The sequence below is a fragment of the Biomphalaria glabrata genome, chromosome 6 (assembly GCF_947242115.1).
Source record: "Biomphalaria glabrata chromosome 6, xgBioGlab47.1, whole genome shotgun sequence".
NCBI lineage: Eukaryota > Metazoa > Mollusca > Gastropoda > Planorbidae > Biomphalaria > Biomphalaria glabrata.
This window is the reverse complement of record NC_074716.1, coordinates 49,090,569-49,328,068: the sequence shown is the minus strand read 5'-3', so window position 1 is coordinate 49,328,068 and position 237,500 is coordinate 49,090,569. Positions and strand designations below refer to the sequence as shown.

At 38.0% G+C, this 237,500-nt stretch overlaps 3 protein-coding genes across 9 annotated transcripts; 1 reads left to right on the top strand and 2 right to left on the bottom strand.

The window, feature by feature from the left end:
• Window positions 1–3,357: 3,357 nt before the first annotated feature.
• On the bottom strand, window positions 3,358–20,786 carry LOC106056591 (C-type lectin domain family 4 member F-like). 6 transcript variants are annotated; one of them, XR_008778267.1, is made up of 6 exons: window positions 20,594–20,784; window positions 19,079–19,228; window positions 18,329–18,502; window positions 11,484–11,583; window positions 9,980–10,079; window positions 3,358–3,777 (listed from the first exon to the last, which is right to left on the bottom strand). XR_008778267.1 is itself a non-coding variant. In XM_056031421.1 (6 exons), the coding sequence occupies exons 1-5, from the start codon at window positions 20,640–20,642 to the stop codon at window positions 4,296–4,298; spliced, it is 558 nt and encodes a 185-aa protein (XP_055887396.1). In that variant the 5' UTR covers window positions 20,643–20,786; the 3' UTR covers window positions 3,358–3,777; window positions 4,286–4,295. The 6 variants fall into 6 exon arrangements, 4 of the variants coding, with proteins under 4 accessions (XP_055887396.1, XP_055887400.1, XP_055887399.1 ...); XM_056031421.1 differs by lacking the exon at window positions 11,484–11,583 and adding an exon at window positions 4,286–4,380 and having other exon boundaries at window positions 20,594–20,786; XR_008778268.1 differs by lacking the exon at window positions 3,358–3,777 and adding an exon at window positions 4,095–4,113.
• Window positions 20,787–63,015: 42,229 nt separating this feature from the next.
• Window positions 63,016–185,467, top strand: LOC106056580 (neuropeptide CCHamide-1 receptor-like). Of its 2 annotated transcripts, none has more exons than XM_056033077.1 (4): window positions 63,016–63,133; window positions 161,734–161,828; window positions 177,121–180,787; window positions 182,089–185,467. In XM_056033077.1, exon 3 carries the CDS (start codon window positions 177,128–177,130, stop codon window positions 178,721–178,723), a length of 1,596 nt encoding a protein of 531 aa, XP_055889052.1. In that variant the 5' UTR covers window positions 63,016–63,133; window positions 161,734–161,828; window positions 177,121–177,127; the 3' UTR covers window positions 178,724–180,787; window positions 182,089–185,467. The 2 variants fall into 2 exon arrangements, with proteins under 2 accessions (XP_055889052.1, XP_055889051.1); XM_056033076.1 differs by lacking the exon at window positions 63,016–63,133 and adding an exon at window positions 97,003–97,104.
• Window positions 185,468–186,398: 931 nt separating this feature from the next.
• On the bottom strand, window positions 186,399–188,264 carry LOC129926887 (piggyBac transposable element-derived protein 4-like). The gene has a single exon (XM_056033362.1). The coding sequence runs from the start codon at window positions 188,262–188,264 to the stop codon at window positions 186,399–186,401; it is 1,866 nt and encodes a 621-aa protein (XP_055889337.1).
• Between the last annotated feature and the right edge of the window lie 49,236 nt (window positions 188,265–237,500).

The following is a 237,500-nucleotide window of genomic DNA, read 5'->3' as shown; positions in this document are numbered from 1 at the left end:
GGGGTGCATCTTATCTCCCTTATCTTCCTTTTCCTCCTAGCCATCGACTACATAATGAGGAGAGCAATGAACCAGACTGCCTTTGGTATTCCATGGCATGAACAACTCCGATTGACGGACTTGGACTTTGCTGATGATGTTGCACTACTCGGGGCTACAAATAAATGCATTCAAGAAATGACGGAGAACCTAGACAGAGAGGCACCCAAAATTGGCCTCCGCATAAACTTGGATAAGACTAAAATTATGCGAGTGGAATATAAGGCAAAGGGTGTCCCCATCAGACTTGGCGAGTCAAAGCTTGAAGAGCTGGACAAGTTCACGTACCTTGGCAGCATCATAACAAATGATGGGGATGCTTACCATGATGTAGCATGTCGAATAGGAAAGGCAGGGAGCATTTTCCAAAGGCTGCAGCCTATTAGGACTAGTCAAGCCATTGGACTCGAGACAAAATACACCTTCTCAACACAATCGTCATTCCAACTGCTACATATGCATGTTAGACGTGGAAGTCATCTGTCAAAATTGAGAAAAGACTAAATGTGGCTCAACAGAGATGGCTGAGACGCATTTTGGGAGTCAGTTACACAGACCGGATCTCAAACAAGGAAATCCTATGCCGAACTGGGAGTCGAACACTTAGTGAGGTTGTGACTGAGCGTCGCATGAGGTTTGCGGGACATGTTCTACGTCAAAATGAATTACGCACACCAAGAGTTGCGATAACATGGAAGCCAAAACGAGGAAAGCGCAAACAGGGACGTCCTCGTATTGCCTGGCGACACACCTTCATGGAGGACCTCAGAACAGTGGACACCAGATTGGAGGAGGCTTCAGACATTGCCAGTGACAGATCATTATGGAGACAGCTTGCCGCCCAATGCACCGAACGGCGCGGGAGGACCTAAGTCTAAGTCTAAGTCTAATGTATGTATGTATGTATGTATGTATGTATGTATGTATGTATGTATGTATGTATGTATGTATGTATGTATGTATGTATGTATGTATGTAAGTATGTATGTATGTATGTATGTATGTATGTATGTATGTATGTATGTATGTTTAATTTTATATATGGTTGCAGGTTTGTATGTATGAATGTATGTTATGTATGTATGTTTGTTATGTATGTTATGTATGTATTTGTGTATGTATGTATGGTTTTCTACACTGAAACATTTGTACAGTCAGTCTTACGTGTTGCCAGCCAATTGTAAAGAATTGTCTGTGATTTATTGTACTTTAAAGAGTTACGTTAACTGTAGCCCTGAGTTGTCAAGCTCTTCGCTTGGTGGTTTCGTGTGGTGCAGTGGTTGCAGAGAGCCTGGATAGAGAGACTCGTTACAGGCATAGGCATAAAGCTGCCGCCTAGGGCTTTCGATTAATGAGGGGGGGGGAGGGTCTCGCATAGCATTAAAAAATATTTAGAGACAAAAATTTTAAAACTAGGATGAAATCTCAAACTAGCAGGCTCTATGCCTAGTAATCTAGCTGAACTTCTCATTTCAATCTCAAACAGAGCTCTATGGCCCTAAGTCAACAAGCTGTAATCTCCAGATCATGTATGTGTCTATCTATCTATCTCTCTATCCATCTATCTATATATCTCTCTATCACTCTATCTATCTATCCATCTATCTATATCTCTCTCTATCTCTCTATCTATCTATCTATCTATCTATCTATCTATCTATCTATATATATATATATATATATATCCTCCTTCGTGGTCGAAGATGAGCATTTGATCGGTTGCAGATAAGCCTGTTTCCTATCTCAGCTTTTCGTTGATGCGGCGCACTTTCATGCTGACCACCGTCCTTGCCTCGTATCTCGTGACCCAGACACACACACAGCTTCACGCCATGAAGAGCCATAGAGAGCTAGTGCCTCCCAGCCGAGAAGGTCAATATCACACTCCTTGAAGGAGCTATTAAGGGTGTTTTTATAGGCTTGTATTGACCTCCACTGGGAGCGCCTTCATGCACACGGCTCCACCGCACAGAAGTCGTTTAGGTAGGCGATTGTCTGGCATGCAGATTACGGCATTGGGACTTTTTTTTTTTTTTTTTTTTAACTGTGGCATGGATACTGCATAAATTGCGTAATTTTTGTGCTTCAGTCTTAATTTTAATGTTCGGTTTGCATCGATATTTCATCTGGGGGGTCACCTAATTCACTTCGCCTACGGCCTCCATTTTAGCTGACCTTTTTACAGTATTAAAACCCTAACTCGCTTCCTGTAAAGTTTTACCTATGGGTGGACCAATCTGAGGTCGCCTCTGAGCTATTAGTTTTCTTTTATTTAGTTTCATGGAAGCGGTGACATATGCACTGACATGTTCATCGAATTTGTAAATGACGTTTTTAATCGAAAAACGAATCATTCATATTTTTACTTGTTAACCTTTATTTAGTGTTACTGAGTGCAAATAGTTTTCCAATTATCGTAAAATGTTGTACATGTTTCGGATGTTCCTTCAGAGTTGAAGATAGTTTACTTCCTAGTCCAAACCTCCCGCAGGACGACGGGGGATGGGAGCGGGCAGGGTTTGAACCCTCGACCGTCGATAAATCCGAACGACAGTCCGGCGCGCAAACCGCACGACCAGGCAGCCATCCCGACCAGGCAGCCATCATAGAAACATCCATGAGCTCATTAAAAAAAATCAATCATCTGATGAGAGCATTGGACATATCAAATGAAAAAGCCTATCAACATGTGTACCTACTGTAGTGTTTAGTCATGACTCTTAGGAAATTAGTTTAAGACGATCCATTTACTGGAGTGCACTTTCCGATTTCTATCATTAGAATGTAAGGATGTTTGAAATGTTCCCCCTTCAGACCTTGAGATTTATAGGGCAGATGATGTGAAGGTCATCAGTTTCTGTGGCCCATAGTTAACGAGAATGGCCAACACAAGGACCAACCGCCTCAAAGATCCCGAAATTAAAGAGTTTTCGCCAGGATTGGAACCTGAAGTTCAGAAACCAAGGACTCTACCACTCAACCACCAGCAGACATGTTAAGAGAGAGAGAGAGAGAGATACATAGAAAGATCGACAGAGACATAGAGAGAGACAAGACAGACAGAGAGAGAGACATAGAAAGACCGACATAGAGAGACATAGAGAGAGACAGACAGACACAGAGAGAGACATAGAAAGACCGACAGAGAGAGACATCGAGACAGACAGACAGACAGAGACATAGATAGAGAGAGAGAGAGAGAGAGACATATAATAGAAAAAGTAAAAAAAGGCATGATTACTACATTAAATCTACAGCCACTCTTAGAGATATTAAGTGGTTTTAACAAAACCATATTAACAAAAATAACTGTAAAAATATTTCTTTCTTTATTTTTTTTTACAAAGCTTTTATCAGCTCATTCTGTCTGTCTAGTACAAATTTAGAACACGTTATTTCGTTTCCGAAAAAGGGAAATAATTCTACACTATTCCGAGATATATTTGTAAACGTGGAGCTCTGCCCCTTTCATAACCTTTTTTTTTTCTTTCAAGTATTTTTTTAAAATTTGGTTTGTTGATTTTAATTTAAATCTTGCATTATTGAGATATGTAGTTTTTCCTACTATTTTGCTCGTTCAGAGTATCGAGGTATTTTTTTTCCCTCTAGAACTTTAAATTACTTTCTCACATAGATATCTATAAGTATCCCCGCAAGGTGAGTCAAACAATTTTGGGTACTCCTTAAAACAATTATTGCAAACACAGTCCTCCAATTCAAAAGCAGCATTCGGTTCTCCTGTTGAAACAAATGTATAGACAATTACAAAAGCAGCATTCGGTTCTCCTGTTGAAACGAATGTATAGACTATTACAAAAGCAGCATTCGGTTCTCCTGTTGAAACAAATGTATAGACTATTACAAAAGCAGCATTCGGTTCTCCTGTTGAAACAAATGTATAGACAATTACAAAAGCAGCATTCGGTTCTCCTGTTGAAACAAATGTATAGACTATTACAAAAGCAGCATTCGGTTCTCCTGTTGAAACAAATGTATAGACTATTACAAAAGCAGCATTCGGTTCTCCTGTTGAAACAAATGTATAGACTATTACAAAAGCAGCATTCGGTTCTCCTGTTGAAACAAATGTATAGACTATTACAAAAGCAATGAAAGATTAACTGAGATCTCTTCATCCCATGGAAATATAGGTGGAAATAAAAATATTACAAGTTCCCATGACTAGACCATAAGTGCTCGCACTTAATAATACTTAAGGAAAGTTCTTCTCAAAATGTCTACTTACATTTTTACTATTAAATTTTAGCGGCCCCCGAAAGGGGAATAGACGCTATTAGTTTTTGTGTGGTCTGTCTGTCCATCCCGCTTAGATCTTGTAAACTAGAAAAGATATTGAAAATCCGACATAATAAAATTTTAGACCTTTCAAAGTTCTGATGCAATAGCTACCTTTTTATGTTCCGAAAGTGAACCATTTAATTTTTAAAATTACATATGCAAGCAGATTTTTCTAATGAAAAACATCAGGAAAGGTAAATTTTTTAAAAAAGGTCACAGATTTCTACATTAATAACTCAAGCTTCTTTCATAGATTTGCGCATTGGTAGGCTACAAAATAAATTGCAACTAAGGTCTCAATAGAAAATTTTTTGACGGATCATTATAAAATATACTTTCCATTTATTAACTTACTCTTGAGTGGAATATTGATTGAAATGTTGTTTTTTAAAAATAATTTTGATACGAACTTCGTTTTAATTATAAGTATAAAAAAAACTAACTACTTTTATAGCGCGCAGTTTTGACAAATCCTCCTTATGCCTTATGCACTTGACAAAAATCTAAATTAGACTAAAAAGAGGCCAGACTAGATCAAGATTTAAATTTAATTTGAACAAAATGTACACGTATAATCTATTAAGAAAATAGCTTATCTTCTTATAGCTTAGACATGCAGATGTATTTATTTTGTAAGCAGTAGTATCACATTAAGAAGTGAATCTGATGCGAACAGCATAAATGTAGGCCTACCAATCCTGATCATAATATTGGTCTAGCTCTAGGTCTAGTAATTTAAGATTAAAAGTGTAAAGTCATACGAGTTCTAGTATAGTTCTAGATTCTATTTCTAGATTCTAGATCTAAATCTAATCTATTTTCTACATTTAGTTCTAGATCTTGATCTCGAGAACTAGTTTAGATCTAGACATGCTAGAATCTAGATTCAGATCTAGACTAGAACTAGACTAGAAATCTACGTCTAGTCTAGATTCCAATTCTATATCTAGTCTACATTCTAGTTCTAATCTAGATTCTAGATACTATTTCTGGATGTAGTCTAGATTTAGGTCAAGAACTAGTCTAGAAATCTAGATCTAGTCTAGATTCTAGTTCTTGATCTAGTCTAGATGTAGATTTAGATCTAGACTACAGCTAGAAATAGTCTAGAAATCTAGATCTTGTCTAGATCTAGATTCTAGATATATTCTATATTCTGGAACTAGTTTAGACATATAAAGTAAATAGATCGATTATGATCATGATTATCTTATATAATACAGACGTTACTTCAAAAAAGAAGATGATTATGTCCTACGCGTCATGCATTTAGTCATGCATATTAACCAATGACTTAAATTCTGCCAAGTCACTGGTTTTCCTGGCTAGCTCAGGCACTAGGGAAGAAGGAGTATTTGTACAAATTTGTCCTAGCATATGGGACGAGGAATGTGCCTTTATCTTTGTGTCTTTCTGAGTATTTTATTAAATTTTGTTTTTGTATTTGAAGATTATGGTTCAGTGTTTTATTTATAATTGCTACATTACTTTTGAGTCTTCTGTCCTGAAGGCTTCCTAAATTTAGTGATTTTACTAGAGGTGTTACATGATTAGTTGGCCTACTAGTGGGTAATAGTGTAATAGGCCTATGCTGTTCGCATGGTGAACCTGTTTAGTTGTGCTCATATTTTGCTATTACCTAGCCCGTCTACTTCAATATATTAATCGTAATTGTTGGGTAGAGGTAGGTATCTTGGAGCAGTGGCGTCACTGAGGGGGGGATGAGGGGTGCGGTCCGCACCTGTCAGCACCATTTTTTTGGGTGACAACCAAGTTGGAAAAAATATAACTTGGCAAAAGCAGACACATCGAAAAAGATAATAATTAAATCTTTAGATATATGCCCAAGTATGCCTAGACAAATGTAGATGGTAGTTTAAGTGTAAATGACACAACACATAACGTTATACCATTTCTGTCTTAAAGTATAATACAGGAAACCTGATCTTATGATGATAAGTCTGTTTATAATTTTAATTAAATATCATTGTAAAATTTGCAATAACATTTGAATGAATGTCATAAACAGTTGGATTTTACATTTGAGTAAAAATCAATAAAAGTAGGTAATCAGCTCACTGTATTGGTTCATCAAAAAGAACTAGCTAGCAATAGTGTTTATTGGAACATATTTCAAGAAAGTTGATGGAGGAGGGGTGACACCCTGAACTACTGCACCAACTGCCTCCGACACTGTATCGGGAGGTTCCCATGCTGATCTAGTGTGATCAGTTAACGCTACTTTACTTTTTCCAAAAGAATTTGAAGAGCCTTATCAAAGACGGCGTGTTGCACTGTTGGCTTTTAAGCGAAAACTATTGCCAAATGATTTTTAAAATTGTATTACTTTAAATCAGGGGTTCTCAACCTGTGGGTCGCGACCCCCTTGGGGGTCGATTGACCATTTGCCAGGGGTCGCCTAAGACCATCGAAAATATGGATTGCTATTGCCTACTCTTCTATTGCTGTATGTGTGTAACGGGGGGGGGGTCGCGGCAGAGTGGGGGGTTGTAAAAAGGGGTCGCCGAGTTAAAAAGGTTGAGAACCGCTGCTTTAAACGATCAAAACAAGACTATGGCTTGAATATCTTACTGATCCATTGGTGAATTCGATGGGGTCCGCATCTGAGTTTGTGTGATAACACAAACTCTCTTTGTAATCTTGTAAAAATTGTATTACTAAGTTAAGTAATCTTATGCCAACAATTTACCTATATTTACAAAAAAAGTGTTTACTTTTATTTTCAAAGAGCAAAAAAATCTATTTAATATGCATATACGCAGAACATAATTTAGAACACCAATTAATAAGTAATGATTTCTATTATACACATGACCTGTAGTCTTTTGCAGTCTACAGATACACTTCACTAGAGAAAAAAAAGGATTTATTTGATGCGGTTTTGATTTAGAGATGCCCCCTTTACAAAACAATTAGATATATTAGATAATCATTCAATAAAATCAATTAGGCCAGGTTCACATTTAGCTTCACCATCACCTATCCCCTAGTCTAATGGACCATTGGGGGCTTGGGGCACCACACAAGATCTGTCTAACGTATTTCTCCTTTTCTCTCTGTCCTTTGCCTTTGATAAAATTTCATTCTTGGTCTTCCCATCGCTTTCTCTGTCTTTTTCTTCATCTTCTTCTTCCTGGTACTGTTCCCTGAAGAAAGGTCTTTGCGAGCCCAGAGGACCTTGTGATGTGGCCATAGAGTGTGAATTAACGTTTTTTCACAGTGGTTAGCATGTCATCTTGGGTCCAATTGCTGTATTCATCCTGTTTCTAATCTTTTCATTCATGATACGGTCTTTGTCAGTGACACCTAGGATTTAACCTTCAGTGACGTCCAGTAGGGCGTCGGCGCCGTAGGCGCCATTATCCCGTTGATGGTTAGAAAGGCTTTTATCCAACCACCAGACCTGGACATGGGGCTCTTCACCCCTGTCCTGTCTGAGGGCTCCCAACGGTAGACGGCCATATCGGTTGAATGGGCCAGACCGGGCCGTGCCGTGTACATAGCGCACCGTCCCCGGTCCTGGCCCACTCGCTATAAGTGGCCGAGAACAGTGCTAACTGCGGGGAGCTTGTCTCATATTCCTATACTGTAACCGCCACGATTCCGTGTAAGGACCGCCACTCCAGCCACGGGTCTGATGACGGCCCCCATGTGGAACGGCGTGGCGGACTTTTGGACTGGGTTCCGGGCGTTCTTTCCATCCCAACCCCGAATGAGAGAAAAAAAACAACAAAAGCTCACCCAGGGAAGCCCGGCCGGGCCTGGTTCGCTAACTCGTACTTAGCCTATCTAGTCTCCACCCACTAGACGTTTCCACCGGAGGGGCAGGCTGAGGCGACGGGTAGCTGGAATTCCTCCGGCCTAGGATTTAACCATACCTTATAACTATCAGTTCATCGAACACATATAAATATTAACAATGTAATAATAATAACGTTAATAAATCTCAGTATCCTGTGGTATCAAGTCGTTTGTCGAACTTGAAATAGAACATAACGTCTCTTCTTTTTGTATCGACGGAGATAGAATTGTAGTTATTTATAAGTAGATCATACTTCCTGACATTCTTTCTGAAAATATTGAAACCTGTGTTTTATTCTACCTGAGGGACCACTTCAAGGGGCCGATTTTGAGTTTGTGTGTCGACACAAACTTTAATTGTAACCCTTGTTATTTTTAATTACATGTTTTGATAGGAAAATATGTTACAGGCTTTCTGGGATAGTTCAAATTATTTAAAAAAACAAACAAAAAATTACTCCCGATAGGACAATCATCTCCTACCTGTTTATTAAGCAATGCAGGTGTAAATAGGTAAGTAGTCTAGAATGGTGCGTCTCTATATAACTAAAGATACAAACTAAGTGTCTAACAGTGTATTTGCTCCAATGCGTTAGATTGCTATTAGATTTTATAGTGTAAAAAATATGTTGTTTTTATGTTAAATCACGATGCTCAAAGTGCTGCTATTCAAGAGAATATTATAAATGTTAAAACAATTTACTTTCGGTGGGCCTACCAGCCCAATTGGGGACCAGCCCACCGGGCATTTGCCCGAATGCCCATGTAGCCAGTCCGCCACTGACATTACATCATCTGCCATGTAGACCACAAGGCCTGAATGGGGAACTTTTTTTTTTTACGTCGGTGGTAACCAAAAGTGAGTTTCGGGCATCTGGCTGCATAGCTACAAATGTGTAAAACTTTCAACGATACTAGCTTGTCATCGCAGTCGGTGGCTGAGCGGTAAAGCGCTTGGCTTCCGAACCGAGGACCGGGGTTCGAATCCTGGTGAAGACTGGGAATTTTTAATTTCGGGATCCTCAGGCGCCTTTGAGTCCACCCAGCTCTAATGGGTACCTGACATTAGTTAGGGAAAAGTAAAGGCGGTTGGTCGTTGTGCTGGCCACATGACACCCTTGTTAACCGTAGGCCACACAAACAGATCATCTGCCCTATAGACCACAAGGTCTGAAAGGGGAACTTTTACTTTTAGTCATCGCAATCAGAGTTTCAATAGTTTGTAAATTAAAAAATATTTTATTTTTCTTGTCGTATATTAAAAGAAAAAAAAAGAGTAAATAAAGTATTTTTTGAGGGAAGAGTGGTCGAGGGGCTAAGTACGCTTGAATTTGTCTTGGATACCTATGAAGGTAGCTCGAGGTTCTACACCCGACTCGATCAGAGTTGTGTTTACTGAGCGCCTAAAGGCAGCACGGAAAGCCTTCTACCAGATAACCACGCAAATGAGATTGGGCCATTGCGTTCTGAGCATGCTATATGTGATTGTATCTAGGAGTAATGCACATGTTCTCGAGGTATTGTCCGTTTTAAAATATAATTTTTAATGTTTTTTTCTGGGTATAGTCGTTCGGAATAAACGTCTAGCCTTAACTCTTTCTCTCCGTAATTATTTACCACGTTCTAGTGGAATCAACGTCGGTATCGTCAGTAAGGAGAGAAAGAGTTAACATTAAGACATTGCCGATATAGGGGCAGAGTAATCTTAACGAAAAGATAACTCGTCAGCCAAAATCACTTTTATATTGTTTTATTTATTCTTCATAGTATTGTTGGCATTGATAAATAAGAGTGTCAAATCACTTTCTCACAAAGGTACCTTAATTTCCAGTTGCAGGGCGCGTCAACTAATTTTTCCGAACTTGACCAACATCTCTGGCAAACACAATTCTCAACAACGTAATAAGCATTTGGTTCTCCTGATGAAAAAATGTATGTATTGTTTTACAGTTGATCAGTGCTGTAGTGCTAACAAATTGCTATCCAGTGTCACTAGATAGATCCACATTGAGAGAGAGAGAGAGCATAAAGGAATGGTCTCAAATTGCAGATGCCATACACAACAGCAGCAGTAAGAAGGGGGAAAAAGCAACGGCGCCTAACCTGTGACCACAGCTGTGTATCGAGGAATGGCGTCTTTAGTTAAACAAGAAGTTGCAATAATTATGTATATATATATCTATATATATGTGTGTGTGAGAGAGAGAGAGACTAACGTAGCTATGAACTAGGTCGTCAATAAGCCTAACAGCCACTGTAAGAATACGATTTATTAGATTATTCAGTTTCAGTATTGTTGAGGGAAGTGAGGTATGCCTAACATAAATAGCAAATTCTCAAAGAGCCCCAGTTTTCTTTTTTTATGTCAAGAGATTACTTTCTAGTCTATTCAATTTAAACCTTTGGATCTCATCAGCAAGGTTGATAGAGGGACCATGTCTGCTAACCTAGAGTCTATTAATAATTCTAAATGTTGTGGCCGGAGAGTCCAGTACGTTAGTGTTCTTACGCACCAGCAAATCTAGTGCGTGTGTGAAAGTATTTAATTAAGAAGACAAAGAACATTATAGTAATACCAGAAGAGGTATCTACAACACACGTAGGCAGACCAATTCAAGACCGTCCAGACCTATGACAAGAACCAGGCCGTGACAAGGGCCCAGGAATGCGCCAACGAGTGGAAACTCTGGTGTTGCTTTCTTCCCATCGCTTTCTTTGTCTTCCTCTTCATCTTTTTCCTGGTACTGTCCCCTGAAGGAAAGATCTTTGAGATCTGAGGACCTTGTGATGTGACCATAGAGTTTACTTTTTAAGTTTTTTTTGACAAAGGTCAGCGGGTCATCGTGGGGTCCAATGGCTGTATTACTCCTGTTCTTAATCTCTTCATTAGTGATGTATTTGTAAGTGACACCCATGATTTAACTATATATCTTTATAACTATCAGCTCATCGAATACATAGAAGTATTAACAATGTAATAATAATAACATTAATAAATCTCCGTATCCTGTGGTATCAAGTCGTTAGTCGAACTTGAAATAGAACATAACGTCTCTTCTTTTTGTATCGACGGAGATAGAATTGTAGTTGTTTATAAGTAGCTCATACTTCCTGACATTCTTTCTGACAATATTGGAATATTCGAAATGTTCGGAATAAATGTCTAGCCTTAACATTAAGACATTGCCGTTACAGGGGCAGAAGAAATGTTAACAAAAAGATAACTCGTCAGCCCAAATCACTTTAATATTTTTTTTTTCATTCTTAATAGTATTGTTGGCATTGATAAATTAGAGTGTCAAATCACTTTCTCACAAAGGTACCTTAATTTCCAGTAGGAAACGGTGTCAACTAATTTTTCAGAACTTGACCAGCATCTCTGGCAAACACAGTCCGAATCAACATAATAAGCGTCTGGTTCTCCTGATGAAAAATGTATGTATTGTTTTACAGTGGATCAGTGCTGTAGTGAGAACAAATTGCTATCCATTGGCACTAGATAGATCCACATGGAGACAGAGAAAGCATTAAGTAAGGGTCTCGGATTGCAGATGCCATACACAACAGCAGCAGAAAGAAGGGTGAAAATGCAACTATACACAACAGCAACAGAAAGAAGGGTGAAAAGGCAACTATACACAACAGCAGCAGAAAGAAGGGTGAAAAGGCAACGGATGCCTTTCGAGGACTGTCCTCTTTAGTCACACAAGAATTTGCAATAATCTCTCTCTCTCTCTCTCTCTCTCTCTCTCTCTCTCTCTGTATATATATATATATATATATATATATATATATATATATATATATATATATATATATATATATATATATATCTGTGTGTGTGTGTGTGACTAACATGGCTATGAACTAGGCCGTCAATAAGCCTAACAGCCACTGTAAGAATGAAGCGATACGATTGATTAAATGATTCGCTTTCAGTATTGTTGAGGGAAGTGACGTAGGCCTAACATAATAGCAAATTCTCAAAGAGCCCCAATTTTCCTTTTGTATGTCAAGAATTTACTCTCTAATCTATTCAATTTAAACGTTTCTAAGCATTGCAATAAACAAGGTTACAAAGACAGTTTGTGTGGAAACACAAACTCAACATCGGCCCCCGAAGTGGTCCACCCAGGCAGGTAAAAAGGCAGGTTTCAATATTTTCAGAAAGAACATCAGAATTAAATTCGATCAAAGACAAATTATAGAGAAGTTTGACAGATCTTGTGTGGTGCCCCATAGGTCCAGCAAACCAAAGGATAGGTAAAAGTGAATGTCAAGTTAAATATGAACCTGACACTGACCTTACTTATGTCTTATAATGAATATCTAAATATCTAATTTCCTTTATTTAAGTCTTGTATTCAGTGTTGTGACCAGTTGAAGTTCAGACAATAATATGAAAAATTACGTATTAATTGTTGTCTTAAATTATGTCCAACTTATATGCATACTAAATAGATTTTTTCTCTTTGAAAAAATAATTTAAATTTATTTTTCGTGTAAATGTAGTAATCAGTATGACGAAAATGACTTAATTTAGCAATACAAATGTAAAAAAAATTTTTTTTACAAAAAAAATCAAAAACCGTTTGCATTAATGTGTTAAAAATATGCCAAATAGTAATCTCCCCTACTAAAAAGCCTCCAGTGTTTGTTACTGTTGTAACCCTATTGGCGACGCGATAGGGTTAACTGTGCGTGATCAGCTGACTTATGTGACACATGCCAGAAAGACAGTTTAGTGTGCTATGTCGAATCGCAATTGACAGTACTGGTATAAACGTTGCACGTGAATATAACCCGTGTTATGGTCATCATAAGCCTGCGTGGACCAGATACATACTGTGTGTAAGGCAGGGCAGTTCAAGACAGGACAGCGAGTAGACCGGGACTGTTAGTCTGCCATGAAGTCGGTCCTGGTGGAGTCCTGAAGTGAATGTACGAGTCCAAGAAGAGATAGAGACAGTAGAGTTTATTGGTTTAGTACGGTGATGTACTGTATAGCATTTTTAGTGTTTACAGTATGCCTGATGAGAAGAGAGAAGAAAGTAACATTTCTATAAATAGTGAATAGTTGTAAAAGTGTATTTTTATGGAAAAAAATGTTTGCATAAATGATTTAAAAAATGAGATTTTTCACTTTTAGAAAAGAAAAATGTACCCGTTGCAACAGAAATTTTAATTAAATAAAATATTATGATGTCGGATTTTCAATACCTTTTTTAGTTTACGAGATCTAAACGAGACGGACGGACAGACGGACAGACATTTCACACAAAACTAATAGAGTATTTTCCCCTTTTCGGGGGCCTCTAAAAATGATAAAATGTTTACTATTACAACTTTTTAAGCAGAATTTAAATATTTGAATAACTCAAATAAAAAAAAAAACAGTGCATAATAATCGACATAACCTTGAAAGATTTCATAGCATTATAATAAAATATTTAGATAGATACAAAGATAAAAGCACATTCATCGTACAAATACTCCTTCTTCCCTAGTGCTATTAGAGCATGGATTGGCTTGCCTGAGCCACCCAGGAAAATCAGTGACTTGGAAGAATTTAAATCATTGGTTAACATGCATGACTAGATGCATAAGGCGTAAGACATATTCATCTTTTTTTTTTAAAGTAAAAATGTTTGTAAAATGTTTTACATGTTTCGGATGTTCCTTCAGAGTTGAAGATAATTACTTCCTAGTCCAAACCTCCCGCAGGAAGACTGGGGATGGGAGCGGGTAGGGTTTGAATCCGGGACCATCGATAAATCTGAACGACAGTCCAGCGTGCAAACCGCACGACCAGGCAGCCATCCCGAACAGGCAGCCATCCATTTTATAAGATAAGATACAAGACACTAAAATCTAAAACCAACACAAGACAAACAAGAACCTTAATAATTGTAAACGACGATGGAACTTTTCTGACTAAAGAAGCAGACAAGCTGGCATATGGAGTGCTATAATAGTATTTCCTTCGGTGAATAATAACTCAAACGAAACATGCATGACTTGATATGATACGAGTAGGACACAATTATCATCTCTCTTGACGAAACTTCTATAATTTATAAGACATGTTAAGAAACAGACTATGTTCTGTGTGACTAAAAGCACTTATATCAATAACAACAAAAGAACTTCTACCAACGTATTTATAAGACATAGCAAGAAACAGACTATGTTCTGTGTGACTACAGCAGTGAAATCAACAACAACAAAAGAACTTCTACCAACGTAGACTAGAGTCTGTGTGACTACAGCAGTGAAATCAACAACAACAAAAGAACTTCTACCAACGTATTTACAAGACATAGCAAAAAAGAAAACATACTAGAGTCTGTGTGACTACAGCAGTGAAATCAACAACAACAAAAGAACTTCTACCAACGTATTTACAAGACATAGCAAAAAAGAAAACATACTAGAGTCTGTGTGACTACAGCAGTGAAATCAACAACAACAAAAGAACTTCTACCAACGTATTTACAAGACATAGCAAAAAAGAAAACATACTAGAGTCTGTGTGACTACAGCAGTGAAATCGACAACAACAAAAGAACTTCTACCAACGTATTTACAAGACATAGCAAAAAAGAAAACATACTAGCGTCTGTGTGACTACAGCAGTGAAATCAACAACAACAAAAGAACTTCTACCAACGTAATTAACTATTTATAAGACATAGCAAGAAACAGACTATAGTCTGTGTCTGTGTGACTACCAGCAGTGTTGTTGGGAGATATAGAAGTACAAGAAAAGGAGATCCAAAAACTATTAGCAAATATTAAAGCCAACAAAACATCTGGACCTGATGGTATTTCAGCTAGCCCCAGTGTTCAAAATACTTTTTCAGGCATCTCTTAACCAGGGCAGAGTACCAAGGGACTGGAAAGAAGCTAATGTCATCCCACCCCCCTGTTTAAAAAAGGAGAAATATCTGACCCAGGAAATTACAAACCAGTACCACTAACCAGCATCACATGTAAAATTCTAGAACACATAATACATAGCAACAACATAAACCACTTAGAAAAACATAATGTCCTTACTCCATACCAACACGGCTTTAGGAAATATAGATCATGTGAAACACAACTAATATATATATATATATATATATATATATATATATATATATATATATATATATATATATATATATATATATATATATATATATATATATATATATATATATATATCCATCATTAATTGTTTCAGTCCTTAGCTTTAAATTTGGATTCACTTTTAATATGTCTAAATAAAGGTAACGGCCAAGTCAGGGATTTTGAATCTCAGGATTCTTAGGACGCCTCTGAGTCCACCCATCTCTATTAATTTACCTGTCCTTAGTTGGGGAGAAAAAAAAAAGGCGGTGCTGGCCACCTGAAAACTCATTTTAACCGTCGGCCATTGAAACTGATGACATTTACATCATCTGCCCTATAGATCATATAGTCTGAAAGAGGGACTCCACTGTTTCAAAAAATTGTATTACAAAACCACGGACTGTTTTGTCAAGAACTACAGCTGGAAAGCATACAAATATTTGTGTTTGTAAAAATATTGTACTTGTTTTGGATGTTCCTTCACAGTTTGAATAATCTACTTCCTAGTCCAAAACTTCCAACAGGACGACGGGGGATGGTAGTGGGCGGGGTATGAACCCAGGACCATCGAATCGACCGAACGACAGTCAAGCGCGCAGACCGGGCAGCCATGCTTACGAAAGCTAGGCTATTATTTCATTCTCAATATCCTAAGTATTCAATCAACTAATTGTTTGGAGGATAAGGCTTAGGGTTAGTCTGGTCTAAAAAAAAATGTGGTCAATCTAATGAATCGTTGGCCTTCGAACAAAAGGGGATGGGGTTGTTCAAGGCCGCCGCGAGGGTTGTGGCCGCCTGCGTGCGAAATTTTAAAATGCAATCCCCCCCCTTTTTTTAGAAAGGGAATTAATTACGACTGAGCTGGACAAAACTCCCTTTGACTTAAATTCTTTTATTTTTAGATCATTTGTGTCATATTCGCCCCATTGTCGTTTCCCACATGCCCTCTTAGATGTTTTATTTCCAATTATAATTTAGATTTTTATTTTCTATGACAGGGGTACTCAACCTGTGGGTCGCGACCCCTTTTTGGGGGTCGATTGACGATTTGCCAGGGGTCGCCTAAGACCATCGAAAATATGGATTGTTATTGTCTACTCTTCTATTACTGTGTGTGTGTGAGGAGGGGGGGTCGCGGCAAAATGAGGAATTGTAAAAAGGGGTCGCCGAGCTTAAAAGGTTGCGAACCGCTGTTCTATGATGTTACGAAGTCCTTCTCCAGTTGCCTCAGTGATTGGCCGAAACCCCAGAACATTTTTATTAATTTTTATGAATTTTTATGAATTTCAACATGAGGTTATAAAAAAAAAAGTAAAGTTTCCCTTTCAGACCTTGCGATCTATGGGGCAGATGATGTTAAGGTCATCTGTTTCTATGGCGAACGGTTAACGAGCGGGTGTCATGAGGCCAGCACAACGACCAACCGCCTTTACTTTCCCCAACTTAAGTCAGGTACCCATTAGAGTTGGGTGGACTCAGGGACGCCGTATAAATCCTGATATTCGAAATACCAGGCTTCACCGAGATTAGAACCCAGGACCTCAGGTTCAGAAGCCGAGCGCTTAACCACTCAGCCACCGCGCCCACAACATGAGGTTACAAGGACGATAAAACGCAGAATAAATTCCTCGTAATACAAAAGAAATTGACGGTGAATCTTTTTTTAACGTTCCGTAATTTTTGATAATGGTAAACACGATTCTATTTTGGAGAGATGTGCATTGGCCTCACAAATATCTGACATACGCGGCTTCAGAGGTGCCTAAAAATTTATCCAACACACCACCAGGACAAAAATGAGACCGTGAGATCTTGTACTGCATCTCCTCTTACCGTTAGATCATGTACTGTAGCTCCTCTTACCGTGAGATCTTGTACTTTAGCTCCTCTCACCACGAGATCTTGTACTGTAGCTCCTCTCACCACGAGATCTTGTACTGTAGCTCCTCTTACCTTGAGATCTTGTACTGTAGCTCCTCTCACCACGAGATCTTGTACTGTAGCTCCTCTTACCGCGAGACCTTGTACTGTAGCTCCTCTTACCGCAACATCTTGTATCTTGTACTGTAGCTCCTCTTACCGCCAGATCATGTACTTTAGCTCCACTTTCCACGAAACCATGTACTGTAACTCCTCTAGCCACGAGATCTTGTACTGTAACTCCTCTTACCGCGAGATCTTCTACTGTAGCTCCTCTTACCGCGAGATCTTGGACTGTAGCTCCACTTTCCACGAAACCATATTCTGTAGCTCCTCTTACCGCGAGATCATGTACTGTAGCTCCTCTTACCTCGAGATCTTGTACTGTAGCTCCTCTTACCGCGAGATCTTGTACTGTAGCTCCTCTTACCGCGAGATCTTGTACTGTAGTTCCTCTTACCGTCAGATCATGTACTGTAGCTCCACTTACCGTCAGATCATATAATGTAGCTCCACTTACCGCGAGATCTTGTACTGTAGTTCCTCTTACCGTGAGATCTTGTACTGTAGCTCCTCTTACCGCGAGATCTGGTACTGTAGCTCCTCTTAACATGAGATTATGTACTGTAGCTCTTCTTACCGTCAGATCATGTACTGTAGCTCCACTTACCATGAGATTATGTACTGTAGCTCTTCTTACCGTCAGATCATGTACTGTAGCTCCACTTACCGTCAGATCATATAATGTAGCTCCACTTACCGTCAGATCATATAATGTAGCTCCACTTACCGTCAGATCATATAATGTAGCTCCACTTACCGCGAGATCTTGATGACAATACACGAATCAATAAAAAAAACAATAACCAATTAGTTAAACAATTAGTGGTATTTTTAAAATTAGTTTGTTTTAAATAGAAAAAAGGAAGACTATTCCTGCAATATTGAGATATATGGCAGTGAATTTTGTGATTCTTCCCCTTCCCTTTGGATAAGCTTTGTTTTATATTTAAACATTGTATTACGTATTATTTGTTTTACATGACAGGGGTGAATAGAAGATTATTGCAAAAGCAACAGTGGCTCTTCCTCAGAAAAATCGTGGGAAAAAAAAGGTCCACAAACTAACCTGGGTAAAAGATTTTTTTTTTCAGTTCACTTTGAAGATCTAGTATTGACCCATCTGCCCAGCGATAGGTTCCTTCGGTTGCAATGTCATCTAAACCAATCCACACATTGGGCATTGGCTCTACAATTTGGAACTTCTCCAACGTGTTAAAGATAGCAAGTCTAGAGTTTCTACCTTTTTCAAAACAGAAAAACAAAATATATAAAGCAAAATATTTTTTTTAAAGAAGCTCAAAACACGCATAGTCCGGATCAATCATGTAGTTAAATTTGTGATAGAACAGCAAAAACAACACAAGACACAGATATTTTACAAAGAGAATTAGATGAATTACAGAAATGGGAATCAAATTTGAGCACGTCTTTCCACCCAGAAAAATGTCAGTTGTTAAAAGTAACAAATAAACTAAAACAAATAAATTCCACTTATCTTATTCATGGTAAACCAGTAACACAGACTAAAAAACGCAAAAAACCTAGGTGTTATAATAAATGAAAAAACTGTCATGGAATCCCCATACTGATAAAACTATCAAAAAATCCAACAAAACATTAGGATTTATTAAAAGAAATTTCTATAAATCAAATAAGAACATAAAACTAAATTATTTAACCTTGCTTAGGCCAATAATAGAATATGCATCCTCTGTTTGGGACCCCTCAACTCAAGAATTAGGGTTTATTAGCGTAAGACTCAAACGGGACCCCAGGCAAAGATAAGACGAAACTCGGCTTGAAATACTTAACTTACTTGTGCAATCTGCTTGAGCCTCGACATAAGTCTTATTTTCTTGTCCCAGGTACAGACACATTTTTGTTGTGCCTTGTCCATAAATGCTAAATCCTGCTGATTGTTTGCATTTCAAGAGTAAAGACAATCTTTGCGTCCCTTGACTGATCGCTAAAAAAAAAAAGAATAGATCTAGTATAAGAATTGTTTGCATTTCAAGAGTAAAGACAATCTTTGCGTCCCTTGACTGATCGCTAAAAAAAAAAAAAGAATAGATCTAGTATAAGAATTATGATCTATTTTTGTTCTCCTAATTGAATTTATAAAAGAAGGCCATTTGAAAAATGCAAATGAGAATTTATTCTAAAAGATATTAACTCTTTCTCTCCGTAATTATTTACCAAATTCTTGTGGAATCAACGCTGGTATCGTCAGTTAGGAGAGAAAGAGTTAATAGATCTAGCGCAAGCATAGAAAAGAAAAGTTCTGTTTAGAATTAGGAATAATTTTTTCTCCTATGAAAAATTCTCTGCGTTTCGCTTGGGGAATATAATGAATGACAGGAACACAGGTCAGAACTAAAAAGAATCTCATGGATAGCATTGAAGAAACACCTGCTAATTAATTCAACGACTTTTACTGTCAATTTGACACAAATAATTTTAACAACTGACAACTCAAGGCCTTCCAAGACATAACTGTAGAAACCTGTGTCTCGAATTAGTAATAACTAAACAGAAAATATGTAACATTTTTAACTCTTTCTCTGAGTAATTATTTTCCCTGTTCAGATAGAATGATTCATTTTGCTCATTTGTATTTCACTGTCCTGTTATGATTAAACTTCAATAAACTTTTTTGTCTGTTATCAGAAAATGTTTGTTTTGGTATCGAATTATAGCAGAATGCATGCTCATTTTTCACAACCCAAATTAAAGTTTAAAAAATCCAAAATTCAATTTAATAAGGTCAAATCAACGCTGGCATCGTCAATTAGGAGAGAAAGAGTTTAAAACGTCAACCCAATAAAAGCTTGTAGGTCTGATGGAAAAAAAAAGGCGAGTTTTAAAACAATGAGCAAAACAAAGTGCTGGATGTTTTCTAGACATTTAATAATACAAATATTTGTGTAATATGATTTTAGAAAAAAACAAAACCGCTGGGATGTGAACATCCCTTTGTGTAGATGTTATTTTTTTTTTTTTTTTTTTTTTTTACTATTAATAGTGAATATTTGTAAAAATGTTGTATTTTTATGAAAAAAAAACAAGACTTGCTTATTTATTTTGAAAATTAAACGGTTCGCTTTCAGAAAACAAAAAGTAGCCGTTGCATCAGACATTTGCAAAATCTAAAATTTTATATTGAATTTTTAATACCTTTTCTATTTTTTGCAAACTAAACGGGACAAACAGACAGACAGAAGGACTTACAGACTACACAAAACTAATAGCTGCTTTCCCTTTACGGGGGCCTCTAAGAAAAAAACAATTTACAAAATTTGAAAAGGAAAATAGTTTATTTGTTTCAACTTACTGACTCTAAAGCTGCAAAGAACTAGAATTAAAACAATTAGGTTTCTCATATTGTAGCTGTGTTGTAATCTAGCTGTAAGGTAACTGTCTATAGCTGTGTTGTAATCTAGCTGTAAGGTAACTGTCTATAGCTGTGTTGAGTTTCAACTACACGAATGTGTGGTGTCAGAACCTGAGCCACCTTTAATAACCCCTTTTCCTGACACATCTATTCATGACAAGAGCATCGAATCAAAAAATAATCTCTTGATTTATTGACGACTCTAACACTAATCTCAGAAGGGTGTGTGTGTGTGTGTGTGTGTGCATACACCTAGAGATTTTCTACACTTCATTACTAAACCACGAGATACCATCTGTGTGGGTGGAAGTTGTCCATAATTGTACCTGTGCCAAAGGTTTCCAAACCGAAGGAAATGAATGACTATAGACCTGTTTCACTTACTTCCATTGTGTCTAAATGTTTAGAAAAACTAGTTAAAATGTTTCTTCTGAATGATCTTTATAGTAAGTTGGACCCTCTACAATTTGCTTACCAAAAGGGTAAAGGTGTAGACGATGCCATCCTAAATATTTTAAATTGTGTCTACAAACATCTGGACTTACCGAACACTTATGTAAGATTGTTCTTTATTGATTTCTCATCAGCTTTTAACACTATACAACTTCATTTACTTATTGAAAAAATGAAAGCGTTGAAGATTAGTCCATATATAATACTATGGGCTAATGAATTTTTGACCCAGAGATCTCAGAGGGTTAAGGTAAACAATGTAATATCAAATGCACGCAAAGTTAACACAGGGGCGCCCCAGGGGGGCTGTGACATCGCCATTGTGGTTCAGTTTGTACACCAATGATTTTCAATCCGATAGTCCTTTTTGCTCCTTCAAAAAATTCGCTGATGATGCGGCTCTTCTCGTCCTGCTCTCAGAGAGCTCAGACATAACTGAGTATTTCAGAGAAATAGAACACATTGAAAAATACTGTAAAGATATTTTTTATTATTACATGTCAAAAAAAAAAAAAGCAACAACAAAGAAATGATAATCGATTTTTGTAGGGAAAAGAAGGAAAGTGATATTGTTTCTATAGCTGGAGAGACTATTGAAATAGTGCAAACTTTTAAATACCTTGGTACTATCCTAGACAATAAACTAAACTTTACAACAAATACTGATTATATCAACAAAAAAGGGCAGCAAAGATTACGATTACTGAGACTACTGTCCACGTTTAATGTTAGCGAAAAGGCCTTGGCTATGTTTTATCACTCTCACATCTGCAATATTTTAAGTTTTAATATCACTGCCTGGTATGGCGATCTGAGCATTAAAGATAAAAATAAACTCCATAGAATCCTAAATGCTGCTGGCAAAATCACTGGCAAAAAAACAAACAAACCCCATTTGGGCAGCTGTTTGAGACAAACATCCATAAAAAAGCTAAAAAGATCCCAGAAATAAAAAATCACAATCTGGGTCAGGATTGTGTGATTTTACCATCACAAAAGAGATACAAGACACCGATAGCAAAGACAAACAGACACAAACACTCTTTTGTTCCCCTGGCAATCAAATCATTAAATAGAAACAATCTGGTATAAACTTTGTCACATGTAAATTATGAGTGAGTCTGGTGTGAATGTACACTTTGGTTTCTTATAGTTATAATGTTTTTTTTTTGGTGTAAGGCACAAATGTAAGACAAATTTCCTTACGGATAATAAAGATTATTATTATTATGTTAGAAATGAACGAGTAGTCATTCTCTGGCGCTGCCAGGGTCGAGTTTCGCAAAAGAGAAACAAAATTCATCGTAGTCCCTTTAACAGTTTCCACTGAGGAATTTTCTGGTGATGTGGCAGGTCTGCAGCAGTACCGCCCTCTGACAGGCAACGAGGATGTTCCCAGGAATGTTAAGGGTCTTGAAGGTGTCTGTGAGGTCAGTTGTTATTATCCCCTTGGTTGATATAACAATGGGGTATATTGTTATCTTAGACAATTTCCATAGACGCTTAATCTCCAAGCCTAGATTCCCATATTTTCTTTGTTTTTCTATCTCAGTTTTTCTTAAATTATGAGACAGTGGTACGGCGATATCGATAATGGTAGCGGTTTTTTCTTTTTTATCGATGAACAGCAGATCCGGGCGATTGAAATCTACCGTTTTGTCGGTCAGAATAGGCCTATCCCAGTACAGCAGATGTTCAGTAGACTCGAGAACCTCTTGTGGAGAGTATTTTAATAAGGAGGAGTGTCCTTACCGATCAAATTGTACGTCAAAGCCAGGTGTTGGTGTATTAACTTTGCAACTTGGTTATGGCGACCTAGGTAGGCTGATTCTGATAGGGCTGGACATCCTGCCATAATGTGTTCAATCGACTCGCTCACATTTCCACGTTTTCGGCATTATTATTATTATTATTATTATTACATTAGTTGGAGAAAATCGAAGGCGGTTGGTCGTTGTGCTGGGCATATGACACCCTCGTTAACCGTGGGCCACAGAAACAAATTTGCCCCATAGATCAAAAGGGCTGAAATGGGATTTTTAGTTTACAGTTGTTTTCTTGTGGTGTAGAAGAGAAGGTTGTTTGGAGTTTGTTTTTAGTTGAAGAGAATTACTTTGTCGAGGGTCTTATTGAACAAGCTTTTTTTTTCTAATATTAATAATTATTGTTAGAACTGAAACTGTTGTGAAGTATATTTTCATAGTTACTATTTAATAGTAATAAAGATAAGTATCAGGGTGTATGGGGTATCTAGGAGGGGTAGCACCTCTAGTGGACAGGCAGTCCACCTCTTTATGAGGGTAGCTTGGCTCACTCTTGGTCCCCACCCTGTACCCAACTCTAACCTGTGGCTCACAGAAGCTGTAGTATGCGCAGCGGCCACACCCCGGGAATGGCTTGGACTGGCCGGCTAAACCAGGTAGAGGGTATCTGACGTGTCCGTGGCACTCAGTACACTGAGGTTCTGTCAAACCTAGCATGTGAAGTCTGGACTTGGCGGCCTGTGCGAAACGTCACAAAAGTAGACAAATCGAACAGAAAGGCAACTACCAGCACAGTGCTGTGGAGTACTCTAGAGCAGGACAAGACACACAGAAAGTCTCTGGTCATCCACTGCACCCAAACTTGTCCCCGGACGTCTTGACCAAATCTTGCTTCCGGAAAAGAATGGGCTTTAGGGCGAGAGAGTGAGGTCGACGTGTTGCGCGAATCCTCCTCACTTAAATCAAAATTCCAGCGCAAGTCATTAGTCATCCCCCCCCCCCCCCAAATAAATAAATTCCGAGCTCACATAGGTCTCACCAGCCACATGAGGAGGCACAAAACCCCAGTGCAAAGCCCTCAGCCCCCTGGATGACAAAAGTGGTCATCATCGAACCACGATGATATATATATATATATTATTTACAAGTACACAAGTTATTGATCTGCTTATGTCGATTTAAATGACATTAATACTTTGATCATACCCCTAGTTACGCCAGAGAAAAGCCTGGCATACGAATTAATAAATAAAATTATGATGAAGCATTTGTAGTAGTTTACTAATATGAAAATAATTAATTGATATGTCTTTTTCGTTAGTATCTAGACCCTTCTTCAGGAAACATTACCAGGAAAATGAAGAAGAGGCAGACAGAGAAAGCGATGGGAAGACAACATAACAGAATGGAAATCCAAGAGGAAAGACAGAGGGATAGGAAGAGGGAGAAATAACGTGCACAAAATTTATACCAGACAGACAGACCAGCGAGGCGCGGTGGCTGAGCGGTAAAGCGCTTGGCTACCGACCCGGGGTTCGAATCCTGGTGAAGACTGGGATTTTTAACTTCAGGATCTTCGGGCGCCTCTGAGTCCACCAAGCTCTAATTGGGTACCTGACGTTAGTTGGGGAAAAGTAAAGGCGGTTGGTCGTTGTGCTGGTCACCTGACACCCTCGTTAACCGTAGGCCACAGAAACAGGTGACCTTTACATCATCTGCCCTATAGACCACAAGATCTGAAAGGGGAACTTTACTTTTTTTTTTTAGACGGACAAGCAGAGCTTATATAAGCAAGAACAAACTTCGCTGGGCAGGTCAACTTAAAAGAATGTCAGAGGATCGAAATAAAAAAGCGACGACTCCAAGGCAGACCGCGGATACGATGGATTGACTAAGTAGAGGCAGATGGACAGCAGGTTAATTAAAAGGTGGGGCATGGAAACAAAAATCTCAAGAGAGATGTCAATGGAGGGGTGCGCTGAAGCAGAGGAGAGCCTCCATGGGCTATAACGCCACTGCATGGATTTCAATATTTAACAAGCGAAATATAAAAAATATAAAAATCCTTAAAAAAACAAAAACAAAGCTTATCTAAAGGTGAAGAACTCCGCCTTTAAAACTATATCTCTCAATAATGTACAAGTTATTTTTCATATTCTACATCAAACAAAATAATTAATTACCAATAATTAATTGACGAATTGATTCTTTTTTTGTTTATTGATTTATGTTTTGTTAGGTACAATAAATAGTTGTTTAAAGCATTAGCTTGATCAGAGAATGTGTGAGGGAGAAATAGCGTTAACAATTATATAAGGGGACTAAACCCAAACAAATGTAGCCACATCTGTGAATACTGAAGTATTAGTTTCCCTTGTTGGTATCAAACAAAATAATTAATTACCAGAATTTAATTGTCTAATTTGTTACTTTTTTTTATTCATACAAGTCTTGTTTATGGCAAAGAATAATTGTGCGAAGTTTCAACTAGATCCAAGAATGGATGTGGGAGAAATAACGTGTAAACACTTTTTAACCAGACAGACAGACGGACAGACATAATTTTCTATCGTTTGGGGGCCCGAGGAAGGCTCTACCTTCTCTAGGGACCCCTGCATTTTGCGTAATATTTAATTTTTTATGTGAAAAAAAAAATTTGGTAGCCCCCCCCCCCCCTCAAGTGGGGACCAGGGGAGATTTTCTACTTCTCCCCTTCCTACCCCCACCCTAGCTACGCCACTGAAAAGATTTTTCTTCAAAGGCAAACTAAATCATGGAAGGCTTTCGCGCAGCTGACAACACATAGGGTATAGGATAGAGTGAAGGCTATCGTCAACATAGATACACACACTCTCTGTCTCTCTCTGTCTATCTCTCTCTCTCTCTCTCTCTCTGTCCGTCTGTCTGTCTGTCTCTCTGTCCGTCTGTCTGTCTGTCTCTCTGTCCGTCTGTCTGTCTCTCTCTCTCTCTCTGTCCGTCTCTCTCTCTCTCTCTGTCCGTCTGTCTCTCTCTCTCTCTCTCTGTCCGTCTGTCTCTCTCTCTCTCTGTCCGTCTGTCTCTCTCTCTCTCTCTCTCTGTCCGTCTGTCTCTCTCTCTCTCTCTGTCCGTCTCTCTCTCTCTCTGTCCGTCTGTCTCTCTCTCTCTCTCTCTCTCTCTGTCCGTCTCTCTCTCTCTCTCTCTCTCTCTCTGTCCGTCTCTCTCTCTCTCTCTCTCTCTGTCCGTCTGTCTCTCTCTCTCTCTCTGTCCGTCTCTCTCTCTCTCTCTCTGTCCGTCTGTCTGTCTCTCTCTCTCTCTGTCCGTCTCTCTCTCTCTCTCTGTCCGTCTCTCTCTCTCTCTCTCTGTCCGTCTCTCTCTCTGTCTCTCTCTCTGTCCGTCTGTCTCTCTCTCTCTCTCTGTCCGTCTCTCTCTCTCTCTCTCTCTGTCCGTCTCTCTCTCTCTCTCTCTCTGTCCGTCTGTCTGTCTGTCTGTCTCTCTCTCCTTAACAAGTTGGATCAAAAGCGTCCTTAAAAAGTCGAAATGTCAAATCATAGCCGAGATTCAAATCCGAGACCCTCAGGTAGGAATGCCAGGCGCCTTGCCCCTCAGCAACCACCCACTAAATTAAACAATATTAATTGGTTTTAATCGATGCTCTGCCAGTCTTGGAACCTTGCCCACCACGTGTTGCCGTCCCATGACATCTTATCTTCAATCAAAATCATCTCTCATTTTAAAATATTGAACATCGGTTTCATTATAAAAATTTTTCCAATCATCAGCCTTACAAAACACTTATTATTTATAATCTGACAACGGATGAGTATAGTTTACAGATGATCAACTTAAAAGGATTATTCGATAAAGATAAGGTCACCAATACATAGGTCTTCCCAGAATTTTCTAATCATCCTAGATGTATTTCGATGTCATTTCTTCTTCTTCTTCGTTCTCATTTGACATGTCGGAGGTCAGTAATCCTATATCTGAGATGAACCGAGCAGTGAATTCCAGATCAGGCAGTTCTCCGTATAGTTTTTGTTCTATAGGAGGGTTTTGGGGCCAGAGTCTTGTTCGGGCCTCTGGTTTCGCTCGTCCCGACTTTAAGCTTCCGGAACATATGTTGTCTCATTCTGTTGTGTCCGGTTCTGAGTCGATAAATTATAATTGTTTACAAAACACTCTCAGTGACTATATCGACAGTGAAACGCCGCAGGTAACATATGGCTAGTATATATATATATATATATATACATACACACACACTCACACACACACACATATATCCATATTTTTCTATGAATTCGAAGAGGGATCTCCAGTCCAATTCAAGCTTTAGAATGCTGGACACGCGTTGAACTTCGCCACTGACCGTAAGTTGGTCATTGAAGTTGGGAGTTATTGTAGCAATAGTAGCCCATTCTTTAGGTAATCACTAGCCCATGACTTCCTGCTGACCTCAAATCCGAAACTGCAAACTTAAACTGTACGGCCATATCACGGGGTCCTCAGGTCAAGCAAAGACTTGTGGATCGGCCATTACGAAGGATGGGAAGAATAGGCAGCAAAGGAAGAGACGGGAAGTATAGGCAGGCAAAGGAAGAGACGGGAAGTATAGGCAGGCAAAGGAAGAGACGGGAAGTATAGGCAGGCAAAGGAAGAGACGGGAAGTATAGGCAGGCAAAGGAAGAGACGGGAAGTATAGGCAGGCAAATGAAGAGACGGGAAGCATAGGCAGGCAAAGGAAGAGACGGGAACGTCTACCTCATATAATGGACGGGCCTACCATTGAAAGAAATTATTGTCAAGTCGCAGAAAAAAGGAGGAATGGGGAAAGACGGTAGCCAGATTATGTGTGGTGCCCCAAAATCCAACACACTAAGGATAAAATTAAAAGTAGTAAAGTTCCCCTTTCAGACCTTTTGGTCTATAGGGCGGATGATGTAAAGGTCATCTGTTGATGTGGCCTACGGTTAACGAGGGTGTCATGTGGCCAGCACAACGACCAACCGCCTTTGCTTTTCTCCAACTAATAACAGGTACACATTAGAGCAGGGTGGACTCATAGGCGCACGTTGATCCCGAAATTAAAAAGTCTTCACCAGGATTCGAACTCCGGACCCCAAGCGCTTTACCGCTCAGCCACCGCACCTCCAAACTAAGGATAGGTTACAGGTAAGGGTGTAGGTAAACTCAGGTACAACTAATTGAAAGCATACAAATACCTTCGCACAAATATGCTCTTTTTTTAAAAAATTAAACTGAAACGTTATTCTTAAATTCTTAAATTAACTTAAATGTTATTTAACCTTGGTAAGGCTAATAATAGAATATGTTTTTTTTTCTGTTTGAGACTCCTCAACCAGCGGCAGACTGGCTATATGGACGTTCTGGCCAATGCCCGATGGGCCGGCACCCAATTGGGCCGGCAGAACCACCGAAGGGGCTACATGAATGCCAGTAATTTTTTTTTTAAAGATTTTATAATATTCTCTTTAAAAGTAATAATGTTAGTGTCGAGACTTAAAAGAAAATCTTTAACACTTTAAAGTCTAATAATAATATAAAGCACTGTCGTAAATACCTTTTGTCCGTATATAATTCTCCTGGTAGATGTCAATTCCTTATAAACACTAAACTATAAACAGGAAATTTAAGGTCATTATTTCTTAAAGAGTTGACGTTAGTGTGAATATATTCGGATGGATCTATTGCAGTGGTTCCCAAACTTTTTTTGTCTCGTAGACCCCTTGCCATGTTTTCTGGTTTACGGTAGACCCCCTGCTTAACTCATTTTGCATTTTTTTTTGCAAATTCACCCAAACTCCATTTTTTAGAACTTATTTCTAACTGAAGTGAGTCGAGGAATGAACAAGTAACTTAAAGCCACATTAAAGATCAATCTTGTTTATGGATAAAGTACTAATATATGCACACTTTGTCATCAGTGTATATATAACAATGAGATGCCCTTGTACCTTAGCGAACTGATTACTCCATATGTCTCCCAGAGAGCCCTGCGTTCAATGGACTCAACGCTTTTAGTAGTGCCACGTTTCTCCCTCAAAAGCTACGGTCTGCGTGCTTTTTCAGTTCACGGACCAAAGGTTTGGAACTCACTCCCCATTGATCTCAGACAGACAACATGCTACACCACTTTTAAGAAGAACATTAAGACCTATCTGTTTAAAACTTTTTTAGATTAACTGTCATTTTAGCTCTCGTGTTTTTGTTTGTAATGTTGTTACAGCGCCTTGAGCCTACATTTTGTTTGTTAACAGCGCTTTATAAATAAAATTATTATTATTATTATTAATAAAAAAAAAAGTAGTATTGTTTATGGATAAAGTACTAATATATGCAAATTTAAAAAAAAAGGTAATATATATTACTGGAATCACCAAACACACTGGAAATGTGTGTGTTTTTTTGCAGGCTCATCAGACGTGGCTACGGATATTATGTTTCATAAGGAAATTTGTTGTTCTATGAAGCAATCCTTCAAAAATTAAATATTAATTAATTTATAAATTTGCCTTAAGTATCATTGTAAAAGTTTTCGCAAGGAGCAGTTTCTCGTGTATTTCTTGATCTCTCACGCCTGGCTCAAATAATGGGTCCGCGGAACTGTTTTCATTAACAGGAGTAGAAGCGAAGGGAGAAGCTGGCGCCTAAACGCCCAAGCTTTGGGGCAGGATGGACTCATTACCCTTCGCTTGCAACCCACTTAGCAAAAGGAAAATTGAATTCAAACCTTTGCTGCCTTGCAGCTATGCCCACACACGGAGACCCTTAGACAGTTTGAAGAACACAGTGCTACACCCTGTCAGAATCTGTGACCACGGTGATCCCAAACTGTATATGTCGTTTGCAAAGAATTACATAGGCAGGCATAACAAGCTTTTAATCTTAAAACTCATACCCCTGATAAGAAAAGATAACTTTTACTGATCCAATGATATGGAAATTCGTTTTGACTACTATTGACAACCTCAGTGTAACTACTGTATAATAACAATATAGATGCACGATATAGATGCACATACGAACGACATTCACTCATGAAAAACACATACACACTCATAACCAGCGCTTTATAAATAGACTTCTGTGTACTTCTCGATGACGACAGAATGTTAATTTTTAATGTTGGTCATCCAGGGTCTATTATTATTGAATGTTTTAATTTTCTTCTTTGATATAATCATGTTTTCACAGAACCTGTATGTACGAATTAACAGTTGTGGTAAGTTCATCTGTCTGGGCAGTTGTTTACAAACATGTCCCAATCTGTTTGCTCCAGACAACTTTGTGCCTGTAAAACAGCGTCGTCAGACCATGACTGGATGGACTGTACTTCGGGTTTTGTTGTTTTTAAACCCGGTTTGTGCGTGGGTGTTAGACGGATCAATGTGTGGTCCGACTCTCCGAGGGGAAATAACGATCGAGATGTGTAGGCCATTTTTATGTTGCTATAACACATGTCCAAGATTTTATCGTGATGTGCCCCTAAACTGCATTGCTGCTTAAAGAAATTCCTTTAATAATATCAGAATATATATTCGCTTTTAAAACTACTTAAACGGCTGTTAAAATCAATGCTTAATCTATGGTGTTATCTATAGTGTTTTCCGTATTTGGCTATAATTAAAGAGATCTTGTAAGACGCTCACAAATCACCATCTTTTCTATTTGATGTTGACGAGAGATTTTGTGGGTCTAGTCTGAACTTTGTCTTCGAGAGTTCGAAAGTTGTTCAAACCTTTATCTTTTTATCAGGGTGACATCATCTCAAATGATCCTCCTACGTAATTAATTTTATATCATCATAAAAAGTCACTTAGGCAACCTCTTGTGTGACAAGGAAGGAATGAATCCCAATTTTAAATAAATTTTAAATAATATTTTTGATAAAAATTAATTAAATGTGAACAAAATTAAGCTTTGTACATCAGTATTGAAATAAATACAACAATTTTTCGTTTGAATAGCAGGATAAATATTTAAAGAATTAACTAAGGTACAAATCATATATTCGTGTATGAAATGATTACCTGCATAAATGAAATCCATTATCGTAGACCCCCGAGGACATCTCATAGACCCCCAATTTATTTTTACATTTTCGTAGACCCCTTGGAAGTCTCCGTAGACCCCTGGGGGTCTATATGGACCTCTTTGGGAATCACTGATCTATGGGGTCACCAACAACAGGGTTCCGGGTCCTATAAATAGGGTGTCCAGTCACATGCTAATTCTTATTGTAATTCAACAATAGTATAAGGTATGATTAAGTTATAGTGGATTATGGTAACTTGAAGATTGGACTAACTTAATCATGATCCGTCTTATGAAGATTGATCTTCACCTTTTATCGTTTGGTGATTTACGTTAGTTCTTGGTGTTGAAATCCAATGTAAATAAAAGTTTATTATTCTTTTAGTGAAGCACGGGAATCTGATAGAGTTATACGGAGTGGACTATGTGAACAGTTCAATGTCTGCGTCCATAGTTTTATTTTTTTAATCTTTTAAGGTAACATATTGTTGACATTTGTATTGACTTTTAAAATATACATTTTAAATGCATCACATGTCCATCAAATAGTTTGTATAGTTAAATATATTAACATAAATTGCTATGCTAGGCTTTGCAAACAATGCAGGTATACGTATGTTCCCGACCACCAGAAGTCACTTATTTTCTCCATTTATATAAAAAAAAATATTTAAAGTAAAATTGGTTTACATAGAAATGTAGCACATCCTCACAAATTAAATTTTGTTACAAGAAATACAAGAACATGTTTTCTCTTTTAAAATTTCTATACTAATTAATTTAAAGAAACATTTTCGTATAATTATGTCACTTCGACAATTCACTCACACTGTAAAAAAAAGATTTACTATCAAATAAAATGCAAATTTTTCTTATTAAAACGCTCATAGAGTACTCTATATCATTGTACTACGAAAATAAAAAAAACAGAAAGGTCATTCCATCAAAGGTAGATGACTGTCGGAAAAGATTTAATCTATTATTCATATAAATATAAATATTACAAATTTAGAATCTTTAAGGTCAAATATAGTGTTAGCATTAAACGTTTTCTTTCTATTTACTAATAATATTTTAAAACACATAAATGTTTTCATTGATATTAAGTTCAACATTTTGAAACATTATTTACAAAATAGTGAATTTAAAAACTGTAGATTTATCTATCAGATGGAAATTTAATTCAAAGTACATATAAATAACCTCGAATTTCTTTAATAAGATAGCATGCCGCGTGGCACTAGCGTAGGACATCGGCTGTCCATTCCAAAGGTGCAGAGTTCTAATACCTGTAACGGATTTTTTATTTTTTAAAGTTTTTATATTTATTTTTTAATACATAACTAAATTATTGCAATATATTGTGATTACTTATTTCACCTTTTTTTTCTATTTTTAGGCAGATACATTGATACATTGTTTGACGTCTATCATCTAGCTTTTTTTTTTTTACTTTTGTATCTTTATTATAGATGATTTGGAGAGCGAGTCCTGTCAAACAATATGACCGAACCCGCTTTGAATGCCTTCAATGTGTATGTCAAGTACATGTATACGTGCCAGGCTGTAGCACGGTGTGCCACAATCTGCCTAAGGGTCACCAGCTCATGATTTTTCCTCAGGGTTGTCTCCCGAAGCCTTTCCCGCGTTTGGGTAAAGCCGCAGGGCAGCGGAGGTTTGAATTCAGAGTTTTCCTTCTCCTAGATGGGTAGCCAACCAAGGCTAACGAGCCCCTCCTGTCCGAAGCTTACTGGTTTAGGCGCCAGTTGCTCGCCTTTGCCCCTTCTCCTGTCTGTGGTAACGGTTCCGCCAGGCTCAGTAACTGAGCCACACGTGAAGGCCAGGAGTTGGACTGGTTGTCAGAGGCTATTTGAGACGCGTGCCATTAGAAGCACTTTATAGGTAATGATGGGCTTAAGACCATTACCACTTCCGGCGTTAACAACCTTGCGAAACCACGTTAATGTATATGGTAGCAGAAAGTTTATCGTAATAATAGATTCACCATTCCAAGTGTTATACTTTATTCATTTAGTAATATTAATTATCCGTTTGTTTCAAAATCATCTAATAAATTATTCATATAGCAAAACACTTCCGATACGTTATTAAACATCACACAATGCTTTTGAGGACAGATATGATTGGAATCCAGTCATATGGCACACAATTTGTGGGCCGCATTGTATAGAAAATGCTCGGGCCGATTTTAACACCCAGTCCGCCACTTTCTTGAATGCAAGAAAACAGAAAGAAACTAGAAAATACGCAAAAAAGAGCCACTAGATTAACACAAAAAAACACACACAAAAACGAATACGATTACATTAACTCTTTATCTCCCAAGCGACGATAATAGCGTCGGCCTTTTTTGTAAAAGCCGATTAAGCGACGATATTGTCGTCGGTGCTGTTAAACATCTTTGTTTCGTTCCTATTCTTGGTTAATAATTTTAAATGCTTATATTCTAAATCTACGTGATCTCCGCTTGCAGAAGAGTTCACTGTTTACTTCCTTCAACATGGTTTTAATATTACAGAGCGTTTTGAAAGTCGATCAACTAAAACTTGTAGATCTAAATTATATTCGGATCAACATGTAGAAGACCTTATTGATTCAGATAATAGTGATTTTGATTTATCTGTTCATAATTCATAGTGATAGTAATAGTTCTAGTGTCAGTGTTAGATCTAGATTTTAGATCTGAATCATAAGCTGATGAACCTGCCACGCCCCCTCCTAAAAACTACACCTATTTGCACAAAAAATTGCATCTAGAACTAGGCCTTGTTTCAACAAATTTGAAAAATGCAGAGATAGGTACTAAAACAGAAAGCAATTTTAGATTTATTCCTTCCAATAAGTCTAGATCTACTTCAGGCACTTCAGCCAATGTGGTATATAGATCTAGAGGTGTCAACATGAGCTTACTCAATCCTGAGCTTTACTCGACTAGATTCCGCAATTGTTGATAATCTTGTAGATGCAATAAGGAGTTATGCATTCTACATAATAAAAATAAACACTCCAGCACGCAGGGCATCCATTTTTACAAAATGGAAACCAGTTTCTAACTAGGAAATTAATAAATTTCTGGCCACGACTACAATGATAGTATTAGACTCGTTGTTACGTACCGCACATCCATATGGATTAATTTTAATACTACAGTTAAAATATGGAAGTTGTTTTTTGTTCAGGCAAACATTATATAAATAGCAATGAATTACTTTTGTTTGAAATATACTATGTGCAGTGTTATTATTTTCTTATTGGAACTCAATGTTGCAAGTTGTTTGTTTTTCTCTTATAAATTTTCTATGGTGGTGACCTTGGATAATGTGCTCCAGTTTTGTACTCCATGAGTTATTGATTGTTTTAGTGCCAGTTCTAGTTCATGAAAATATGAATAAGGATTATAAAACAATAGCATTTAATTCAGTTTGGAATAGAAATGATCTTCTTATGTGACTTGGATTACATTTTTTGTCGTCCATTGGTAAGTATTCAGATTTTTATTCCTACTTTTAAATACCAAAAAAAAACAAAACACTTCAATTTATACACTTAATTTTGTAATATCCAAAAAGAACATGCATATTCCTTTAATTCAATATCTGAAACATTATTCTATGATTGTAAAAAAAAAAAGTTATGCCATTCTAATTAGAACATGTTAGTGCACTACAATCGGATTAAATGAATAATTCCGTCAGAACGTGGAAAATAATTACGGAGATAAAGAGTACCTTTAGTAAAATCTCTATTTATATATTTGGAACGGGAGAGAACTATTCAAAAGTTATAGGTGGCAGGTAATTTCTGGGTTATCTACCTTACTTTTAATAGCTCGCTTATCTTATCTTACGTGATACAGACGTTACTTCAAAAAAGAAGATGATTAGGCTCTACGCGTCATGCATTTAGTCATGCATATGAAATAATGACCTAAATCTTGCAAAGTCACTGGTTTTCCTGGCTGGCTCAGGCAACCCATTGCATGCTCTAATAGCGCTAGTGAAGAAGGAGTATTTGTACAAATTAGTCCTAGCATATGGAACAGGTGCTACGCCTGTATCTTTGTGTCTTTCAGAGTATTTTATTAAATTTTGTTTTTGTATTTGAAGATTATGGTTCAGTGTTTTATTTATAATTGCTACTTTACTTTTAAGTCTTCTATTTTCTATCCTGAAAGCTTTCTATATTTAGTGATTTTACTAAAGGTGTTACTCTAGTCCAGTGATTCCCAAAATACGGCCCGCGGGCCATATCCGGCCCGCGATGTGGTTTCATCCGGCCCGCAGAAACGTCGGTACAAATTGTAGAAAATCCCCCCCCCCTTTTTTTTTTAAATTTGAAAAATGTATCTTTACCTACGTTAGGGCTCTATTTTTTTTTTCTGATGGATTGGTACCAAGACATTTATAATTTGTAGATTTTTGCAACGGGATAGCCGTAGAAAGTAAAAGTGGACTCTGAATATAGAATCTACCAGGAAAAATGGATGGATTTTACCGTTTTTTTTTGGGGGGGGGGGGAACATTATAATAAACTAACATAGTTGTTTTGTAAAGTGTGGCTGTTTTAAAGCAAAACAACTTATACGCGGATTATAAAACATTCTTAGTTTGACTTCGAATTAAAGATTATTCAACTACGCCTTAAGTATCGATAGGGATATTTACCAACAAGAGACAAGAATTTTGAGTGTTGTTAAAGCTAGCTAGCTCATATTTTAAGTAGAGAAGTGAAGCCAGTTTCCGACGCTTAAAAAATGACACGCCTCCAAATATCTAATTAATTAATGTAAGTACCAGACGCAAAAGTTTCTAATAAACTTGTCCAGAGAAAATTAAGTGAAAAAAACATTTACGTTATTTAAACTAGTTGTACGTTGAACTAGTTGTACGTTGAACTAGTTGTACGTTAAACTAGTTGTACGTTGAACTAGTTGTACGTTAAACTAGTTGTACGTTAAACTAGTTGTACGTTGAACTAGTTGTACGTTAAACTAGTTGTACGTTGAACTAGTTGTACGTTGAACTAGTTGTACGTTAAACTAGTTGTACGTTGAACTAGTTGTACGTTGAACTAGTTGTACGTTAAACTAGTTGTACGTTGAACTAGTTGTACGTTAAACTAGTTGTACGTTAAACTAGTTGTACGTTAAACTAGTTGTACGCATTAACCAGGTACGTCCTACGTCATTGGACTTACTGGCTGATTCAGGCAAGCCTGTCCATGTTCCAACGGGGCGAGAACGAACTCATTTAAGACATTTTTACTGAAACCCGTTTTATGTTGGAATCACACGAGCAAAGAAAAATTCTTGTATGACTTTGTCCTAGCATATTGGTGTAATGAATTTGTATTGAAGAAACTAGCACATATAACTGGAAATGAATCTTTTTGAGGCATTGCATTGTCTTTGAGTCAGAAGATGAAGACAGACATATAGGGATGTGTATACTGTCTAATTAAAGCAGACATACAGTGGTGTGTATACTGTCTGATTAAAGCAGACAAACAGTGGTGTGTATACTGTCTGATTTTATTAACCCGTATGCTAAGCTATTCATGACCGACGTACTATCCGTGCTAATATACTGTATAAAGGACGGTTTATTAAATCCTGATTGTTTATATTTCAATAAGTAATGTGATGGAATACGTAGACCCAGTATCTATATAAACGAGAGTCATTTATGAATTTGTGAAAACAACAATAGTCCAGTAACAGTTGCTTTTCTTTATACGTCACCTAGATGATATTTCTACATCAGTGTAGTCGGTGGTTGAGGCCAGCTAGAGTTGTTCCCACTTTACTAGAACCTACTTCATCAGTAATTAAATTTAAACAAAAAAATGGCCTAGCAAGGTGACTATTGTATAAAGATTATCAGAATGAGAATTAGGAATTGAGAGGTCGATACATTGACATTTAATCTAGCCTGAATCCTAGTCACATTATAACAAAACGTATGCTGGAGGTATAATTAATGTATTTGTATGCATAACGGTTTTCACTCTTGAAAAATCAATATTTTAATATCGTAAAACAGAAATAGTACAATAACAAAGAAGCAAACGTGGCTTGAGCCAATATAAAATAGTGTTGAATTGAAAATAACAATCATAAAATAAAATAAAGGAGCTTTACTTTGACCCTGCTAACTCAAAATGTTTTTTTTTTGTTTGTTTTTGTTTTAGAAATACCTGAATTCTTGTTTTTATGAAGTTTATTTTTATGATTATCTACCTTGTGAAGTTTCGCTTCAATAACCTCTGTTATCGGTGACCTATAAACGTTTTAGTACTTGACTAAGGGAATGTAACTCTTTCAGGTTCAATAACTCTATTTTTGTTTTCAAGTAATTTCCCTTCTTACTGCTGTATCTTTACCCTCAGGGACTCAGAGGTAGGCGTACCTCAGATTGAGAAACGCTGGTATTTCCCTTCATTCTGCCACTAGCACACAGGGTCTGTCGTGTCGTACGCTGGCTAGATAAACAGCATCCCAGGAAAGCGTGGCCCCATCGATGTACAGAAACTAATTGACATCGATTTCCATTGATGAAGCAGTACGAAAGCCATCCCTGACAACGGGCGCAACTTGATTGATGGCAAAAGTTAGGTCAAAATATCTCCGGTAATTTCCGGATCCTTGAGTCCTGGCTTCATTGATAATGATTACAATGACTAGGAAAAAAAGGAGCAGAGATTCTCCTAGAAACACTTTTTTCATTTTGTGAGTGTGTGTTGGTGTTTGTTTTGACACACTTTGATTAGGCTGATTATGTGTGACTACACGTGTGTGTGTGTGACTCTTTATAAAAGTGAACGTGTGTATGTGACGGTTGCAGTTGTGGTAGAAGCAAGCACGGATTTACGGTAGTGTTATGTTGAAATAGTCGTGGTTGTAGATCTATATTGAAATAGTCGTAGTTGTAGATCTATGTTGAAATAGTCGTGGTTGTAGATATATGTTGAAACTGTCGTAGTTGTAGATCTATGTTGAAACTGTCGTAGTTGTAGATCTATGTTGAAACTGTCGTAGTTGTAGATCTATGTTGAAACTGTCGTAGTTGTAGATCTATGTTGAAACTGTCGTAGTTGTAGATCTATGTTGAAATAGTCGTAGTTGTAGATCTATGTTGAAAATGTCGTAGTTGTAGATCAATATTGAAACTGTCGTAGTTGTAGATCTATGTTGAAACTGTCGTAGTTGTAGATCTATGTTGAAACTGTCGTAGTTGTAGATCTATGTTGAAATAGTCGTGGTTGTAGATATATGTTGAAACTGTCGTAGTTGTAGATCTATGTTGAAACTGTCGTAGTTGTAGATCTATGTTGAAACTGTCGTAGTTGTAGATCTATGTTGAAACTGTCGTAGTTGTAGATCTATGTTGAAACTGTCGTAGTTGTAGATCTATGTTGAAATAGTCGTAGTTGTAGATCTATGTTGAAAATGTCGTAGTTGTAGATCAATATTGAAACTGTCGTAGTTGTAGATCTATGTTGAAACTGTCGTAGTTGTAGATCTATGTTGAAACTGTCGTAGTTGTAGATCTATATTGAAACTGTCGTAGTTGTAGATTTATATTGAAACTGTCGTAGTTGTAGATCTATGTTGAAACTGTCGTAGTTGTAGATCTATGTTGAAACTGTCGTAGTTGTAGATCTATATTGAAACTGTCGTAGTTGTAGATCTATATTGAAACTGTCGTAGTTGTAGATCTATGTTGAAACTGTCGTAGTTGTAGATCTATGTTGAAACTGTCGTAGTTGTAGATCTATGTTGAAACTGTCGTAGTTGTAGATCTATGTTGAAATAGTCGTAGTTGTAGATCTATATTGAAACTGTCGTAGTTGTAGATTTATATTGAAACTGTCGTAGTTGTAGATTTATATTGAAACTGTCGTAGTTGTAGATCTATGTTGAAACTGTCGTAGTTGTAGATCTATGTTGAAACTGTCGTAGTTGTAGATCTATGTTGAAACTGTCGTAGTTGTAGATCTATGTTGAAACTGTCGTAGTTGTAGATCTATGTTGAAAGTGTCGTAGTTGTAGATCTATGTTGAAACTGTCGTAGTTGTAGATTTATATTGAAACTGTCGTAGTTGTAGATCTATATTGAAACTGTCGTAGTTGTAGATCTATGTTGAAACTGTCGTAGTTGTAGATCTATGTTGAAACTATCGTAGTTGTAGATCTATGTTGAAACTGTCGTAATTGTAAGATCTATGTTGAAACTGTCGTAGTTGTAGATCTATATTGAAACTGTCGTAATTGTAAGATCTATGTTGAAACTGTCGTAGTTGTAGATCTATATTGAAACTGTCGTAGTTGTAGATCTATATTGAAACTGTCGTAATTGTAAGATCTATGTTGAAACTGTCGTAATTGTAAGATCTATGTTGAAACTGTTGTAGTTGTAGATCTATGTTGAAACTGTCGTAGTTGTAGATCTATGTTGAAACTGTCGTAGTTGTAGATCTATGTTGAAACTGTCGTAGTTGTAGATCTATGTTGAAACTGTCGTAATTGTAGATCTATGTTGAAACTGTCGTAATTGTAAGATCTATGTTGAAACTGTTGTAGTTGTAGATCAATATTGAAACTGTCGTAGTTGTAGATCTATGTTGAAACTGTCGTAATTGTAAGATCTATGTTGAAACTGTCGTAATTGTAAGATCTATGTTGAAACTGTTGTAGTTGTAGATCAATATTGAAACTGTCGTAGTTGTAGATCAATATTGAAATTGTCGTAGTTGTAGATCTATGTTGAAACTGTCGTAGTTGTAGATCTATGTTGAAATTGTCGTAATTGTAAGATCTATGTTGAAACTGTCGTAATTGTAAGATCTATGTTGAAACTGTCGTAGTTGTAGATCTATGTTGAAACTGTCGTAGTTGTAGATCTATGTTGAAACTCTCGTAGTTGTAGATCTATGTTGAAATAGTCGTAGTTGTAGATCTATATTGAAACTGTCGTAGTTGTAGATTTATATTGAAACTGTCGTAGTTGTAGATCTATATTGAAACTGTCGTAGTTGTAGATCTATGTTGAAATAATCGTAGTTGTAGATCTATGTTGAAACTGTCGTAGTTGTAGATCTATGTTGAAACTGTCGTAGTTGTAGATTTATATTGAAACTGTCGTAGTTGTAGATTTATGTTGAAACTGTCGTAGTTGTAGATCTATGTTGAAACTGTCGTAGTTGTAGATCAATGTTGAAACTGTCGTAGTTGTAGATCAATGTTGAAACTGTCGTAGTTGTAGATCTATGTTGAAACTGTCGTAGTTGTAGATCTATGTTGAAACTGTCGTAGTTGTAGATCTATGTTGAAACTGTCGTAGTTGTAGATCAATGTTGAAACTGTCGTAGTTGTAGATTTATGTTGAAACTGTCGTAGTTGTAGATCAATGTTGAAACTGTCGTAGTTGTAGATCTATGTTGAAACTGTCGTAGTTGTAGATCTATGTTGAAACTGTCGTAGTTGTAGATCTATGTTGAAACTGTCGTAGTTGTAGATCTATGTTGAAACTGTCGTAGTTGTAGATCTATGTTGAAACTGTCGTAGTTGTAGATTTATGTTGAAACTGTCGTAGTTGTAGATCTATGTTGAAACTGTCGTAGTTGTAGATCTATGTTGAAACTGTCGTAGTTGTAGATCTATGTTGAAACTGTCGTAGTTGTAGATCTATGTTGAAACTGTCGTAGTTGTAGATCAATGTTGAAGTGTCGTAGTTGTAGATTTATGTTGAAACTGTCGTAGTTGTAGATCTATGTTGAAACTGTCGTAGTTGTAGATCTATATTGAAACTGTCGTAGTTGTAGATCTATGTTGAAATAATCGTAGTTGTAGATCTATGTTGAAACTGTCGTAGTTGTAGATCTATGTTGAAACTGTCGTAGTTGTAGATTTATATTGAAACTGTCGTAGTTGTAGATTTATGTTGAAACTGTCGTAGTTGTAGATCTATGTTGAAACTGTCGTAGTTGTAGATCTATGTTGAAACTGTCGTAGTTGTAGATCAATGTTGAAACTGTCGTAGTTGTAGATCTATGTTGAAACTGTCGTAGTTGTAGATCTATGTTGAAACTGTCGTAGTTGTAGATCTATTTTGAAACTGTCGTAGTTGTAGATCTATGTTGAAACTGTCGTAGTTGTAGATCTATATTGAAACTGTCGTAGTTGTAGATCTATGTTGAAACTGTCGTAGTTGTAGATCTATGTTGAAACTGTCGTAGTTGTAGATCTATGTTGAAACTGTCGTAGTTGTAGATTTATGTTGAAACTGTCGTAGTTGTAGATCTATGTTGAAACTGTCGTAGTTGAAGATCTATATTGAAACTGTCGTAGTTGTAGATTTATGTTGAAACTGTCGTAGTTGTAGATCTATGTTGAAACTGTCGTAGTTGTAGATTTATGTTGAAACTGTCGTAGTTGTAGATCTATGTTGAAACTGTCGTAGTTGTAGATTTATATTGAAACTGTCGTAGTTGTAGATCTATGTTGAAACTGTCGTAGTTGTAGATCTATGTTGAAACTGTCGTAGTTGTAGATCTATGTTGAAATAGTCGTAGTTGTAGATCTATGTTGAATAGAACCATGGGTGACTTATTACGATGACGGTTTACAGCTCCGACTAATAATAATAAATTATTTATGAACATGTCTCGTTCTTACGTTCTCATATCTGGGTTTATGTTTATGAAGCCAACATTTTAGATTGAAAGGAGTTCATTATTTTCCTCGCTGAATCAATCTAGAGAGAAAAGCAAAATATAAAACAAGGTTATAAAGACAGTTTGTGTGGAAACGCAAACTCAAAATCGGCCCCCGAAGTGGTTCACCCAGGCAGGTAAAAAGGCAGGTTGCAATATTTTCAGAAAGAACATCAGAGTGAAATTATATCAAAGGCAAATGACAGAGAAGAATGAGAAAAAAGTTTGATAGATCTTGTGTGGTGCCCCAACGGTCTAGCAGACCAAAGGATAGGTGAAAGTGAAGGTGAAGTTAGATGTGAACCTGGCCTAACTGATTTCATATTATGATTATCTTATTGATCTAATTGTTTTGCATAGGTTCAATCTCTTATTCAAAGCCTCATAAAAAAAGTTTCCTAAAAAAAAAATCCTTAGTTAAGTGTCCTATAGGTGTCTTTGGCCTCTGCAGTTCACGTGATAATATGAAAAAGCTACTAATTAATTGTTATTTTAAATTATGTTTCACGTATATGCATTTTAAATAGATTTTTTCATTTTGAAAATATAGTAACCATTTTTTTTTGTAAATGTAATAGTTAGTATGACATAATATACATAATTTAACAATACATTAAGGAAAAAAATAAAACTGTCTGCATAAATGTGTATAGTATAATCTTCACTCTTCTTTGTGTTGTGCCTACTAAATAGCCTCCTGAGTTTGTTGCTATTAATATTGAATAGTTGTAAAATTGGTGTATTTTTTATGAAAAAACTGCATGCATAGTTGATTTTAAAAATTAAATTTTTCACTTTCAGAAAAGAGAAAAGTAGCCGTTGCATCAGAACTTTGAAAGGTCTGAAATATTATGATGTCGGATTTTCAATATCTTTTCTAGTTTACGAGATCTAAACAGGACGAACGGACGGGCGGACAGAAATTCCACTTAAAACTAAGAGCGTCTTTTCTTCTTTCGGGGGTCGCTAAATATACTTTTAAATAAATAATCCTACCCCCCCCCCAAGCTTATATATAAGGGAAAGAACCGCTCAATTACTGCCATTTAGCTGAATTACTGCTAGATATTTTCATTTTCTAAAAAAAAAAAAAATACAAAAATAAATTAATTGTCTTTATATATAGATCGTCAGAGTAAAGGGCAATTTCGAAAAAAAAAAAAAGATTATTTGATAGAAAAGAATAAAAGAAAATGGGAAAAAGAAGAAAGTCTTATAGAAATTCTGTGGAGTGAGTGCAATGTCTGTTGACATAGAGAAAAATAAGACAAAAAGAAAAAGAGACAAAAAAGATAATAAGAAACGAAAGAGTAAAAGCGAGAGAGAGCGAGAGAGAGAGAGAGAGCGAGAGAGAGAGAGCGAGAGAGAGAGAGAGAGCGAGAGAGAGAGAGAGTTTGGGAGAGAGGCAAAGGATAACAGAGGGAGAAATACGAACGAAGAGAGAGAGAAAGAGAAAAAAAAAGGGGATAAATATTATGAGAGAGAGAGACATTTGGAGAGAGGGAGAGAGTGGGATAGAGAGAGAAAGAGAGTGGGAGAGAGAGAGAAAGAGAGTTGGTGAGTTGAGAAACAGAGAGAGAGAGAGAGAGAAAGTGAGAGAAATTTGCAAAAAAGTAGAGCCAGATAAGAAAGAGAGAGAGAGAGAAAGAAAGAGTAAATACGTAATATAAACGAGAAACAAAAATTTTGAAATATAACAATGGCTCCTATATAGAGATGGGCAAATTCTTATAACTCTAAACTTATCTGATATTGTTCCGTTATAAGTTAAAATATCTATGTTCTTGTTCCTGTATCCAGGGCTTTTTCCTATCTCTACATTTCAATCACGTTGTCCTCGACATCCTTTTGGAGAATAGAATGTGTCGAGACGTTTTTCTCTCCCCTCTTTTTTTTCTTAAATATATATTTAGTGCAAGAGCAGTGCACTCATACTTCGTGAGATTTTTCCATCTTTGTTAACGCCCTTGCCAAGTAGCAAGCAGATAAATATCTTCTGAACGGTTTTGTCTGTGAGTTCCAGAGTGTCTTATGCAAGACAGAGAGAAGACAGTTCTCGATGTTATGTGTGTCTGATAGTTTACTAGAGAGAGAAAGAGAAACAGAGCAATGAGAAAAAAAACGAAATGATGTATTAATATTTCACTACATACGAAAATGATAGCTGTACAATAAAAGAGGTTACCGCAATTCCTATAAGTTAGTTTATAGCCGAGGAGTGAATAGAGAGATCATAAGAGACAGTAAGAGAAAGAGAGGCTGAGATAAATAAGATAAGATAATAATAATAATAATCTTTATTATCCATAAGAAAAATGGTCTCACAATTTGTGCATTACACCAAACAAAACATGATACGTATAGAAAACCAAAATATACATTCACGCCAGACTCAATCATAATTTACATGTGAAAAGTTTATATCAGATCGTTGAATTGTATTTAATGATTTGATTGCCAGGGGAACAAAAGAGTGTTTGTGTCTGTTTGTCTTTGCTATCGGTGTCTTGTATCTCTTTTGTGATGGTAAAATCACAAATTCCTGACCTAAAGGGTCATTTTTTTTATTTCTCAAACCTTTTTAGCTTTCTTATGAAGGTTTCTGTCAAGCAGCTGACCAAATAGAAATTCAGTTTGACTGCAATTGACCACCTTAGCGTTAGTACTATACCAATAACATTATTGATGCAAATACGAACAACATTCACTGACGAGAGTCATAGACACTCACAACTAGCGCTTTATGAATTTGACTTCTGTGCACTTCTCGATGACGACAGATGACCTTGTAACACTCTGACTGAAGGTGGGATGTTGGGATAAAGATGTTTTTGAATCTTTCGTCCAGATCTGATGTTAGGAAAGAGAGAAAGGGCGGAAATGGGGTAGGGAGAGAGAAATATGGAAAAAAATAGAGAGAAAAGGTAAGCGTAGAGAGAGGGGACTGAGGAGGGAAGATAAAGAGAGAGACTGGGAGAGAGGGGGAGACTGAGGAAGGAAGATAAAGAGAGAGACTGGGAGAGAGAGAGACTGAGGAAGGAAGGAAGAAAGAGAGAGACTGGGAGAGAGAGAGAGACTGGGAGAGAGAGAGACTGAGGAAGGAAGATACAGAGAGAGACTGGGAGAGAGAGAGAGACTGGGAGAGAGAGAGAGACTGAGGAAGGAAGATACAGAGAGAGACTGGGAGAGAGAGAGACTGAGGAAGGAAGATAAAGAGAGAGACTGGAACCTACCTTTTTACCTGCCTGGGTGGACCACTTAGGGGACAGATTGTGATTGTCTGTCTCCTCACGAACTGTCTTTGTAACCTTGTTGTTTTTTTTTTTTGTATTTGAAGATTATAGTTTAGTGCTTTATGCATAATTGCTACTTTACTTTTGAGTCTTCTATCCTGAAGGCTTTCTAAATTTAGTGATTTTACTAATGGTGTTACTCTAAAAATTAGAATTCATTAGAATTGACAGTACTTTATAAAAAAAAATATATCTTAATTGTGTAGATTTAAATTTAATTTTAACATCTCTTTTACAAATAAAGTACCTCTGAAACACAAAAAAAGGGGTGATCAATCTACGGTCTGCGAATCCGGTCTCTCAAAGCTATAGAAGTTTTACTGTATTGCTGCCCGTCATATGAATTTAGTTTATCTATATGGTTACCGGGTAGGTGGGTGCTGCATGCAACGAAATGAATTCTTCGTCCTTTAGTACTACAATAATTCGGAAATAATTTTGGTGAACTCTTTCGTGCATTTAATATATGATTTTTTGAAACCTTTTCACAAATGTTATATAAACACACTCTGTTTGTCTGTCCGTTAAAAGTTGTTTTTTTCACGCTATTTCTCCCACACCCATTCTCGGATCAAGTTGAAACTTTCAACAATTATTAATTGGCGTAGGCAAGACGCGAATCAATTAAAAAAACATTAACCAATTATTCAATTGATTACTGGTATTTAATTATTCTGTTTGATAGGAAAATGAATCCTTAGTCATTCCTAGATAGGACTGACTACGTTTATTATTTAGTTAACTTCGATAAGTGGGTTATATGGTGTACCCTTGTATTCTAGGTTGCGGGTACAATTTTTTAAAAATTACTTACTGTAACTTCTCCCTTGTAGAAAGATTTATTTGTAAGTGAGAAGTTCTTTCCCTTAAATAATCTTTCTCTTCAAATGAGTTTTTTAAATTTTAATTATAATAAATTATCTTGATTTTAAAAAAAATTACAGATTTGGATAACTCTGCACTATCCCGTTCTAGTGCCGCATTTAAGGAATTAAATAATATCTTAGCGGAATGCAATAATAGAGCATACATTTATCTCCCTTGTGGTTGACATTGCTCTCAAAATAATGTCCATTCAACGACCAAACATGGACATATTTTAAAAGGACATCACCTAAATTCTGATTAATTCCTGTTCCAGTTTCTGATATAAAAGCGAAAGAAATAAAATGATTTTCCTTACGCCATAATTTTGTTAAATATCTTATCTCCCTTTTTTATCACGTTGTACCTAAAAAATAATGTTTACAATAATTTTTTGAAATAACACGCCCAAGGATTTAACCTGAATTCTGGCATGCACTTTTAACATGAAATATCCCTGTATTGAAACTGATGTGTTATAGGATAATGAATAGTGTCCTGATCTGTTCTTTTTCGAAAAAATGAAAATGATTAAAGGATTTGTTCGAGTCCTAGTTTCTCAAAGTTCTCTGCAATACTTTAATAATTTTTTTTGATTACGTAAACGAATGACCAGGTAACGAATCGACATTTGTAAAGAGTTCATCGTATGTCCTTACCTCTATAGGGGATTTTCATATATGGCGGAAAACGTATGAATAGCCAGCATTTTGGTGTATTCGGTGTGCAGAATGTAGAAAGCGTAATACAGTTTTTTTTTTTTTAAAGTATAGTGATAATACTTGAGCACTCTTTAGCATTGTACAATTATATATGGCTCCTTTTGTCTCGAAAGGCAATGGATGCGCCCAAATGAGTCACTGGTTTTGGCTTAATCTTGAGACGGGGCAGAATCTGGTGTGGCTAATCAAGCCAATTCTAGAGCGGCAGACTTTGCCACAATTCGTACATGTGTATGCCTCTGATTTAGGGCTAGCAGACAGGGCAGCTTTCTTTTTATCCCTCTTGATTAAAGCCGCTTCAATTCTTTTGTTCTCAGCAAGGGTTGTCCCAGCACGCACAGTCTGTCTCCATGCACTCCGGTCTTTGGCTATGTTTTCCCACATACTTTCGCTGATGCCTGAGGCTCTCATGTCTCGCTTGCAGACATCTCTATATGTTAGTCTTGGGCGGCCCTTGGGTCTGACTCCTTCCACAAGCTCAGCATATAAGATATCTTTCGGGATTCTGCCATCTGGCATGCGGGTGACATGTCCAAGCCAGCGTAATCTTCTTTGTGTCAGGAGAGCATACATGCTGTTCATATTGTACAATTACATTTATTTAAAACTCTTCTATTTGTAGATTCTATTAATTAATTTCGAAGCTCAATTTTGAGGCTTTGACATTGTTTCGATTATCATGATAATTTCCAATTGCACACCCGTAGAATTGTCTATCTGCCACTTCCGTCTAACAAATCGTTATTCACTTTGGGTATATGGGGTATCTGGGGTGTATGGTGTATCTAGGAGGGGTAGCACCTCTAGTGGACAGGCAGTCGCAACCTCAGTTTGAAGGTAGCTTGGCTCACTCTTCGTCTGCACTCGGTACCCAACTCTCACCTGTGGCTCATGTTGTAGCTTCATACTGCGCCATATTATGCAAAATCTGTAGATCACATGGGATTTTAAAATGCTGCACCTTTTAACCCCTTCGCCGTTGTAAATGAGCATATTTCTCATTTCCTATGAACTTGAAGATGTTAACCCTTTAAAAAGCCAGCCTATCACATGGCACGGGCTAGATGGATCTACTGCAGACAAGCCTGCTTCTTCTCTCATCTTTTTGCTGGCATCTCTCCTTGCTTCGTATCTTGAGACTCCAACATTCACGGCTTCACGCCATGAGGAGCGATCTAGAGCTAGTCTTTCTCAGCCGTAAATGTCAATATCACACAATTTGAGGGAGCTGCCCTATTCTCCATTCGGCTCCAAAACATTTGCCTTTCATTTTTACCTTTATCCCACTTTCGGTCAGAGTGTTACAAGATCACCTGTCGTCATCGAGAAGTACATAGAGGTCTAATTCATAAAGCGATGGTTGTGAGTGTGTATGTGTTTCGTGTGTGAATGTTGTTCGTATTTTTCATCTATAATGCTACTGTACAGGTCATAAAACACTATACCATAATCTTCAAATACAAAAACAAAATTTAATAAAATATATTTGTTATTTAACATTGGTTAGGCCAATAATAGAATATGCATCCTCTGTTTGGGACCACTCGACTCAACAGAACATTAGGAGACTGGAACAGACAAAGATTAGATTAGTGAGATTGATAACAAACGAATATTTACATTTGACTAGAGTAATACCTTGAGTAAAATCACTAAATTTAGAAAGCCTTCAGGATAGAAGACTCAAAAGTAAACTAGTAATTATACATAACACAATATAAAAACAAAACAGAAACAAAATCTAATAAAATACTCTGAAAGACACAAATATAAAGGCAATTTCCTCGTTCCATATGCTAGGACAAATTTGTACTAATGCTTCTTCTTCCCTAGTGCAACCTGTAGGACCGGTCCTGTTGACCTGTAACACGAACCGCTGGTAGATAACTAAACCGATGTAGGCGTTTTATAACTCTATTCGAAAAACTTATAATAACTTTCATAACTTCTTTTGTTAACAAAACTAAATATAACTTTTACTACAGACAAATTCAAGAGGCGCGGTGGCTGAGCGGTAAAGCGCTTGACTTCCGAACCGGGGTCCGGGGTTCGAATCCTGGTGAGGACTGGGATTTTTAATTTCGGGATCTTCGGGCGCCTCTGAGTCTAACGGTTACCTGACATTACTTGGGGAAAATTAAAGGCGGTTGGTCGTTGTGCTGGCCAGATGACACCCTCGTTAACCGTAAGCCACATCAGTCTCGCGTTCTGAAGTCGTCTCCCTTTTCTAAGACCGCTGACGACAGCGCCGTTTATCTTGCATCATTCACAACAAATCGTTAACTCTGCCCATCGTCACCATAGAAACACCCCCCCCCCACACACACACACCATGTCTTAACTATCACAAATGGGCTACGCACTTTCCCATTAGCAGTCCATCCAAGTGGAAAGCCGGTTATTAGTCTGTTGAAGTTGTCTGTCTCCTAGACAAAAGGTACGGGTTTCTTCTAGAATCTAGAGCTACTGTATTAGTGAATTACTATTTGCCAAACCATTTGTCGCAAAGAAACACATCCAGTGGTGTAGCTAGTGTATATCATGCCCAGTGAGGCAGCAGCTCATCGTGATCCCCCCCCCCCCCAAAAAAAAAAAACGAAAACTGTTGTTTTGTGAACTAATGTGTATCTTTCTAATAAAAAAATCGATTGAAAAAAAAAAAAAAAAGATTACAAATAAATATTTTTATCGACAATATTTTGAATTGAATCAGGTCCTTGTTTCAGAAGTTCAAGGGCTTCTGAAGAAACAGCGACAGACCGTTGAGGCCTCTTTCACTCAAGGAGAAACTCGTTTTTTTTTGCCAAAAGTCGCTATGATCACTATCGAGGTGATTTGGTTTGTTTGTTTGTAAAATGTTTGACATGTTTCAGAAGTTCAATGGCTTCTGAAGAAACAGCGACAGACCGTTGAGGCCTCTTTCACTCAAGGAGAAACTCGTTTTTTGCCAAAAGTCGCTATGATCACTATCGAGGTGAGTTCGATTCCGATGACTCAATAGTTGGGATGGCGACTAAAAAAACTCAGATTTACCTACCACACCATGATATTGGTCATATCGGATGATTGTTTCTTGAACTATCCCCGTTCAATGAAAATAAATTTCCCGACAATACCCGCGACAACGTAATCTTAACATTTAGGAAAATTGAACCCGTTTTGAGATATCAGATGTTCAGTCAAAATAATGGATAAATAATTGGCTCGAACTCACCCAGACATTGTTCGTTGTTTTTACTGAGAAAGGTTGTCCTTAGTCTAATGCCCCTCACCACTAGATGCTCCGTGCGGCCCGCACCACTGGCACATGGTTAGCTACGCTTCTGAACACTTCAAAACTATTCAATCGTTTAATTGCATCTTAAGTTACTGTATACTTGCTAGAAGTCCAATGGAGCTGTTGAGTGATCGCATGCAATGAAGCTTATAATTTAGTTTGAGATCAAAAAATGGGAAATAAATTTTACAGTGTTAAGATATTAGGTTCATGATATATACACACCTTTACATAAGCTCTGTTTTTTTAATTTCTAAATGTGGTAACTCATTCAAGCTTTACTGTTAATTCCTGCTGTCTCTTTGACTTCGTGAAAATGTCAAGGAAAAAAAACAACAATTACAATAATTGCTTGTGAAGTTGACATTTGTTGAGACATTCACTTCTTTGGAGATCTGTAATCTAATACCCCCATTGTACTTGTGTCCAGATCATGTTTCTTGCTAATCAGGACCATGCTCGTCCGTCTGAGTTTAATAACATCAGTACAGGCAAATAAATAGAGTGTTCAGAAGATAAACCCAGGGATCCAGGGATCTAACGTGGTTCGTGTTTCTGAGAGTTTAAAAAAAATTGGCCTTCTAGAGTTGAATGTCTAAAAATTTTGCTCCACTCATAGCGGTGGGCTTTATTAAATCTCTTAGCATGCAGGGGGAGGTAGCGGCATCAAGGCTGGTTGGGAATGTCTACAAATCAGCCGACTCTTCCTTTCTGGCTTCCACCATTTACTGTAAGCCCCTTTTCCCCCATCTGCATCCCCTCCCTGAGTTAATGTTATGTCAAAAAAGATTCCGTTAAGAGTTCATGAAATATTTAGAAAAAAAAAACTGAAATTAAAACGAAAGGGGTAGAGACAGAAAGGAAATGACGTGTTTACTCTTTTGATTTTGAAGGTGTTTTATGTGTTAGCATCGTGTGAGGTAGAAATCTGAAATCTAGAAAAGATTACATCTTGTAATCAACCAGTGTTGTTTTATTCTTCCTCACATCGCTTCTTACTTTCTAAATATAACCAAGAGATCACAAGGGGGAGTAATCATCATGGCGTTTGAAAGAGATAGGAGTGATTTTTATTTTTTATTGATACATGTTTGTTTTTATGCTTTCTCTTGAACAGTTATATACTTTACTTGAATTACTTCTATTTGATTTTCAAATAAATGTAAATGAATGGAGAGGGGGACCAGTACGTAAGTTCATCATTGTTCCTGGAAATATGTTCATTGTTCCATAAAACATTTTTTTAAAAATTGTTCTATGGCGTCCTCCGAAATGTGAAATAGCCGTAATCTGCATTATGTGAACAGAATCGTTCCGTTAAGGGAAAAGTTTGGGAAACACTGATCTAGATCAATGCTGTCTAGTATATTTGACACCACTGACATTAGAGCCATGATGCTAAGTCTTTCTGCGTCCTTGGGCACGGAAAGAGTTAATCTGTAAGGAATAGATGCAACAGAGTCTATCACTTTTATAACAATGTGAATATCAAAATTACATAGCAGTGGCGTAATATTTAACCCTTTAGACGCGTGTGGTCGTTTAGCCTCTACAGTGACTCTACACACTAGAATTGTAATTCCATTTTGTATGCACTCTTTGTAAAAAAGCTCAGCACTTTAAGGGTTAATATTTAATGCAAAAAAAAAATAAAAAAAAAAAAAATTCAGACAACCATTTGGATTTTGAAATGAGGTAGGACTCCTCGTCCTTCACCCTAGTTACACCACTGGTGACCTTATATAGCCCAGACATTTATTCTAATCGCATTCGGCAGTGGTTCCCAAACTTTTTTGTCTCGTAGATCCCTTGCCATGTTTTCTGGTTTTCCGTAGACCCCCTGCTTAAGTTATATTGAATTTGTGAAATTCATCAATTTCAAATTACACATAATTTAAAACTACATTTTAAGTTGAACTATTTTTTTTAAATAAATCTATTAACAGGCACAAATTAAAACCCATTATAGAACAGTCAATACGCGTATAGCATACAATCACTAAACACATTGGAAAATTTTGTTTTTAAAGGTTTGCAAGCTCACCATCCGTTCCTTCGGAGATAATTTTTCATATAGGGATTTGCTGTTTTATGAAGTAGTTCTTTAAAACATTAAATATTAATGTGCCTTAAGTATCACAGTAAAGTTTTCACAAAGAGCAGTTTTCGTGGATTTCTTGAGCCACATTAATTTGAAAAAAAAAATACATCATTACCAGACAAGGTTGACTCAGCCAGCTGTAAAGAGAAATATGTTGTTTGCAGAAATATGTCGTTTGCAAAGACTTACATAAGAAGAAAGAAATATTTGACTATATTCCAACAGAGCTCAAGAATTTAGTGAACTCTTCTATAAATCCATTGCCCTAACAACCAATAAGTCAGAGTTTGTATGGATGGTTCTCAGAAATCCACCACAAACGGAGGAGCTGGAATACTCATTGAATGGCCCAATGGAGAAAAAATAATTTAATAAAATTAAGTTCATTATAACTAATGAGCTCTATGATAAACACAGAGAAGAAATAGGAGCACTGGATCTAACAGCTACCATGCTAGCGAATCAGCCTAGTTCATCAAGCAGTTTTGGGTTTTTTCATGGCCGATATAAAAATAGTCCTTCAAAGCTTGACAAACTCTGATTCCTCCTGAATAAAACAACTCATGATGCCAGAAATGACGTTCGGTAGTCACCTTGCCTGCTCGCATCTCCCGTCGGGAGGTTCGGGCTAGGATGTAATTATCCACATAATCTGAAGGAACATCCAAAAGATTTTGTACAAAACATATTGTGTGACTTTGTAAAGCTCAACAACAACAGCAAGAATGCTGTTCTCCAATTTTGAAATAGAAGGAAATAGAAGGCTGACACACTTGCCAAATGTGAAAAAACAAATACACACTTCAACATCGCACTCTATCTGGAAGAAATGAAGAAACTAATAGTCAATTGTACAAACGAGAAATGGACAAGCTCTCATTCGATGACACCTTTTATAAACTATTCCGGTAGGACCACCTATAATTTTTCACATCAGAACCGTTCACATCATAATGAGGAAACATATGTTCCAGAAGCTCAAAATTGGGACCATTGACTTTTGCCCTTTTGGAGTGTCCCCAGAGAATGCCAACCATGTCTTCAAAATTGCACTCTTCATCAAGAGGCCCAAAACAAGACACCGACCACAAAACCCAAACATGAAATTCTTTTAATGATATAAGTTTGTCTAACAGTTTTTACAATTTCTTCAACGGATGGTAATATCAATAATTTGCCTATCGTGTGAGGTTTTCAGTATTTTACTAAAAGTAAAGAGATATAGTAAAACGCTCACTAATCATCTTCTTCTCAATGTGAGGTCAAAGAGAGATTTGTGGGTGTTTTATGAACTTTATCTTTGAGTGTTTGAAAGTTTTGCAAACCTTTATCTTTTCATCAGGGTGGCTTCATCTCAAATGATCCGCCAGCTTAATTGGTTTCATAGCATCATAAAAAAATGGCACATTAACACTCGCTTGTTTGACTAGGAAGTAATGAAGTTCAATTTCAAATACTTGAAATACGCTGTACAGTCTACATTTTTTTTTTGTTAAAGTTATAACTAGACAAAACATCACTATTTAAATCTAGTTATTAAATTAAATAAAACAATTTTTCATTCAATCAGCATGATAAAAATTGTAAGGATTTCCTAAGGTACAAATCATAAATGTGTGTATGAAAAGATTCCAATTGTCAAAATTGAAGTCACGACATGCTGAATTGAGATTCTTTATCGTAGACCCCCGTGCACATCTCATAGACCCCCAATTCCCTTTTAAACTTTCGTAGACCCCTTGGAAGTCTTCGTAGACCCCTGGGGGTCTATATAGACCCCTTTGGGAATCACTGCTCTACACACTAGAATTGTAATTCCATTTTGTATGCACTCTTTGTAAAAAAGCTCAGCACTTTAAGGTTAATATTTAATGAAAAAAAAAAAAAAATTCAGACAATCATTTGGATTTTGAAATGAGGTAGGACTCCTCGTCCTTCACCCTAGTTACACCACTGGTGACCTTATATAGCCCAGACATTTATTCTAATCGCATTCTCAAATTTCAATGCTTGAAGCGGTAAACTGGATTTTTTAAAATTAAAAAGTAAGTAGATACCGTTGTTAAAATGTTATTGCGCAAATGTCCACTAGTGAAGAGGTCAAGGTTATGAAACATTGGAAGAGATACTAACAATGAACTCTGGGAAGACTGTCCGTCGCTGCTGCACTCGATAGAAAGAGTTCACATTGTTTCCCAAAAAAGAAGAGCGCGCCATCAGAGTAATTGCCCCTCAATTTTCTCAATGGCCTCTTGTCATGGCCTATGTTTGTCAATATATCACAGGGGGCCTCCACTCTGGCCAGCCCAAAAGCAATTGATGACATCGTGTGACGGTCATTGAAAAGAGAGAGAGGGGGGGGAGGAGGCATGAAGTCGGTGATATGACCTTTAAGATCCATGACCTTGTGAGATGTAATCGTGTTGATAGATGACCTTTGTGATTAGTGACCTTGTGAGATGTAATCGTGTTGATAGATGACCTTTGTGATTGGTGACCTTGTGAGATGTAATCGTAATGATAGATGACTTTTGCGATTGGTGACCTTGTGAGATGTAATCGTGTTGATAGATGACCTTTGTGATTGGTGACCTTGTGAGATGTATTCATGTTGATAGACGACCTTTGTGATTAGTGACCTTGTGAGATGCGATCTTCGTGACCTTTTAAGATGGGAAATTTGCGTCACATGATCTTGAAAATATTTGACCTTGTGATAAGAGACGTTCTCAGAAATCATCTTTGGGAATTAGGACCTGATATATTGATTTTGTACTTTACATTATCTTTGGGAAACGTGACCTTTTTTCATGTGTAATCTTTCGATAGTGACATTAACTCGTAAAATGGAATTTTCAGATCTGTAATATTTGTGACACAGAACCTTAGTAAAACGAAAAAAAAAAAGACCTGATACCTGATATGTGAGCTTCGCAAAATGGATGAAAGGATGTAATAGATTATAGAAGCTTTATAGAAGAAAGAAGTTTAAAGAAGTTTATAAAAAGTATATTAAAATTAAACACCTAACCCGAAAAGTATGCAGACAGCTTCAGAGTGAATACATAAACAATGTAATACCTAAGGATAACAACAAAACTTATGGTTATACATTAACTCTTTATCTCCAAACTGACGATACCAACGTTGATTCCACCAGAATGTGGTAAATAATTACGGAGAGAAAGTGTTAAGTCCAAGAAAATGAAAACCACTGGAGTAGCGCCATTAAAAGTAGAAGATGACACATAATGATAATGAAACTAAAGCTAACATCCTAAATAAATACTTTGCATCAGCATTCTCAGCCCTAGGAGGCAAAGACATAGTACTTCATTTGAACCAAGTGGACAACATAGGAGATATAGAAGTACAAGAAAATGGAATCCAAAAAACTATTAGCCAACACCAAACCAAATAAAGCGTCTGGACCTGATGGCATTCCAGCTAGATTACTCAAAAAACTAAGCCACGAGCTAGCATGTGTTCAAAATACATTTACAGGCATCTCTTAATCAACGCAGAGTACCAAGGGACATTGTGACAAAATACGTCCTCTCAATACAGAACTGACCTGTGCGGAACTACCCCCCCCCTTTTTTTTTTAACACTAGTTAGCATTGTATAGCCCCTTTTAAACACTAAACCGACCAGTGTAGAACACAAACATCCTATTACACCAAGGTTAGATCCAACCCCCAAATTATAGTCCATAAACACACCTCCCAAGTTACGCCCTAAACGCCAAAACAAACGTACGCAGCCATTAAGTCCAGGAACATTAAAATTGAAAGTTACGCCCCAAACACCAGAACAAACACACACAGTCGTAAAGTCCAGGGGCATTAAAATTTGGTGTCCACGTACATTCCTTTGAGTCGACACTCCTAACGTCCATGGCTATTCAAATCGCTCCCGTCCGCTGTGCCATCGAGCTATGGTCCAGCCTGATAATTGGTGCATGGTTCCGCTTTCATCCTCCTTCGTCCCCCCCCCCCCCAGGTCGCGGGTTAAAGAAGTCAGGTGAGCATCAAATGAAAAGATTGGCCCAATTTAACTATTCTAAAATCGAAAGACTCGCTGGCCACTGGGTCGTCACTACTCTAACGTACCGCTCGGGAACCTATAAAAGCCGGAGACGAAAGTTTCAGGTTAATGCCATTCTAGATCAGAATCACTTAGAAGTCAGAAGACTCTCAAGTCAACGATTCATTTGGGGACTTGTGTAAGGCAAAGCGGGTGAGTTGGAAAAACTTTATCATTATTATTAAGTATGTCTTCGCCTGTAACATTTATGTTCATGTATCATTGCCACGTTAACACTTGTTTGCTTCCAAATATTACATTTGTAAATCTCTATGAATATGTATCTCACGTCTAGATCATTTCCTTACCTGTGCATATATATATATATATATAAATAATTATGCTTGTTTTTGCTATGCACATACCGTGCTGTTACCATGCATCCTTAGGCCCGAGAATCAGTCTCGCGTGCCTACCCCACTATTTTCGGCTTGTTGGCCTGCATAGTTATGTGCCCTTTTCTACCCCCCCCCCTTTTTTTTTTCTTGTCACGTCCTCTGGTCACGAGTGACCGCTGACTTGTTTACCTGTGGGTCAATGAGGTCACAGGGGCTACAACCCTGTAATACGGTCCCCCGGATTCCCTCCTCATTTATGCCCCTGCCTTGTACATTTATATGTGTATTCGTAATATTGTTATTATATCATTTGTACAGCAATTATTATCAGACCTAGTGTAATGTCGTTAACATGTATCTTAGTCTGAGGGAGACGCTCCTACCAAGGATGCGCCCCTCGCCAACCAGCCTGTACGGTTTAATAATTCAGGCTCCTCTCATGTCTCATTTCATAGCCTACTACACCAGGGCTGGCGTGTTTTGTTGCCTGAAGGCAGTCCTCTGCAGCTCTCCACACATTCCCGTTGAGGTGAGTCACTCATCACCCTCGACCAAAACTGACGGCATTCCAGGCTGAAGTCCCAGTACCGGTCTGCAATTTACGCAGGAGTAAGCCCACCGCGTGGCATCCTCATCCTCATCACACTAGTGCCTGCCTACCTGCAGGGCACCAGCAACTGGCTGCCAGCACAACGGAGCCTCAACTTACCCCACCCCGAAGGAGAATAACAGATAAGTGAGAGACAGCCGAATAAGCTAACCATATTCGAGTTTTATGAGCAACATCCCAGTGATGATATTATCTTAAAAGTTATCATAAAATCTTAAATGATTCTGTACATCCCCCCTCACTCACTGATTGTATTTCTTCTTAATTAATCTTTATTAAATACTTGTTCTTCCACAAAACCATTAAGCTTTGGTTCTTGCTTGTGCCTGTCTATGTGCCTATATAATACCAACAAAATATTTACCACGTTGTGGCTCTAAGACTTTACCCCTAGGAGTCGCAGGCCATCGTCCCCATCCGGAAGTGCAAACGGACCGGTCGGCGGACTTATTCCACCAGACTGGAAAGAAGCTAATGTCACCCCCCCCCCCTTCCCAATTTAAAAAAAAAGGAAAAAAAAATCTGACCCAGGAAATTACAGACCAGTAGCACTAACAAGCGTCACATGTAAAACCCTACAACATTATATGTAGCAACATCGTAAACCACTTAGACAAACATAATGTCCTCACACCATACCAACATGGCTTTAGGAAATATAGATCATGTGAAACACAACTAATAGGACTAATTGATGATTTTTCAAAAGGCTTAGATAATAGTGAGCAAATTGATGCTATCGTATTAGATTTTTCCAAGACTTTTGACAAAGTCCACCACCATAGTTATATATTTTGGCATTGATGGTCCATTGCATCAGTGGATTGAGGGTTTTCTGATAGGTAGAGAACAAACAGTATGCTGTAAATCAACACCAATAACAGTAAACGATTTACCGAATTGCATTAGTTCAGGAACAAAAGTCCAATTATTCGCAGACGATTGCATAATATTGTTATAAACTTGGTGGTGGCACAGAGAGGGGTAGTGGTGTGTGTTTAGTCAGCCGACGCAAATCGCCCTAGGCCAGCGCTAGAGGAGCGGTCAACCGTGACGAGTTACGACGGTCAGCCGAGACAAGTGTCAACACGGCGGTTCGGGAAGGATCGACGGCGGTCCGGGAAGGTTCGACGTCGTGAACAGAGCTCAGGAGCGTCACGAGAGTTGTAGTCATCTGACCACCTAGAAACGTCGAGCGGCGTTCTGTCCGGTTCGAGAAGGCCAGTAGGGACCCTATATAAGAGCGGAGGCGACGCAGTCAAGACGGTCGAGAAAAGGGGCTCAATACAGCAAGGTTCACGAAGGAGGTTTACGACAGAAGGTCCACTACAGTCCGGTCGACTACAGCACAGTTCAGCGGTGTGGTTCTGTACGGAGCATTACGACGGTTCAGTGCGGAGTACTGTCAAGTACAGTTGAGACGGCTGGCGTCTTGATCTTGGTCTGCGATCGAGTCCGACACAACGTGCCTAGTGTGTGAAGTCAGTCCTGAACGGTTGAACCCAGTGCAAGCCCGGAACGAGACGGAGAGACCAGTGCAAGAGTTGATACGGCGGTACGGTGTTATCGGAGAGATATTTGTACAGTCTTGTGTTACGTGCTGCCAATTGTACAGTATTGGCTGTTATTTCTTCAACCATTAAAGTGTTACGTTACTTTGGAGCCCTGAGTTGTCAAGTTCTTTAAGTTGGTGGTGTATGGTGCAGTTTGCAGAGAGCCTGGATAGGGAGATTCGTAACAATATATAGAACAATAAAAACAACACAAGACACAGATATTTTACAAAGAGAATTAGATGAATTACAGAATTGGGAATCAAATTGGAGCATGTCTTTCCACCCAGAAAAATGTCTGTTATTAAGAGTAACAAAAAAAATAAAAACAAATTAATTCAACTTATCTCATTCATGGCAAACCAGTAACACAGACTAAAAACGCAAAATACCTAGGTGTTATCATAAGTGAAAAACTGTCATGGAGTCCACATATTGATGAAACTATCAAAAAATCAAACAAAGCATTAGGGTTTATTAAAAGAAATTTCTATAAATCAAATAAGAACATAAAACTAAATTGTTATTTAACCTTGGTTAGGCCAGTAATAGAATATGCATCCTCCGTTTGGGACCCCTCGACTCAAGAGAACATTAAGAAACTGGAACAGACACAGAATAGAGCAGATTCATAACAAACAAATATTTACATTATACTAGAGTAATACCTTTAGTAAAATCACTAAATTTAAATAAAGCCTTCAGGATAGAAGACTCAAAAGTAAAGTAGCAATAATACATAAAACACTGAACCATAATCTTCAAATACAAAAACAAAATTTAATGAAATACTCAGAAAGACACAAAGATAAAGGCACATTCCTTGTCCCATACTCTAGGACAAATTTGTACAAATGCTCCTTCTTCCCTAGTGCTATTAGAGCTTGGAATAGGTTACCTGAGCTAGCCAGGAAAACCAGTGACTTGGCAGAATTTAAGTCATTGGTTAATATGCATGACTAAATGCATGACGCGTAGGACGTAATCATCTTCTTTTTTTAAGTAACGTCTGTATCATATAAGATTAAAAAAAAAAGACCTTTTTGATTTTCGACCTAAAAAAGGATAAGCCGATGTAAAGCTAAACACAAACAAGTTTAAAACAAATGTGTATTTATGTGTTTCTGTGTGTGTGTGTGTGTGTGTGTTGTTAGGAGTTAGCAGACGTTGCAGAATACGGGCACATGCGGTTCGCGCGCTGGGCTGTTGTTCGGTAGACTCCATGGTCTCGTCAGGGCCGGCCTCAGATAATTGGAGGCCCTAAGCGAAGTGCATTTGGTGGCCCCCAAATGAAATAGTAAAATAAAAAAAAAAAACAACCTAAAATGACGAAATTTATTAAAAAAAACTTTGTGTACTCCAACAATAGCGTTGAGGACAAATTTCGCTATTTCGTCTCTAAAAAAATGTTTGAGAGTCCTGTGAGATGCCCCCCCCCTCCCACCAGTAGGAGGCGCCCTTGGCTTTCGCCAAACAAAGTTTATCAACACGTCTTTGATCTTGTACACCGGATACACCAGAATGCTAGATATTCATAGTTTTTCGGCTATAAACAAGTATCTGGTGTGATGTACAGAATTGGCGGTAACAAAAATTACACTTCACACAATGTCAGTCACCGAAAATTTGGTGCATGAACCATGTGATTGGATCGGTGATTCCCCCTTGATTTTCAGAGATCTTCTGTTTAGAAAATGAAGACATTAAACTTGAAGGAATGGGGGAAAAAAATAAAAGAGAGAGGGGGGGGGTGTATGTCTACAGCATTTCTCACTACGACTCTTTGGATCTTTTTTTTCAACTCCTCAGAGAGTCACTACCACCCGAGATATTCGGTGCTATCAAGTTCAAAACAATTTTATTGTCAAGACTGTCAAACCATTTCCAAGGGCTACTTAAGAGTAAAGGTCAGAGGTAAAAAACTTTTAGGAGAGTTATTTGGAAAACAAAACAAAACAAAAATAATTTTTTAATTTTGTATCCTGGCACGGGAAAGCTTGCTATCTGTCACTATTTGTTAACATGTTTTAAAAAGAGAAAATTACTTTTGAAAAGCTATAAATAAATAGCGACTTGGTTTTATTCAATTTTCAAATTAAAAAAAAAATGCTTGCCTAACTTTAATGAAAAATGCAATAGTGATCGGTGTAGGTTACTCCTGAAGGCTATGGACACTCGAATGGGACACTCAAATGGGAGCTTCAGAAATTCTGAAGATCTTAAGCTCTTAACACTTAGTATGCGTAAGACAAGAGCTGTGTGTTTAGAAGTGTGATGCTAGAGTATAAAACGCCGTTAGACATATAAGACTCCTATATTTGGCTACATATATATATATATATATATATATATATATATATATATATATATATATATATATATATATATATATATATATATATATGCATATATATAGCATTAGCATAGAACACATGACGTAAGCTATAAAAGAATATTTAGTAGCCATTGCAAACATCGCTATGTATCTATCTATCAAATCTTTGACTTATAATCAAACTAATTATTGACCTATTATATTATAGGATCCTAGACATGTCTTTGGCCTCATTGCTGACCACATCCCACACATCTGTTACTTCAAAACTGATCTTATTGTTGACACCATCTTTGACCTTATTATTGACCACATTCTTGATTATCTACCAAATTATTGGCTCATCTTGGGAGTACATCTAGGCACCATCTTTTTGTTCTTAACTAGGGGAGACAAATTTGTTATCGTGACTGAGACTAAACCGTTCCCGTCCTGGGTGAAACATTCAACTTTTGATCTACGCCCCTGTTGATTTACTCTTTTGTATATGTCATGATCTGTAAGCCTGTTAATAAGAACTCAGAGTAATATCTACGCGTACAGAAACAATCTTCTGATTAACACAGAGAAGAGGAGGAAGAATGATCAAAACAAAGTCTACAGATCCAGATTAGAAAGATTGCACAAGTCACCTCTCAATTCATCCATCGAATCACCTCTAATCGTCTCCTAAATCACCTCTAATCGTCTCCTAAATCACCTCTATTTGTCTCCTAAATCACCTCAATTCGTCTCCTAAATCACCTCTTTTCGTCTCCTAAATCACCTCTTTTCGTCTCCTAAATCACCTCTATTCGTCTCCTAAATCACCTCTTTTCGTCTCCTAAATCACCTCTATTCGTCTCCTAAATCACCTCTTTTCGTCTCCTAAATCACCTCTATTCGTCTCCTAAATCACCTCTATTCGTCTCCTAAATCACCTCTATTCGTCTCCTAAATCACCTCTTTTCGTCTCCTAAATCACCTCTTTTCGTCTCCTAAATCACCTCTATTCGTCTCCTAAATCACCTCTATTCGTCTCCTAAATCACATCTATTTGCCACATAAATCACCTCTTTTCGTCTCCTAAATCACCTCTATTCGTCTCCTAAATCACCTCTTTTCGTCTCCTAAATCACCTCTATTCGTCTCCTAAATCACATCTATTTGCCACATAAATCATCTCTATTCGTCTCCTAAATCACCTCTATTCGTCTCCTAAATCATCTCTATTCGTCTCCTAAATCACATCTATTCGTCTCCTAAATCACCTCTATTCGTCTCCTAAATCACCTCTATTCGTCTCCTAAAATCACCTCTAAAATTACCTTAAATTATTTGTTACGTCAGTCCTCAGGACCATGTCTCAAGTCCTCTCTCAAATCACCACAGCGAGTAAACTGAAATTATGGATTATCCACTGATTACAAAATATTTATTTTGCTTAACTAAAAGGGAAGTACGTAATTTCAATGCAGTGATTCTCAAACTGTTTCATAAACACTTTCAGATTATTTGTTCTCATCATATTACTATTTCTAAACCCTTCAAGATAAGCGACGCTCTTCAATTTTGTATACCATAAACATTGTGGTCAAGATAGAATAGAATACATTTTTACAAATCGTATATCAACTCTGTCTGTTCGCACCAAATTTTGAACGCATTATTTCTCCCACACCCATTCTAAGATTATTGAGAGAGAGATTTGTAAACGTGGAATTTTTGCCTATAGACTGTACACAACAAATTGCTACAATAATTACTGTATATACATATTTTGCTTGTTGAATTTAAATAGCAAGTTGACTTACATAAGTGCATCATGGGAAGCCTTGCAATTCTGCAAGCCCAAGACAAAAATTAAATCGATGTTTAATTAGTTATTGGTATAATCAAAAGATGAAAATTTACTGGTTTAGGTCAACACAAACAAGACAGACACACAGACGAGCATAAATAAAACACACAAATATATTCAGATACACTTACTTAAGCGAGATGGACAGAAATGTCTAAGGGCGGCAACTCAGTGTCACACTAACCCTATCGTCTGCTGACGAGTTCATCTTGGTTTTTGTTCTTTTTTTTTTTTTTATTTCCATCTTCTTCCTTGGTCTCTACAGACAATCAACTTCCTCTCCTCTTTTTTTTTTTTCCCCACCACTGATTCTGTTATAAGAGAGTACTCTTTGTGTTTTGGGTCTTCACATTCGTAGCGTACGTCTTGAGCGCGAGGTGTATACACAACAAGGGGGAGAGAATCACCGTTGACTACAAGAGCAGACGAATACAAGGCTGTAAGATACTTGTAAAGGCCAAAAGGATACTTGCACAGGTAGGCTTAAACGTTACATCGGTACTGTGTTCATTCATTACCCTTACATGTGGATTCAACTGCTTTTTTTTTTTTTAAACATAGAAGAAAGCGTTTTAGCAGGGGCATTAATTTATACAAGCGGAGACAATCTACATATTGACCAGATTAAAAAAAATTTAAATAATTTTTTACAAAGCTGTCTGTCTGTCTGTTTGTCTGTCTGTCTGGAAAAAAGTGTGTACACCTTATTATTATTTTCCCCACACCTATTCTCGGATCAAGCTTAGACATCGCACAATTATTCATTGACAAAGACAAAACATGAACCAATACCAAAAAAAAAAAAAAAAAAGGTGACCAATTAGACAGATGTTACACTGTTAATTAATCATTTTGTTCTAAAATAGCAACAAGGGAAGCTAACACTTCAGTATTAACAGATTGGGCTAAATTTGTTGGGTTTAGTCTTAAATAATTGTTAACGCGCATTCTCCGATCACGTTGATTCTTTAAACAATGATTAATTTTACTTAACTAAACATGAAAACGAAAATTCTCAAACTAGTCAATTAATTATTGGTAATTAATTAATTTACTTGATATACCATATTACTATTTTATTTTTTAAAGAATTTTTTTTATTTTGCTTGTTTGAAGTCTAAATTTTCAGACTATTCTAGGAATTTAAAATTCCATTTATTAGCGGCATTGCATTCACATTCACAGGTCCCATTGCCTGTCGGACCGTTGGGGCACCACAGATGATCTGCCGACCGCCTCGCTCCATTTGTCTTTGCCTAGGATTAGAGTATCTTTCATTATTAGGCCCGTCCAATACTTGATGAAGCCTTTCCATTGCTTCTTTTTTTTGTCTCTATTTTCCCTGGATAATTTCCCTGCAGAAATATCTTCGCGAGCCCTGGGGTGTTATGGCAAATATATATATATATATATATATATATATATATATATATATATATATATATATATATATATATATATGTACATATATATATATATATATATATATAATATAAAACAATCTTGTGTCGTCTACTAATTGCGAATCTGGCGTTTTCTTTTTGCCTACAAGTTTCAAGTTAACTGACTATGAACACATCACAATAATTTTAATCACAATGAGGCAAAAAATGCAAACACCGCCCCCTGTCCTATATAAGGCTAGTCTTCGAGTCTGAAGATTAGTGACGAATGCAGTATTTCCCGTGGCTGCGCAGCCCCCGCTGTGACCTACATATTTTGCCACAGCCAGGGCAAGCATAACCATTGTCCGCAGGTGGTCGATTTAGATTTTTCTTTTCGCCGTCTGCATTTATACTCGGCAGCAGATTTTCTTTTGGTCTCAAATGTGTATCCCGCGGCATGTGTATTCATGTCGCTTTTGGATATATCCATATTCCGTAAAAGGTAACGACCAGCGTCTCTAATGCCTTTCTGTTAGATTACCATACTGCATACAGAATGACTTGTGGAAGTCGACCTACTGGCGTTCTATGAATGTGGCCAAACCATCCAAGGCATCTGCTGCTGATAACCTAGCGGATTTCATGGGACATATCTCTGGTTCTAGATGCAGTCTAGATGAATTGGAACTAATCAATCAATTAATTCCCAATTAGTTTGAAGACTTCATATAAGCTGACACATTGAAAAGAACTCAACTTTATTTAGATAAGTAAGATCTAGACCTAGTAAATATTTAAATCTTAAATATTTAAATCTTCGCGCGTCAGCGCGCGAGGGAAAAAAAAGCGATACTAGACCTAGATCTATCTCGTGGTAGATCTCATAGGAATAATCCATTTCCAGGCATTGACGCTCTGATCTATATATATGATTAACAAGAGTCCATTTGCGTACAGAATACGAGAGATGTATATTAGTAGGCAACTCTGTTCCTAGGACAATTACACGAATAATTTAAGAATATAGCTTTCTTCGCAAATTTTGCATACAGAAAATTTAACAAATTTATTGAATTGGCATAAATGGTACGGTTAAAGTTATTAGGGGCGAAAAGATGAATAAATAAATAACAAAACAGTTCAACATCAATAATAAAATCCTTAGTAAAAAATGCCTTTGCTAAACGCTGTATTTGGTGTCCGCTTCGCAGACGATTAGAGAGTAATGGACATAAACTTAGGATGATAAAGTTAAAAAAAAAATCCATAAGCAATTCCTAGACGCCACCCACACACCCATTGAGCCGCTAAAACATTGCACTTTATGAGATGCGGTGCGAATAGATGTAGCAGACGGTCTGTAGCAATGTGTGATTTACGATGTGCTTTTTTTTTCTCTAAGCAGCCATCTTTTTGTACCTTTTGCTGTCCGTCCGTCACGTTTCCATCTTAAAAATGACAAGCGGAACGAAAACTATTTTTTCTCTCATCGTACATGAAAAAGCTACAAACTCCTCGATTGATCGCCCAAAGCGCGCTAGTTATACAAAGTTATGTATGCAAAAGAATGCAAAGAAGTATAAACTGTTTTTAAATAACAAAAAATGTATTCATAATGGGAGATCAATCAAAATTTTTATGTTATAAGAAAGATTTAATGAAGAAATGAGTTTTTTTTTTTCTATGTTTGAGCTCAATCGCAGCGTCATTAAAGTTATGTTAATAACTTGAAAGTTGTAAGACAACTTTCCTTCGCCTTTCATTTCAAAATTAAGAACTTTGATTTCTTCACGAACTTAAAAAAAAGTAGTTAATAAATAATCTAATTAGATCTAATTAAAGTTGAAGACGAGGGACATCCCAAATGTCAACATAAAATAAAAACTACAAGAAAATATTCATTAATTAAATTACAAATGAACAAGGAAAAAAATCATTTCAATCTTAATTTAAATTCGTCAAATTTATCATTTTCCTACATTTAGCCATTAGTATACACTATTATGTTACAATGGGCCTCATTCAACAATCGTAAACAAACGACATTGAGTCAATTGCTTCTCTATCTCTTCTATACAAATTACGATCAAATTTTATTCAACAATGGTTATCACGTGACAGTTGTTTTTTCACCATAGCTTTATCAATACTATTACCTGATCGTTCAATTTGGTGAATGAGGTCCATTAATATGAACAGTACTTATTAAAAGAAACAACAACACACACACTCTCATAGGCCCCTAATTAGCAACAGTTATTTCTAGTTTTCACGTAGCCTAGGAGTACACCATAACCATTCAGGCCTGTCCATTCTTTTAAGTTGGTTTCCCATTGCGTTCACTGTCTGCCTCTTCCCTTTCCTGGTACTGTTCCCTGAAGGAAGGTCTTGCAAGCCCCGAAGACCTTGCAGAAAGGTCATTGAGTTTTAGTTTGCGTTTGTTTTTTAGCAATTGTTAGCAGGTCATCCTGGGGTCCAATCGGTGCAGTAACCCTGTTTCTAATCTCTTGGTCTGTGATGCGGTCTTTAAATGTGATACCTAGGATCTCTCTGTAGCATCTCAGTTCCATTGCTAGGATCCTCCTCTCTAGCTCTGCAGTCAGCGTCCAAGACTTACAAAGCATATAAAAAAATGTGGCCATGACCAGGGAGCGCATCAGTCTCACTTTGGGGTTATACCTTTGTCCTTCCGTATTTCTTTCAGTCTAGCAAGTGCTGCTGTAAAAAAGTTCCCCTTTCAGACCTTGGGGTCATCTTTTTCTGTGCGTACGGTTAACGAGGGTGTCATGTGGCCAGCACAACAACCAACCTCTTTTACTTTTCCCCAACTATTGTCAGGTACCCGTTAGAGCTGGGTTGACTCAGAGGCGCCCGAAGATCCCAAAGTTAAAAATCCCAGTCTTCACCAGCATTCGAACCCCGGACCCCGGCTCAGAAGCCTAGCGCTTTGCCACTCAGTCATTGCTCTTCCAAGTGCTGCTACGGACTGTGCAATTCTGCCCAGTAGTTCGGGTTTGGTTCCTTGATCTGAGACGATGGTTCCGAGGGTTTTACAACTACTGACACTAGTCAGCTTTTCCCCTCCAAAGCTGATGCCCCTTTTAAGGCCCTGTTGTGATCATTAATTGTATCATTAAATTTCAGTTGCGGGTAGGATAAACTTTATTATTGAATATAGTTATTATTAGGTAACACTAATCATTGAACAAATCCTTATGGTAGATGCCATTTGCTGGGCTACTAGCATAATATTATGGTTTTTATTGTTTGTATCGTTTTTTATCGTTGTTATAATGACAACCTCTTTTACCATAAAATTCTCTAAATACTTTACGATTTATCGACCTTTCTTATATCAACAAACAATCTCTGATACCAGTTGTAGCTTATCTTAGATGGTATCTATACGTGTCTAGTTACATATGACCTGTATCTCGGACTCCATCTCACATACAATGTCAGTGTTACAAAAAAACAACGACACAGTTCTCTGCCCCTTAGCCCTTTCAATCGTCAGTACTGCGACAAAGGGGAGTTAATGCAATCAGCTACGTTTGTTGACGACTCAGACTCAAACGCTTGTTGAGGTTTCGGGAATGGGGAAAACCCTGGTTAAAAAAAAAAAAAAGCCAGACCAAATAACAAAACTGTAAAACTTGAAATAGAAATCTTAATTTCGGTGTGTATGGGAGCCTACAATGTGACACGAGTTGCCCAGAAAAAAAAACAGGATAATTTAATGTTATGTGGTCTAAAAATAGAAGAAATAAGAAAATCAACATAATGGTTTATTTAAGAAAAAAAGACAGTATCTCATTATTCAACTTACAGTACGATTGTTTTTCACGTAATAACGTATACACGATAGATTAAAAAAAAACAATGAGACATTTTCTACCCAGGCCTTATCACCCCCCCCCCCTTTTGTTTTTCCTACCGATAAATAATCCTGGTTAAGGGAATGTTAATATTTTGTCATTCTGTAGCTAAATTAATTTTTTTTTTTTACTTTGAAAAACTATAACGGTCAATTTAGAGTTTTCCCAATGCGGTCAGTGAGCTAGTATTTTTGTTTTCCTAACGATATGCATCAACAGTCAAATTTCAAGGAAAATATTTAGAGCCGTTTTCGAGATCCGTGTCCAGGCTCCACCAAGAAGGTTTTTTCCCACCCAGAGGTTTCTACGAAGCTGCAGGTTGAATAGAGGTATTGTAAACTCGAACGGCATGTAATATATTCATCGAAGCACAACACTTGGCATAACATTTTCAATAACATTTGTTGTAGCTGCAGCACATCATCGGTTTTAGCACTTGGTATAAGCATGTTTTAGCACTTGGTATAAGCATGTTTCTAGCACTTGGTATAAGCGTGACGTCTGTTGTAGCATTTGGTATTGCATTGTCATAGCACTTCTCATATCGTCTGTTATAAAACTTGATATAGAACCCTTAAAGCACTTGGAATAACACATAGCAATAAACGTGGTTTAGCACCTTGTATAGCACTTGACTGGGCGCTTGAAGTAGCACTTGGTTGAGCAACTGGCATATACCTTAGTGAAACACTTGGTATAACACTTGGTAAAATACTTTGCATAGCCATGGGGGTAGGCCTTATGAAACTGATAGAGCGCCTAGTATATCACTGTTATTGTCCTCGGTATACCTATTGGTATAGCCATTTTGTGATGACGCTATAATATAATTATGTCACTCTAAACATAATAATAAGGCTTGTCTACGAGTCCTAAGATTAATCAGAAATGCAGTATTTCCCGTGGCTACCCAGCCCCAGCTGTGACCTACACATTTCGCCACATCCAGGGCAGCATAACCATTGTCCGCCGGTGGTCGACTCAGATTTTCTTTCGCCGTCTGCGTCTGTCCTCGGCAGCGGATTTTCTTTCGGTCTCAAATGTGCATCCCGCGGCCTTTGTGAGTGACCTCCAAACATGAATGGGACAACTCATTCAATGTCTCCCATACTGTAAACGAGTTGTTCCTCTTGTATATTTCGTAACTATTCGTATTCTTTATTATGCCAGAGTTCACGGACTTCGAAGACCAAATGCCAATGTAATGGGAACACCCCCAGTTTTATAATGTCTTGTTACTAACCCTTATGTACTACAACTATTATGGATAATTGTATGATGTAGTTCCCGTCTTACAATGTTAACTCTGTATATAATAAGTGTATTGTTGTTTTTTTAAAGAAGTATTTTGTAAATAAAACAATAAGTGTTATTCTTTATGTTACACGTGAAGTAAAGCTTGAATGTGAATGTAGATAGAATTGAATTTTTAGATTAGGAAACTAGGAGTTTGAGTTTTAAGATTTTGGCTCAAGAAAAAAAAGAAAGAGTGAGCGACAAAGATAGTGAAGTAGAGAGAGAGAGAGAGAGAGAGAGAGAGAAAAGAGTGATTAGAGTGCAGTGCTCTTTCTGTACAAAAAAATAGGTGCTGGTACTCAGTGATGGATTGCCTAACTTTTAACTACTAATAAATTAATAATAAACGTTAAAATACAAGAAAAGTAATCATTTATTCCCCACATTGAAAACGTTGCCGGTACGCTGTACCGGTGGGAAACGTCAAACAAAAAAGCACTGTATTAGGATGTAGAAGATAAAAATGATCAAGTCACTATATCTGAATTTAAAGGATGTTCACGGTCATTGGTTATTTCAACATATAGAATGTCTTTGGTATTTTTATTGCCTTCTGCTGACAAAAAATAATTAAAAACCTAAGTGACTGTCATATTTGTACAGTTTAGGGGAGTCTCTTTAAATTGTTCCCCATCAAGTAATTATTTCAGAACAAATTGGACTAACAGGGATACTACATCAGTGCGTGGTACTAACAAGACTATTTACTAGACTCCATATTTTGCCGATGGCACAAAGTCTTTTTACTCAGTCTTCTATTTTTTAGTTGGGGGGGGAGGGGATGGGGAGTGGTCATTGTACAGTCTTAGGTCCAGCTCAGCTTAATTAACTTCATTTTTAAATCCGGAAAGTCTATGTAGAACATGTGTTCAGGCGAAACATCGGTTCAGGTCCATTAAGTTCAACTGATTCTGTAACCAGGTCATCGCAGGGACTATTCCCAAAATTAGACCAATTACTACTTCCAAAAAGGCAGAGTCCAAAATTTTCAATCTCTCAGTAATACGTCCCAGTGCTAAGTAATACGTCCCGTGCTAAGTAATACGTCCCAGTGCTAAGTAATACGTCCCGTGCTAAGTAATACGTCCCAGTGCTAAGTAATACGTCCCGTGCTAAGTAATACGTCCCAGTGCTAAGTAATACGTCCCAGTGCTAAGCAATACGCCCCAGTGTTAAGTAGTACGTCCCAGTGCTAAGTAATACGTCCCAGTGTTAAGTTATACCTCCCAGTGCTAAATAATACCTCCCAGTGCTAAATAATACGTCCCGTGCTAAATAATACGTCCCGTGCTAAATAATACGTCACAGTACTAAATAATACGTCCCAGTGCTAAGCAATACGCCCCAGTGTTAAGTAGTACGTCCCAGTGCTAAGTAATATGTCCCGTGCTAAATAATACGTCCAAGTGCTGAGTAATACGTCCCAGTGCTAAGTAATACGACCCAGTGCTAAGTAATACGACCCAGTGCTAAGTAATACGACCCAGTGCTAAGTAATACGTCCCAGTGCTAAGTAATACGTCCCGTGCTAAGTAATACGTCCCAGTGCTAAGTAATACGTCCCAGTGCGAAGTAATACGTCCCAGTGCTAAGTAATACGTCCCAGTGCTAAGTAATACGTCCCGTGCTAAGTAATACGTCCCAGTGCTAAGTAATACGACCCAGTGCTAAGTAATACGTCCCAGTGCTAAGTAATACGTCCCAGTGCTAAGTAATACGTCCCGTGCTAAGTAATACGTCCCAGTGCTAAGTAATACGACCCAGTGCTAAGTAATACGACCCAGTGCTAAGTAATACGTCCCAGTGCTAAGTAATACGACCCAGTGCTAAGTAATACGTCCCAGTGCTAAGTAATACGACCCAGTGCTAAGTAATACGACCCAGTGCTAAGTAATACGTCCCAGTGCTAAGTAATACGACCCAGTGCTAAGTAATACGACCCAGTGCTAAGTAATACGACCCAGTGCTAAGTAATACGACCCAGTGCTAAGTAATACGTCCCAGTGCTAAGTAATACGTCCCGTGCTAAGTAATACGTCCCAGTGCTAAGTAATACGTCCCAGTGCTAAGTAATAAGTCCCAGTGCTAAGTAATACGACCCAGTGCTAAGTAATACGTCCCAGTGCTAAGTAATACGACCCAGTGCTAAGTAATACGTCCCAGTGCTAAGTAATACGACCCAGTGCTAAGTAATACGTCCCACTGCGAAGTAATACGTCCCAGTGCTAAGTAATACGACCCAGTGCTAAGTTATACGACCCAGTGCTAAGTAATACGTCCCAGTGCTAAGTAATACGTCCCAGTGCTAAGTAATACGTCCCAGTGCTGAGTAATACGTCCCAGTGCTAAGTAATACGTCCCAGTGCTAAGTAATACGTCCCAGTGCTAAGTAATACGTCCCTGTGCTAAGTAATACGTCCCTGTGCTAAGTAATACGTCCCTGTGCTAAGTACTTAATCACTGTTAATTGTTTGCATATAGATTTATTAAAAAGATTCCGTTTGCATTACTTAAGCGAGTAAACACAATCCAACTAGAATCAATCAATATCCCCAAATAAAAAGAAACAATGTCACAATCTCCAAATCAAATTTACATATCCCGATTCACTAACACAATAGAAAACAATCCTCAATCCCCAGTCAAGAAATCCAAACTCATAACTCAAGTTTCTTAACACATTTGCACACTAGTTCAGGTCAGTGACTGCATAAACAAAAATCCCCTACTTCGGACGTGGAAAAAAAAAGGTTAGTCAGGGAGGAACTGGGTTACAACAATACAGTAAAAAAAAAAAAAAAGAAGAAGAATCAGTATATAGAAATAAGGTGCCGATATAATGGAAGATATAGAGAAACGTTTGAAAATGAATACATTTATATATAACCTTCACCTATACCTTTTGACCGTTGGGGTACCACACAAGATCTGTCAACCATCTTTCTCTCTGTGCATACTTTGATGTTGTCCTCCTATCGCTTTCTCTGTCTTCCTCTGCTACTTTATTATGGAACTGTGTCCTGAAGGAAGGAAGGTCTTTGCAAGCCCTGATGACCTTGTGATGTGGCCATAGAGTTTGAGTTTAAATCTGACAGTGGTTAGCAGGTCATCGTGGGGTTCTATTGGTATATATATATATATATATATATATATATATATATATATATATATATATATATATATATATATATATATATATATATATATATATATATATATATATATATATATATATATATATATATATATATATATATATATATATATATATATATATATATATATATATATAATATGTTCACAGACACTGCTAAAATAATGCCAAAAATGAATAATGTCTGGGAGTTACTAGTTCAGATTTTTTCTTCATTAATTAAGTCTGACAACTTTGCAGGTCTTTTTGTCTAAACATTACAGCAGAAAGTGACACTCATTTTTTTTTTTGCTTCGTGACTATGATGTGACTAGGATGGATTTCTTGAGAACAGTCAAATAATGAGGATTGATTAGTCTTTACTGGCAGCGCCTGACACAATACGAACTGGACATCCCTGCTGTTAGGTTTGGCACTTTATTAGCTGTTACTTAACACTGAAATGAATTGTCCAGGGATCGGGCGTTGAAGACGAAACTCTGACCGTTCCTCGAAAAACTAAGATGGTAGGAGGGACACAACAGGGGAGAGGCTAGGAAGGTCATCAGTTCTCAACGTCCTAAACCTGATGGGGAAAAAGAGTGACAGACGGACTGGGGGGGGGGGGAAGTCCAGTGAGTTCAGGCCATGACCGGATGTGTCAATGACAAGAGACTGCGATTGACATGCGCGGTGAGGGTTCAGCAGTGGCAAGCTTTATAAATGTATCAGCGCACGCGACACGACAGGAGCGAAGAACTCTTGGGAAATACGTAGATCTTAGATAAACCCGCGATAGATTAAAATTACAACGATCGTCAACGTTTTACTGTTTCGATGTTAGTTCGTATTTTTACAGGTTTTTTTTTTTTTTGTTTAGTCATATGCTGACAAGTGTCACTAGTTTCAAAGACTTCGGAGCTATCCTCTCAGATGAAACAACCAACCCTGAGCTACTGGCCACAATGGACCTCATTCACCAATCGTAAACAAACAACGTTTAGTCACGTGATCATATTGATAAAACAACGAGGAAAAAAATGTCACGTGACAGCCATCATGAATGAAACATGGGATCGTAAATTATGTAGGAGAGACAGGGCACCACGTGGCTAAATGTTGTTTGTTTACGGTTGGTGAATGAAGTCCATTGCACAGTCCACAGCAGCACTTCTAAAACTCAAACCAATCTCCACAGGCGAAAGTCTAGCCTTGACATTAAAATCTGACCGACGCGCTCAATGTTAATCGCCAAAATCTTATATGCTTGCGAATCAAGGACGCTGAATCCAGAATAGAGCAAGAAAAAGTAAAGGCATATTAATATCTAGGCGTTATCATCAACAACAAGCTTTCATGGGAAGACCACCTTGGAACTCTGACAAAGAAAACAGCCCAGCGACTCTTTTTTCTATACAAACTCAACAGTTTTAAATTAAACAAGAAGATCCTTGAGACATTTTACGGCGCGACTGTACAAAATCTGCTAACATACGGAATAAGTTGTTGGCAAGGCAACGCCTCATCTAAACTGTTTGCAACGTCTAGAAAACATCATTAAAAAAAGCATCAAAAATTACACTCACAACATTACCACATTTAAAGGAACTTTTTGAACAAACGTGCCTAAAAAAAATCGAAAAAATTTTGGAAGTCAACGGCCACCCGCTCCATCAGAACTACGTCAGGTCGTCGCGAAGTGGGCGACTGCTGTCAATCAAAACAAGAACGGAGCGGTACAAAAACTCGTTCGTACTACACTCGGTCAGACTCTATCACCGCCACTCATTGATCAGGGAACATGAAATGCACCAAGATACCTGTGTGTAGTCGCTGAATGAACTCTTTATGTTGTCTGTTGTATTTATGTGTATTTTTCTGTTGTGTTGTCTTTATATGAGAAACGAGTCCTTGTAATCACAACAAATTTCCGTAAGGATCAATAAAGCAGTCTTAGTCTTAGTATTAGTCTTATATGGAGATGCCACAGAAAGATCCTAGGTATCACATACAAAACACCGCATAACAAACGAAGAGATTAGAAACAGGATTAATTTAGCGATTGGTTTTTATCGCTCACCCCACGATGACCTGCTAACTACTGTCCAAAAACACACAAGCTCTATGGCCCTATCAAAAGGTCCTCATGGCTCTCAAAGACCTTCCTTCAGGTAACAGTACCAAGAAAAAAAAACAGAGGCAGACAGAGAAAACGATGGATAGACAACATAAAAGAATGGACGGGCCTGTCTTCGGAAGAGTTTCTATCCTAAGAAAAAAAAAAGAAGAGAAATGGAGAAAGACGATGAAAGGATCATGGGTGGTGCCCCAACGATCCAACATTCTAAGGGATATTTGAAGATGAAGATGATGTCCGCCAACGTGTTCCAAGTTTAAATAATGCTTTTAATATCGATTGTTAACTTTCTCTCTAGATTTCGCTTTCGATTTCGTCCTTTCCCGTGTCCAGAAACCAAACTATTTTAACGTATCAATGTCGCGATACATTTAAGGGACTTAATTTATTCATAAAAAAATATGCACAGAAAACAACTAGAGTTAGCTACCTTTATTTGTCGAAGATGTGTGTGGCATTCTGTTAATCATCTGTTAATGCCATCACGATTAAGCTTCCCATCACATTGTCCTTCAGGACTTGACACTTTCCCGTTCACCCAATTTACATCAAATCAATTCTAATGAATGTCCGGCACGAACTTAGTCACGCAGATGGTCTGCACTCTTCAGACTACTGACCACATCGACAACTGGACAGATCTAGTTTGTTTGATCCCCAGGGGACACCCTCGCTGGATAGGAACATCAGTGTTTCCCAAACTGTGTTCAGTGGAGCACTAGGATTCCCTGAGTCTTGAATAGGTGTTCCATAGAAACATCTAAAGCAGTGTTTCACAAACTGTGTTCCGTGGAGCACTAGGATTCCCTGAGTCTTGAATAAGTGTTCCATGAACTATTGGAACAACTAACTAGTAGGCCTACACATGAATTAGTCCTTAGTAAATGAAAAAAAAAAAAAGATTTCATTAGATCTTATCGGTAAAGAAAACAAAGCTATAACAATATCATAATGAACTTTGAACTGCCCTACATTCTGACTCTAATATGAAACAAATATGCAAAGATTATCCATTAAACGTCAAGTTTATCTTAAGAGAACTTTACTATTTCAAAATGAGATTAATGTTATTTTACTTTTGTCTCATAGAATCCGTGAGAAGCAGCATTATTCTTTCATTGCCGCTAAGTCAAAGTATAAATCTAGAAACAGGCGGCTTGATGTTCCATCATTTAAAAAGCCTCCATACACTGATGCTCCGTACTGGGACTAATCCCTTACAGCACGGTCCAGGTCTCTGGCAGCGTTCTGTAGGGTCTGTCTGTCTCCGTACAGAGCGAGACCCCCGCATGCACAAATTCTATCTGTTACAAGACTAGTCCTATCTTCGAATGTGTTTCTGAGCACCCTGCAGTCGTAGAGGATGTGGTCTACTGTCTCGTCATCCTTGCGACAGTGTTGACTTCTGGGATCGTGGTTCTCCTTTGAAAGTGCGGGGCCCACTGCGGTCGCATTGGTTGCATTGGCCTAAGGCCAGCCCTGCGAAATAGCGGCGTATGCTACGCCGTGGGTCGACTAGTTATTTTTAATTTAAAACAAATGTGAAATAATTCAACGTAAATAAGAAGCGAAGGATTCCGCTACATTTTCCTGAAAATGGGAAGTGTTCCGTAAGAGTTTGGGAACCACTGGTCGTGACTGGTCTAAGGTCGAACGTTCGAATATATCGTAACGGTTAAGGGGTAGGGAGGGGGGGGGGAGTGATTTATATAAATTTTTTACAATTTGCTACTGTTACACAAGAGGTTTGCGGGGGGGGGGGGGGGCGGCTGTTTCTGAAGATTTGTTACATAACAAAACAAAACAAAATATTACAATGTATAAAACTTGTTTAGCTCAGTCTGTCATTTTAACTCTCGTGTTTGTCTGTCATTTTAACTCTCGAGTTTATGCTTGTTACGTTGTTATCCAAATGCCACGAGCCTACATTCTGTTTGTTAACAGCGCTCTAAAAATTTAATAATTATTATGTAACGATATAGTGATCCCTTGGCTTTCGCGGGGGTCCGACTTTCACTTACTACGCGTTTTCAAAAAAAAAAAACCACAAATACCCTGCGTTTTTGTTTTTTAATATAACGTTGTTTTTTTTTCAGGCGGCCGCCCGATATATGTGGTGGTAAGCGTAGACGAGAGGCCAAGTGCGCTTGAACTTGGCTTGGCTTGGCTACCTAGAAGGGGGCTCGAGGTTCGACACCCGACTAGGGCAGTGTTGTGTTTACTGAGCGCCTAAAGGCAGCACGGAAAACCAACTCCTAGATACCCCCCCCCCCCAACTGGTCCACAAATGAGATTGGACCAAAAGCGCTCTGAGCATGCTATAAGCATGAAAGTAGCGCTATATAAAAGCTATAACAATTAAAATAATAAGGTGTACAGTATTGGTGAAACAAATTGAATGCGGCATCGAAGCGCCGAAAGAAGTCGGTAAATTTTCCCATTGTTTCTATAGACTCCAAAATGAAAAAAAAAATGTATTTTGGGAAAATGATAATTAATAAATAAATATTTTATAAAATTCGAATTTTCTTGTAATGCCCCTCTACCGAGTTTTGGTTTGGGGGGGGGGAGTAATTTGGGTCTTGTTACAATTTGTTTCAAGAAAATGGCGGGACTTTCGGTCTTACGTAATATTTGAACGTTCCGTAATAATTTTTTGTTTATTTCTTGCTGTCAGAGCTTAAGCATATATCGCACAGGCTGTTTTTGTGTCAGTATTATTAAAGTTGCATGGGAGGAGCGGTGGCTAAGCAGTAAAGCGCTTGGCTTTCAAACCTGGGGTCCCGGGTTCGAATCCTGGTGGTCTGGGATTTTTATTTCGGGATCTTTGGGCGCCACCCAGCTCTAATGGGTACCTGACGCTAATTGGGGAAAGTAAAGGCGGTTGGTCTTTGTGTGTGGCCACATGACACCCTCGATAAAAACAGATGACCTTTACATCATCTGCCCTATGGACCACACGGTCTGAGAGGGAAACTTTACTATTGAAGTAACATGGAAAAATAACAGGCAGGCTGTTTTTGTGTCAGTATCGAAGTAGCATTCAATATCGAAGACGAATTCAGTATCGATTCGACACGCTACATGAAGCAACATTATGAAAACTACATTCAAGACACATGATTTTGCTGTTCTCATTGACACAGTATCTGAGCAGCACACGCCTCAAAACTTTATTCCAAACAATGTCTTTAGGTGCGAAATTAAGCCTACAATTAAATAATGCATTTGCCATTATCATTAAAAAGTTAGTCTCAAGGGGAGATAATATGACAGCAAGAAGACAGCTAAAATAAAAAGAATAAAAAAAAAACCTAGTTATTCATCGACCTCGGTATACATTAATTAAATGTGTGTGTATTGTGTGTGTTTGAGTGTGTATGTGTGTGTGTGTGATTTTGTTTAACCCTATCATATCTAAATGAAATAAAAATTATTATTTTTTTTGTTGATATTTCAAGGCTTCTCTTCGATTGCCAGCAATCTGACACATGGAGTTGTATCTTATAAATAAATAAAAAAATAAATATGCACGCACATATCTCCCTAGACATATATATATATATATATATATATATATATATATATAAAATAATAATCTTTATTGTCCGTAAGAAGATCCATTTTACAATTTGTGCATTACACCAAACAAGAAACATACATAAATATATATGGAATAGTAATACCGAATCCGAGTCAACGTGGGGACCACTCTAATTTCCAGCACTCGTGTCACGGGCCACATGAGCGAAAAGGTACAAAAACGAAATGAAATAGATCTGAAACTATTTGATTAGAAACTTACACTAATTAATGAGACATTGGAAGTTTATATTTTTAGGCGTCAGAAAAAGGCTTAACATCTTTGCTTAAAATGTGAGCAACAAAGTAGCTAGTTCTATCGAGCTCTTACAACTAACTTCTAATATTGTCTCGTTTTGGTAAATATTCTTATAAATCCTCCTATCTGTAGGCGTAGATTAACAATCCTTTATTTGCGGCTCTAACCAAAAATGATGTCATATTTGATTGGTATGTTGTTGTTTTTTAAACAGTCATACTTTCTTTGAAAATTAAACATATTTTCTTATTGTCATGTTCCACAAAAAAAAACAAAAAAAAAAAAAAACAATGACCCGTTCACGTTTCCACATTCAGAGTCCCATTTCAGAAACGTACGAATCTTAAAGTCTAATAGGCCGAATGTGGCCCGCGGGCCCGCAGGCCGTATTTTGGGCATCACTAGTATATGTGTAGGGTATCTTTTGCTGTACCGCAAAGTTAACGGGGTTGTGAACAACACAACAACACACCACCGTAACTAATTAGATTTGGTTGGATTAACCCTTAAAGCGCGTGTATTGTAATTTCATGTTGTATGCAATTATTTGAAAACAGCTCTGCACTTTAAGGGTTAAGGGATGCCCTCAAAATCCCGAAATTAATAATCACAGTCTTCATAGAGATTCGAACCCGGGACCCCTCGGTCGGCAATCCAAGCGCTTCACCACTCGGGCACGCCAATCGGATGTTATTATATCGAAATCACAATGCTTTATTCATCACTTTTTCTTTATTTCATTGTGCGTCCCTGGTAGCGGTGTTTGTGGACTCGTATCCATTTTATAATAAAGCTACACTGTTTCAAGAGTTTTCGTTCTCAGTAGCCCGAGATTATCTCCGGATCGCAATGTTTAATCCTAGCGTAGTGTGTCTGGGTATATTGTCTTCTTCAGTGTTGTCTGTCTGTCTGTGTGTATGATTATGTATCGTACTAATAATGTTGAAAAGAATACAAAGCTTCTTTGTCAGGAAGTTTGATTACTTGTTTAATCCTTTTATAGTCTAACTATATTTTTTCATTACAGTGGCCAATTGAAATGTAAAGGGTTTTGATAGTTGATGAAAAACAGTAAAGAAAAAGATGAATCTTTTTAAACACAAAGGTCTCCAGTTCGAATCTCTGTGAATGGTGTCTTTCAAAATCTCTTATTAAATTCATTTCTCAGAGCTCTCTAGTCTCCAATAGGTAGCAGACGACAATGGACCTCATTTACCAATCGTAAACAAACAACATTTAGCCCCGTGGTTCTCTATCTCTTCTATACAAATTACACAATCCATAAAGGCTGACACGTGATAGGTTTTTTTTTTCATTTTTTTTATCAATATTATCACGTGGTTAAATGTTGTTTGTTTACGATTGGTGAATGAGGTCCAGTGAATTTCAAGGTAATTGGTTACTGTGCTGGGCACGTGACACTATCTGGTGGACTGGCTGTAGGGGCATTCGGGCCGGTACCCAAATTGACTGAAAGGGCCGCATGAATGCCAGTAAAATGTTTAAGATTTTATAATATTCTCTTTAAATGCAATACTTTGAGCATCCTGATTTAAAAAAAAAAAAATATTTGACACTTTTAAGTCTAATACTAATCTAAAGAATCGAAAAAGGAACAGATACAAAGCAACTATTTATGTTTTCTCGCAAGCACTAGAGATTCAACAACGTTATAATGACAGCATTTATGAATGAACAGGCTCAACACCATAAGACCACAAAGCTATAGACTTAGGTCGAAATACATAGAGGCCTTGCTGAAGTATGAAATAATCTTGACACCATTAGTTTTACTGAACGTAAGGATATTAAATTACCGTCAAACAAGTGGACTTAATGTTCTGTTGTGTGTCTAAGATGGAGACAGTCAAACCTAGGTTTACAAGTTATTGAAATAGCAGTATTTGACCTTGTGAGTAAAGAAAACTCCTCTTTCAGACCTTGTGATCTATAGGGCAGATGATCTTAAGGTCATCTGTTTCTTTGGCCAGTTGTTCACGGGCCTCGGGCAGAAGGGGCTCACTAGCCTTGGTTGGCCACCTATCTAGGAGAAGGAAAACTCTAAATCCAAATCTCCGCTGCCTTGTGATATACCCAAAATGCGGGAAAGGCTTCGGGAGACAACCCTGAGGAAAAATCAGGAGCTGGTGACCCTAAGGCAGATTGTGGCACACCGTACTACAGCCTGACAGAGCCTGCGGCGCTACTGATCCCAAACTGTATCGGATATTCCGTTCCTTTGGTCACATCAGCTGCGCGGAGAGGCGGGAACAGCTGTGTGGGCGACATCGTTCCGACCATGAACAATGCCCAGGCTTTCATCTCATTTTTTCAAGGCCCTAACCCCAAAAACTGGAGAGGACACTCCAGCTTCGCCTTTGGCGTCGGCCAAACACTGGAAGTGGCAGTCACCGGTTATAAGCTCAAATGCTCAAACAATGCTGTTTAACGAGCAGCACAACGACCAACGCCTTTACTTTCCCCCAACTAAAGTCAGGTGGACGTTAGGTACCCGTTACGGTTGCCTGGACTAAGGGGTGCCCTAAAAACCCTGAGGTTCAAACTACAATTTATAGATTGTCTTCCAAACTTCCGTGAATATTAAGAAAAGTTGTGGAGTCTTATTTTTTTGTATTTTTTTTTTTTTTTTTTTTGGAATTAAATTCTGCATTTTAAAATAAGTCATGTATACTATATCATGGTGAGAGCTGCTGTGCTGACTTTTTCTTCTTATATAATATAAATAAAATATTAAAAGTAATATTGGTTTCCAAAGAAACGTACTGCATTCCCAAAATCTCAATTTTATTACCATAAAATACACAAAAAAAAAGTATTTTTTCTTGTAAAATGTTTGTAATGATTAAATTAAAAAACATTATAGTAATATTATGTCACTTTGACTATTCACCGTAAAAAAAAAATTATTATCAAATAAAATGCAAACTTTTCTTAAGAAAACACATAAAGAGTTCTCTATGTCGTTGTACTATGAAAATAAAAAACCGAAAGGTCATTCTTTCAAACGATGTCATCTTTTTTTTTAAATTTATTAGTGTTACTAAATTTAGAACTTTTAAAGTCAAATATAGTGTTAGTGTTAAGTTTATACTTTCTTTTTACTAATAGTGTTTTAAAGCATATAAAATGTTTAAATTCATATAAGGTTTAACATTGTAAAGCAATATTTACAAAATACGTAATTAAAAATTGTAGATTTATCTTTCAGAGAGCAATTTAATTCAAAGTACGTAAAAATAACCACAAATATCTTTGACTTTAATTGTACAGTGCCACTTGCGTAGAAAGTTGGCCTTTCGTACTAATGGTACAGAGTTCGATTCTCTGTAGCGATTTTTCTTACAGTAAGTTTTTTTATTCTTTTTTTTTTTTTTTTAAATTAATAAATAACTATAAATCGCAATATATTTCGCTTGTTTGATGTTGTAATTGTATTAATTTGTTAACATTATTATAGATGATTTTGACAGCGAGTCGTGTCAAACAATATGACCGATCCAGCTTTGAATGCCTTGAATTTGTTATACTTTATTTCTTTAGTAATAATTCTTATCAGATAGTTTAGAAAATAATCAAATAAATTATTTATATATATAAATAGTTTCAATACATTATTAAACTTCACACAATGCTTTTGAGGACCGATATGAGTGGATGTCCATCATCTGGCATACAATTTAAGGGGCCGCATTGTATAGTAATTCCCGGGCCGAATTAGACACCCAGTCCGCCCCTGGCTATGCCTTAGCCTTTGTCTTTCCAGATTGTTCTCAACTGATGCTACTATATATATATATTGCTACGATCCTCTCACTCCTAATCATCGCCTTCCGTAAACACTGCTAAACACAACACAATACATCAACACATCAAGAACTTGACAACAAGAGCTCCACAATATCGGGTACTTTAATAATGAGTGAATAAGTAGATAACAGCCAATACTAGACAATTGGCATCAAACACATCAACAACTAAAATGTCACTCTGTACATCACCGTACAAAACTCTACTGTCTCTCTTTCTGGACTTGTACATCAACACCTGAGGACTCGACCAGGACCGACTTCATAGCCGACTAACAGTCCCGGTCTCGACGCTCTCCGGTCTTGAACTGCCCTTTTCCTACACACTGTGTCCTCGTACACGCAGGCTTTCGATCACATGACCATAACATTGGTCATATTTGCGTGTAATCGTGTAATCATAGTACTGTCCCTTGTCCATGGCCCCGCTGACCTGAGTGATTCACGTGTGTGTCAGCTGAGCCTATAGTTAACCCTTTTTCGACGCCAATAGGGTTATAACACTGCCCCCTTCTCAGATTTGTCCGTCCCGGACAAAATCTATCTCACGACATGGGCAGTGGAGATGAATCGATGCAGGAGGAGGTCTATCGGTGGGGGCGACAATGGGCCTATACTGCCATCTCGATGGAGCCATCTGCGTTGTATACTGCGTATGTCTCTTTCTCCTTCTGCTCCAGTTGACCTTCACCTGGTTGCACAGACGTCGTGGTTGCATCGCCATCCACTTTGGATTCAGCAACCATCGCCTTCTTTGGTCGCTCACTACTGAAGGCAGCCAGCCAGCACATGGGGAGGGATAAGATGTCAGGACTGGGGTCACCAAGATCTTTGGCCTATCAGGTTGTTTCATAGGGCTTTCAAGAGATGGGTTTTGGGAATGGGTATCAGGTCCACAGGAGGGGAAATAGTGGCACACATCATCTTCAGGATTGTCCGGAGGGCAAACTAGTGGAGCAAGTTGGCAGCACTCCACTTGCGAAGGACCCTCATCTTCAGCATCAGGCTCCAGTTCACTTACTTGACCAGAACCAGGGCTTCTCACTATGGTCTCGTCAGCAGGACAAACGTCTGTTGGGTGCAGACCTTGCCGATGGGTTCCTTCGAGTTGACGTTCTCCCTGCGAAGCTCGACACACAAAGTTCTTGCCAAACATCTGGGTGCAGCCATCAGGATTCGAGTTCCTCCCATCAGCACTGACAGATTGACAGATGTCTTTAATGTCCTCAGCTACAGGCTTGAGGTAAGACACGACGTTGTCTTGTTCTATCTGGCTGATGGAGGCACTCACGGCATGGACGTCTGTAGCAAAAACGTTGGTTGAACTATTGGTCTCGGTCTCTTCTCTTGTTTGTTCATCTGTCTCTTTCTGCGAGTCACCCTTGATCACATTCTGAAAGCCAGCCAACATCTGCTCTCTAAAGGTGATCAAGAGCTCTACCACATCAGGTTCGAGTTCAAAGAGGAACGTGTTCGGATCTTCCTCTTCATCCACCAGGGCTTGCCGGAGACGTTCTTTAAGAGTTTCGTTGTTCCTTTCGTAGTACTTCAGTCCTCGCCATTTCAGCTCTTGTTTCAGTTCTTTCAGATTCAGTTCATCTAGCAGTTTTACAGAAGCCATAGGAAATCCCACTTAAAGACACAAGTGTTACGATTCTCTCTCTCCTAATCAGTCTTCTGTAAACACTGCTAAAACTCAACACAATACATCAACACATCAAGAACTTGACAACAAGAGCTCCACAATATCGGGTACTTTAATAATGAGTGAATAAGTAGATAACAGCCAATACTAGACAATTGGCATCAAACACATCAACAACTAAAATGTCACTCTGTACATCACCGTACAAAACTCTACTGTCTCTCTTTCTGGACTTGTACATCAACACCTGAGGACTCGACCAGGACCGACTTCATAGCCGACTAACAGTCCCGGTCTCGACGCTCTCCGGTCTTGAACTGCCCTTTTCCTACACACTGTGTCCTCGTACACGCAGGCTTTCGATCACATGACCATAACATTGGTCATATTTGCGTGTAATCGTGTAATCATAGTACTGTCCCTTGTCCATGGCCCCGCTGACCTGAGTGATTCACGTGTGTGTCAGCTGAGCCTATAGTTAACCCTTTTTCGACGCCAATAGGTTATAACAATATATTTATAGCTTTTATATAACGCTACTTTCATGCTTATAGCATGCTCAGAGCGCTTTTGGTCCAATCTCATTTGTGGACCAGTGGGGGGGAGGGGGTATCTAGGAGTTGGTTTTCCGTGCTGCCTTTAGGCGCTCAGTAAACACATTTCTGCCCGAGTCGGGTGTCGAACCTCGAGCCCCCTTCTAGGTAGCCAAGCCAAGCCAAGTTCAAGCACACTTGGCCTCTCGACCATATCATTCATTAATACTATACATATTTATTACTCACATGCATATTGATAAAAGAAAGATTTTGTCTTATCTTTGATTGGGAGTAGGGGGGGGGGGCGGCCATACACAAAAGGTATTAAGCATAAAGAGAAAATACAATACTAAGGTTAGTTTCACTGAGTCCTAAGAACTTAGGAACACTGGGGTTTCACGATCAATTATAGAAAATGAAGAAGCGGTTAACGACTTTATGTGCGAAAAGCACTTCATTAACTCTTTCTCTCCGTAATTATTTACCACATTCTGGTGGAATCAACGCTGGTATCGTCAGTTAGGAGAGAAGGAGTTAATACTCAAAGCGTTTCAAAGCAAAGCTCACAAGTTGCATTTTAGCACAGAAAGCTTAAAAATTGATTAAAAGAACATATTTTAATGCATTAAAGATGGTTTCATGTATTCACCTGACTGTAATTTTGTTTTCTTTAAAGTCTAATTTATATTATTATAATTAGAAAGAACAGGGTCGCCATAGACCGATTTGATCGATAGTTCCTTATTCGGCCTCAAGGGGACCCGCGATTTACATTGAGCTTATCACTATCAGTCATGGATCTTATCGAATATTTTTAAAGATGTAGGACTTAAAGGGTTAAAATATTTAGTGTATACAGTAACTGTAATTAACCCTCTGACGCCTATTGCATTTGAGTATCTTCCTATGCAAGTTGTATAACAGAATGTTGATATAATGATGTAATTAATAGTAGGCTAATGGTTGTTATTGTAACAAAAAATAGATAAGAGGAGGGGGCCTCGCAAGCATTACTTTAATTAGGACCCTCAATAGTAAGGCTGGCAGCTACGCATGGTCAGGCAGTTCTCTACGCATATGTATTCTGGTTAAATCTTGTTGTTTTGCACCAAGGCGTGTAAACCATATTGTTCTTGTTTTGTTGATAATTACTATTTTTGCAGCAACGCTCGTGACAGAGTCACGTGGCGTGATATACGACGTCTGCTCTTTATCAAGATGATTCATAGAGACGCCATAACTGTTGTTTTTTTGGTTAGGGATGGTAACTCTAACCGGAAGCCACAACAGTGCATTGAGAAATCTGACAAACGTATAATAAATATTCTTATCGATCAAAAAATATTTTGTATTTCTGGGTTTTTTTTTTCTGTGCTAGAAAAACGAAATACTGAGATATAAACTCAAACTCGAAAAACAGAAAGGCTGTGTCCGAACCGAAATGTATGCCTGCTTGGTATGTTATAATTTTGTTTATTTGCAACATATACTAGAAACTCGATAGGCGTACAGAAGTTCGAGACTTACTCAGCCTGTATAATATAAATCTTTTAAAATTATACATTTTCTACATAAAATATTTATTTCCACTTCTTTCTTTAACAATGTATTTTTTTTTAATTCTTCAATAGTTCATCCATCCGTCCCAGTGGAGTTACATCCTATGGAGGGCTTTGATATGCTTCAATACATCCTTCCTTTCAGATCTCTCCTGGACCTTTCGCCCTTTTCCAGGCCTAGGTCGTTTCCCATTGAGATCTGTCCGGGTTTTCTTGTGTGTAAAAGCCTTCTTAACAGTATTTTTTTTATGACAGGGTTATTAGCCCTGCTTACAACCATCAGGGGGGCTGCCCCTTTCAGCTCTCTGGATAGCTGTCTTTATTTTCGGGTAAGGTGCCCTAGCCTTTGTGGATCCCTCCACTTCCTGCAAGGCAGCAGGTTAGATTTTGGTCCACCCCGGGTATTTTATTTCCACGGTACCCACCATATCTGGAGGTCACCTGGGGAGGCTCTCAATGGGAGATTTAAAAAAAAGCTCCACTTCGTGGATAAGTGGGAAGAAAAAATCGCTCTCAATATTTTCCTAGAAATGTAATACTTTATGTATATTTTTTTGGGGAAAAAAAAGTTACTAGCTAATTGGCCATACTGTGAAAACCCTCTGATTTGACAGTTATATTTTTTTTTCCAAAGTTATTAAATCATCTTAAAACAGAGAGAAAAACATTTCGACTCATTATGTCACACGGCACCAACGGAAAACACCATTTCTGGACTCCAATGTTTCCATGTAATCAATGAGTTGAAAACTCTACGCACCTTCTTATGTAGGAATCATTAGCTGGACTGTTTAATTTACTGCGCAAATCTGACTGGAAAAAGACTCCTTGCAGTAATGAAGCATCACAAGAAACGAAGACAATGTTAATAATAACAGAAAGTCTGGTCACAGGTTATACATACCCTGAAGTTGAGCAAAATTTTTTTTTGGGCGGTGGGGGGGGGGTATTTGTGTATCCAGTGCACCGGTCATACTGTTGTTATCTCTCCTCAAATACGCTCGGACTTTTCCCCCCTCCATTCTCTCCCACTGTTTCACTTCCGGTCGATTCAAATCTTAGTTTTTTTTTTATATTTCTGATGAGAGAAAAGTGATGAGACCAGGGATAATCCCATTCCATTCATAGAACTAGTGCTATTAGAGCATGGAATGGGTTGCCTGAGCTAGCCAGGAAAACCAGTGACTTGGCAGAATTTAAGTCATTGGTTAACATGCATGACTAAATGCATGACGCGTAGGACGTAATCATCTTCTTTTTTGAAGTAACGTCTGTATTAAATAAGATAAGATAACTAAGTCTACAGATTTGCCGTGTCCATTCGCAGACAAAAAAAAAACACTTTTTATTTTTTTTAATTTTAAGTAAATATTACCTTTTTTTCGTTTGCCCTTACATTGCCGTAATGGGGCTACTCCATTTTAACCTCAAGTTGAAATAGGGCAGATGGACCACGATCTATTAGAGCTTGTGTACTGTTCAGTAAGATTAATTTACAAGCAAAATAGAACAAAAAAAATCCTATAAAAAATACAAACAAACAGCAAAGCTTATCTATGAAGAAGGGCTCAGCATTTACAACTGTATCACTCATGAATGTAGAGTTATTCCCCTTTTTTTCGATATCAAACATAGTAATTAATTACCAATAATTAATTGTCTAATTGTGTCAATTTTTAAAATTGGGGCACCACACTTTATCACAATTCTTCTATTTTCTCACTAATTTTTAATGTTTCATTGATTAGTATTATTTTCTCACTATCTTCTCACTATTTTCTCACTATCTTCTCACTATTTTCTCACTATTTTCTCACTATCTTCTTACTATTTTCTCACTATTTTCTCACTATTTTCTCACTATCTTCTCACTATTTTCTCACTATTTTCTCACTATCTTCTCACTATCTTCTTACTATTTTCTCACTATCTTCTCACTATCTTCTTACCATTTTCTCACTATCTTCGCACTATCTTCTTACTATTTTCTCACTATTTTCTAACTATCTTACTATTTTCTCACTATCATTCTCACTATTTTCTCACTATAATTCTTACTATTTTCTCACTATCATTCTCACTATTTTCTCACTATTTTCTCACTATCATCTCACTATCTTCTCACTATTTTCTCACTATTTTCTCACTATTTACTCACCCTTGCTCTCATTGCTTTGCTGAAACTTACTATTCCTCTTTCATGTTTCACTTTCTATCTGCATTAACAATAATTAATGACATTCTCAGGAAAGTGCTTAGCAAACATTTGTCACGAGGGAACGTTCCAGGAAAAATGGAAGTTAAAGTTCTTCCTTTACCTTGCGAAATCTTCTTCGAGTCTCATCAAAGTTGTAGTCCTACTTTTTAATTTACAGGTTATGTTTTTCGTTGAGTCAGCAAAAGTTGCCCTCCCTTGTAATATATAACCCTAACCCCCAAGCCTATATAAGAGAACTAATATTTTATCTCCATATCTTTGCTACGTCTAGGAACAACAACAAAAGAAAACTATTTTGAAAGCCACGAACTCAATTTTTTTTAAATAGAAAGGTCTAGAACAGTGATGCTCAAGCATTTGTCGGCTTGGGGTCAATATGTTTAGCCCCCCTTCCCACTCCACCCCACCCACAAAAGAATAATAGTTGCCATGTCCAAAAGAACCCATCCTCTGTGGCTTCATTATGTACTTTGGGCAGAGGCTTCTTGGAACTGGATAAAATCGCGACATGACCGGATTAGCCCGAGGGCCATAGTTCATCCATCACTGATCCCTAGGAGAATTGAAATCTTAGCTCTAAGTTTTAGCTTCTTGAGAGCTGTATTTGTAAGCCTCCATGCACAATAGCTCCGTGCTGAGATAATACCTTTATAGCATTGTTCGGATATCTGACAGTGTTTCGTAGAGTTTAAATGTCTCTGTACAAGGCCCGCAATGGCCCGCATGCTCCAGCTCAATCGGTTGCAAGACTATTTGTATCTTCGAAAACGCTTCTGAGCATCTTACAGTCGTTGAGGATACGTTCCTCTATCTCGTTTTTCCATGTGGCTGTTGACATTTGGGGTCGTGGTTCTCTCTGTTTCCTGTAAAATAGGCTCCTGTCGGACAGTGTCCCTTACAAAAAGTTTGTAAAATTTGCCTGATCCTTTCTGTCTAGCTGCCACCACTCGTCCTTTCTGTTTGGGAGTTTGATAAAATGCCAGACTTCTCATAACCTACTACAATGGTCCAAGATGTCTTACCATTTGGACTTGATCCTTTCACAAATCTTCGCTTTTGCAATCTTGTATGTTTGCAGCTCCTCTGGTGGTTCTAAAAGCGTTCCTAGATACGCCAAACTGTCTGCCCTCTCGCTTTCTTTGATTCCCCAATGCGATGGAACCCTCTTGAGAGTTGGTTAGCATCATGACCCGGACAGGATTCGGCCCGAGGGTCGTGGATAAGGCATTTCTGATATCTAAGAGAATCGAAATCTTAGCTCTAACGTTTTGGCAGTAGTCCTAATGAATACTTACATCAAGAACGTGTTTAAAGATGAGGCTGATGGTGAGGATAACTCTGATATATCAACAGAACTGCGTATGTGTGGAAAACAAACATGAATATAAGATGAAAGCTTCTGGCTATAATTAAGTTTACGATATCAGGAAAGATTAATTAGTAAAGTCTGTGTACGTGTGTGTTTGTGCTCGCGCAACACAATTTGAGCGCGTTTATCAAAAACAAGAATCCAGTTGAATGATAAAAGTTAATTACGCCGCTGGAATGCCTAGGTGTAGAATGAGTGAGCTGAGGCGGCGCAGGTGAAATATGTGGGACATTGGAAAGAAACTAACAGGTAGAGGTTAGTACGAAAATAACATTGTTCTAAATTTTAAAACGTTGTTCCGAGAGGGTGCTCCTGGTTACCGCCCCTGCTTTTTATTATAATAGCTTTTATATAGCGCTACTTTCATGCTTATAGCATGCTCAGAGCGCTTTTGGTCCAATCTCATCTGTGGACCAGTGGGGGGAGGGGGTAACTAGGAGTTGGTTTCCGTGCTGCCTTTAGGCGCTCAGCAACTCTGCCCGAGTCGGGTGTCGAACCTCGAGCCCCCTTCTAGGTAGCCAAGCCAAGTTCAAGCGCACTTGGCCTCTCGACTACGTTTCCCACAGTCTTATGGAAAAGTCCGTAAAAGGAAAAAGAACCCTTGCCTCCAATAGGAATGTTGCAAGACACCATTCCTTATATTGTTCGCACGGTTGCGGTCCTCTCATTATTAAGTGACAGTAAAGATTAGCAATAGGAAGGAATCCCTCGTGGGACTCGGCCTTCGAATAAATAACGGATGTGATTAAGTGATACTGTTGATGGGTGACCTTCAAATAGAGATTCTCTAATTCCTGGACAAATCCTTTTGTTTCTTTTTTTTATTGGGCTTTCTGAAAGGTATTATTCTGAGCCGGATCATCTCTGGCAAGACGGTGCTGCAGTACTAATAGTGATTAAATGCTTGTTAGCCGATCGAAGGACATGGGCTCAAGTTTTATTTATGGCGTGTCCCGCACAGTTAGCCTGGTATAGAAAAGGAAAATGGCGCGGGTCTTAGTGTACGCAATCTCTTGCCGCGAGTCTGACCCACCCGTCAGACAGAACAGTGTACACTGTTCTCATTCAGGCCGGTGAGAGGGAGCTCTTGTTCACTTTTGTTGGCCTAGAGTTCCAAGAGCCGTAGGCTCAACTCTACCTGACAGTTTAAGAAGAAGAAGAAGAAGGTCTGGACTAATAGTCACCTTACCAAATCTGTGGACACTAAAGGTGGGTTTTTTTTTTATGGAGGCAAGAGTGCTTAGAAAACAAAGTAAGTTGGCATCTTATCCCTGATGTTTTCTAGGTCTAGAAATGGGAATAACATTTTCAATGTTCTACGGTTGTTATTGATCTAAATTTAGACTTGTTTGGAATAAGTGACGTAATACTTAGTTACGTGGCGAGACAGCCTAATTTAAAAGCTGACTTTCTCAAACTTATACAGGTGACGTGAAGTGACGTCCCCCTAAGCAAAAAAAAAATACTGTCCCCTCTTCTTTATCCAAGGGTCTGGGGGTGGGGGAGGGAGCGTTGTAAGGTCCCCGAGAAATTTTTATTTAGATCTTCAGGAAGTCTACAAAGTACTATTTCTCCAAGTAAATAAGAGTGTATGCCTGACAGTCAAATTTATTAGGGACGGGGCGGGCCAAACCTCATGTGTGAGTGCAGTGGATAATGTCCAATTGTAATAAACTTTATCCTTGCAAGATCATTCTAATGTTCAGAAAGACGTCTTGTAGCTGGCCTGTCTTATAGCTGATATGTCTTGTAGCTGGCCTGTTTTGTAGCTGGCCTTCGTTGTAGCTGGACTGTGTTGTAGCTGGCTTGTCTTGTAGCTGGCATGTCTTGTAGTTGGCCTGTCTTGTAGCTGGCATGTCTTGTAGTTGGCCTGTGTTGTGGCTGGCCTGTTTTGTAGCTGGCCTTCGTTGTAGCTGGACTGTGTTGTAGCTGGCTTGTCTTGTGGTTGGCCTGTCTTGTAGCTGGCTTGTCTTGTAACTGGCCTGTCTTGTAGCTAGCCTGTGTTTTAGCTGGCCTGTCTTGTAGCTGGCCTTTGTTGTAGCTGGCCTGTCTTGTAGCTGGCCTTTGTTGTAGCTGGCCTTTGTTGTAGCTGGACTGTGTTGTAGTTGGACTGTGTTGTAGCTGGCTTGTCTTGTGGCTGGCATGTCTTGTAGCTGGCCTGTGTTTTAGCTGGCCTGTCTTGTTGCTGGCCTGTTTGTAGCTTGCCTTTGTTGTAGCTGGACTGTGTTGTAGCTGGCCTGTCTTGTGGCTGGCCTGTCTTGTAGCTGGCCAGTCTTGTAGCTGGCCAGTCTTGTAGCTGGCCTGTTTTGTTGCTGGCCTGTCTTGTAGCTGACCAGTCTTGTAGCTGGCCAGTCTTGTAGCTGACCTGTCTTGTAGCTGGCCAGTCTTGTAGCTAGCCTGTCTTGTAGCTGGCCTTTGTTTTAGCTGGCCTGTCTTGTGGCTGGCCTGTTTGTAGCTTGCCTTTGTTGTAGCTGGACTGTGTTGTAGCTGGCCTGTCTTGTGGCTGGCCTGTTTTGTAGCTGTCCTTTGTTGTAGCTGGCCTGTGTTGTAGCTGGCCTGTCTTGTAGCTGGCCTGTCTTGTAGTCCTGGTTCTTGCCTCCTACTGGTCACATTGCGAGGCAACGTGAAGTGAAGTGTTTCTGTCACACTCGCTCTTATATAGTGTCTCTACTGGCCTCGAACCTTCTTGACCACTCCAGTTGATCACTTTCGCCTTGACTTGCGTGCGTAATATTTACGACACTGGTCGTTGCCGAACTGGCGTGTACTGTCACTGGTCACGGTTGACCGCTCGTCCTGCGCTGGACTGTGGCGATTTGGAGAGGCTAAAAACACACGGCACTACCCCTATCTATGTCACCACCAGGTTTACAAATATATATATATATATATATATATATATATATATATATATATATATATATATATATATATATATATATATATATATATATATATATACATATATATCATTGGGGGAAAATACCAATTGGGCTCACATGTTGGTGGAGGGCTGTATATGAGAGACGGTTTCAGTGCTGTCTCAAGGCGTTCAGCAAAAAAACACAACTCGGCTCCATTAGGGATTTGAACCTCAGCCCCCAGTTCTAGATAGCTAAGCGGAAGATTGGAGGTCCACTAAGACACTTACTGTACTGAAGAAAAAAATTTTTTTTTGGTTCTTCTCATCATAAACTTTTCTTGTATATATGTCAGTCTAAGGAAAAGCAATTCATTAAAGTAATGGACATTTTAAAGTTGCTCTTAAGTCTGTCTCTATCGAACTCAATGTTTACATAGATTACAGAACAGTATTTAGATCTCTTTGTCTACTCTACAATATGAAAGCAAAGGTTGTCCAATCTGATATATCTATTGTTAAGAGAAAGTTTTGATCTTAGATCTGGCTCTCCAGACCAGTCCGTCGTCATCTGCTTAACTTTTGCTTTGAGGCAGACAGGAAACGTGTGCATTGATCTCCCCCTTAGATATAGGTCTATGACGTCATTAGCAGATTTTAAAGACTAGTGAACTTGGACAATAGGAATATATGTTTGGGTTAGAGAGTGCAAAAATATTTACCTCTTTTTTTTTACAGTATTTGGAAAGAAATATAGTGTTGGCGTTCCGTGTAGGAATGTTAACAATATTTGTATTTTCTAATATAGTTTCCCAAACTGTGTTTCGCGAGGCCTCAACTGTCGTGACACGAACTGCTAAAATAATCAACTATTAGGCCACCACGTGAATTAATATCTCTAAAAAATAAGCAAAGTGTTCTGCTATATACTCAGAATGTGGTAAGTGTTCAGTTAAGAAATACTTTGGGAAACACTGTTCTAATACATACTAGCAACTCTAATGGTGATTGCATTGACAATTTAGATTGTCATAATTCGTTTTCTATCCTTGTTTTATATAATCTATCTTGTTTATACCTTTTAAACAGACTTCAATGTTGGTCTCCCATTACTAAGCAAGTATCTTTTTGTATTGCTTCTTTATTGCGCATCTTTCATGCTTACAGCAAGCTCAGTCGAGACCACTCGTTAAATAATGCCTAAACATTGACCTGAAAAGTCACAACCTGTGGGCAGTTTAGACCAATAGCTCGTTGCCACGTCACACGTCTGTACCTTGGTGGGCCTGAGGGGAGTGGGTCAGGGATGTCTGGGAGGTTTCTTTGCTGCCCTTAGGCGCTCAGCAATCACAACTCTGCTCGAGTCGGGTGTGGAACTCAAGACCTCTTGTTAGGTGGCTAAGCCGTAGCCAATCGTGTTTGGTCTGTCAGTTACACAACTCTTTCGATCATTCACCACCCCACCCCCAATACCCGCTGGCGTTCACAAATAAGAGAAAAGATAAGATAAGATTTTATTGGTCCAATCAAATGGAAATTCAGTTTGACTACAATTGACAGCCTCAGCGTAACTACCGTACAATAACAATATAGATGCAAATACGAACAACATTCACACAGAATACAAATTGTCACAACATTCAGATGGTATGATGTCACGATGTGTTGTGATGCCGGGGATTTTACTTGAATTCAATAGTTAACAAAAATGAAGATCTAGAATCACGACAATTCTTTGATAAAACAAAACTCTGGAACTTTATTAAATACAACGTAAGTACAGTTTATGTACAAATTACAAATCAATGAGCATGGAACATATTACAAAGGCTTTTCAAACAGAGCTCTTAGAAACGTGACTAGCTACAAGGACTTAATATTATCGACTGACTTTACCTTCTTACTACCGCCAATTCTCTGGCGCTAACTCTTTTCAAAAATGTCTTTGTTTAAATTCAAATCAACCAATAGATTTCAAACATACTAATTAAGTCCCTTGGGTAAATCCTGATTTGAATGTCAAGTGTCTAAATTTGAGGATTAAATCCCGAGACTCATGTCGAGGGCTTATATTTCTTTTAAATAAGAAATGTACACACAATTCTATAATGTGATCTGTGACACAAATACACATTTACAACCAGCACTTTATGAATTAGACTTTTATGTACTTCTCGATGACGACAAAATGACCTTGTAACACTCCGACCGAAAGTGGGATGAAGGAGTTTTTAAATCTTTCTGTTTTAGTCCTAATGGAAAGGAGACGACCACTTCGTTCAGATCTGATGTCACAGTGGTTTAATGGGTGCAGGTTATCTTTAAGAATCGTGATTGATTTAGAAAGGCATTTTTCATGAAAAAGCTCTTAAAGAGATGGTAGCTGTGTTCGAGTGTAATACGATGCTTATTTTAATTAGTCTATTTAGTCTGGTTATGCTTGCCCTGGATGTGTTAAAATATGTAGGTCACAGCTGGGATAGGACACCCCCTGTGAAAAATAAGCCAATGTTGCAAGGCAGGCACTTGATTGGAATCCACAGGGAAAGAGGAAAGTGGGCAAACCCAAGCAAACCTGGAAGTGTTAAGTTATCAGTGAAGTTGAGGGTACTGGAATGACATGGGAGCAGATGAAGAAAGCTGCTCAGAACCAGGTTTAGGGTTAGGGTTAACCCTAGACCCCACAACAACGCCTTGAATTCCATACATCTCATCAGCATAGGATCGTACGACACAGCAGCAAAAACAACCAAAAAACTGGCAACAATAAAAATTATACACTTAATATAATAGGCAAGGAGTTTCGGTTTAATAGCCTTTATAACAATCAAGATTTCAACTACAATTTATCTTGAGGTAAGGTAGTCTTATAAAAGCATGAGAACCGCAAACTCATCTGTTAAAGTTAATAGTGCTTCAAATTAGACGACCGGCATTTAGTGACCTTTTTCCGTTGATTGTTTGTTATTGTTTGAAAAAAGGAAAATAATTCATGAGCTGGAAAACCTGATATCTCGTTTTGATTTAGAGATGGCATTATTGATTTTGATTTTTGTCTTTCGAGATATATTTCATCTTGTTTGTGATTAGTTCATTACTTTGTTGTTACTACAATGCCTTCGATCTATGATTACCAGACGTTTGTTGTGGTTGTTGGTGTTTTTATTGATGTTCTTTTCGTTTTTGTTTTTTTTGTTGTTTTGTTCCTGATGTTTCTGTTGTTGTTTCTGTTTTTGTTTTTTTTGTTGTTGTAGTTTTTTGTTGTTATTTTTGTTGTTGTTTGTTTGTTGTTGTTTTGTTGTTGATATATCTGTTGTTGTTTCTTTTGTTGTTGTTTTTTGGTGTTGATATGTCTGTTGTTGTTTCTTTTGTTGTTATTTTTGTTGTTGATTTGTTGGGGGTAATTAGCACTTCTGCAGTGGTTAACACATTTTCTATTATGGTTTTCTGAAAGCCTGCGTTCTAGGTTACTTATTTGGTGATTTTTACTTGTTCTAGGACGAAATATTAATCAATTGAAACTAGAAAAGAAGGGACTGTTTAGAATCTGATTTCTTGCCAAATTAGTTTTTAACCACAGAGCAGATGACACCAGGTGGGAAGAAGCTCCAGACATATTTTTATGGAGACAGCTTGCAGCTCAAGGCAACAAATGATGCGGGGGAATCTAAGACTTCTACCCCCCTAAGTTGCATCCCTTCATGTAAGTTTGCCTTGGTAGAATGATGTAGCGCTTTCGCACTTGTTCGTCATGATTTCAACGGAGGATGACGAGATAGTATGAGGCGCGCTTGGCTTCCGTACCGGGGTGCGGGGTTCGAATCCTGGTGAAGACTGTGATTTTTAATTTCGGAATCTTCGGGCGAGTCCACCCAGCTCTAATGGGTACCCGACATTAGTTGGGGAAAAGTAAAGGCGGTTGGTCGTAGTGCTGGCCACATGACACCCACGTTAAACGTAGGCCACAGAAACAGATGACCTTTACATCATCTGCCTTATAGACCACAAGGTCTGAAAGGGGAACTTTACTTTACTTTTTATGACGAGATAATGATAAGCTATTGCGTAAATGCAGGTCGCCAATTTTAGTGAAGCTAATTTTCGTTTCTATTACCCCCCCCCCCCCCCCACCAAAAAAAAATGCTTATTTAATTTTTACTAGATCTAGATTGATCTGTTTGATTTATGTTGATGTTTGCAGTCGAATATATTTCTGGGAGAGATAAAAAAACAAAACTACATCACATCTTTGATCAAATAACAGCGTGTCATGAAGGAAATGAAGATCTAATATCGCTTCAAGTCGAGAGGATGCTATGTACTGCAATCTGCATGAATGCATCTAGATAATATTATGATTCATTTTCTGCTTTGAAGTAATACCGCCATCTTCTCCTAAGTTATAATCTATATATTCTTTCATTTGAACAATCATCTAAAAAAAAATATTGTTTCGTTTGATCGCACACACAATTTTATAAATGGTTCCGTGCACATCAAAGCTCTACCTTTAGATTTGTTATCGCTGTTTCCTTATCCAATGGAATCATCGTTCTCCGCCCCTGCCAGTCACAATTTGATATTTACCAGCGCGCGTCTGCTCCTCTCTCGGCTGCTTTTTTTTCCCCCTTCCATTCTTTACTTCTGCCGATCGTTACCGCCATAACTCTCCCGCGGAAGGAGAAAAAAAAAAAACCTCGTCTACCAGCTGACCGATACCAGAACGAGGCTAGGAAAACACCCACCATTGGCAATAGAACAAATGTAAGTAGATTTCAATTGTGTTTAGTGTTTAATTTAGTTTTTGGTGTTTAGTATCACTGTTTTGGTGGTATTGTAACGATAGGATGGCGCTGATTAGATCTGCTTTACTATATTGCTAGTTACAGCGCTCTATGCGTAATGAGACATTGGTCTAACAACGAATCGCTTTGATTGGTTGGATCTGTATGACTGTTTCTATTGGAAGCATAAAGTTGATCTTGCACTTTACGTGACTATAACAACAAAAAAAAAAGTGAAAAAAAAAAATAGTGGACTTGCGTCACGGCCATTGACTATTTGCTTGACTCCCTGTTGCCGGCGCTCCCCCCCACCCACACACACCACCACCCACAGACGTGATTTGCTGCCCGTGGGCACTGTACTCACAGATGAGATACCCTACATGCAGGTGTCGTAGCTGTGTGTTGGTTTCTGTTGTGACTGTCGCCTGCTGAGTATCGTGACAGTGACAGCATGTTGTCGGTATTGAGCCGTTTCTTGAACTGCCATGTTTATTTGCTGTCACAATCTTTTTCTTTTCTTTTAAATACATCTCGTACACTTGAGTCACGTCTGCTCTCTCTCGCTCTCTCTTTCCAATTTCCTTCTATCTCTCTTTTTCTCTCGTGTATATATATACACACACACACACACGCACACACACACACAAAAATACATATATATATACACAGACACACACACACACGCACACACATATACATATATACATATATATATATATATATACGAACTCTCCTGATATAGGAACATTTTGTTAAGTAGTAAGTGGGTTCGGTTGTATCTCCAGATAGACATTGGACCTACATTTTAGAAATTATCCCTCACACATAAATTTAAACAAAAGCTTTAAAACCACTTCTAGAAACAAAATAAACATATATTTTAATATAAAAAAAAGCAACATATTAATTGCACAGCATAGAAGTATTCTAAGGTGTAAAAAAACAATAACACACAGTTTCAAAAGAAAGCGCCGCTATTTACGGCTGCAGTTCCATTTCTTCCACATAAGACAAAAATAATTAATCTTATAAATTAATTGGTACTGATTGGTTAAATTTTGTATTTATTCGTCGATTGTTATCGAATATGAATAATTATACACGATTTCAACTTGATCCAAGAATGGCAAGTCGGAGAACAACATAACAAGGGGATCTTTCACTAAGCAGTTATTTCCCTTATTTTGTTATCAAACTAATGAATCCCCAATAATTAATTAACTAATTGGTTAATTTTTTTTTATTGATTCATGTCTTGTCAGGTACAATGAATAATTGTGCAATGTTTCAACTTCACCCGAGAATGGGAAATGGGAGAAAATATATGTTCAAACTTTTTACCAGACAGACAGAGTGAGTTGATATACGCTTTGTAAAAAAAACAACATAAGACCTCAACCTACTTGTTATTAACCAGGAGAAATGTATATCAGCGGTAGGTGTCTAAATGAAACGATAAGAATATGGAACAACCCAAAAGAGGTGTAGTCCCAAAAAAAAAACCCAAATCATAAGACGTTAAAATCTTTGTTTCCAAGTGTCTCTCGACTCACTGAAATGTACGCTGCTCTACATTCGATATTCGCACGGTACTTAGTCTCCTAAACCAAAGCCAGTGACTCAGCTGGGCGCATCCATTGTCTTCCGAGACATTTGGAGCCACTGTAGTAACCTAAAGAAACACTACATTCGATATTCGCACGGTACTTAGTCTCCTAAACCAAAGCCAGTGACTCAGCTGGGCGCATCCATTGTCTTCCGAGACATTTGGAGCCACTGTAGTAACCTAAAGAAACACTACATTCGATATTCGCACGGTACTTAGTCTCCTAAACCAAAGCCAGTGACTCCACCTGGGCGCATCCATTGTCTTCCGAGACATTTGGAGCCACTGTAGTAACCTAATGAAACACTACATTCGATATTCGCACGGTACTTAGTCTCCTAAACCAAAGCCAGTGACTCCACCTGGGCGCATCCATTGTCTTCCGAGACATTTGGAGCCATTGAAGTAACCTAATGAAACACTACTTGAAGACATGTCTTGATCCAAGGCTTAATGAACAAGAATGGCTAAACAGTTCACTATAACACAGTACACACACAGACACACACACACACAAGCTGACCTGGACACCATGACATTTTGACACACGTGAACATAAATACACCACAGCCATATATTTAGTCTCAGTCTCAGTATACCATTACTGGGGGCATTATGTCACTGCCACTATTTCACTGTCACTATGTCAATTTGTCACTATATCACTATCACTAAATCAAGTATGTCACGATCTCATTATACGACTACGTCACTATGTCACTATGTCAATATGTCACGATCTCATTATACGACTACGTCACTATGTCACTATGTCAATATGTCACGATCTCATTATACGACTACGTCACTATGTCACTATGTCACTATGTCACTTTCATTTACGTCACTCTTTCTTTTTCTCCCAAAAATATACAAAGAAGATCACTAATTTGAGGCTCCACCCCTGTGAACCTTAAATGTAACAACCATAAACCTTTTGAGGTCTTGGCACAATCGTTAACAATGACACCAATAGACGATTTTTGTTTAAAGTGGCTGCCTTACAGAAACCAACAACGATGAAAAATCCGCAACCATCATTGACTTTGCCGTACCAACTATCCCATAATATCAGAAGATGCGAGTCAAAATGTTAAAACATAAGCTTGAAGCGACTATGGAAGTTAAAAAAAACAACAACAACAATATAACCTGTTATTATATCAAATGAAAGTAAAGTGACATCTGATCTTGCCGACACATTTTAAATCTTATCATCCCAAAGAAGATTCTCGTTGCCTGTCAAAAGACAGTACTGCTGTAGACATGCAACATCCCAGAAAAAATCTCCCCACTAGACACTGTTAAAGGAACTACAATGAATTTTGTTTTCTTTTAAGTAAGTAAGACCCAGGCAGTAGCCAGAGAATGAAAAGTAATTAATTTCTATTAATAATGATAATCCTTAGAGTAAAGAGGATCTGTATTACCTGCCAGAGGACATTACTGCTGCAGAATTGCCACGTTTGACAATTTTACAGATGATACTGGTAAGCGGGCTACAATGAATTTTGTTTCCCTTTAACAAAGCTCGATCCAGGTAGCGCATGATAGTTGACATTCTTTTTTTTTTGTATGTTAAGCAGTCATTTTTTGGTATTGAAAACATTTCTGAATGTCTTAAGTCCAAGGATTAAGTAGTTGCTAATTAAATCATGTGGATACACGGAGCCAGCTCTGACCTGCTAATTTCGTCGCTATGTCCTTAGATTAATTAGAACCCTTCTATGTTTATCTTAGACTGAAGGAATTTTCACTTTTGGGTTTTTAATTTTTGTAATTCATTCCCATTATGTATATCCCTACAAAGCTTTTATGTATCTTTTAATCTTACTTAATATAAACGAAATTTTGATACTCATAATGGCCTACTATGGTTGCGAATATAATGTTAGTCGGCGAATTCGTTGACATGTATGCCTTGTATGTTATTGTATGTTTATAATTGATCTTAAATAATGGAACATGAAAAAATTATAAGTCATGTAATTAAATTTGTCTCAGATATAGATCAACACCATTAAATATGTGCGATCAGAAATATTTGTACCAATTGTTTTGGTTAGCACTATTTCATGCTTTTAGCTTTCTCAATTCTCAACTCGCTATTGTATTGGCCCCATATCTTGTGGATCCCCCGAGGCCTTCCCTACCATTAAAGCGGCCCTGCATGTGCCCATCCTCTTATGGCAGTGGCAGGTTGTTGAAACGTATTGGGGTGGGGGTGGGGGGTCGAAAATGGGCACCACCAGCGCCCCTCCTCGTTTTCTTCACTCCCACTTTCTTTCTTCCTTGTTTTTTAAATGAACATTTGATAGAGCCCGTTCTTTCTCCATGACAAGGCAGTCAAGGTCTAAAACGTAGGGCTATACCATCAAATGGTTTGAGCTCGATTCGTGGACATTTATTCGGGTATTGTAGGCTTCTATTTTCCCCAACCCTTACCAGCACTCCCATGTGTTAGCAGATCTGTAAAAGTGGTTGAGTGGTTGAAATAGTAGGGCAGAGGTGGCCAGCCTATGACTGCCTGGTCTTGCGGTTTGCGCGCTGGACTGTCGTTTGGATTTATCGATGGTCCCGGGTTCAAACCCTGCCCGCTCCCAACCCCCCGTCTTCCTGCGAAGGTTTGGACTGGGAAGTAAATTATCTTCAACTCTGAAGGAACATCCGAAAAATGTAAAACAAACATTTTTACGCATGAGTCAAAATTGGCGCATTGTAAAACTTCAAGTGGCGCAGTTCACCCCGAGAAAAAAAATCTTGAAAAAAACGTGCCTGTTCGCAAAAAAGAAAAATATTAATAATAACCAATTTGTAAGAAAAAAAAAAGTCACACAGGAATTTAATTTACAAACTATTACGACGAGCAAATTGATCGAAGTGTTTACAAAACTAAAGAGATAAAAAAAAAAACAACAACTAAGAACACGTTGGTTTCATGTAATTGTTAACATGTAAGTGTCTGTGTGAAAGTGTATGTCCTTTCTATTCGTCACCGCCACTCATTGATCAAAGAACATGAAATGCACCAAGATACCTGTGTGTAGTCGCTGAATGAACTCTTTATGTTGTCTGTTGTATTTATGTGTATTTTTCTGTTGTGTTGTCTTTATATGAGAAACGAGTCCTTGTAATCACAACAAAATTCCTTAAGGATCAATAAAGCAGTCTTAGTCTTAGTCTTAGTCTTAACATTTTTATGTTACTTATTTAAGCTTTTCTTTAATAGAAAGAGATATGATAATTTCAATATTTTTAAAGATCTTATTGGCCGTAAGCCACTCTAAAGAAACTCCAGATGGTCAGACATATTTCAAGAAACAAAGTCATATCTAGGAAATCATAAATTAAATAAAATTAATTAAAGTAAACTAAACTGTCAATGACTGGAAGAGTTACTGGAACTGTGATCTTGCTTATGCCTGTCATATACTGATGCGAGCTTCTCATTCGTAAGAAAATGATCAAAACCAAACTGAGATCACGAAATTAACTTTCATATTTTTGGTAATTGTGTAAGCAAACTAACTCATGTGCAAATTACGTGTATGTTTAAATTTTTATAAGTTTTACAATTTATTACTGTTATCAGTTTTCACCAATAATAGTTAGTCTATAGGTCATCCAGAAATAATAAATAAAAAAATTATAAATGCAAACTAAAAATATTAACACAGACTGGCTTTATTGGTAAAGTTTTTTTTTTCTTAAACCCCCTCCTCTACTATACACAAGTGTGTATAATAAACGAAATATATACACATGACCAAACTTTCAAGGACTGAAACTTATAAAATTTTAAGTGGCGCCTCTGAATCAGAAGTGAAAACATTTGGCGCTAGGGGGGGCTGACATTTCTTTGGTTCTCCCCCTGACCTTGCTTCTGAGTCAATTCATTTCAAGCGTACTTATAACAGACCTTTTCAAATCTGCATAACAACATGAAGGCCCTAGCTTCTTTATGCTGTACCTATTACATACCATTTAGATACAAATCTATATTCTGCAAGTTTCATTTCGCACTGAACTATCTGCTCTGAAAGGGGGGGACAAGCCTACTCTTAGGCGCCTTGACATGATTAGCCGATGTCCTCGTCAACCTAGTTCAGTCAGTTGAAATATAAATTCGCTGATAAATATTTATATGCTACATTGTCTGAGTATGAATTCGTCCATATAATCAATGACAACAGAACCGACAATGCACATGACAGAATGACAGATACATATCACGAGAATGAGAGTGTCTTGCTTATAACGTGGAGATTCTAGAGTAGATCCACTTTGTCGTGTAAAGGATGTATGTTGCTATTACATGATTAGGATTTAGTTATTTGTTTCGGGAACAGGGAAAAAGTTTTACTTAGCGACGATGACGTAAAGTTTGTTAAAAAGTAAGAACGCTCTAGAATTGCATAGAGACAAGACGCTTTTCCTATCACAGCAAGAATAAGAAGTAGTTTACGGATATAGCTGACATCGGACGATTCCCTTCTTGATCATTAAACATATTTGTTGACCAACCTCAGCGTCGACTACATATTTTGATTGTTTCGGCCTTTCGCCGGTGTTTGAAGATTACCTCCTGTTTATTTCATTGTTTGTATTTGACACGGCGGAAGAGCCACAGCAAAGTATAATTTGTACTTAATGTATTTCTAAAGTACCTAGATAATCCTAGATGTTTGGGTATCTTGTATGGTGTATTACTGATGCAATTTTTTGCTGCTAAGACCAACAGGAACAATGCACAGTAACTAAGTTCACTCGAGGTGAAATAGAATAACAAACTTTAATACAGATGGGCCCCAGTCGAGTCAGTCGCTAAAACGATGTTATCCCTTCAAGAATCTAGCAGTAACTGTCCTAAAAGTCTACAACACTAATCTCTAACCCAATGCCTATGTCATCACTAGAAAATGTCGCGTTCAAATTTAGTCTACCATAGTGCGTTCATAAACTAAACTAAGTAAAAAAAAAAAAAAAAAAGGTGCCCTTTCAGATCTTGTGGTCTATAAGGCAGATGATGTAAATGTCATCTGTTTATTAAGGTCTACGGTTAACGAGGGTGTCATGTGGCCAGCACAACGACCAACCGCCTTTACTTTACCCCAAATAACGTCAGGTACCCATTATAGCTGGGTAGACTTAGAAGCGCCCAAAGATCCCGAAATTAAAAATCGCAGTCTTCACCAGGATTGTTCATTATAGTTTTTGATGGATAAAATAACTTAATATTCTACTTTCTTTATTTCATTTCTGCAAAATTTGAAGAGTCAATTCAAGACGAACTGTAAAGTTTTTTAATGGTTTTGTAATGAAAATGGCAAGGCGATTACATTTCATGTCTATTAGCTCCTTAGAAGTCTGTCACAGGTAAAGCATACATCACTTTGATTTTCTGTTGTTCAGAGATTTTGAAACATGACATCAGCTAATCTTTTTGCTCTGAAAATAGAAACGTCTTTTGTTAACTCGACATAATGAGTTTGTACATTGCAAGCTTTTTTTTAAAATTATTTGTGAAGAAACAAGTTCCTTTGAAGTATAAACTGCCTTTTTTTGTGCAGCATTCAAATATAACATATTGACAAGGCGAACATTCTCTACAGATAACAAACTCCACTTCTGCATATCTCTAACACACTCGTCACTTCGCGCAAGTCCCCTAACTCTCCGAACACTTGACCGTGTGTCACGGTTGACCACACATAGTAACCGTGTCACAACATTATTTTGAAAAGGATTGGTACCTCATTGGTTTTGAAAATATATGCTTTTTAACATTATGTGTCGGAGGTCTACAGCTTTTTTTGTACAATACCTCTGTTCAAGTCAGAACTTCATTTAGCCTGGCTCCAGGAACCTGGACAGCTGATATAAAAAAATGGCTCTAACGATTTTCCTAGAAATTCAACAGTTGATGTATATCGCTGAGGAAAAAAAATTACTAGCTCGTTGGCCACACTTTAGTTTGACCGTTATAAATTTTCAAAGTAAAAAATGAATAAATGTAAATTTGGATGGTGACTATATCTAGGTCTAGAGCCAACATGGCGTAGTCAGCCGTATTACAGTAATTATGCGATAACAATACATTTAAAGCTGCTATAATTTAAGTTGCTTAAATCTTTATGTAAATCTCGTCATTGGCCTCCTTCAGTTGTAGAACGACTATGGTTCATCTTAGAGCACACTTCCTCATGTGGCTGTGCAGCCCTATTTTGGAGAGACACTCCCGTCCAAAGATGGCGCAGGTTAAGGTGGCTTTTGCCTCGGTGATAGAGGAGCTGGCCGTTTTTCGGAATTGTACGTTTCTCTTTACTGAGCTGAGACCCATGTACTTTCACTGTCCATAGCTTTTTTGGTCACTGTCTCTCTCCATCTGGTGCGGTCTAGACCTATGTCTTCCCAATAGTCAGTATTGATGTTCACTGATGTAAATCTAGAAAATAAAACCTATTGAAGTAGATCTAGACTAGATCTTAAGAGTTCTAAATCAGAACTTTAGGTCTAGTGTTATATCTAGATGTCCATGTAATGAACATGACAATAAATAACCTCTCAAGTAGGCCTATACCTTCCTCGCTGGCTGAAATCAGAAAATGCATCAAGTTCTTAGAGTTAACGGTGTCATTAGTTTGATTCTCAAATCGAACCAAAAATTGTGTGAAATATTATTTTAAATTATTATATTACATGTGAGGATTTGTATTTAAACAAAATATATTTCAAAGTGTTTTTCTTGTTTAACATTTTGTTTTCTATGAAATCGAGTTTTTTAGAATAATACTTTGACTTACTTACTTACTTAATCCTGTGCACTCCCAGGGGAGCATAGGGCCGCAACCACACCTCTCCACCGAACTCGGTTCTGAGCAGCTTTCTTCATTTGCTCCCTTGTCAATTCCATTACCCTCAGCTTCACTGATGACTTGCTTGGTTTACTTGGGTCTGCCCACTTTCCTCTTTCCTTGTGGGTTCCAGTCAAGTGCCTGCCTTACTTAGACTCTAGAAATCAGTTGCTTGCACAATCTGGACATTTGTTGCCAATCAACTTTGGAATTTTTTTACCTGTAGACTTTAGAAAGTTGTTGCCTGTATATCCAAATATTGCAATTAGTTGCCTTTAGACTGGAAATTAATTGCATGTGGACTGTGAATGTTAGTTGCCAGTGGACTCTTGAAATTATTTACATGTGTAGTAGTTCCCCTTTCAGAACTGACCCTAACCTATAGGGCAGATGATGTAGGTCACGGTCGTCTGTTTCTGTAGCCCACGGTTAACGAAAATGTCACGTGACAGCACACCGACAAACTGCTTTTAAACTTTCCCCAACTACTGTCATGTTCCCATTAGATACAGGTGGACTAAAGATCACTAAATTGAAAATCCCAGTCTTCACCAGGATTCTAACTCGTAAGTCAAGGGCTTTACCAATTCGGCCACTGCGCATGAGGACTTTACAAATTAATTTCATGTACTCTCTTAACCTTAGTAAGAAAATCATTTTCTGTGGACTCTGAAACATAGACTTATATATTATATTTAGACTGGAAACCGGAAACAAATTCTTATCTGCGACTGATCGATTCCCAGACCTACATATATATATATATATATATATATATATATATATATATATACATATATGTATATATATATATTTATTTATTTATGTACGTAACTCTTTTTTAAGCTCTAAGGGAAGTTGCCTCAATCAATCTTTTCTATCTTAGAAAAGTAAGGATCTTTAGTTTTTAAAGTTTAGAAATAATGCAAAATCATTTCTCGAATTTTCTTTAGAATGGGCTATTAATCACTGAACATTATATTCACGCTAATAAATGAAACAAAGCCTTTTTCTGTTAGTTTCCATTGAGATAATATTTCGAAAATCCTAGATCGATATAATTCTTGTCTGCTGATTTTAATTATCTTATGTACATTAAAATATATTGATTACCTAGATCTTTCTAGATTATGTATTTAAAAATTGCAAAATAATAATTATGAGACGGGAGTACTCTTATTTTTGATGTTCAATTACTAGATCTAGATTATATGTTACATAGGTTAGGGTTTAAAAAAAATTAATACTTATAACTACATTCCAACGCCTTGTTTCAACTTTTAAAAACTTTCACATTTTTGTAGTTTTAAAAGATCTTCATTTCCAGTCTAGATACAATATATATAAGTCTATGACTCTGAAACATAAGTTGCGGAAATTAGTTGGCTGTAATGTAGCTGACTTAAAACCTCAGAAATTACTTGACTATGAACTCAGGAAATTAATTACTTATGGATTCTGGCAATTACATTGCCCGTTGCCTGGAAGTATGATTCTTGTGGAATGTAAATTTATTAGCCTATAGACCTCGAAGATAAGTTGCCTTATTAACTCGCAAATTTCAATAGAAGCCCTTGCATCTTTTTTTTGGTTACAAAGTAAACACAACTTTGGTATGCAGACATCACTAGGAACAGCTCCATCACGCAAGCATCCAATATGCATTTATTATGTAACGTCGCACCATTCAAAAGTTCGTATTGTTAATTGGGTTAGTATGGGAGTAACGTTTGAAAAAAATATAAAATCAATGCATGTCATTATGATAATAATGTACTGTGTGGGTTGTGGTTTACATGTGCCTGTAACTCGTCCATTCTTCTTCTTCTTGAAACTGTCAGGTAGAGTTGAGCCTTCAGCTCTTGGAACTCGAGGCCAGCAAAAGTGAACAAGAGCTCCCTCTCACCGGCCTGAATGAGAAACAATGTACACTGTTCTGTCTGGCGGGGTGTCAGATTCGCGGCCAGAGACCGCGTGCACATGGACCCCTGCCATTTTCCTTTTCTATACCAGGCTAACCGTGCGGGACACGCCATTTATGTAACGGCCCCTTGAGGAACGGCGCCTGGATTGTGACAAGGTTGTGAGAGCTTTTTTTACAACTCCGCACAGTGCGATGAGGATGCTCTCGCACCCCCTTAGGCACCCCCACGGGAGTCTTGTTTTGCTACCCTTTAGCCTTATCGTTTCCTCCTACGATCGTTTCCACCCGGGCGCCACTATGAGGCAGGGTAGCATACCCGGGGAAACTCGTCCATAAGAATGTATTCACGAGATGCTAGAGATGTGTGTTATGTATTAAAGTAATATTGAGCGGACATGATTTTCGACTCTATTGTTATTAATAATAATAATAATAATAATAATAAAAGACCTTCGAGCTAGGCCCAATTAATCAAAGACCAAAACAACATGTGCCAGCATGGAAAAGGCGCCTTGAAGACAATATTAATCAACTGAGGAGCCAAATGGATACAATTGGACAATATCTGGGAAACAACCATTCCGCGAAAATACTTAACAAAATGAAGACAATACTAAGAACAACTGGAATCAAATTGACGGACTGTGATAGCCACGCACGACTCTTGTGTTTGAAAGATACTCTGAGACAGAAAGCTAAACTAAAGGGAGCTAGGTTAAAGCGCTACAACGAAACCACCAAAAGAAAGGAGCATAACGCTTTATTTCAGCACATGAGAAAACAGTTCTTCCGTAAACTAGCTGATAATGGTGCTGACAAAATTCAAACCATTGATAGCACTAAACACGGCTCCTTTACCGACTACTGGGCGGCGCTTTGGTCCGACCCGCTACATTACAATGTGCAGGCTGACTGGATCGAGGAAATCCAAACTAAAAACAACCTAATACCAGATATGCCTGATGAGGATTTCACAGCTGAGGAAGTCTCCGCAGCTATTTCAAAAACCCACAACTGGACTGCTCCTGGACCGGACAATATACACAACTTTTGGCTGAAAAAACTTACAGCCGTACATGCACCACTAACATCAAGTTTTAACGAGCTAATATCAGAACCGTCTTCAATGCTGTTAGAACTCACTGAAGGGAGAACATCTCTCCTCCCCAAAAAAGGGGATCCGAACCAACCATCAAACTATCGCCCTATCACTTGTCTGTCAGTGGTGTATAAACTATTAACTTCACTTTTAAAAAGTAAAATGTATAAATTTTGTTCTGCCCATAAGCTACTAGCAGATGAACAACAAGGTTGCATTGAAGAGTCGATGGGCTGTAAAGTACAGCTAACTATAGATGGTATTATATTGCATCAAGCTAATAGAAGAAAGAGAAATTTACACATGTGTTACATCGACTACAAAAAAGCTTTCGATTCAGTTCCGCATGATTGGCTATTAAAAACCCTGGACATCCATAGAATCAACCCAAGAATAAAACAACTATTGAAAGTCTGTATGGATAATTGGAAGATAAACCTGCACCTAAATCGTGATAAACTAGGTTCTGTGCACATAAGAAGAGGTATATACCAGGGTGACTCACTATCTCCACTCTGGTTCTGCCTAGCGATTAATCCTCTATCTACATTACTCCAAGACTCTACAAACGGTTTTAGGGTTGACACTAAATGTACAAAATGTGTGTCCCACTTATTATACATGGATGATCTAAAGCTATATGCAGAAACCGAGCAAAAATTACACACCTTAATCAAAACGGTAAAATGCTTTAGTGACGATATCTGTATGTCTTTTGGCCTGGATAAGTGTGGCATCATGAGCATTAAAAAGGGCAAGGCAACGAACACCAACATTGAATTTGAAGGCATCGAGGAATTGAACTCCGCCTCTATTTATAAATATCTTGGAATAAACCAGAATGCCAAGATAAACCATAAGAAATTAAAAGAGGACTTTCTTGGCAAATATAGGCAAAGAGTTAATAAAATCCTCAACACCAAACTGTCTGGCAGTAATCTCATCACTGCAATTAACAGCTGGGCCGTCCCTGTGCTCCTTTACACGTTCGGTGTGATCAAATGGACTGACACCGACCTACATGACATTGACAGACTCACTAGAAAATTACTAACCAAGTTTCGATGTCTACACCCCAAGTCCTCCACCATAAGGTTATACCTGCCCAGGAAGGATGGGGGTCGTGGATTGCAGAACATCTTCAAATTGTGTAAGATGCAAGTTTTAAAAATACGATCAAAACTGCTCGCCTCCAGCAACAAATTAGTTTCCTTCCTACGGAAATACGACTCCGATGCAACCCCTCTGAACCTACACAATGCTGATGTCAATATCGGTTTGGACGACGTAGGGCATGAGATTCGCCAATGGGAAGAAAAAACACTCCACGGAAAATTTCCGGCTTCATTACATGGGGACAACATCGACAAGGCTGCTTCCTTAACATGGCTCAAAGCAGGTCATCTCTACCCTGAAACAGAAGGCTTTGTTACAGCAATACAGGACAGAGTAATCAGGACAAAAAATTACGAGAAGCATATCCTGAAACTCAATGTTGTCGACAAATGCCGAAAATGTGGAAATGTGGGCGAGTCGATTGAACACATTATGGCAGGATGTCCAGCCCTATCAGAATCAGCCTACCTAGGTCACCATAACCAAGTTGCAAAGTTAATACACCAACACCTGGCTTTGACGTACAAATTGATCGGTAAGGACACTCCCCCTTATTATAAATACTCTCCGCAAGAGGTTCTCGAGTCTACTGAACATCTGCTGTACTGGGATAGGCCTATTCTGACCGACAAAACGGTAGATTTCAATCGCCCGGATCTGCTGTTTATCGATAAAAAAGAAAAAACCGCTACCATTATCGATATCGCCGTACCACTGTCTCATAATTTAAGAAAAACTGAGATAGAAAAACAAAGAAAAACTGACCTCACAGACACCTTCAAGGCCCTTAACATTCCTAGGAACATCTTCGTTGCCTGTCAGAGGGCGGTACTGCTGCAGACCTGCCACATCACCAGAAAATTCCTCAGTGGAAACTGTTAAAGGGACTACGATGAATTTTGTTTCTCTTTAGCGAAACTCGACCCTGGCAGCGCCAGAGAATGACTACTCGTTCATTTCTAACATAATAATAATAATAATAATAATAATAATAATCTTTATTGTCCGTAAGGAAATTTGTCTTACAATTTGTGCTTTACACCAAACAAAAAACATTACTTTATAACTATAATAGGCATAGAGCCAGAGAGTTCTGTTATTCCAGAGATTTTATCCATGATTCGCAATTTTTTCTCTATAAAGAATTATCTAAGCCCTGTGCGAGGCCCCCACAAATATAGAGCTCTAGACGGCGGGCTGGTTTGCCTTTGCGTAAGGCCGGCCTTGTTTCAAGGTACAGAGGAGGGCGTACAAAAAGAAAAATCGTCAAAAGAAAAGCTGGATGAACAACGTTGCTGCCTGGTCGTGCGGTATGCGCGCTGGACTGTCGTTTGGACTTCTCGATGGTCCCGGGTTCATACTCTGCCCGCTTACATCCCCCGTCGTCCTACTGGAGGTTTGGACTAGGAAGTAAATTATCTTCAACTCTGAAGGAACATCCCAAACATGTAAAACATTTTACAAACATTTTACAAACAAAAAAAGTGGACCGGCCTCTCTCTTGATGTCAGACTAAGAACAGCTGCTGACCGGGAAAAGTGGAGGGATTTTATACGCGAACTGCCCCAGCACCCCAGTACGCCGAAGGGACAGACTGATGATGATGAGAAAGAATAGTTTGGATATGACTGTATATCTACATCATAGCCCTTAATCTTAAGAATCGAAGAATCGTAAGGAAATTTGTCTTACAATTTGTGCATTACACCAAACAAAAAACATTATAACTATAAGAAACCAAAGTGTACATTCACACCAGACTCACTCATAATTTACATGTGACAAAGTTTATATCAGATTGTTCTTAGTTAATGATTTGATTGCCAGGGGAACAAAAAAAGTGTGTCTATCTTTGCTATGGTAAAATCACAAAATCCTGACCCAAAGGGTGATTCTTTATTTCTAGGATCTTGTTAGCTTTTTTTTTTATAGATGTTTGTCTCAAACAGCTGCCCAATTGGGGTTTGTTTTTTGCCAACAGCATCTCTGTGGCATTTTACGTCTCGAGAGACGATCTTTTCCCTTTGCAACTTCTTGTGTGACTAAAGAGGCCAATCCTTGAGACACAGCTGCGATCGCAGGTTGGGCATATATAATCACCAGGCGCCGTTGCATTTTTACCCTTCTTTCTGCTTCTGTTGTGTATGACATCTGCAATCCGTGACCCTTCCTTTATGCTCTCTCTCCATGTGGATCTCTTCCCAGCATAACACATATGTATTTTAATGGGATACGGCTTAAAATACTAACTTTGCATATTCAATTTAAGCCCCCCCCCCCCCGGGTCTCCATAAGCTCTACGCCCACCTCTTCCCCCCCTCCCACCTAAACAAAATGTACGCTGACAGAGGCTGTCAGAAAACATCTAGGAGACATTAGACTTAAGACTTCCGCCGGAAATAAGATGTAAAGATTTTTGACATTACATTCCGCTGCGAATATCAGCGCTAGCTATTTGTCATATGACAAATGTCTGGGGACCAATCGATTCGAGAACATTCTCTTTTTGAAAAAAAGTCTGTACCGGTGGATTCCACGTTACTGACATTTTGTGAGGGACAAGTCACCAGATAGCATTGATTCCCATCACACGCTTGTAGTCAACAGTCAGAAGTGTTCCTCTTACAATAGCGTTCCTTGTTTATTTATTTTGTTACGTTTATAAGTTGTTGTTATTCTTATTGTTATTATTGTTTTGTAGTTGTTATCAGTGGCGTCACTAATGTCGGTGTCACCTGGTGCGGTTAGCTCAGGGTGTCGCCCCCCCCCCCTCAAATTTATTCAAATATGTTCCAATGGACCTCATTCACCAATCGTAAACAAACAACATTTAGCCACGTGATTCTATATATCTTCTATACAAATTATGTAATCCATAGTGGCTGTCACGTGATACGCATTTTTCATTGTTTTATCAATATTATGACTTGGCTAAATGTGTTTATTTACGATTGGTGAATGAGGTCCATTAACACTATTGCTAGTTAGTTCTTTTTGTTGAACCAATACAGTGAGCTGATTACCTACTTTTATTGATTGCTACTCAAATGTAAAATGAGTGTCAATTCTATTATGAAATCTCACTGTTTATGACATTTATTTAATATTTATTGTAAATTTTACAATGATATTTAATTAAAATTAGAAACAGGCTTAACATCACCTGAACAGGTTTCCTTTGTTATACTTTGAGACAGAAATGGTATAACTTTGTACATTGACATTTACACTTAAACTACCATCTAGACGTGTCTAGTCATGTTTGGACATATAGCTAGAGATTTTAATATAATTATCTTTTCCTATGTGTCTGCTTTTACCAAGATATAATTTTACCAACTCGGGTGTCACCTGGTGCGGACCGCACCCCTTGTATCCTCCTAGTGACGCCACTTGTTGTTATTATTTATCTTGTTTTTTTTAAATTTATATTTGTTGTTCTATTATTGTTGTATTGATTAGTTGTTGTTCTTGTTTTGTTGTTGTTGTTGTTAGCGTTGTTTGCCAGTTTTGTTATAATTTGTTTATTGCTTTTCGAATTTGGTGTTTTTTAAAATTGTTTACAAAGCTTTTATCTGCTCTGTCTGTTTGTTTGACATGTATGTATTCTAAAGTCAAAAAGCAGTCTGTAGTCCTAATAAAAGGATACGAACAACGAGGATGATAGAATGTGGCTGTCTAAGACTGATTTATTGTAAAGCCCTAGAGAAAGGCAGACCAAAGCGCTATAATAACATGGTTTTTACTGTGCCACCTGTTGACTAGTATCTCTCACAGTGAACCCGTATCTATCATTGAGGCATTGGTGTTAGCATGTGTTCAAGACCCGAAAAAGTCTGGAGTCAATAGCATCTCTAGCAACATTGAAGCAAGACCCTCTTTTCCATTATATTTTCTGTTTCTTTTCTCTCTCTCTCTTTCTTTCTTTTCTCTCTCTCTTTTTCTCTCTCTCTCTCTCTCACTCTCTCTAGCACTTCTCTCTCTCGATGTATCTCTCTCTTATCTCTCTCTTTCTATCATTTCTCTCTCTTTTTCTCTTTTCTCTCTTTCTCTTTTTCTCTTTTCTCTCTCTCTCATCTCTCACTTTCGCTCTCTTTTCTCTCTCTCGGTTCTCTCTCACTTTCTCGTTCCTCTCTCTTTCTCGTTCCTCTCTCTCTTTCTTCTCTCTCTCTCTCCCTCTCTTTCTCGTTCCTCTCTCTCTTTCTCGTTCCTCTTTCGCTCTCTTTCTCGTTCCTTTCTCTCTCTCTTTCTCATTTCTCTTTTTCTTGTTCCTCTCTCTCTCTTTCTCGTTCCTCTCTTTCTCTTTCTCGTTCCTCTCTTTCTCTCTTTCTCGTTCCTCTCTTTCTCTCTTTCTCGTTCCTCTCTTTCTCTCTTTCTCGTTCCTCTCTTTCTCTTTCTCGTTCCTCTCTTTCTGTCTTTCTCGTTCATCTCTCTCTTTCTCGTTCCTCTCTTTCTCTCTTTCTTGTTCCTCTCTCTCTCTTTCTCGTTCATCTCTCTCTTTCTCGTTCCTCTCTTTCTCTCTTTCTCGTTCATCTCTCTCTTTCTCGTTCCTCTCTTTCTCTCTTTCTTGTTCCTCTCTCTCTCTTTCTCGTTCATTTCTCTCTTTCTTGTTCCTCTCTTTCTCTCTTTCTCGTTCATCTCTCTCTTTCTCGTTCCTCTCTTTCTCTCTTTCTCGTTCCTCTCTCTTTCTCTTTCTCGTTCCTCTCTCTCTCTTTCTCGTTCCTCTCTTTCTCTCTTTCTCGTTCCTCTCTTTCTCTCTTTCTCGTTCCTCTCTCTCTCTTTCTCGTTCCTCTCTTTCTCTCTTTCTCGTTCCTCTCTCTCTCTCTCTTTCTCGTTCCTCTCTCTCTCTTTCTCGTTCCTCTCTTTCTCTCTTTCTTGTTCCTCTCTCTCTCTTTCTCGTTCATTTCTCTCTTTCTTGTTCCTCTCTTTCTCTCTTTCTCGTTCATCTCTCTCTTTCTCGTTCCTCTCTTTCTCTCTTTCTCGTTCCTCTCTCTTTCTCTTTCTCGTTCCTCTCTCTCTCTTTCTCGTTCCTCTCTTTCTCTCTTTCTCGTTCCTCTCTTTCTCTCTTTCTCGTTCCTCTCTCTCTCTTTCTCGTTCCTCTCTTTCTCTCTTTCTCGTTCCTCTCTCTCTCTCTTTCTCGTTCCTCTCTCTCTCTTTCTCGTTCCTCTCTTTCTCTCTTTCTCGTTCCTCTCTCTCTCTCTTTCTCGTTCCTCTCTCTCTCTTTCTCGTTCCACTCTTTTTCTCTTTCTCGTTCCTCTCTCTCTCTCTTTCTCGTTCCTCTCTTTCTCTCTTTCTCGTTCATCTCTCTCTTTCTCGTTCCTCTCTTTCTCTCTTTCTTGTTCCTCTCTCTCTTTCTCGTTCCTCTTTCTTGTTCCTCGCTTTCTCAATCTCGTTTCTCTCTTTCTTTTTTCTCTCGCTCTCTTCCTCTTATTTCCTCTCTCTTTCTCTCTCTATTTCCCCTTTTTTCTCTTGTACTCTCCAATTTTCCTTTGTTTTCTCCTTATACACTTCATAGGCATTTTCTTTCTATTTCCTAAAAGATATCAAGCTCTAGTTTCTCTTCAACACAGTCACAATGCAGGCAGACCATCCACGTAATAAAACAAGCCTCGTCTTTTGTTTCACATTTTTACTGGAAACACACAATACGGAAGTAATTAAAACATTCAGAGATTATTTTTGTTTTCGGATGTATTTGTGAAACAGACCAGACCAGAAAAGCATCATTAAATAAATCCTTATAATGATTTACCTTAAAAGTATAGTACAAGGCACCAAAAAACACAAAAGTGTCTATATTTTTACTGTACGCATCGAGGCTGCCAGAGAAGCTTAAACAAAAAGTTGTTTACATTCTAGTAGCTTCCAGTTTCTACAAAGAAAAGTCAATCAATGAAAGGGAGATAATTATTTTCCTGTAGGAGTGTATTCTTAAATCTTTAACCTGAAAAACCATATAAAGAGGAGACGAGCTTAATTTACATTTAAAACCCCAATCAGTCCAGTTTATAAGTTTTAATCTTCATGTAAAGTCCAGTAGTGAAGAATGTATTATTGTATTTGGTTTATAATGTCTATTACTGCTCGAAGTATAATGAGATATACATTAAAGATCGAAATATTTGTTTGGGTCAATATTTCCGACCTAGGAGGCGTTCTTGCTGCCTTTAGGCTCTTAGCAAACATAACTTCCGGAATAAGTAAAGCAAGCCTTTCAGACCTTATAATCCATGGAACAGATGATGTAAAGCTCAAATTTGTTTTTTGTACCACAGTTAACGGGGTGCCATGTGGCCAGCACAACGACCAACCCCCCGTTCCCTTTTCCTCAAGTACTGTCCGATACCCATAAAAGCTGGGTGGACTCAAGAGTCTCCGTAAAGATCCCAAAATTTAAAATTCTTATATTCACCAGGATTCGAACCCGGGACATCTTGGTTCGGAAACCAAGCGCTTCACCACTCAGCCACCGTGCCTATTGAATCGCAAAAAAAAAGTTTTTAGCCAGTCAATCCAGTATAGAATAGTGACTATGTCCTAGTGACATGCTGCACCTTATCCTTCAACCTGTCTTATTACTATTATTATTTACATTATATTGATTTAAAAAAGTGACGGATGTATGACTGAGCGAAAAAAAAAAAGGCTATTTAACAGTGGGAGGTCTCAAGCTCGAATCACGCCTAAAGGCAGCACGGAAACACCCCCTCCTCCCACAGATCATCAAAGAAAAAATTAAAAAATTATTTAATTTAAAATAAAAAAGTTATCTAAAGGGGAGGAACTCCGCCCTTAAAACTATATCTATCAGTTCTGTAAAATTTATTTCCCTTATTCGATATCAAACAAAATAATTAATTACCAATCATTAATTGACTAATTGGACATTTTTGTTTATTAATTCATGCTTGCTAGATACAATAAATAGTTGTTTAAATTAAAGTATCAACTTGATAGGAAAATGGCCAAGGGAGAAATAGTGTTGACACTTTTTTAAGGGGACCAAACCTAATACATTTAGCCATATTTGTGATAATACTGAAGGATTAGTTTCCCTTGCTATTATCAAATACCATAATTAATTACCAGCATTTGATTGACTAATTTGTAACTTTTTATGTTATTGATTCATGTCTTGTCTATGCCAATGAAAGAGCGCCGAACAAACAAAATGCTGAGAGAAGCAGGCCTATCTGCATTTGACCTAGCCTGCCCATGCCACGTATGTGGCCGGCGAGGATTTGGACTTTACAGTCATCTTCGAGTCCATAGGAAATGAGAAATGTGCTCATCTTCAACCACGAAGGAGGAGCTATATGCCAATAAAAAAACTGTGTGAAGTTTCAACTTGATCCGTGAATGGTTGTGGGAGAAATGACGTGTACACACTTTTTTTTTACCAGACAGGAAGTGAGGAATAATTTATTTTCTTTCTAGTGATCTAGACTGTGAACACAGATGCTCTCAGAGACCCAGCGCACCGAACTTTCTTTAGCATTGAAAAATGAGCTATATCGCAAAGGCATAAGCTTTGTATACACTAAGTAAATATTTTATGTGTGAACGTAACCTATATAACTTACTAGCTCTTACATTTACACCCACGTACACACACACACACGTACTCACACACACACACGTACACACACACACACACGTTCCCTTACACACACACACACTCTACGTCTGATATAGTTGTCAACACAAATCTTTTGTTTCTATTTCCTATTTCGTCCTAGACATTCGACCCAGAATCCCCCGCGGTGTCCCCGATGATTCTTGTCCTTTACAAAACAAAAAAAAAAACATATTGACTATCTTTCATAAGCTCTAGTCCAGGGATTCTCAACCTGTGGGTCGCGACCCCCTTGGGGGTCGATTGAGAATTTGCCAGGGGTCGCCTAAGACCATCCAAAACATGGATTGTTTTTTGTCTATTCTTCTATTGCTGTATGTGTGTGTGTGTGTGTGGGGGGGTCGCGGCAGAGTGGGGGATTGTAAAAAGGGTTCGCCGAGCTTAAAAGGTTGAGAACCGCTGCTCTAGTCGGTCGTAGCTTTTAAAATTAGCTTCCAAATGACTTTCTGACGTTAAGGATGGAGTATAACTTGGTTGGTCTCAAGACCACGACGCCCGCACTATCCTTTAATTGTTGCCAGTAAGCATTGATATCTATCATATACAACTTTTCTCTTGTGGACACTTGGACAAAACAGTGTCTCCTAGAACAGTGTCTCCTAGAACAGTGTCTCCTAGAACAGTGTCTCCTAGAACAGTGTCTTCTAGAACAGTGTCTCCTAGAACAGTCTCCTAGAACAGTGTCTCCTAGAACAGTGTCTCCTAGAACAGTGTCTCCTAGAACAGTGTCTCCTAGAACAGTGTCTTCTAGAACAGTGTCTCCTAGAACAGTCTCCTAGAACAGTGTCTTCTAGAACAGTGTCTCCTAGAACAGTGTCTCCTAGAACAGTGTCTCCTAGAACAGTGTCTCCTAGAACAGTGTTTCCTAGAACAGTGTCTCCTAGAAAAGTGTCTCCTAGAACAGTTTCATAGAACAGTGTTTCCTAGAACAGTGTCTCCTAGAACAGTGTCTCCTAGAACAGTGTCTCCTAGAACAGTGTCTCCTAGAACAGTTTCCTAGAACAGTTTCCTAGAACAGTGTCTCCTAGAACAGTGTCTCCTAGAACAGTTTCCTAGAACAGTCTCCTAGAACAGTTTCCTAGAACAGTGTCTCCTAGAACAGTGTCTCCTAGAACAGTGTCTCATAGAACAGTGTCTCCTAGAACAGTGTCTCCTAGAACAGTGTCTCCTAGAACAGTGTCTCCTAGAACAGTTTCCTAGAACAGTGTCTCCTAGAACAGTTTCCTAGAACAGTGTCTCCTAGAACAGTGTCTCCTAGAACAGTGTCTCCTAGAACAGTGTCTCCTAGAACAGTGTCTCCTAGAACAGTGTCTTCTAGAACAGTGTCTCCTAGAACAGTGTCTCCTAGAACAGTGTCTTCTAGAACAGTGTCTCCTAGAACAGTGTCTTCTAGAACAGTGTCTCCTAGAACAGTGTCTTCTAGAACAGTGTCTCCTAGAACAGTGTCTTCTAGAACAGTGTCTCCTAGAACAGTGTCTTCTAGAACAGTGTCTTCTAGAACAGTGTCTCCTAGAACAGTGTCTCCTAGAACAGTTTCCTAGAACAGTGTATCCTAGAACAGTTTCCTAGAACAGTGTATCCTAGAACAGTTTCCTAGAACAGTGTATCCTAGAACAGTTTCCTAGAACAGTGTATCCTAGAACAGTTTCCTAGAACAGTGTATCCTAGAACAGTTTCCTAGAACAGTGTCTCCTAGAACAGTGTCTCCTAGAACAGTGTCTCCTAGAACAGTGTCTCCTAGAACAGTGTCTTCTAGAACAGTGTATCCTAGAACAGTGTCTTCTAGAACAGTGTCTCCTAGAACAGTGTCTTCTAGAACAGTGTCTCCTAGAACAGTGTCTTCTAGAACAGTGTCTTCTAGAACAGTGTCTCCTAGAACAGTGTCTCCTAGAACAGTGTCTCCTAGAACAGTGTCTCCTAGAACAGTGTCTCCTAGAACAGTGCTTGTCCAGAGGTCCGCTAGACGATCGAGGGGGTCTGCAGACAGAAAGATGAAAATTGTATACAATTAAATAATAACCATTATAATAATAATCTTTATTGTCAATAAGGAAATTTGTCTTACAATTTGTGCATTACACCAAACAAAAAACATTATAACTATAAGAAACCAAAGTGTACATTCACACCAAACTCACTCATAATTTACATGTGACAAAGTTTATACCAGATTGTTCTTATTTAATGATTTGATTGCCAGGGGAACAAAAGAGTGTTTGTGTCTGTTTGTCTTTGCTATCGGTATCTTGTATCTTTTTTGTGATGGTAAAATCACAAAATCCTGACACAAAGGGTGGTTCTTTATTTCGAGGATCTTGTTAGCTTTTTTTTATAGATGTTTGTCTCAAACAACTGCCCAAATGGGGTTTGTTTTTTGCCAATGATTTTACCAGCAGCATTTAGGATTCTATAAAGTTTATTCTTATTTTTAATGCTCAGATTGCCATACCAGGCAGTGATATTGAAACTTAAAATATTGCAGATATGCTAAAACCCAGTTTACCCGATCGGATAATTTTAAATAAAAGAAAGAGATAGAGAACACCGTAGGACAGAGAAGATCACTTTCGCATATTTCGTATTAATTGTTTATCTTTTTGTTTTGTTTATTGGTAGCTGACGAAGGCCTCGTGGCCCAAACCTCCTTTGTTTTTACTTGGTCCGGAATGGTTACTTGCATGCATTTTTTATTCTGTTTTCTATACAGTCGTTCACAGCTGTAGCAGTAAATCTTTGTTTATTTAACAGACCCGACCTCTAAGTTAAACGAAAGTTGTCACATGATGTATTATCAGATTGTAATGTATCACATAATATATCATCCCTAATAATATATGTAACAGACAGTATATCATAATAGTTATCGTCACAAAAAAAAAAAAAAAAAAGAAAGTAGTTTCCCTTTCACACCTTGCAATCTGATGATGTTAACTCTTTCTCTCCTAATCGACGATGCCAACGTTGATTTGACCCTCCATTAAATTAAATTGATATTTGGATTTATAAACTTTAATTTGTGTTGTGTACAAAAGAGCGTGCATTCTCCTATAATTCAACACTAAATAGAACATTCTCTTACAGGCAAAAAAAAAAAAAGTCCTTGAAGTTTAATCATTACGTGATAGTGAAAGAGTAATGAGCAAAATAAATAATACTATCGGAACAAGGAAAATAATTACGGAGAGAAAGAGTTAAGGGCATCTGTCTCTATAGCATACGATCGAAGAAGTTGTCATGTGACCAGCACAACGACCAACAGCTTTGCTTCCCTAAACAATACCCAGGCACCCATTAGAGTTGGCTGAACTTATGGGCGCCCTAAAAATCCAAAATGAAAAAAGTCTTCACGGAGATTCAAACCCGGGCGTCTTCGGTTCGGAAGTCAAGCGCTTTGCCCCTCGGCCACCGCACTCCCATTTATCTATATACTCACTATGATAATTTATGTCTTTACAGTGTCTTTATATATCGAAGTAGATCATCTCATTAAGTTTCATTATAGATTTTCACATAGTGTTGTAAACTTTCAGGGAAGTAAATCTAGATCTCTATTTTCTTCACATAACCAGATTCAGCACAAATAAAAAAGAAAAGGTAAATAACTCTCGACATTATCTGGATCTTGTCGGGATTGAAAAGTAACCAAAATGTATTGCTTTTTCATTATCTCCCCCCTTGTTTATGCAACTCCAAGAGAAAACAACTCATGTTTCACTTCATACCAAGTAGTCTCCCCTTATGAAAAGAATAATTCTACCATCATATCCAGTCCGTGACTAGTAATTTGGCCTCTATATTGCTATTATAGCCATGGTACATCATAATCATAATAAGCAGGTTTATAAAATATCAACTAGGCCTACTAGAGACGTCCATACTGTTTATTATTGATAATTATAGAATGGCTGCCTGGTTGTGTTGCTTGCGCTACGGACTGTCGTCAAGATGGCCCCGAGTTTGTACCCTGGCTCATCGTTGCTCTCATTATGAAAGTCTATATTTGTCGAATTGTGCCTATACGGTAGTCATGTTTATTAACTCAATACGCAATGTTACAGTTATACAGGTTCTTTGTGGTTTATTGACTTTTGATTGATCGCAGTAGTTGTATAGGTTCCTTTCGGTTTATCAACTGCCACAGAATGTTACACTTATATAGGTTCTTTGTGGTTTATTAACTCAATATTAGGCGTTACACTTATATAGGTTCCTTGTGGTTTATGAATGTATCTACAGCTTGCTGAGATAATTATCTCCCCCTTCCTCCCTTTCATTGATCTGGCTGGCACGAGAGTTGACGGCACCTATCTCATCTCCCAGTTTCCGGTTCTAGCGTAGGAGAAGTCACGTGATTCTAAGAAGGTTCAGGATATATTGCCGACGATGCCCCGCGGTGTGAACTTATTGTGACAGGGGCGGGCTAACGAGGTGTGAGATGGTAATTAGCTTGAATTAATGCAGGCACTATAAGCCCATCTCATATTTTTTCCCCATCTTCTGATCTAGACGTAAGATCAATGGGGACACTATGATTGGATTATATATTCGAGTTGTGTCCCGTTCTTAACAGAAAGTTGACAATTAGATCTAGTAGTAGTAACTATATTGTTTCTTGTAAACATGATAATCTAGACCAGAGGATTATGAACCTGACAATGAACAATGTCGAACTTAACCTGAACTTATATTATCTGACAAATTGCAGACGATCCTTAATGAAAAAAAAAAAGATAATGGCGTCGTTCACGTAGGGCCTATTTGTGAATCGTGTATGTTAATAAGAGACTTACGACTCTGCTAAGCCGTCGGTTTTCCTTGCTGATAAAGGCAACCCGTTCCATGCTCTAATCATCTAATGGCACTAGGGAAGAAGAACTTGTGCGATTTGTTCTAGCATATGGAATAAGAAATGTTCATTTAACTTTGGTGTCTTTCTGAGAGTTTTATTTGTTTGCGTTTTTGTATTTGTAAAGTATCCGTGACATTTTACATCTAGAGAGACTCTCCTTTCCCTTTGCAACTTCTTGTGTGACTAAAGAGGCTAATTCTTGATACACAGCTGTGGTCACAAGTTGGGCAAATGTAATCACCAGGCGCCGTTATACTTTCACCCTTCTTTCTACTTCTGTTGTGTATGACATCTGCAATCCGGAACCCTTCCTTTATGCTCTCTCTCTCTCCATGTGGATCTATCCAGTGCCACTTTTTCCCAGCTGCTAATGTCGATTTTGAAGAGCTTCATGTCACGTTTGCATACATCCGTATACCTTAAAAGTGGATGACCAGTGGCTCTCCTGTCTTCTGTTAGATCATCATACAGAAAGTCTCGAGGAAGTCGACTTTGTGGTATTCTATGTAAAGTCTGGTTTAGTGTTTAATGCACTATTGCTAATTTACTTTTTAGATTTTTCTGTCCTGGAGGGACTCTTGCTTTGGCAATTGTATTAATGTTGCTATTTCTATACTCTAGAACTTTGGATAGCTGGTGCTCATATAACAAATGAAATATTGCATTGGATACATTGTCATTATTCATTGCTGGTCTATTAAAGCGTGTTGATAATTGTTGTGGTGGTACTTATAATGGTTTAGCAAACCACACACAAAATGAGTCAGAGTTGATAAAGTTAAAAAGGAGTAGTTTCCCTTTTAATCCTTATAATCTATGGGGCAGATCATTTAAAGGTCAACTGCTTCTTTGGCCCTCGGGAAACGAGGCTGTCATGTGACCAGCACAATGACCAACCGCCTTTACATTTGCCCTACTATTGTCAGGTACCCCTTTATAGCTTGGAGGATGTAGAAGCACGCTAAATATTCCGAAATAAAAAAAAATCGCAGTATTCGCCAGGATTCGAACCCTGGACACCTGGTTCGAAACCTAAGCGCTTTACCACTCAGTCATCGCGCCCCCTGATAAAATTAGACCGTTTGTAATGTGGTTAGAGTTTCTTGTATGTTCGTTGGAGAACCGTTGGCATGACAACAACACTTGGTTTGTGTGGACCAGGTGTCAGCCAGTTGTTTCCTTACACTTCTGGATTTCTGGGAGGCTTCGAAAACAATAAGTTGAGTATACTTTGGGCTTCAGCGGGTTTCGGTCATGTTCCCATAGACAACACGACTAACCGTGGACCTGCCCTGTCTTCACAAATAAACTTGCTCCTCTCAACAACCAGCTGTTCGTCTCGTCACGTGATCAGCCAAGCAGACTTGAAGATGCGGCCATGTTGTCGGTAAAGCTCTTTCACTATTCTAACAGCTAAAAAAAAAAAATATGGATGGAAGTGTTGAAACGAAAAAATGCTTTGATATAAAAATAGCATAAAACGTGATTGGTTTTACATGCCAGTATAATATTCGTTAATAACAAACGTATCTCGATTGTTTAGCCGGGGTAATCTTAAAGTTGAGTATATTAAGCAATGTTCTTTTCATAAATACATCCTTTCTGCTGATGTGATGATGGTAAAAAATGTTTTACCTGTTTCGGATGTTCCTTGATTTGAGGATAATATACTTTCTAGCCCAAACCGGGAGGACAGGGGATGGCAGTGGGCTGGGTATGAACCCCAAATGAGTGTTTTTACATTAAATATTAAATATTACACAAAATGCAGGGGTCCCCCATAGAGGCCACGCACCCCCCGTGCCCCCAAATGATGTCAAATTCCTATCTACGCCCCAGCTTAATATTCACCTCAGTTTTATTAATTGTTACATCAGAAACACGCACACAGACTCCGACACTTTCATTGCACGGAGTAAAGAAATACATATTTATACCATAAAATATATTTTATAACTTTGAGACGCGCCAAGTCTAGACACTTCGTGTGCTATCTGTTGTCATACATTGTCGTGAGAATAGCCAACAATAAATTGCCCAATTGAAACATATAGATGCATATTCCAGACGAAACAACATGAACTTTTGTAGCGGAAGTCGTACAATTCTGTTTGTGAGATAACCAAGGAAAATGATGATAGAAAATAACAAGCTTTGAAAGAATGGTGTCAGAAGACGGATTGTGTGATGACAGGAGCGTGGCTGCATGACTGCCATTTTCTGACATGGCTTAAGATAAATCAGAGACGTACACTTTATGAAATATTTGCATTTTTTTTAAAAAGAAGATTCTAATACACTGATTATATACTATCAGTAGTGGATTAGGAAAAAAAATATGTAAAGCCCAATTAAACAATTCTAAATTCGTCATCGAGAAGCTCATAGAAGTCTATTTATAAAGCTCTGGTTATGAGTGTGTATGTGTTTTTCGTGAGTGAATGTCGTTCGTATGTGCATCTATATTGTGCATCAATATTGTTATTGTACAGTAGTTACGCTGAGGTTGTCAATTGTAGTCAAACCGAATTTCCATTTGATTGGATCAATAAAAGTTATCTTATCTTATCTTAAAACCCAAATTAAGAATAATAAATACCAAATAAAGAAAAATAAAAGTCAAATGAAGAATAATAAAAACCCAAAAATAATAATAAAAGCCAAAAATAATTATAAAAGCCAAAAATTATTATAAAAGCCAAATAAAGAATAATAAAAGACAAAGTACATACAAATAAAAATTAATTTGAACGATACAGTATACTCCTATTAGTCCAAGCAATCGTCATAGGAGGCCTTAACACCAACATGCAACGTCACAGTTTGTGGGCACCTACAGATCTGTACAACGTGGAAACGAGCTATTGATCTCCATCGCCCACAGCTTGCGACGTCGCCGGTCAGTGTTGAAGCCTACTATAATTCTAAAGATTATCCATAAGGTGCGTTGGTCCGACCACTTATCAGACATGTAAATTCTAAAGCAGTCCAACATGAACAGTATCAATGTCACAGTAAAAAGATCCCAATTTCGATTGTCTGGACATGTAGTCCGTATGCCAGAAAATCGCCTTCCCAAACGACTTCTGTACGGGGAGTTGTGTACAGGAAAGCGCTCCCGGGGGGTGGGGGGGGGGTCAATACAAGCGCTAATAAAGATACCCTCAAGATCTCCTTGAAGGAGTGCGATATCGACATTCTCAGCTGGGAAGCACTAGCTCTCGAACGCTCCTCATGGCATGAAGCTGTGAAACTCGCAGTATCTAGATTTCAAGCAGGAATAGTGGCCAGGGTGAAAGAGCGCGGAACCAACAAAAAAGCTGAGAGAAGAAGCAGGCCTATCTGGAACTGACCAAACCTACCCATGCCACGTATGCGGCCGGCTTTTTAAAGCAAGGATTTGGACTTAACAGTCATCTTCGAGTCCATAGGAAATGAGAAATGTGCTCATCTTCGAGTCCATAGGATATGAGAAATGGGCTCATCTTCGAGTCCATAGGATATGAGAAATGGGCTCATCTTCGAGTCCATAGGATATGAGAAATGTGCTCATCTTCGAGTCCATAGGATATGAGAAATGTGCTCATCTTCGAGTCCATAGGATATGAGAAATGGGCTCATCTTCGAGTCCATAGGATATGAGAAATGGGCTCATCTTCGAGTCCATAGGATATGAGAAATGTGCTCATCTTCGAGTCCATAGGAAATGAGAAATGTGCTCATCTTCGAGTCCATAGGATATGAGAAATGGGCTCATCTTCGAGTCCATAGGATATGAGAAATGTGCTCATCTTCGAGTGGATAGGAAATGAGAAATGGGCTCATCTTCGAGTCCATAGGATATGAGAAATGGGCTCATCTTCGAGTCCATAGGATATGAGAAATGTGCTCATCTTCGAGTCCATAGGATATGAGAAATGGGCTCATCTTCGATTCCATAGGAAATGAGAAATGTGCTCATCTTCGAGTCCATAGGATATGAGAAATGGGCTCATCTTCGAGTCCATAGGATATGAGAAATGTGCTCATCTTCGAGTCCATAGGATATGAGAAATGTGCTCATCTTCGATTCCATAGGATATGAGAAATGGGCTCATCTTCGAGTCCATAGGATATGAGAAATGTGCTCATCTTCGAGTCCATAGGATATGAGAAATGTGCTCATCTTCGAGTCCATAGGAAATGAGAAATGTGCTCATCTTCGAGTCCATAGGATATGAGAAATGGGCTCATCTTCGAGTCCATAGGATATGAGAAATGGGCTCATCTTCGAGTCCATAGGATATGAGAAATGTGCTCATCTTCGAGTCCATAGGATATGAGAAATGGGCTCATCTTCGAGTCCATAGGAAATGAGAAATGGGCTCATCTTCGAGTCCATAGGATATGAGAAATGGGCTCATCTGCGAGTCCATAGGATATGAGAAATGTGCTCATCTTCGAGTCCATAGGATATGAGAAATGGGCTCATCTTCGAGTCCATAGGATATGAGAAATGTGCTCATCTTCGAGTCCATAGGATATGAGAAATGTGCTCATCTTCGAGTCCATAGGATATGAGAAATGTGCTCATCTTCGAGTCCATAGGCTATGAGAAATGTGCTCATCTTCGAGTCCATAGGCTATGAGAAATGTGCTCATCTTCGAGTCCATAGGAAATGAGAAATGTGCTCATCTTCGAGTCCATAGGATATGAGAAATGTGCTCATCTTCCATCATTAAGGAGGAGCTACACTATAACGTATGCTCCCTGTCCAACGGTTGCGGGACTGAGAGGGGGGGGGGGTTGGATGTCGGACTACCGAAAACGTCGGATTAGGAAAGGTTAGCTGTACTAAAAATAACAGAATCGTCTATGTAAAAAAATTCCTTTTTGTAATGTAATAAGATGATCTCTTAGACTTTCAAGTGCATAGCGTAAACCAAGATTCCGAAAAAAAAAAAATCCTAGTCTTCACCAGGATTCGAATCCAAGACCCTCCGGTTCGAAAGCCAAGCGCTTTACCACTCAGCAACCGCGACTCCAATTTTTTTTTTAGTACCGCTCTTTTATATCTAAAAAAAAAAAAATATGGCGTAACTGAAGCAGAAGTGGTTTGATTTATAAGCTGTGTTTTTTTTTGTTTCTGAACCAACAGGAAACAAACCATGGTTTCATTTACGTATTCTAGTTTCCATTATTGTGTCCAAACTTTTGCTAATTGTTCAAAAGTCTTTCTGATTTACTTCCCTTGTTTAGGGCTTTAGGTTACATCGTTATGTAAATTGTTGACAACTGCAAATGATGTAGTATCAGTAAAACGAGGTGTACAACCTTTTACAAGTTTGTTGTTCTTTTCAGTACTGAAGAAATTCTATTCACCTCAATTCCTAATTATTGGAAGACAAATTATTTTTAGAAGCAAAACACTGCCCACGTTTGTATCTCAATGGACTTGACATAAATTATTTTGTTTCATTTCCCAGACAGTCACCAATTCAATTTTACAGGCCAGTGAACAATCACCGTTGAGTTCTTTTCATTTCATTTCCTTTTTGGTCCCTACGTGTCTAGTACTTCAGACTGATTCTCTTCATTCTTTCACATCAAAGTTTTTAACAACAGACATATTTTCATTCATTGACAACAGACATATTTTCATTCTTTGACAACAGACATATTTTCATTCTTTGACAACAGACATATTTTCATTCTTTGACAGCAGACATATTTTCATTCTTTGACAGCAGACATATTTTCATTCTTTGACAACAGACATATTTTCATTCTTTGACAACAGACATATTTTCATTCTTTGACAACAGATATATTTTCATTCTTTGACAACAGATATATTTTCATTCTTTGACAACAATCATATTTTCATTCTTTGACAACAGACATATTTTCATTCTTTGACAGCAGACATATTTTCATTCTTTGACAACAGACATATTTTCATTCTTTGACAGCAGACATATTTTCATTCTTTGACAGCAGACATATTTTCATTCTTTGACAACAGACATATTTTCATTCTTTGACAACAGACATATTTTCATTCTTTGACAACAGATATATTTTCATTCTTTGACAACAGATATATTTTCATTCTTTGACAACAATCATATTTTCATTCTTTGACAACAGACATATTTGCATTCTTTAACAACAGACATATTTGCATTCTTTGACAACAGACATATTTTCATTCTTTGACAGCAGACATATTTTCATTCTTTGACAAAAGACATATTTTCATTCTTTGACAACAGACATATTTCCATTCTTTGACAACAGACATATTTTCATTCTTTGACAACAGACATATTTTCATTCTTTGACAACAGACATATTTGCATTCTTTGACAACAGACATATTTTCATTCTTTGACAACAGACATATTTGCATTCTTTGACAACATACTTTTTAAAAATAGTTTGACAACAGACTTATTTCATTCTTTGAAATTAAACTCACATTTATTATTTAATAACTGACTTATTTTCATTTTTTGAGACTAAACTCATTTTTATTCTTTGAAAACAGACCCTTTTCATTCTTTGACAACAGACTCTTTTTATAATTTGACAACAGACCTTTTTCATTCTTTGACAACAGACCTTTTTCATCCAATGACAATAGACGTTTTTCATTCTTTGACAACTGACTCTTTTCATTCTTTGACAACAGACTCTTTTCATAATTTTAAAACAGACCCTTTTCATTCTTTGACAACAGACTTCTCTGCTTGAACTGAGTGCTTGACCTTGTTGATGGAATGTTATGCCCCTTTCAGTAACTCACATAATATTGTATATTACCCCCCCTCCCACCTTTTAGGGATACTGTATAGAGTAGGGAGAGTCGTGCCCATGCAGTAGGGAACACTACTCTAGTAGCCAAGATGGCTGATTAAAGTTGTTGTGATCTTAAATGTTCTTATGTCAAGTTTGTGTACATTCAACTATCTAGCGCAGCGGTTCTCAACCTTTGCTCGGCGACCCCTTTTTACAATCCCCTACTCTGCCACGACTCCCCCCCCCCCACCAAACACACACGTACAGAAATAGAAGAGTAGACAATAACAATCCATATTTTCGATGGTCTTAAGTGACCCCTGGCAAATCGTCAATCGACCCCCAAGGGGGTCGCGACCCACAGATTTAGAACCCATGATCTAGCGTAACAGACCTAACCCTAATCCTCTTCAATACAAAATAACGAGGATTTAAAAAAAAAAGCAATCCGACAGACAGACAGACAGACAGACAAACTACACATCCATTCCATGTTTCTTTTTGACTGCAAATGTTCCTAATATTCAAACTTCATTGTTTTTTAAACCGGCCAGTGCAAGATGTGCTATATTTGCAGCACAGTTTCTAGCCAGCGCACAACGGGAGGGGTAAATACGTTCTTATCAAATCTCGATCAGAGTTTAGCCGTGACCCAATCGTACAGACGTGGCAACGAGCTATTGGTCTACACTGCCCACAGATTGCGACGTCAGAGGTCAGTGTTGAGGCTTACTATAACGATTGGTCACGGCTTAGCTCAGAGCTGTTGGTCTCCACTGCCCACAGATTGCGACGTCAGAGGTCAGTGTTGGGGCCTGCTATAACGATTGGTCTAGGCTTAGCTCAGAGCTGTTGGTCTCCACTGCCCACAGATTGCGACGTCAGAGGTCAGTGTTGGGGCCTGCTATAACGATTGGTCTAGGCTTAGCTCAGAGCTGTTGGTCTCCACTGCCCACAGATTGCGACGTCAGAGGTCAGTGTTGGGGCCTGCTATAACGATTGGTCTAGGCTTAGCTCAGAGCTGTTGGTCTCCACTGCCCACAGATTGCGACGTCAGAGGTCAGTGTTGAGGCCTGTTATAACGATTGGTATCGGCTTAGCTCAGAGCTGTTACGAGACGGAAGCAATTATGTCTACAGCTCGGTCTGTGGAGAAGTGATGGCGCATTTGATTGTGCTCAAGCGCTACTTGAAATATTCTTGACCGAATTGCCCAGACCATGAAATTGGGTACTCTGTCATTGGAAGCCATTTTATCTCAGGACTTCTGGGAATGGAATCGTTTTGAACCCCTGCTGTGTTGGTCAGTGAAGGTCATAGTGCGCGTAGAGCCAAAAAAAAAAATGTGTAAGTGTATCTCGTGTTTATTTAATTTTCTTCTTTTTATCTTGTATCCTTGTTTTTTTTTCATCTTCTAATTTTAATTTTTCTTTCTTTTTGTCCCCCCTCCCGCCCGTCCCGTCACGTCACGTTCCGTCCCGTCCCGCCCCGTTCCTGATGTTGCTATTTCTCTTTCTTTCAATTTTCTTTTTCTGTTTTAATTTATATCTTTTTTCTTTTATTTTTCTTTCTTCTCTCTCTATCTTTATCTTCCTTTTTTTTTTGGTCTGTTTTTTAGTTCATGATTTTGTTTTTTCCTTTACTTACTTATTTTAGTTATTTCTTTATTCCTGACAATTTTTTTAATGTCATTTATTTACTATTTTGTCGTCGTATTTTCTACTTTTCTATGTTCCTCTTACCTCCCCATCCCCCACTTTTTCTTTCACCTTCTCCTCCATAGAGACATAGCTGGAAACGTTCTCTAATCATAAGGGATGAAATTCTTTTGTAACTTTTTAAATTTTCTATTTGGCAACTCTTTTTATTTCCCCCCCCCCTCCCACATTTGTTAGCCTAAAAATCGGAAAATTGTCAACACTTTTAGCTTTCAAAGTACGAGAAGCGTCTCACAATCTTTTAATCAAGAGATGAAAATAAAAAACTTTAGATCTAGAACTCTCTTTCATCTATCAACAACTTTTTCTTTTATTTTCCTGTTTGGTCTAGTGACGAAAACTTGGCAGACACTTGACTTGAGTGATTTTACGATATGTCCTGTTTTCAGACCTTATGGTCTATAGGGCTGATGATGTAAAGGTCATCTGTTTCTGTGGCCTACAGTTACTGGGGGTCTCATGTGGCCAGCACAACGACCAACCGCCTTTACATTTACCCAACTAATGTCAGGTACCCATAGAGCAATGTGGACCCAGAGGCGCCCAAAGATCCCTAAATATAAAAAAAATCCCAGTGTTCTCCAGGATTCGAACCCGGAAAGTAAAGGCGGTTGGAAGTTGTCCTGGCCTCATGACACCCTGTTCGATAACCAAAACAAAACAACAACAAATGACCTTATTATCATATACCCTATAGATCGAAAAGTCTGAAAGGATAACTTTACTTGTGTGAGGTGCGTTGGCTGGGCGTTAAAGCGCGGGTCTTCTGAACCGGGGGTCTCGGGTTCAAATCTTAGTGAAGACTAGGATTTTTCATTTCGGAATCTTTGGGCGCCTCTGAGTCCACCCAGTTCTAATGGGTATCTGTTATTAGTTAGGGAAATTTGTAAAAGCGGTTGGTCGTTGTACTGGCCACATGGCACCCCGGTTAACAGTAGGCCACAGAAACAGATGACCTTTACAAGGTTTAACTTACTTTATAGTCCCAGGCTCGAGCCTTGGCCGCAGCCATCCCCTGCCGTACTGCGAGAAGTTAAGGCTAGGAAGTAACTATCTACAAATCTGAAGGCGCGTCCGAAACTTAAGTAAAAACGAAAAATAAAGTCCAAACTGCAGACTACACTAATAGCCAACCATAATAATAATAATAATAATAATAATAATTTTATTTATAAAGCGCTGTTAACAAACAAAATGTAGGCTCAAGGCGCTGTAATAACATTACAAACACAAACACGACAACTGAAATAAAAAACTAATCTAAAAAAGTTTTAAACAAGTAGGTCTTAATGTTCTTCTTAAAAGTGGTGTAGCATGTTGTCTGTCTGAGATCAATGGGGAGTGAGTTCCAAACCTTTGGTCCGTGCACTGAAAAAGCCCGCAGACCGTAGCTTTTGACGGAGAAACGTGGCACTACTAAAAGCGTTGAGTCCATTGAGCGCAGGGCTCTCTGGGGGACATATGGAGTAATCAGTTCTCTAAGGTACAGGGGCATCTCATTGTTATATATACACTGATGACATACTGTAAATATTGTTTCTAATTCATTTTTTTCTGTTATAAATGTGTCACAGGCATCAACACTAACCTAGATTAAAATTGATAGATGTTTTTTCTCATTTTAGTTTATCTAGAAGAGCATGCATCGTCCATTGATTTTCAAATCTTCCCCACTTCCGTTTCTGCACGATCCTGCCGGGCGAGAGATTAATTTTAGTAGGAACCTGGAGTGAATCGTCCGATTCAATGGTAAAAGCTCACAGGAAGGCTAACGACAACTGGCTGTAAGCTTCCTCCAGTCTGTCTTAAGACATTTTGTCACCACCTCAAAGTTGGTGCCATAGAGTAGAAACCCTAATTCTGTATTGTGTATGTTAATTCCATATTGTGAATCTTATTCACAACCCATGCTACACTAAGGTGAACACTTTTGACCTTAGGTGAACCAGAGAGTTAAAGGCAGTCAGTCCACATAGAGAGCTTGTAGCAAGCACTTGTATTGAGTCACTTAAGATATAAGCAGTAGAGTTAGATGTTTAAAGTAGTTGGTTATAGAATAAGTACTAAGTTGTGATATTCGTATATTACTGTTGGATTAATACTGACCATTCCTGGGTCGAATTGTATGGTGTATTCACTATGTGGTGTTATATTAAACTTATTGTGTATGCTACACCCAGCGTCATTTCATATTCAGTGATTTGTAACAAGAACCCAATGTCACCACCACGCCTACATTGATAACCACAGCCACATTCAATACTATATAAAATAATACGGTGACACATTTTTTTTCGCTTTTTCTGGTTTAATAAATCTGTTTTGGTAAGACAAGAACGACGTCAATTACAATATCATTTTATACTGAGCATTGTGTCAGGGGTTCAATTATATATATATATGCTGCTTGTCTCTTGTGTTGTTGTGTTTCTTAACTTGGCTCAATAGGGGGTTTCTTGAATACTAAATAATACTTGCTTGATACTTTCTTGGTTACTCAATTATAATTCATTAATACTTTGCTTAACTCAAATACGGACACTTAATATACATCAACTCTAACTCCTTATATTCATGAATATCGATAATACTTTAATACTTAATAAAGCACACAATGGACCTCATTTAGTCACGTGATTTTATTGATAAAACAACGGGGAAAACTGTCACGTGACAACCTTCATGAATTAAACATGAGATCGTAAATTATATAGAAGAGATAGAGCACCACGTGCTAAATGTTGTTTGTTTACGATTGGTGAATGAGTTCCATTATATCACTCTTATGAAATAGTAATACACAAAACACCAGTCCATCAACTTATAAATATATAAATGCATAAATACCAGTCCAGGAAGTAAGCGTCCAACCTTCCTGGACCGGGAGCAAGACCATACTGACTAACACACTCTCTCGCACATTCAAAGAAGACTTAATAACTCAGTTCACAACACGTGCAACACTTCGCATTCACAACAAGGGGATATAACAATCATACCAAAATATCAAACTAACATTTATTCTCGCCTTACCTCCCCCTGACACATTGTTATAGCAGACATTTTTGGCTTTTTTTTTTTTTTACAATAGCTCTATTCAAGTCAAATCTTCGTGGAGGGTGCGTGTTTGTCAGAAGTAGGAACCTGGACACTGATCTCAGAAACCACTCTGACGATTTTCTTAGAAATTAGACAGTTGATGTATATCTCAGATAAAAGAATTATTAACCCGTTGGCCACACGGGGAAAACTATGGTTTATAGTTATCATTTTTTCAAATAAAAACAAGGTTACAAAGACAGTTTGTGTGGAAAACCACACACTTAAAATCGGCCCCCTAAGTGGTCCTCCCAGGCAGGCTTCAATATTTTCAGAAAGAACATCCGAATGAAATTATATCAAAGACAAATGAGAGATAAGAATGGAGAAAGAAGGTTGACAGATCTTGTGTAGTGCCCCAACGGTGCAGCAGATCAAAGGATAGGTGCAAGTGAATGCAAAGTTAGATGTGAACCTGGCCTAACTAGTTCCCCTTTCAGACCTTGTGGTCTATAGGGCAGATGATCTAAAGTTCATCTGTTTTTTGTGGCCTACGGTTAACGAGGGGTGTCATGTAGCCAGCACAACGACCAACCGCCTTTACTTTTCCCCAACTAATGTCAGGTACCCATTAGAGCTGGGTAGACTCAGAGGCGCCCAAGGATTCCGAAGTTGAATATCCCAGTCTTTACCAGGATTCGAACCCGGGACCCTCGGTTCTGAAGACAAGTGCTTTACCGCTCAGCTACCGCGCCTCTCCAGGCCTAAATGAAGTCTTATAAATAATTTAATTGTTTTGAAAAGGCTCAATCTCTAATTCGAATCCTCAAAAAAAAAATTAAAAAGATCCGCAATAAAAAAAATGTTCAAGAAAATAAAGTTTATAAGATTACTATTCGTTTTATGTTAGGTCTAACTTATAAAGCATACTAATTAGCTTTTTCTCGTAAAAAAATGCTTGCATAACTGATTTTAAAAATTAGATTTTTCGCTTTCAGGAAAAAAAAAAGTAGCCGTTGCATCAGAACTTTGAATGGTCTAAAATATTGTGATGTCGAATTTTCAATATCTTTTCTAGTTTACGAGATCTAAACGGGACGGACGGACAGACGGACAGACATTTCACACGAAACTAATAGCGTCTTTTCCCCTTTCGGGGGCCGCTAAAAATGAAATAAATTGAAATTCGGCTAGAGAACTAGCTCCAACATTGGATTTAAAAGGACTATTGCGTTCTAGAAAGGACTTTCGCGTTCGGGAATTTCCGAATGCAAGGCATTATTGATTCAGGAGTTTAATCTTCTCTTATATAAAGTAGAATGTGAGGGGTATGTATGTATGTATGTATGTATGTATGTTACTTATAGACATCAAAACCGCTTGACCAATCTTGATAAAACTAGGCAGGAATGTTCCTTGGGTACCAACTTAGACCGTAGTGTATGTATTGTAGCCCTAAAACAAACTTAAGACCCTCAAAAAAAATAAAGTTGTCCGACTCTATTAAAGCTATAGTATTTTATGGATCTAGGCCATGTCTACAATGTTGACATGAGAAAAGATAGAAAGGATTTAGACCTAGATCTAATTTTAAGAAATACACTTTGCGCAGATAGTTTTTTACTTTGACACATGAAAAGACAAAAGAAGATCCATTGATTTCATTATATAATAAAATTAACCTTCAATTTTGTGTTTCAAAAGCATTTTTTACATTAATTAGTTCCTTATATCTGTGATTACAGATTTCCTGACGAACATTCTTTCATTAGACAATTCCGTAATGAATCGCGTACTAAATATTAATTCGTTTAATTGTTTACTTTATAATCCCATCCCTAGATCTAAAACTCTAATTCAACTCTAAGATGATAAAACTTCTCTTCGAACAGATAGTTTTATACTTTAACACATAAACATATTAATTAAAGTCCATTCATTTCATATTTTGATCAAATAAACATTCAAATTTGGTTTTCTAAAGCTACATTCGTCTACGACAGCTGCGAAGCCGAGTTGAGATAGGCCTAGATCTATATTCATTCATGAATCGCGTACTAAAAATTATTTCGTTTAATTGTTCACTTTATAATCCCATTTATTTAACAAAGCTATCGCTCTTTTCGTTTTTAATAGATAAGAATGTATCGACTTTGGGTAAACCATTTTCGCAAAACTAATTTTATTTTCGTAGCGAAACTGAAATAACGTGAAAGGATCATTAGCTACGTTTAACATACATTTAAATCCAATCCACTAGATTATTCAAAAGCAAATGTTTTAATTTAAATAAAAATGGATTTAAGCCTATTAGCTATTTTGATTTGATAGCATTATTCACACTATTTTTACATTGACACATTCGCTTTACCTATTACATTATTATTTCGTTTAATTGCTTACAAAACACTCTCAGTGACTATATCGAAAGTAATGCGCAAATAAAGACCCGCGGGTCGCGGGTAACATATGTCTAGTAATTTAATATTCCGAAAAATTTAGCGTATCGTCTAAATCTAATGGCCTATCATTGGAATATTATAAAGTGAAGTAGATCTAGACATTGCTTTAACCTGGGTTCTTTCTCGAGCATTGGGGGGGGGGGGGGAGCGAGACAAAAAATGTTCCATTATTTTTTAAAGTAACATTCATTAGTTATTCAGTGGAAAGCAGTCGCTCTATAAGCTGTTTAAAGATATGTTTTGAAGTCACTATTAACTCTTTTTCTCCGTAATTATTTACCACATCCTGATGGAATCAACGTTGGTATCGTCAGTTAGGAGAGAAAGAGTTAAATTAATGAGGGATATTATAGATAGCGTCATAACACCACTCTTACGCAATGTATATCCATATCACATGTTAAGAGCTATACATTTCTAAACTTTCTTGTCACCGAGGAGATATTTCCTTACAATCATAAATACAGGCTTATATATATATATATATATATATATATATATATATATATATATATATATAAATATATTGGGGTTTTATGCCTCCTCATGTGGCTGGTGAGACCTATGTGAGCCCGGAATGTTCGGCCGCACACTGGGCAGGTTATTCCAGCTGGAGCTAGTGTCGTTTGCCTTGCTTTTCTTCTCTGGCGTTTATAAGTTAAACCTGTCAGAAGCCTCCTCCCTGTGTCTTGTGCAGAAGTCTGATCCGGGAGTAACACTCCAATAATCAAATCAGATTAACACAGGCGAAAGGAAAACGACGCAGAAAGTACTCGACGCTGATGGACGGTGTCGAATAAGGCGTTTAATAAAGTAATGAAGGGAACTGTCGAATGTCGTTAAGTTAAAATCTCTACTTCAGAAACTAAAGCTGACCTCTCTCTCTAAAGCTGCCAAGAGTATTCTGTGTTTATTTTTGTTACACTTCAAATCCTAGTCCTGTTTTGAATAGTCGCGTCACTGTTGCTAAGCCAAAACTTTACCCTTTTGATGAAACAACTTCTCGCGCCAAAGTCCTAATCGTGATCTAACAACCCCCCAAAACAGTCATGCGCTACTGAACTAAAACTGTAAATGCATATATTTACATAAAGAACTTCAACTTTTCGAACTGAAAAGATCAAATTCACTAATGCGGCATCAAGTGTGATTTCCAAAGATTCCTGTTTAAGATGGCAGGTCATCAAGAAGAGATTCCAAAACTTTAATCTGAGATACAACAAAAGACGCAATGACCAGTCTCCTAAATGTTTCAAACTGTCTGTTACATTAACATACATATATATTTGTTTTCCTCGCGCAGTCAGTAAATCAGGTCATTTATATGAAAATGCAAGGTACAGTTGTCTCCGCTTGTCTGACTCAAGATTTCTCTTAATCAGATTCATTTTTCTGAGAGCAGGGACCTCCCGATGTGCTTAAAAAGTTCAAATTTGAAAGCCGAGTGGAGATCCTTTGTTGCCGAAATGTAATCAAAATGTATGAGACATTGATGGGCAGAAAGTTCATTTCAGGAGTGAGGTTTTGTATTCTTTGGTAGTCGCTTGGTAAACATTAGGTTACAAATTTGGAAAACGTAACTAAACGTATAAAATTAACAATGGCTCTAATTAAATCGAAAAAAAAAATGTTTCTACGTTTTTCATGTGCTCTTAGTAAGAAGAGAGCAGGTTGAATAAAGATCTATTGAGATGGGGGTTGGTAGGCAGATTCTGAAGTATAAGAGAAACATTCGATCCAGAAGAGAATGTGTAATGTGCTTGAACGTAATAACGGTCCTACGATCACAACGCGCTGTTCAGAGAGACTTCTTTTAATGGAACTTTTTTTTCACGCGGCGCACTACTAAAACAGAGCGATTGCACATGTCACGTGAGACCGTTATGGCGTAAGAAAGACCGAATAGAATCTCAAATCGCAGTCGCTAAATCGTAATGAAATGTCCTTATGACAATGTTTTGAATGGATCTTTCTGCAGACGTCTGCAACAAAAATAATATGAGTGGCCTGACTTTGACGATAGAATTAGCAGACTTAATTTGTTTGTGTTTTTTTTGTAACAATAGATTTATTGCCTTTTTTTTTGTCTAAATAATAATGAGATATGGAGTTACAAATACACATACACATACAAATACACATACACATACAAATACAAATACAAATACAAATACAAATACAAATACACATACAAATACAAATACAAATACAAATACAAATACAAATACACATACACATACACATACAAATACAAATACAAATACAAATACAAATACAAATACAAATCATTATTTGTCCTTAATGTCTCCTGCCTTCACCTCCTTCTGTTATCCTCATTTGTAACAATCATAGGAGACGCACATTTTAGTCTAAGAAATAATATAGTGCATGGTTAAAAGATAACCTCTTGAGAAGGAAAATGACAATTAAGATACATTAATTAAGACTATAATAAGGCATGTCTTCGAGTCCGAAGATTAATGAGGAATTCAGTATTCCCCGTGGATACGCAGCCCCAGCTGCGACCTACATATTTTTATTAAGACTATAATCTAGAACTAAAATATTTGTGTTTTTGGTTAGAAAGTGTGACAAGACATTTTGTTTAGGGTGTTGACATTAGACTTGTTTGTTTTGAACACAAATTAGACACGAATCCAGAGCCAGAGAGACAAAACAATAATGTCAGCATTCTTGAGAGAATACTGCTTTGTTTTTTTGTAGAACAACTTTCTGGAGCATTCTTTAATGTATTGCTATCAAGTTGATGTGAGCTCGCATGGAAAGCAGATAAAATTAATCTCTCTCTCCTTCTCTTTCTCTCAATCTTTCCATTCTCTTCATGCTATCTATGTACTTCTACCTTTCCCTCCCTCTCTCTCTCTTTCTTTCTCCCACTCTCTCTGACTGTATCTCTGTTTCTCTCTGTCTCTCTCACTCTGTCTCTCTCACTCTTTCTATCTGTCTCTCTCTCTCTATATATATATATATATATCACTTTCTTTCTCTCTCTTTCTATGTCTCTCTCACTATGTCTCTCTATCTTTCTCTCTCTCTCTCTTATCAAATAGTAAAAAAATTTGAATGCATTACACACATTTCTTGTTAAATAAAAAAGGGGGGAGAGGCGTGGTAACGGTACAGTCACTTGGTGAAAACTAAGACTTAGAATTTCGGGATTTTATAGACCCCTCTGAGTCCAGCAAAGTCAAGTGGGTAGCTGCAGGGCTGCAGACTGCAGAACTAGAGAGGAGAATCCTAGCAATGCAATTGAGATGCTACAGAAAGATCCTAGTATCGTGCGGTTTGCGCGCTGAACTGACGTTTGGATTTATCGATGGTCTTGGGCTCAAACCCTGCCCGCTTCCACCCCCCGTCGTCCTGCTGGAGGTTTGGACTAGGAAGGAACTCTGAAGGAACAGCCGAAACATGCAAAATATTGACAGACAAACGAGACCGCATACGAAGAGATTAGAGACATAATTAATACAGCGATTGGATCCTATGATGACTTTTTTTTTTTTTTTTTTTTATTATAGCTTTTATATAGCGCCACTTTCATGCTTATAGCATGCTCAGAGCGCTTTTGGTCCAATCTCATTTGTGGACCGGTGGGGGGGAGGGGGTATCTAGGAGTTGGTTTTCCGTGCTGCCTTTAGGCGCTCAGTAAACACAACTCTGCCCGAGTCGGGTGTCGAACCTCGAGCCCCCTTCTAGGTAGTCAAGCCAAGCCAAGTTCAAGCGCACTTGGCCTCTCGACCACGCTTCCCACGCAAGTACTTGCTAAGTACTGACAAAAAAAACGCAAACTAAAACTCTAAAGTCATATGTCAAGGTCCTCTTGGATCGCACAGACCTTCCTCCAGGGGACAGTACCAGGAAAAAGAAGATGAGGTAGACGGAGAAAGCGATGGGAAGACAACATAAGAGAATGGAATGGCCTGCCATTGAAAGAGATTCTATCCAAGGCAAATGGCAAAGAGAAATGGAGAAAGACGGTCAAAAGATCTTGTGTGGTGTCCCAACGGTCCAACAGACTCGGTGTCAGGTGAAGGATGCGTAGAATATGATTTAATCTAGTGTTTAATTTTGTGCTTTTCCAGATGCCTGGTCGTGCGGTTTGCGCGCTGGACTGTCGTTCGGATTTATCGACGGTCGAGGGTTCCAACCCTGCCCGCTCCCATCCCCCGTCGTCCTGCGGAAGATTTGGACTAGGAAGTAAACTATCTTCAACTCTGAAGGAACATCCGAAACATGTAAACCATTTTACAAACAAAACATTTTATTACTATTATGGTGTTGACAAACCAAAGCGCATACCACACGACCAGATAATCATATTTATTTTTAGTTGACTGAGCCGCAATCCAAATTTCACGAAGAAATAACCTTGTCACCTCGCTACTGTTGTCTCCAGTCTGCGTCCTGTGACACTGAGCCTCTGTCATGTCTTCACAGTTTTTTTTTTTTTTTTTTGGTGAAGACACGAGAGTATTCTGTCTTGTCGTGTCCTAACCAAGATACGGCTTTATTTCAAGAGTGCTATGTATCAAATTACTGAATTGATTGGAAATCTTCTGTTGTTTTTTTTGTTCAGAAAGCAGGATGAACTTTCATCCTGTTTAGTTGTTTACTAAATCCAATTTTATTTTGTATGCCCATCACCTATGAACGTAAACACACAAGTTCTATTTAGATATAAAATGACATGTCTTAATGATGACCTCGTTGAGTTCATACTTCCAGCTGACATATAAACAAGAAAAATACATTAAAGAATACTCTTTTTTCAAATAAGACCATACCTCTTTTATACAACTTACAGAGCGATTATTTTACACTTAACAACTAATGAATGCTCAATTTACAAATGGAACAGTTTTATTTACGAAAGACCAAAACGCAAACAATAGGACCACATATATATATATTACGATCTATTACGATCTTCTCTGAACCAGGCCTTCTGCAAACACTGCTAAACACAACAGCACATCTAAAACATCAACTTGACAACAAGAGCTTCAAGTAACAAAAAGTGGCGATTTAATGACAAATACATCGACAGCCAATTCAATACGATTGGCTACGTCAAATTCAAATGCTTTCTTGTACTTGACAGAACTGCCTAACTAAACATTACAAGTCTCTCTAGCTCGTACAGCTACATTCTCGAGGACTCCCAAGGTACCACACAGTCCTCACCGCCTTGCTGTCCTGGACTCTACTGTCTATTGTTACACACTGTCTCTAGTCCGTGAAAGGCTCTGGATCACATGACCACAGCATGGGTCATCTTTGCGTGAACTAGCAGTACTGTTCGTGTCTATCGACAGCCGTTGACCTGTGTGATTGGCCTGAGTCGTGTGTATCAGTAGGCCGCACATACATTTAACCCTTTCGGTCCGCCACTGGAGTTACTACAATATATATATATAGAGAGAGAGACACGATTTTCACAATACCTCCTAACATCTTACGAATTCTTTAAGGGTACAAGAACCTGGAGACAGATTTCTAAAACAGCATTAACCAATTTCCTACAAATTTGAAGTTTATGCATTTAGTAAAGACCATTATTTTTCACAATATAATCATCTTAAAAGTAAATTAAGCTTTTTGAACAGAAGGTTAAATCATCCTGTAAACTGTCGCAAATGTTTTTTGGCAATTAGTAAAGAGCCGACTAAATGAATAGACGTTCTACTTTGAGCATGGTCTTCTGCAGAAGTGAGCTGGACTGTAATGGAAGAACTTATGCAATCTCAGTGAGAAGTCTCCTTGCACTATTGAAGAATTCAAAGCAATAAAGCGATAGAGAAATTGAAGAGCACCTTCAGCTTCCTAAGGGAAGAATTTAACAACAAAAAAAAAGGTTTCTGTTATATGTTTACAAAGCTTAAATCAAAACTCGCTCCAGTCGTCTGCCTGTTCCATCCAATACAAATCTTGCAGACGTTGTATCTCGCACTTTCCGTTCGGACCAAGTTGAAATTTTGCACAATCATTCGTTGCCCTTAACAACACACGAATGAATTTAAACAATTCACCAGATAATTAATAACTGTCAATAAATTAGTTTTTTTTTGTTTTGTTTTGTTTTTTTTGGAATATAGAAAAAGGACAATTATTCTTAGAGTTCTGAGAGATTAATTAATTACTATTAATTAATATTTTTTCTTTTGATGTAGAAAAAAAGTGAAATAAATTAAACATTATCGAGAGATATGGATGTAAATGTGCAGTTCTTTTTCTTATGTAAGCTTTTTTATATATATATTTTTTAATTACATTTTGCTTGTAGGACTAATTTATACATTAAAATATCTATCACAAAGCTTTACCTTTTAAAAAATTGTTCTCCGGAATGTCGTCCATTTTTTTCAAACCTAAAGAGAATTGGAGAGATGTATTTGGGTTTCTCCAGTTTTGTTTACAAGGGGCGGACCATATTTTACATCCTGGTCTAGGTGACGCTTTTTCTCCCCCTTTTTTTTAACCTCTAGGGAGGAATCAATCTTTTTTTGGGGGTCTCTGGAAAGTGAAGGACCATTTATCTTCTGTCTAGTGATCTAGACAGTGAACACAGATGCTCTCAGAGACTCAGTGTTGACTAGATTTTTAAAACTCTCAAGTTTTCGACAGCTAATAAGTACTGAAGGTAAACGAGTTGCGAACACAAGAGACTTGTTTTTATAATAGATGTCTGGCCGAGAGGATAGAACACTTGCCTACCTGTCAAGGGGGTTCGAGCTCGTGACCCGGCTGCGACTGAGGTGTGTTTGCTAACTGCTTAAAGTCATCACGGAAACCTTTTTAAAGACTAAGACTAAGTCTAAGACTGAGACTAATACTAAGACTGAGACTAATACTAAGACTGAGACTGAGACTAAGACTGATACTAAGACTAAGACTAAGACTGAGACTGATACTAAGACTAAGACTAAGACTAAGACTAAGACTAAGACTGAGACTGATACTAAGACTGAGACTGAGACTGAGACTGAGACTGAGACTAAGTCTGAGACTGAGACTAAGACTGATACTAAGACTAAGACTAAGACTGAGACTGAGACTAAGACTGATACTAAGACTAAGACTGAGACTGAGACTAAGACTAAGACTGAGACTAAGACTAAAACTGAGACTAAGACTGAGACTACGACTGAGTCTGAGACTCAGACTAAGACTAGGACTAAGACTAAGACTAAGTCTAAGACTAAGACTAAGACTAAGACTGATACTAAGACTAAGACTAAGACTGCTTTATTGATCCTTATGGAAATTTGTTATGATTACAAGGACTCTTTTCTCATATCAAAAACAACACAACAGAAACATTTACATCAAATAGAACAGACCCAACATAAAGAGTTCATTGAGCGACTACACACACAGGCATCTTGGTTCTTTTCACGTTTCTTGATCAACGGAGCGGCGTTGATATAGTCTGACCGAGTAAGGAACGAACGTGTTTTTGTACCACTCGGTTCTAAACTTGGAAGATAGAAGTCGCCCACTTCGTGACGTAGTTACGATCGGGTTGGGGGGGGGGGTGGTTGACTGTTGTCTTCCAATATTTTTCCGATTTTTTCCTGAGACATTTTTATTGAAAAAGTTTATTTGAATATGGTAGTGTTGTGCGTGTGATTTTAGATGCTTTTTTAAGTATGTTGTCTAAGCGGCGCAACAGTTTACATGAAGAGTTGCCTGGATAATAAGTAATTCCATATGTTAGCAGACTTTGCTTAGTCTCGCAGTAAAAATTATCTAGGATCTTCTTTTTCTCCCTCAACTGTTCAATATAAGACATTGGAACGAGATTGGACGTGGTACAGACCTGCCATGTTGCAACGAGCTATTGGTATCCATTGCCCAAAGGTCGCGACGTTGCAACGAGTTATTGGTATCCACTGCCCAAAGATTGCGACGTTGCAACGAGCTATTGGTATCCACTGCCCAAAGGTATTGACGTTGAAACGAGCTATTGGTATCCACTGCCCAAAGGTTGCGACGTTGCAACGAGCTATTGGTATCCACTGCCCAAAGGTATTGACGTTGAAACGAGCTATTGGTATCCACAGCCCAAAGGTATTGACGTTGCAACGAGCTATAGGTATCCACAGCCCAAAGGTATTGACGTTGAAACGAGCTATTGGTATCCACTGCCCAAAGGTATTGACGTTGAAACGAGCTATTGGTATCCACAGCCCAAAGGTATTGACGTTGCAACGAGCTATAGGTATCCACTGCCCAAAGGTTGTGACGTTGCAGCTCAGTGTTCAGGTCTTCTATGACGATAGGTCTCAACTGGACCATAGCGCGCTGAAAATGCTATAAACAAATCAGTTGAGCTATACACAAACAATTTTAGTACTGTAGCATGTAACGTACAGAGAATCTAGATTAATTATAAACAAGGTTACCAAGAGAGTTTGTGTGGAAACGCAAACTCAAAATCGGCCCCCGAAGTGGTTCACCCATGCAGATAAAAAGTTAGGTTAAACATTTTTGGAAAGAACATCGGAATGAAATTCTATGAAAAACAAATGACAGAGAAGAATGGAGAAAGAAGGTTGACGGATCGTGTGTGGTGCCCCATCGGTCCAGCAGACCAAATGATAGGTGAAAGTGAATTTGAAATTAAATGTGAACCTGGCCTAACTGATGTCTTATAATGAATATCTAATTGATCTAATTGTTTTGTAAGGGACCAATCTCTTATTCCTCAAGAAAAAAAACATTTCTTTAAAAAAAAAAATTCATTTGGTTAAGTGTGTTGTGTACATTGCGAATGCCCGCAGATCACACGATAATATGAAAAACTACTTACAAGGTGTTGTTTTAAATTATGTCCAACTTATATGCATACTAACATTTTTTTCTCTTTAAAATAATAAAACTTTTTTTGAGCAAATGTAGTAGTTACTATAACCGAACTTACTTAAATTAGCAATACAAATGGAAAACAGATATATAACAAAAAATCTAAAACCGTTTGCATAAATCTTTTTAAAATATGGTAATCTGGTAGTACCTCTACTAAAGAGACTCTTGTGTTTGTTACTATTAGTAGTGAATAGTTGTTAAAGTGGTGTATTGTTATGAAAAAAACAAACTGTTTGCATAAGTGATTTAAAAAATTTGATTTTTTCGCTTTCAGAAAAGAAAAAAAGTAGCCGTTGCATCAGAACTTTGAATGGTCTAAAATATTATGATGTTGTATTTTCATTATCTTTTCTTGTTTACGACATCTAAATGGGACGGACGGACGGACGGACAGACATTCCATACAAAACTAATAGTGTCTTTTCCCCTTTCGGGGGCCGCTAAAAAAAATGTAACCATCATTTTTCTCAATATATCACAGATTTTGGGGGTGCTGTGGCTTAAGCATTTGGCTTCCGAACCTATGGTCCTGGGTTTGAATCTCGGTGAATACTGGGATTTTAAATTTCTGGATTTTAAGGGTGCCCCTGAGTCCACCCAACTCTAACGGGTACCTGACTTTAGTTTGGGAAAATAAAGGCGGTTGGTCGTTGTGCTGGCGACACGACACCCTCGTTAACTGTTGGCCAAAGAAACAGATGACCTTAACATCATCTTGCCCTACAGATCGCAAGGTCTGAAATGGGAACTTTACTTTTATCACATATTGTAATATAGGTTGTAGCATATAATTTCTCAAAAAGTGAATAACATACTTAGACCCCAAACAGAAACATTTATGTTTTGTAAAATGTTTAACCTGTTTTAAAATTTTCCCTTTGAGTTGAAGACAATCTACTTCCTAATCCGTTCTTACTGTCAACTTCTGCAAGTTTTTATTTTTAAATCTTATCTCATTATGTTCCCATAATATTAAAATCATCAGCTCGCATTACAGAGCAATGAGTTACGGTTCACAAATAGCTGTTACAATGCGATCTCAACAATCAGGAATATGGTTGTAACTTATTCACTATTTATTTAGCATTACCGCAGCCAGTGTCAATATTAGAAACTTAATTCTAGCAGAAGGGAACTATACTGTACAGATCGTATCGTAGCTGCCAACTAGTTGTGTACATTCTGTTCAGAGTGCGGTCTTTATTGACTACAGTCAGAGAATGTTGAATAATGTTAAGTCGTTAAGGTATTTTATGTTGAGATGCAGTCAATGTTAAGTACATTAAGAGAACGGAGCAGCTTAAAGTTGAATCGTAAAGAAAATGAGTAGTTTTCATTCTATTAAGCTTTGACATTTAGAATTTTTAAAAATAATATTAACTACCCTCCTTTCTCTCTCTCTCTCTCTCTCTCTCTCTATCATCTCCAAAACACACACACACACGACGATGGATACCTCTACGAAGTCTGTTTGTTACATAACATTGAAAAACAATATTTTTTTTTTCTGAGATTAACGCTGGCCTGCAAACTGCGCAGGGGATTTTCATGATCGATTTTAAACAGAGTTATCTTCTCTTTATTTATTTTTCGAATGTAAAGATCCAGTTCGCATGTAAAGGATCAGGGCAACATAGAAAAAGAAGAAATTAAATATTGAGAAATGTGGAGGCGATATAAGGGAATCTGAAATAAAGTGAAAGAAAATGAAATATAGAGGATTGAGAGAAATAGATGAACTAAAACAATGTCAAGAACGTTGCACAAAAAGTATTATACTTCTTTCAAAACACATTGGTTTTCAACACTTTCCGTACGCTTATCTTATCTTATATAATACTGACGTTACTTCAAAAAAGAAGATGATTACGTCCTACTGGTCATGCATGTAGTGACAATCTAGTCATGCATGCTAACCAATGACTTAAACTCTGCCAAGTCATTGGTTTTCCGGGCTGGCTCTGAAAACTAGAAACATTAAACATAAGGCTATGATACTATAATAAAATATTTTCACCAATCAATGATTACATTTTCTAATATTTTTTTCATTTAATTTTTACATTTTACTGCAAAGCATAAATTGATTTATTTGTTTTCTATATGAAAGGAGACATAAATCTTTGATATAAAAGTTAACAGTTCTAGAAATAGCTAGATATGACCCGCAGGCCTCAGTTTGGGTATTACTGTTCCAGTAGATTGAATTTAGATCTACGTCAAACATGACGAATATGTTCCATTCACATTTTTTAAATATTTTTCCACGAAAATAAAAGCAGAGTGTGAAAATGGGTTTACATAACAAATATAAAATACGGGTTTACCCAATATAATGAAAATATATAACATTATGTAATGAAAATATGTAGTGAAATAGATATCTTCATCTATAAATAAAAGATATTGTCTTCTGCAATGCAAAAACAAAGTCATAAATGACCGACAGCTCGATGTTGCTATTGGTGTGGATGTACGTGTATTTTTGAGAAATATGTAGTAACTAAATGGCGATATAGAATAGGTTTGAATAACTTAAATAATAAATCCCATAACATCTTGTGATTGCATTGTTATTTTTGTACATTAATACGCCGATATTGAAAGTACGTAGACATTTATGAACAAATTTTTAATTGTTTTAAAAGAAGAATTTAAAGCTTTAGTTTCCCGATTGCTTGTTTTATTTTCAACCATCCAACCGCCTTAAGAGAGGAGATAGGTTTAGCCATCGTATGCTGAATCAAAACCTTATCAAACAACTCCAAGCAGGTCATAAAATTTGAATGGCCCTAACAAATGGGAATTCGATTTGACTACAGTCGTTCACCTCATCATTACGATCATAACAAACATTCACACACACACACACACACACACACAAACACACACACACACGCGCGCGCACACACACACACACACATTGCTTTATGAAGTAGGCTTCGGTGACTACGGGTGACCTTGAAATTCCCTTACTGACAGTGCCGGCCCTAACAAATGTGGGACCCTATGCGAAGCAGATTGCGCGGGGCCTAGCCTGTGTAGGGATAAGCATAATGCCAAAATTAAGATTTTGAATTAGAAAATACATTCTTTTTTGCAATAAATTTGTAGTAAATAAAAGCTGGCAATACGCGTAGGATTAGCTCCCCGAAATGACAATTTCGTCTTTTTTTTTCGGGACATTTTTTAATGAATTTTCAGGAAATTTCAATAATTCTTGGAGATTTTCAGGACTTTTTCGTACGTTAAGCGATTACAGAAGTTTTCCAGGAGGCTCTGGAAAATGAGGAGGCCGCGGAAACACTGTTATTAAAAAATAAATAATAATGGTTTCATTTAATAATTTACACCTAGAATTAGCGCGGGGCCAATGAAAGTGCGGGGCCCACTGCAATCGCATAGTTTGCATTGCCTTAAGGCCGGCCCTGCTTACTGACAATGGCATGATAGTTCAAATTTCAATACGTCAAAACATCATTAAATGGTATTGCATTGAATTTCAAAGAAGTTTTACTCTGTAGAATTTTAGGGCCGTGTGTTATGTAGTGCGTGTGTGTATGTGTGTGTTTCTATGGTGACGGTGGGAAGAGGTTAGTGACTGGTTGTGAGTGATGCAAGATAGGTGGCATTGCCGTCAGCTGTCTTAGTTGGGACAGATGACTCCAGAACGTGAGACTGAAAAGTTGTGCTATTGTAGTCAGTTAGATTTTGTTTAAAAAAAAAAAATTATTACTGAAGTCTAGTACATTGATTTATCTCATACTAAACTTGATTTTTGTTATATTATTATAAAAGTTATATTATTATAAAAAGTTATATTATTATAAAAGTTATATTATTATAAAAGTTATATTATTATAAAAGTTATATTATTATAAAAGTTATATTATTATAAAAGTTATATTTAGTATTGGTCACAAAAACGTTATTTGAAGTTTTATTAAGATACATTACGCCTACATCAGTTTAGTGGTATACCAGCAGTTTGGGGCTACAAGTCAAGACCGTAAACGAAACTATGCTCCCGACTGCCTTACCCCTCTCTCTCTCTCTCCGCCTCTCTGCCTCAACTCCTCTCCCTCCTCCCTCCCGTCATGGACAATTTAGACTTGATAAGAAAACTCTCTCCTCTCCTCACCCTCGAGACTTTAATAAGCCTGGGGTCGAACGAAGGCTGTCCGGTAATATTAGATTTCTCTGGAATTTGCGCTCGTGAGTCAGGGTCCGAGCCAGAGCCAGATCTCGGACCAATGACCAGAGACTGTTGAGTTATATTGCTTGTGACCAACTGTCAGGAACGCTAATTCGCCAGGGCCCTCAAATTACGCTTAGTCTCGTTTAGCGTCACTCCATGAAAATTGCTCTATTTCGCCTATTTAGTCACTGGAATAAATAGACAAGGGCCTTAAACCGCATTCGACTGCAGGAGTTCTGTCCCCTTGTGAAAGATTTGTTTTATTCTTAATGTCTATTGGGGTGCATTAAAAATGTTATTTATTATTTTATTTCCTTGGCAATAGAGAAAAAGTTTCTTACTTTGAATAAAATGAAATTACATAAATCTTTATTGGCCTCCTTCAATAGTAGAACGACTATGGCTCATCTCGAACATGTAGCTGTGGAGCCCTATTTTGGAGACACTCCTCACATATATTGTGCAGGTCAAGGTGGCTTTCGCTTTGGTGGTATAGGAGCCGGCCATTTTTTCGTATGGCGCGCTTTTCTTCAAGAGACCCATGTTTTCATTAATACTTACAAGCTTCTCATATTTCAAGTCCCCACAGTGCCATGGACTCAGGGGCGCTCTAGAAAAGTAAAGTTCCCCCTTTCAGACCTTGTGGTCTATAGGGCAGATGATGTAAAAGTTCATCTGTTTCTGTGGCCTACGGTTAACGAGGGTGTCATGAGGCCAGCACAACGACCAACCGCTCTTACTTTTCCCCAACTAATGTCAGGTACCTATTAGAGCAAGGTGGACTCAGAGGCGCCCAAAGATCCTGAAATAAAAATCCCAGTCTTCACCGGGATTCGAACCCGGGACCTTCAGTTCGGGATTCAAGCGCTTTACCGCTCAGCCACCGCGCCTCCCAGAGGCGCTCTAAAGATCCCAAAATTTAAAAAATCCCAGTCTTCATTAGGAATCGATCCCGGGACCCCACAGTTTCGGAATCCAAACACTTTACCTTCAGCCATTGTGACTTCACATGACATCCAAGACTTGAGTCAATACGTTCAGCTCAATGTTTTCTATGACATCTAAGACTTGAGTTAATTCCTTTAACTCAATGTTTTCTATGACATCTATGACTTGAGTTAATTCGTTTAACTCAATGTTTTCTATGACATTCAAGACTTGAGTTAATACGTTCAACTCAATGTTTTTTATGACATCTAAGACTTGAGTTAAATCGTTCAACTCAATGTTTTCTATGACATCTAAGACTTGAGTTAATTCGTCCAACTCAATGTTTTCTATGATATCTAAGACTTGAGTTAATTCGTCCAACTCAATGTTTTCTATGACATCTAAGACTTGAGTTAATTCGTTCAACTCAATGTTTTCTATGACATCTAAGACTTGAGTTAATTCGTTCAGCTCAATGTTTTCTATGACATCTAAGACTTGAGTTAATTCGTTCAGCTCAATGTTTTCTATTTGTATTTATACTCTTGCGCAAGGGAGAAGAGAGACAACCTTTTCTTCAACTTATGGGCCATGTACAATTCCGACACAAGAGTCACTAGCCGTACCACCGGACCATATACAATTTCGACACAAGAGTCACTAGCCGTACCAACGAAATAAAAAAAAAAACATCGTCCAGTCGAATGGAATTGGTCCTTCCCATCCTTTTTTTTTATGCACTGTGGATGGAAACCTCCGTCTCAATGGCCAGATTGAAACCGCGTGCCGTTGTTCGATCATCACTAATCTTGTGTATTTTTTATTTATACACCTTCTCCCCCCTGCAGCCTCGGTATCAAATGCAGTCATTCTAAAAGATTGTTGTGAAAACATTGGATGGTATTTAACTTTCTCCCCTTTTCTTAATCTCATAATTGGATTACATACATTTTTTTTTGGGGGGTGGGGAGGGGGGGTCTCTGAAGACAAATTAATTATTTTGATTTCTTTTAAATACAAACTCATTACGTTTCACATGCGGAGATGATAATTAAATTGGACAATAGATGAACAAGTCCTCCACTCTTTGCTTCTTATTGATTATGTTTGGATGTCGAAGAAATGTCAACAAATGGGTCGCATTAAAAAAATGATGCGATAATTAACTCTGTAGATCAAGTTTGATTATGTCAAAATGTGATACGAATCTACGTTGAATCATTAACGTGCTTACCATCTCGGTATTTTGGTGTTAACCATCTCGGTACTAACCATCTCGATTATAATCATCTCGGTATCTAAGTACTAACCATCTCGGTACTAACCATCTCGATTATAATCATCTCGGTATCTAAGTACTAACCATTTCGGTGCTAACAGTCTCGATATCTCGGTACTAACCATCTCGGTATTGTCCATCTCGGTACTAACCATCTCGGTACCGACCATCTCAGTACTAACCATCTCGGTATTAACCATCTCGATTATAATCATCTCGTCATCTAAGTACTTACCAATGCGGTGCTAACAGTCTCGATATCTCGGTACTAACCATCTTGGTACTAACCATCTCAGTACTAACCATCTCAGTACTGACCATCTAGGTACCGACCATCTCGGTACTAACCATCTCTTGAAGGATATGCCTGCGGCCATGGTCATCGCTAATTAGGTTTCCCAAAGCGTTACTGAAAGATGGTCTTATATCAGTTTGAAGTAGATTTAAGAGTGGCCCAAACTTTTTCGGCCTTTTTATTTTTTTTTACACGTGACCCTGTCCACACATCACCGGAAGTCAATGAGTCCAAAATTCATTCGTCCATTTTAGTCATCATTCGTGTAAGTTTCCAAGTCAGAGAGTGTGATATTGGCAGGGAGCGACAACTTTTATAAGGGAGATAAGTTTATGTTAGTGTATTTTACTGCATTTTTTCCCGAAAATATCCCTACCATCCAGACAGGCACACTATTATTTTATTCATTTAACTTGTCACCACTTTATCTTAGTTTATTTGTCTAAATAATTTCCTCCCATTAAACTCATCATCCTAGTACATAATTATGCACTCACACAGGCACCTGCTGTTTAACTCACTCTGACGTCTCAAATAATTCAACATCTATTATCCGCGTTGCTAGGATCTAAAAGTTGCTACAGTTTAAAATACTTCAATTACGAAGACCTGAACTGAAAAGATTTTAAACATCTTATTTCGAGTTTTATCAGGTTCTTATTCTCCCCCTACGCTTAGATCTATACTTTCGTTACTTGCGCCCGTCTCAATACCGAGGTCTGTATCAGAATGTCAAACTTGTGAATATGTTCAACTTGTTTCAGAGTCTGAGCTCAATACTAATGTTCCCATGTATCAAAGAAGCGCTGTATCATTAAGTGAAGGGAGAGCGAGCATTCAGACCTCTAATATCTCCAACATGCGCCAGCGATAGCGTGAGCAAGTGTTTTCATAATCAAATTAGCGACGGAGAGTGGGCGTCATCGTTGGTGTAACAGGATGGGGTGGGGTATTGAAGTGGGGGGGGGGGGCTGGTGGCGCGTGTTGGGGAGGAGAAATTGTTGGTAGAACAGGGGTGAGGACGAGAGAGAGAGTGAAAGAGAGAGAGAGGGAGAGAAAAATAAAGAGAGGGGGGAGAGAAAGGGAGAGAGAAAAATAGAGAGAGGGGGGAGAGAAAGAGAGAGAGAGGGGAGAGAGAAAAAGAGAGAAAAGAAGGAGAGAAAGAGAGGGAGAGAAAAAAAAAGAGAAGGAAAAGAGAGATAGATAAAGAGAGAACTGAAAGAGAGATTAAGAAAGAGCGAAAGAAAGGGAGATAACGAGAGAGAAACATCAAGTGAGAGAGAGAGAAAAAAAAAAGAGAGAAGGGAATGAAAGAGATTGAGAAATAGAGAAAGAGAGAGAGAAAGAGAGAGCAACATCAAAGTGTGAGAGAGAAAGAGATAAAAAAGAGAGAAGGGAATGAGAGAGAGAGAAAGAGATGTTGCGAGAGGCAGAAAGAGAAAGAACTAAAGTGTGAGAAAAAGAAGGAAGAAAACGATAGAGACGGAAAGAAAGAAAGGAAAGAGAAAACGGGGAAAAGAAAGATGGAGAGAGTGTGTGTGTGTGAAAAAAAGAGAGCCAAAACAGATTTAATTTAGCATATCAAAAGAAGAATATAGACTGAAGAAGACAGAGAGAGAGAGAGAGAGAGAGAGAGAGAGAGAAAGAGAGAGTACTGAGTGATGTCATACGTGTAGTCTTATTGAGACATTAGCCAACAGAAACCTACTCGAGACAACTTCTTAGAATTCTGGTTTACGTGAGTACTGATTAGTCATGTTTAATATTATTCTAGGAGCCAGTGTAGATGATAAGATAATAGAAGGCGAGATAAGACCGAGAACGTTAGATAAGAGAATGTGTGGGTCGTGAAGAGAATATGTGGGTCGTGCCCCCTGAGCAGCATATAGCGCGTGGCTTTCAAACTGAAGGTTTGGAGTTTATATCACGATGAAGCTGGAGGCATTTTCCCTTTTACTAGACACCTAAAAAAGTTACCCACCCCCCTTTTTTTTTTCAGACCTTGCGTTCCATGGGGGGAATATGTCAATATCATCTGTCTCTATGGTCTACGGTTGAGGAGAGTGTCGTGTGTCCAGCACAACGACCAACCGCTTTTACTTCCCCCTGACTTTATGTCAGATATGGCTGGACTCAAATTCTTGACCTGGTTTCAAACTAGAAATCCCCCGGTTCGGACGCCAAGAGCTTTACCAATCGGCTACCAAGCTTCATGGGACTAGCCTATATTTAGCATGTGTAGTATTTCCCCTATCACTCTATCCTATAACATCTTCTTAAAGCAGGAATTCTCAACATGTGGGTCGCGACCCCCTTGGGGTCGATTTATGATTTGCCAGGGGTCGCCTAAGACCATCGAAAATATGGATTTTTATTGTCTACTCCTCTATTGCCGTATGTGTGTGTGTGTGTTGGTGGGGGTCGCTGCAGAGTGGGGGATTGTAAAAAGGGGTCGCCGAGCATAAAAGGCTGAGAACCGCTGTCTTAGAGGATATAGAACAGGTCTTTTATCTGTCTCTCTGAGTATTTCATTTTGTTTTTGTATCTGAAGACTATAGTTCAGTGCTTCATGTATAATTCCTACTTTACTTTTTAAGTCTTCTTTCCTGAAGGGTTTTTAAATTTAACGATTTTGCTAAGGGTGTTAATCAAAATTAATTAAATAAATTATAGAAAGTAACTTAATAATTATAAAGAACACAGCCACCACCCTATTCCTTACATTGACACCAACAGTGTTTGACTCCAGAATCTCGACAATCATATTTTGTCAAGCATCAACCACAGAACTGCTGAAGCGCTGCCAACTGTGCTAATTTCGTAGTCTATTTATTACATAGATCTACAAGACGTCAATCTGTTGTCTTGACCAAGTAACGTGCGATGTTTTCGTGAAACTAGGATTTAATTATCTCCGTCCTAAAGAGAGCGTCATACAAAGAACGCCAAACTAAGCCACACGGTAAATCCCAGGATCATTGTAGAGATAATAAAAGAAATCGCTGACCACCGTCTCGAGACAATGATACCAAGAAAATAAATACCCTTATCACGTGATTGCAATTTATGTATGTGTGTGTGTGTGTGACAATGTATTTGAATGATGTTTTGGTTTTTTAATCAGTAGAAGAAAACATCGTTATATTGATGTTCTTTTACATTTCTGTTTAAATTAACAAAAAGTCAAATTAATATACACAAATGTCCGTAGCGTTGAATTAGCGTTCCGTAAACTTCTGAAACATATTCATACAGATGTTATAAACCTATTTTTTTTTTTTAGCTCAATCCAAGCTCCGACAACAGGAAAATACTTTGTGGACTTTTCACGATCTCCAGTCTTATATAGTAGATCTAAACATTTAATCATATACCTAGAGTCAGGATAATAATAATAATAATAATAATCTTTATTGTCCGTATGGAAATTTGTCTTACCATTTGTGCATTACACCAAACAAAAAACATTAATTTATAACTATAATAGGCATAGAGCCAGAAAGTTCTGTTATTTACGGAATTTTATCCATGATTCCCAATTTTTTCTCTAAAAAGAATAATGATAACCCCACAAATATAGGGCCCTAGACGGCGGGCTGGTTTGCTTTGCGTAAGGCCGGCCTTGTTTCAAGGTACAGAGGAGGGCGTACGAAAAGAAAAATCGTCAAAAGAAAAGCTGGATGAACAACGTTGCTGCCTGGTCGTGTGGTATGCGCGCTGGACTGTCGTTCGGACTTCTCGATGGTCCCGGGTTCATACCCTGCACGCTGCCATCCCCCGTCGTACTGCTGGCGGTTTGGACTAGGAAGTAAATTATCTTCAACTCTGAAGGAATATCCGAAACATGTAAAACATTTTACAAAAATTTTCCAAACAAAAAAAAATGGACCGGCCTCTCTCTTGATGTCCGACTAAGAACAGCTGCTGACCTGGAAAAAATGGAGGAATTTTGTTACGCGAACTGCCACAGCACCCCACTACGCCGAAGGGACAGACTGATGATGATGAGAAAGAATAGTTTGGATATGACTGTATATCTACATCATAGCCCTTAATCTTAAGAATCGAAGACAATATCTTCATTCATTATAATACAATTATCTATACTGATTATCTCAATGTTACTATTGTTACTATAAACTATTTGGAACATGAGGAAAGGGGGTCAGGATCAAGTTTCCACCATAATGCTTTTGGGTGCTTAGTAAGAAAAAAAAAGTTGTTTTTTGTTGTGGTGTGTAGTACTGTGTTTTTTTTTTTTTTTGGTGGGGGGGGGGGCGGCTCTAAATGACTACCCACCTTCTCTTTACGCCAGAACTCACACACTTTAATGACATGAGAGAGGAATTCAATAGTGACCAAGGAAGTGAGCAGACATAACACATTAACTAGCAAATCTTGTTTGTCTCTTGCTTCCGTAAGGCCGCTAGTTAGGCCGTTCCCTGGACTAGTATCTCCATCTTGTATGTACTTTTGGCCTTTGTTGTGTTTCATTGTATTTTTCTACATTTTTTATTTATTAAAAAAAAAAATACAAGACCACAAACGATTTTATATCACACCTAGACAAAATGGGGCGCGGTGGCTGAGTGGTTAAGCACTTGGCTTCAGAACCTGGGATCCTGGTGAAGACTGGTAGTTTGAACTTCAGGATTTTTAGGGGCGCCCCTGAGTCCACCCAGCTCTAATGGGTACCTGACTTTTATGGGGAGAGTAAAGACGGTTGGTCCCTATGCTGGCCACATGGCACCCTGCTCATTTACCGTTGGTCAAAATAACAGATGACCTTAACATCATCTGCCCTATACATCGAAAGGTCTGAAAGGGTAACTTTACTTTACAGACAACATTTTTATACAATAATGATCAGATCACAGACATTTACATATATATGGCAAAATGAAAATTCTGAGACAAGAGTGCTCTTCTTAGAACTACATTACAAAACAACGCCTTGTTTCAGCTTTTTTTTAAGTTTTTCAAGACAATTTTGTGTAGTATAAGAGATTTCCAGGTCCAGTCTAGGTATAATATATATTTGTAGGTCAGTGTAAGAAACATTCTCAGATGTATATTTTGTCCAGACAAACATTTCTTGAAATATTACAGCATAATGGAAACAAAGAAAGAAAAGCTAATTGCATTGATTTCCGGGTTCAAAATCTTGGTGCTGCCTGGGATTTTGATTTTCAGGACGCCCTAAATTCACCTAAATCTAGTAAGGTATTAGGGTAAATTAAAGGAGTTCGGTCGTTATGCTGGCCACGTGATATCCTTGTTAATCGTCGACTATAAAACGTATAACCTTTATTTCCATTCTCCCCCTGTCCTATAGATCATGAAGTCTAAATCGGGAACTTTTTTGTTTTGTTTTTGCAAAAACAGCTAGATCACTGACTGCCAACACATACGCAACGAAATAAGACAACACTCAACACAAAGAAATACATGAAAAGTACAAACATTAGCCGAGTTCCCGTTCAAAGACGCGTTGAAATCTAGAACAGGAGTAGTCAGAAAACGGAACAACCAGAAAAATATTTAAAAAAAAAATGATTTTTAAAAAAATAAAGCTTGTATAAGGCACAGAACCAGACAACTACTGTCATGTCTCAATATTGTAAGATTTATCTACCCTTTTCAATATAAAACATGTTTGTTTTGTTTTACATGTTTCGGATGTTCCTTCAAAGTTGAAGATAATTACTTCCTAGTCCAAACCTCCCGCAGGACGACGGGGGACGGGAGCGGGCAGGGTTTGAAACCGGGACCATCGATAAATCTGAACGACCAGGCAACCATCCTTAATTAAGTAATTGTTTTATTTTTAAATTGATTCGTGTGCTGTCATTGATAATAATTTAATTTTGCAAAAGTTTCAACTTGATCCGAGAATGGGAAGTGGGAGAAATAAGGTGTACAAGATCTGTACCGGACAGATGAACAGAGAGAGTTGCTATAAGCTCTTAAAAAAAAACCAACAATAACGCAATCTAGATCTAAGCTTATTTCAACGATTTCTTTCAACACCGGCAGCACTGGTTTTGATGACGTCATCCCCTCTTCCCAGTGGTGTAAACAGCGCATAAGCTAAAGAAATGTCAGAATAAAGCAAGTCACGTGATTCAACCATACACAATTTACCGTGTGTTGTTTCCCTTTGCTCTGGTACAGCCTCGGGGCAAGAGAAATAAAAAAAAAAAAAAAAAAAAGAGCGTTGGTTTTTTTTCATGTCCAGGCTACCCGAGCTAAGGTCCGCTTGCCACTTTCCCGCCCCGAAGCTAGCTTCCAGCCACTGGAATGAGAGAGCTTGAATGAAGGCCGTCAGATTGCACAAATAGCTCAAGTTGTGGAAGTCGTAGCCATTCTGCGCAATCAATTGTCGCTACGTGGCCAACGTAATGAGAACCTGTTTAACATTTTATTTTATTGGAGAGTTTCATCAAGGGCAGACAACTCTAAGCAGCTAACTTTTTTTTTGGTGTATCCGGCGTACACATTATAGGAAGTGTTGATTGAATGAGTATTTTAAAATATTTAAAATATTTTTTTGCACGTTTTAGCACATAACATTTCTAAGCACTTTCACTTATAACACACAGACCTATATATATTATATCGAGACCGGAAAACGGAAACAGATTCTTATCCAATAATAATCATATCACAGACCTACATATATATGTATAACCTCTTCTATTCATAACTCAACACTCTAAGAGAAATCGCTCGGAATCTAGGAAAATCGATCTTTTCTGTCTTGCAAAAGTAAAGTCTTTTGTTTTCAAGGTTTAGAAATAATGCAGTACCATTTTTGTGGATTTTAAATATGATGAGCTATTTATCACATAACTATATATTCACGCAAATCTACGAAATAAAACCATTTGTTGTTAGTTTTCATCGAGATAATGTTTCGAAATTCTTAGATCGAAATGATTCAAGTCTGTTAAATTTTATGATTTTAGATAATAGGCCTACATTTAAATAGATTGATAACCTAGATCTTTCTAGATTAAGTATCTAAAACTTGCAAAATAATAATTATGAGACGAGCGTAATCTTATTTTGTATGTTCAATTAATAGATCAAGATCTAAATATTAAATATGTTACATAGGTTAGGGTTGGAAAAAAACAACATCTTCTTATAACGACTTTACAAAACAACGCCTTGAGTCATCTTTTTGAAGTTTTTCACATTTATGTGTAGTTCTAGAAATGTCCATGGCCAGTCTAGGTAAAAGAAATATGTCTGTGAGCACAAAGTAATTATTACAAAGCTTATATCAACTCATTATGTCTGTCTGTCTGTTACAAAGTCTATACACGTTATTTCTCCCACACTCATTCTCGTATCAAGTTGAAACTTCATACAATTATTCATTGACATAGACAAGACATGAATCAATAAAAAAGTAAGCAATTAGACAATTATTCATTGACATAGACAAGACATGAATCAATAAAAAAGTAAGCAATTAGACAATTAATTACTGGTAATTCGTTATTCTTTAGTATTGTTATAACCCTATTCGCTACGCAAAAGGGTTAACTGTGTGTGATCAGCTGACATATGTGACACAGGCCAGTAATACAGTTTAGCGTGCTATATTGAAAGGCAAGGGACAGTACTGGCATGAAGTTTGCACGTGAATAGCGCCCGTGTTATGGTCATCTGATCATAAGCCTGCGCAGACCAGAGACACAGTGTGTAGGAAACCGGCAGTTCAAGACCGGATACCGGGACTGTTAGTCGGCCATGAAGTCGGTCCTGGTGCAGTCCTCCAGTGAAACGGTACGAGTCCAGGAAGAGACAGTAGAATTTATGAGTTTAGTACAGTGATATACAGTCTAACGTTGTAGTAGTTGATTGTGTTGCCAATTGTGTCATGTTGGCTTTTTTATTTGACCCTTTTTAAAGTACCAGATTATTTGGAGCCTTGTTGTCAAGTTGTTATGTGTTGTGTTGTGTTTAGCAGTGTTTACAGAAGGACTGATTAAGGGAGAGAATCGTAACAGTATGAAACTAATACTTCAGTATTTACATATAGGGCTGAATTTTTTTTGGTGTAGACCCCTTTAATATATGTTAAAGCTCTCTCCCTCACGCATTCTTCGATCAAGTTATTTTATCTTATCTTCTTTTCTTCGATCAAGTTATTTTATCTTATCTTCTTATCTTATCTTATAATACAGACGTTACTTCAAAAAAGATGATTACGTCCTACGCGTCATGCATATAGTCATGCATGTTAACCAATTCTGCACAGTCATTGACTGGCTCATGCAATACATTCCATGCTCTAAAAGCACAAGGGAAGAAGGAGCATTGGTACAAATTTGTCCTGGCATATGGAATGAGGAATGTGCCTTTATCTTTGTGTCTTTCTGAGTATTTAATTCGATTTGTTTTTTTGTATTATTTATTGTATTTAACAAAACATGAGTAAAAAAATACTCAATTAGTCAATTAATCATGGTAATTTATTATTTTGTTTGATATCAAATAAGGAAAATAGCTTGCACATTTACCGTGCGGCTTATTTTGGCGTTCTTTGTATGCCGCTCTCTAGGACAGAGATAATTAATTAAATTAAATCCTAGTTTCACGAAAACATCGCAAGTTACTTGGTCAAGATACAGATTGACGTCTTGTGATCTATATAATAAATGGACTACGAAAGTAGCACAGTAGTATATATAGCGTTAAGAACAGGGTTTAGGTAAGCTTTTTTTTTTTTAATTTTTTAAAATATTTTGATTGCTATTTATTAGTTGGCAACAGGAAGATTTCACTATGATGTCCTTGACATTGTTATTTGTCTATATCCAATTCCTTTCCAAACTTCCTCTTTTTTTTTTTTTTTTTCTCTCTGACATTTTTCATTCGGTTACCTTATATCGCCCACACATTTCTCTAAATTGATTACTCTTCTTTTACTAAGTAACTGTAGATTTAAGGCCAGGATCTTTAAATCAAAGACCTAAAGGAGATCAATATCTTTAGCATTTATTATGAAATCTCACCTCACCCGTTTAAAAAGATCTGGCTTCCTACTTCCATCTAAGTTACAATAAAATTATCAACTAGCTTTAAGAAAAACAGAACTGGCCATTGTGAGGAGCTTGATGAGTGTCATATCAGGTCAGACTGGGAAGGTTGCCCCACTCGCTACCCCCTACGGCGGCTTGTGTATATGGTATCCTCACACCAAATAATTGTTCTCTTAGAATTTTATTAGGTCATGCGACATTTGGTTTCTTTTAACTCTTTCTCTCCGTAATTATTTACAACATTCTGGTGGAATCAACGTTGGTATTATCATTTAGGAGAGAAAGAGTTAAAGCATAAAAGCCTGGAAAAGCGCTTTTGTTTAATTAGTTATTGTTTGTGTTGCAAACTTCTCTTACACGTTTTAAGTGCCCCATCAGATTCTAAGATCCAGCAGGATGAGGGGTTGGGGTTCGAACCCTGGAATATGCAAGCGTGGCCTGCGCTCTTATCTTTGTTAAGCCAAGTCTCTTTTTTTTTTGTTTCCTGAATCAGGCCGGAAAATCAATGATTTAGCAGGGTTTAAGTCTTTGATGAACATGCATGACTAGATGGACACAAGCATACGAGTAGGACGTAATTATCGTCTGCTCAGAAAATAAGTGGGCCCAATGAAAACAAATGTCTACCCAAATTGAATGTGTGTTTTGTCAATGTGTGTTTAAGAATGTGTGTGTTGGTGTGAATGCACACAAACTGTCGTTCTTTTACTATGTCCCGAGGATTTGACGTTCTGGGCTCACGTTCTGGCCCTGAGCCAATTCCCCCGCGCAATTAAAATCAATCAATGCAAATGTTTACCAATATCGATTAGTTACTTCTTTCAACCTTGACACTTAAATTAACATTCACACTTTTTTTTCCTTTCGTTTTCTTAGGTCTCGAGCTTGACCTTCAATTCCAGCTCCTATCTTTGTTGAAAGGTGTCAGGGGCGGATCCGAACTTAAAAGAAACAGGGAGCACGGTGTTTTGGTGAGTAAATGGGTAACAAGCTGTCTTTTGATTGTTAACTCGATCTCTCCATTTAAAAATACGCCTATTTTCGTTTTTCAAAGCTTTTATCAACTCATTCCGTCCGTCTGTCTGTCTGGTAAAAAGTTTGAACATGTTTTTTCTCCCATTTCCGATTATCGGATCAAGTTAAAACTTAGCACAATTATGTATTAAACCTGATATGGCATGAATCAATCAAAAAAATAAACACTTAATTAATTGTTGGGGATTAATTATTTTGTTTGATGTATTACATTAAACATTTTTATCTTGTTAACTAAAGAGATTCTCTTCTCTATTGCACTGTGACTGTGTGCTCTGTTTCCTGATCTGTACTGCATTCTGGTCTACGGTGTCGTTAGACACTAGACCTAATGATATTAAAACTCCATTATTTTAACAATCTATTAAATTGTACTTTTACACCCCAGAGGCGCCATGACCATTGGGGGCTTTTCCCTGCGGCGTATGACAAAATATAAATCTCGGATTTTTAAAAATGTTTTATATAAATGACAGCGATTAGTATTTTTAAAAATATATTTTAGATGACTGAATCTCGTTTTTAACTGTTTTACCGTATTAAGTTATTAAGTCGAACGAAACTGACGGCTTCTCCCCGAGGTATTTTATTTTCCAAGTTTTCTGAACAGTTCAACTCCTGGTGACATTGTGTACACATATTCCTATTTCTCCAGTTCTTCTGACTGACACTTTGAATTCATCACTGCAACATTGAGAAAAATACTGTAATTACACAGCGATGCCTTGAACACCTCGCAAATAGATTGCAGAAAAAACAAGACGCTAGTCTTAAATCAAAGCTAAAGACAATGAATGGCCTCTTGGCGTATTGCCAGGATGGCTTATATCTCTTTCTTCGTCATTTGATGATTATTGTTATGGCCCGCACTTTTACCTGGTGTCAATGCCACTGTACTGGGAGAGGAACGGGGGGAGTTTTGTCTACGAACTCTTTATTTAGGTCAATGGTCACTTTGACAGATGTATCCTTTGTACTTTTTTCCCCTTTTGTGGGCGTTGACATGGCTAAAAATATCTCATGATGCCACCTGGGGGCAGAGCTGAAACGAAGCTATGAGGACCTATAATTCCTGGTGATTTGTTTAGTAGATTTAAGGTGTTTTTTTCTGTATTTGTTTTCTTCTTTTAACCTTTCTAGTCTTATTTAGCATCAATTTAACTAATTTGGCAGCCCGTGAATAAAGTACACAGAAAGATGTTCTATACATGAGGCACATAAGTCATCACGATGTTTAGTACAAGCAACATAAATAAAAACAATTAGTGCTTGACAAAGTTTTACTTTACCTCTCTTAACGTTTAAAATAAAGTAAAAAGTTCCCCTTTCAGACCTTGCGATCTGATGATGTTGAGAAATCTGTTTCTTTATTCGACGGTTGACGAGGGTGTCATGTTGCCAGCCCAGCAACCAACTGACATTACTTTAACCAACTAATTTGATGGCTGCCTGGTCGTGCGGTTTGCACGCTGGACTGTCGTTCAGATTTATCGATGGTCCCGGGTTCAAACCTTTCCCGCTCCCATCCCCCGTCGTCTTGCGGGATGTTTGGACTAGGAAGTAATTATCTTCAACTCTGAAGGAACATCCGAAACATGTAAAACAAACAAACATTTTTTAATTTCAGGTAACCGTAAAATTTCAGTGGATTCAGGGTTGAAACTTAAAATCCCAATCTTTAATGACATTTGATCCAGGCTGTCGGGTACTTAGGTTCCACCCAGCGTAGGGCGTACTTTTTGAACCAAAAAAGAATTTTAATTTAATTAGTGGAATTGTAATACTAACAAAGCAGAAAAAAAAAGTGTTTGTCAACAGTAAAAGTAAAGTTTCTCTTTCAGACCATGTGGTCATCTGTTTTTGTCACCCTCGGATAACGAAGGTGTCATGTGGCCAGCACAACGACCAACCACCTTTACTTTCCCCCCAAACTTATGTTAGATACCCATTAGAGCTGGGTGTACTTCAGATGCGCCCAAAAGATCCCGAAACTAAAAATCCAACTCTTCACAAAGATTCTAACCCGTAACCCTCATTTCCGGAATCCAAGCGCTGTACCACTCAGCCAGCTCGCAAGACGTTTCTCAATAGATAGAATATAAAGTCGTCACGTAAATGTTGAACAGAAATAATCTGTTTTCGTCTGTTTTCTTTAAAATTTAAGATTTCTAAAGTTAAAGAGCCAAAAAAACAACAACAAAGAGATGGTAAAAATATTGGTCATAGCCTATATTTAAAAAAAAAAAATGGTCTCTGATAATGCTCAGCAAAAGTCTCAGTGAATGTGTTTGTCCTTTTAAGTGTGAGCTTCCTGTCTGAATAGCTTGAAAAGGCGTGGGGGGGGGGAGTATTTGAAGTCAAAACATTAGCATAAATCAATCAGACTTTCTTAGAAGCAGGCGCCCTAAGACACGCCACACTAAGGGAGGTAAGTGACTTCAGAGAACAAAGAGCATTAGAACAAAACGGAAGCTGATAAAGAGAGTTTGGAGTTTTAAAAGACGCGAGCGTTTTTGTCATTTCATGAAGACCTATCGCACGACTGTAACAGACCTGAGGCTTTAAGTGTTGGCTAAGTCTTTGGTGGTCTTAACTTTTTCTCTCCTAACTGACGATGCAAGAGTTGGTTCCACCAGAATGTGGTAAATAATTACGGTGAGAAAGAGTTAAGAGTAGTAAAACAAGAATGACGCCACGTCATGCTGACCTAGCCAGATGATGTAAAGATCTGTTTTATGGCTGAGAGTAAACGAAGTGGTCATGTGTCCAGCACAACGAGCAAGCGTCCTTACTTCCCCATTACAGTTTAGTCGTGTCAGAGGTGCAATAAGGATAATAAAATTCAAACTATAAGTTTTCGCCGAGTTTCGAACCCCAGGTTCGGAAGCCTAGCGCTTAGCACTCAGCCATCGTGCCTCCTAAAGTTCCACTTTCAGACCAGATGATGTAAGGGTCCGATGTTTCTGTTGCGCACGGTTAACGAGGGTGTCATGTGGCCAGCACAACGATCAACCGCCATTACGTTTCCCCAACTAATGTCAATACCCATTAGAGCTGGCTGGACTCAGGCGCCGAAAGATCCAGAGATAAAAAAAATCACCAGGATTCGAACCCGCAACCTTCCGGTTTGGAAGGCAAGTGATTGACCACTTATCCACCCCCCTCCCCCACTTCTAGTTAGCTTGTATTTAAGTTTCATTTAGTTGTCTTGAGCTGAAGGGTCCCTTACAGAGGACACATATATTGTTCTAAGGTTAAATATCATTTTAGTTTTATAGTTTGGTTTGATTTGTAAAAATGTCTTATAATAAGCCCTAAAGATATTTTAATAATTTCGCCAATACGGTGAGTCCATTATAAAAGTTCAGCTATTATAATACCTACGTATTTTTTTAAACTTTCAATGATTATAATTACAACGCTCAAACCCAACTGTGTGGCCAATTAGCTAGTAATTGTTTTACCAAATTAACTAATTGTCAAATTTGTATAAAAATCTTTAGAGCCGTTTTCGAGGACGTGTCCAGGTTTTTAATACTTCCTATCTTTTCCTATGAACAATTTGCAAGCTGAAAAAATGAATTGCAAAAATAAACAAAAAACAAAAAAAAAAACATAGCAGCGAGAAGAATCAAAGAAGATGTTTATAAAAGAAATCTAACTCTGGAGGTTTCTACAGACTTGAAATCGCTATCAACAAGCAGCGGAACTCGACAGAATGTCAGAATTGATTAGAGCAATGTTGTTGTTGTTTTGTATGTTTGTTGGCTCAACTTAAAAGTGCACAAAGGTATTGATGCGAAACTTTCCCTCCCACACATACGATTAGCGAGTATTGAGAAATGTTTGAAGGTCATCAAAATTTCACGCGGCCTGGACATGTACATTTTTTTTTCATTAATTAACCGAAAGCTGAATTTTGTATAGCTGACTTAAACGCGGTGGCTGAGTGGATAGGCGCTTGGCTTCCGAACCGGGGGTCTCGAGTTCGAATCCTGGTGAAGGCTGGGATTTTTAATTTCGGGATCTTTGGGCGCCTCTGATTCCACCCAGTTCTAATGGGTACTTGACATTAGCTGAAGAAAAGTAAAGACGGTTGGTAGTTGTGCTGGCCACATGACACCCTAGTTAACCATGGGCAACAGAAACAGATGCCTCTTACATCATCTGCCCCATAGATCGCAAGGTCTGAAAGGGGAAACTTTACTTTTTTTTTATTTTTTATTTTACTTTCTACATTTTTCTTAACTTCTGTGTTCAGTATTAAATGTAGTTACATTCGTCATAATACAGAAGTTCAGGTACCCATTAAAGCCTGGTGGACTCAGAGGTGCCTCAAAGGTCCATAAATAAAAAAAAAAAACCCTCAGTTTTCACCAGGATTCGAATCAGGGACGATTCGAAAGCCTAGCGCTTTACCACTCAGCCGACGCGTCTCTCGTCAGCAGATGAAGTGTTTAAGATGATTTCACATTGATTTTTAGAGTTTCTCTAAGTTTGACTAAATAAATGTTTGCCTTTGATAAAAACCTTAGGCTAATGACATTGATTATTTGATTAACTGAATATATGTTTTCAGATAAGAATCCCAAAGTAGTCAAGTTATCATATAGAAGTAAACGATCGAATAAATACATGGCGAATGTTTCTTGTACAGCTAAAGTCAAACTTCAGCGACCAATGATGGTCCTCCGAAAATGAAGTCCTCCTGATCTTTATAAAGCTAATTTCATGTGGAGAACATTGGAATCATTTGTGATGTGTATGTGATTATCAAATATTGTAACTTGTATCAGGGTTCACTTTATGCTTGGCTGGACTAGGTTCCTGCGGCTCGATAGGGGTTTGACAATTGTTATACAATTAGGAACAATTACTACTAAATATATTTAACTCCAACTCCAGAACAACACTAATTCCATGAAATAATAATGATACTTTACTACTCAATCAAAAGAGCACAAATAATGACATCAAACTTCAATGTATAATTTATACACCAGTCCAGGAACATAATACAACTAACTACCAATGTCACTCTATCGACCAAGGGAAATTCCCATTCAAAAACATCACGTGTATACTGTTCACATTCATGCCTAGGGAGGGGGGGGGGGAGAAATAAACAAAGGGATATAACTCTTTCAAACGTAAATAGTACAAAGAAATAACACAATCACTCTCACCATACCTGCCCCTGACAACTTGGAGTCAAGTTTACAGTAAATCAAACAATTTCATTGGTCATTGTCATTGGTTAATATGCATGACTAAATGCATGACGCGTAGGACGTAATCATCTTCTTTTTTGAAGTAACGTCTGTATTATATAAGATAAGATAAGATTTCTGAAAAATGTACGTATATCTGTCTAATATACCAAATGAGTTTAATTGGATGAAGAATGTCCTGTCAGTCTTGGCGGAATTTTCAAAAAAAATACAGTTTTTGAAACACGTAAGAAGGTCACGTGATCACGAGTTCAGTTTCGCGAATAAACTTCACCAGTATGAAATGTCCAGTGTCGACATCTGGACATTTATGTAGACTCCTGCAGTGAATACTGTCCACGTTTGTCAATTAACATCACTTAAAGATCTGTCCAGCATTCTTCCAAAACAAGAGTCTTTACCTTTGATATCACTTAAAGATTTGTCCAGCATTCTTCCAAAACAAGAGTCTTTACCTTGGGTTCCAAATGTATAAAAATGTCCTCTTGCTGTAGGCTAGGGTTTGAAACCACCCATGTAGCTTCTTATCGATGTTCTTGAATCAATATGCAGTTTTCAGTAGCAGTAATATAACAGCAACTAGCATTATAAACTGGCCACGTCTTTTCATTTGTTCTCAGGGCATGCAGTGTTGATTTTTGGCCGTAACGATCCCTACGTTTTACTTAGCACTTCCAGTAAAATGTCCCTCTTTGTAAACGCGTCCCCCCCCCCACCCCAAAACAAAGTTTATTTTAGTCCGTGAATTCTAGAATCTCTTAGGTTGAATGGGAATGACTCGTTTTCTTTCTCTCTCTCTTCTCTTTCTCTCTTCCTCCTTCTCTTTCACTCTCTTTTCTCTTACATTTTTTTACATTGATTTAAGACTTGACTGAAGACGGTCTGAGTATAACCACAACAACTGTGTGAAAAATTAAATTAAAAAATAATACAGACAATCAAGAAGTGGCCGTTGCACCAGAACTTTGCAAGATCTAAAATATCATGTTATCAGATTTTCAATATTTTTGTCTTGTTTATTCGCGATCAAGCCTGATCACATAAACTAATAGCGGCTTTTCATTCATTGTGGTCCTTTTAAAAAATTGGTAATTGTGACCACTTTATTCAATGACGGTCCAGATTCATTTGCCAATTTAGCATTAGCTTTAATAATAGGGGTGGGGATCCTTCTTCGATTCTCGAGATTGGGAATGAGTAAAGTGTGTCACGTACATATGCAAACCCAGTTGACCTACTTGTTTTTTCACATTGGATGGAAACAAAGCCGTTGTCCTTAGAATATCTAATTACATTTTGATTTCGCCCTCTGCGCCTGTGTTTGGGAGTGACTCTTCTTCGGGCCTCGAATGTGTGACCTGTCTTTCTCACGCCTACTATTTCTTTCCGATGACTTTTGTTTTGTAGAGAAATCGTACATAGTTTCAGTATAGTTTGTGTACAAATAAATCTTTGTTTGTTTTTTTCATGGTCATTAGGTTGTCTATTGTTCTCTGTTGTAGTCACACGTGCTAGCATGCCAGACGAACGAGTTAAACTAAGTGTTTGTTTCAGGCAATGAAATTTTAGTAATAGTTATTAACCTCGGACGCAACAATTAAATTACTAATTTTTTATTTGAAATAAAAACAAATATTGATATAAAAAAGGTGTCGGCCTTCTATTGTATACTGCATACATTATTCAATTTTTTTGTGTGCACAAATAAGTTTGCTAAAGGATACAACATTATAGTGTTGAGAATTTCAACATTTACTTTTAAAAGTTTTTTTAAAAATTAAGTTAAACCTGCGTCATAACTGGTCCTAAGCCCAGTTGAAAAAGGAGGAGGGTTTATCGTGGAGCTATACTACAAATAGCGATGTTCTGTTGAATGCTTGTGTGGATGATAGAGGTACTTCTTACATTTCGACAACCGCTGGGCAGCTAGGGGCGAAGCTAGAGATTTGGGAGCCTGGCGGCTTGACCTCTTTAGGAGCCCCTATCATTTTGACATTCGACATCATGACATGAGATAATGGCTTAATACTTAATGTAAAAACAAATTTCGGATATTCTTTTGGGGCCCGGAGGATTTTCAATTTTGGACCCCCCCCCTTTCCCCCCACCCTAGCTACGCCACTGTTGGCAGCGCACCTGCGAACGCTTTGTCCAGTGCAACGTTTTTAGTTATCTTAAAGGAAGACTGCCTAACAATGGTGCCCCAGGAAAGGCTTTAAGGGCCACCTCTAACACTAAATGTTTTTCAAGAGTAACAACTGGAGCTTTCTTATAAAAGGCTGCGGACAACATTTGATAACCAAGGAAACATTAATACCGAATTGGTAAAAGTAACATTGCTCAAACGGCAAAATGATGAATAGTAGTGGCCATCAACAAACAACGACTTTGTCTGTGTTGCATGATGCAAAATATCTAGGTTAAAGCTACGTAAAATACTACACTCTTCCTAAAGGCTGGAATTATGACAATGTTAGACTGTATATCCGCCCTAGGCGTCACCCTTGAAGAAGCCGTCTTATTAAAAAATGTTTTCTATATTTAATGAAAATTGAAATTAAAGACAATAAGTAGAACGAGATAAAATGTACAAGTTCTCCATTTCTTTGCCTACAACACACAACATACTATTAGATTGATCAATATTACAGTTACTGAGATGCCTACATGCCAAAAAGGAAACTCGTATTCCCAGACCTGGAAATGCGTATTTTGAGGGGTAAATGCGTGTTTTCCTAAATATCAAGAAATATACCCAGGAAAGACTCAAATTAAATCATTCAAGCACATAATATACATGAAAGACAGCCATCCTAAAGTTGATTGATTTGATTTGATTTTTGATTTTAGGCACATCGGCACAATTTAGGCCATGTCGTGACTGTAGTCCCTTAAGGACTACTCTCTCTCTCTACACAGCATAAATTTATATAAGACATTTTGTACAATTGTCAAAATATTGACACTTTTAGTCTTTGTCTTAGACTTTTCTAGACTATGTTAGACTGATAACGTTCTTGTCACTTGGCAATGATCTTATGATCATAATGTCTCTTGTGTACTTCACATTCCATAATAGCGGCAACAGAACATTTAGCTGGATCAGTGACATCTAGTTTTATAAAAGTAATTTTGTTTATAGGCAATTTCTTTACAAGGTATCCAGCCACTGGAAATATTTTATATCACTCAGATTTTCTTCTTCCAGACTTTTTTTGCTGTTAGCTATGAAAGCTTTGGCATCCTGTACAATCACTAATAACAAATATTTTAGATATTTGTTTTTCAGGCAGATAATCCTAATTAGTCATTGAACTTGTTTCTAATATAAAAAAAAAGCTTTGCTATTGAGTCTGCCTTAAATGCCCCTGATTTCATTCTTTGAACTTAGGCCTTCATAAGTAATGGAACCTAGCTAGTCGCTAGTGACTATAAGAGTAGCTACCACAGAAGATACATTCTGTAAGTTATGGAACATCAGTTTGATTCTCTTTATCATGCTAAAAGAGAGATTAAGCGCAACCAATGTTTCTTCTATGAAAACCTCTGCCCTTCTCACTTTCATCTCAAAAAAAAATTAAAAAAAAAATTTAAATCTTCAGACAACGCCGTTTGCGCTGGCTTGGACATGTTCGCCGGATGGAGGACAAGCGCATCCCGAAAGTCATCCTCTATGGACAACTCGCGACTGGCACAAGAAAAACTGGTCGCCCCCACCTCCGTTACATAGATGTAATAAAACGGGACCTCAAATCAGTGAACATCAATACTGACAATTAGGAAGACATAGCTCTAAACCGCAACAGATGGAGAGAGACTGTGACAAAGAAACCTATGGACAGTAAAAGTACATGGGTCTCAGCTCAGGAAGAAAAACGTACAATCCGAAAAATGGCCAGCCCCTCTACCACCGAAGTAAAAGCCACCTTAACCTGCGCTATTTGTGGACGGGAGTGTCTCTCCAAAATAGGGCTCCACAGCCACATGAGGAAGTGTGCTCTGAGATGAACCATAGTCGTTCTACGACTGAAGGAGGCCAAAGTATATATAAATCAAAACCGTTTGCCCAATCTTAATGAAACTTGGCATGAACGTTCGTTATATATTAGCCGTGATCTTAGGATATGTAAAGTTGCCCTACCACAAAAGAGTTTACTAGATTTAGATCAATCAGGCATCTTGAAATTGATTTTAATTACAGACATAACAAAGATTATTTTATTACATAACAAAACAACAAAATAGAACGAAAAAACCGGAGTAAAGCCGGGTAAAAAAAACAACTAGTGCATATAAATATATGAGACCAAAACCAGGCATTCGTTATATCCGCTTTGTCTCTATCGCTAGTTCTGCTTATGAAACACTCTTGAGTATTGATCAGTTCTTGAGCCAAGCACCCCACTCACCTCCATAAACAGTTCCTTCTTACTCTGACCTCTTTTTCGAATACTTTTTCTTCCACTTTTGTCTCAAGGTCCATGTTTGTAAAAAAAAAAAAAAAAAAGACCCCCTCAGATAGGATCCTCTTAAGTCTTTAGCGCCGTAAGGAACTTCACTCGGGATGGAACCGAAAGCTTTAACCGCACTGAGTTGTCCGTGACTTCAGAGAACAAGAGAGCATCGCTGGAAAAGTGGGGTGGGGGGGGGGGAGAGGAAAGGGGAACAAGGATAAGGAGCGTATGTGTGTAGGGGGAATAAGGAGGAGGAATATCTGTGTGTAGAGGGAATGTTGGATAGTTTGTTTTTTCAAGAAGAGTCTATAAGCTGGCCTTACAAATTTGAGTAAAGAAAAAAAAAAGTTTCCCTTTCAGACCTTGAGATCTATAGGGCAGATGATGTAAAGGTCATCTGTTTCTGTGGCCCACTGTTAACGAGGGTGTCATGTGCCTAGCACAACGACCAACCACCTTTACATTTCCCCAACTAATATATACAAATCAAATAAGAACATAAAACTAAAATGCTATTTAACATTGTTTAGGCCAATCATAGAATATGCAGCCTCTGTTTGGGAACCTCGACTCAGGAAAACATTAAGAAACTGGAACAGACACAAAATAGAGCAGTGAGATTATTAACAAACGAATATTTATATTTGATTAGAGTAACACCTTTAGTAAAATCACTAAATTTAGAAAGCTTTCAGGAGAGAAGACTTAAAAGTAAAGTAGCAATTATACATAAAACACTGAACCATAATCTTCAAAGACAAACAAACAAAAAATACTCAGAAAGACTCAAAGATAACGTAATCTTCCACGTTCCATATGCTAGGACAAATTTGTAAAAAAAATTACTCCTTCTTCCCTAGTGCTATTAGAGCATGGAATGGGTTGCCTGAGCTAGCCAGGAAAACCAGTAACTTGGCAGAATTTAGATTATTGGTTAATATGTATGACTAGATGCATGACGCGTAGGACGTAATCATCTTCTTTTTTGAAGTAACGTCTGTATTATATAAAATAAGAATATGTCAGGTACTCATTAGCGCAGCGTGGACTCAGAGGCGTCCAAAGATCCCGAAATTAAAAAATCCCAAATCTTCCCCAGGATTCGAACTCAGGATCTCCGCACCTCTATGTTTTGCGTAAAGGACATTATTTTTAAATTTATCATCATCATCATCATCATCAAACTCCATTAGAGTGAGGGCTTGAGAGGCTCAAATCCTCTCTTGCAAAAGCCCTGGACAGAAACCCTGCTGTCTTGCGTAGTGCATGAATGTCGCCATACAGGTCGAGAATTTTGGGTTTCCCAGACCTGTCGAGACGGAGATCAGCAAGTCTGGGGTAGTCAAACAGAATATGAGGCACGGTTTCCTCTTCTTCCCCGCAGCGAGGGCACCGTGAATCGAAATTTGGCCATAGCCGCGAGAAATATGAGCCAACAGGACAGTGGCCTGTCCTGCACTGTGCTATAATAGCTTGCTCAGGCCTGGACAGCCTCCACCACGGGGAAGTGCGGTCAGGGCGCCTCATGCGCTCCCAGACTCCACGGGCTTTTTGGGACTTGTCCCAGCACTCAAACCACTTTTCCATTTCTGTTTTTTGTATTATAGCCAGGGCTTGATGAAAGCTTACAGCCTGATCAGTGGGTGGAATTTGCCCTCCCTGGTGGGCCAAAGAGTCTGCGATTGTGTTGTGTTTTTAAATGTATGAACTGTATTGCTGTATAAGCAGTGGCGTTGCTAGGTTCCCGTGGGCTTGGGTTCAGCAATACGCCTTATCTGAGTGTGACTGAACCAAAATTGAGCAAATACTGTCTCTAATGAGAGAGTACATATCCAAGAAAACAGGTCATACTACAGATAACATTTAAAGTGCGCATGCTCCCCGCGGGTAAACAAACTTTGGGTCATTTGAAAAGTCAATGTCATTGGTCAACCTTGTCACTTTCTAGAATTTTAGGTCACATGCTGAATCTTTAGACACTCTGAATGCGCATTATTTGTTATTATAAGTCTAGGAACCTGAATACTTCCCACAGTGCAATTGTCCTTGCTGAAAGTTTGACATTGACTTTTAACATTTTTGAAGACACTTTTTTAAGAAGTTAATGTTTATCCTAATCAGTATGGACTTACACATTTTTTTCATTACATTGAATAGTTGGAAGAGTCTTAGTCTCATTGCGGGTGTGGTCTGCGCTATGCAACTTAATGGATTAATAAATTAATTTTGAAAGATTTTACGTGCAATGGGATTAATTATTATTATAGCTTTTATATAGCGCTACTTTCATGCTTATAGCATGCTCAGAGCGCTTTGGTCCAATCTCATTTGTTGACCAGTATGGAAGGTGGTATCTAGGAGTCGGGTGTCGAACCTTGAGCCCCCTTCTAGGTAGCCAAGACAAGCGCAACTTGGCCTCTCGACCACTCTCCCAACGTTACTTTTTAAAAATGTATTAAGATTAGACCTTCATTTACAATAACACACAAGACAGACAGGTTAAGGCATCCACGTCCAGACCATATCATACTGTGGAGCAGTCAAGGTTATTGAGAAATAGTATATAGTTCAGGATCATTTACACTGTTCATTATATATATATATATACGCTGAAGTTCAATTATAAAGTCATAGTCGCTTATAGAGAAGCATAAGCGCGGGGTCAAAACAAGATCAGTTTTTCATGTTCATTACAAAGAGCGAAGATCCAAAATTGTTCCTAGTTCATGATTTGTTGGTGCGTTTACCAGTTGACAGGTCAGCTTGAAGTCCTATTGTTCTGATGTTTTTATGTCGTACACTATATACTTAAATCCCGTATGGGAGACGAACGTATGCCAAAGGCAGTCTTTATTGGTGAGCTAAAAGGTGGTCGACGTAACAGGGGTGCCCCATGGAAACGCTTCAAAGACCAACTTAGGCGTCAACTTTCCTTGGCTGACATAGAAGAGAGCACCTGGCTGCATGCGGCATCGGAACGAGACAGCTGGAGGTCACTCACGAAGGCCGCGGGATACACATTTGAGACCAAAAGAAAATCTGCTGCTGATGACAAACGCAAACGACGAAAAAAAAATCTAAATCGACCACCTGCGGACAATGGTTATGCTTGCCTTGGGTGTGGCAAAATATGTAGGTCACAGCTGGGGCTGCGCAGCCACGGGAAATACTGTATTCCTCACTAATCTTCGGACTCGAAGACAAGCCTTATTATATACTTAAAACTGGGCTAATCAACAATGTTCCTGGACATCACTCAGTCAATCTCCCGTTGCTGATAAGACGTGAGTTCGGCGTCATTGTATACAGGTCCAAAGGAACTTGATTAGTCTGACCCTTTCTCCTCATTCCCATCGGAGAAGCCTCCACAAGTGGGCAGAACTGCACCGGATTCCAGACGTTAACCTGTGACCAAACTAAAATTGAAGCCAAACAGCATTGCAGTAAGCTCATGAGTAATTTAATTAGACTAGATATAAGTAGATTATGACTACAAGCAGGTCTGGTCTGGCGATAATTCTATCTTTTCTTGTTTCTGGTAACTGTTTCTTTGTACCACCAAGCGGGCTAATCCACGCATAAACATTGTTCTGTGCATCACTCAGTCATTAAGTCCCACGCCATTGTATACATGTTAAAAAAAACTCAAAAGGAACCTTATTACCATGACCGCTTTTTTCCCAAATCACTAGTAGAGAAGCCTCCACAAGTTGACAGACCGGTACCGGTTTCCAGATCTTTATCTTGTTATCAACCCAGAATTGAGGCGAACAACATAGCAGTGAGCTCATGAGGAATCTAGAAGACTAGATATAAACTTAGATTTATGCTTTTTTTTTTTTTTATGCTTTTTTTTTTTTTTTTTTTCTAAAAAGGAAACCTCAGAATTTGCGCTATTCAGTTTTAGCTTTATCATCATAGGAATCCTTGGGCCTTAGGCCTCTTTTCTTTGCCTCTTTTTTGGGCTTTATGTGCCTCTTTTATGGGCCATCTTGCCTCTTTTGTGGGCTTTTTTTTTTTTTTTAATGTTTTTATTTGTAAGTTACCATAATTCACAAGTATTAAATCATAAACAATTGAAAAGTGATTAACCTAAAAATATAATAACAGTAATAGAAATATTATTTAATATCAAAGACGTACTACCTAACCAATGAACCCCCTAAAGACAGAAAAATGATACAAGTATATCTGGCCTGGCGAAGTACTGCATTTTGACATTATAGGAACAAATTTTACTGTCTAATTATACTATTATTTCATGTTTTTAACATGGTGAATATATACAGTAATATTACAGAACGAAATAACAATTAAACAAAAGCTAAAAATAGCTCATCTCATAGAGCACTTTATTCAGATCTACATCGATTTTTGTTATTTTGCTGGGACACTGGAAATACAATGTCAAAACAAGAAAAGGTCATCTGTTTCTGTTACTGTTAACGAGGGTGTCATGAGGCCAGCACAACGACCAGCCGCCTTTACTTTTCCCCAACTAATGCAGGTACCCTTTAAAGCTGGGTGGACTCAGAGGCGCCCAAAGATCCCGAAATTAAAAATCCCAGTCTTCACCAGGATTCAAAACCGGGACCTCCGGTTCGGAAGCCAAGAGCGTTACCCCTCTTCCATAACGCCCTTTTTTTTTTTGACAACGTAAAGTGTAACAAAATATATTTTTTTCAATATGTGTAAATTTGGTTCAACCCGGCTATCGAACCCGTGATTTCGACACTGTCATGTGTATTCATCAATTCTGCCAGCTGGACTTCATTTATTGATGTAATCTTTCTATGGACTTATAGTTACATGTATGAACTTGTAGATTTAGAACTCTTAAGATCTAGTCTAGATCATAGTCCACTTTTAATCACAACAAATTTCCGTAAGGATCAATAAAGCAGTCTTAGTCTTAGTCTTAGTCTTTTAGATCTAGAAAATTCAATCTAGACGTACTATTTATTAGATTTACGTAAAACAAATATTAGTAAAGCTTAGATATTCTTTGTGTAAAATTAAAACAACTTTAAATTTACTGTTATCGTGTAGTCTCGAACACAGTAGGGCCAAGCCAAATTTAAATTAAATTATTAGTTACTTTGAAAAATTATATCGATCAAACTAGAGTTTTTCCCCTTGTGGTCAACGAACTAGTAATACATTTCTCAGCGACATACATCAAGTGTTAAATTTCAAGGTAAATCGTTAGAGCTGTATTTTGTGATCAGCTGTCCAGGTTCCTGGATCAAAGCTCGTGTATCCAGGTTCCATGAAGGAGTGACTTGAAAAGAGATATTGTAATAATAAATATACGATACTTTAAGCACAATAATGTACTGCTTTTAAGTATCTTTATTCTTATAGTCTAAACATTTTTCTCTTTCATAAAACAAATAAAACATTCCGGCGGGCTGCATGTGGCCCACGGGTCGTAATTTGACCACCCCTGCTCTACATCGTACAAGATCCTATATTTGTTAACAAATCCATGACTTGACATTTATTCATGTTTTATTTATTTATTTTTTTTTATTTCTTAATAGATTGACAATGGAGGTAACTGAGGAGCAGGCGTCACAAGACAGGTTCTGGGACTGTAACACAAGCACCCCGATGCACAATTGCACGGAACGTTTGCTGGAGTACCCCACGCCAGAGGCTATCGCCGTTCCGTGCGTCTTCGCTGTCATCCTGGTCGTCGGCCTGATTGGAAATCTGCTGCTCATTTTGTCGTTCGCGCAGCACAAGTCTTTAACCACGACGCATAACATGTTGGTGGTCAACCTGGCCTCCGGCGACTTCATCTTCCTGATCGTCTCCCTCCCTTTCAACTCGATTTGGTACACGCTCTCCTACTGGCCCTTCGGTCTGGTGCTGTGCAAGTTGAGCTTCTTCGCGGAGAGCCTGGCCACCACTGTCGTGGTCGCGACGCTGTCGGTGCTAAGCGTGGAGAGGTGTCTGATAGTCATGGGGAAAAAGCTGTGGCGTCATCAGCGAAGGGAGCCCATCCTCTTGACGTTGGGCATATGGGCTTTGGCCATTGCCGTCTCCATGCCGACGCTCCTGTCCGCCACGATCAGCTCCACGACGTCCAGCGAGAAGTACGTCAAGCAGGTGTGCAGCATCTACGACACCAAGTGGGGGATGCTCTACGTGAAAATCCACGTCGGACTTCGATTCGTCATCTTGTTTTGTCTCCCTTTGCTGGTCATCGCCGTGGCCTACTCAGTTATAGCAGTACACCTGCTTCTCAGAGCGTTTCCGTTATCAGACAGAAGGCGCCTGGCGGGTAATCAAAACTCCAAATACCAAAACTCCATTAAGTCTGAACTAAAAGGGCAAGACCCGAATAGCCCCAAAAAGCAACAAGAGGTGAATCATAAGCCAGAGGAGGACATTACCACTGGAAACGGTATAGAAGACAACACCGCAAAGTCCAAAGAATGTCTTATTGATCCCAAAAGCAAGGTTGGAACTCGAAACCACACAAGCACGGAAAAGAGTACTATCGATCGTAAACCGTCATCGGAAATCAGCCAGTCCACTCAAGTGTGCCCCAACAGCTTCGTCTACACAGGACCTATTCCCACAATGGATGTACCGTACCAGCGTAAAACGATCGCAAGCGACACGACGGGAAAACCTGAAGATACAAATAACACACTGTCCCCGACGGCCTCTCCCAAGCTATCGAAAGAGACGACCCCTCTGACGACAGAGGTGAGGCTAGTGGGGACCAAGTTCGCCCAGCCCGGTCGTCCGCAGTCAATGGTCAACAAACGACGCCGACTGGCCCTGACAGTTCTCATGCTCATTCTGGCGTTCGCTCTTTGCTGGACCCCAAGGCACGCATACTTCCTCTGGTACTTCCTTCACCCCAACGGATCTTACAACAGTTTCTGGCACATCTTCCAGATAGTTGCGTTCTGTCTCTCCTTCTCCAACTCAGCGGTCAACCCACTGGTCTTTTATATCCTAGACAACAAGTTTCGGTCATACGTCCACTCGTCCCTGTGCGCTATCTGCTGGAAATGCTGCAAGCGCGGCCAGGCCCCGGGCACAGAGGCTATCATTACGCTTGGGGAGCGAGACTACAACGCCACTGTGGCGCCCACCAAATCGAAAGAGAGCGTAACGCAGCTTTAATAGAGAAAAAAAAAAAGCGACTTTAGGGACAATAAACTTTTGCGGTCACACACCGGTATAAGTGGGATCAATACGTCCGAAACAAATCACTATGCTAACAAAAGCCATAGATAAAAATCATTTGTGCAAATCGGACAAAGCTCAATAGACCGGATACTGACTTTTATTGATCGCCTGGAACTAATCACTGTAGAAATCGAATCGATTTCAGACTTTCTGCTATCAGTCAAGTTTTTCGAAGTGCTCTCCCCTAGCATAAAGATAGCTATTGAAAAAAAAAAGTTATTTTTAGCTCACGACAGAATTCAACCATCATAAAACTAGCAGACCTACTGACAACTGCAATACACAAACTAAAGCCAAAAGTTTTATTAAATCTAGCTTGTTCTGATTACTTGAGCAACCCAACACCTTCAACTTTACAAATACTCTACTTTACAAATACAGTTATTTAGCAGTAATATCGTTGTTCAAATACTGTACAGCTTCTTTGTAAAAACGATGGGACTATTTGTGTTACCGACTACTTTTTTGATGTATATATCATGCGTTACATACTTCATTCTATTAATATACAAACTCTTAAAACTTTCTTTTGAGTTGAATCAAATATGGTATAAGCTTATATGGAAATGTTAAGGAACGAAGGAGTATCTGCAGCATTCATTATGATATTAACTTTAAAAAGTTGAACTATCGAGGGGGCGTTGCGTACAATTTTAATCCAAATCGGAGCTTAAATTTGCCGTTGTGGAACGCCATCACTTAAACCAGCTACAGCTAGATGGATTTTAGGCGGTCTCTTTGTGAACAGCGCCACCTAGAGGCATCTTAGGCTGTACCTTTGTGAACAGCGCCACCTAGAGGCATTTTAGGCTGTACCTTTGTGAACAGCGCCACCTAGAGGCATTTTAGGCTGTACCTTTGTGAACAGCGCCACCTAGAGGCATCTTAGGCTGTACCTTTGTGAACAGCGCCACCTAGAGGCATCTTAGGCTGTACCTTTGTGAACAGCGCCACCTAGAGGCATCTTAGGCTGTACCTTTGTGAACAGCGCCACCTAGAGGCATTTTAGGCTGTACCTTTGTGAACAGCGCCACCTAGAGGCATTTTAGGCTGTACCTTTGTGAACAGCGCCACCTAGAGGCATCTTAGGCTGTACCTTTGTGAACAGCGCCACCTAGAGGCATCTTAGGCTGTACCTTTGTGAACAGCGCCACCTAGAGGCATCTTAGGCTGTACCTTTGTGAACAGCGCCACCTAGAGGCATTTTAGGCTTTACCTTTGTGAACAGCGCCACCTAGAGGCATTTTAGGCTGTACCTTTGTGAACAGCGCCACCTAGAGGCATTTTAGGCGGTCTCTTTGTGAACAACACCACCTAGAGGCATCTTAGGCTGTACCTTTGTGAACAGCGCCACCTAATAACATTTTAGGTCGTTTCAGAGTGAACAGCGCCACCTAGAAGCATTATAGGTCGTCTCATTATGAACAGGGTCAACTTGAGGCATTTTAGGCCGTACCATTGTGAACAGCGCCACCTAGAGGCATTATAGGTCGTCTCATTATGAACAGCGCCACCTACTTGTGTTTAACCAAGGACAACTTCAACAAAATTTCATTTAACGTGCTGATACTAATGATCCTAGAAGCAATATTTACAATATGTTTTCATTTGTTATGTATACCATGTTCGGTCAACCCGCAACCCCATGGGATAGACATACGGATATTAAAAGGCTTAAGATACATTTCAAGCGAGGGAAATAATTCTAACCAAACTGTGGTTATCTTTCATGGAAGATGGCATTTAAGTCCTTTCGTGTTCATAAGATTGATATCTTCAGTAATAATCGTTATAGACAGGGCAAGGGTCCCTAACCCCGAACACTTTCATTAACCTATTATAAAATTATAATCAATTTAATAATTAATTTTATGATTTGTTTTGTTCCATTTAGCTTCCATGTAATGGAGAATGTAAGAGCGCCCTCTAGGGACTAGCTCGCTTGCGTTAGCCAGTATCCATTAGCCAAGGTGGTGTCATGATGTCCAGAGATGAGAGGTAATTTTGTTAGGGCAATGTGCCCAATTATTGTTTGACACAGCACGGGCTTCAATTGTAAGCAGACATTATAATGCTCAGTTCAGAATGTGTGTAAAATGTTTTCAAATATTTTGGGATGTTTCTTCAGATTTAAAGATAATTACATCTTAGCCCAAACCTCTTGAAGGACGACAGGGGAGAGGGCAGGGTTTGAACCCGGGGCCACTGAGACCGTCGAACGACAGTCCAGAGCGCGTACTCCACGACCTGGCAGCGTAAATTGTATCTAGGTTTCATAATGTACGCTTATGTGGAAATTACGAATTTTCAAAACCCAAACTCTAACAGTAAACCATAATATAAAATATACAATACATTAAATCAACAACATGTGAAGCCTTGATTACCATTAAGGAAAGAAAAGCGCTCGCAAGGGGACAAAGAAAACGCTTCAGGGACACCATAAAAGCTTTTATGAAAGCCTTAAGCATTGACCCAGCCACCTGGGAAACAGAAGCACATGACAGAGCATCATGTACCAAAACTTCATAATCTTCCCAAACTTCTAAAACAGACCGGAAGCTGGTTGCTTATCATTCTCCCAATTTTTAACAACCCAGCCTTTAACAAACGAGCCACATATTTGAAATTCTCTGCAAAGTTTGCGTGAAGAATGATCAACTACATACAGTTTATCAATGAATGCCTTAAATCTGTTGATCCCTGAAAGCGTGCCCTGGGTTGATCCCTGAAAGCGTGCCCGGGGTTTTTCCCTGAAAGCGTGCCGGGGTTGATCCTTGAAAGCGTGCCAGGGGTTGCTCCCTGAAAACATGCCCGGGGTTGATCCCTAAAATTTGTTTTATGACATCACCAAAGGAGAGTTCCAGTCCGTGATTTGCACAAGGCCAAACCATAACCGGTGGAAACTTTTCTTGTAGCAATGTCTTGACGCCACTTCCCACCATCACATCCAAGAGAAGCTAACTTCCTTCTTAAGAAGTCTTCTGCAATAGAAATGAAGGCAGTGAGTCAAGAAGCGAAAATTCCTTTTTATAATATAAAAAATATTAATAATAAACGTTAATATACAAGAAAGGTAATACTTTTCCCCCCACATTGAAAAAAGAGCCCGTACGACGTACCTGTGCGTACCGTCACAAAAAAGAGAGTAAAAAGAATTCTAAAGAATGTTTACCTATTAATTCTTTCCCTTTCTACTCAAGGCACTGACTGTGTTGATAACTTTAAAGCTTTGATACGAAAGCACTATTCTAAATTCTACAAAATAGACACTTTATTTTTCTATTTTTTTTTTATAGGTTGGACACATGAAGAAAGCTGCTCAAGACAGTTGTAGACAGTTGAAGACAGTTAAAGGCAGTTGGATGATCAACAAACGTCATTTCTGAATTTATGTGTTATTTTTTTGGTTTCAATATTATTTTGTGACCATTTTTTTTCTCGTTCATATGTCATGGAGCAGACGTAAAATCTCTCAGCGAAGTTGCCAACCTCGTTTTCAGAATGTCACATGATAAGCGCGTGACGCCGCTACATGCTGGCTACAACAATATGTTATAGTGATAGTTTTTGTCAGCATTATTTCATACGGAACCAGGCTGGCCAGATTTACTGCAGTTCAGAGAGTCAGTGCTAGATCCTCTTATAGAAAACACAAGTTAAGGATGGGTCATCCCCCCATGAAGATGGTTCCATAGATATCTACAACCATTTTGAAGAATACGCTTTTAAAAAATAACCTAATGTTGATTACAAGGGGGCCCCTTAACGTCAATAGCTTAGGGCCTTATCACGTCTAAATCCTGTCTCACAGACAATGTATCCGCACAGGGCCTCACTTTAAATGAAGGTCCACCGACAAATTAAAATGTAAAAATATTGTTTAATGTATATACTTTAAAAACATAAAATATAAAAAAGAAGGACAAATATATTCAAAAGTACATGTACCTATTACGCGTCATTCACCTTTGTATTAATTAGCGCTATCTTGTTAAAGTCAGAGTCGGCCATCCACTACTAGATTGTCAAATCCAGCTCTGGTCATAAATGTATTAACCTATCGTTTGTCCATACAAAATTCATTGTAAACATTTATATATAGTCAAATACGGTTAATCGGAGAAGCCGGATATTGGGGCCTGGTCAATGGCATTACTGTGTGGTATAAATTACCAGAGCAGACAGCATAATATCAATCGTTTTGTGTTTTCCATGTGGTTAAGAACATTATTAATGTATATTTGTAATTATATTTTGTTACCTTTTGTTATATATTGTTACATGCCTCTATTGTTGATGTGAAAATTAATACGTTTGTCAGGACAACTCAATGATAATTTTTTAGTCTTAAAAATGGTTTATATACAGCCGTTTCATTATATAATTTGTTGTAATGCGCATAATCAATACCTTACCTTTACCTATCCCTTAGTCTGTTGGACCGTTGGGGCACCAGGCAAGATTTGTCGACCGTCTTTCTCCATTCCTCCCTTTTTTTTTGCCTTGTTTAGAACCTCTCTCAACGGCAGGCCCGTCCATTCTTTAATGTTGTCCTCCCATCGCTTTTTCTGTCTGCCTCTTCTTCTTTTCCTGGCACTGTTCCCTGAAGGAAGGTCTTTGCGAGCCCCGTTGATCTTGTAATGTGGCCAAAGGTTTTAAGCTTTCGTCTTTTTACAATAGTTAGCAGGTCGTCATGGGCTCCGATCGCTACAGTAACCCTGTCTCTAATCTCTTGGTTTGTGATGCGGTCTTTGAATGTAATGCCTAGGATCCTTCTGTAGCATCTCAATTCCATTGAAAGGATCCTCCTCTCAAGCTCTGCATTCAACGTCCACGACTCGCAATCATATAAAAATGTGGCCATGACCAGAGAGCGCATCAGTCTGATTTTGGTGCCGAGGGCTAAGCCCTTATCTTTCCATATTATTTTAAGTTTTGAAAGGGCTGCTGTGGACTGTGCTATTTGGGCCAATAGTTCGGGTTTTGTCCCCTCACCTGAGACAATTGCTCCGAGGTATTTGAAGCTGTTAACACTAGTTAGCTTTTCACCTCCAATACTGATGCCTCTTTTAAAGCCCTGATGGCTATTGGTCATAATTTGAGTTTTTTCGGCATTTATTTGCATGCCATATGCTGCGGAAGTCTTGTCAATGCGCATCACCAGGTCAGCTAGTTCTTCTTCTGTCCCTGCTAGGCCATCAATATCATCTGCGAAGCGCAAGTTAGTAATTCTTCTTCCTCCAATGCTAACAGTACCTTCATAGCCCTCGAGGGCATCTTCCATTATCCTTTCAAGGAAGATATTGAAGAGTGTTGGTGACAGTAGGCAGCCTTGTCTTACTCGAGTATGGCACGGAGCACTCTGGGCGACAATGGAAAAGTACAACATTAATAAAAACATAATCAAAGTTATCCAGAACCTCTACAAGGATGCCACCAGTGCGGTGTACTTCAACAATAATATTGGGGACTGGTTCAAAACCACAGTTGGAGTAATCAATACACGTAACGCTCAACCCTGAGGAAAAATCAGCAGCCGGAAATTGTAGGCAGTTTGCAGCACACAGTACTACACCATGTCAGAACCTGCGACGCTAATGACCCCCCCCCCCCCCAAAAAAAAAAATAAAATAAATCGGGTATTTTCCGTTTATTTGGACACATCGGCTGCGTGGTAAAAGGGGGTGGGGAGGGGGCTGCTTTGTTGGTGACCTCGTGCCAACTATCCCAGGCTTTTTATTCTTTTAAGGAAGGGGGGATAAATCAGCCATTATTTATGAATGTATTTCTTCTCATTTTTCTATATTCGATATCGTTTTTTTTTTCTAAATCTTAAATAAGACTAAAGGGCAACCATTATGTAATGTACAAATACCGAAGTGCAGACAATCTCTGTAACCAACACTCATAGGTACAGGCTGATCTTGTCCGAGCCCTTTGCAGTTTAGAATCTAACTAAAGATTCTAATCTGATCTGTGTGGCTTGTTTCAATTTTCACCAGATATGTTTTACATCACGTGACTTTCTCTGACTTTTCCAAATGTTTAACTATCTTTTCAATCGTTTTGAATAGTGCACACCTTTTCAGACACAGTGTTTAATTTACTAGACGGAGTACAGCAAGAAGTGTTATCTTTTGTCGCGAATGGAATATATCTGAGGATTAAAGCCTCTTGAGCCTCTGCTAACATTAGGCGTAAACCTCAAACGGCACAGAGTGTTCACTTCTGTGAGTGTCTGCCGAGGTTCGAACCCTTCTGAATCCCTTGACCAGATAGAAGGATTTTACTCACAGGCCAGGATAATGTAAAGGCCAGGAATGTAAGATGTCTCCTCACCGACTTCTCCGATAAGCATTTAATAGCATTCGTTGTTTGGGTTCACGACCCCTTGAGCCCTACTTGGGTTTTTCCATCCCAGCGAGGCTGGATGCAGATCTCCTCCCCGTGTTCTTACCTGAATCGTTGTAAAAGATCAGTCATCGTGAGCGTGCGGCCCCTGTCAAGAAACGGCTTGACGGACGGGACGATCTTGTGTAGCCTATCTTTCCTTTTCACCAGGTGGAATGTCTGTCAGAGCATGCTGTGCTGTTGGAGCCCACCTGAAGACCCGGTTTCATCCCAGTTAGCTTGTCTGCGTTACGTGTAGCTTGATCTGGATCTGTTCTCTTATTAACTCTTTCAGCCTGTTGCTAAAATAGCAATGGATGCGGGCAAAAATGGCTACCAGTTTTTGTTTACAATAGGGTTATAAAAATATTTTTTATCTCATAAACGGTAAATCACAGATAAATAAAGTTATATATCAAATTAAAGCAAAGATCTTCACCAACACAACTCTTTTAATCTTTTTGTAGTTTATTTAATTTGTATAGATGATTTTGCAGGTTGAATAGGATGGAAAAAAATAAAAGAGTAAAAAAATTTTTTTTTGTCTAGGTTTGTTATACATAATATATGTATAATATTGCTTGAAAAGAGTATATTTTGTACTCATTTTAAAGTAAATTCATTTTGATAAACATAAATCAAGTTTTTTTTTCCTAATTTCTTGCTTATTTATTTTAATTTAATTTTTTTTCTAAATTGCATTAATTTTAATTAAACTACTTTTTTTTCCATATCTATTATAAAATAATTTTTTTTAATTTCTTTATTATTACAGTCACCATAAATTATATATTAAACTACATAGATATGCATAAGAATTCTTTTTTACCCTTTCTTTATTCTTTTAAATGTAAATAATTTGTAATTTCATGTCTTAGATCATAGTCAAATTTTTTTCGCAATTTTTTTTTCTTTGCAATAACATCAATATATACTCTTTATTTTTTTTGTATTGACCATTTTGACTAAATACTTTTCATTAATTAGAAAGAGGATTCATTTCTGAATAATTTGATATACAACACTTAAACATGCAGTGAAGATTATAAAACAGATATTACCTTAGACGCGTAGAGTTGTAAATCCAATTCGAAATCATTTTTGGCAAAAAACAATATCCAGTGAAATAGGAATAATATTTACATTTTACACACACACACACACATATATATACATTTATTTACATTACATAGATGCTACTGCCACTACTCGAAAGCTATATTTTTGCCAGATCCTCATGGTATAGACGAAAACAATGTTTCACACAGAGCCGAGGTTGCGACGGGCAACCCGAGCAAAAGAATCTAGTCCGCTTCCGTTGTGATTGACTCTTGCAATAGACACAAGGGCGATCATTCTCTTCATAATGAACAAGATGAGGCCCAGGTGCTATTTTGCTGTCAGCTTTAACAGTCTTCACTTTCACCTGTCTGGGAACATCACCCAGTGCAGTGGCAGCATCAACTAAACCATCAATTAAAGTTTCTTTAAATTTTTTTAAAGAAAGCTTTTTTGAAGGCTGGTCACATGTAACCTGTGTGGCATTATAAATGATGAGGGCATTAATCTGTGCAATTTCTAATATCCAGAAAAAGACTTTCTTCCACCATTTCATGCTTTTTCTAGAATGCACAGAATAATAAGAGAGCATTTGGTCTGCCCTGTCGCAACCATTCATCATCATATTGTAGTCGTGAACCATTTCTGGCTTCTCGACAACACTGCGCTTCTGTTGCACATTAATGATGCGATTGGTTGATTTTGTGGACACCATAATGCAAGGCTTTTTAGCTTTCTTATCCTGCCATGCCACACAAAGAGCATCTATACTGCCCACAGACTTGTAAAATTGAGTTTCTCTGTGACGCAGCTTTTGCTTCTTGAGCTCGGCAGGGAAATTTTTCCTAGCCAAGTTGACTGTCCCAGTATAATAAAATCTTTTCTGAGTTAGATATTCCAAGAGATCTGTTGATGTATAATATCTATCAGCAAAAATATGATGCCCACTTTGAAGTGGTTGTAGAAGGGTATCAAATATTTTGACTGCATGGCTGGTAATACTCTTTGATGAGTCTGAGTAAGTAGTGTCACTTCCATAATAAGTAATAAGATTTATTACATAACCTGTACTGCTATCACACAGGCCATAATTTTTTATGTGGTGCTTTTCAGGCTTACTAGGGTTGTACTGTAATGGTCCAAACCTGCCTTTAAATCCTATCACCATCTCATCAATAGCAACCTCCTCAAAAGGATAAAATGCCTTTTGAAAATTTGAACACATCATCTTTACGAAGGGTTCAACTTTATCCTTACCGACCGAGACCGCTTCACCTACATGCATCATGCTAAAGAACAAGAGTTCAAATCTAGCTCTTGTAAACATGGTATTAAACCATGGCTGATAATATATGTCTTTATTAGACCAAAAGTCCCTGACAGACTTTTTGTTTTGTAGACCTATCGAAATAAAAACTGCGAGAAACTTGTACATTTCTGCAACATTTGTGTCTGTCCAATTATTAAAAGTGGACCTGACAGTAGGAGGATTGTGTTTTTGAATCACAATTTTAGCATAATCATTAATGCTATCAACTAAAAAGGTCATGATACAACCATCTACTAGCCTGGTAAAAACATCAAATGGTGTAGAATCTCTTGTCAAATCTAACTCAGAATTGACTCCACTTTTAGAAGGCTGGGACATTCTAAATGTATTGGCAGTACTGACAGGACAATTGTCAGCAACCCTCTCCCATTGCCACCCATCATTATTACCACTAGTTCTAGGTCTAAAATCATCTGGTTCTGGAATTGTAGCAATAATACCAGTCCCATCATTGTTAGCTTCACTGCCACTATCACTGTCAGAATCTGAGTCAACCACAGTATCATCATGTCTAGCTCTTTTCTTCTTCACAATGTTATCATCTACACCATGATTTTCTGGCAAATATGTGGAATCATCTTCACTATCACTATCACTAGAACTTTCTAAAGCTAAAAACAATTGAGTAGCTTGTGCTACCGTCAATCTTTTAGGCCTACCACTAACACTACTGCATCCAGGCATAGCATCCATGTTTGTTTTTGTTTGCTAAGCAACACACTAATTAAAATAATATTAAAACAAAAAAACAATCCAGGTTATTGCATAAAGACGCTTAAAAAAGGAAGGTTTCGTTTCTTTTTACTATTTTTGTTTTTAGAAATAACTTTAAAAACTCTAACTACAAGAAACGGACTAATTTTAGAAGCCACCCCCCAAAAGCCAGTATACTGGCAAACCAGGCTATGAGGTATAGCTGTTTTGCCAGTATACTGGCAAAACAGGCTGAAAGAGTTAAGGCTTATGATGTTTACACTATATTGAAACAATTTTAATGTGTCGTTGGCCTATCTCTTGATAAAACATTAGGGACTACTTAGATACGACCGCCAAGGTTAGCAAATAGCAGCTCATGTATCGCTTTACCAAATCTTTCATGGTTGGCATGGCTTCAAAAAAAAAAAGTCAAATTCTTTAAGTCGTTTACCTGAAATAGATCAGACTCTTTATCTATTCCTTTGTTGTTTTGTTAACTGTTTCACACCACGAAAACATATACACTAATTATTTTCTCTCCTAAACGAAGTCTGCCCATTTGATTCATACTTGATTACATCGATCATTATTCCTCAGTCTTCCTCGGCTTCTACGCAGCACTGAAGCCTGTGGGATTGCTGTTAATGAGCATGGACATTTTTTGATCTACAGACAATATTGAGAATGAAGCCAAATTTGCCCATTATGATTTTATTTTAAATTTCTATGTTCTTCGTTCTTCTTCGTTCTTCTACGTTCTTCTTCGTTCGTTTTTAGCTGAGTACTGGACATTATACAAAATTTAAAAATTTTTTAGGGTTTGGGGTCTAGTCTCTGGAGATCCGTTGCAAGTATGCTAGCATCACTTCCGCTTAAGGAGACTGATATGATGACCAGCCAAGAGTAAAAGATAGTTTTTATTTAAATGCAGAGGTTTGTTTTTGGTATCATTCTATGCCAATTATTTATTACAATACCTATCCCTTAATCTGTTGGACCGTTGGGGCACCACGCGAAGATTTGTCAACCGTCTTTCTCCATTCCTCTCTGTCTTTTGCCTTAGCTAGAACCTTTTTTCAATGTCAGGCCCGTCTATTCTTTTATGTTGTTTTCCCATCGCTTTCTGTGTCTGATTCTTCTTCTTTTTTCCTGGTACTGTTCCCTGAAGAAAGGTCTTTGCGAGCCACGAAAATCTATTGATTTTTAGCTTACGTTTTTTTTACAATAGTTAGCAGGTCACTGCTGTAGTAACCCTGTCTCTGATCTCTTGGTTTGTGATGCGGTCTTTAAATGTCATACCTAGGATCCTTCTGTAGCATCTCAATTAAATAGCTAGGATCCTCCTTTCTAGGTCTCCATAATTAGATGGTGGCCTAATATAGAATAGCACAAACCGAACGCATCCATGCAAATTACTGGAGCCCAATGGAACCGGCCATCTACAACTTATTAAGTGGATTGGGGTATCGCAGTGGTGGGTATAAACTGTAACATCTTAAGGGCTGGAAATGTCCCACGGGGCCGTAGTTAGGGCATCATTGCCTGTTTAAAAAGTTACAAGTGTCACGATATATTTATACGTTAAAGCCAAATGGGCTCCCGTTGTCTTTGTAGCAAGCGACACTTTACAATGTTAATAATGTTCTGAAGCAATAGTGTAGTGGCCAAGTCTTTTTTTTCGTGTAAAGTGTTGAATGATTTCTTTACTGTACATATATTATCTATCACCATGTGTACCTTGTTTCCTATATCTGTGTGCTTTTTTTAATTTTTTTTTGTATATAATAGATTCTTTTGTAAGTATGTATGTCTGCTAGCGTGTGTATGTTTGTATGTGTGTGTGTTTGTTTGTATGGATTAATATGTGTTAAAAAGTTAAAATACGTAAGAAAAATATCTTGAGTTGGGATATAAAAATATCTTTCACCATAAGGCCCCTTTCCCACGACAGATAAGTAGAGAGTAATAGGCTTGCTATGGGAGAATGCAAGGGACGTAACCTGTACAATAGAAATACAATGCAAGGGAGAGCAGTGATAATACTGCATTGTACTATATTTATCAATTGGAGGGTTAGCCTTAGATTAAAATTGTTTTTTTTTGTTAAAATCAGTTTGGTTAATGCGGGACTTGGCGTTGACATAATAAAAATGGATATTAATTAGACAACAATCGTGTGTTGTAAACTATATTCTGTCAATACTATAAATAGACATATAGAGACAGCGGGAAATACGGACGAAGTCAGACAATAGGACAAATTGACCGTTAAACAGAGAAGGATGGACGCACGGATTGATGGAGTCTGACAGATGGGTAATGTGGGTAAATGGATGGATGGATGGATGGTCGGACGGAGACAGATAAAGGATCGATAGATTGAAAGACGTGTATCTTGTCTAGGGTGTTGCAGGGCAGTGTTCCTGTTCTTCTTCAGCCAACCGTATATGTATCTTATAATTGCTGCAATCGTCCCAAAACTGGTGAGAATGATCCGAATTTCGTTTCAGTGTTTAATACATGTATAGCTCTTTGTAATAATTTTCCTCCTTATGTACAAATTTGCTTTTAGTAAAATTGGTTTTCATGTGGTATATGTTGTTTTAAAGTGACCTCTTAGTGTTGAGACACACTTACGTATGTGTCAATAGATGTGGCTGTTGGCTTGCATGCGTCCATGTGTGCATCTCAACATCAATGTTTATAACGATTTTTGTACACTTGACAAATTGTGTAAAACAATAAAGTGTAAAACATGTCTCTTTTTTTTTTTTTCAAGTTAAATAGAGACATTTATTAAACAGTGTATTGATAAGAGAAACAGAGAGAAGCTTAGCTAAGAGAAATGTGGCATGATTTAAATGTTTTGCACATTAAACTCTGGAAACTGATCACAATAGTCTAAAAGTTTCCCTTTTCAGACCTAGCGACTTATGGGGGCAGATGATGTAAAGGTCATCTATTTCTGTGGCCCATCCTTAACGAGGGTGTCATGTGGCCAGCACAACGACCAACCTCCTTTACTTTCCCTCAACTATTGCCAGGTACTCACTAGAGGCTGGGTGGACTCAGAGGCGCCCTAATGATCCCAAAATTAAAATCCCTAGTCTTCATCAAGATTTAAACCCGGGACTTCTCGATTTGGTAGCCAAGAGATTTACTTTTTTTTTTTCATATTCAGTAGACCCTTCCCACACATACTACTACAGCATGAGAGGAGACAGATGCTACTGCCCGAGAAGGAGCCGGGCCCGCTTTCGTGTCTCCTAGATCTAGTACTTTCCACAGGCTTCGACTGTCAAGTGAGAATGGATACATGACAAATGGCTGGAAAAAAGTTGCATTTCGGGCCACATTATACACTCGTCAACAATATGTGACTTGATTGTATATATCCTTAAACCTTTCATTGCATTTTTTTTAAGCAATAGTATTTTTTAAAATACTTATTACTTTTTTAAAAATAATTTTATTGATGTCTATCATAGGGTTAACTGTATCATGATCTAGACAACACTAATTGTATTAATGTTGATGTATAAATAATAAATAAACTTGAATAAAAATTTAGGTGTACTAGTCTCTAGCTTAAAGGTCCACATGTGCACATGAATCTTTTAAATATTTGTTTTGGCTGTTCCATTAGAAAAGAATCTGAATTAGCTGCACCTCATTCCAGACTTTTACTCTTTTGACTTGTGCCAAGAGGTTCAATCCGCCATGACAGCCAAGAATTGCACATTTTGTTATGCACACCATAATATATTATTTTTATATTATAATGAATAGTCTCCACTTATAGCAGATTTACATTTATGGTACGCCCATTGACATAAATAAATATAGACTGGCCGAAGGAAGTAACTTCATGTAACTTGAAAACATGTATATCTATTGTATTCGGATTTCCGAATTATGAAAAATTGCATGATCTTCATTCTTAGAGATTAAATAAAACTACACTGCCTCCTTATTTACAATATATATAGGTGTGTGGCTGAAATAGATATGAATACTTAACTTTTATACTGCTCATAAATGCTGTATAATAAAGTGCACAAAATTGCAAGTCACAAATTTTCGTGTCATAAAACTCTTTAATCGGCCAGTCTATATTTATGTCTATGGGCACGCCTGTCATTTCTAGTCTCGTTCTGAATTGATGTTATGCTATGTAAGTTCTTGATTGTCTTGCTTGATTAATTCTGATATAACCAAAAGTAAAAAAAACAACAACATTAGGTTATAAATAGTAAGGGCTGCTAAAACAGAGTTTAAGTTAGAACTTAAGCCGGTGCCTTGGTGGACAAATTGTTTAACTTCTTATAGAGCCTGGGCTTCAGATGTAAATTTAAGGGAGGTAACTCAATTTTTTTAAAAAATGCAAGGTTAGATGATTTTTGTTGACAGTAAAGAATGCAGTGTAGATGTTAATAGCAAATATGCTAACAATGTCTGTCAGCATTGGATTCTCTTCCTCCGTATGATTGTATCTTCTTCTTCTTCTTCTAGCCAGCTTTATTGCTGCTGAGCTGTGAGCTCTTTTGCAGACTGTGCCAAGGAAAAAAAGTGTGCTGTTTTCTTCAGCTGTTCAGCACTGCCGTACAGGGTGTTGGTTATGTTGGGCTGTAGTGGAAGTAGGGTCTGCCTAAGGTGGATTAGGAGGGGCATTCAAAGAGGATATGGTTTACGGTTTCAAAGGGGTGGGCGCAATATCTGCAAAGGGGTAGTTGTGTGGAGTTTATTTCGTTTGCGTGGTAATTTAATAGTGGTGTGTGTCCTGTTCTTAGTTGGTATGAATGTATAACACAGTTATAGTTATACAAAACAGTTCATTTTGTCAAACAGAAAATCTTTCAGAATTTACCCGAGTTATATTTGAATAAAAGAATACGCCTACAACGGTATTCTAAGCTAAATAATAATAACAACACCAGTAATGATAATCTTTATCATTAATAAGGAAATACGTCTTATAATTATTACATACAAAAAAATAAAAAAAAATTAGATTTATGGAAACTGTAATATACATTCACAGTAGTCTCAGTCAAACATATAAAATGCCTACATCGGTACATCAATTCTTTCCACTGATTTGATTGCCATTGGAACAAGTGAATTTTTGTGTCTGTTTGTTTTTGTAAAGTGTATCGTACACCTCCTTTGTGATGATAAAATATCATAATTCTGACCTAGAGAATGTGGTCCACTCAGGCAGGTAAAAAGGCTTGTTTCACGATGACCTGCTAACAACTGTCAGAAAACGTAAATCACTAGGTCCTCGGGCTCGCAAAGACCTTCCTTCCGGGAACAGTACCAGGAAGAAGATGAAGAGGAAGACCGAGAAAGCGATGGGAAGACAACATCAAAGATTGGACAATCCTATCAGTGAATGAAATTCTACCAAAGGCAAAAGGACAGAGAGGAAAGAAGAAAGACGTTTGACGGATCTTGTGTGGTGCCCCAACGGTTCAATGGGTGAAGATGAAGTTCGATGTGATCCTGGCCCAACTGATGTTATTGAATGATTGTCTAATTGATCTAATTGTTTTGTAAAGGGCCAATGTCTTATTCAAAGCCTCAACCAGTATAACTTTTCCCTTTAGTTATATGACTCCGGTTGGATTTTACTTCCTGTAGTTCACATGTATAATATAAAATACTAATTATTATTTTAAATTATATTCCACTTGTATGCATACTATTTTCATTTATTTCTTTAAAAAAAAAGTAAACATATTTTATAAATTTAGGTAGTTAGTATGACAGGAATTACTTAATTGAATAATACAATTTAAAAAAAATATCTAAAACCATTTGCATAAAAGTTATATCCCAACGTTAGAGAGAGAGAGTATTTTTAAAGAGTTGAAGAGAATATGAGAATATATATATATTACGTTACAGTTATAGGGGGGAGGGGGTGTACAAATTTGTTACAAGAAAAAAAAAAAAGGGGGGGGGGTCTGAACATTTGTTATGTAATTATAAAGAATATTCAAATGAAATAGCAAAACCTTTTGAGATAAATTTGTCATTTTAACTTTCACGTTTATGTTTGTTATGTCTCGCAGAGCCTTGAGGTCTAAATTTTGTTTGTTAACAGCGCACTTTATCAATTAAATGTATTATTGTTTACAAATACAGTGGTCCTTTGACTGTCGTGGGTCCGACTTTCACTTACCACAGCGTTGTGAAAAGAGTTTCGGTGTGCGTGTGTTTGTCGTGGAGTATGAGTGTCCTGCTTATAAGTTACGCCCCTGTCCTGTCCCTGTCCAGAAGCTGAATGGGTCAGCCGAGCGGGGGTAACGGGAGATGAAGAGTGCAAAACGACAGTTGGACGTCCTGTATTGTTATTGCAGTGGTGTGACAGAAACCTAGTAGTGAATAAAGATGTGCTGCAGATTGATATTAAATAGAGCCAGACGAGTTTCCATCTTGGATTAAATGTTTGTTGTTCAATAGCAGAAAGTCTTCACACACAGGTTTTCAAAAAAATATTACTCCTCTTTTTTTGTTTTTGCAACCCCGTGTTTTTTTCGACAACCTATTCGGCGGCTGCCCAATGTATAGGTCCAGTATTGGGGAGGGGGAGGGGGCTAAATACAAAACACGTCATTGAAGTGTCCACTGGGGGGATGGGGGGGGTGTTCGAGTTTTTTTACACTTAGTTTTAAGGGGCGGGAGTGTAGAAAAACGTGTTTGGTGTGACTTGATATACTCACGTTCTCTCCTGGTTACTCTCTCCATATCGTTTCCTCACGTCATCTCTCTCTCTTTTCTCTCTCTCTCTTCTCTCTCTCTCTACTCCTTCTCTCTTCTCTCTCTCTTTTATTTCTCTCTCTCTCTCCTCCCTCTCTCTTCTCTCTCTCTCTTTTCTCTCTCTTTTCTCTCTCACTTTTATTTCTCTCTCTCTTTTCCCCCTCTCTCTTTTTCTCTCAGTCTCTTTTTTTTTCTCTCTCTCTTTTATTTCTCTCTCTTTTCTCCCTCTCTCTTTTCTCTCTCTCTTCTCTCTCTCTCTCTTTTCTCTCTTTCTCTCTCTCTTTTCTCTTTCTATCTCTCCCTATCGCGTTGTTTTATTCTTTCACACATAAAAACCCAGACTATTTATCTCCCCCTCTCTCCTTCTCTCTCTGTCTCCCTTCATCTCTCTCCTGCTCTCCGCTGTCTCTCCCACACCCTCTTTTTCTCCGTCTTGCTCCTCCCTCTATCTCCCTTTCCCTCTCTCCATCTCTCTACTTTTGTCTCCCTCTTTCTCTCTCCAAATCTTCTACTACATACACAACGCTGCCTCTGAGCAGAAGCTGCATCCAATGGCACACAAAGTTCTGATTTAAAAAAAAATAAAACCTGATTTTTCGCATTATTGACCAGGCGTACAAGGCGATTTGGTCTTACCTTTTAAAACATAAATTCAAACCCCTCGGAGATACACAGATGACAAAACCATGGACCGTTGACATTTGCTTTAAAAATATAGATTGATTTTTTGTCATGATTTGCGCGAAATATCCACAAAGACATTAAAACTGTACATTAAAATCATCCAGGCAAATAATTGTATGAAAAATAGCTTTTACTGCATATTTTTTTGGTTTAGTAGAAAAAAGAGAGTCTTAACTTTTATACACTTGCTTGCATGGACGCCTGCATGGGGTAGGGGGGTGCAAGTTTGTAAGGAAATGCACCCCTCACCCCCCTCTCCTGATTCTGAGTAGCCAGATTCTATCCATTTTTTTTTCGCCTACAAATCAAATCAAATCTAACTAGCAACTGAATGAGTAGTGCTTCCACAGGTGACTGAAGTACAGGTAGAAAGATATGCTAATGTTTCAGTAGACTAGCCTGGGTGTATCAGGAATCGACGGCACCCCTCTGTATTCTGAGTAGTCAAATTTTAGCCAAGTTGTTACACCTTCTAACCAATTAATTAGCAACTTAACAATTAGTTCTTCCACTAAAGTAGAGTTGGATAGATATGCTACTATTGTAAGAATCTAGAAAAGGCTTATCTGTATTTCATGTCCGACCTGGTACGCTTTATTCTAAGCTTGCAATTGTTTGCACTATCTAGGGTGTCAGAGATTCTATTCGATTTGGAAAATGTGAAAGTTTCTTTGAACACGAGTAACGAGTGTGAATGTTTTGCGGAGTTGCGATCGGTGTTAGCGCTAGATAAAATGGCAGTTTATGATAGAAGAGATATAAAAAGTTCTCCACGTGCCATTGTCTGAGTCAAAACGATGATTTGGATCAATGGAGCACTGGCAGTAGCAAGAAACCTAAAAAAATACGAGCAGCAGCCTCATGAATTAACTGGATTTGATGGGTATTTCGGTGATGAAACTGCAGATATTTCAGGCACTGAGCAGATGTCTTTGGGCGATCGGTTTGTTGATAGCGATTGAACTCGATAAGACTTCAAAGGTTTTGTTCGTGTGCTGTCTAACGTCATTGTCAGCGAATACATTACGTACAGTCTAGACATGGACAGACTACTCGTCCCAGGCTACGATGGCTGCCCCTTGATGGCTAGCATTCTTCTTCCGTATCAGTCCCAAGCGTGAGCGTTGGTGCTAAATTTACCTTTTTTTGTGTGAGACTCACGGACCTCATTCACCATTCACAAACAATATTTAGCCACGTGATTCTCTATCTCGTCTATGCAAATTACGATCTAATTTTTATTACACAATGGCTATCACGTGACAGTTTTTTTCGTTGTTTTATCAATATTATCACGTGACTAAATGCTGTTTGTTTACGATTGGTGAATGAGGTCCATTGACTGAGAAATACGAATCCATTCGCGTTTCAAGTCATAACTTTGAGAAGATCTTTGACCATTTGGCAGATTTTTAAATAAAGGCTGCAAGTGAAACCAGACAAACTGCATATGTGTGATTAGTGCCTACATCTAGAGTGTTTCTCATATTTTTTTTTCATTGTCGTCAGTTATTCATCTGTCCTTGAGCCAGTATCTCTGATGTTGCAGTCTGTCCAACTTAACACAGTGGCCGCTCAACAGCACATAACTGGTCACATTAATAATTTGATGAGAAAAACAAAACTTGACCATGCCGAGGAAGACTTTGATTCATTGTATACAATTTTCATCTTTCTGCGGACCTCTTTCGGTCGGTTCGGGACCCCGGGGAATCCGCGGACTCTAGAAACACTGAACTAGAATTCCTAATGTCTGTACTAAATCTAAATTTTTCTTTTTATAATTGATTTTTTACAGCGCATCTGTCATGCTAAGGTATCCTCAGTGCGCTACGGTCCTATCTCTATTCTGAACATGCGAAGGGGGAGGGAGGGATCTGGGAGCGGGTTTCCGTGCCACCTTAAGGCGCTGAGAAAACAGAAATTAGCTCAAGGACAGGATTCGAGCTCGAGTTTCTTGCAGTTTAGTTTATATGGCTGGCTGGTCGTGCGGTTTGCGCGCTGGACTGTCATTCGGATTAATCGACGGTCGAGGGTTCAAACCCTGCCCGCTCCCATCCCCCGTCGTGCTGCGGAAGGTTTGGACTAGGAAGTAAACTATCTTCAATTTTGAAGGAACATCCGAAACATGTAAAACAAACAAACAAACATATTAGTTAGGCCAGGTTCAAATCTAACTTCACATTCACTTTCACATATCCTTTGGTCTGCTGGACCGATGGGGCACCATACAAGATCTGTCAACCTTCTTTTTCCATTCTTCTCTGCCATTTGCCTTTGACAGAATTTCATTTTGATGTTCTTTCTGAAAATATTGAAACCTGCCCTTTTACCTGCCTGGGTGGACCACTTCGGGGGCCGATTTTGAGTTTGGGTTTCCACACAAACTGTCTTTGTAACCTTGTTTTAAATGTAGTAGTTAGTATGACAGAACTTACATAACTTAGCAATACAGTCGTAGAAAAAAACTTTTTTTAACCAAAAATCTAAAAACATTTGCTTAAATGTGTTGTAAAAAATAGTAAACATTTGCTTCCCTTACTAAAAAAAAGCATCCAATATATGTTACTATTAATAGTGAATAGTTGTAAAAATTGTGTGTTTTTATGAAAAAACTGCTTGCATAGTTGATTTTAAAAATTAAATTTCTCACTTCCAGAAAGAGAAAAGTAGCCGTTTATACAGAACTTTGAATGGTCTAAAATATCATAATGTTGGATTTTGAATAGCTTTTCTAGTTTACGAGATCTAAACGGGACGGACGGACGGACAGACAGACCACAGAAAACCAATAGCGTCTATTCCACTTTCGGGAGCCGCTAGAAAAAAAACACCTCTTTTGCCCAGGCCGCTCATTGCTTCACACACGCGCGCAATCAAACGGGAGGGGGTAGGCGCCAAAAGAGCTTTATGCTACTCTCCAATCAGTAAATTGAGAGAGAGAGAGAGGGAACGAAATATATATATATATATATCTGGAAAGAGAGAGAGACGGAGAGAGAGTGTGTGTGTGTGTGTGTAAGAGAGAGAGAGAGAGAGAGAGAGAGAGGATGAAGGTCAAAAGAAAAGAAAACCTTTAGATGAACGAGACTCTGTTATTTCCTCCAGTGACACGTCACGACACCAGGCACTAATGCCATAATGACATACATCAATGACATCTCTTATCTCACGTGATCAACATTGTCAGTGGTCGTGTTCTTCTCTCCACCCCCCCCCACCCTCCTAATTGATTCAGGCGTATCGACCTCCCCCTCTCTACACTTTCTGCTTTTACCCCATTCCCACCCCCCGACTGTTTATTATTGAGGAGTGTAATTGAGGAACTGTAGTTAAACGCATCGCGTCGCTGATGCGAGGAAAACTGTGGGCAGAGAGGCGGACCGGACTTAACCGGACACGCTTTCACTGACATGAACAGAATTATAGCAGCGACCTTATTATAAACGTCACCATAAACTATAACTTAGTAGAACAACATCTATTAAGTTTTACATCCGTATTGAACACTGTGTCCCGGGGGGGTCGATGTGTACCGCACTAGTGTTGAATGATAGATCATGGCTTCGTATGTGGGTGTGATGGCAAGTGATTCTAACCTCGGTTTAAAAACTGGTTAATTAAATGTATGCTAGTAATCCTTTTCTTTATTAACAAGGATTATTTCATAAGGTTATAGATAGATAGATAGATAGATAGATAGATAGATAGATAGAGATAGATAGATAGATAGATAGATAGATAGATAGATAGATAGATAGATAGATAGATAGATAGATAGATAGAGATAGATAGATAGATAGATAGATAGATAGATAGAGATAGATAGATAGATAGATAGATAGATAGATAGATAGATAGATAGATAGATAGATAGATAGATAGATAGAGATAGATAGATAGATAGATAGATAGATAGATAGATAGATAGATAGATAGATAGATAGATAGATAGATAGATAGATAGATAGATAGATAGATAGATAGATAGATAGATAAATAGATAGATAGATAAATTTAAGATATTGGTTGTTGGCCTTTTTCAGTCGTAGAACGACTATGACTCATCTCGTAAAACAAACTAAATGTCTGGGCGTTATGTATGGCCGGAACGATGTTGCCCACACATCAACAGCCTATCTCCAAGAAGTAATCTCTCCCTTTGAAAGCAAAAAAGTATGACTTCACATTACTTCGGTTTTTACTAATCAATGGAAACTACTTCGCAAAGTGATCTCACAGTTTTATGTCTTATACACTCACCACTGCTCAGCAAGCTCGATATGCTTTAGCAACCAAAGCTCACCACTCATTAAAGGATATACGAAACTGCAAAAAAAAAAAACCCAAAAAAACTTAAAATCATTTTCAGCAGTTTGAATTGATTGGATGAATGTGGAACAACAATAATTCAAACATAACAGAGAACAGAGGGAAAAAAAGGGACTTAACTGACTGTAATATGCAATTCCTACTCAAAATGGCGTAACACCGTCGAATAGAAGAGTTGGAACCAATTAAGCTTGATTCGAAAACATGCTCCCTAAATCGGTGTTCATTTTGGCGATATTAAAATTCAAAAGTAAATTGTGTGTTTAATTAAAATTCTCCATTCAAACACAATGCGCTAATTACATCGTAAAGCTTGAACATGTACAATTAAATGTGAGAACCTTCATTTATGACACTTGTAACGATAATTTTCAATTTTTGAAGAAATATTCCAGGTAAAATAAAGGTAGTTTTCTTTTTTTTTTTTTAATTTCATGAAGATTGTGGATCAGGGGAGATAATGGATTGTTTTATTTTTAATTGTGGATAACCGAAACGAATTATGGTTCTGTGTCACGTCACAGTTATTTCCCTTTTCTAATTTAAAAAAAAAAAAAGAAACTCAGCGCTAGTGATCTGGTGATGCGTTCTGGGTATTGATCTTGTGAGCAAATGTAAATTTTAAAAATTTATTGTGAAAAAATGTAAACATTATTTGTGTGCACTACGAAAGCAAAGTGACTTACGGCCTTAATTAATAGTGTTCAACATAGCACACAAATATGGCAGGATTTTTTATAGTGGAAAGGGGAAGTGTGGGAATGTTCCATTGTTTTTTTAATCTTACATGAATTAGTAATTAAACAGGTGAATAACTGTATAGTAAGTTGTATAAAGGAGATATTGTCTTTGAAGAAAAACTATTTTAAATGTTTTTTTCTGGCTTAAACTAGGATGCATAGTGAATGCTCTAGATGCTAAGTGAATTTAATTATGGCCTTTATATGCTTATAGCATGCTCAGAGCGCTTTGGTGAAATCTCAGTTGTGGACCAGTTGGGGGGGGGGGGGGGAGGGGGTATCTAGGAAAAGGTTTTTCCGTGCTGCCTTTAGGTGTTCAGTAAACACAACTCTGCTCGAGTCGGGTGTCGAAACTCGAGCCCCCTTCATAGGTAGCCAAGCCAAGTTAAGTTCAAAGCGTACTTAGCCTCTCGACCACGCTTCCCACAATTCAGAGAAACGCTTGATTACTTAAATATTAGTGGGCATGCGCTCTTCTTACAGATGAGAATTAAGTGCATTGTCGACTCTAGGAACATACATTTATGAAGACCAGAAAGCAGGGGAAAACTAAACAGTCAAGCTTAAATGAACATCGCATTGTATTCGAAAATATTTGTATGGAAAAAAAAATTTAATTAAACAACAACTTAAAAACAGTGTTTTTTTTTATTAAGTCTCAAAGTTTGTTTATTTCTCAGAACAATTTTTAACTTCTTTTAGCTTTCTCAAAACGCTACGACGCTATCACTTATCTAGACCTGTGGTGAGAATGGGAGAGGAGAGGAGGAGGAAAGAAGGAAAATCAAATCTGGGTGAATTGTAATGTAATCACTTTTTTAAAGCCTTTTAAAAAAAAAAAATATGGGGGTGGGGAACAAACTGAATACGAATTCATTACTCAAGCTGACACACTAACCACTTTTCTACTGAGGTGCTTATGAGATACGCATAGTTGTCTTTTGATAGTCTTAAATTTACTTTAAAGCAAAGACATATTAAGAGGAATAATTCAGCTTACACCACCACTTAAGTCAAGTAATATTTCTTTCCGTTCTTCCAGATACCAAAAAGATATTAATTACCATTAGCTAATTAACTAATTTTTTTTCTTGTGTTGTCAGGTAAAAGAAATAGTCGTGCAAAGTTTCAGCTTGATCCGAGATTGGGTGTCGAAGAATTGACGTGAACACTTCTTCAATTTGTGGCTATCAAACCGGAGATAGTCCGTAATTGACTAAGCTTGGCAATAAACACAGTATCTTTAAAACAAGTATTAGAAAGTAAGTTTAGATTTACTCATAATTAAAAGAAATGAAGGCCTGGGGGTAAATGCAGTAAATTTAGACTAATGGATAATTTATAGATTAGTTCTAGGTCTCGTTGCCGAGAAAAATTCTTCAAAAGCCTTAATTCGATGCTATTGGATCATGGGACGCATTCAATTGTTCTAGCCGTCAAGTCAAACCACAGTTATTGTTCCTGCCCGCATCACTATTTATTCGGTAATCTCCCCTGCCAGAAAAAAAAGGAGACTCGCTCTGCTATCGAATGCTCCCTTGAGGAAAGGTTCCTCTACGGGAATTTGATTGTTTCATCCGATTAAATGGAATTTCAGCAAACAACAAATCAAATACAAATGGATTATGCAGTCGCTTTGTGCCTTGTTTATGGTTAGGGTTTGGTTGATAAGGAGTGGACAAAAAATATCATACTTTACAGAATTACACTAATGGCCAATTTATACCTTATACATTTTATTAATACTAATTTAGGACATAGTATTTGTTACAACTCAAATTTGTTATTATTTTTAATTAAAATTTTGTCACCTATGCACAGATAGCTAAAAATATGTGAACATGGGCCAGAGCTGTGTAATAGAGACATGCAATATGAATATTTATAAGCAGGGTCAGATTTAAGGAAGTGTAGGGGTGACTACTCCACAAGAAAGGGGCGCTTTCGAATTTCGACGGGTCAGAAACTTTAAAGTTGTTTTTTTTTTGTTGTTTTTTTTTAATTTATTTTTCACAGTTTTTTACGACGCTCTAATGTTGTAATTTAGAAGTGTACGCTAGTAGCATTCTCAGAATAATTAAATACAGCTCCGAAATTACGACAGTGCTACTATCAAGGGCATCCCTCTCAACAAACTAATATATATATATATATATATATATATATATATATATATATATATATATATATATATATATATATTATAAAGTAGAATGTGAGGTGTATGTATGTATGTTACTTATAGACATCAAAACCGCTTGACCAATCTTGATAAAACTTGGCAGGAATGTTTCTTGGGTACCAACTTAGACCTTAGTGTATGTATTGTAGCCCTAAAACAAACGTAAGACCCTAAAAAAAAAATAATGTTGTCCGACTCTATTACAACTATAGTATTTTGTGGATCTAGGCCATGGTTAACAATGTTGACATGAGAAAAGATCGAAAGGATTTAGACCTAGATCTAATTTTAAGAAATATACTTTGCGCACATAGTTTTTTACTTTGACACATGAAAATACAAAAGAAGATCCATTGATTTCATTAGGTAATAAAATTAACCTTCAATTTTGTGTTTCAAAAGCATTTTTTACATTAATTAGTTCCTGTTATCTGTGACTACAGATTTCCTGGCGAACATTTTTTGCATTAGACAATACCGTAATGAATCGCATACTAAAAATTAATTCGTTTAATTGTTTACTTTATAATCCCATCCCTAGATCTAAAACTCTAATTCAACTCTAAGATGATAAAACTTCTCTTCGCACAGATAGTTTTATACTTTAACATATGAAACTACTAATTATAGTCCATTATTTTCATATTTTGATCAAATAAACATTCAAATTTGGTTTTCTAAAGCATTTTTAAGAGACTACATTCGTTTACGAAAGCTGCGAAGCCGAGTTGAGATAGGCCTAGATCTATATTCATTCATGAATCGCGTACTAAAAATTATTTCGTTTAATTGTTCACTTAATAATCCCATTCATTAAACAAAGCCATCACTTTTTTCGTTTTTAATAGATATGAATGTAACGGCTTCGGGTAAACCCATTTTCGCAAAACTAATTTTATTTTCGTAGCAAAAGAGAAAAAACTTGAAAGGATCATTAGCTAACTTTAACATACATCTAAATCCAATCCACTAGATTAGTAAACACAAACTTAGACCCGCAGGCCGCGGGTAATGTCAAGCTAGTATATGTATATAAATATATACTGTTTAAAACTAAAGTATGCATATTAAATAGTTTTAAAAAAGGAAATTGATATTAAATTTACAAAAACTTTTTTTTTCGTAATTACAGCATGTTTTTTTTTTATATCGGCTATAAGTATTTTCATTCATTAGTTGATCATCATTAAAGCTTTCGGAAAAAAAAATGTTTCGTGCCTGTACAAAAATCCTGCCGCGAGGCCTCCACATACCTAAATCCGGCCCTGTTTATTAGTTCTAAGATGTAACTGTAGCCCTCTCACGCAAATGGCAAAAAAAATTTAAACAGGTGAAAAGTAGGGTTCCAGTGCTAGTATTATTTACTCGGGCTAAATCAATAGAGTTGAAGCCCTTTTTTCAGAATAACTCTCTCTCTCTCTCTCTCTTTCTCTCTCTCCATAACACAAAGGAATGAAAAGAAAAGAAAAAGAATGATCAAGATACTAATATAACGCGAAGAGAATTCTGCCATAGCCAGCCAAAGTTAATAAATACATATATTTATTTAAAAGATTTTTAAAATCATAGAACAATACTTGTTTTAAAATATAAAATTATAGTTTAAACTTTTTAACACTCCAGATTTTATTTTTCTTACTGCTATTAAAGGAAATAAAGAAATTTTAATGCACTTATGAAATTTCCTAAAAAAAAAAACATGAAATTTCACCATTTATCTGTCGTCCATGAAAATGGATTTTATGATTTTACCATCACAAAAGAGAGAGAATATAGCCAGGAAAACCAGTGACTTGGCAGAATTTAAGTCATTGGTTAATATGCATGACTAAATGCATTAAGCGTAGGACGTAATCATCTTCTTTTTTGAAGTAACGTCTGTATTATATAAGATAAGATAAGAAGATTAGCAAAGACAAACAGACACAAAAACTCTTTTGTTTCCCTAGAAATCAAATCATTAAATAGATACTATCTGATGTAAACTTTTCGCATGTAAATTATGAATGAGTCGTGTGTGAATGTATATTTTGGTTTTCTATAGTTATAATGTTTTGTTTGGTGTAATGCACAAATCATAAGCCAAATTTCTTTATGGATAATAAAGATAATTATTATTTTTATTATAAACTAATTATAACAGTAATGTTAAAATTTAACAAAAATCACTGTATAGCTTTTCAAATGATCACGCAATGTCACATCAACAGAAGGAGAGTAGAAGATCTGGATTAATGACCTCAAAATAAAGATTCTAGTGTGTGACAATTTTGTGCTGGATAGTTTCATGCTTGATGGTCATACAAAGGTAAAGATCGTCCACTACCAATGTCACAGAATTCTGGATAAATGTCCAAACTTTAACAATGGACAACTTTTCACAATGAGGTAGTTCCGGATCTCTTCTCAGTCACGTGGGTGTGTTGTTTACATTAATGACCTCATTGATTTCGTTGTAATTTAAACATGAAAATAGTCTAGATCTAGACATCTTTAAGTAATAAAAAAGTATGTTACAATAATTCACTAATTTTTATGATTATTTAGTAGGTCTACTAGATCTAGGCTAGCACTAAATCTAGATCTACATCTTATCATGGGAAGATATTTCCATTACTGCCATGTATAAGACCACAGTCACGTGACGTTTTATAGATCACGTGACCTTCTACTTTGATTAAAAACAAACAAACTTTGTATCCGATGACGTACATGTTGTAGAACATTAAATCAGGACGACTGCATACTCGAAAGTTCTTTTCACTTGTTTTTTTGTTGTCTTCTGTCTTATCTATAGCAATGTTAATTAAATCAATATTAGTGATACCAAAAACCCAGTTGGTTAATAAGGATCCATTACCAAATATATAAAAACAAATCTTTCTTTGGTGTTTGCTTGATTGTAACTCCAACTAACGGCATATAGTAATTTAAATTATCAATACTTAGCCAAATATACTGCTGTTAGTTAATGTCACTAGTCTAGGACAGAGATGGATTGCCATTACTATTTGCTAAAAAAAACCCTAAACCCTTTCAGACCCTGCGATCTTTGGCACAGACCCTAAACCCTTTCAGACCCTGCGATCTTTGGCACAGACCCTAAACCCTTTCAGACCCTGCGATCTTTGGTACAGACCCTAAACCCTTTCAGACCCTGCGATCTTTGGCACAGACCCTAAACCCTTTCAGACCCTGCGATCTTTGGCACAGACCCTAAACCCTTTCAGACCCTTTGGCACTGTTGATGTCAAATTTAACCGACGGTAACATAGGGTCTCATGTGACCAGCTCAATGACCAGCTCAATGACCAATCGCCTTCACTTCCTTAACGTACTTCGCGCACAGTGACGCACCTAGAGTTGGCTAAAGGAAATGCTAAGGATCGATAAGTTCAAAGAGCCAGTCTTTATTAAGATTCGAACTCTAGCCCATTTCCTTGCGAAGGCCAACCTCTTTACCACTCAGCCATCAATATCTGTGGGAAAAAAAAAAGAGACTTTGGTCTTACATTGTTATGTGCGACAAAATTCAGTTTTTAGTTAGTTTGCAGACAGACTAAACAGATTCTAGTTGAATAAGTATATCAGACCAAGGGTTCTCAAAGTGTCTGGTGTAAGAACAGCTATAGAGTAGCTGGAATTTAATGCTTAAAATATTTTTATGACTATAATATTTTCTTCTGGTGGGAAGCGTGGTCGAGAGGCAAAGTGCGCTTGAACTTGGCTTGGCTACCTAGAAAGGGGCTCGAGGTTCAACACCCGACTCGGGCAGAGTTGATTGTGTTTACTGAGCGCCTAAAGGCAGCACGGAAAGCCAACTTCTAGATTTCCCCTCCTCCCACTGTTTCACAAATGAGATTAGACCATAGCGGTCTGAGAATGCTGTAAGCATGAAAGTAGCGCTATATAAAAGCTATGATGATACAATATAATTCTGAGGATGGAGGAATTGGAGTAAGTATATTTTTTTTGGCTTTGTTTGTGAATTGATGTAAATATTCGATGGTCTCTACTAGAATGTTACCTTGTCTGCACTGAACTGTAGCTTAGTCAGCTCTAGACCCACGACAATATAAATAGAAGACTTTCAAATGAATGAGATTGAAAATATAAAAAAAAGCGAGAAAAACATAAAAAATAAATAATTTAATAAAAAAAAAAAAGCAAAGCGTATAATAGGCCTAGGGTGTAATTGTATCAATTACTTTGAATCAGTTATGTGACTGAATTAATAGAATATCTAAACCACTGGTTCTACAACTGTGTTTCACCTACGCCCAGGGGTCATCGAGAAGGGGTTCGCAGAAAAAATGAATATTGTATACAATTAAAATAACTTCTTCATTAAAAGCCAGCTTATCCGATCTAATAATTAAGATAATAATCAACTCTAACCTTATTACTGTTTAATATGTCTATTATCAGTGGCGTAGCTAGGGTGGGGGAGGAGGGGGGGGAGAATTTGAAGATCCCCCGCGCCCGCAAATCACTAGCTACACCCCTGTGTCTATTTTTTTCTATTCTATGACGACCTAAAAAAAAATTTGAAGACATTCTTCACTTGGATATTTCCGTCAACAAACAATAAAAAAAAATTAAACAAATACTCAATTAATTATTGGTAATTAATTATTTTATTTATTTCATTTTAAATTGAATAAGGGAAATAACTTCTACATTATTGATAGATATAGTTGTAAGAGCGGAGTTCTTATCCTTAGATAATTTAGTTTTTTTTTTTTTAAAGTCAGCTTCTTTCTTAAACACGCATATCTTGGTGTTTATTCAACCTTTCCCAAACTACAGTCCGCGGGTCATATCAGGCCTGTAAAGCGTTGTTCCTGCCCACAGAGACCTAAGAGGCTCAACCCAATTGGACTGATGACGCCCGTGGCACAGTTGTCAGAAAGTTATATATCCCGAAACTCAGAGAGGTTGATCACCTCCATGTTAACTAATTGCTTTTGCTAGATAGAGATAAGATTGTTGTAAATCATTTATTTATCGTGCCAAGGCAGGTAATCTTTCCCCTAGTGAATCTGGTCCATGTATAAAAAGTTTCATATATCTGTTTGTCCCAGCCTATGAAATTTGATCATGCTTTAAATTAAAGCTCCGCAATTAGAAATTCAGTACATAATATTTGTTTTAAAATTTATGACGCTGAGTAGAATGATGATTAATTGGAAATGAAATGATCTTGCCCTTTGCGTAATTTACTTTGGATATTTATTTAACATGTCAAAGCAAACTATTTTTTTTAAAACGCTATTCATTGCGTTAACTACCCATTTATCTCCCTTATTTATTTACATTGGTCAAGATTTTGAATTAGATTAAATAGTGGACAGTCGATCCGAAAGTTATAATTGATAAAGCAATCCACTAATTCCAATAGCATGCGTCTCAAAGAATGCGTCTCAAAAAGCCTCTGACAACCAGTCCAACTCCTGGCCTTACGATATTAGGTCACTGACAGGAGAAGGGGCAAAGGCAAGCAACTGGCGCTAAAACCAGTAAGATTCTGGTAGGAAGGGTTCGTTAGCCTTGGCTGGCTACCCACTGAATCTAAACTCTGAATCTAAACGCCTGCTGCCTTGCAGCTATGCCCAAACACTGCAAAGGCTTTGGGCGTCAACGCTGCAGCTTCCAGCGCACAGTTCTAAATCTTGGAGAGCTTGCAACACTTCTGATACGAGACTGAATCGGTACTTGCCATTTCTTTGTATGCATCCGCTGTGTGGAGAGGTGGCTGTTGATTTGCTGTTCTGTGTTTCTGTAGCTAGTGGTTTCTCTACAGGGTTAGGGCAGCTAGCCCTACTCCCAACCCTCCTCCTTTCTCTGCCGGGCTTGGAATGCCCTATGTGGAGAGGAGAGGGAGGGGTATTGCTGTGTGTGTGGCATCGTTCCGACCATAGCTAATGCCCAGGAATTCATAATATTCTATAAAATGATCCACAGTCGCTTCTGTTTTAATTGTCAGTGTATAATTAAGTTAATTACACGACTTGTTTCAAGCACATCGGCACGATCAAAGCAGGGGCGTGTCAGAGAAGAACAAAGGCAAACCGTTTCGGCTATCAGTTGTGGTGCCCCGAAATTGTTCTACCTTCATTGTAACAGGCAACGTAAAAATAAAGGTGTCCTTATCTATCAACCATACTCACACACACTCTCTAATACACATACACACATACATACACAAGCGAACACACCCGCACCTGCACGCACGCGCAATGTCGGGCAATAATGACGCCATCGTTAGAAGACAATACATACAATTTTCGGTTGAAATGAATTTCCGTCACAAGCCCATTTCCGTCACAAGCCCATTTCCGCCACAAGCCCATTTCCGCCACAAGCCCATTTCCGCCACAAGCCCATTTCCGTCACAAGCCCATTTCCGCCACAAGCCAATTTCCGCCACAAGCCCATTTCCGCCACAAGCCCATTTCCGTCACACGCCAATTTGGAAAATAAATCTCTGGCTATCACCTGAGGCAGAAGTAATGAGATGAAACCATAACCGACTTACATCCAAGACTCGATCTCAGAATGTTTTAAATCAGTCCCCCTTGCAGGTACAGATGTACTGAATATATTAGGTGTCATATAAAAAAAATAGATACCATATAATGTAGATTTTTAAAAAGTAATCTCTACATTCCATTTACGGGATGACGCTTGTTGCTGTGTATAGCAATACCGTAATGTTTCTAAATATTTAAGACCATATAGTAGCTCTTTATTTAAGACCATTTAGTATCGATATATTAAAGGCGGGATAATCACATAATATTTAAGGTGGTATAGCTACTTTTACGGTATACGTATATATGCAAACGAGACATGAAGCTCTTCAAAATCAACACTAGCAGCTGGGAAAAAGTGGCCCTGGATAGATCCACATGGAGATCGAGCATAAAGGAAGGGTCCCGGATTGCAGATGCCATACACAACAGTAGTAGAAAGGAGGGTAATAGTTGATCTTCTTCATACAATTGAGAACCTGACGTACAAGTTGTTGTTAGTTCATTTCTTTGCATCATATCTAGTGGAACTTCATTCTGTTGCTTGACATCATGTACTTCGACGTTTTCTTTGGCTTCAATTAGTTTCAAGGCAATAGATGTCTTCATACCTAAAACTGGGTTTATTTCGATCTTGATCACATACAGATCATCTTGGACCTCCACATCGTCGACATTAAATGTGACCGATGCAACTCCCTTCAGTTCTAATGCTTCATCCCCTAATGCTAGTAGGGTAGTATTTGAGTGCTTTAACTGAGTATCCACGTTGACTCTGATATCACATTAGCTTGTGCTCCTGTGTCAATCTTCATTTTGACTATTTTCCCCATAATATTTACATCAACCGTCCAAACTTTGACATTGTTGTCAGTACCAATAGCCTCTAACTACAACTCATTGACTTGGCTTGCTTGACTTTCATTTTCCAGTAAATCAACTGTCTTGAAGTGTTTCAAATAACATTTTGCAGCGAAATGATTTCTCTTTTTGCATTTTCGGCATGTCTGTCCGAATGCTGGGCAATAGTATTTTCTGTGAGATCCACCACAAGATCTGCAATCTCTAATGATACTTGTTACATGATTCTTTGCCACTTTTTCCTGTGAGCTTTTGACTGGCTTTCTATCTTCTGTCTTCTTTAATTTATTAGCAGCATCTACATGTAATCCTTTTATATCTATCCTTTGGTTCTGGGTATGCTCGTCAGCACGAATTATGCTTGCTGCTTTCTCTAAAGTTAAGTCTACATCTCTCAGAAGTCTCTCTCTCAATCGATCCGACTGTATGCCACATACCAATCGATCTCTCATGAGTTCATCTCGAAGGTTTTCAAACTTGCATTCTTTTGCCAAATTCTTCAAATCAGTATAATACTGTTCAAACGTTTCACCGTCGTTCTGATTTCTTGTGAAGAATTTAAATCTGTCATACACAGTGTTGGATTCTCAAACCTTTCAATTACTTTGTCTACAGTCTCATCTTCTCATACTTGAAAAGTATTGTAGATGTCTCGAGCGGGTTCACCGATCAGGTGTAACAATAAAGCTTTCTTCACTGGCTCGGGCTTCGTATTCTTCTCAGTGGCGACAATAAACAGTTCAAAACTTTGTCTCCATTTTTTCCATCTTTCAGATAGATTACCGTCTAGTGACAACGGTTTAGGAGGATCGAATAATTCCATTATTCGTACAGATTCTAGATTCTATGTCTAGATCTAGATCTAAAACAAAATGAACAAACGACACCAGTTGATACAAAAAAAGTACTTTTAGCAATTTAAACTAATCTGACACTGGATCTGACACCAGATCTGACACAAAATCTGACACCATGTTCTGTTGTCACAGATAAATAAATAAATTACTGTAGACATTAAATAATAATAACAGCGACTTTGTGTTTATACAAGTAGACATAGAAGACTATCTTTTTTTAATACGTCACAACCTGTTACGTACTTTCTCACAAAACATTCACAACAAACAATGACGCAATATTAACATATTAGCACATCTTTAAGGGAAGTTTATGTTTTAGTATTTCCGGCTGTACATTTCTGAAGTCTTGAGGTCGTCTTGGACTGAAAACCTATTTTCCACAGTTCTATAGTATCATACATATCATGATACTTGTTATTTTAAATACCAAAAAAAAAAACAACAACAAAGTATTATTGTGGAACATTGGGCTGAATACGACTGATAACATAGTTCTGGTAATAGATGAAATAGTATGGTAAAACATGATTGGTTAATGGTCAACGCTTAAAAGTGACCGATAGAAAACAGGATCGGTTTTTAAATGGATAAGGGTTTACCCTAATATTTGATCACTAGGAATCAAGAAATGAAAACTAATACAACTTATTATTACCCTTAAAAAACAAGTACTTGTAATAACTTACATTAGTTTGACTAAAGTTTCCTTTGCTAGAGTTCCCACATTCGCTGTCAGTGGAAACAGAACAATTTGAGATTTTATGGGGAAACGCCTAATTGGCAAGTTTATTTCACCAGGAGCAGAAGATAAGAGGGGACCCACTCTGGTTCAAAGAACACGCAGTCGAGACCTCTCGAAGTACTGTATCAGAGGCGTAGCTCTAGAAGTCCAGAGAGGTAGATCAGGGGGGGACCAAGATTAATATCAAGATTAGTAAATGTCAATTTCTTTTCAGGATAAGGGCCTGAAGGATTAAACAAAAAGATTAAACAATTTAAAAAAGCAGGACTACATAAGTGACTTGGACACTAATAATTACATTGTTTACAAAACTTGCTTTGGATTTTAGAACAAAAAAGCTAATTAATGATAAACAAACAAAATAGTAAGAGGGAGACAGAGAAAATAGAGAGAAAGAAGAGAAAGAGAGAGAGAAAGAGGAGAGAGAGAAAGTGAAAGAGATAGAGAGAGAAAGAAAGAAAAAGAGTAAAAGAAAAGACATATAAAGAAGAGAAAAATAAAGAGAGAGAGAGAAAAAGAGAGAAAGAGAGAGAGAAAGAGAAAAAGAATGAGAAAGAGAAAAAGAATGAGAAAGAGAGAGAGAGAGAAAGAGAGAGAGAGAAAGAGAGAGAGAGAGAAAGAGAGAGAGAAAGAGAGAGAGAGAAAGAGAGAGAGAGAAAGAGGAGAGAAAAAGAATGAGAAAGAGAGAGAGAGAAAGAGAGAGAGAGAGAAAGAGGAGAGAAAAAGAATGAGAAAGAGAGAGAAAGAATGAGAAAGAGAGAGAAAGAGAGATAGAGAAAGAGAGAGAGAAATAGGAGAGAGAAAAAATGAAAGAGAGATAGAATGAAAGAGAAAGAGAGAAAGAGAGAGAGAAAGAAAAAGAGAAAGGGAGAGAGAGAGAGAGAGAGAGAAAGAGACAAAAAAAGGGAAAGAGAAAGAAAGAGAGAGTGGGGGAAAATTCTCTACATATATATCTATATAATACTCATAATAATAATAATAATAATATTCAGTCCAACTGGTTCCTGATTATCACCTATGCCTGCTACTCTGCCTCATACTGGCAACTGGTATAGAGAAGGAAAACGGCATCTGTTCGTGTGTGCACAGCCAAATTCTGGTCCGTAGTGACCGAGTCACCGGAAATGACAAGTGTCAATCTAGTCACCAGTAAGACGCGCTTCTTGTTCGTTTTTGCTGTCCTAGAGACTCGAGAGTCTATGGCTCAACTCTTACCTGACAGTTTCAAAGTGGTTATATCATAACTGCTACAATAACAAACTTGTATGTAATGGTCTTCTAACTATATTAATTAATCTGTATTGGTTGTAAAGTATTTGACAACACCGTCAGCAACAAGGTCAAAGGTCATAAGCGAAACACAAACAAAATCATTTAATAAAAAAAAAAAAAAAAAAGCTTATATAAGGGGAAATAACTCTGTTCGTACAACTATAGAATTCAATATTGTAGAAGTTATTTCCCTTTTTCGATATTTATCAAAATAATCAATAACCTATCATTGAATAATATGTTCATTGGTTCATGTTTTGTCAGATACAGAAACTTAGTGTTTAAAGCTTCAACATGATCCGTTAACGGGCGTGAAAGAAATAACGTGTATAATTATTTAAAGGGACACAATTAGACATATTTAGTGTATCTGTGAATACAGAAGGATTATCTCCCCTTGTTATCAAACAAAATCAATAACCAGTAATTAATTGACTAATCGGTTATTTTTTTTTACTAATTCCTGTAATGTCTAAGCCAATGAATAATGATCAATAATAATGATCAATGATCAACTTGATCCGTGAAAAGGTGTGGGATAAATAACATATGAAAACATTTTAGCTGCCAGATAAACTTAATTGTAAATTTGTAAAATAAACATATGAACTCTTCCTGTGACATAGTATCATTATATCCGGTATAGAGTTAAAGCCCCTGAAATGAAAAAAAAACATAACTGTTAAAAAATCGCTGAAGAGGGTGTTGAATAATAATTAAATATAAAAAATTAGATGTCCCTCCCCTCCCCCCTTCCCAACCCTGACTCCATAAAAAAATGAAAGTAAGTCCGCCTCTTCTCATATATTTTTTAAATATAAAGAAAAAGTCTTAAATATCTCGTAATAAAATCGTGTTTCTATTTCGTATGTCTCTTTACTATACGAAACTGAAAACCTTTTTTTTTTTTTTTTCATTTTTATGTTTTACAAGTTTTGTCATACCAGGTTACACCAGCAGGTAAAAAAAGATGCAGAAGTGGGAAGTTGTGGGCGGAGTGACGCGGCTGGGATTGGCCATCGCCCTAGTTTCCTATACAGAAAGAATAACTTTTGATATCAATCGTAATCCTAGGCCATCATTGATACAACAGGTCTTAGTAATCAGGTAGAGTTGCACTGGGATTAAACCAGACAGAGTTTTGGTACCACCAATTCGGACTAAACTTCTGATCATGATAAAAACAGTCTTCGAATAATGACCTGTTGAGGTGAAGGTCGATCTCTCCATGAACAAGACCTGTCGAACATACATATATATATACATATATTATTATTATTATATTATTATTATAGCTTTCATGCTTATAGCATGCTCAGAGCGCTTTGGTCCAACCTCATTTGTGGACCATTGGGGGTGGGGGGGGGGAGGGGGTATCTAGGAGTTGGTTTTCACAACTCTGCCCGAGTCGGGTGTTGAACCTTCTAGGTAGCCAAGCCAAGCCAAGTTCAATCGCACTTGGCCTCTCGACCACGCTTCCCACAATATTTATATATTGCCATCACATATATTATACTCTTTTTAATAAAGACAAAGAAAACAATTGATATACTAAAATTACATTTAAAAATAAAATAGTTTAAGAATAGATTCGTTTATTTTAAATTGAACCAACTAAGGTTACGTTTTCTGTCCACAAGTATATAGTTTCCAGGCTCGTTTTCTTTTTAAATTATCGACCAATTATAATTTTACATAAGAAAAGCAGACTACAGAAGACTGAAACAATTTCATTCTCCTCCCCATCCCCGAGAGTACAGTCGTACTGACTGTACGTTGAACACGATCTTCAAGGATCAAACAGCAGTCAGAAATCTTGGAATCATTAGAAAAGTCAATGGCATTGTCTAATTGTCAAACTCTTTAAGGGCACGTTTTTTTTTTAAAGAGAACATTGGAAAAGTCAATGGCATTGTCTAATTGTCAAGCTCTTTAAGGGCACGTTTTTTTTAAAAGAGAACATTGGAAAAGAGTTAATAATTATGATTTACCTTTCAACTTAATTTTTAGAAAGATACTGAATCAGTGCAGGTAGCGCTTCCAAAAAAGTATGGGTTAGTCCTGTATACAGACAACACTTCAAGTATTTTCAATGCTGCTTTAGTGTTGTATGATATTAAAAAAAAAACAATTCATCTGATTAGCTTGCTAACTCTTAATATTGTTATAACCCTAGTGGCGGACTGAAAGGGTTAATGTGTGTGTGTGCGGCCTACTGACACACATGATTCAGGCCAATCACACAGGTCAAGGGCTGTTGAACAAGGGACATTACTGCTAATGCACGCAATATTACCAATGTTACAGACGAGAGACAGTGTGATTAGAAAGGACAGTTGAGTCCAGGACAGCAAGCAGTGCTACGAAGTGAGTCCTCGAAAATGTAGCTCTACGAGCTAGAGAGACTTGTAGTGATTAGTTAGGCAGTTCTGTTCAGTCAAGAAAGCGTTTCAAGTTAGTGTAGCCAATTGTGTTTATCGGCTGTTAATGTATTTGTAAATAAAACCGACACCTTGTTTATTGAAGCTCTTGTTGTCAAGTTCTTGTATTAGATGTGCTGTTTTGTTGTTTAGCAGTGTTTACAGAAGGCCTGATAGAGAAGAACGTAACAATGTGGTCAATATGGAAACGGGTTGGAACCTGGACACTGAACCAAAAATGGTCTTACAATTTCCCTAGAAATCTGACATAAATTTGGGACATACATTACTACCAAATTAGACAACCAGTGAAAACACTGGCCGTTATAATTTTTGAAAATACAACTCATCTTAACATTAAATTTGGATTACATCCTGAACACTGAGTGGTCAAGCGCTTGGCTTTGAAACGGAGGTCCCGGATTTGAACCCTGGTGAAGACTGGGGATTTTTAATTTTGGGATATCTAGGGCACCACTAAGTTTACTCAGCTCTTATCGGTACCTGACATTAGTTGGGGAAAAGTAAAGGCTGTTGTGGTGGCTACATGATACTCTCGTTAACCGTGGGCCACAGAAACAGATGATCTTTACATCATCTGCCCTATAGATCGCAAGTTCTGAAAGGAGAGCTTTACACCTTAAACAAGCTTCCAGCGGAAAAACCCGAACTTGACTCAAATGTTTCTTCGTAGTCAGTAAGGAATTAAACATTTTGCGCACCGTCTTATGTAGAAATTAGATGTGTTTTAAAGAAGACCTTGGTTGTGCACTGGAAGCAGTACACGAAATAAATATTATAAGAAAATATAATAATAATAATAATAAACTTTATTATATTATATTATACTAAAACCGAGAGCAGACAAAATCATATCAGAAGAACAAGCAGGTTTTAGACAAGGTCGCAGCACAAAAGAACAAATCCTAAACCTCAGAATACTCTGTGAAAAAAATCTCCAAAACCAAGAGAATCTTTTCCATGTCTTTATTGATTTAAGAAAGCTTTCGATCGAATTTCATATTAACATTGTATTCATTATACTAGCATATGCACAAGGTTAAATGCTATTTATAAACACTTGATTACCTTAGTGTTTTGCACTGTAATGTAACTTCTCAAACTAGTAAGAATGGAATGTTCAGCTTGGCAAAAAGTTGCTTTTTTCAGACCTTGCCATCAATGACGTCACGTGATGTATAAAGCTCATCTGTTTCTCCTGCCTGTGAAAATAGAAACCGTCTTTTACTTGTCAGGTATCCATTAGAATGGACCTCATTCACCAATCGTAAACAAACAACATTTAGTCACGTGATCTTATTGATAAAACAACGAAAAATATTGTCATCATGAATTAAACATTAGATAGTAAATTATATAGAAGATATAGAGAACCACGTGGCTAAATGTTGTTTGTTTACGATTGGTGAATGAGGTCCATTGACGAACACAGGGCCGCCCTAAATATCCTAAGGTTCAAAATCCCAGTCTTCACCATGATTAGAAGTCGAGAACCCTTGCAGTGCCGGCCTTAGGCATAGGCAAAATACACAGCCGCCTAGGACCTCTGATCTCCGTTTGGTGGGGGGGGGGGGGGGAGGGGGGCCTCGCAAAGGTCTAGATAAATATTTTTTTTTAGAAGAAATAGCTAAGCTTTTTTCCCTAAGTTATTGTTGGAGTACTCTAGGTTTTTAAATGATTTTCGTAATTTTAAGTTTTTGCTGTTTACTTTTATTTTTCTGTTTTATTTGGGACCACCAAAATTACTTCGCCTAGGGCCTTAAAAAAAAGTTAAGGCTGGCACTGCCCCTTGTTATGCAAGCCCAGAGCTTTAGCACCCAGCAGCCAAGCCTTATACAAGGATTATCTTGCTAGGATAACGAGAAATGTTGTGTTGATTAGTTCTCGTAATTTTTGTTTAAAAAAATAATTAATTTGGCTTTTGTAGATAATATATTCTTTACTTTCTTTCTATTTTTTTTTTAGCATTGGATATGAACGGAATTTTTTAGACGAGGAAGGAGAGAGAGTTGATATTTTGAAAGCAGAAGTGAGAGTCAGATCTACATGTTTTGAAGTCAGAAGTGAGAGTCAGATCTACATGTTTTGAATTCAGAAGTGAGAGTCAGATCTACATGTTTTGAAGTCAGAAGTGAGAGTCAGATCTACATGTTTTGAAGGCAGAAGTGAGAGTCAGATCTACATGTTTTGAAGTCAGAAGTGAGAGTCAGATCTACATGTTTTGAATTCAGAAGTGAGAGTCAGATCTACGTGTTTTGAAGTCAGAAGTGAGAGTCAGATCTACATGTTTTGAAGGCAGAAGTGAGAGTCAGATCTACATGTTTTGAAGTCAGAAGTGAGAGTCAGGTCTACATGTTTTGAAGTCAGAAGTGAGAGTCAGGTCTACGTGTTTTAAAGTCAGAAGTGTGAGTCAGATCTACATGTTTTGAAGTCAGAAGTGAGAGTCAGATCTACGTGTTTTGAAGTCAGAAGTGAGAGTCAGAACTACGTGTCCTGTCAGACGGTGGTCTCTACTTAGTTTATTCTTTTAATTACAACAAAGCATTTGTAAATTTTTTTTTTATTCCTTTCGTTGAGTGCATGCTTTAGATTTACTACAATTTTAATCAAGTTCGTTGTTTCTAGCCTGTATCAGAAGGGAACTGACTATGCCCTTCAACAAGTAGGCCTACTCCACAGGACTTGAGATGAGATTGTCACCTTACACCGTGACAGTAAAATGGCAGTACTGCTTTTTGAAACTGACTTGTCGTGCTACTGAATTGGACGGTCGCTACTCAAGGCTACCTGAGTGGTCCACGTGAGCCAATCACAGAGCAGGAGTTGATATGAAATAAATAAAATTAGGAAATACCTGGATGCGGCATGGCAAAATAGCTTTCAATGTGAAAGCTACAGCAACATAAGATAAACTTGTCAATTTTTTTAAATATTTTTTTTTAGCCGTACTGTCAAAGCAGTATGGTGCGTAAGGCCTCTTCGTCTATCTTAATTAACTATGACGAGCTGTGAGTTTTTTTTTTTCTCGATAATGTTAGTAAATGACATGCTGACATCTCAACATCTGTATGGACAAATTAAATACCAATTCTAAAACTTTAATTAAGGTTTTATATCTTGTATGGTTTATCGTCTATTTTTAGGTATAGTAAGCAGCGTTTTAAATTAAATTCGTTTTCGTTGGTTTTGGACAATGTAAAACTTTTTAAACTACTAAATTAAAAAAAAAAGATACAGGAATACAAGCAAACCAAGGTTACAAACACAAACTCAAAATCAGTCCCCGAAGTGGTCCACCCAGGCAGGCAAAAAGGGAGGTATCAATATTTTCAGAAAGAACATCAGAATTAAATTCTATCAAAGACAAATGACAGAGAAGAATTGAGAAAGGAGGTTGACAGATCTTGTGTGATGCCCCAGCAGTCCAGCAGACCAAAGGATAGGTGAAAATGAATGAAGCCAAATGACATACAGCACTGTTTTGCTGTAGTCATTATCTTATGTAAAGTTTTAACAATAAAACACAATCACATTTTTAAAGTTGTCTATAATTGGACTAACGTCATTGTGCTATTGTTTATTTTATATTATTTATTATAGACACCCTCAAAGCAATTACTATTAGCCTCTTCAGTATGCAATTTTAGCTTCGACACTCTACAGTAAGCAAGATTAGATTAGACACTCTTGAAGTAAACGAATGCAGATTAGACACTCTTTGAAGAAATCGAATGCAGATTAGACACTCCTAAGTAAGTAAAATTAAATTATGGCTTTTATATAGCGCTACTTTCATGCTTATAGCATGCTCAGAGCGCTTTGGTCCAATCTCAGTTGTGAGACCAGTAGGGGAAGGGGGTATCTAGGAGTAGGCTTTTCCGTGCTGCCATTAGGCGCTCAGTAAACACTACTCTGCCCGATGTCGGAAGTCGAGCCTCGAGCCCCAAGCCAAGCCGAGTTCAAGCGCACTTAACCTCTAGACCACGCATCCCACTGTGTAATTTTAGTTTAAACTTTAAACACTCATCAAACTAAGCTTCTACATTCTTTAACTCTTTCTCTCCTAACTGACGATACCAGCGTTGATTCCACCAGAATGTGGTAAATAATTATGGAGAGAAAGAGTTAAAAGTAACCGATTTCCGCAGAATTCTCTTCCTTTCGTCATGACGAAAACTGTCCACAAATACAAATATAAACGAAGCCATAACAAACTTTTCGCTAAAAACAAAAGTGCAAAGAGAGTTTGCGTGGAGACATAAACTCATAATCGGCCCAAGAAGTTGTCCACCCATCCAGGTAAAAAGGCAGGTTTAAATATTTTCTGCCAGGATATCAGAAACAATCATCAACAAACTATCAACAACAACAACAACCTTAACTTCGCCAACACAAAAAAAAAACAGGAGACGAGTAAGTTCCGGAAGTGTTGACGATATTGTTGTATTATTAGTCTGACTGTAACATGATACAACAGTATACGGAGAGTTATTCATATTTTTTTATTACCTTATTATTATTTATATGTAATTAGTGAACTGATAGTTACGAAGACATGGGTCAACACTAACACGACCTAACTGATATTGTTGAATGATTATCTATTGATTTAATTGTTTTGTAAAGAGCCATTCTCTCATTCAAGGCCTTAACGTATAGACTTATTCATTAGCTTAAATTTCAAAGTGTATATTTCACTTCTTACACGGTATGTATGTATGTATGAACGCTGCCTACTATATGTTGCTTTAACTCTTTCTCTCCGTAATTATTTACCACATTCTGTTGGAATCAACGCTGGTATCGTCAGTTAGGAGAGAAGGAGTTAAATTATTTTTGCCTTCTATACATACTAATGTATCATTTCTTTTTTAAAACAAAAGTAAACATTCTATTTAAAATCATGACAAAAAAATACTGAATCTAGTAATGCAAATTTTTTAATGACGTTATGGTAGAAATGCGCGATGGCTAAGCGGCAAAGTGGTAGGATTCAGAATCGGGGTCCCGGGCTCGAATCCAGGTGAAAACTGGAATTTTTAATTTCGGGATCTTTGGCCGCCTCTGAGTCCACCCAGCTCTAAAGGGTAGTGAAAAGTAAAGGCGGTTGGTCGTTGTGCGGGCCACATGACACCCTCGTTAACAGTAGGCGAACGAAACAGATGGCTTTGACATCATCTGCCCTATAGAATAAAAGGTCTGAAAGGGGAACTTAAACTTCTTTGTTTTTTTTTTACTATTTAAGAAAACAAAACAAAACAAAAATTGCTTATATGTGTTAAAAGTAGGCTATATTTGAAATTGACACCATATTAATTTAATCTCCCCTGTTTAACTGTGAATAGTAAATAGTTGAAAATATGCTTGCAGAGTGAAGTTTTAAAAATTAAACTTTTCGCATTCAGAACAGAAAAAAAGTAGCCGTTGCACCAGATCTTTAAGAAATCTAAAAATGTCAAAGTGTTTATTTTTAATTTCAAACATACTACCTAACGGATTTTCCATATCTTTTCTAGTCTTTGACATCTAAACGGGACGGACGGACGGACGGAAAGACTTTACAAAACTAATTGCAGCTATCCTACTAAAGGAGGCCGATTTTTAAAAAATATTCAGATTAACCTATACGCATATTGTAATGAATACTATTAATTAGCTGAGCTATAATTAGACAAAAAGCCAAAGATATTGATGACACATTTTCCCAACTTTCTGGCCACCATCTCATTTGCTTGTTCTCGTTAGAGTCTACATTAATTTTCTCGAGTGAGCTCATGTTCTAAAAATAGAACAACGGCTGACACACTTTATCACGCTCAGAAAAACAAGAAAGAAAAAAAAAAAGAAACGAAACTGAAAAAGAAAACAAAACGAAACGAAATAAAATCTGAAAGAAGAAAAGAAAATTAATTTAAAGTGAAATGGGAGATAATTAAAATAAAATAATTCACATCGTCTATTTTAAAAATAAAAACTTAATTAATTAAATGAAAAATGTCGCTTTTTTTTTGCCTTGAAAATTATTTATACTCTAGACTTTGTTTATATATATATTTTTTTTTTTGTAAATGGACAACAACAATACAAAATAATAATGTGATATGATCTTTATCGGTCATAAGTAAAAAAACGAGCAAAACCAACGATCGTGACAGTGATAGTATAGAAATCAGACCCATACCATCAAAATCACCTTACAATATACGCCCTCATCGTTCCTCCTCCACATATGATAAGCAGATGAGGTAAAGGTCATCAATCTCTATCGCCAACGGGTCACTGAGGTGTCGTGAGGCCAGCACAACGATCGACCATCTTCACTTTTCCCAACTAGTGTTAGGTACCCATTAACCCTTTAGACGCGTGTGGTTGCTTAGCCTCTAAACACTAGAATTGTGGTGCTCTCTTGTAAAAAAAAAGCTCAACACTTTAAGGGTTAAAGCTTTGTGGACACATCGTTCTGAAAATCACATTTCGTCCCATTAAAGCGGCAGGTCAAATGAAGGTCAAATGAAGTGAATTAAAGTAAGCTGCGGGGGTGGGGGGAGAGGGGGGCACGGACCGATACTGAGGTGTGACAATCGACGCACGGATGTAGCGTAATTTAAAATCTCTATCTTCACGTACACTCAAACCGGACACCTCCTTGGCAAATAGTGTAATCGTTTATGACAATCGGTTCACCCCACATTTCGTTCTACCCACATTTCGTTCGTTCACCCCACATTTCGTTCACCGACATGTGGTTCACCCAACATTTCGTTCACCCAACATTTTGTTCACCCCCATATTTCATTCACCAATATTTCGTTCACCCCACATTTCATTCACAGACATTTCGTTCACCCCACATTTCATTCACCGACATTTCCTTCACCCCACATTTTTATTCACAGACATTTCGTTCACCCCACATTTTATTCACAGACATTTCGTTCACCGACATTTCGTTCACCCAACATTTCGTTCACCCAACATTTCGTTCACCGACATTTCGTTCACCCCACATTTCGTTCACCCCACATTTCATTCACCGACATTTCGTTCACACAATATTTCGTTCGCCTAACATTTCATTCACCCAACATTTCGTTCACCCAACATTTCATTCACCGACATTTCGTTCACCGACATTTCGTTCACACAACATTTCGTTCACCTAACATTTCATTCACCGACATTTCGTTCACCCAACATTTCGTTCAACCCACATTTCATTCACCGACATTTTGTTCACCGACATTTCATTCACCCCACATTTCATTCACCGAAATCTCGTTCACCTAACATTTCGTTCACTCAACATTTCGTTCACCCCCACATTTTTTTTATCCACATTTCGTTCACCCCATAAGTACCTCATCATCTGTGCATGAGAGAGTGCTTTTAAGTCTATCCTGTTCCTGCCTTTTGCGTGTCTGTATCATGTGTAGCTAGCATTTGGCTTTGTTGCTTGACGGATGCCTTGAGTAGTGTCCATGTTTCAGAAAATTTGGCATTGTCCTGCGCACAAGCGCTGATTAAAAGAAGAGATCGACTCCTTGATGATGGGTATCTCCAGGAGAGAGTTATTAAACTTCCAAGAAAACTTTTCTTCTTCTTGGTTTAGTGAAACCTTGAGTTAAATCCACTAGAATGGCTTTGTGGTCTGTGAAGTTCACTGTCTCTTCTAAGTGAATCCCATTGTACTCTCATCTGGTACATGTGGTCCTGGCCTTGCCCACTTTCGAGTCACCAAGTACGTTCCAACAGGCTACCACAGTTATACGAGAGTGGATACATGAAAAATGGTTGAAATCATGGGATGACTCCAACACTGCCAGGGGAGTCTGGCAGCACATGCGCCGCCCAAATCGAGAGGACCCGTGGTGGAGGCTAAAAAGGTCGGAACAAACAACAATAGCGCAGTGGCGTACGGGTCACTGACCCATAGGTGCGTACTTCGCCCGGTTCCGGCCAAATTTTGATGCCCGTTGCCGACACTGTGGGGAATCAGAAGAGACGGTGGCGCACGTTTTGCAAGAGTGTCCGCAGCTCCGCGAGATGCGGGAAGACGTATCCAGTGGTTCACTATGTTTGTATGGAAGCTATGAGGCACTACGCCAAACAGCAAAGTTCCTTACCAGGGCACTACGGGAGACCTATGCTTTGTCACCAATTGGAGTTCATCTCAGGTACATGTGGTCTATCCAGCCGGGATTCAACTGCATGGCTGTTTTTTTTTTTTTTTTGTTTTTTTTTCAATAGGAAACCTCAGAATTTGTGCTATTCAATTTTAGCTTTATCATCATAGGAATCCTTGGGCCTTAGGCCTCTTTTCTTTGCCTCTTTTTTTGGGCTTCATATGCCTCTTTTATGGGCTTATTTTTTTATTTTTATTTGTAAGTTCTCATAATTCACAAGTATTAAATCATAAACAATTGAAAAGTGATTAACATAAAAAATATAATAATACTAATTGAAATATTATTTAATAGCAAAGCCATACTACTTAACTATTGAAACCACCAGGGACAGAAAAATGATACAAGGATCCTATACCCCCAGAACAATTAACACAATATCAAATATCCCTGACCCCCAACACCCCATTTCTGGAATACTGCCTAAGTATTGTACAAGCATATGAAAATCAAACTAGATAATTCTCAAGACCATTGGGGTACATTTTTGTAAACCTTACAATTGTAATAAAGAAATGCATATTTTCGGAATATAAAAATATAAAATCTGTGGTCTTGATATAGTTTATTATACTTTGAATATTTGTGCTACTTTTGTTTACAGAAGGCAGTGTACCTAACTTGCTCAATAATAAACTTGTATGCATTTTTTTTTTCAAGGAAATTAATTAAAAAGGAATAAGGGTAATAGATTTGCTTCCCCTCCTTATTGTTGACGGCCGTTGACTTTATGTACCATAAAGTAGGTAGACAACTAAACCGCTGTAGGTCTATCATAATTTCACTTATAAAAACTTGAATATACTTGAGCAACTTATTTGTCAACAAAACTAAATATAACTTTTATTACAATACATAGATGTATTCAACTTGAGATGAAATGAAATAAACTTAATATTTGAGCAAAAGAGTTTTCAATCCGGCATGCTGGAGTGACCTGGCATACCTAAGACAGCTTACAACAGTGCCGCTTACATTTCATCATTCACACTGCATTAGCCGCCAGCCAATCGCTAACAAAGGTCTCACCGTCACCATGGAAACAGACACATACACAAACTGGCATAGAGGAAAGTAGCTGGCAGCGGACGACCTCTATAAGAGACAGATCATGAGCGGCATTCCGGTTCCACCCATGGGCGCAGCCAGGTATTTTTGTTTTCGAGGTGGGGGATTTTTTTTCTCCCCCCCCCAACATACATATAAAAGCAAGGCCAATGACACTAGCTCCAGCTGGAATAACATGCCCAGTGTGCAGCCGAACATTCCGGGTTCACATAGGTCTCACCAGCCACATGAGGAGGCATAAAACCCCAGTGCAAAGCCCTCAGCCCCATGGATGACAAAGTGGTCATCATCGAACCACGATAGACGAACTATATCTATCTATCTATATATATATATATATATATGAATATGTGTGTGTGTGTGTGCGCGCGCGCATAATTACTGGAGTTAGTGGAAAGACTGTAGACAACCCCAGCTCAGCGGGGTCCGGGGTTTCTTTAGTGGAAGCCCCTCTCTTGTGGAACCTCCAGGATTGTGGTACATCCTATTTTCTCTTAAATTCAGCCCTGTGTAGTACAAATGTAATTCATTAATAACACAATTTTAAGCTTTGACATAGATTTACTCATCGATAACAGGCAGAAAGAAACATAAGAGAGATGCACGTTTTCAAATTGAACCTTATAAGAAGATATGCTCACACAAAAAAAAAAATGCAAAAAGGATGGTTTGGAATCGGGAAATAAATTTAGTGACTTTTTAATGAAGGCGCATAAAGCCGACAGCTAAAAACTTCACCACTAAAGTTAGTGGATTAAACCCAGTCTGTTAATGACTGTTTCATCAAAGGGACATAAACCAAGACGTAAGGGAAACCTCTTATAGCATTCTTTTGAAGCGGCAATAAAAATGGAATTTAATCGAGAAGATTTGAAATCGTTCGATTTTTATCTTATACAGCGCAGTTCTTTTTACACCTGATGGAATCAGTTTAAAGATTGATTTGAGACTGGTTTTAAAGAGTTCCACGCGACGGTATATAGCCCACTCGTAGTATAGAGTCTTTGCATGACCCATGGATCGATTCATACGTTGATTTATTTCATGTGAAATAAAATTCACATTAAAAAACACTTTTGTTTATTAGCTCGGAAAAGACCAATCTTTTCTTGTTTTGGTCAGTGCGGTCGAAGAAAGGCAAAATATGTAGTTCAGAACTGGATCTGCGTGTCATCAGAAATATAGCACGGTTCATTTTCGAGGTGGGGGTGGTGGGGGGTGCGGTGGCTGAGTGGTTAAGCTCTTCCTTCCGAAGCTGGGGTCCTGGGGTTTTGATTTTCGGGATTTTTAGGTCGCCCTTGAGTCCACCCACCTCTTATGGGTACCCTTCAATGAAGTCCAGTAGGGGATGGCGCCGTTGGTTGTTGGAAAGGCTTTTATCTAACAACCAGGCCTGGACATTGGGATTCTTCATCCCGTGTCCTGTTTGAGGGCTCCCAGCGGTAGATGGCCATATCGATTGACTGGGCCAGACCGGGCCGTGCCGCGTACACAGCGCACCGTCCCCGAGCTTCCTCACCCGCTATAAGTGATCAAGGACAGTGCTAACTGCGGCGAGCTTGTCTCATGTTCCTATATTGTTACCGCCACTGTCCCGTACGAGGGTCGCCGATCCAACAATCCGTTTCTGATGACGACACCCTTTGTGGAACGGTGTGACGGACTTGTGGACAGGGTTGCAGGTTACTTGTTTCATCCCCACCCGAGTGAGATAAAAAAAAAAAGCTCACCCAGGAAGACCTTCTAGAAGGCCTGGTTCGCTACTCGCACTTAGCCTATCTAGTCTCCACCCTTTAGACGTTTCCACCGGAGGGCCACGCTGAGGCGACGGGTAGCTGGAATTTCCTCCGGTCTGATGGATACCTGACTTTAGTTGGGGAAAGTAAAGGCGGTTTGTCGTTGTGCTGGTCACATGACACCCTGCTCGTTAACCAATTGGCCATGGAAACAGATGACCTTAACATCATCTGCTTAATAGATCGCAAGGTCTGAAAGGGGAACTTTATTTACACATTTTTGACCACATGTACTATCTAAGTGTAACCCCAGTTCTAGTACTATAAACACATTGTGACCATGGCGCGAAAATATAAAGACACATAAATCTATTATCTGTATATTATATTCTCTACGTCGCCTAACCATGCGGAACACCACGCAAGCACGCCGAAGTTCTAACCCTCTTGGTTTACTAACAGGTCTCTCATTGCCGCCGTCTTTGTTTGTCCACTTATGCTTCTCTGACCCGCCTTCTTCGCTTTGCAAACGGGTCTGTCTTATTGCTCCGTCTTCGTAAATGTCTTTCAAGAAGTGTTCACTCATCAATAAATAGCGGCGTATGCTTCGCCGCGGGTCGGCCCATATATTGTACTAGCTTAAAGGAAGCAGATCTACAATGTGGATATTTGGACATCACAAAAACACAGAACAGCGTCTGCCTTTTAGCACAGCCTCTTTATAATTTCTAGACTTTGGCGGAACTTCGTACACCTCTTCTGCCAACATCCTTCTCAGTCTAGTCTCTAACAGTTTGCACCTTCTCTGTCTAGTCTCTAACAGTGTGCACCTTCTCTGTCTAGTCTCTAACAGTGTGCACCTTCTCAGTCTAGTCTCTCACAGTGTGCACCTTCTCAGTCTAGTCTCTAACAGTGTGCACCTTCTCAGTCTAGTCTCTAACAGTGTGCACCTTCTCTGTCTAGTCTGTAACAGTGTGCACCTTCTCTGTCTAGTCTCTAACAGTGTGCACCTTCTCAGTCTAGTCTCTCACAGTGTGCACCTTCTCAGTCTAGTCTCTAACAGTGTGCACCTTCTCAGTCTAGTCTCTAACAGTGTGCACCTTCTCTGTCTAGTCTGCAACAGTGTGCACCTTCTCTGTCTAGTCTCTAACAGTGTGCACCTTCTCAGTCTAGTCTCTAACAGTGCGCACCTTCTCTGTCTAGTCTCTAACAGTAAGCACCTTCTCAGTCTAGTCTCTAACAGTGTGCACCTTCTCTGTCTAGTCTCTAACAGTGTGCGCCTTCTCAGTCTAGTCTCTAACAGTGTGCATCTTCTCTGTCTAGTCTCTAACAGTGTGCACCTTCTCAGTCTAGTCTCTAACAGTGCGCACCTTCTCAGTCTAGTCTCCAACAGTGCTCACCTTCTCTGTCTAGTCTCTAACAGTGCGCACCTTCTCAGTCTAGTCTCTAACAGTGTGCACCTTCTCTGTCTAGTCTCTAACAGTGTGCGCCTTCTCAGTCTAGTCTCTAACAGTGTGCATCTTCTCTGTCTAGTCTCTAACAGTGTGCACCTTCTCAGTCTAGTCTCTAACAGTGCGCACCTTCTCAGTCTAGTCTCCAACAGTGCTCACCTTCTCTGTCTAGTCTCTAACAGTGCGCACCTTCTCAGTCTAGTCTCTAACAGTGTGCACCTTCTCTGTCTAGTCTCTAACAGTGTGCACCTTCTCTGTTTAGTCTCTAACAGTGTGCACCTTCTCTGTCTAGTCTCTCACAGTGTGCACCTTCTCAGTCTAGTCTCTAACAGTGTGCACCTTCTTTGTCTAGTCTCTAACAGTGTGCACCTTCTCAGTCTAGTCTCTAACAGTGTGCACCTTCTCTGTCTAGTCTGTAACAGTGTGCACCTTCTCAGTCTAGTCTCTAACAGTGTGCACCTTCTCAGTCTAGTCTCTAACAGTGCGCACCTTCTCTGTCTAGTCTCTAACAGTAAGCACCTTCTCAGTCTAGTCTCTAACAGTGTGCACCTTCTCTGTCTAGTCTCTAACAGTGTGCACCTTCTCAGTCTAGTCTCTAACAGTGTGCACCTTCTCTGTCTAGTCTCTAACAGTGTGCGCCTTCTCAGTCTAGTCTCTAACAGTGTGCATCTTCTCTGTCTAGTCTCTAACAGTGTGCACCTTCTCAGTCTAGTCTCTAACAGTGCGCACCTTCTCTGTCTAGTCTCCAACAGTGCTCACCTTCTCTGTCTAGTCTCTAACAGTGCGCACCTTCTCAGTCTAGTCTCTAACAGTGTGCACCTTCTCAGTCTAGTCTCTAACAGTGCGCACCTTCTCTGTCTAGTCTCTAACAGTAAGCACCTTCTCAGTCTAGTCTCTAACAGTGTGCACCTTCTCTGTCTAGTCTCTAACAGTGTGCACCTTCTCAGTCTAGTCTCTAACAGTGTGCACCTTCTCTGTCTAGTCTCTAACAGTGTGCGCCTTCTCAGTCTAGTCTCTAACAGTGCACACCTTCTCAGTCTAGTCTCTAACAGTGCGCACCTTCTCAGTCTAGTCTCTAACAGTGCGCACCTTCTCAGTCTAGTCTCTAAAGCCCTAGCTGACCGATTCGCCACTCATCACTAATTCTTCCATTTCTGATTGTATAGACAAATCTATGGTGCTATGCGAGAAGATACGCTTGGATGACTCGCACTAACCATGAGATATATCGAGTGTATAGAGACCCGATGGAAGGCTCTTTAACCTAAAGCCAAAACGAAAAGGCGTCATATCTTGATAAGGGAGCTGCTGTTTGCAGATGACGTGGCACTCGTATCTCACTCACAAGGAGGTCTACAGAAGCTAGTGAACGCCTTAGCAGCTGCTTGTCAAGAGTTTAGCCTTACTATAAGTCTCTCCAAGACCGAAATCCTGGCACAAAACGTCGCAGAAATACCTATAATACAAATTGGGAACCACACCCTTTCAGTGGTGCAGGAATTTACCTACTTGGGTTCAACAATTGTCAGTAACCTAGACTTAGACATCGAGCTGACAAAAAAGATAGGAAAAGCTACCACAGCATTGGCAAAACTCTCCAAGCGCGTCTGGGAAAATGGTAAATTGACCACAGCGACCAAAATCCTAGTCTACAACGCCTGTGTTGTGAGCACTCTCCTTTATGGCAGTGAAAGCTGGTCAACATACATGTACCAAGAGCACAGATTGAATAGTTTCCACTTGCGCTGCCTGAGACGCATAATGGGCATCTCTTGGAGGGACCATGTCTCCAATCAGGAAGTTTTGAGATTGGCCAATATGAACAGCATGTATGCTCTCCTGACACAAAGAAGATTACGCTGGCTCGGACATGTCACCCGCATGCCAGATGGTAGAATCCCGAAAGATATCTTATATGCTGAGCTTGTGGAAGGAGTCAGACCCAAGGGCCGCCCAAGACTAACATATAGAGATGTCTGCAAGCGAGACATGAGAGCCTCAGGCATCAGTGAAAGTATGTGGGAAAACATAGCCAAAGACCGGAGTGCATGGAGACAGACTGTGCGTGCTGGGACAACCCTTGCTGAGAACAAAAGAATTGAAGCGGCTTTAATCAAGAGGGAAAAAAAGAAAGCTGCCCTGTCTGCTAGCCCTAAATCAGAGGCATACACATGTACGAATTGTGGCAAAGTCTGCCGTTCTAGAATTGGCTTGATTAGCCACACCAGATTCTGCCCCGTCTCAAGATTAAGCCAAAACCAGTGACTCACTTGGGCGCATCCATTGCCTTTCGAGACAAAAGGAGCCATATATAGAGACCCACCGATAGCGACTGAAATAAAAAGGAACAGATTACGTTGGGCAGGTCATCTCGAAAGAATGCCAGAGAACAGAGGGGCAAAGATTGTTCACAGGCAAAATAAAAGTTAGGCGACCCAGAGGCAGACCCCTAATGCGATGGATTGATGATGTGGAGGCAGAGGCGTAACTTTATCGGCGCCCCCACCCCTCATTTTCCATAAACATCCCATAAAAATATAGGCTTATAAATAAAAAGTATTTAATAATACTACAATACAAATAGATCTAGAATGTATCACCTAACTAAAATATCTACATACATGTTTTTTGGCGACTCTTTGCGTTTGGCGTCCCATTAGGGTGGCGCCCAGGGCATCGTGACTCCCTTGCCCGCCCAAACTACGCCTCTGTGTGGAGGCTGATCTACAACAGCTTTGGGTTCGGACATAAAGACGAAGAGCTCAGGGGCGATCTGGAGGGGGGGGGGGGTGAGACAGGTCAAAGCCCTCCATAAGCTGCAGCGCCACTGTGCGGCAAGCTATCTCTAGAATCGACAAAAAAAAATAATTTCAAAAAAAAAAAGTATAATACAGAGGCCTCAAGTGATGGGAAAAAAAACGAGGAACTCATGCAAAAGAGTATGTATATTGCTAAGTCCTCAAGACTAAGACTAAGACTAAGACTGCTTTATTGATCCTTACGGAAATTTGTTGTGATTACAAGGACTCGTTTCTCATATAAAGACAACACAACAGAAACATACACATAAATACAACAGACAACATGAAGAGTTCATTCAGCGACTACACACAGGTATCTTGGTGCATTTCATGTTCCCTGATCAATGAGTGGCGGTGATAGAGTCTGACCGAGTGAGGTACGAACGAGTTTTTGTACCGCTCCGTTCTTGTTTTGATTGACAGCAGTCGCCCACTTCGCGACGACCTGGCGTAGTTCTGATGGAGCGGGTGGCCGTTGTCTTCCAAGATTTTTTCGATTTTTCTTAGGCACGTTTGTTCAAAAAGTTCCTTTAAATGTGGTAATGTTGTGAGTGTAATTTTTGATGCTTTTTTAATGATGTTTTCTAGGCGTTGCAACAGTTTAGATGAGGCGTTGCCTTGCCAACAACTTATTCCGTATGTTAGCAGATTTTGTACAGTTGCGCCGTAAAATGTCTCAAGGATCTTCTTGTTTAATTTAAAACTGTTGAGTTTGTATAGAAAAAAGAGTCGCTGGGCTGTTTTGTTTGTCAGAGTTCCAAGGTGGTCTTCCCATGAAAGCTTGTTGTTGATGATAACGCCTAGATATTTATATGCCTTTACTTGTTCTATAGATGTAGTGTTTATTTGCAGTTCACGTATAGTTTGTTTTTTCTTTCTAAAATCTATTATAAGTTCTTTAGTTTTTGTTACATTCAGTTCTAGAAAGTTGTCGGTGCACCAGTTTGTAAACTCTTCTATCGAGCTTCGATACTGAGTTTCGTCTCCTGAAATAAGACCGACTATGGCAGTATCATCAGCGAATTTAATGAGTTTAACTGAGTTATAGATGCTTCTTATGTCATTAGTGTAAAGAGTGTATAGCACGGGAGAAAGTACACAACCTTGTGGAAGCAATGCCAAGACAGCAAGGGATGATAACAATACAAAGTCCTCAAGGGATGAGTTAAAACGTAGGCCACGCATGATGAATGAAATGTTAATACTCTTTCAAATTTTGCATAGTGTAAACAAAATGCAGATGACAACAAAAAAGTTAAATACTGACACAGTAAACCGTGACCCTGAGAAATATACTAGACTTAACATCAGGTCAGCATGCACTCGATGACTTGACTCTGGTTACACAGCTCTTAAAGTCTGGGGACATCAATGAGTCGTCCAGGGGAGTGTATTTATAGACGAAAAGTCATGCATAACTAACACGGGTCTTCGCTGTCAAAACTATTATCTCCCCCTGCCTGACTGGTTGTCTCCCCATTAACTTTATTTTTTTTATTTCCTTAACCGATTCCAGTTCAACAGTGGTTTTTTTTTTTCCTGTTTGTTTTCCGCGGAGGTGCGCCTACCCGCACATACACACGCGCCCCTCCCGCACCACGCAGCAACAGTGCGTAAATCTCTTATCTTAAGCGCTACTCACACGCCCGGACGACAATGGCCCTGTGATAGCCCCGATTTGTAATCAAGCCAGTAAAAGCAGGAACACCACAAACAAGGGAAGTAATAATGAAAATAAAAAAAAAAAAAACTGCCAGCAGTTCAAAGCAATTATTCGCCCTTGTGCGAGACTCGGGCATGATTAATTGTGAAGCCGGCGGCTCGGCTTTGATCGCTTGCCGTCAAACGCTAACTCGCTGTTAATTATTGAGTACCCCCAGATAATGTCTGGTAACGGTGGCCCTCCCCCGAGGGGGAGGGGGGAGGACGGGGCGAGATGTGTCGCGGGTCATTATGAAGTGTATTGATAATTGTTGTCACAGATTAAATATATCTGCACTTACACAGACCCCTTCTCTCTGCCATCCTGTGAGATAACATTATGTCATCAACAACCTTGACTGGCACTGAAAAGAAATAATAGAGAACAATAGGGGGCGTAGACGTAACAGCCAAACTTTTATTCAAATTAGTCAAACCAAATTTAAGAGAACGTAGGCAAAGATTTGTCAATCTTAGAATTGTCCTCCTTATTCAACAAAAGTCGCACATATTGGACTGCATATATGGCCAAAGATACATTTTAAAAATTTGATCTGTTCATGTTTTTTGACCAGCCATTTGGCAACGATTCCTTGATTCTCTGGCCTAAACACGATGTATGGTTATAATGTTGGTGGGGAAATATAACTCTCAGAGCGTGCCTAAACTCCAAGATTGTTTGCCTAAGATCAGTTGGCCTTCTTCAGTGGTATACACAATTTCGTTCGTCTCATAGTTCACATTTTCATGTGACTGTGGAGCCTTATTTTGTAGTGACAATCCCGTCCAAATATCGCAGGTTAAGGTGGCTTTCGCTTTTGGTGGTAGAGAAGCCTGCCATTTTCCGTGTGGCACGCTTTTCTTCCAGAGCTGTAGCCCATGTTTTTTACTGTTCATAGCTTTCTTAAAGGCGCGGTGGCTAAGCGGTAAAGCGCTGGTTTCCAAACCGAGGTCCCGGTGAATGACTGGGATTTTTAATTTCGGGTTCCTTGGCGCCTCCTAGTCCGCCCAGATCTAATGGGTACCTGACATTAGTTGGGGAAAAGTAAAGGCGGTTTGTCATTGTGCTGGCCGCATGACACCCTCGTAAAACCGTGGGCCAGAAAAACAGATGACCTTTATATCATCTGTCCTATAGATCGCGGGGTCTGAAAGAGGAACTTTACTTAACCTTTAAGATGGCTTTCACTTTGGTGGTAGAGGATTCGGCCATTTTTCTTTTGGCACGCTCTTCTTCCAGAACCGATGCCCATATTTTTTTGTTTTTCGCTGCCCATAGCTTTCTTGAGTAGGAACACATGCGCTGTTAGCAATAAGTGATGGCATAGAGCTTACTTATCTTATCTTATCTTATCTTATCTTATATAATATAGACGTTACTTCAAAAAAGAAGATGATTACGTCCTACGCGTCATGCATTTAGTCATGCATATTAACCAATGACTTAAATTCTGATAATTCACTGGTTTTCCTGGCTAGCTCAGGCAACCCATTCCATGCTCTAATAGCACTAGGGAAGAAGGAGCATTTATACAAATTTTTCCTAGCATATGGGACGAGGAATGTGCCTTTATCTTTTTGTCTTTCTGGGTATTTTATTAAATTTTGTTTTTGTATTTGAAGATTATGGTTCAGTGTTTTATGTATAATTGCTACTTAAACTTGGTAACTAAGCGTTGCTAAGGTGTCAAGTAAACTACGTCATGCTAATGGAACGGAGGTCTCGAGAATATTACTCTAATTGTGATGACGCCATCAGAAAATGTTTATAAGACATCATGAACTAATAGAGACATAGACATTTGCGTGGTTCGTGCTTGAGAATTGAGTATTGCCAGGAAGCTTGACAGCTTTAATTGAACCTACGGTGACCCTTCCTTCTTTGTAATAAGCACGTCGCATCTTTTTTTGACAATGCCATTAATCAGGCTTTTGACATGCACTTTGACAAACACGTTACGTCATTGGCATGTTTGTCAATCCCCTGGTGAGCAACATGATCACACTCCATACTCCCACACAAACTTGTGAGAACAAACTTCGACTTCAGGCCGGACTTACAGCGTTTAAAAGTAGTTGATTAAATACAGACTGTCTCTCATTGGTTTCTGTTTAATTAAACTTAGATCACTGTGCATTAACATTCTAATCTTTCTCCACATAGGAGAGGGTGGGTGAAGTGTGTTCTCCTAATAATTGGAGGCACGCTTACTTAAGCGCAAAGTAGATCCTCACGTTATTCATATATTGGAATATTTTCCAATAATACGCTTTTTTTAATAAAATTTAAATTGCTTTTGAATGGCGCTACTTTCCTTTTTGTAAAATAGTCAGAGCGCTAAGGTCCAGCCTCTATTATGGACCAGTGGGGGGAGAGGAAATATAGGCGTTTTTCCTGCTGTCTTTAGGCACTCAGCAAATACAAATCTGTTCGAATCGAGATTCGAAATTGAACCCCCTTGATATGTAGCCTAGCGGTTTTCACACTCTGCCACAAGTTCTACCAAAAAGAGTATTGTTAAGTCCTACGCGTATGGGTGTGTCAATTAAGACTTGCATGTTTATTAGACACCTAAACTCTGCTAAGCCATTGGTTGTCCTGGCTGATTCAGGCTACCCGATTATATTTCGCTTGTTTAGACTACTATGCTGAAGTGTCTTTATATTTAAAGATTTTACTATGACTCTAGTCAGACCATACAATTAGTAAGGATCTAGATACAACAAAAACATTTTTAAAAATATAAAAAACAACAACAACAACAAAGTATTGAGTTTAATTGTATCAATTTGTTTTGATCAGTCGTGTAAATTTTTTATAATGGACTAATACATAATAGATCTGTGCTATAAGAAATATTTTTATTAATTGTTTTTATTTAACTTTTAGCTTTCCAATTGCGCTATGATCTTATTAGGTACGCAAGGGGAGGGGACAAAGGGGGTATATTTGTGAATGTTTCCATGATCATTTTAAAAATGCATACAAAAAATTCACTAAGGGTTCAAGAGTCCTCAATGGGACTAATTCAGCTTATACCACTACATCTGTCAAGTACGATTTCTTTCCCTTCTTCAAGCTACCAAACAAAATAATTAAATTACCAATAGTTAACAAATTGCTTTTTTTTTTTTTTAATTGATTCTTGTTTTGTCAGGTAAAAGAAATAAGTGTACAGAATGTCAGTTTAATCCGAGATTTAGAGTGGGAGAAATAACGTGTACAAACTTTTTACTAGATAGATAGACACAGTGGGTTGATTTAAATTTTGTAAAAACAAAAAAAAAATAAAGGCTTTTTAAAGGTTTGTTCAGTTAAAAGACAAGATATTATGCTTTTATATTTTACTATGTTGTTCAGATATATATATATATATATATATATATATATATATATATATATATATATATATATATATATAGATAGATAGATAGATAGATAGATAGATAGATAGATAGATAGATAGATAGATAGATAGATAGATAGATAGATAGATAGATTAACATAGCATGAAAAATTCTGATTTGAAAGTCAATAAGATGATATTAAAAAAAAAAAAAAATAAGTACACAGAGATGGGTGTACAACAAAGACATTCAATCTTCTTATAATCTTACAATCTTCTTATAAAGACCAAGACCTTTACTTGTTATTTGACGCTTCAATTCATTGGCTACATTGTATTCATTTTAATTACTCTGTATCTTTCTTCACACAATCAAAGATAGTGATTTGTCAGTGGCATATTTACACAACATTACACTTCTAAAATGAAAAACGAAGAAATATATTTAAAAAAAAAACCAGATTAATTCTACTTTATAACCCAATAGTATGATAAATATTTAACATCCCTATTGAATTTCTCATCTATACTATAAAGTAGAATGTAATTTTAAGGCGTATGTATGTATGTATGTATGTATGTATGTATGTATGTATGTATGTATGTATGTATGTATGTATGTATGTATGTATGTATGTATGTATGTATGTATGTATGTATGTATGTATGTATGTATGTATGTATGTATGTATGTATGTATGTATGTATGTATGTATGTATGTATGTATGTATGTATGTATGTATGTATGTATGTATGTATGTATGTATGTATGTATGTATGTATGTATGTATGTATGTATGTATGTATGTATGTATGTATGTATGTATGTATGTATGTATGTATGTATGTATGTATGTATGTATGTATGTATGTATGTATGTATGTATGGTATGTATGTATGTATGTATGTATGTATGTATGTATGTATGTATGTATGTATGTATGTATGTATGTATGTATGTATGTATGTATGTATGTATGTATGTATGTATGTATGTATGTATGTATGTATGTATGTATGTATGTATGTATGTATGTATGTATGTATGTATGTATGTATGTATGTATGTATGTATGTATGTATGTATGTATGTATGTATGTATGTATGTATGTATGTATGTATGTATGTATGTATGTATGTATGTATGTATGTATGTATGTATGTATGTATGTATGTATGTATGTATGTATGTATGTATGTATGTATGTATGTATGTATGTATGTATGTATGTATGTATGTATGTATGTATGTATGTATGTATGTATGTATGTATGTATGTATGTATGTATGTATGTATGTATGTATGTATGTATGTATGTATGTATGTATGTATGTATGTATGTATGTATGTATGTATGTATGTATGTATGTATGTATTGTATGTATGTATGTATGTATGTATGTATGTATGTATGTATGTATGTATGTATGTATGTATGTATGTATGTATGTATGTATGTATGTATGTATGTATGTATGTATGTATGTATGTATGTATGTATGTATGTATGTATGTATGTATGTATGTAT

Bases quoted from the DNA above. Each gene is read 5' to 3' on its own strand.
- LOC129926887 (XM_056033362.1), bottom strand. From the start codon at position 188,264: ATGGATGCTATGCCTGGATGCAGTAGTGTTAGTGGTAGGCCTAAAAGA.
- LOC106056591 (XM_056031421.1), bottom strand. From the start codon at position 20,642: ATGAGAAACCTAATTGTTTTAATTCTAGTTCTTTGCAGCTTTAGAGTC. The intron at 19,229-20,593 runs GTAAGTTGAAAC...TTTTTTTTTTAG, and splicing joins TCTTTGCAGCTTTAGAGTCA to CGATCAGTCAAGGGACGCAA. The intron at 4,381-9,979 runs GTACCTTTGTGA...TATCTTTTCTAG, and splicing joins CCCTGCAACTGGAAATTAAG to TTTACAAGATCTAAGCGGGA.
- LOC106056580 (XM_056033077.1), top strand. From the start codon at position 177,128: ATGGAGGTAACTGAGGAGCAGGCGTCACAAGACAGGTTCTGGGACTGT.